Source organism: Dermacentor andersoni, chromosome 1 (assembly GCF_023375885.2).
Source record: "Dermacentor andersoni chromosome 1, qqDerAnde1_hic_scaffold, whole genome shotgun sequence".
Classification (NCBI taxonomy): Eukaryota; Metazoa; Arthropoda; class Arachnida; order Ixodida; family Ixodidae; genus Dermacentor; species Dermacentor andersoni.
This window is the reverse complement of record NC_092814.1, coordinates 229,341,424-229,629,781: the sequence shown is the minus strand read 5'-3', so window position 1 is coordinate 229,629,781 and position 288,358 is coordinate 229,341,424. Positions and strand designations below refer to the sequence as shown.

Genomic DNA, 288,358 nt, shown 5'->3' with positions numbered 1-288,358 from the left:
CCGAGCGGCTGCCAGGTCGGGCTCGCAGTCCAAATGACCGTCGCGATGGCTCTGAGTAGAGCCTAATTGCTGTCGCCATAAAACTGGCTCGAAATAGCGCGGCCCGCCGAGTGTGTCTCGCTCGCTCTTGGGCGAACGCGCACAAGGCGTCGCTTTGAGGAGCGGCCGTGAGGGACGGCTGTCAGGCGGACGGCGTGCGTCTGCCACTCGCCGCCTTCCTTGGCACCGCTGCACCAAGGCGCCTCGCTTGTGAGCGCCATGTGACTCATCAACGTGGCCGCTAAATTAAGAGCGATGTGCCCTGGCTTCTCCTGCCGTCCCTGTCATCGGAAAGCAGATCGCTCCTTCGTTTCGTCACCCCCATGGGGCAACAGCGAAATCTGTATACACGTGGTGTTCGAGAAAGCCGCCGCGAGGCGGTGTCACGGCGCCCTTGCTCCATTTGTTGACTTTCGGAGCGGCAGGCGGCCGTCACACCGCTCTTCGGCTCGTGGTACTACAGCCGGCTCAGTCGTTCGGCATAAGCTTCCTCCGTAACAACGCAGAGGCGGCGATGCCTTCGCGTGTGTGGGGATATTTTTATCAAACTTTTCAATTTTATGTTAAAGGCAGCCATGCAGCACGATGATAAGAACTGGGGTCTTTACTTAGCAAGGTCTCGTAACTTAGTGGTGCCTCCGGATTCCTATACAGCAGTATCAGCTTTACAGAACACACCGCAGTGCCGCGCTGTATATCAAGATTTCGGCACAAGGGTAGCGGGCCCAACATCCCACTCTGCTACACTTGTTCACAAGATCTGCGCGTGGATGTTCTCTTTTTCCATGGAAGCGTGGGATACTTTGTTGGCTGCGTGCCAGCGCTCGTCGACGCCAGGACATTATACGCTGAAGTATTTCCGCGCTTGGCGGCACTATTTCTAGGCGTGAGAGGAGCACATATTGCTCTTCACGTCATTTCTCACGCCTTTGGAGCTGGCGGAATTGGCGGCCACAAGTTCGACGCGATAAGGATAGGACTAGTATAGCTCACTGCCATATAAGTCTGAGGATGGACCAACTTTCTCTCATCCCATATTGTAGTGCAGAAGTTAGGCTAACCTCCCTGCCTTTCCTTCTCCACTCTTTCCTTCCTTCCTTCCTTCCTTCCTTCCTTCCTTAGGGGTAGTAGATTGAGTCCTATAAATGTATAGGGTTTTCTATTTGAAATGGAATTTCCCTTATGACTTCCCTCTCTCTATTTGAAGTTCTCTCACTGCGGTCTTTATATGAGTCATAGTTATTGCCCATACAGGCATGCATGTTGATGGCATCTGCGTACCGAAATCAGGGGTATACAGCGAGCAGGTGAAAGTTAAGCTTTCAGCCGTAAAACAATCCGTATGTATAGAAAAGCGGCAAATCTTTCATTTTTCAATCCTTAATTTGTGTTATTTTCCCCATTGTTTCTTGCGTAACCTTCTACTTGTGCATCGTCATCGAAAGTGCGTAGTCTTCCTTGCACAGTGGGTGTTATCACGCAATTTCAGTTATTTTTATGCGGTTTAAAATGCTTGCGTGTAGTATCCATTCTATGTCAAGTGTATTAAGTAATCACTACGTTATTTATTTAAATTTACGAGTTTTAAATCTGTGGCTTGCTGGTGCGTGCGGCGCGAAGAAAATGAAGTCTCGTCAGGCGGCATCAAGTCGCCATGCGCTTTATTTCTGTACTGTGCATGAATTGCGTCTGTCTTAGACTGTACCATTCAGAACTACCTGTCACAATTAGCGCATTAGATTACATTGTATTAATGTAGATCACGTTTCTATTGTCTTTGTGTTTACTCAATGTCAATATATATATATATATATATATATATATATATATATAGAGAGAGAGAGAGAGAGAGAGAGAGAGACCACTGCATTTCAGCGGTTTTGGCATGACAACTGGTCGGAACCGCTGAAATTAAATAGTAGTTCTGTTTACCTTGTAGCGTAGCCTCAAGTTTTTAAAGTTTGAAAGGTAGCCTGCAGAACTTCTCCCTACTGTACCAACAGTACTGCTCTGTAGCACTGTACGGGGGCCCGGAGGCCGAAATGAAAAAAGAAAACGTGAAAGAGCCAAATCTTTAATACACTCCAGCCAAGCCAACCTCCAGTGACAGAACATGATAGCAGGCGCTGTATAGTATGCCCGACTCAGCGATTAAATTGTCGCGGCATGTTTCTGTTGCTGCCGGCTCAAGATTGTTGTATAGGAAGGGTGTAAAAATAGGAAGAGGTAGCGAGCGAGAATTACCCCCGTCTCAGTCCACGGCTTACGGTAAGGCCAGCTGGGACGGCCATCTCGTACTTACTAACACGCAGACGTAATCGATCGGCCGGAAGAGAGACGTAATAACGACAGCGCTGGACACGAACTCACTCTCGTGGTCGGGGCGTGTATACGCTGCCCCGAAGGACGATTTTGGGCGAAGCAAAGAAGGGGGATCCGAGGAGGCATATACAAAATGCTCAGCAGAAATTCCGGGGGAGAAAAATTCTCTTCGGAATAATAAAGGCTCGCTGCCCCTGCGAGCAAAAAGAGAGGTGATGGGGAAGGCAGCGCTTTGCCTGAGGGCAGTCCAAAATTCCTGAGCAAATGCATTAAAACGTCGTTAGCGATGCCCATTACCCGCAGCCATTTGGGCCAGCCCTTGCTGGCGGGTCCCGGCGGGTGCATCCGCGTGTAGCCGCGGAACGCAATATAGCGGGAACGCCTCCGTACAAGCGCTGACTCTTCACGGGGCTGCTGGCGCCGCGACCAACGGCCACTCCAAGGCGGCATGCGCAAAGGCGCAGCAGCACTCAACGACGTCTTGATGCACTCGCCTGTACAATGTGGCGGTGCGCGGAGAGTGCCAACGGCAGTGAAGAAGACTTGGTCTGTAAGGCCAGTTGGGTAATTTGTTTCGTGTATAGCCCTGCTACTGCGTACATGCATCGTGCAGTCGATGATGCATATTTCCTCTATAAGATGCCGGCCATTTGCATCTAGGAAAGAGTCGAGTTGTGTCCGTGAGGTGGTATACAGCAAAGACTGGCAAGCCATCTCGTTGTATCCGACGATCACTGCTCAATGTTTTGCGACTGAGCCTGTGCGATATACCTTGCAGACCCGTCCCGTGCAGTTATAACTTTGGTCACAGCTATATCTATCATTTGGATAGTGCAAACAATTCAACTACAAAGCACCTTTAAAAATTACTTGAAAAGCAGCATATGCTGCATCCAGCCAGCTTCTAGATCAGTTTTTCTTTCAACTGTGGTCCCACGACGTCATTAAAGGTGCAACTAGCATAATATGCTTGACAACTAGCACAAGTTTTCACGAACGCAGGAAGCGCAGCTCTGGATAGCCGCCCACTTGCAACTCTATCCTTCGATTTCCCTTGATACCTCGACTGCTGCTTTTGAAGCGTTGCGTTGTGCTGGTGTACCGCCCCTTCTTTATGAGTTTTTCGCCACCGGGAGATCTGCATTTAATGTTTCACTTTTCTAGCCTATATCGTAGCAGCCTTACACAAATTTTGTGCTCGGCGTCTTATACCTGACTCGTTCATGTTATCTGTAATATCGTACACTGTAAACGGAAATAACTCCCAGGTGGGAGCATAATGCTTGTCCTCTAGCGACTCCCCGGTTGGGAGTTTATTATACTCCGTATGATCGGAGTAGAAGTTTTACTCCGCGCGAGCGGAATTCTTACGTGGAACCATGGGAGTTTTTTTTTATTTTTTATTTTTTTACTTTGCACTGAACGGAGTTTTTTCGCGGTGCAACGGGAGTATATAAAAAGAAGTATCGCGTTAGTTTGCGTGAAGGTGGTTATATGCAAAGGCTACTGTGAAATTTGGAGATATACACAGAAGACCGCGTCAAATTCAACGAAACATGTCAATGAAAGCCCATAAATCATGACATACATAAAGATTTCAGAAGAGCCCAATGCAGGACTTTGAAAGACATCAAACGTACACGCGACACACAAGAAGCAACATTGCCCGTATATATAGAGCCACGATACGGCGTACTTCGAAACTGCCTAGCGAGCAGCTATGGCTTTTCAAAATCATCAACTCACGTGCTTGCTCATACCAGATCTGCCTCTCTGAAACTAACAGAATACCTTAATCAACACAAAACTGTTAATTCATAATAGTGAGAAATAACGTCAATGTCATAATTTTTCACAATTAGCATGCCATTTCTGTGAGTGCTGAAGTGACTTCGCACATGCCGGCGTTTGCGGCCAAAAAGTAGTGCACAAGTTAGAGTAAGCAAGAAAAATGTAAATGCGTCTACTTCACGGCAAAATTAACTTTGTGCGAAATAGTGGCAGCGTAGCGAGAATTTATTACGCGTGGGCGTGACCCGCAACAGCCGACGTAACACTGAAAAGTGCATAGTCATACATTTTTTTAGACCGCAATACTTGCTCAGCGCCCAAGCAACGTCTCTCAGTTGTGCAAAGGAGCTTCATCGCTCATCTGTCGAACGAACCCTCATACTCTAAGCCTGCAGGTATGCTCATAATCAGTGTCTGGGATAGAGCATAATGTTAATGCAATATCGGAAGCAACGACGTGATCAAAACAGAAGTGCGCGATAACAATTCGATTCACATCGCTCAGTAAGAAGCTTTATTTACACCACGCATACTTATGTCCCACCGTTTTTCTTGGGAAGGAATATCCGTGCACAGATACATAAAAACAGTTGTTTGCACTCCAGTCTTTCTCACTGATAACGCAGCACCGCAACGAACTTGGAATATGCCATTCATGTACGGCTCGCACGGACGCCGTCGCTCCAACAGTGGCCGCTGTTGCCATTGCTAGGCGGTTCATTCAACCATTACACCGGACCTCACAAGGACATAAAAGTCGCATTTGATGCGCTGAAGAACACAAGCCACGGTCACGCAGCACGAAAACACAGTCAGTCACAGGTCTTGCATTCATCGCTGTCAGCAAAGTGATTACAGCCAACGTACTTGAAGCGGAGATACAGTGAGCTTCAGGCACGCCTATAACACTTTCTGGAAGGAAATACGGGAAACAAATTGGCGAAAAGCGTTCACGGAACTCCACTTCCCAGATTTAAACAAACCGTCAGCCATGAGCACTGCCGACTCCGCCGAACGCGTCCAGTCGCTGGCGCGGCGCACAGCCTCATGGGAAGCGCCACGCGACCAACATGTTTCGGCGGGGGGAGTTTTTTAAAGCTCCCTGTGCGGTGTTTTTACAAGAGAACAAGACTTTGAGGCTGAGTAAAATCGCGTCATGTCGCCTTAATGTTCCCACAGCTAGCCAACAGAGTGAAACGAGGGAATTCCGCTGTATTGCTCCCATACATCGGAGTATATATTCAAGGATGGGGAGATTTTAGGGTACATCACCTGTTAAAAACTACCAGGTGGGTTTATTTTCGTTTACAGTGTATATATACGATCAGAGGAAGCCCGCAATAAAATGATATTCCTTCAAAACGTCGCCCTAGAAAAGAAATGATTGGGCCACTATAACGTAAAACTATTGCAATCTGTTTTTATCCCAATCTCCTGGCGTCAAATTTACGTAATCGCCGACGCAAGTATCGGACGGTGACTCGCAGCGTTGTTTGAACGCTCAATTAAACGTTTTCCACATTTATAGGAGGTCGCTTCTGCTTGCTTTCAAAGCGAATAGCATTGCCTACCTTGTGTTGGAATCGCACCGCTGGCACGAGTTGTTGGGGTCTCGGTGCTGACGCCCGTTATCGCCAATGGGTCGCAAGCCCCAAGGGTAGCGTTGGCCTGGCGGCCTGGGGCACTGGAAGCATCCGAAGGTCCCGGCAAAGCATGAGAAGACTGGTAACAGAACAACTTGTTTATTCTAACATAGCAAAAGAGCGGCCGGTCAGGTCGACCGAAGTGGAGAGACGGGAGAGCACGTAACTCAGCAGTACAAATCGGAGCCTCTCTCTTGGCGTCCGGGGGCAGCTGCTCTTATACCCTCGGCGTCGCGGTCCAAAAGGGAAGGTCACGGGAAGAAGGTCACGGGATGAAGGTCACGGGACGGCGGAGCATGAGCCCACGACGGCGCGCACGGTCGAGCCGAGAGACCTGCTGAACCGAGTGCAGTGACGCATCGCCAACCCGCCCACACGACGGCGCGAACGGTTGAGCCGAGAGACCTCCAGGCTCCTCATTCGGGGAACTCCGCTCCCCGGCTGCCGCGCTTTGACAAGCGAGGGCACACACACACACACGCACACACGAAGACACGTGGCACTGAAACACGCCTGGACACGCTTGGCGGGGAGGCGTTGCGGCGGCTTCGAACGGGCCAAAATGTCCGCCGCTTTGAACGAAGCCCCGGCGTCCGTTGCATCCGCGCCGGCATTACCGCGCGTTGTAGGCGAAACGTAACACTTGACAGGTTTTTCTTGTCTAATTGGCTGACAAGAGGAAAGGAGCACGCAGAAGTGGAGAGTGTTTCGGTAGCGCCGAGCTAGCGCACTGAAAGTAGATAACCAGATGAACAGATTGGTGCCTGCGTTTGCAATTGGTCCGCTTGTCCATGCCTACAGCTAGTGGTCGCTGGTTGAAAATGGCGGCGAAGTGCAACGCAAGGTTAAAAAGGCCGTTAAAACGGACCCGCAGCGAACAAGAGTTGGCAGAGTGATGTCGTATACGTGCCGAAAGGCCTCGACAACGTTGTATTGCCAGGTAAAAAAAAAGGAATAGAATATATAACACGCAAATAAATAAGTTCTCCCCGGCAGCTCTAGTAGCTCGTGCCAGAGCGATCGGTGGGTATAGCCACCTTCTAGTCCTTTGGGAACCAGGTAGTTTCCTTCTATACCGAAATAAAATTCCGTTTGGTACGGCACATTAATGCTTCTTTAATGCGTACACGTCACTTTGATGTCGTGAGTTTTCGCGGTTTTGTAATGTCGCGTGATAGAAAGTCCGCGTAGCCCGAAAAATTTTGACCAATCGTGGGGCGGGCTGACTGCAGGAATTGAATAAAAACAGTTTGCAATAGCTTTGCGGTATACATATATATATATATATATATATATATATATATATATATATATATATATATATATACGGCAGCGTAAACAACATGCACTTTTCAACCAGACGCCTGTCTTCCTACAGCACCTCTCTGCGTCTGTCGTTGTCAAGCTAAACAAGAGAGCGTGTTTGACTACCTTAATTATGCAAATAGAACTCACCACAAACAATGCCATATATGTGGTAAGTGCTAAGCGGCTGGAACATGGGTCTGTTTTGCCAAACACTTTTCGGAACTCTAAGCATCCAACCTGCAATACCTTTGACGAGCCACAAGACTCCACACCAAGCCTGCGTGATCCATGAACTTACTCGCGAGGAAGCGACGCTGCTGTACCGCATCAAAACCGACTCCGCGTACACCCTGACTTGGTTATTTAAGACTGGACGACGTGCTTTCCCGCCCTGCGTCTTCTGTGGTGATATCGGCGACATTGAACATTTCATTTGGCTATGACCCCGTTCTACCCAGAAAGAAAAGCGATGCAAAAGAATGGTCTTGCGCATGGACCTTTGAAGACGTCGTTTTGCCCGGAGGGCCCATGGCAATCAGGACGACTGCTGATTGCCTTCCTGCGAGACGCGGTGCTCAACCACACCTGGTGATACGCCCACGATCTCAACTCCTATAGGAGGCTCCAGCAGGACAACTGCCGGCTATGTATGCCAAGCTAAACCCGCCTGCTGCAATACCACCGCCACCGCCACTTGGACGCGTTTGTTTCGCCATCTTTGTTGGTGATTGATGCGCTTAAAACGCCAATTTCGTAGACACCGAGCGGCGTGAACCCGAGTTTCGTTATTACGAGTCGTTTAGAAATGTGGAAAAAATGAGGAAAGTGGGCAAAGCTCTGTCTGACTTTATTCACTGAAGCACACTCAGACGAGAGAGAGAGTCGCTTGGTCACATGGCTCATGACAGCTTCAAACCGCATTTCTAGTGAACCTCATCAAGGGAAGCACGACTTGATAAGCAAATAAAACAAAACAGGTGCCGCTTTCTTCCAAGTTGTTGTTTGTAGTTCAAGATGAGCGATATAAGCGAGAGAGAGAGAGAGAGAAGGGAAGAAGGAAAGACAGGGAGGTTAACCAGACTGAGTCCAGTTTGCTACCCTACACGTGGGGAGGGGAATGGGAGTGAGAGAGAGAGAGAGAAACTAAGGTGTAGGATGTCTATAGTCGGGCACTCAAGTCTGTTGCCTTCAGGTAGTGAAAAAGCGCTCGAACTGCTTTCTGGGCTAATGAACTGTGAGGCCAGGCTCCCAAGATCTTCGCTTGTGTAAATGGACTGTCATCCAGTCTATTGAAGGCACACTGGAGAGTCTGACGTTGATTATCGAAGCGAGAACAGTGGCACACAAGGTGACTGATGGTCTCTTCACACTTGCACTTAGCGCGCATTGGTGAATCCGCCATTCCAATACGATAGCTGTAGGAGTTAGTGAATGCTACTCCTACCCACAGCCGACACAGCAGTGTTGCGTCACGTCGTGGAAGGTTCGCTGGTAATTTAAGTTTCAGTGATGGTTCGAGGCTGTATAAACGACACTAAGAGTTCTGTGGGGTATGCCAGTAACTTAACGTGATGGTACGAGCGAGGTTGCGAAGCTCTCTTACAGCGTCGACTCTCGATAAAGGTATCAGGAATGTCGGTGAACCAGCCTGGGCACGTCGGGCAGCGTCATCGGCGAGATGATTACCAACAACGCCATGGCAGTCGTTGCGGAATGGTAGCTACTAGATGTTGCGCAAACAAGACAGACTTTTCGACGAGGAAACAAAAGTGGCATTCGTTAATACAATGCACTTTTCAACCAGAGGCCTGTCTTCCTACAGCACCTCTTTGCGTCTGTCGTTGTCAAGCTAAACAAGAGAGCGTGTTTGACTATCTTAATTATGCAAATAGAACTCAGCATACTCGATACTCACCATACCATGCTCACCATACTCACCATACTCACCATAGTCGCCATACCTAGAGTCACTGGAAAAAATTTCAGAGTACCGCATTCGTTTTCCCCGCGCCGCCGGCGCGTTCATTGGCCCAACCGTGCCACGTGACCTCTGGGGCGCCTTACACCTTCCAAGCGCCGGGCGGGCCGGCTGAGTTAGAGCGCAGGCAGCGCAGGTTCCCTACGTTTTTTTGTGTTCCGATTGTCGCGCTCGCATTTGGTTGCAAGGAAATCGTGCCTGGCTGCTGCGCCTTCGGATGCAGCAACCGAACTGAGTCTGGAAAGACTTTTTTTTCTAGATTCCGGCCGGGAAAAATGACCGAGAGCGTCGTTCTGCGTGGTGACACAGAACCGGCCGGGAGAATGTCAAGCCTACAACAAACACCCGCGTGTGCGAGGTATAAGTATACCTTGCTTGTGCTTTTCGGCACTGTTTTAGAAGATACTTAAGCGAAGTTCACGCGGTGTTAGTGATGCTACGAAAATAGGAGTTCATTGTAGGGATCGTTCGCGTATTGCACGCTTGACGCGTGTACACGTGTACGCGTTTGTTGCTCAACACACGCGGTTATTCCGTGCTCGTGGCACGCGAAGGCACACTTGTCGCGCGAGAATTCCACGTCCTCACGTGCACCAGGTACTCGCATGATTTCTCCGCGCGCTCTCGCCTCGAGTCACTCGACCCATATCGCACTTGTTTTTCGCAGATCGTGACGATCGCAGTCAATAAAAACCTGGTCAATACGAGGCCCATGATACTTCCTTTTTTCCACTTATCCTTTGCTCATTTATACATACGCATTTCGAGCTTGAGACCAATGGCCAGGTGGTATTCACAACACATGCTTCAAATTTTGAGCTTGTAAGCCGAGCACATGCAATAACTCAAGTTAGCATACATATTATGTTTTATGTTGAAATGCTACGGTACATGCCCAAATACTGTTGTGCTTGATGCATAACAAGAAATACAAAACAACAGAACACCCAGTAGCTTTAGTTTCACTCTGTCACTATGCATGTTACATAAACCGCTCTGAAAGCACAAGAATTTTATACATCGCCTATGTAATTTAGAAAAAAAAAGTGCTGCGTCACCAGCCGGCGTTCCTGCTTTTTTTTTTACACAGGCAGCATATCTTGGCAGTCTAAGAAAACAGTCATAAATAAGTTAAGAGTAGCCGCTCATGGACGCACTAGACAGCCGCGTTCATAAATTGCAATGTAGCAAACTCTCGCGCATTATCAGTGTACAGAAGTACATATACGTTGCTGTAATAACGCAAATGGCTCATATTGGCCTTCCACAAGATTTAGTGTGCAAAATGGTAATCGAAGTTGGTTTTTACGCCTGCTGCGCACAGATCGTCTTATGATAACGGCCAAACACCGGTGCGCACACGGCAGTCGCAGTGTGTCGTGCGTATACGGCGGACGAAGTCGCCGGGCAGAGTCGAGAACGCGCGGTATCCGATTACAAACTAAATAAATGTATCCGATTTAGCTTGTGAAATTATACAATGAACGTACGTGCCGATGCCACTGTCAGGTGTTAGTTTCGTCCTGCTTGGAAACATTCAATGGAAGCCGACGGCGGTCCACGATGTTCATGCCCAAAATCACAAGCTTGCCTCATTCCGGCTCGAAGTGACGAAATGTTTCCTACGTAGCTCGCTCCTCGGAAGGGAAAAAAAACGCGTGCATAAGCTCCCGATAGCAGCGCTAAGCTGCTGCCCACAATCATAGCACAGTTCCAGCAGTAAACACGATCGGAGTGCAAAACAACCGCCGGCTGCATTACTTCGCACAAAATAACGTTTACTTTTCGTTCTTAGCAACCATTATCTCCGAGCACAAAGTATTTGTACTTCATTAAACACTCAACCCGATGTGTCACTGAATATCAAGCTCTTCCAACACGGCGGCCTCCACGCGACGCAGTCGGCTTGGAAGGTATATGGCGGTGGCCGCTCAGTGTTGCCAGTCAAATCCCGACCTTTGCGGTACTCTGAAATTTTTTCCAGTGACTCTAGCCATACCGACTCTCGATAAAGGTATAAGGAGTGTCGGTGAACCAGCCTGGGCACGTCGGGAAGCGTCATCGGCGAGGTGATTACCAACGACGCCATGATGTCCCGGCAGCCACTGAAATATGATATCATGTCCTCGTTCAGAAGCGCAATGGCAAGTTTCGTTGATTTGTGACACCAGCTGTTCATAATTGTCACGTCGTAAACTTCGCAAGCTCTGGAGGGCTGCTTTCGAATCACAAAATATTGCCCATTTTCGGGCGGTTCTTTTTCAATGTATTCGACAGCAGCGCGAAGAGCGGCCAGTTCGGTACCTGTAGATGTTGTTACGTGTGAAGACTTAAACTTGATGACGACCGATTGAGATGGCAGAAAAACGGCGCCAGGAGAATTTTCCGAGACGGAACCATCCGTGTAAACATGGATTCGGTTAGCGTATGAACGATGCAAAAGTTCCAATGTGATCTGCTTGAGAGCCGCGGTGGTCAGGCTAGCTTTCTTCACTATTCCTGGAACAGCACGATACGCAGGAGGCTTTTTCAAGCACCACGTAGGGGATGGCGTTCTTGTTGCGGGTGAGTGCCTCAAAGACAAAAAGTGCCGGTTAGCCGCAATTGATCTGGAGAACGCTGCCTTGGGTCTTTTCTCAGGCAAGCGAGCGAGATGGTGGTCAGGCACTCTGGATATATGGCGAACATGCGCCCGGAGTGCGTCGATAGCTATATAGGTCAATATTGGGTGGTCTCCCGCGCTGGCAATTGTTGCCACAGTTGAAGCATTTCGAGGTAGCCCCAGACATGTTCGAAGGGCTTGGCCTTGAATGCTTTGTAGGACATGGATATTAGTTTTGTTAGCATTGGACAGCACTGGTGTGCTATAGCGCAAGTATCCTAGAAAGAGCGTCCTGTATAGTTGAAGCATAGATGCCACGGATGTGCCCCACGTTTTACCGGCAAGAAACCGTAGTTTATGGGAGATAGAAGTAAGCCTCCTCTTCAAGTATGAGGTGTGGGGGCTCCATGAAAGGTCTCTGTCGATAATAACGCCTAAGAATCGGTGAGTTTTTGCGTAGGAAATTGGTTCGTGGTGAATAGAAATAGGGTACCAGGTCATGGGCTTGTGGGTAACAGCGACTAAGGCGCACTTCTCGGTTGAAATGCTGAAGCCTTGAGCACGCAGGTACGATGATGTTAGGGTCACTGCTTTTTGGAGCCGTGCACGCGCCTGGAGACGTGTAACTGCCGAGGCCCATATGCATATGTCGTCAGCATATATGGAAAGGTTAACTGTATGTGGTAGAACGTCGGCAAGTCCAAGGATTGCAAGGTTGAACAAAGTGGGGCTAAGAACCCCACCCTGAGGGACACCACGGCAAGTGTAATGGTCAGCGGTTCGGCCATCTCCACTGTGCACAAAGAAGGATCTTTTGAATAGATACCTCCGAGTCCACCGAAACATGCGTCCATCAATTCCATTATTTTCCAGGGCATCAAGGATGGCTTCATGCGTTACATTGCGGTTGCACTATTCCTCACATCGAGGAATAGTGCAACCGATATACGCTTGTGGTGTTTTTCTTGTTGTACAGACGTGACAAGGTCGATGACGTTGTCAATGGAGAAATGGCCTCTTCTAAACCCAGCCATGGCCTCTGGGTATACGTTGTGGCGCTCAAGATACCACTCTAGGCGGGTGAGAATCATTCTTTCCATGACCTTCCCAACACAGCTGGACAGCGCAATGGGTCGGTAGGACGCTAGGTCAAGTGGCGACTTTCCAGGCTTCAGGAGTGGTATCAAGCGGCTGAACTTCCACCGCTCAGGAACGACGCCATCATTCCATGACTGGTTGTAACATTCCAGAAGTCTGCTTCGGCCATCTTCACCTAGGTGGCAGAAAGCAGCGTAGGTAATGCCGTCTGGTCCTGGCGACGATGAGCGCCTGCATGTGGCCAGAGCAGCGTCCAATTCCTCAAGTGAGAAGGACACATTCAATCCTGGGAAGCGTGTCGCAGGAACCTCACCCAGAATTTCGCTATTGATGGTGACCACACTGCCCGCAATCTTCACACAGAAATCTTCGGCTATATCGACCTGCGAGCGGCCTTGATGGAGGGCTAGGGCTGAGAATGGGTGTCGTTGCTGTGGAGACGAGCCAAGGCCGCGCACCATCCTCCATATGATAGACAGTGGCTTGCGGGGGTCAAGTGATTCGCAGAACGTCTTCCACCGTTGTTCCTCCAGCCTGTCCATACAACGTTGGATTTTCTTCTGTATACGTCGAGCGACTCTAAAGTCATGAATTGACTTGGTGCGCCTGTATCCCCTCTCGGCCCTTCTGCGAATCACTCGAAGTCGCTTAAGTTCCATGCCGAAATCCGTACGTTTTTTAGCGGATGTAAATGTGTACTTAGACGATTCCAGTACACTTGTAATAAGGTTCTCAATGGTGCCAGTAAATCCTTCTTTGTATGCCTCTTCCACCTTTGTCTTTTATGTTCACCACCTTATATATACTTGTCGGGAAATAGAAAAGGAGAAGCTTCCAAATCCAGTGATTCTTAAGTAGGTGGGAATATGGTCACTGCCATGAGTCTCGATGTCAGAGAACCATCGAACATTTTGACCAAGTTGCCGTGACACCAAAGTCAAATCTAAGCAACTGCTATAGTTCGAACCACGCAAGTACGTCGGACTGCCATGGTTCATAATGCCGAGTTCATGGTCGGAAGCAAATTCCACAAGTTTTCCGCCCCTGGAATCAATTCTGTAGCTTCCCCAAGCCATTTATGAGCATTAAAATCTCCCGTGATAATCCAGGGTCCAGAAGTCGCCGTCAGGATGTCTCGCAGTCGGTCGCAGTCGAACCGACTATATGGGGAGATGTAGGCGCTGATAAGGGTGAAGGCCACTTTATTCTTTGTAGTGCGGAGACACACGCATTGGTTTCCATCATGAGGCTGCACCGAGCGGTGAATGTAAGTTAGTTCTGTACGGATGTAAACAATTACTTTGCTGGATTGCCCGCACGTTGATGCCATAAAGGCTTCGTATCCAGAGAGTCTTAGCGCTTTTGACACGTTCGGTTCACATATTACCACTACAGGAAATCGGTTCGTAAAAACGTATCGGCGGAAACATGAAATCCGTGATTTAAGTCCTCTGGCATTCCACTGGAAAATCGTCGCGCTACGCACTTCACGGAGTGAAGGCAGTGGAAGAGCCATTGTGCTTACACAAGATTTGCAAGCACTGGGCTCAGTGCATCCAACACTTGCTCTGCGCTTCGAGCTGTTGGCGTATTCGAGTTGCCCACAAGCGTGCGAATCACATTTATCAAAGACTTGAGCATTGTTACAATTCGGCGGTCATGCTCTGTCAGCTCATCTGGGTGAGGGGTGGAGCATTATGGTGCCTCTCCTTATTGGGGTTTTTCCACAGGGCTTATCCTTGGCAGTGGTGGCCATTCTTCATCCACGGCATTCTTTTCAGCTGCTCCGTTATCTATATGCGGTTTGGACACATTCTGCACTGGGGTTGGAGCAGATTCAACAGCAAGAGGCTTTGCGCCACGCGTATTCTTTGTGCGGAGAGCAGAATTCCTTGATGAGCATCTGCGACGAGAACGACGTCGCCTGATGTCAGCAGCTGCTTCACGATGAGTCGACTGGTCCCTCACCATTTTCTTCAAGATGGAGAGTTCTCGCTTAACTCTAGGACATTCCTTTGATGAGGCATCGTGGGGCCCTTGACAGTTCGGACAGTTATAAGTTTTTGCCTGGCAGTTGCCTGCAGAGTGTTGTGCTGCACAGCGGGAACATATAGCAGACTTTTCACAGACGGCGCTCACGTGACCGAATTTCTGGCAGTTCCTGCACTGAAGCGGCTTGGGAACAAAGGGCCGGAGAGCATGTCAGAAATGACCTACCTTCACATGCGATGGAAGGCAGTCACCTTTGAAGACAATTTTCACGCATCTGGAATTTCCGAGACGGGCCACCTGCAGTATGTGGGTCCCATGATTGGAAGGCTTTATCAAAAGTGGTAAATCCTCGCCTGAGATGGCTGCATCAATGTCATATATGACGCCTGTAGTAGCCTCTTTTCTTATCGGGATGATACTACGGACGTTCATGCCGCCGAGGACAGTGACAGGTCTCAGAGAATCGAACGCCGACGCTTGGGCGGCGTCTACCGCGACAACATTCTTCCGAGGGTTGACTCGGGCGCACTCAATGCCATTTGGCAATAGTCTCTCGAGTTCAACCGATGCAACTTGCCTGTTGAGGAACCTCACGTTGTCGGATGGTAGCACAGGTAAGAAAAGGATGGTGTACTGCGGCGAACTCTGCGGAGTCCTCATAGTAGACGTGTCCACAGAGGCCCTAAGCGTCCGCCGCTTTGCTTTCTGACTCGGGACAGTCATGTAGTCGTCGTCGGAGCTGTCGTCGCTCTCGGTCGAGTCTCTCAGGGTAGCCTCGCTGTCGCTTGAGAGGCTGTTCCGCTTCCTTGAGGCTGCCGACGCGGGCGCCGCTACATCAGGTGGGAGTGCGGGTGGCTCCACTTCCATTCCCGTCGAGCAGGGAACAGTGTTTCCCGGAAGAAAGCGAGAATTACCAGAAAATACTGGTGACGGAGAACAAACACTTAGCAATAGGATCACTTCGTCGTCTTCTCATGAGCGATATGAAATGTTGGCTCATGAGCTGTTGTGGAAAAAGCGCGTCAGTGTAGTCGAAATTGAATGACTACGTTTTTCTCTCTCTAAATGGAGGTGACAATACCAAGAATGATAGACGACTGCCAGCTCAGTAAGGGCCCCAGATGCTATCACGGTTTCGCGTGCAGATCTCAGCACACACTTTTCTGGAGCGCGGAAATGGTGCGCTGTAGAGTGCGTCTGCGCCATCTACCAGAAAACCCTGGGCGAGACAGTCTGCTTCCGAGCGAGACCTGTCGCAATGGCTGGCAACGGCTCGTCGTTCTGTCCTTTGTACAGCGATTACGGCCGCTGCAATGAAGGAAAGGCCACAAGGGAAGGAGGAATTTTTTCATTTGACGCCTTGGCGACTGTTCAGGATCGCCTTGTGTATATAGGGCGCAGCCATTGGAAAAACGGAACTACGAAACTATGGACGACAGTTGCAAAGCGAGAAAAACAATCAGCAGCGGCCAGTGCTCAGTCAGGGCTGTTTCAAAGCTCTTTTGGCTTCGGTAGATGCTGCAACATCATCTCTGAGTAAGCTGTTCTCGCGTTCTACGTCTGGCAACAAATTTCTGTGACACTGCAGGGAAAGCTATAAAGGGGGAGCGGTCTGCACATGCACTATATTGCCAGCCTGAGTTAGATCAATGCCATCATCTGTTTCGTCTTCTACGCCTACCGCGCAACCACGGCGAAAAAATTGAACTTTTCGCAATTTAGGAGCGTTTAAATGGTTTTGCCTCTTTCCGACTGCAGCAAGCAAAATAAAGTACTTAGTGGTGATCAGCTACATAGTGGTGATAAGCAAGTTTTAACTTTCTGCTGGTCTGGCTGCTCTGAGACGAAAAAACAACTTGCATGTTTGAACGTTCCGCTAGTCACGACGCGTTCTCTAAAGGGCCCCTCACCAGGCGCGGCCATTTTTAGCTGACAAGCGCCGGGCATACAATATGCGCTAACGATCGTGTCTGCTAAGTATTACATCGCTACGCGCCGCGGGAAGAGCTGAAATTTCAAACCGAACGCCATTTGCCCTTCTCCTCACGTTGCGCTCCAAGCCGGAGGGATGACATATACGTGCTAGTGCGCTTTACATGTGTCTTTGCTGTGACGTCGCTCTTAGTGATTCGTGACTTCGAGAATTATTCAACGCAACATCTGTTATTTGTGTAATCTGTTGCATCGATAGACGAATTAAGGTTTAGCGAAATAATAAATTACACAAACCGAATGTCTGCGCGTATTTGCTTTTACTTGGCACCGCAGCAAAAGAAATGTACTTCGGTTTCGTCTGCTTCTTCCCACGTCATGCAGTCGCGCGCGCTGACACCGAAACTATGCCATTTTCTCCCGTGTTCCAGCGCGCGATCATGCTCTGTGATCCGCTTGTGTCTGCCTCAGTGTTCGTGTAGCACTGACTTATACCGCTAGTCAGGCGTTCTCGTGCACAGCGCGCACAATCGTGCACAGCTCGCGCGCGACACCGTACGCGGAAGTGTGTCAAGCAGCAAAAAAGCGAGAGAGAAAAAAAAAAATGAAGGCGGGGCCCGTGACTTGTGCATCACGCGATCCTCGAGGTCCGGTATGGGAGAACGCAGGGAAGGAATTTCGCTTCCGGAGGCTAGAAAGTGGAGAGAGTGTCTTTCTTTGCAGTGGCGCTCGCCTCCTGAAATCATGGGTTCGCGGCACTGAACTATTCCTATGTTGCTTATTAATGAACCAATTTGAAAAATTCATGCGGCTGAACGCTCCTTAGAAGGCACGTAGTAGCTTCCAGCGTATTTACTATGGGGCCTGGTGAGGGGTCCTTTAAATGGCGCCGCGCCTCGATAGGCTTATATACGGACGGTCGAAACCACGGTACAGTCATAAATAAAGAGACTTAGAATCGCAAGAACTTTGCCAATCGTGTTTTTTTTTATTGAAGTGAATGTTTGGAGAGGTTGGCGCCTTTATGTGGTGGCACCGGCTACTCCTTGTCACTTGGCAGACGAAAGAAATTTGCGCAAAAAGGGAGAATAGCGACACTAAATATAACACTCAGTAGAACACCGGATCAATAATCGTGGTAATAGTTGAGAAAGCGAAATCTTCTTGCAGTATTCATTTGTGCTTTGTGTAATCCACACCTGACTAACGACATCGAGTTCATGGTGCGGCGAGAGGAATGGGCGCCGCCACGTTCCCTATATGTTGGCTTTGGTTCCGCACGATGTTTCTTTGTAAATTTATGTTTGGGCACGACAAAATTGCAACTGCCAGTGGATACATATTTCGAAAACTTCTTATATAGACAAGGAATAACAGGAAGTTGTTCATTCAGTATCTTAGAAATGACGATCAGTTTGAGATTGTTTCGAGTAAGTCTGTATATATGCACGAGTACTATATACTGGCTCCGCAGCTTTGGCTGCAGTGTCACAGAAAGTCTCGCCAGAGCAGTGAGTTAGGCGCTGCGCGTGCTGTTCTTACTGCATAGTCTTAAAGATCAACTTGTGTGCCAATATCAACTCAGCGACAATGCCTAGCAGTGCGCGGCCACTCGCCGTGCACTGCTAGACTGTTCAGAACGCGGTGAGAGCAAGAATATTCAAGAATCGTGCATGAGCTTCGCTCTAGTCATCTACAAACGCTGAGCAGTGAGGCATATGTTGTAGTGGCTAATAATAAAATAAGAAGTTGCATAAGTGCAAGTCGAGCGCATCAGATGGCTGGTCCGCTATATCATTATCATTGCATAGGAGGTCTCGGTAGAGTCGGCGTTGCATCTTTGTATAATCAGAGACCACTCCCTCAATTTTTCTTGGTCGCAAGAAAAGCGTCGTCGAACAGCGACTGCTGCGCGAGTGCAAACGTTGCGCTGACGTATTGCTTAGCATGCCTACGCATGTATGCTTGCTTGACATTTAGTTAAGTATAGTTACAATTTATGTGCGAATGAATATGTGTTATAGCATATCGCCTCAACTTTGGTTCTTTTCATATATTGATTCATTTTTACGCATACGGATTTATAAATACATCAACAGCACGTTTATCTGTTTCATTTGTATCCGTCAAGCGCCCTGAAAAGAAAAAAAAAAAAACAGAAGGAGAATTGGTTTTCTTTCAGAAGGTATACGGGGTTGTTTTTTTTTTTTTTTTATAAAGTCCAATATTTTTTAAAATTGCCTGTAGCAGATATCACAATTCTAATCCTGCATTGAAATGTAGAGAGAGAGAGAGAGAGAGAGGCCGGGTAAAAGAGATGAGAAAGGCAGGGAGGTTAACTGGAGGATAGATATCCAATTTGCTACCCTGCACTGGGGATGGGGTAAGGAGACAGAAAGATCTTTAAAAAATGCACACACATGAAAAGAGTGGGAGAGGGGAAAATTTAGAAACGCGCACAGATAAAGGAATCCAGCAGTGTCACAGTCGTTCAAGCAAGTCGCTTGACCGGACAAACCTCAGTAGCGCCTTCACCGCCTTCTGGTGTGAAGATCGCATCAGCCGGCATTGCAAGACTGTCTGCTCAGAAAACGGCCGGCCATCGAGGCGTGCCAACGCCGTCACGAGCGACTGTCTCTGGGAACTGTAGCGATGACAATAACAGAGGATGTGTTCGATTGTTTCCTCGCTGTCGCAGCTATTACAGGTAGCACTGTCAGTCATTCAGACGCAGCAAGCAAATGCATTCGTGAAAGACACCCCTAGCGATAGTCGGCAGAGAACAGTTGTCTCGATTCAGGATAGTCCAGATGGAATGCGTGGTGCACAATCGAGAGTGCCTGTGCACTCTCGATTGTGCGGATGTTACTTCTGCAGGTATTGCTCAGTACAGGTAAGCTGTACCGCAGATATCCGAGAAACAGCGTTCTGTAGAGTTGTAACATCGCGTGTACTGACGTACCCCACGTTTTCCCTCCAAGAAACTTGAAAAGGTGTGAAATGGTCGTTAGGCGTTTCTTCCGGTAGGCCACATGGGGACTCCAGCTAAGGTCTCCATCAATGATCATCCCTAAGAATTTGTGCGTTCTGGCGTAACATAGATTTTTCCCATTATTAAATATGGCGTAGGACGTCAGTGACTTCCATGTAAACGCGACCAGCGCACATTTCTCAGTTGAAATCTGGAGGCCTTGTTCGCCAAGATACGCTGATGTTGAAGTCGCGGCTTTTTGAAGCCTCGCGCGCACCTGAGGACGTGTTACACCTGACGTCCACAGTCATCGGCGTACATTGATATATGGACAACACTTCGTATGCGTTCCACGAGACCAACAAGGACAAGACTGAATAGTGTGGGGCTCAAGACGCCACCTTGGGGAACACCATGGCGTGTGTAGTGATGAGAGGTCGGACCGCCATCAGTCTGCACATAAAAACACCTCATGTGTAAGTAGTTGCGGGTCCACCGGTAAACTCACCCACCAAGACCATCAAGTATAGCACCATGAGCAAAATTGTATAAGTTCCTTTTGCGTCCAGAAACATGGCAACGAATAACCGTTTACATCTCTTTTGGTGTTGGACGTAAGTGACTAGATCGATGACATTATCAATGGAGCCGCGGAGGCGCAGAAAACCAGCCATAGCATTTGTATAAATTTTGTAGCGTTCCTGGTACCACCCCTATCTGGCAAGGATCATGCGTTCTATCACTTTCCCTACGCAACTAGCCAGCGCAATGGGCCGATATGACGTGAGCTCTAGTGGTGACTTGCTGCGTTTAAGGAGTGGTACCAAACGGCTTGTTTTCCATTCCTTACTTTTTTTTTTTAATAATGACGCTTTACGTGCCAAAACCACTTTCTGATTATGAGGCACGCCGTAGTGGAGGACTCCGAAAATTTCGACCACCTGGGGTTCTTTAATGTGCACCTAAATCTAAGTACCACGGGTGTTTTCGAATTTCGCCCCCATCGAAATGCGGCCGCCGTGGCCGGGATTCGATCCCGCGACCTCGTGCTCAGCAGCCCAACACCTTAGCCACTGAGCAACCACGGCGGGTGTTTTCCATTCTTGAGAAACGTTTACATCCCGCCCGGATTCATTGAATATATCCAGCAACGCATTTCGTGCTCACTCATCCAGATGGCACAAGATGCGGAAGATCGTTACAGCTCAGGCCATACCGTGACGTCATCGCACGGTACTGATGTCGACATTAAGAAGATGGTCTCCTCTGACCTTACACCTGCTCAAGCTGAAGCGCTTTGCCGCGTTCCTGAAGGCTATTGCGACATTTTTGACTTTGACAACAGACCCTTAGGTCAAACGTCCGTCGTGACCCATCGCATAAATACTGGCGATGCGAACCCTATTCACCGACGTCCATACCGTGTTTCTGTGTCAGAACGAGCTGTTATCCAACAGGAAGTCACAAAGATGCTTGCAAAGGACCTTATCGAGCCTTCCTGTAGTCCCTGGGCATCTCCCGTCGTACTTGTCAAAAAGAAGGATGGAACGTGGCGCTTTTGTGTAGATTATCGCCACCAGGAACAAAATCACAAAAAAGGACGTGTACCCTTTGCCACGTATTAATGACGCTCTCGACTGCCTGTACGGTGCCACCTATTTTTCTTCTATCAACTTACGGTCCGGCTACTGGCAGATATCCGTCGATGACATGGACCGAGAGAAGACTGCATTTGTTACCCCTGACGGCCTTTATCAGTTCAAGGTGATGCCTTTCGGTCTCTGTAACGCACCCGCCACCTTCGAACGAATGATGGACTCTTTGCTTCAGGGGTTCAAGTGGTCCACCTGTTTGTGCTATCTGGACGACGTTATAGTTTATTCGCCCACATTCGACACGGATCTAGACCGTCTTTCAGCGATTCTTGACGTGTTCCGCCGAGCCGGCCTCCAGTTGAACTCGTCAAAATGTCATTTCGCTCGCCGCCAAATCGCCGTCCTTGGACACCTCGTAGACGCCAGAGGCGTGCGACCCGATCCGGACAAAATTCGCGCCGTTACGAATTTTCCTGTTCCGAAGTCTACCAAGGCCGTTCGTAGTTTCGTAGGGCTGTGCTCTTATTTCCGACGCTTTGTGAAGGATTTTGCGACCATCGCACGTCCCCTTACCGACCTCTTGAAGAAAGACGCCCCTTTTCCTTGGGGTCCTGACCATGCCTCATCTTTCTCGCAGCTGACTACTCTCCTTACCACGCCTCCAATTTTGGCCCACTTTGACCCGTCTGCCTCAACGGAAATTCGAACTGATGCCAGTGGTCACGGCATAGGAGCAGTGTTAGCACAGCGCCAGCGTGGACATGATCGCGTTATAGTCTACGCCAGCCGACTTCTATCACCCGCCGAGCGCAATTATTCAGTCACAGAACGCGAGTGCCTCGCTCTTGTGTGGGCTGTTGCGAAATTTCGTCCATACTTGTACGGACGCCCCTTATGTGTCATGACTGATCACTACGCTCTCTGCTGGCTATCCTCGCTCAAGGACCCCACGGGACGACTCGCTCGCTGGGCGTTACGCCTGTAAGAATATACCTTCTCCGTGGTATATAAGACGGGACGCTTGCACCAGGATGCCGATTGTTTGTCCCGCTACCCCGTCGACAAACCGGCTGATGCGGACGCCATCGCTTGCGTTTTCTCTGTGTCCCAGTTGCTTCAATTCGGCAACGAGCAACGGCGCGATCCTTCATTACGCGCCCTCATCGACCGTCTGGAGTCAACTCCTGGCGACGCCTCTCTCCGGATGTTTCTCCTTAAGGAGGGGACATTATACCGCCGTAATCTCGATCCACACGGCCTTGACCTTCTGCTCGTCATTCCATCGCACCTGCGTTCGACTGTCCTCCAGCAACTTCACGATGCTCCCTTAGCTGGACACTTGGGCGTCTCACGCACATACGACCGTGTACGCCGTCGATTCTTTTGGCCGGATCTCACCCGCTCCGTGCGGCGCTACGTTGCCGCTTGTGAGCCCTGTCAGCGCCGGAAGAAGCCCTCCCCACCTCCAGCTGGATATCTCCAGCCGATCGACATCCCACCGGAACCCTTTTTCCGTGTTGGTCTAGACCTGCTTGGACCGTTTCCTCTCTCGGGCTCCGGAAATAAATGGGTCGCCGTCGCTACCGATTATGCTACGGGCTACGCAATCTCCAGAGCTCTCCCGACAAGTTGCGCTACTGACGTTGCTGACTTTCTGCTCTATGACATCATTTTAGTGCACGGTGCTCCGCGCCAATTACTCACTGACCGTGGCCGCAGCTTTCTGTCGGCAGTCGTCGAGGACATACTTCGCTCCTGCTCGACAAAGCACAAGTTTAGCACGTCCTACCACCCCCAGACCAACGGCCTCACGGAGCGCCTCAATCGAACCATCACCGACATGCTTTCCAAGTACGTTGCGACCGACCACCACGACTGGGATCTTCACTTACCATATGTGACGTTCGCATATAATTCATCGCGTCACGACACCGCCGGTTATTCACCGTTCTATCTCCTATATGGCCGAGAACCCGTGTTGCCCTTGGACACATTGCTGCCCTCGGCCACACGTTCCGCCACTGAATACGCCCGCGACGCGATCGCACACGCCGACCACGCGCGCCAGCTCGCCCGCAACCATCTCGAGGCCTCACAGCAGCATCAGAGATGCCTCTATGATTGCCACCATCGTGACCCGCACTTTTCTCCGGGTTCTCTGGTGCTTCTCTGGTCACCCGTTCGCCGTGTGGGCCTTTCCGAAAAGCTGCTGTCGCGCTACACAGGCCCTTACCGTGTGGTACGCCAAGTGACCGATGTCACGTATGAAATCATCCCCGCCGATCTCTCAGCGTCATCATCAGCTGCAAGTGACATCGTTCACGTGGCGAGACTAAAACGCTACCACACACCTTTCACCGCGGATGTGTAGATTAAGCACCGGGACGGTGCTTCTACAGCCGGGGGTGATGCTACGGAACAGCCGCCACAGTGTGGCTGCACTGAGGAGGACGAAGACGACGTGTGTGCCGGTTTGATATAGCGTCGCCATTTTGGTCTCCGTGAGCTTACCTGTAAATAAATTGTAAATAGTATTCGGCTTCAGCTTCACGTAACAATATGCCATCTGGACCAGGCGACGACGTCCGTTTACACAATGCAAGAGCCGTATCTAGCTCCTCGGTGGTGAAAGTCAGGTCCATACATGAATCCGGTGAATTCGGCATGATGCTATCCGTACCAAGGGAGCCTGTGTATATTGATTGACCTGCAATTTCCCTACAGAAACCTTCCGCTACCTCGATGTCCTCTCGGCATTGGAAAAGCGCCAGGGCTTTGAATCGCACGCGTCGTTCAGGAAGTACACGTAGGCCTCACACGGTTCTCCATAAATGAGAGAGACGTTTTGGGGGGCCTAGGGATTCACAAAATTTTGCCCACTGTTGACACTCCAGTTTGTCCATTCGGCGATGGATCTTCTTTTACGTGCGTGTGGCTATTCTTAGATCATGGATGGACTTTGTGCGTCGATATCTACGCTCCGCGCGCATTGAAATGTAGGGTTAGAATTGCGTTGGTGCAATGAAATGCATTGGTCCTCCATTTACTTTTGTGCTTCAATGCATAAAACAGCGTTTTCTAAAAAGAAGTAACTGGAACGCCAGTTCATTTCGTCGGACAATTTGAAAATTAATATCTCGAAACTGGTGCAGTCCAGATAATTCGTTCCAAGTGGATACGCCTTGCGATCTCACCGGCAATAATTGGTAGATTTAAATATGTGCCTTAATGTAAATAATTTAAAAGTTAATCAGCGTAATTATGTTAATTATTCAATAAAAAAATTTTATTTCTCGTAGAAGTAATGGCCACCTCGTCGAGTAATTTAGATCAAGGGTTAGAAATATGCTATCTGCCAGAGGCAATATTTAAAAAATGTTCACGCTTCTAAAAAAAAAAAAACAACCGGTATAGTGTCTTCAATGTAACAAAGATTGAAGGCAGCAAAACATGCTAGTAAAGCAGTGTAGATGGAACGTGACTGGGTGGTTAGCTCTTCATTGCGACACATGGTGCAATACCAAAGGCTTGCCCTAAAAGTGCTTGCTTTGTCAATGCAAGCTTATAGCCATGTCGCCTACAATCTCTCTCAAGAGTTATGATAAGCGCGCTGAGCTACGTAGTTGTAGATATCCAGTGAGAAAAACAGCAAGACTCACTGCTACGAAGCACCGCCCCAGTCTTCAGAACTCTTCTTACCGCTGTTAGTAAACCACGCTGGAACGCATACGCAGCGCCTCGTAGCGGCAGTCGGCAGTAGGGGTAGTGTCGGAGCGTGGGAAGGTCCACCATCTCTTAAACCTTCGTCTTCCACAATGCAATCCGACTTGGTCAACCAGAAAGCTCCGCATCCTTTGCGCAAATGTTTCGCGCTGAATCTTTCGACAAATGCATGCGGCTTTACGCACACATGCGAAGCCGGCTTCATCATAGATTGGCATCATCCGTGTTCAACCGAAACCGGCTGCTGGAACGCATAATGCGAATACCGACGAACAAAAGCACAACTAAGCTTCGAGACCGCATCCAGGGTCACTCGAGCGAAAGCTCTCTCTGCGAGTGCGGCACCGCCGTAAAAAAGCATCGATAGAGTGCCGCAAAGGCGAGCGAAGTAGGAGTGCGCGCATCGCTTCTTTTTTGGCAGGGTTCGGGCGCCGGGGCGTTTAGCCAAGTGTAAACCTAATCGCGTGTACCGTTTAGAGACGTCTGAGCACCTCTATATTGTGCGCCGTATCGTAGGCGACACGAAAATTACAAGGCCCGGGTCAGCAGCTCCTTGTATGTCGCCCCCCCGCAAACAAGTCGCGCCTCAACGGTGACTGGAGGAACCGGCGGGCGGAACCTCCGGCGGCTATATAGCGCACAACAAGGGTGCCTCGCGGGCCGAGCCACAGGGGTGGACCAGAAAGGATTCTGGCCCGACAGTGTTCTCGGAGGCGTCGGTGCGGAGCCGACAAAGGCGTCGCGGGGCGACGATTTTGCCCCGCGACAATGCGGCGGGCTCTCGGCGCATGCAGGCACCACCCTCGTGAGCCGCTGCTGAGCTGGCCGATGGAAAAGGTGTCGGAAGCCGCTGCGCCGATTGGAACGCTTGAGGGCCACTGCTTGTAATCCTTCCGCCGATGCATAAAGGTTACACGGGATATGAGGGTGGAGGGGGGGTGAGCAGCCCTACGAACCCGCCCGAGGGTTGCCGCGACCTTTCTCTTCGTCGAGGCAGGATAATCCGCAGCGCTGCGGCGCCTCTGGAGAATCGGTCTCGCTTCCAAAATAGAGTACGAGCCTCGGCATGCCGCACCTCCTCCGTAAGGATGGCCGCGCCACAAAGGCACGCATTCACCGCCGCGGCACCTCTTTGTGGGCGCTCTGGGCGCGGTGAGAGTGGAAAGAAATAAGGAGACCGGTTGAAGCCGGGGGCGAGAGACCTCTCTAGGTCATAAGAAAAGAGCATCGCGAGAAAATATCTTTTAGCTCACCCTTTTCAAATCATGCGGTCTGCACTAGAAAGGTCGCACGAAATTATTGGTGTACGCGATCCCTGAAAGAAAATGTCCATAGTTGCTCTAATCATGAAGGTGTGCAATGATAAAGGAAGTGATGGCAAGTTATTTCCTTCAAAGTACCGCTGCAGTCATTTTACAAGTCGTTCGCTGGTTGTTCTTTCGAGTTTAAGCTCTCAGAGTGACGTTGGTCTGATTTTTATACTAACTGTCAGCCAATGGCAAACTGCGCTTACGAACGAAAATCTTCGTGAATTAGGCCCCAGATTACTCTGAGAGGCGTAAGAACAAGTTACCATGTCACAGCTTTTTTCGCTCTAGAGGTGCACCACAACTAAACGCATTGGGCAGTGTTTGGAGCAACCTAGATATGAACGTTTATTCAGCGGCTATTTGACTTATGTTGCGGCTTAGGGTGGCGTTAGGGCAAGGAATCCACCAAGCCCATCGAGGAATACGTCCGGTAGTAGGCATCAAGGAAAAACGATTCATTGGCTGAGATACACATGCCCACTCCATGCAGGAGGAAGTTAAACGTCCCAGTTCACATCGGGACCCTCGGCTCCACTTCACGAAAAGTCTCCGCTTTTAATACCGTCGCCTTCGCTAGGCAAATCGGCTAGGGAATCTGAAGACTGTCTAGCAGCAAATCACAATCGTCGAATCCATTGCAATACCACGTCCATGCTATCGCAACGCTCCGCAGTAACCCCGCCTCCGAAGTGCGATGGTATGGAATATGTGGCAAGATAGCAACCTGCGAACCCAAGGTCGCCGTCGTTCTTCGGTAGCATTTGATGTTGGCCCTCTCATCATTAGTTCAGGCCGTCAGGTAGTGGTGTGGCCTTTTGTGGACCCGTAAACAATCGGTGTCCACGTTGCGTTGACCTCTGGATAGGTGCTGATGGATGGGTGGGGGTTTGCCTCGTTGTAAACATCTAATTAACTGCGAATTCCAGGTTGTCGTGGTTCTTCAGTAGCATTTGATGTTGTTGGCCCTTTTCATATGTTCAGGCCGTGAGGTAGTGGTGTGGCCTTTTGTGGACCCGTCAACAATCGGTGTCCACGCTGCGTTGACCTCTGGATAGGTGCTGATGGATGGGTGGGGGTTTGCCTCGTGGTAAACATCTAATTAACTGCGAATCCCTGGTTGTCGTCGTTCTTCAGTAGCATTTGATGTTGGCCCTTTTCATGCTATGTTCACGCCGTCGGGTAGTGGTGTGACTTTTTGTGGACCCGTCAACAGTCGGTGTGCACGCAACGTTGACGTCTGTATAGGCGCTCATGAATGTGTGGGGGTTTGCTTCGTGGCAAACGTCTAACTGACGCCTTTGTGGTGTTGAGACGTAACACTTACCCTTTCAGTAGGGGACCTAGCAGATAACCAAACAATATACCGAAATGCTACATAGACGCAAGGTTTATCTTCGCGCAGCAAGTGAAGGTGGAGCTTGCGTATTGCTCATAATGCTCTTCGTAGCACTTCATTCAGTCTGTCACACAGACTCAACGTTGGCCCTTATGTCGCAGTGCACGGGCAGCTAAATATTGAAGCACAGTGTTTGGATGCAGACTGCGTGCCACTGAGCGTTTATGTTTCGAGGAATGTTTTCTCCATGGCGACTTTGTGGAGAAAACTGCTGCCCGAGAGCTGTTGAAGAGCACCTATCGACCTCCTTGGTGGTCTGGAACGTAGACGAAAGCCGCACGAAGTGTAGCGAGCTCCTCGGCAGTAGTAGACGACCGATTACCGAGCTTGGACGAAACTGTTAAGATGGTACCCAGACACCTATCGAAGAGGAATCAGATGTTACAGGAGCCATCGGTATAAATGTGGCCATGACCTTCATAACATACTGAGAGGTGCTCACGCCAAAGTTCTGCGAATTTTCCTGTTTCCTCAGGCCTCTGTGATATAGAAAGCACCTCGAGAAATAAAAAAAAAAATTCTAAGACTAAATTTTAGCAGATGTTGGCTGCAGGTGGACGTCTTCATTCGCTTAGCCGGACGCCTCTGTGCCGGTAACCACGGATAGCGAAGAGACATGACTGCAGTTTTTCCTCGGGTCGTAGCAAAGATCCCATACATTGTGAGGAGGGCACCGAAGAGACAGCCTCGTGTCACGATCTTCGTGAAAGACAGTGATCGAGGGCACAATGTCAGCTAGACACGCGAGGCGTGGGGCGTCCGTCTCTGCGCCGTTCCGTTTACCCGCGAGTGAACGCACACCGCTCGGCGACAGAAGAAGAGACGTACTCACGCAGCCACTAAACCGAAGCAAAACACGCATGCATGGCTCCCTGGAGCTTTACAAACGGTGGCTATGCAGTATGCATGTTTTCTTTCTTTATGCATTTCTTTTGGTTTCCTCAGAGTCCTGTTTCTCGACACGTTATTTATTTATTTAATTTTTTTTTGTGCTTCGCCCTTGTTCTCAAAGTTGGCATGGTTTTCGTTTTTCTGTCCAATGTTTCTTTTTCCTGCGTTTCGGCGCGTTTTTTTTTTTTGTGCATGCGTGTGCGTGTGCGTGTGTTTCTCGCAGGAATGGAGTGGTGGCATGAGGCCTGTTTGCCAGCGTGGTCTATTAGGCGAAGCCACTCGCTCCCAAAGAGCCACAGGGCGCGTGGAAACGCCGCGCACTCAGACATGCAGCCGCGCGCATGTGTGGACGCGCCGTCGGAAACCCATGTACAAAGTGCTCGTTGCTGCGTGTTCAAAGTCTATTTAGGGATCACGAAAAGCACGCTAAGAGGCAAGGGTGCACGCCTCGCTCGCCGCCGAATGGTATTATGGGCGGAAGGGAAGAAAGCAGAGGGACAAGGTAAAAAAGGGAAAAAAGAAAGAAAGAGCTTTGCAGGGGGGCATGCGTAAGATGTAGCGTGTAAATTTAGAAGGCCGCGCAAAAACTGCGACCTGGCACGCACGGCAATGAAGACGATGCTGGCCGGTAAACCTATCACAGGAAACGCGGCACGGGGATGGCATGAGAGAAAAGTATTTGACGGAAAATGACATCCGCTCGTCCGATTGAGAAACAAAGTATAGTGGCCCGTGCAATGCTCGCTTCCGCGATAACATAGCACTCACGTGTAGGCACGCATACTGTCATCCATTTCTTTTTTTTTCTTTAAAGCTGCCCTTTTTAGCCATAACTTTTCTTCCATTTTGTTTTTGTTAGTCGGAACAGATTTTCTTAAATGTGGCATGGAGCGCACAGTGTAATTTGACCAATTCAGGAGGATTACCTGAATACTTCCGCGACAAGTCTAAATATCCAGGCAGCTAGTTCAACTGATTCACTAATTATTCTTATTTTTAATTTAAGGGCGCATGATGCAATTGAGGAACTGAAGCGGAACAGTAGTGAAGTCATGTCTGCCTAGCACTGGAATCTTATGACTGGTACCTGTTTCGAATTATGCGTCCGTAAAATGTTGTTACAAAATGCATCAGCTTTCAACCTGGGATTCCTAAATGCCTTCTCGCAGTTATAGACACTCTTGACTGGGATCCACATTAAAAAGGGATCATATTTGATCTTTATAAAGCCACTGCAGCCACTTTTCACTCGCGCTGTAGTTTATTTGGTGTGCATGCTCCTGTTTTGTTTTTCCTCGTAGGTCTCTTTCTTTAAACTTTGAATGCATTTTGCAGTAGATTATCAGCCGCAGGGAACTTTATTTGCACCAGGTGCTTCATTCCAGTCTTTATTCAAGTTGGCTATTCCGCTTAACGCGGGATAGCGCCTGTGCCGCAGATTCGATTCCCGGCAGGCGGGCGCATTCCACTGAGGGCGGAATGCAAAAACGCCCATGCATACCGTGGAGTGGGTGCACCTTAAAGATCCCCTGGTGGTCAAAATTAATCCGGAGTCCCCCACTACGGTGTGCCTCATAATCATATCCTGGTTCTAGCACGTAAAAGCCCAGAATTTAACAGCGCCTGCGTTCAAATATATCTCGCGAAATATTTTCCTTCTCTGTCATCTCATAGCATGCCGGCTCGCATTCTCCAGAAGTTGCAGCAATGCGCAGCGGGTGAAAACTCAGCCGACGCCTCAAAGCACACGTCGTTATATCAAGATATGGTTTCGCAACCGTCCACAAGGTGCATTCAGACTGTGCCTGCGGAACAGGACTACTGTGCGCCCTCTTTGAAAGAACTGGCTTTGACTTGCCACCGGACGAGCGGTCCCTATATTCTAACGTCCAGCCGTCGTATACGCACGCACATACACCAATGCCGTCAACGGCTACCGCTCAACAGCGTTGCAATAATAACCGCCGGCACCAGGCTGGAAGGCATGACCGGACGGCCACTGCTGCAGTCTGCGAGCAGCCTTGGGTGAAAATAACGCCAGAGCAGCCGGCGATTGGCGTTTTGTTCCGTCACCACTGCTCCACGAGATCACTTGATCGCTCGAGCGGCACCAGCGCAAGTGCAGAATGGAACTTTCAAGTTGCGTTACAAGTAGCAGGGGCTGTCCGATGGGTCCCTCTCGCAGGCTACGGCGTGATACAAGATTACCCCACAGCTCCCCCTTTCGCCCTCCTTGACGCACCGCAAAACGTCATACGTGCGCTGTTCTCGAGTGGGAGAATCGCTGAGAGCGCGTTCTTTCGCACAGGGTAGAGCGAGGCAACGCACAAAGGCACGCACTGAAGCGGATCGCGCGCTGACATCGGCTCTCAGGGAATCGAAGTCGAAGGCAGCGAATGATTTTCTTTCGTTCCGCGGCCCTTGTGAGCGGGGACAGAAGGCCGGACGGGCGTCTTTGATGCAGCTATGAGGCGCGACAGCATGCAGGCCATAGCGTGCGTGCCGGTGGCACGCAAACCCGCTCTGTGTACTGCGTATATACCCGCGCGGCTGTTTTGAATGCACTACGCGCCCTCCCTCCAAGGTGCCGTGCACAGTCTGACGTGAGAAAGTCTCCCGTCGTTAATACACACACTGCCGTGTAATGCCTATTATAGAAACATTGTTGCTGCTCGCTCGCGGCAGCCGCCATTCTTTGTTTTTGGTTTTCGCTACCTATAAGTTGATAGTAACAATATGTATAAAACATGCTAGAGTGAGTGCGTCCTCTCTCTTTGTGAGTACGTATACTGTAAGTATGAAATGCACAAGCTTTGCACATCTGTCAGTGGTGAAAGCAGGAAGGAAGCACGCGCTCAAGGCGAGGAGGCCCAATAGTTAAACAAGGATATGTGGTTACCAGTGGTGACCGAAGAGTCATCACAGTCGTTACCCCCGCCCTCTCGCGTACGCTGTGGGCGGCTGTGCAAGAGTGGACACCGTCGCCGGAATCAGCACCGCCTCCCCGGGCGGAAGACGTATGACGACGTGTTCTCGAAAAACAGGGCTCTCCATCGCTCACTCTTTTCTTGGCTCGTAATTAGGAGCACGCGCAGGCCACTCTTCGCGCCAAGAGCCCCGCTTGGCAGCGACAGGAGTGCTCGCCCTCGTGGGCTGCTCTCCGCGGTGGTCGCCAGCGCAGCTGCCGGCGAGCGAGGAACGGAGCATACTGCGTCCGATTCTCTCTAGTTCCGTGCAGCGCAATATAGGCGCTGCGGCCTCCTTCGCTTCGGTCTAGGACGTCTGGTCAATGGCACGTGGTGTCCGAACACCGAGTTATCATGCTCGGTTTTTCACCGAGCCGACTGTATGGGCTCTGCTCTCAATTTCATCGCATCGATGGCGCTCAGAGTGTTTCCGATGTCCTTCGGTGCGGTCTGAAACGTATGGTCAATCGCACACGGTGTCCGAACACCTAGTTATCGCATCTGGTCCTTCCCAGAGCCGTCTACGCTGGTTATGCTTCGAATTTCGTCACGCCGATTAAACTCCGATTGTTAACCGCGGCACAAGTACACTAGTATTTGCTTTTTTTTTACGAGATCTGCAATTAGTGCCCGCTACTAATCGAAAAACTATTTGAGCCCGCTTTTTACATTCCATACCAAGCTGGTTGAATTGCTGGCTTGTCATACAAACTTACATCATGACTCCATTTCGGCCCGCATGAGTATCAACTAGAACCAGCTTTCTGGCTGCGTACTTGCCATTCCAGATGCTTCAAACTTGATGACACGCATTTGTTAAGCTACCTGTTAAGCTTATGTGGTATTTATTTCCATTTTCTTCTTTATGAGACAACCGCTCATTTCTGTAATGCATAGGTGTCTTGAAGGGGCCAAATGCAAGCAAGCAAGCAAGCAAGCAAGCAAGCAAGCAAGTAAATAAGTAAGTACGTAAGTAACTACGTAAGTAAGTAGAGTAATTATGCAAGTCAATAAGTGAGTAATGAAGCGAGTAAGTAAGTAAAATAAATAAATAAATAAATAAATAAATAAATAAATAAATAAATAAATAAATACAATTCTTTGGCTGATTCGTCTTCCCCGTTTGACGGCAACACAGAGAGTGAAACGCGAGAAAGTGTACAATATTACTTTTCTAGAATAAACTAAGTTCGGTTCACGTTTGTAGCTCAGACACTATTTCTTCTATTTAACATCCTGCAGTAGCGTAACCTTCAGTGACCGGCCCTACAGTGTGTGACCTGTACTGTATGTTCTACTTTAGTCTTTTAGATTTGTCCTGTTGCTCTTTCTTTACTCTCTCCTCACCTCTTTCCTATCTTTCATCTCTGTGTTTTTGTCACCTCTTTTCTGAAGAGTAGGCAGGCGTTGTGCCCCTTCCGATGGCAGTTGCCAGCCTTCTGTCAAATGTATATATGTTTTCAAAACAAACAATAATAATAATAGACACCGCACTGTCAAAGCGAAAAGCGTTGAAAGCAACGCAAACACCAACGAACGTAGATAAATATCACGCTAGACCACCAGACTATGCTGACCCCACGCTCACATAAGACGTAAAAGCGTCACTTTCTATATATATGCTACACTCCAGCCCGAGTTCCGCAGTGACAGGGGGCTAGGGTTAATCTGCGCAACTACGCCGTGGCTTGTGCGGGGTCGTTTCAGGATGGCTAAGGACAGGCTACCCGGCTCGCACACTGCCCAGCGATGCACGGAACCGGGCCTTACGCATGCGCGGCACCTAGCGCGGAGTGCGGGATAGCGGGGGCCCCGGACCCCCCGCGGGGCTGGCGGCGGACAACGGCTCGGCTCCTCACCTCGCAGTGGAGCCGGCGCGGCTCGCACCCGAAAATTATCTGCCGCGCACCCAGGCCTGCTGGGTGGTCCTCGCGCGAGGGCCTGATTTTACGGCACCTGTCTTAATGGTGTCATTAAGCGCGGATAATAAATGCGACTAGAAAAGATAAGAAGAAATCGAAGGCGCTGCGCCGAGTGCTCCATTTGCGTTTGCCGACGCGTAATTTACGAGGCGCCCTGGGTGCTTTTCATGGGCGCTGCGGAGCTGTAGCGCTCGACCCCCCTCATCTAACCGCTCTCCGCTGGCCCTCGCTCAATTCTAGGCTACCTGCAAACTTCACCCGTCGTCGCCTCCCGCAGTTGCGAAGCGTTGCTGGCTCCGCCGCGCACTCGGTCTCCTCCTTTTTCCAGCGGCGAGCAAACAAGATGGGCCGGCACTGCGCAACCCTCCCCGGTCGTTTTCAGCGGGTCACTTTTATGTCGGCACGTCCGTCAGCAGCGGACGCCAGCGGAGGGCGGCGATGTTCCTCGGGTCTGCAGCCGGCCTGGAAGCACTTTGCACCGCGGACAACATCCGTGCCGAGGATGGGCCCTTGGGCAAGGACGGCTGCCGGCCGTAGACAACCTGGTGCTGCTGCGGCTCTATAGATGGAGCGATGAACGGCTTTCGTGTCGTCGTCTCCGCTCCTCTATTTCTTCCTCCTCTTCTGCCAGCCTGTTTTGTGCTCATGGTATACCAAAAAGGAAAAGATTGAAAGAACAACGGCGCAAGAAAAGGGCAGGCACATTCTTGACAAGGGTGGAAAATATTTTGCTGCCATAGCGGTGGCTCCACGGTAAGAATGCAGAAGCAAAGCAGTATCAGTCAGACTGTCTTCACAGAGGACTGACGCCACGATTTCAGAACCGTGATAGAGACCTATGCATCATATTGAATACTCCTGCGTTCCCAAAAGCTATTGTCTTTTCTTTCCCTATTCCTGTCTCGCACAAACTGTCGGCTTGAGCCTGTGCTGACGTCACTTTTTTCCATCACCGTTGGTCGGCGCCTGCTCTCAAGCGCTGAAGCATGAGAACGGGCACCGAATAATCGTGATATTTAGCGTACTACCAGTGAAGGCCCAGTCGGCTATTCGGAGGGCTCGTAAGGAGGTATTGAAAAACACTCGCGTACTTAGATTCAGATGCACTTTGCAGGATCACAGCTGGTCAACATTAATCGGGAGCCCTCCACCATGGCGTCCATCGTGAACCACTGTGCTGTTGTTTCGGGACGTTAAACCCAACAACATATAATGTACTAGTAAAACGCCGTGAAATTCGCTCCCCACCGCAGGAACAGCGTGTGCAAGTGTGCGTTCACGATTTTAGAACTTCGAAATATAGACATCTTCCTCTCATTACGACGCAAACACCATAAATCACAGTAATACGAGTAGTAAATGTGGTACCGACTGGAGGCCAGTAGTGGTACTTTCACGCACACTGTGACACGGCGAGAAAAAGGGGAGAGTAAGTGCCGTTCAGGACTGTCTCGCATTGCTGCTGACACGAAAGGACTAAAAATAGGCGGTGCTCCGCCGCCAGAGCGTATTTTGACAAGGTCCCGTTTGGCAGGCGATGACCGATGACCCCGGCACAGCGCCTCCGTTGGGTCGTCAGAGCGACGTCGAAGAAGCCGACGTTTCGGTACGTCGCTCCTGACAGCCGCAGCTGCACGCACGACATGCCTGTCCGAGCCTTGCGCGGTGCGCGCCCTGAGTGTGCATCTCATGCCCGCCCTGGCAGCTAGGCTACCGCGTTAGTCCGCTCTACAGTTAGCATTCCGCACAGGACGCGTATCACCCAGTCCAGCCACATAGGCAGTGTTGATGTGTCATGAGGCTCGGAGGGGGGAGTGTTGCAAAAGCAAATTACTTCCCACAGACTGTCGAACGCAGCCGAGAGAAACTCGACTGAGCAGCGATGAGATGGAACCAAGGGATTTCCGTGAAGTGACCATTGCCCACCTGCGGACTTGCAGTTCCAATGGATGAAACGAAAACTAGTTGTCCACCCAAAACTACCTCAAAGCTAGAAAAAAAGGAAACCCCTTTGAAAGAGCTTCACAGTTCAACGAAAATTAAGGAACCGCCATTGATAAATGATGTTCGAGGTCTCGTCCACAGAAAGTGGACGAAAATAAGAGTGGCATTTTTTGTTGGTCGTTGAACGTCAACAGAGACGACCTTTCGCACAATTCGCACAAATGTTGTTCCCTGCCATATTTCCACGTTTTACGTACAAGAGGCCACGCATCACTTGTCGCACGGCGTGCCTTTGCGAAAGTTAACTGGTTTTCCCCACATTATGTACATTGCACCATGAACACTGCGCGTATACATTTTTCGAGGGCGAGACATTTCACTGCAAAAAACTGGAAGGAATAACTTGCTTGAAATATCATCGGAGTCTCGCCCTTCACGGAGGATGTAATAGCTATGTGCCCAGACACAACTTAAAAGTGCCATTTCACATGTGACCGCCTTCCAATGATATTATTGTTATTATTATTATTATTATTATTATTTGAAAACATAGATACACTTGACAGGAAAGGGAAAGCGAGGAGCACGCGGGATGAGATAAAACAAAAACACATTTATGACGCATGCTAAGAACCACATCATCATGATCATTATCATCATCATCATCATCGTCGTCGTCGTCGTCGTCGTCGTCGTCGTCGTTATTATCATCATCATCATCAGCCTGGCTACGCCCGGCCCAGGGCAAAGGCCTTTCCCATACTTCTCCAACTACCCCGGTCATGTGCTAATTGTGGCCGCGTTGTCCCTGCAAACTTCTTAATCTCTTCCGCCCACCTAACTTTCTGCCGCCCCCTGCTACGCTTCCCTTCCCTTGGAATCCAGTCCGTAACCCTTAATGACCATCGGTTATCTTCACTCCTCATTACATGTCCTGACCATGCCCATTTCTTTTTCTTGATTTCAACTAAGATGTAATTTACCCGCGTTTGTTCCCTCACCCAATCTGCTCTTTTCTTATCCCTTAACGTTACACCTATCATTCTTCTTTCCATAGCTCGTTGCGTCGTCCTCAATTTCAGCAGAACCCTTTTCGTAAGCCTCCAGGTTTCTGCCCCGTACGTGAGTACTGGTAAGACACAGCTGTTATAAACTTTTCTCTTGAGGGATAATGGCAACCTGCTGTTCATGATCTGAGAATGCCTGGCAAACGCACCCCAGCCCATTCTTATTCTTCTGATTATTTCCGTCCCATGATCCGGATCCGCCGTCACTACCTGCCCCAAGTAGATGTATTCCCTTACCACTTCCAGTGCCTCGCTAGCTATTGTAAATTGCTGTTCTCTTCCGAGACTGTTAAACATTACTTTAGTTTTCTGCACATTAATTTTTAGACCCACTCTTCTGCTTTGCCTCTCCAGGTCAGTGAGCATGCATTGCAATTGGTCCCCTGAGTTACTAAGCAAGGCAATATCATCAGCGAATCGCAAGTTACAGAGGTATTCTCCATTAACTTTTATCCCCAATTCTTCCCAATCCAGGTCTCTGAATACCTCCTATAAACACGCTGTGAATAGAATGGGAGAGATCGTATCTCCCTGCCTGACGCCTTTCTTTATTGGGATTTTGTTGCTTTCTTTATGGAGGACTACGGTGGCTGTGGAGCCGCTATAGATATATTTCAGTATTTTTACATACGGCTCGTCTACACCCTGATTCCGTAATGCCTCCATGACTGCTGATGTTTCGACACAATCAAATGCTTTCTCGTAATGAATGAAAGCTATATATAAAGGTTGGTTATATTCCGCACATTTCTCTTTCACCTGATTGATAGTGTGAATATGATCTATTGTTGAGTAGCCTTTACGGAATCCTGCCTGGTCCTTTGTTTGACAGTAGTCTAAGGTGTTCCTGATTATATTTGCGATTACCTTAGTAAATAGTTTGTAGGCAACTGACAGTAAGCTGATCGGTCTATAATGTTTCAAGTCTTTGGAGTCCCCTTTCTTATGGATTGAGATTATGTTAGCGTTCTTCCAAGATTCCGGTACACTCGAGGTCATGAGGCATTGCGTATACAGGGTGGCCAGTTTCTCTAGAACAATCTGTCCACCATCCTTCAGCAAATCTGCTGTTACCTGATCCTGCCCAGCTGCCTTCCCCCTTTGCATAGCTCCCAAGGCTTTCTTTACTTCTTCCTGCGTTACCTGGGGGATTTAGAATTCCTCTAGACTATTCTCTCTTCCATTATCGTCGTGGGTGCCACTGGTACTGTATAAGTCTCTATAGAACTCCTCAGCCACTTGAACTATCTTATCGATATTAGTAATGTTATTGCCGGCTTTGTCTCTTAACGCATACATCTGATTCTTGCCAATTCCTAGTTTCTTGACTGCTTTTAGGCTTCCACCGTTCCTGAGAGCACGTTCAATTCTATCCATATTATATTTCCTTGTGTCAGCTGTCTTATGCTTGTTGGTTAACTTCGAAAGTTCTGCCAGTTCTATTCTAGCTGTAGGGTTAGAGGCTTTCATACCTTGGCGTTTCTTGATCAGATCTTTCGTCTCCTGCGATAGCTTACTGGTATCCTGTCTAACGGAGTTACCACCGACTTCTATTGAACACCCTTAACGATGCTCACAAGATTGTCGTTCATTGCTTCAACATTAAGCTCCTCTTCCTGAGTTATAGCCGAATACCTGTTCTGTAGCTTGATCTGGAATTCCTCTATTTCCCCTCTTACCGCTAACTCATTGATCGGCTTCTTATGTACCAGTTTCTTCCGTTCCCTCCTCAGGTCTAGGCTAATTCGATTTCTTACCATCCTATGGTCACTGCAGCGCACCTTGCTGAGCACGTCCACATCTTCTATGATGTCAGGGTTAGCGCAGAGTATGAAGTCTATTTCATTTCTAGTCTCGCCGTTCGGGCTCCTCCACGTCCACTTTCGGCTATCCCGCTTGCGGAAGAAGGTATTCATTATCCGCATATTATTCTGTTCCGCAAACTCTACTAATAACTCTCCCCTGCTATTCTTAGTGCCTTGTCTATTCCCCCACTGCCTTGTCTCCAGCCTGCTTCTTGCCTACCTTGGCATTGAAGTCGCCCATCAGTACAGTGTATTTTGTTTTCACTCTACCCATCGCCGATTCCACGTCTTCATAGAAGCTTTCGACATAGAAGCCCTCCTTTCTCTCCTTACACAGCTAAATTAAATCATGCTGTCAAAACGATACGTCACTTCGCGGCATATAACGTGTCATGATCAACTTTAGACCTTCCGAGTTAGTTATCATTGCTGCTACCGTGCCTGTGGACAAAAGTATATTAGCGAGAATATTCCTGCTGCTTAAAAGCATTAGTAATACTAACGCTGGCGCAGAAAGGTAAAATAACCAAATACGCTCAAGCGTACATAAATAAAATTTACTAAAGCGCCTGCCTAAACCAAAGTAAACTCCGTGATATGAAACGCCCACATGATTTTAAAATATATAAAAAGAAAGCAATGGCCTACTCACCAAGAAAAAAGTCATTCCGAGGGAAGTATATCGAACAAGGCAGCACAGTGTCATTCGTCTTTGCCAAATGCCCAACTTTCTTTTACATGTCGCTCCTCGAGGCGCGTCATCTGCTTCTGTCAGCTGCTGTCTGTCCACGGTGATAACACGCATAATGGTACACAGCAAAAGTCTTTCGACATCCAGTGTCTTTTTTTTTTTTTTGTCGGACTTGTGCGCCGCGGCATCACTACTGTTTGAGAACTACGGGGCATTCAGGGCATGAGCTGATAGTCCTTCTTTCGCGCCAAGCTTGAAGCTGTATCGGCTGGTTCTCCGCGTGACCGCTAGTTGGCGAACGATTATTTGGAGTCGCGAATGGCACATAGCGCCGCTATTGCTGTTGCTTTTGGCAAACTGGATAACTAGCCTACACAAAAAGTCGTAGTACTCTAAAACTCGAAGGCTGTAATTCAGTAACTATCTCGTGGCGTGTCTCCAAACAAGTTCTGACATCAGTCACTGACTTCAGTTAAAGAAATCGCTGAAAAGGGATCAAAATAACGTTTCAGTGCATACCTTCGCATATTTGTGTCAATGGCAACGAAAAAACGGATATCCTCGCTAATGAAGCAAGTTCAAGGCAGCCAACAGTTGAGAGCTCCAGTTCATCACCCATTTCCTAAAGAGACAATTCGTTGTCACTTTCGTTGGCTTTATAGACCAGCGCATCAGCCCTGTGTTGTAAAGAGACTTAACCGCATGGAAGCCACCCCCCTATATACAGAGTAAGAATAGAATCGGCCTACACTCCTGCATGGTTGTTCAAAGTCAGCGGTGCTGCTTCTCCATCTTGCACGGAGATGTAATGATGTGGGCGACATAAAACATTTTATGTGGTCTTGCGAACACTTCTGTCCTGAAAGGAGGACACTTCTGGACAGCATGGGATGAAGAGTATTTTTTCGCGAACCTGCCAAACAGTTAGTCTTACCGGAACAACTGCGGATAGGGCGCAAGGAAATGTCGCACATTCTCCTGGCATTTCGACGTGGTACAAAACTGATTGACACATGGTGAGATATTTGACGCGTAAAGAGACGCTCAGAGGGAGAGAGGTAGAAAGCAAAGAGAAGAATGGCAGGGAGGTCAACCAGATGAGCGTCGGGTTTGCTGCCCTATACTGGGGGAAGGGAAAGGGTAATAGAAAGAGGAAAGCTGGAGAGAGTGAACACTGTGTGTGCGGGCAGCAAAGCGCCTTGAATTCAGTCAAGTCCAATGAAGTGCCGCGCCGATACATTGGGCTGCCGTTATTCTGCTGTCTCAAGCTAATCTTGGTGCTTCCCCATAACTGGTGATGCGGGTTAAAATCACCAGGGAAGACCAAGGGACTATGGTTAGAAGTACGTTGTGGTACGGGGCAGTATATCGTCGAAGTAAACCGCGGCCTTTTTTACTTCAGTGCGAATAGAATGCTGCGAGTGAGCCATGATACTTTCTCAAGACTTCCAAGCACTGAATTGAAAGCATCCAGCACTTGCACTGCACTTTGCGCTGACGGAGTATGCAGGTTATTCAAGAGCATTCGAAAGGTATTCATCAGAGACCGGAGCATCATAACCACTTGCCGGTCTTCGGGCAATTTGTCAGGAAACCGCGCTGCGCACTCTCCAGCGTTGCGCTTGTCACTTGACTTGTCTTCGGCTGTGGCATCGGCTGTGGCTTTAGTAGTGTGGTCCAAGCTGTACTGCCCTCCGCCGTGATCTCGTTGTCAGATTTTGCTTGGATTCCGCTAGGCCTATAGGGTAGAGGAGGAAGTATTGTCGGATGTGGTGTACTCTTCACAGAAGTATCGGCGTTCCTTGAAGTCCGCGGCGTCGGGAGCGTCGCTTTCTAATGGCCGCACCAGCTTCCCGAGGAGACCAACAGTATCTCGCCATCGGCTTCAAGACCACCCTTTCCTTCTTCATTTTTGGGCAGTCCTTTGAGGTAGCATCATGGGACCCGATGCAACTGGAGCACTTGAGAACCGTGGCTCACAGCAGCCTGCAGCATGGGGCTCCGCGCAGCGCGAGCCAACTCTCGCGTGCTCGCACACAATGCGCACGTGTTCCAGCCTCACACAATAGTGGCATTGGAGTGGCCTTGGTATAAATGGTCGCACAGGGTGCCTAAAGTGGCCCGCCTTGACTTGCGAAAGGAGAGTATCACCCTTGAAAATTATGTTCACACAGCGGGACATCCCGACGCGAGGCAAATGGGTTATGGCGACGCCATCAACGGCTGGCTTCACTAGAATCGGCAAGTCAGCGCTTCAGATGGAGACGTCCATGTCGTAAATGACACCAGCAGTGCAACCACTGTCCAAAGGGATATACGAGCGCACCTTCATGCCTCGAAGTTCCGTAAGTTTACTTAAAGTACACAGCGCAGTCTCATGTGCGGCGTCAATAGCCAACACAGTTTTTACAGCGAAGCTGTGTACCTCTACCGTCCAAGGAAATTTTCGTGCCGTAAGCAAAAAACTCCCCATACGTGGGCCGATCCCGGACACAGTCAAATGCCGGGCCAAACCGCGGCGGAGCTGAAGCAGGCGTTAAGCACTCCCCATACGTGGGCCGATCCCGAAGAGAGTGCAATGTCGGGCCGACCCGCGGCGGAGGTGAAGCAGGCGTTAACCATTCCCCATACGTGAGCCGATCCTGAAGATAGTGCAATGCCAGGCCGAGCCACGGCGGATCTGAATCCGGCGTTAAGCACTCCCCATACGTGGGCCGATCCCGAAAATCGTGCAATGTCGGGCCGACCCGCGGCGGAGGTGAAGCAGGCGTTAAGCATTCCCCATACGTGGCCCGATCCTGAAGATAGTGCAATGCCGGGCCGAGCCGCGGCGGATCTGAATCCGGCGTTAAGCACTCCCCATACGTGGGCCGATCCCAAAAATCGTGCAATGCCGGGCTGACCCGCGGCGGAGCTCAAGCAGGCGTTAAGCACTCCCCATACGTGGGCCGATCCTGAAGATAGTGCAATGCCGGGCCGAGCCGCGGCGGATCTGAATCCGGCGTTAAGCTCTCCCCTTACGTGGACCGATCCTGAAAATCGTGCAATGCCGGGCCGACCCGCTGAGGAGGTGAAGCCGGCGTTAAGCTCTCCCCTTACGTGGGCCGATCCTAAAGATAGTGCAATGCCGGACCGACCCGCGGCGGAGCTGAAGCAGGCGTTAATTGCCCTCCCCATACGTGAGCCGATCCCGAAAATCGTGCAATGTTGGGCCGACCCGCGGCGGACGTGAAGCAGGCGTTAAGCATTCCCCATACGTGGGCCGAAACTGAAGATAGTGCAATGCCGGGCCGACCCTTGGCAAAGGTGAAGCTGGCGTTAAGCACTCCCCATATGTGCGCCGATCCCGAAAATCGTGCAATGCCGGACCGACCCGCTGCGGAGGTGAAGCAGGCGTTAAGCCCTCCCCATACGTGTTCCGATCCCGAAGATAGTGCAATGCCGGGCCGACCCACGGCCGAGGTGAAGCAGGCGTTAAGCACTCCCCATATGTGCGCCGATCCCGAAAATCGTGCAATGCCGGACCGTCCCGCTGCGGAGGTGAAGCAGGCGTTAAGCACTCCTCATACGTGGGCGGATCCCGAAAATCGTGCAATGATGGGCCTACCCACGGCGGAGCTGAAGCAGGCGTTAAGCACTTCCCATTCGTGGGCCGATCCCGAAGAAAGTGCAATGCCGGACCGACCCGCTGTGGAGGTGCAGTTCGCCATTATGGCCCCACATACACAGCTTCGCTGGTCATGCTTCTTCACAGAGTGGAAGGGCACTGATATTTTTTTTCGTTAGTTGACTAACGTCTAAGACTTGCTTTGTGCCTATCGCTTCAAATTGCACTGAGACAGATTGTTGAGTCGCCTGAGGTTGTCGGTAGCGAGTTCTGGTACAAATAGTATTGTACTGACTGCGGTATTCCGAGTTGGCCCTACCGTTGGTGTGCTTGAAAACATGAACGCCCTGGTGGTGTGTCTTCATTTCGCCCTGCGGCTTCGTACAAGCTTGAAGGCGTCATTGGAAAAGTCCTTACTTCTGAACGAGTAGACACTGGTGTCGTCGCTGTGGGTGTCGCTCTGGAGGGCGTTCCGCTTCCTAGACGTAGCCACCAGTGAAGTTGCCATCCCTGGCAGAGGCACAAGGACGTCAACTTGCATCCGTGCCGCGAGCCACGGCGGCTCTTCAAATATGTACGCAGAAATCAGGAGAAAACAGCTGAGCTAGAGAAATAGCGTCCTGGTTCACACACACTTCATCGCGAGCCAGGCTGAGCAATTTCCACATGTCGGCCAGGCTAGCCCCGCTTGTAGTAGCATTATCACCACCACCACTCAGGATAATTCAGGCACTTTATGGGTAGCCAAACGTACAGTTAGTCTGGTTAGCCTCTCTGTCTTTCACTTCTTTTCTCTCCCTCGGTCTTGAGGTATCTATCTATCTATCTATCTATCTATCTATCTATCTATCTATCTATCTATCTATCTATCTATCTATCTATCTATCTATCTATCTATCTATCTATCTATCTATCTATCTATCTATCTATCTATCTATCTGCTGCTGTACACGCCTCATACATGACAAATTTCGGCGGTGGCAATAGGTCTGTCGCTATATATTGCTTCAGTGCTTATGACATAACGTCGTCAGTCATGCTGAGATGGTTTCTGCTGGGATTTTTTCTAGTTCCGAGGGGCGAAGCCTTTTTTTATTATTTATTCTATTTTACATTCTGTTTTAATTAGTGCAGCCTGCGTCTGTTTTTTTCTGTTCCCGCGAGTCTGTTCCGTTCTTACTGGCGCACTGTGCCCTTTGTCGTTGCTTTATATTAGCCTTTATGGCCTGTCGTCTTTGTGTCTTCTTTTTAAATAATTAAACATGAAAGAAAGAGATGTAGTCACCCTATAATGGTGACGGTTACTCTTTTTCCCATAGTAGTAAGAATAACAATAAACAAAGAAGAAACGAAGTGATAGGGTAAAAGGTCTACTGCATACAATCTTATACACACACGAACAGATAGAATTAAAAGGCGAGGAGAAGTTGCACCACACTGTGTCCCTACATACAGGGTGTTTCACTTAACTTGAGCGAAACTAAAAATATAGAAATGCGACGTAGCTGGACCCAACCAGTGTAATGTTATTTACCATCGCTTGGAGATCGCGCGAAGCTGAAATGACAGGCGAAGATTCCATGTTGTTAAGTACAACGCGAATGGCATTAATGAGAAACCACAAAATGTCGATGACCTGGAGATCATCAGCCAACGTCGCTTCAACAGTTGCTGAAGCGGTAGAGGTCGGTGCAGCGCGTTGTGCCTTCGGTAGCTCAGGCCATTCTTCCGGACGGGCGAATCTTTCCGCATTGTTTCTTTTCCTAGTACCCGTCTTGTTAGTGCTATGCGTTGATGTGGCAACCCTTCTGATGGGAAATGGCATGTCACTATCTGCAGCTGCGGTTTTTCATGAACGTTTTCGATGTCGATGCCGACGTCGCCGAAGAGCGGCATGCCTCTCGATTCCTTGGATTGTCCCGCACAATTCGTTTGAGAATCGTTAATTCCTTCCGCACCCGCGGGCAATCTTTTGATGAGACCTTGTGAGCACCACTGCAGTTAGGGCACTATGGAACATATGTGCGGCAGGCGTCTTATGAATGGGACGCGGAGCACCGCGGGCACAAGACATTGTTCACACAGACGCCCTTCATGTGGCCAATCTTGCAACACTTAAAGCACTGGAGCGGCTTCGGCACGTATAGCCGTACTGCATGGCGGACATGTCCTACTTTTACGTGGGAGGAAGGTTGTCACTTTCAAACAAAAGCTTCACACAACGCACGCTTCCCAGTCTGGAAATCTTTGTAATGAACATGCTTTCCCTCGTTGGTTTTATTAGTATTGGTAAGTCATCATTCGGGATGGCGACGTCGACGCCATAAATGATGCCCACCGTACTATCGCCACCTGTAGAGATCATTCATCGCACCTTTACATTGTCGATCTCAGTTATATTACGTAGGCCTTGTAGGGCGCTTCGGTGTAACACGTGATCGGTGTAACGTTACACCGATGAAGCTGCTCCATCTACTCATGAAGACGACGTGCAGGAACCAATCCCGCTGTCAAGAACAGATGCAAGAGCGAAACTTTGAGTGCTTGCAAATGATGCTGCATAATCTTTGTGGAACGCACCCAGTTTCCAGCACACACGTCTGCACCGACTGGACCCCTGTCTTCGACTTCGTCCTCCACCTGGACTCTCCCGGCCCGAAACAGCGGTACTTACCGACTGTGGCTTGGCGTCGCTTTTGCAAAATCATTTGCTTTCCACATAAAAAGGGAAGATAGGGCTGCGTGTGATCACTGCGGCAGCGAAGAAACTACTGAACACGGTCTTTGCCTTTGTCCCCGATACAGTGCACACAGGCAGTCACTCGCGACCGCGCTGGCCCGTCTTGACGACTGGGCGCTTTCGGAGCTGACAGTCCTGGAACGCTGGTATGTATATAGCCTTCACACCACAAGTCGGTCAAGGCACTCTTGAAATTTTTGTGTTCGAGTGGCCTGTTAGAGAAACTATAGTTCTCACGGACGTTCCCAACCTCCTGACTCTATTTTTTTTCGTGTCTTTCCTTTCTCTCTCCGCCTATTCCTTCCGTCTTTCATTTCCCCTTACCCTTCTCCCAGTGCAGGGTAGTAAACCGGAATCTCTTCCGGTTAACCTCCCTGCCTTTCCGACCCCGTTTATATATATATATGTATATATATATTCAGATTCCGGGCACACAAAGAACATGAGACCGCATGTTATTCATTCCTACTTAAACTCACTGAAGCCTACAGGATCTCCGATTCACAGGGTCTCACTCTGACTCGCGTTCACTTTTCCTCACCTCGAATCACTCAGACACACGCCATGCCAACGCGGACTCACGTCGACTTACTCAGAATAAAACTTCCAGAGACTCACATCGACTCAGACTCACACCCCGTAGTCTACACTCCAACTCAGACTCGTGGTTGACTCTGAGCTTAATGCACTGGCCAAATGAGTGAGTTGGCTGGCCTGTTGAAGTTAATACAATTTCGAACATGTCTGCACAATCTCACGAGTTTCATCGCACGTGGTAACTGCGTTCTCTGCCAACAGACACGGTTTCAGGAGCCATTATCAGCAAATGCGGCAGTAACAGAAAGATTGCACGTTTTCGTCATGCTCTAGCTGAGGTGAGCGCGTCAAGGTGATGGTTATGCGCGCGCCCTTGCGGTAGCCTCTTGTGGCGCCGCCGTGAGCCTCGTCACGACAGCGTCTCGTTGGGTGGCACGCACACGATTCGCGCGTCTCCCAGCGCCGCACGTCGTCGCTGAAGCGGCACCGAAACGTCGCCTAGACGTGCGGTGCTCGATACAAGCACGTGGGAAGACACGTTTTTCCTCCTGCCGCTTCGCACCTCTTCGCTCGTCGTTGCGTGTTCTTGTAACACGCACGCCGTCGTGGCGGCACTCGACGGGCATGCGCACCTGGCCCTTTGCTAAATTTGCCTGCCGGTGCGACTTTTGGCAGCGATCGGCGTGAGCGTTAACGAGGCTTAGAAGCGTGTGTGTGTGTGTGTGCGTGCGTGCGTGCGTGCGTGCGTGCGTGCGTGCGTGCGCGCGCGCGTGTGTGCGTGTGTGTGTGTGTGTGTGTGTGTGTGTGTGTGTGTGTGTGTGTGTGTGTGTGTGTGTGTGTGTGTGTGTGTGTGTGTGTGTGTGTGTGTGTGTGTGTGTGTAATCGAAGGAGTGGATCCTTAGAAGCTGCTCTCGAAGACAGTGTAGTCCATATGCATTCTACATGGCGAAGCCGGGACTAGTCTTTCCTGCAGTGTACGAACGCTTAGAGAAGCTTGACCACATTAAACAAAAGAAGCCCCTGTTGAGAGCAGCACCAAGTGCAAGGTAGCTGAGACGCCTGAGACGTCAGCCTGCGAATCGCACGCGAATCTTTCCCGCCCATGAGAGAGCCGGGCTGGAGCCAGAAGTGTGTGTGTATATATATATATATATATATACATATATATATAACAAAACTCCACCTCATTTCCTGGTAAGTCGTCGAATGCACGTCCGGGAATACAGCAGAGGTTTGCTTTTCCTGACACAAATAAATTAACATAGGCATTTGTGTATCACTGGGTTGCGAAGTTTTACACGGCTGTGACATAGCCGAACATTGCAGACCCACTAGTTAGTTCTATGGAATGGTGGCGTGACCGGTGGTGATCGTAGTGGTGGTGGTGGTGGTGGTGGTGGTGGTGATGATGATGATGATGATGATGATGATGATGATGACGACGCTGACGACGCCGACGACGACGATGCTGATGATGCTGATGATGATGATTACGATTTATTGGCATCCCCTTTGGTTCACGATGGCACATGCGACTCCCGGTGGCTGCTCCTAGCTTCGACGTCGATTGGAAAACGCCGTTTTCCATTCATGCCCACAGGACATTGTCGAGGCGCAAGTCAGCATAATGTTCGCGAGCCAAAAACAACGGCTGGAGTACAAGATCGCCAAGCCACCACCATCGCCCGCGATTCGCGAAAGGGCACGCCTGCCTGTTCGAGTGCGGCCGTAAATGCATGATGATGGCAGTCTTGGCCAACCAATATCGAAGCCAGCAGCTACCCCCATGCAAGAACGACTGAAAGTGGAGCAAGTTGGTAGAGATTCGAGGCACGGGAAGGGCACGCGTACAAAAACGAACACTAGTACAACAAGAAGGGGAACATAAATGAGGAATTTGTGTTGTCCTATCCATTCTGGCTACTTGTGTCCTTGTTGGCACACCTGTCTTTCCGTATGATGTACCACTATTCGAGGCTCATATGGGCGCAACCTTGACAACTCCTCACAAGTGTGATTGGGCCTTTACAGTAGCATGTGCGAGCTACGCATGTATACGCTCCTCAAACACGCATAGCTATACCTTTTTCGTGCTGTTGTGTGCGTGTACCGTAAAGAAATTCAGTCTATAATCCACAATACTGCTTTGCGAGCGAAGAGAACGCCAAGGAAAAGAAGGAGCCCATGCAACAGCAGCAAACAGATATATTCTAGAGTCCGCAGAATTCTTGGCGGTGCGCATATGGCCGCAATTAGCGCACAAAGAACGCCGGGGCTCAAGCCTTGAAAGCACGGCGTTCGTTTCCGTTAACAAGCGTGGTGCCTGTGGAAGCCCTCTTCCTTCATAACCTCCCCCCCCCCCCACCCTTCTTCTCTCATCTAGTTTTCACTGTTCTTGGTCCTGTATAGAGCGCGTATATAAAAAAGAAAACTGTCGCGTTTCCCTTTGTATATTTCTTAGTAGTTTTTTCCCTTGCAATTTTGTTTCCAGTGCTCAATTACATCCTCGCACATGGCCGTATCGCTCTTTACGTGGAGCGCTTCATTCAGAGGGCGCGCCGCTTCCGTCCTCCGCTTCCTCACTCATTTCCTGCGCCGGTCCCCTCACATCGCCGCCGAATGCCTCCCAGGACGAGAAAGATGCATTCGTAATACCGAGTTCCGCAGTCCCTCAGCTCCGCTGGCTCGCGCGGCGTTCTCTTTGAAGTCGACGGCGTGCGCCCCAGCGCGCGTTTTTTGACGTTGCGGTTCCGCGGCATGTTCCTTCCCGTGAGTAGCGCTGAGGTGCTTGCTCGTGATTCTATTTCGTTCGTCCTTTTCCTTGTTCCTTTTTTTTCTTTACCCCTTTAAAGGAATGTGCCATTCGATGCACGTTCCCCTCCTTTCCAGCGTCAGCATCTGTCTTTATTTTTTTTTTCTTCTCCTGAAGCCCATCATCACTGGAGCATTGCGTGATGCCATCTGACGAGAGTTGCAAAGCGCCACTCTCTCATTCATTTATTTTTTTCCTTCTCTCTCAACGTTGGGCTCTCTTTCAGGTGGCATCATCGTGAGTCATGTTCATTCACTTTCAGTCTCGACCGGCGGCCCCTCTACGAGCCAGGAGCCAGGGTCTTTTCCTTCGTCTCATTTACGACTGCGACCAGATAAGAAAATACGTAAAAAAATACTTTATAGAAACCGGGGGCAAGCCCTTTGCCGAGCAGACGACAGACATCTATCGTCACTCAGTCTTGCCGGTCTTTCTTTGCGCGTGCGCGAGATGATATGATGAAGGCGGTGAGGCATGGATGCTGGCGCTTGCTCACATGCATGGCGGCATTCGCATCTGGCGTCAAGCGAGAGCGGTCGGTATGCGCCGAGCCGCCCCCGGGCCTGCGCACATACGACAGCGAGTCGTGGTACGTTGACGCTTCGTGCGAGCGGGAACGCGTAGCCGAATGACTGCCGTGTTCGCGTACAACGGAAGGGGTGAACGTCCTTCAGCATCTAAAATAGCCCTCACACACTCGTGTGCGCACCGACGCGAATGAACACGAGAAACACTCTTAGGCGCCCAAGCACGCACGCGCAAGCACGCAAGTCCAGCCACACAAGCGTATTTTTGACTTGCTGCATGTCTATGATTAAGAACGCTCACTAGCATGACTAAACGCTTGGCTATTTGGTATGACAAGGCGCTAATCCCCCTGCTGTATTTCAAGTGTCATCATCATCATTATCAGCCTGGTTGCTCTTCAAATATGTACACAGAAATCAGGAGAAAACAGCTGAGCTAGAGAAATAGCGTCCTGGCTCGCAGACACTTCGTCGCGAGCCAGGCTGAGCAATTTCCACACGTCGGTCAGGCTAGCCCCGCTTGTAGTAACATTATCACCACCACCACTTAGGATAATTCAGGCACTTTATGGGTAGCCAACCGTACAGTTAGTCTGGTTAGCCTCTCTGTCTTTCACTTCTTTTCTCTCCCTCGGTCTTGAGGTATCTATCTATCTATCTATCTATCTATCTATCTATCTATCTATCTATCTATCTATCTATCTATCTATCTATCTATCTATCTATCTATCTATCTATCTATCTATCTATCTTACGCTGACCAGTGGTCCAAATTGCCTACCAGCTTTTGTTACTAGCAATGTGCTCGTCGTGGTCATGATCCTGTCGTGGTCGTTCCACCGTCGTCATTCCAGATGCGTGATCTTCCTCTCGTCATGCCGTTGTCGTGACGTCTTCTACGCCGTCCCAGTGGGCCAAGTTGTCTAATAGTGCTCCATTAAGTATGGGCTCGGGGTGGTGATGCCGTCGGGGCCGTTGCATGGTCGTCATTCCAGCTTCGTCATGCCAACGTCGCCACCCCATTGAAGTACACGCTTCGTGATACACTGTTGTCATGCGCTCGTCGTCATACCATGGTCCTGATGCCGTGGTCGTCGTTCCATCGTGGTAATTCTAACTTCGTCATCCAACTCTCACTATACCATCGTCGTTATGCCATCGTCATCATACCGCCTTCGTCGTTCCATCGACGTCAATCTTTCTTCGTCGTTATATCGCACTTATGCTGTTGTCATTCAATCCTGATTATGCTGCCATGGTTATGTCATCGTCGTCCTTTCGTCGTCGTCAGACAGTCGCAATCATACATCCGTTGTTGTGCTGTCGACATCATGCCGTCGTTGTCGTTGCATGGTCATAATTCCAGCCTCGTCATCCGACTCTCGTCATGCCGTCGTCGTCACGCCATCGTTGTACTACAGGGTTCGTGATACAGCCATCCTGACGCCATTCCCTTCCCACACTCGTCGTCCTCGCATTGTTCTCGTACCATTGTCATGAAATCGGCGTCATTGCGCCGCCACCATAGAGTCGTCGTCATGCGTTCTTTGTGTTAACACCATCGTGATGCCGTCATGGACATCCAATCGTCGTGATTTTAACTTCAACATCCGATTCTCGGCATATAGTCGTCGTCACGCTATTTTTGTCACACAGTCATTGTCATACCATAGTCATGTTGTCGTCCCACTGTCGTTTCACCATCGTCATCCCTTCAGTATCCTCGTTACGTTGTCGTCATTCCGTCATCGTCATATCACCGCCTTCTTCCTATCTATGTCATCCTTTCGTCATTCTATCGTAATTACGCTGTCGTCATTCAATCATGGTTATTTCACTGTTGACATGCCATCGTCATGATTGCGCCGTCGGACAGTCGAGATCTTGCATCCATTGTCATACCGTCGTCGCCATGCCATCGTCGTAATTCCAGGTTCGTTATCTGGTTGTCCTCATACCGTCCTCATCACACCATCATCTTCATACATTCGTCGTCATCCAATTGTCCTCATGTCGGCGTCGTCACGTTGTTCTCGTTATACCATCGTCATCCTTAAAGAATGGTCATCTCATTGTCGTCATGCCGTTTTCGTCATACCGCCTTTCTCATTCCATCAAAGTCATTCTTTATTCGTCATTCCATAGTCGCCATCGTCATACAGTCATCGGCATGCCACAACGCTCAAGGCGACCTTGGCAAGCGAGTGCCATAGCAACATGGGCGGACACCGTATTTTGTCGCATTTAGCCAAAGCAACGGAAGTCCCAGAACCAGAACTGCTGATATTACAGCAAAGCAATTTACCTCTAGCCCCTGTTTACCTCGTGGCTTCATAAATACGGTTTGTCGCGACATTGCTCGATTGCTAATCGCATTGCCATCGACAGCCATCGTCAGATGATTACTGCGGTAATTTTTTCTCTAAGCGGTCAAAGTACGCACCTGCAACAACGATCATTACAGGGCTTAGTGCAGCGGCGTTTAGGGTTTGAAAACGAAGAATAAAAAAAAACGCTAATTTTGATTCCCAACAGAATCGATAATACACAGGTTTCTACTTCTGTTTCTTTCATTTGTTTTCTGTTTCGCGGTGCAAGTGCGATCACCTCTGAGGAAAAGAAGAGTTTCAGCACCGTAAGCAACTGTGAATACTGAACTCTAACGTGATTTTTTCTTCCTTTGGCAAATATGTGAAGCAACGCTGCAAGAATCCCGCAGTCATATTGTTGTCACTGCAACAAATAAATTCCTCAGATTATACATTCTTTTCAGTCTATACGTTCAGCCTAGCCTGAACAACGGGGGGCGTTGCGCGCACGGATACTAATAAATAACGCCATGCATGCTTGCTGGTTCAAAGCTGTTGAAAAGAAAAAGAAAGCTATCTGAGCATTAGTATATAGCGGTACTTGAATTTCTTTTTTTTTATTCGCACTCAGTCACGACTGTGATGCGAAACAGTGAGCAAGACTAACAGTAACATTTGTATCGGTATCAATAGGCGCATGTTCAATTATGTCCCACTTAAAGTGTTGTTCTGCAGTAAGCTGTTGGCGGCTTTCCAGGAAAGAAACATAAAGCGGTAGCTATAGTGTCCGAGGCACGACGGTATTAACTCCGTCTTGCGAAAGAGCCTGCCGGAGAGCAGTTGTACTTGGAGAACACTCCTACCGACTTGCCGGTCCACGCACTTGTGATAGTGTTAAAATTTTAAGGCAACAGTGGTGCTTGTGACAGTCATAATGTGGTTTATTCATGAAGAAAATTCGGCGAACTGTAACATTCTTGCAGTCAAGGTTGGCGTGATCGCTTGTAACACTTCCTCACGATTAATGTATAATTGCGCTTCTTATGTAATTGGGAAGCGTACTTTAGCTTAGTTAACTCGTCACTACCCAGAAATGCTTTCAGCTACACATTTAGGTACGCTAGCTCACTTTCATGACCACTACATGCCGTAATTGCGTATGTCTTGCGACAAACAGCGTAGATGGTTTAGGGGAAAGTAAAAAGAACCGAGGATTGTTTTCACCGATCTGTATAAGGGCACATACATGCTTCGACAGCGCACACTGCAGCTAAATTATCTGGGAAGGATATCAATCAATCACTTTTTACAGTGAAGCTGTTTATGCGGACCCTATGCCATCGCTCTCGGAGTTCACTAAAACTATCGTCATCAGCAATGGATCGAGCGTCGTCTACTTCCAGAGCTGGTTCGTTGCGCGCTCGTGCCACTGCTACCGCGTTCGTTGTCGCTGTCTTCTTCCTCAGCTGGCTCCGTTGCCGCTCGTCACTCCAGCGTAGAATTTCGCTTCTGTCGTCGTAATGGAGAGGCCGCGTTGACGGGGGCTTGAGTCATTGCTTAAAGGGGCGTGAGCCATTCATTGTCTTACGTAATGAACATATTTAATTCTGAAGCAATTTAATTTTGAAGAATCGCAAGCGGCAATGCCGGGCGGACGCTGCTAACCACGCCACCGAACAAACTCGAGGCATCGAACGTAAGCGACATCGGCGGACTGCGGGGATACCGTCAATGGCGTCGTTCTCTCCGTCGCAGCCGAGCGTGTCTGTAACCTCATTAAGAAATACAAAGACGTCAATCGTCAAAACGATTGACGTCTGATTGATTGGCTGGGATATAACTTGCACACGCAAAATAAATAAGCGCGGCAAAATAAAGACACAAACCTCACGCGCAAAAACAAAACAAAGCAAAAAAAGAAAGACTGGGAGAACGGCAGAAAAAAAAAAAAACACTTCTAAAAGCATGCTCACCACGCAAAGCACGCAAAAGGGAAAATGAGGGGAATAGAATGGTGAAACACAAGATTTACAACACAGAATACTTGCGAAGTTTGACTTGCATGGTGTAACACTCGGTGCAACTAACACAGCTTCGCTATTCGACCATCTTCACGGACTGGAAGGGGTGGTGACTTTTTTTTCCGTTCTGAGGAAAAAGTGGAGTCAGGACAAAAATCAGCAGACTTCGACGATTCCACTGACGCTGTGCTTATTTAATGCGACATCAGCAGGACCTTACAGTGGAGGCTTTTCTCAAGAATTATTTTTAGACGTACGCGATGTCCGTCTTCATCCGCTACAGTGTATTACCTGTTGTATCCTCTGAAATACATGCGCATAACCTACCACTTACAGAGAGTGTAGGGCCCAAGACATTGCACAAAGTACCAAGTGTGAATGTCATGTGATAACACAGCAGTTAGCGTCAGAGGTTAGCTCTGAAGTGCACATTGCCGGAGGGGACACAAGTTAGAATGGCAGGGAAGGGCCGGGATAATGAAACCATTCTATTCCAATATCATTTCTTGTCGCGCTTCGTGAGAAGTCATACCAACGCTCCGCCCGCTATCAACGCGATCAGCCGTCCGTGGACGGTGCACGAACAGAGTGATATAGAACCGAGCAGTACGAATCGCTACATTATGCGGGCCAAGGTTTGGTTTTCATCGCACAAGCGCTAATTTTACTATCCTCCTCGCGATTTGTCAACGTTCTCAACCAACAACTAAGTTGCAGAAGCAAATGAAACTGTTTAATATCATACTCCCTTCTGTTAACTGGTATGTGTGCTTTAGAGAGACGTACATGGTGTTTCACGTAACTTGAGCCAAACTTTAAGAAGATGCAAATGCCATGTAGCAGGACCGAACCAAGGTAATGTCGTTTGCGTCGCTTGGAGATACTCAGATTATTTTTCTCATTCCGCCTAATTAAATAATTAGACTTCGTTAATTAATCACCTTCTCAATTATTACTATTAGATGAAACGTGCGAAGGAGAAATTTGTAGAGCAACATGAAAAACTCCCGATACAGCTTTCTGTTGCTCAATACGTCCAACATAAATGTGGTTTTCAGAGCGTGAATGAAGACCGAAAATGCACGCAATATTGCTGCGCGACTGGCCGCTCGAGGCACTTTCCCCATTCACTCCAAGCGTCGTTGAAACAATTGGGAACACGAAAGCCAAACCATGTTTCAGCTATCCCACTTAACAATGATGAAAGATTCTGAGCCCGTGTGCGCAAAAAAATTTTTACACTATAATTGTCCGTAAAAACAAATGTCAGTCAATTGTGATGCTGGCCATATTATTAACGAAGGCCGGCAGGCCAACGACAAAAAGCACTTACTAACGAAATGATTTGTCTTTCGGCCCCTGAACTTTTTGTTATCGCTATCTCATTAATTACTTTTTGGCTGGTGTACGTATACTTACAGGCTCTGATACACGGCGCCATTGAGGCACCATCGAAGTTGTCCAGTAATAAGGGGATCACCCCCTCGAAAACATGCCTTCGTCTTATAATGCTCATGAGGTACGTCGGTTGTTGTTCAGTTTGGTCCTGTTCCATTTAAAATATCTACGCCATGATCGATGTAAAATGCGGCCCTGATACTGTCTTTCTTAACCTTGTATTGGAACATCCGTGCGTCGGTTCAGTGAATTTAATAACGAGCGTCTGTATATCTTTGGCCTTAAGGTGACTGTCAAACGTACTTGCCTTGCCGGCAAAACAGTTCGGTGGCTCGGCCAATATTCTCTCTCACACATACACACATGCGCACACAAACACAGACACATGCGTACGCAAGCACGTCAGAAAACATGTTGCGCGATTAATTACATGGACCTAGAAGGCGAGTACGGCCTGCTATATCTGAGAGAGGGAGGAGAACTTATTTACAAAAAGAGGGAGAGGTTGGCCTGAACTATAGCTTGCTCTGGCCTGCTACTCTACATTGGAGAAGGGACATGGGGAAGAAAGGGAGTGACAAGGGATGATGATCAAAAGAAGAAAGTGCGTGTACACTAGTCCACTTCGTTGCAGTATCTCTAAAGCCGTTTGTCAAGGCCAGAGGCTTGTAGAAAGGCTAGAGCTGCCCTTATAATCAAGGCTGCGCTGTGGCCTTGGCGTAATCCACCCACATCTGAATAGTATATGGTAAAAGAGGTGCGGACTAATTTCTCCTCTAAACAAATTCGGCTGAACCCATCTCACCCTGGTTGTCAGCGGAAATGCGTTGAGCATAGAATCAACATAGCAGCACAGCTAATTGCCACCGCCGAAACGAGTTATGCACGACGCGTGTACTGCAGTGGGATGCCTCTTTCGCGGTTCTCTAAGAAAACTCGGCGCCATCTAGCGCTGCCGCTGCGAAGCCTGCGCATGGCCGGCGAAATGCACGGCGCACCGGTTCTTGCGAGCGCTGCAAAACGTGTCATGCGGCAACCGGGCTCCTCTCTAGCGCTTCTGTCTGAACATACCGCCGAGAAATCCACGCTTGGCCCCGAGACGAGAATCATGGCGCGCCGCTGCCTGCGAACGTAGGGAATTGTTTCCCTCGCTTATCGCACACTCAGTGTCCCATACTCAGTGACCTAAGTTGGCGAGATGTTCATTGAAGAAGGGCACATACCCAGTGCATTCATGGCGCAGCTCGCTAAAGCGTTGGCGCTAAAGGCGTCCATGGAAAAGCGGCACATATCCAGTGCCCTTGTGGCGAAGCCTGCTAAATCCTTGGGTTGCTGTCCTTGAGGAACCCTTGTGGCGTGGGCGCGCTTCCGCTCAACATCGGAGGAACGTAAGGGATCTTTTTCGTCATTATAGAGCGGCACATTCCTAATAACACATACCTATTGTTACCCAAGTTGGCATCGATGACGTTCACCGAGTAGCACATTCCGCGTGCTCAAAGTTGGCGTCAAAGAGTTTCTTAGAAAAGCGGCACCTGCCCAGTCCCGCACCTACGGTGGCCCATGCTGGCGTAGAAGAGCTTCGTTGAATAGCGGCGCATATGTACAGATTGTCACATGTTCAGTGAACTAAGTTGTTCCAATGGTTGGTTTCTATCGCTGTAAAAAATGTTTACAAACTTAAGATTGTTTTCTTGTCGCACTGGTAACACCCTTACCTTTAGGGCCTTACAAAAATTTATAGAGGACGACAACGAAGCTCTAACTAGACATGCGATGACAAAAGACGTAGTTGAAAACTATGTAACCATTGTGACCGCCTTTGGTGCCCAGAAATATCCGGTAGGAGAGTTTCATATCTCTCCTTGTAAAATTTTCTTGTCGGATATTTCTGTGTGCCCAAGACTGTCAGAATTATTACATAGTTTTCAACTACGTCTTTTGTGATCGCACGTCTAGCTAGAGGTCCGTTGTCGGCCTCTATAAATTTTTGTAATGTCCTAACGGTAAGAGTGTTACCAGTGCGACAACACCCTTGATAGTGTAAAGATTTTTACAGTGTAACCCTGTTCCCTCAGCATAGCAGCCAGATGCGCTACCCCTTCGATCATGGACTACCCAGGGACACAGGTAGGCGGGAAAATGGATAGATAGATAGATAGATAGATAGATAGATAGATAGATAGATAGATAGATAGATAGATAGATAGATAGATAGATAGATAGATAGATAGATAGATAGATAGATAGATAGATAGATAGATAGATAGCACCCAGAAAGTGCGTGGAGTACACTAAGAACGCTATCGCATTAATACTGCGAGCAAGTAACTTACATGTATGATAGCAGACAGGGGCACCCTCACCAGGGCGTCCTCATCCTCATCTGCCCTCACACTCACGTGGGAAGGTGAGTGTGAAGATCGACTTCCGAAAGTTGGTGAGGGTGAGGGGGAGGTAGACCGGAAGTTGAGAGATGAGGGAGAGGGAGGGTGACGGTGACGATGTGAGGCTAAATGAAGAAGACTCGATTCGTATTGCCGAAGTGCAGAAAAGTCGCATAGATCGCATGCGTGATGGGTTCGAGGTCTGAAGCTTTGAAGCACACTCAGATATAGTCAGAATGCTCAGATGTATGCCGAAGCCCGCTTGTAACTGACCTCAGTCAGAAATGACTATCGTTGTTCGCTGTAGCTGAACTTAGGAACTCTGAGCTGTAGCAGGAACGTAAGTGGAAACATCTACGGCGGCTTTTTTGCATCACTCCGACGTTTCTTGTTTCTTCCACAGATTATCACAGTTCAACGTACTCCCGAAAGTTCAACGCACTATCCGAAATTAACATTCTGGAAGTGACCTCTTCTTATTCTGATTAGAGAAGTACAATAACTTGAGGTGTGAGGCTTTTCAGGAATTAATAGTGTTAGTCGACCTTGCGAAGGCAATACCAAACAGAAGAAAAACATGACGCTGATATAGCTAAAGCTTGACTACAGTACAACCCAAATTTATTTATTGTATGCATCGGCTGGCGCATGACAACGGCGGTCAAGGGGCTTTACAATAAACGAATAATTTAAATGTTTTAGCTTAACCTCTGTAACGTCGCGCTGTTGCGCTGATTCTCTCGAATAAGCTTAACATGTAGCTGATTAGTATCTAATCACAAATTCCAACAAGCTGTCTGTTTTAATATTCCGGTAACTAGGATGACATTGGGCTTAAAAAAAACGTCTCAAGCAATTAATTAGGACACTGTCAGCAACTCAGCATGGAATACATTCACACTTCATCTAGTTAAACATCCTTACACATTATAAAATATAATGTTAAGCTGCATGCCATTAACAAATATACTTATTGCTGGACCAGTATTCACTTCGGCTTTTTCATGCATGCTGATGATAATGTTTCCGTTCCCAAAATGGCCCCAGGGATACGAGGCGCCAGGATGTGAGTTGCTGAGCCACCACGGCTGGCATGCACACAGGAACAATTCAGCTTTGCTAACATGTCGGCATCTTCAGCGGCATTTTGTATTCCTACAAATTTAACATTACCGTCCGACTACTTGTCGTCACAAAAACAAGAACAAAACCTCCTTCCATTATGTGCTACAGCGACTTTATTGTTTTTATTTTTTGCTTTTTCCGTCGTTTTTCGGCATTTTGCACGGTGACGGTGCAGTGCTACATGCTTGGTTGTAGCATGTTATCTCCATCATACCACTGATCATCTCAGTACGATATCCGCATTGGTGTAGTACACGATGTTTATTCTCCAGTGCACCTGGCGATGAAACGTGACTGTCCGTGTCACAACGACTTTGTGAATTACACATGCATGCAGCTAAGTATTAAAGCAAGGCAGCTCACCCACGACTGCGGAAATATCGGGCTGTGCCTTGCTTCATTGTTTGACTCCCAAGTTTAAAACTGCCATTTCTGCTAGTAACAACAATATATATATATATATATATATATATATATATATATATATATATATATATATATATATATATATATATATATATATATATATATATATATATATATGTGTGTGTATATATAAGGCAAACGGCAGGCAGGCACATGCGGTGGTCGCTTTGCGAGCATGGCGATCGGCTTAATCTTTAGGCTTAGTCAATGTCTCTATAAGCAAAGCAATGTGGCACGCTTGAACAATTGTAATGACACGGCACTTGATCACATATGTAAATTAAGCTGATTAATTAATGGTTTACTTGAAATTGTAGCAAACTGAAAGTAAGAGATAGATGGTAGATTTTCAAGGTGTGGGCGCAGGAGTTCGGGTAAATTTTTTGTGGTGAGATAGGGCGGGTAACTTTCTTATAGATGAGAGCAGGCAAATTTTTCAACGTGATTGTGAGGGAGGAAGACCATGATGAGTGCCTTTGCCCACCTGTAGTGATGAGCAGTCCAAAGCTTAAAAACAAGGGGGAGGGTGACGTGTAACGTTTTTAGTGTAGTAATCTCAGTTTGTTCAGTTAATTTTCGTAACGCTTAGTTTTTGGAATCGCGAGTTTGTAGAAGCTTCGAGGGATCAAACAAACGCGTTCAATAGTAATAATCCTTTGCAATTTTCAGTACAAGGAGCTTTAGTACAGAGGCTGAAAAGAGTGCTTGATTTCCCGGAATTATGTCCATATGCCATGACACATGAAAACAAGATGTTGTGCTCTTCTAAGAGATTATATAGATTGTCATTGGTGCAACCGTGAAGACGGACTCGTACCTCAGCACTGTTATCCAACAGCGGTGCCCATAGTTGTTTAAGTTGTAATCAGCACTGTATGATAAATTTGGCAGAAGCGTATATATATATATATATATATATATATATATATATATATATATATATATATTTAACACATTGCATCCATATGTAGCAGTGCGTTGTTCTTTTTTGTTATCGTTTTGCATGCACTCGCACAATTCTCAGGAGAACAGTACTGTAAAAAAGCAGGCAGCAATATATGCGCGCAAATGGTGTCATTGGACGACGTTCACTACACGAAACTGTCCACATGTGCAGCGGGTACAATGTTCGTGAGCATTTAGTGCGAGAAGCGTCAAAGGCTTTCGATTTGTCGTCGTGGCTGAGTCGACGCGGCGACGCACGGTTTGATGTTACTACCAAATGGATTATGCGTGTCGCCTAGCTTATAGTGAAACGCCAATGTCTCATGCATGACATTCTGCGCCCCTCGCTACGACTCTTCTGACGTTTGCAAGACAGATGGAATGTGATCTGTCTTCGTTTCGTGGACACCTTTGGAGCACATTTCGCAAGTGAATGATGAGAAGGAGACGATAGCTCATGTGTAATGGAAACATTGACGCCTCACATTTGCGCAGTAACGGCCACGGATGCGGTGACGTATGTCTTTCGCTGAATTTACTTTTCGAAGGTCACAAGACCGAGCTTTGTCGCTCCAGAGAAGCGCTTATTACGCGCCCGTAATTCTTAGAAATATGTGAAGATTAAGCACATGCTACGTCAAGTAAAAGGAAAAAGAAGGACATGGATGACAATGCAAATGTGAGAACACTTGCCGAATGCCACTGCGCAATTCAAGTGCCTCTTCTGACAGATGGCGCCACCGCACGCGTCTTCGTGAGTTCGCAGTGATATTCAGCTCTTGTGCGAATTGTATCCCACGGAAATGTCAACTTGGTTTGGTAGCTTCTATGAATGTTCTCTATTGAATCGAAGCGTTGTTTGCTCACGCTTCAGGGTTTGGCATGGCTGCTGTCTGCTGCATATTGTCGGCTCATAGGTATGAATAAGCGCATTGTATTCAGCGTATTCGTGGATTTACTTGATTTTCTTTGATTTAGCCATTCGCTATGTGCCACTGAGTGTGTTCCCATTCTTGACCAATCCTCTAGAAGTGACATGTGTCACTATATGGCAGAAGAGGTATATAATAATCAAATGTACAGATATATCTGTGCATACACGCGTCGTCGCCATTTTTCCCTCTGCAATCATCGCCTTCGTCCTCGTGACATCGCTGCGTAGACGTCTCACACGGGGCACCCACGTTTTTTTGATGTTTGCATTTCGGCATAGCTCGTGAGCAATGCAGTACATAAACGTAAAGCGTTCATGGGATCAACGTTATAACTTTGCGGTGGATAAACACAAAAATTCATGAGATTACGGGTTGCAGATGATGAAAATGAACCCAGTTGTACGCGTCAGCATTAGTTATATATACCATTTGAATACTCGCTTGCCTAAAACCTTGTTTTACAAAGACTCCAGCATTCGCGTTGTATCTGCACATATTTTTCTTCACTGGAAATTAAATATTGCTCGGCTTGGCGTAGCATTCCTAATTCACTCCCCCGCTCCGTGCTGATATCTGGTTTGTCGTCAGCGGTTTGCTTTCCTACCTTCCTCGCTCCTTGGTGCAGCTTGTAAAACTGTGAAAGTCTTGGCGGACCGACGCGCACGCTATCAACTCGGACGCAAAGAGGAGCTTCACGCGCAAAAGGGAGCACGGGCGGGAGGGGAAGGCGCCAGTGGCCTTCAGGCGAGACAGCTCGCCGCGCGGATTAACCCGGAGGGGATCCCTGCGCGCGGCCAAGTTTTATAGACGCAATGCGTCTTAATTGGACGTGTTTACGACACCGCGGTCGCTTCACTTTGAGGCGCGAGCAGCGGGGCTGCGTTGCAAGCGGCCCTATAAAAAATGGGGCCGACATGCGACGCGGCGCCGCAACGAACGAAAAACCGCGCGCGTGCGCGCCTCTGCGGAAGACTGTGCGCGCGGCCGTAATGAAGCACTGCCGTAAATTTCGGAGCCGTGCGCGCAGTTGTAAAGGCTAATCTGCACTTCCATCGATAAGAGGGAACATTGTGGGCAGTAAAACGCGACTCGTTCTTTTCATTCGTTTAATTTTTCTTTTTTTTCCAGCACACACCCTGCGCGCTTTCAGACCACGGCCTCTCGCCTATATGGCGGCTTCGCCTTCCTCTTTTATTTTTATACCGCACAGATGATGCCGCCTAGCGTCGGCGCATGGGACAGTTTGCAAATTGCTCCTCCACCGTAAGTGTACGTACATACGTGTCCCTCGTATCGTGGCTGTATACGGCGACGGCGGTGGCCACCTACTATACCATTCCCGCTCTTTGCTTGGCGAATGGTGAAACCGTGGGGAGAGAGTTCCACGGTTATCTCTGCATCTCGATGTTGTTATACTGTACGTCCTCCCGACATTCACGCGAAGCCCGAGGGTCTTCTCGGGCACATGTGTACCTGCTGTCGTAATATCTAGGGGCGTTTATCTCTCGACGCCGCTCGCAATCTCGATTTTACGAAAGCCTCAACAAGTTCGGAGCCCTTTGCAAAACGTTGTCAGCTTTATCTCACGTGGTGTACGACATATGCGAGCTTCTTCTGCTTATTGTTATTTCACTCTGTGCTATGGAGCTAGGTAGGATAAAGCCAACGGGCGAAGTTGTTGCGATAGTGTATCCTCCGCTCAGCTAATTTCATGCATTTTGGCACTTGCTGCATTAGGCCACCGTCACAGGAGTGACAAATAAAAAGAACGATGAAGGAAAGTATACCAAATATGAGAATATACTTATATGTGTGGTGTAGTCTGGCTTATATGTGTGTTTGTAGTCTGGAAAGTTATTCAGCGCAAACAGAAACAATGCTCTGCAAGGACGTACAGTGTCGATCGTCAACCATAGTGCGCACCACATATCCCCACTGCGCTCTAGATGCGCCCATTATGTCCGACTTTGTAATATTCTATTCCTAAAGCTATTTCCGTATTGTATTGAAGCTATTTGTGCAGCTTTAATTGCATTTCTGATCTAACAAAGCATTGTGTTTAACCTCGTAAACACAGCAATACGCCTGCGTTCAAGTAAGGCAACTGTGATCCCGACGCGAAAGTCATATTACCTCACAATTTTATTTGTGCCTGTGGTTGCAAGCGGCAATCTAAACCCAAACAACCGCCAAGCCACATCTGTATCGCTCGAGGCACTTATTCCGGGTCAGATCAAAGATGTAAGGATCAACGCCCGTAAGAACATCCTCGCTATATATGTCACAAACCGCAGCGCGCTAGACATACTGAGCAACGTTAAGGTGCTGGATATCATCAACGTACGCTGCTATAAACAAGACGATCATGACTCTACGGCCGGCGTTGTGTATGACGTAGATAGTTCCATAAGCGATGCTGACCTGCATATACTCATTAAGCCGACGACAGAGGGAATTGCCATATTTCAAGCCCGTCGCCTGGGAAACTCGCAATGTGTCAAGTTAACTTTCAAAGGAGACAGCCTACCGTCACACTTCAAGGTTGGTCACTTCCGGCACATTGTACGGCCTTTTGTGCCAAAGCCGCTTCAGTGCAGGAAGTGTCAAAGGATAGGGCACGTTAGTGCGGTTTGCACAAATGCTGCCGTGTGCTCACGGTGCTCTGGGTCGCACAGCTCCGACGCCTGTCGTGCAGAAAACCAAAAGTGCACCAATTGTCAGGGCTCTCACGATGCAACTTCGAAGAATCGCCCAAATGTGAAAAATGAGGCAAAAGTCTTGAGGAAAATGGTCAGGGATGGTTCCTCGCAGGGAGGCTGCCGCTAAGGTGCGACGTCGACGTTCACGTCGCCGGAGATCTAGGAAACCCACTGCTATTGCTAAGGATGCACCGCGTCTACTGACAGTCCACAAACTTCCGCATACAACTAGCAATAGCAGCAATGAGGTTCCTCAGCAGAAAGTCTCCAATATCATGCACCAGCGAAGCGACAAGATATAGCACGCTCGCCGAATCATGCTTCACTTTCTGGCAGCAACCAAGACGACAACAAACAAGTTGTCACCATGATAAGGGCCCTTATGAACACGCTACGAGTACTACTGACCGCCATACACACTCCGGCAGCTCGAGGCGCACTTCAAATACTGAATGCCCTGAATCCGATACTGTCCGGTCTTGAGAAGCACCATGGCTGCTGCTCTACATTCGTTCCTTAAAGAAGTCAAGGAAGCGTCTATCTTCCAATGGAATGTCAGAGGCATTAAATCGCGCATTTCGGCCTTTCGTCCGTTTGTGTTTAAGAACAAATTTCCAATAATCGTCATTTGTGAACCAAACGTTGAGAGCGCCATCCGCCTATCAGGATATGAAGATTTCATGTCTGCCACCTGTAGCGACTGCAGCATAGTCATCGTTTATATCAGATGCGATTTCACATATGTCTTACACCCAGTGGCACCTGATGACGACAATCAGCACGTATGTTCGACTATAGAGTGCAAGAACGTCGCACTCACGCTCGTAGGTGCCTACATTTCACCTTCGAGTCGATTTGACAACGCAAGACTAGGTGTAATTTTAAGAGCGACACCTGGAGCATGAGTTATTACCGGCGACTTCAATGCTCATCATCCGCTATGGGGAAGCTTAAAGATGGACTGTCGAGGAAGACGTGTACTATCCTTCGCGTCGGACCATGAACTCTGCTGCCTAAATGATGGCAGTCCCACTTTTCTGCAGGGATTGACATACAGCAGCTGCCAGGACTTAACTTTTGTTTCAAGATGCCTCAGTGCCAATGTGAAATGGTTCACGGACAACGAAACGCATGGTAGTGACCACGTTCCAACATATGTTAAAATCGACGGCATACGCAAGTCACACTCTACTACAGTTCTTCATCACATCGAGTGGCCTAAATACACGTTGCTCGTGGAGAAGAATTGCCAAGAGATCGAGGACTGTTTGCCTGGTGACATCGAGAACTCATTAACGCCGCTGCTCAAGAAGCCACAAGATCTTTTAGGCCTATTCCTAAATTTTCTGAATTCGAAGCAGAATTGGAGCGGCTTCGAGCAATCCGCCGTCGCGCGGAACGAAGGTACAGGCGCACCAAGTCCATCTACGACCTAAGGGAGGCGAGACGCATACAGAAGAGGATCAAGCGTCGGATCAACTCCCTGCAGTATCTAAGATGAAAAACCTTCTGTGATTCCCTTGATCCGCATAAACCCCTGTCACATATATGGAGAACAGTGCGTGGTCTTCGAACATCACCGCAACAACGCCACCCCTTCAAATGCCTGGCTCTCTACCAAGGTCGCAGAGAGATCGACGTAGCGCAGGACTTCTGTTTCAAGGTTGCTGGTCTACCGCCATCGTTCGCTACACGTGATCCCCGTGATGTTCCAATCTCGCGGGATTCTCGTATGGACAATCTGTTTTCCATCGAGGAGTTGCAGGCGGCGTTGGCAGCGTGCAGACGTTCGTCATCGCCTGGGCCTGACGGGTTGACATACGCAGCTCGTGGAAACCTCGGTCAGACAGCCCGGCATGCACTTCTAGACGTGCAGAATAATTCATGGCGTGAAGGAGAAGTTCCTGCAGCATTGAAGTCCAGCCGCCTTGAACCTCTGCTCAATCCAGGTAAATCACCCCTAGACGTGGTGTCTTATCGTCCCATTGCTCTGGCCAGTTGTCTAGGAAAGGTGATGGAGAGGATGGTGCTGACGCGTCTAGAGTGGTATCTAGAACACTACAAGTTATACGCTGACGCTACGGCAGGCTTTCGACGCGGACGCTCTTCTATAGACAACGTCATAGATCTTGTCTCGTCTGTTCAGCACGAAAAAAGCCTCAGGAGAGTGCCAGCGGCGATGTTCCTGGATGTTAAAAGCGCTTATGACAAAGCAACCCATCAAGCCATCCTGGACGCCTTGGGCGATGTCGGCCTAGGCGGCCTTGTTTTTCGGTGGATATCCAGCTTCTTGAAGGACAAGTCATTCTTTGTGCAAACAGAGGATGATGCGTCATCACAACGCAACACCTACCGTGTCGTACCACAAGGCGGAGTCTTGAGCCCCACTCTGTTTAACCTGGTGCTCATCGACCTGGCTCATACCCTTCCGCAAACCGTCCATGTGTCGATCTATGCAAACGATATATGCATTTGGTCATCAGGAGCGACGCGTCCCCAGGTGCGCGCCAGACTTCAAAAAGCGGCCACACTAACATCAGGTTATCTTCGAGCGCGAGGTCTGGAGCTGTCCTACGAGAAGTGCTATATAGTCGCTTTCACGTGTAAAGCAATGGAACCGTACGTTATCAGAATTAATGGACAGCCAATTGCCTACGAGAAGACCCACCGCTTTCTAGGAGTGATAATAGATCGAGACCTTTCCTGGAGTCCTCATATCTCTTATCTGAAAAGGAAATTAGTCATGATAACCCACGTGCTCAGATTTCTTGCGGGAAAGTCATGGGGTGCGTCTGTGAGTGCGATGCTCCAACTCTATAACGCACTGTTCTTCGGTCTCCTGCGCTATAGCTTAACTGTACTGGGTGGGACCGGTAAGACCAACCTCCGTGCCCTCCAGTCTGTACAAGCTCAAGCTCTGCGAATTTGCCTTGGTCTTCCCAGATGTATATCCACGGCAGCAACAATAGCCATCGCGCATGACCACCCCATCAATACGTATCTTCAAGTCGACACATTAAGGATGCATATCAGGCACTTCGCCCGACTTCCATCGCATCATCTCGCCTCCCTTCCTGCCGCTCGACCTCGTTCAGCGTTTAGCAAGATTATTGCCGCCAACCATGGAACTTCACCGTCAAACTTCACGCCTGCAGCACGAACATCTCAACCGCTGTGGTGCCTCCATCCACTCCAGGCTCTTCTTGTTATTCCCGGTATCAAAAAGAAAACGGAGATGTCAACTTTCGCCCTCAAACAAACCGTGCTTTCAGTGCTACATGACAAGCACAGAGGACGCATCCACGTTTACACGGACGGTTATGTCTCCTCTAAATGTTCAGCTGGAGCAGTGGGGATTCCCGCAGAGTGTGTCACCCTCAAGTTCAAGACATCTCACATTACATCATCGACGGCTGCAGAACTCGCAGCTATCCGTGCTGCTCTGGAGTTTATTGTTCACAAATCATCACATTCATGGTCCATCTTATGTGACTCAAAGCAGCTCTCCAGTGTCTGATGTCCCCTTTCAACCATGGACCAAATGTGCACCTAGTCGCAGACATCCGACTACTCCACCATCACGCAATCAACAAGGGACACAACATCATCTACCAGTGGATACCGGGTCACTGCGGAATTTCAGGAAATGACAGTGCTGATGACGCTGCCCGGTCGGCCCATGATGGTGCCCAGATTATACCCATACCGCTGTCAAGAACAGATGCAGCCACAAGTCTTCGCTCTCTCGCCCGCGAGCTTACGCAGAATCTGTGAAACATTAGTGAATTCACGAACGCACATCTCCACAGATTGTATCCACGTCTGCAACTCCGCCTACCACCAGGGTTGCCACGAGCGGAAGCAACACTTCTGTGCCGCCTGTGGCTCGGCGTGGCATTCACGAACTCCTATTCATTCCGCATTGGAATGGCCGACAGCCCTACTTGTGACACCTGCGGCTGCGAGGAGACGATTGAGCACCTCCTTTGTGACTGTCCCCGTTACAAAGTGCCAAGAAAAGTGCTCATGACCGCGCTCGAAAAACTGGACAATCGCTCCTTTACAGAGGAAAAAGCTCTAGACACTGGTCCACACGGGCTTCGGCACTCAAGGCCTTAAGGGCTTTGCTGGAGTTTTTAAGGACATGCGAATTGTGCGACCGCCTTTGAATGTTGTAGCGCGTAGTTTCGCGTTAATGTGTGAATTTTCTGGTTTCAATTTTTTTCCTCTCCTTCTTCATTCTCCTTTTATTCCCTTTACCCCTTTCCCCAGCAAAGGGTAGCCAGCCGGTACTTACACTGGCTAACCTCCCTGTCTTTCCTCCCATTTGTCTCCTCCTCCTCTCCTTCGTTCTTATGTCTGTCCTGCCCCAGCCCAAACGCATATCAAACTTTACGAATGTGACTTTCTATAGCGATAGAGCAGACCAAACCGCTCGCAGAAACTATGCGCATATGTAGCTGTACTATAGAAAATATCGATGGAGGGGTTATGTTGTCACATCGACGTGCTTTACGAGTCAACTGAAATAGCATGGCTTAGATAATTCTTTGCTTACTGTCATTTCGGTCAATATAATTACCTTCGCTAATCTCTCCAGATGCACATGTGTGTACCATTGAAGACAAACATGGGAAACCATTTGGCATAATACCCGGCCCACTGCTAACGCGACGTTGTGCTTCGCATTTACTGCAGAAAGAAACAGATAATCGATTAGATGAGTGTACGAAACAAAGCTTGGACGTAAAACACCGTCTTTAAAGACGTTGTTTTTCGCCTAGACTTTGTAAATATATATGTACAACTTAGCACGCATGCCGTTGTATTGAACGCACACTTAATGGATAAAGCATTTGTGTGCTTTGGTATGGCCTGACACAAGGTCTTCGCGTCTTTAGTTGGAGTCAGTTCTATAAAACCCGCGTCGTTCGTCCACATTCGAGTTCCACATACCTGCATTTTTTTCTGAGATCAAAAAAGAGAACGTATGTTAAGAGTCGTCGTGCCTCACCGGCGACAGTTAGAAACGACCTTATATTATGCCTCCCTATCCCCCTCTTCAAAGCATCAAAGCGAGGCCTATAAGGGCCGCGTGCGCTTCAACATTTGGTCTCCAAGTCACAGCGCACGACGTACACGCCATTTCCCTTTTTCAAAAGGTGGGGTAGGACGAACACTCGGGGGCTTCGCCGGCAACGCTGCGCGCATTCAAGCCGACGTGCATTATACACGGCGGAAGCAGTGGCGGCAGCAGCCTGTATATAAGCCTCGCTCGGGGCACAGTGATGGTCGAGCAGTTACAGTTGCCCCCCGCCCACCGCCTCTCCCTGCGCCTCCCAGTCGTTGCCGTGTCCTCGGCAAAACTAGGGCGGACGCGAGCGCGCGGAAGCGAACGTGACAAATGAACCCTGTGGTTTCGGGGTCCAGTTCACGAGCTGTCCTCGGGCTCATGAATCACCGAGCATCTTTCATCGTCCGCGAAGGGCGCTGCCCTCCCATGGTCACTCCTTGATCGCCGGGTTCTGGGAGAGCAGCGAGTCGAGCCGGGAGCCCTGCTCTACTGGCTTTCATTTCTATCATTCGCACCGCTAAGGGGGTGCCTCGGCATCGTACAGCCTAAACTCTATTGCGGCCAGCTGGGGCTCATTAATGGTTCGATTAAAGTACGAGTTTGTACGTACAGACCTGTATACGAAACTGACGGCAATCTCCCCCTAATTAATAAAAGGAGGCTTCGTAATGTTCCGAAATAATCGTGTCCGTACAGCGCCCCCTGACTTGTCATATTCTGTGTAGCTAAGCGGGCGCTTTCTTCTTCCTTTTTATTTTACAGCGATACTTGTTAACCGTACGTCATCCATTTTCGAGGTATTCTGCTGCAGGTATCAGCATGTTTCCTTAGCAGAAGTGGTTACCATTAAAGGAAACCGTATTTGTCCCAACGCGGGACCCGATTCTTGTTTACGACGTGTCAGCCGTAGTTCCGTCGTCTATACGAGCCTTAATCGTTGCTGTCGTCATCCTCGTTCCCTTGTTGACAGCTCAGCTATCCTTGTTTTGGGCACATGGCCGCGTGGCGTGGCAATCATCCATCTCTGTGTGCGTGCGCGTCAATTTAAATTTTGCCTTTTTTCCTGCCTTTATATCCCCGCCCCCCCTTATCTATATCTACCAGCGCAAAGTAGCCGTTAGGGCGCAACATGTTTAGCCTATCTCTCTTTGCGTCTTCTCTATTCCTATGTCTTACAATTTACAGAGAATTTCATCTTGCTTTCAGCTCAGCTGTAATGTGTTTCACAAGCTATTTGATGCTGTCATCGTTCGACGAGCTCATCACGATAGTGAATTATATAATCGCTAAATGTTCCCTTACGTAGACAGGAAATAAATTCACCGCCAAGTTGCAATATTCGGTTATCTTAAGCCGCACGTTATTCAATATGTTTGTGGCATACAAGCGCTTGTGAGAGATGATCTGGCTCTTGATGTCACCAGGCCTACTGTGGGACGAATATTTGTCCCGGGAGGGTATAGCAGGAACAGTCCCGCAATGTTCAGGACTGTTGACAAACCTATTCCTGGCCCACGGTGAAAATTCCTCGGCAGCCTGTGAGAATGAAATCACTACCATATACAATACTTTAATAATTCGAGCACTGCAGCAACATATCACCTCCCAGACGGCTTGATACGCAATCGTAGAACAAGCATATAAGGCTTCCCAGACTGTAGACGGTAGAGTACTGGTTAACCTGCGAGTAAGAGAGAGATGGAAACAGAAGAAAGTCAGTGAGGCTATTCTGAAATAAGTCCGGTTTGCTGCCCTACACGGGCGAAAGGGATAGATAGGAAGGGAGACATATGGGAGTGCAGTATAGCGCTCTAGTTGGTCTTTAGCGCATACGGCCGTTGTAACCACAGTCCTAATATCATTCGTTGTTACAATGGCCGGCTATCTGTCTGTCTGCGTGGTACAGAGCACTTGCGCCTCCGTACTATAGCGCGGGCAGATGCGCACAAGATGTGCAAATTGTCTCAAGGCGGCCGCACGTGTCACATGTATGCCTGTGAGCCCACCCAATAGGAAACGAATATGACTTTATAAGCACGACACCAAGCCGCAGATGGTACAAAAGAGTTTCTTGGCATCTTATTAGTCCAGGCGGAATACAAGTTTTCAAGTCAGGAGCCAGTGAAAATAGGCGCCTGATCATGAAACTCGTTGAGTTCCACGTATCATGGAAGCAAAGTAAAACATCTTCGCCTGGTCTTGAGAGTGTAATCGAAAAAGATCGGCTATGTCGCGCGCACAAAAATTTTGCAGCAGTAAAGTGGCACCTGAAGAATGAATTTAGGTGCTGCTCGAAGAGCAGGAAACTCCACTGCCATAGAACTTGTCAGAAAGGATGTAATTACACTGATTTCAGCATATCTTGATGGCATTACAACTGTTCATTTCGAACTTATATGATTATAAATAACTGTCAGTATATGCATACAGACGGGTGTTGTACACCTTGTAGAGAAACTGTTGTGTTTGCTCGTTTCAACGAAGCTAGCGGCACTCCAACTTTGTTCTGATGCTAAAAGTAGCGAAGTATACAAGGACAATGGTGGCGTTCAAGAAAGTGTAAAACGTCATGACAAGCAGGCATCGGGCTGTGCGATGATGTTGGCGTATGTTGTACACGGCCTTATTCTAGGCAGAAACACTGAAGGGTTCGACGATCTCCGAGTAAGCTGTGTAATATGGGTTCTAAGAACATGCAGTGAAATGTACGTCGGGATCTCGAGATCACGAGCGGCGGTTGCGGTAGCCGCTGTTGGCGATTGCATCAAGAATCAAAGGCAAATCTGGAGTGCACTTGAGCTCAGACACTGTGAAGTTTACGAAAGTTGGTCGCACAAGTGTTTCCCTGCACATGTGTACTATGTCTGAGGAAGCCCAGAAAGAGTGCGCGGTGCAGTTGCATCATCGATTTCACTGATGAGTCCCAGGACTACCAGCCGATAAATGCGAGGTAAACAATCGATTGGCGTCAGCCTTTTCAAAGCGAAGCTTTCTTTGGCTATACCTTACCGCGTGACAAGTCCTATACCGTGTGTGACCTGTACTGTGTGCATTCTGCTTTATTCTTTGAGATTTGTCATCTTACTCTTTCTTTCATCTTTCCGATCCCCTTCTTCCTATCTTCCATTGCTATCTTTCTGTCTCTTCCTTTGTGAAGAATAGACAGTCGTTGTGCCCCGCCCAGAAGTAGTGTCCAGCCTGCTCCTCGCTTTCCCTTTCCTGTTAAGTGTATATGTTTTGCAAACAAATAATAATAATAATAATAATAATAATACTGCGTTTGGCATGGCAGCCGCTGACTGCCGTCTTCTGCTTGTTCGGTTGGTGTCTCCGCGTATATATATATATATATATATATATATATATATATATATATATATATATATATATATATATACACGTGGTTATATGTGCCCAGAATACAAGTATCAGCAAACAGGTTTATGCAAAGTCTGCGTGCTGACCGACAACATAGATACAGTAAGCACACCACCATCCTTATTAATCAAAGAATAAATTCCTATACATAAAATCTGGACATATGATGTAGCCTTATCGGTAATTGGGCATCTCTAACGCACGCCGATATCTTAATAAAAGAGTGCAATTATATTCAATAAATTTTTAACTTATTCGATTTTCTTTCGTTTAGCCATTCGGCATGTGCCAATGTGTGTCCATACTTGGCCAATCATTCAGACTGGGTATGTGCCACTGTGACACAAGACGTAGAGAGTCCTTAAATAGATATGAGTCGTACTTCTCTGCGAATACACCTGTTATCGCCATTATTCTCTCGACAAGCATTATACATCGTCTTCGTCCTGGTGGCATCGAGGCGTATAGGTGCCTCACGTTGTGAATGCGCCTGATTTCCTGTTTGCATTTCAGCATAGCTTGTCAGCGTTGTAGTACAACATAAAACTAGCATGAGATTAAAATTTTGACCTCAATGGCGGATAAACAAAAACATTCCATGTGATTACACGTTGCATAGGATGAAAGTAATCAAAACTTCCCGCATCGCTGTTCGTTTTAGAGCATTACCCCCCTCACGATAGATTATATATATATATATATATATATATATATATATATATATATATATATATATATATATATATATATATATATATATATATATGCATCGCTTTCCCACCCCGGAAAGCGATGCATTCTTTTGTTTGGGAACGTTTGAACGTTCATTCGTAGGGCCTACGATGCCATCAATGTGCTCGTGAACATTCGGTCACTGAAGCTGCATCCCTTGTCTGCGTATACACCTTTGTCACGGTCTTTTGTAGTCTTACTCGAGTATGAAGGCGTATTACAAGATCGGCCCATAAATATGCAGAAATTCAACTCATCCCATTATCACCAATGTACACGAAACGCATATTGAGATTACTAAGGAAGGACTTGTGTATGTCAACCTGGTTTACTGAAAATACTAACGAATCAATTCTTTATGAAGTGGACCCTCAACTCATATACCAGCTGCATGTAGAACTTTCGAAAAGTATCGAGACTATAATTCACCGACTGCGCATTTGGACAGCATACACCAGACATTTACTACATCCCATAAAACGGGCTTCTTCTCCGGATTGCTCCGGTGGCCAGGACGATGAGGATGTTCGCCATCTACACCTCGAATGCCCCATATACGCGATGCAAAGACGGCAGATAGAACAAGAGTTACAATCCATTGATCCTCACCGACCTTTCGCACTCGCAAAATTACTCGGTCTGTGGCCATCGAAAATAGCACAGCAAAAAGCAATGAACGCACTTGAACATTTTTACGAAGAGACAGGCATCCTTAACAAATACTAGATATCGCACTGAATAGTTACACGATGTCACTATAACTTGCTTCTATTATTTGTAATTATTAGCGCTTGTACATTACCTGTGATACTTTTTTATATGCTGTGCGTGCATTGTTTTCACTCTGAGTAATTCCTCATCTGTTTATATGCTCATCGCAGTCTACATCACGGCCGCCTGTGTGAGTTTGTGACTTTGTTTAAAAACTTATTGTGGTGCAACTTGCATTATCCTTTTATATTGATATGTTCATGGATGTATAGGACTGTGTGCTGTGAATTTCAGACCCTGTGACGTGGTTTTTCTTCATTTTCTTGCATATATTTTTTATAATGTTGCTTCCGCGATGCGAAAAGGAGTAGCCGTCACCATTATAAGGTGACTACGTCTTTTTCTTTTATTTTATTTTCATTTCAATAAAAAGAAGGCGTATTACACATGAAGACCATACGTATACGAATGTCGTCGGCATCTATTGATAGCTGTAACTTTAGGAATCAGCAACTCTGAAAGACGAATGGCGCAAGACTGAAAAGTGTAGGGCTGTGCACCTCACCTTGCAGAACACAATGCGAAGTGTTTCAGAAGACGTTGGTCCCCTCTTCAGTCACGACAAAGAAAGATATTTCACACAAATAGTTGCGTATCCAACGGCAAAGGGGAGCGCCAATTCCTATATACCCTCCAAGGTGTCCAATGTGGCCTGATGAGCAACGTTACATTATGCTCCTTTGACGTCTGCGGTCAGTGGTTTAAAGCCTTTTTGTGTTGTGTCGGGGTCACAAGATCAATCACACTGCCCAATGATGGTAGACCATGTTAACAGCCAGCCATTGTTTCTGGATAGACGTTGTATCTTTCGAGATACCATTCAAGGTACGTCATGACCATCTTTTCCATCACCTTCCCAACACAACTGCCCAGTGTGGCTGGACGATACGATGTTGGGTCCAATGGAGACTTGCCAGACTTCAGAAGTGGGACAAGGCGGCTTGACTTCCATTCTTGAGGGACTAAACCTTCTTGTCATGTTTTGTTGTAAATATATAGAAAAAAACTATGCGGAATACATGACTCCAACATGTCCTGGAGATGACGAACGCTGGTAAGCAGTGAGCGAAACCTCCAACTCTGCCATAGACAAGAAAGGATCAATTTGCACATCTCGTGAGCGAAGTGGAGAGATGGTGCAGGATGCTGGGCCTACTAACCCTTGCGTCAAAATCTTCAGCTAAGTCAGTCTCACTACGTCTTTGATGAAGAGCAAAAGACATCCAAAAGGTTGCGCTGCTTGCTGAGGAGGTGTCCGAAGACCTCGTACTGTCCTAAAGACTTCTGAAATACGCTCACGAGGATACCCCGATTAGAATTAGAATGATTTACCGCAACGAGCCTGGAGTGTGTCAATAAATCACTGAATCATCTTTTGGGTGCGCCTGGCCGCTATAATATCAAGGATCGATTCAGTAAGCCTGTATGTGCGTTATGCCCTCCGGCGGATAGCTCGACGCCGTTGTGATTTCGCGTCGAACTCCGCATATTTAGACAAGGACTGAAATATGCCGAAGGCATCTTGCATAGTTTTGCTATCTAACTTTCTAAGATGGAAGTATGTTGTTTTGATGTGCTTCTTCAACAAGTATTTTTAATGTTGACCAAGCAATTCGGCGAGGAGCGTTACGAGAACTGCACTTTGCAAGACCTTTCATATTCAGATAGGTGGGAATGAGGTCGCTGCCAATTAGACATCAGGAAACAAATATTAAGTCTAAACAGCTACTATGCGCCAATTCTTGCAGAAATGTCGCACTGTCGGACTGCCGTTTAGAGAACAATATTTCTGGTCAGAGGCAAAGGTAACCAGGGGTCTTTCCATGGAGCATACTTTCATGCTCCTACAAATTGAATGCTGTTCGTTTAGGTCCGCCATGGTCATCCAAGGGCCAGGGGTTGCAGAAAAGATATATTTCAGTTTCTTTGAGTGAAAATTTCTGAATAGTGATAGGTAAACACAGACGAAGGGGAATCGTCATGCATTTTTCTCCGAGCAGGTCAACGGTAACTGCAACCCGAGGCACCCACCGACAGCATACGTAATATTAGCAGGCATGCCACATCTATGCACCTCGAGCCCCTTGCCCAAGATCGTGATTACGAATGGCAGAAGGAAAATACTGGCTAATTAGACGATTGACGTCAACAAAAGAATTTCACTTGACGGTCGCATTAAAATCAAGGGCTGCGAGCCAGTTTGCTTACGCATGAAGCAAGGAAAACACATATTCATTGAAAGGAAATAATGTCATATCCCTCCAGGCATGAGCTTCCAAGGGACTTGTCATTATAAACAGCAAACCATGTCCCATCAGGGTAAATTGAAACGGCTGTTTAAGACCGGAATAGTGACAATTTAAGCGCTCCAAAATCCCAAAAAGTAAAACAAACAAAAGATCGATTCCTAGCAGTGAACTCGAATAAAATGTCAAGGCCGGCGCCACCCTCCGTCAAAAGCTATACCTACAGTGGCCGCGAGTGCAGTGGCAGAAGCAGCAGCAGCTTGGTGGCGACAAGTACGGCACGCTCGTTCGACACGGCAAGATCGCGGAGGGCCGAGCACGGGAAAGGGCCCGACACCACGTCGACGAAACAATGGACGAGAGATTAACGACCCAGGCGGCGTCGGTTGCCCGAGGCGTGCGTGGCGGCTGTGCCGTCCTGGGAGCCCGAACCACCGGCACGGGCCGTGGCCCTTCTGGGGAAGTGCAGGGGGCGCTTCGCTGAGGCCGCACATCGGCGGCGGCGGCTGGACTCGAGGGAGACGACGAAAGAGGAACGGTTTATGAGGAAGTGAGTTATGAGCAGACAAGATTAATCGCGCGCGTTGTCTGCGCGAGCCGCCCGCGCGCGCGGCGGCCGAGGGAAGAGCAAATGACCCCGATCGGCTGCGGCTCGTTGGGGACCATTTCCTGGCGCCATTAATCTCGCGTGGCTGCGGCGCGGCCTGGCACTGGCCCTCGCGCCGCTGACGAATTCGAGCGCGGCCGGCCCGGATTAATCTTTCTTACAGCGGCGGTGCACGCTAGAGCGCGGGAAAGCGCTCGCCCTCCTCTTCGTGGTGCGTGTCGGCGGCGCGTCACGCGAGAGACGATTCAAGGACGTGCTCGCCGCCGCCTGTCCCTCCTTCGATGGACGACCGCTCTTCGCGGAAACTGCTGGCTCCCGCTGCCAACAAGAGAACCGCCTAGGGCGGGAGATATCGCCGCCAATCCGCGTCTCCTAAAGCGGGATTAAAGCTGCCCGCTCGCGTTATATGGGTCGCAACCTAAACAACGCCTCCGGGTTAGTTTCAGCCTGCTGCCTACAGTTCGTGTAATGTTTCATATGGTCGCTGGTCCTCCCAACAGTAGTCGCACCGATGAAGCTGGAGTGAGCCAAAGTTCCTGTCAATTACCTTTATGGCATTTAGCAAAAATCAACGCCTTTTTGTCTTACTAACTGGAAGCGGCCTATAGATATGTCTTTTTAGTAACATATACCATATCTATATGAAATCGCATGTACACACACACGCGCGCGCGCGAACAATGTGCAAACAGTAGTCTTACTTGACGCACTCTTTTTTTTTTATTCCTCGTGCATCATGCGCCAACATGTGACCACCGTGACCAAATCAAAGCAAAGAGCTGCCCGGCCATTGCCTCGAGCCATGCGGAGTGCGCGTCTCTCGTAGGGATACGTTCTTCTATCCTTGATCCTATCGCATACCATTAGAACCATCGATTTGAAGAATTAGGATAAAAAAGAAAAAAGCATGGCTAATACTGGGCTCTAATCTAAATCCATGTCACTGCGCTGGCCGTATCATTAGCACGTGCCGGGCACATACACTAGCGCTCTTTATTTCCTTTTCTACAAGTGAGTCGAATGAGGTCGATCCGTAACACCTAATTCACGTTTAGCTCGCGCACTGACAGCTACGCAGTGCTCCCCGCATGCACTCTAATATACTGGGACACGCTGATACGGGATTCCTTGTGCGCGCGTGGCCACGCGCGCATGAGCGCCTGCGCCGATTTCGCTGTAAAGAGGGGTGCGCGGAAGACCATGCCTCCTTCGCAGCGCAGCGGCATCTGAAATTCGGTCAGGATTTATCGGCCATTCATGCAGCGCGACCTCTCGGCGAGCAGTCGGCTACAATTCACTGCAAGCCGGGCAGTGCACGCGACGGGACTGCTGTAATAGATTATTCTAATCTGTAATTTATGTCGGCCGTCGCGCGATGGAGCCATCCTCATTGTTGGGCGGTTAGTTAATCTCCTCTGCGCGCGCCCTACCGCGAGACACAATGGGTCGATTGTGCACGCGCGCCCGGCTTCGGCGCTGTTTTTGCCTTTCTTCGAGCCGCATGACGGCGTGAGGATATAAATTGCCGGTTCGCATTGGCGAGTATCTTCTGCTTAACCCGTGTAATACATGGGAGCAAATACGTGCGCGCACCGTGAGCGCTTTTGCGGAAGTGGCCGGGAAGGGGTAGAAAGGACTGCTGTGAGGCGCTTCGCGGTAGAAGTGAAAGCGAATCACTGCCACCGCCACGCATTCCAGTGGCGATCGCCTGACAGTTTTATAATTAGCGTTTTGATGAGGCCCAGAACAACCGGGCTTTGGGCGCCTTGTATGGACCAGCGCAATCGTGGCTTCGAATCTTCCTTGCTGTGTGTAATGACTTGTGAGCCAGCCATTAATTATCTCCTTTCGCATCTCAGTAATTAGAGACGCCGTGCTGGTATGAGTGATTCATGCCGGCAGCTCACGCTGGGAAGGACGTCTTTGTTTCTCCGCGATGGGGTTCTGCAACGGGGACTAAAACAAAGAAAGGTGATACTTTATTCGACGCTTCTACAGAGCAGTCGCGCGAGCGGGAAGCAAACATCGGGGGAACAATGAAGCCATTTGTCCGACGAACCGAGATCATATATATTCTAGAGAAGCGCGATCTTGTCTCAAGTGTTCCCTCTGTTTGTGTTGGAGGGCGCTCTATCCGTTATGCGAGGCGCTTGAGACGCCAGATGCGCATAGAATTTTATGCTTTGGCTCTTAATGAGGGCATAGGTGTGCCGTCCATTACGTTTAAGTGATCGTGCGACACTGCGCTAGTATCCTTTATTTAGACCAGCTCTGCGGAAGTCGAAGAATTAAGAGCACCATGACGCAGAACGGAGCTTTATAGGGAAGGCGCAAGGAGGCCGGCTACACTCTAAGAAAAAAAGGACTAAAGGGGTAGGGAGGTTTGCCACAACCATTAGTCCTTTTGGGGACGAACTGACATGGGATGAACTGTTACTCCCCATGCGCTTACTCCTTCGGGGACTAACAGTTGCCCCTGCCCGATGGTCCTCAAGGGAGTAACGGTAATTCGTTCCGATGCTCCGCAAAGGTGGAATTAATTAAATTAGGCATTTATGCCCTAATGAAAAAAAATTAAATGAGCTGAAAAAAAACGTGCCCGACAGCACGATTCGAACTAACGTCCTCTCGCGCACAAGTCAGGTACTCTAACCACTTCACCACACCGCTTAGTTGACAAGACGGGATATTTAGACATACTTAAGCATGGGAACACAAGTGCGGCAATATAAAAGTGACTCCGTATTTTGTGCAAGCTATGCAGTGAGAGTCTAACGTTGAGTGTACTTGCAACCGTAAGCGACTGCGAAAAGAAATCAGCCCGATTATTCTTAGAGTGATTTAAACTGAGGCGCTACGCCATGTATACGTGTAGCGAATTCAAACGGGGCACCGAAGACGACAGAGAAGGGCGATTTCTCTGTCGCTTAGCGTGTGCCGTTTGAGCTATATACACATCGCTTCAGTTCGCAACCTCCTTGGAACGGAAGGAACTTAGGTACTATTGACCAAGAAAATCTAGCCGTCCATCAATGACTTGCGCGTTTAATGTGTATCGCTCACTTATGGGGTGCGCACGAAGGGCATGCCTCTTCACATTCCAGTTTTAAGTTTCACGTAATTTTCCCACGGAGAGGCAAGGTGCTGCTTTGCATGTAGTTCAATAGACAATGCACGAACTTCGAACCATTCACGATTTATAGACAATACCGTTTTCGCCGCATCGCTCCATGACACGGACGAAAACAGCGAAGTGCCTGGAGAGTAACTGTTGCCGATCGTCCTCCCATTGCTCTCTTTCCGAGCAGGGACTAAACACTTACTCTCCGAAATTTGCTCACGGCACGCACATTCATGCAGTTAGTCCTTTGAGGGACGAAAGCACCCTTTTTAGGACTAACGGCGCAGTTACTCCCGTTTTCCCCGGGAGTTTTCTTAAAGTGTATATATGCCCACAAGCAAGCAGACTGCATAGACATGGCGCATATAGTAAACAACGATAGTAAGGTTGGAATGGCAAACGTGTAAAGGTGGAAAATAGCGCCGATTATACGCAGCTTATCCTAAAGCATACACTTTGGCGGCGGAAACCAAGAAAGCCCGCACGCTCACCTATACATGGTTGCAGGGCGCGCATCCAGGATACCATGTTATACTAGAGAATAGAAGCAGGAACATAATTTTTTTTTCCTCACCACCAACGGAAACGGCTAATGTGGCGATGGTACATCTTTTCGAACTGCCGAGAGGAAGGGCGAGAAATATTAGACGCATGACTGCGTGGTGACGGGGTCTCCAATCTATTTCCCGGGTTACTGCAATTGGCGCCATTGCGCCAATTTTGCGCCACAACTTGCTGCGCTAACGTTGTGCTACACAACATTAAAGCTTTGTAAAACCTGTTTCCTTAGTCAAGTTGCCAACAGAAATATAATAACCTGTCACTCTAGTTAGCTTCCCTATATTTGCCAACGACAGAGCACAGTTCCGAGATCGCAGAAATTTGCACACCTGCTACGAACTGCGTCGCATTCATGATTTACATTGAACAGAGTGCACCATGCCCTTGGAGACATGAATTGTTCTAACCATAAAACAACTAGCCCGCAGAGACTAGCTTGTATATTTTGGTTACAATAATTGTTTCTTTCCTTGACACTCAGTAGAGTATATTCACATTCCGAAAGGTACTGTCTATGGTTTCGTAGTTAGGAAAAATCACTAAATTGACCGATGTTCCTGAGAAAGTACAGTTAGTCGCGCCAATGCTATTATTAATGAAACCTGCATGTCTCCATTGAAAGCTGTGCAGTAGGTGTGAAATAGATAACGACGACGAGATATGATAACTGGCTCAAGCAATGTGTGGCGCATTGATAGACATTTAACTGGGTGACGTGGTGGGGCCTGCGACACGTTGTACGCTGTGCGTTTGTGTTGTTTGTATTTATTTGAACTGTGATTCATCATTGAAGACATTCGGAGTACATGCATGTCAGACGTATATAGCCACGCAAATTTCGGCACTATCTTCTCATGATTTTTACAGCGAAGCTGTATATCGCTATGGTTTTGTGCATTTTTGTCCTCCGTGAACAAAAACTATCATCATTAATTGCTCACACCCCGTAAGCATTCATGCTCCCGTAAGCAAGCAAAAATGCAATGACTCATAGCCCCGTAAGGCAGAGGCTACAAGACCTCAGCAAATGGAAGGGAACAGTGCTTAAATTCTTTCTAATCACGCATACAACATACGGAACAGCATGTCGAAAACTGTCATCGTCAATGGCTCATGCCCCCGTGAGCAACGGCTCATACCCCCTTAAGCAAGCAAAAAAATTCAATGATTCATAGTCCCGCAAGGTTCATGGCTACTCACTTTGCGTGAATTAGCTGCGATGACACTACCCCTGTTGTCGTTGTCGGTGATTTCAATCTGGATGTCGATGATGATGACGCCTTATTCAATGGCACAATCCCACTGTTGGGGATATGCCACGAACCGGATGGTAAAATGACTTAGAAAATAATGATGTGTCGGGACCGAAAAGGGAGTGATTTACGCGTTTCGTGTTGCAGACATATCGCTTGCGATGCTACACCGATCCGGCCCAACCGACCACCCAGCGGCGTACGTGCATCGATTTGACATTATCAAAGAATGTGATTGCAGTTGCGAGTGAAATAATGATTGCCGGTCAAGACAATATATGGGTGTGCGTACCTTTCGGCACCATGACCACCCATCAAGACAATAAATGAGTTCGTACCTTTGCTCAAAATTTTGTGTCACCTCCGTGTCATGTTCGCTGGTCAACCACCTTCATATAGTGGAATGGTTCATGGTTTTCTTTCTGTGTCTTCATGGCAAAGTAAAAAATACTAGTGCTGTGTTACAGGGAGAATGTTAAGGGATAAATCAGAATATACTTCAGATATGTCCCGTAATATTTTGCAGATGCTGTGCGTACATTACAGTAATGAGCATAAAGCGGAGTAATGTGCTCGTGGTCTAATGTTGCCTTTCTTTTTCTCACATTGCTTAGCGTCGTTATTTTAATATACTGGGCTAGAACTTGTTTCACGAAGTACGTGGATGTACCTACTTTCTAATTTATCTTTTACTGTGTTTTTCTTTCTTTTTTTTTGGTGGCGGTTACCTTGCAGCGTATTATTCATTGTGCACGTTTTCAAGCTTGCCGTTAATCTTATTTCTTTGAGGCCTATCGTAGAGGCGGTGCTGTCGGCGCTGTCGGCGCTGAATGATAGTAAAGGGCAGAGAGATAGAAGTGGTTCTTGTGGGAAAGGAGGAAAGGCTGGCACTATCTTCTGCAACCCAAGCGGGAGCACGGCTCAGCGCCAGCAGGGTGGGGGAGATGGGATTAAACGAAAGAGAGGGTAGGAGGGAGAAAGGTAGAGGGTCGTCCCAGCAGCATCAGAGCAGCCCGGCCGGGAGGGCCCAGTGGGTTTGACAGGAGGAGTAGGCTGGAGTAGACTGGAGGTGGCCCAGTAGAAGTGAAATAGTGGCGGATCAGGAAGCCCGAGGGGGTGGGATGGCCGTTAGGCCATCCGTCTTTGTAGAAATTAGCGAATCTAGAGAGAGAGAGAGAGAGGAAGTGAAGGGAGGAAAGCCAGAGAGGTTAACTAGACTTTGTGCAGTTTGCCACCCTATACGTGGCGAGTGGGACGAAGGAGTGAAAGAAAGAGAGAGAGGGATAACATATGAGTCTAGCTCCTTTAAGCAGCAATGTACCGTGTATTTACAGTCGGGCACTCAAGCCTGTCGCCTTTATGGACTGCACAAGAGCACGGTGGCTTTCTGGGTCAATAAGCTGTGAGGCCAGGCGTCCGAGACCTTTGTTTAGGTAAGAGGCCGATCATCCTGTATACTCAAAGCACACTCTAGTCTGGCGTTGTTTGACGAAGTTTGAACACTGGCACAGGAGACGATTGATGGTATCTTCACATGTGCACTTAGCGTACATGAGTGAGTCAGCCATTCCGATGCGATAGCTGTATGAGTTAGGGAAGGCTACTTCGACCCATAGCCGAAACAGCAATGTTGCTTCACGTCATAAAAGATTTGTTGGGAACTGCAGTTGTATGTTGAAGGATCCAGGCTTTATTTATTTATTTATTTATTTATTTATTTATTTATTTATTATACATTTGAGGCCCGAAGGCACTACAGAAAGCAGTGATTTTAAAGCAAAAAAATGTGCATATATTTTCAGACAATTATATAAAAGAAAATCAGGGGACACTTAAGCACATCTTATGAGTTGTGAATGCGAAAGCATTAATGTCGAATTGAACGCCGCTTGAATGATCTTTCGAGGTATGAACGCCTAGCGGGTATAGAGAGCGTAGACACGCTTGGCGAACGCCTACTAAATAGCACAAGGCCGGTGCGCTTCGATCAGGAACGTCATGCTACCTTGCCCGACTGCCATAGAACCTAATGCGCACGCTCCCGAGTAAGCTGCGGTGACTTTGACGTCACCGCTTTCGTCCCGCCAGCCGGCCTTGGGAATTAAAATTTCGTTCCAAGTTTCACGATGTCACAAAGGAGTGTACACAGGCCTGCTACATAGGAGGCGCAGGTTTAGCCTAGTGGGTAAGGCACTCGACTTCTGAGCGTGGGTTAGTAGGTTCGAAACTCACTGCCACTAGCCTTTTGATTTCGAATACATTGTTTTTTTATACATTAATTTATTTATAGCGCTCACGGAGGCGAACTGAGAACGCAGGCGCGAGCTTGCGTGGCCAAGGAACGCACGGATAACGAAGGCCTCCGAGAGCGAGGGGGACATGGCCTTCTCGTCGATTCCCTCTCCCCTCGTGCAACAACTGGCGCGCCAGCGCTGCAGCACGTGTCCCTTTCGACATGCTCTGCTCCGTCGAGGCGCGCACGTGACGTCGCCGCCAATGGGAATTTAGGTGCCGTTTCGCTGCTTTCGCGTCAAAAAAAAATGTTAAGCGATAGCGTGGTAGATCGCTGTTTTGAATGGAGATGTGTCTGTGAAGTGAACGATGGCAGCAGCAAGGTGGTGGAAACAACTTAAGCACGCACGCTTGCCTTCACATATATCGACAGAGCCCGCACCCAGGGTACCGTGTTACACCGGAGAGTGTAAGCAGGTCATAAGTGACGATTCTGCGGAGTATTCCAATGACTCAACGTAATGCTAATTTAAATTCTAGCTAGTGTAAGGGACGAATAACGCGCACGAACAAAAGTACCCAGACGGGATCCCAAGGCTTCGACACAAGCTGCTGATTTAAACTGCAGCATCGACAGGAACATCAAACGTTATGAATGTCAGCACACATAGTTGTATAAACTGTGGCACTACACAGCGAAGCCTGAAAGCCTGATGCTGTTTAATCGCATACCGGCAAATTCATACGTAGTTCTTGGGTAGTTGTTGTTAACTGTCGCTGGTATATAATTAAAGAAGGATTTGTGACTCTAATTTATTCAATATCGCTTTCTTTTTCCACAGATGTTGATTTCCACTGCACGGCATCTTTTGAAAGTTGCACATGCCAACTCTGGCCTGCACGCCGATGTCAAACATTGATCTATGCTTTTGAGAGGTTGCCTCACTCAACAGTTCTTCTATTTCTCCTCCCGTAAGGTGTCACAGAACCACACGCATAAAAAATTCCGGCAGAAACTGTCTCAGGATGAATGTTGAGGCCGACACGATTAGCGTTGAAGCAATGTAGCGACACACCGCATTGCCACCGCCAAAAACATTTCATCTATGGCGCGTGTACTGCAGCTGAGTTCCTCTCTCGCACTTCCCCCTAGAAACACTGCTCCATATAACGCCGCCTTGAAGTCCGCGCGTGTCTTAGTATGTTCCGACAAGATTGAATATATACGAGACGGGTTTGATTCCGCCCAGCACTGCATCAATTTTTTAAGTATTTTCAAGTCTTGTCATTGAACAAGCGGGACATACTCAGTGGCATATACCCAGCAGTCAAAGTTAGTTTAACAGAGGTTCATTGAAGAGCGGCACTTACCCAGAGGCTCATACCCAGTGACCTGAGTTGGTGTGATAGAGATTAGATAGAGACAAACATACATACCGCAAACTGGTGAAGTTCCCAAAAAATGCTAATCGCATTGAAAGACGACCAGAAAGAAGAGGATGTGTGCGCCCGTGTATGTTGTTCGCTCTTGCCCGACAGCGCTTAAAGATAGGGTGCAATTCTAACTACCACCACTTTCTTTGTTTTGGCCTGCTTACGGCATGGTAATTCACTTGCTCGAATCAGCATTGACTCTCTGGCGTGATCCGTGTACCTTGTAAGTCGTAGCAAATTAGATAAATAATGTTGCGTCTGGACAATCACGTGTTCTTTCTTGTTTTATTAGTTCCGCCTCTCGCTAACAGCAGAGGCAGGGAAAAGTCTGCCACATCAGTGGAAATTCTGTAATATTTTGGCTCCCGTCGATTGAAAATCACATAAAAGGACAAAATTCCCTTTAATATGGGAATAAATAACTGAATAGGAAGTAGTTTGTTGCTAAAATGTTCGATTATCTTGATTAACATCACTTAACATCACTGCACAGCGTATATTCGAGCAGGGTTTCTTAACAAGATGTGTCCAACATGTCTCGCATTCTCAGGCTTACTCATATTTACTTTTTTTCTTTTGGTGGGCTACTGTGGTAGACTTTATTTTCAGTCGTATCGTATTCTGTGCCTAACATATCCCTTTCCGTACTTGTAGCCCACTCCTACAGGAGTCTGACAATGCTACCAACAAACAAATGTAAATTAACAAGTACATTTGAGACCCCTACTCACACAAACCACACGTTACTTTCCAAGGCACAAGTAAGCTCTGCTGCAAACTCGTTCAGGGGCGGCGTGCCAGCTTCTGGCGCGCCGCGCATACCTCGTATAGGATTGTGCCAGTCGCGACGCAGGAGACAAATAAACTCGTTCGTCACCATACATCAATCTGCTTTCAACCAATATACTCTAGCATGTACCATTCACAAGCCTAATCGCCCTTGAACTAGTGTCACGAATAATAAATATGATGTACGAAATAGCCCATTTGCTTACCGTTGAGCACGTATTGGGAGCCCCCCGCGTGGAGTACTTCTCTATAACGGCGTTAAAGAAGCATCGACTCCAAAGCTCATTCTGGTCGCGTGTACCATTCTTTCATGAACGATAAGCGTCTTGTCAGACATATATTTGAAAGAAAAGAGGGGGAAACTGCGCTCACTTAAATCCATGCGAAAAAAGTCATTGCTGCGTAAATGTCATCGAAAGAGCTACGAACCTGTCCTTGGCTTTTCCTACTAGCAGAAACATGAGATGGACGGTGTCACGAACAAACTGGGTAAATTTGTCATTTTGTTGCTCACTGGGAGTCGTGCGTGCGCCCTAATTCGAGAACGAGCGGTCTCTTCTTCCCTTAGGAGTCATGTTACAAAACGTTTTACCTTCAAAACACGTTCATTCTGATATCTCGCTTGTCTGAAGACACTGATTCAGAGATAGTAAGCGTAACCAATCGCAAGACAAGTGGTTGATGCGTAAATGTCTCTTTGAGCAGATAGAGCCAACCGATTTTGTTGTATTCTCAGGAGCCTTGATCCTTCTTTCGGTTCGTACAGGACTGCGACAAAAAGTTATTGGGGCATTAATGCGCAGTTTACTTTTGTCTTTTGCGTTCTTAGAGCAGTGATATTAATAAAACTGGCAGGCTGAGACGTGCCCGAGTCATTTTGGGCATTCGTCTGTTTCAACGTGTACAACGAAACTCCGGGTTCGAGGGCCTTATCAAAAAGGCCTATGGCACTGCCCAGGGGGTTATATTTCATCAACGTCACTTGCCGTCAGTTGTTTCTTACTGAACATGGCTTTTACTTTTCTACACGCCACCACTCTCTCACCTCATGTCACAATCCCAAAACTCATTCAACTCACATTAAATGCTACTCTGCAAAATTATTGTCCTTAAAGCAGACTATACTCATTGTATTCTTACAGTGCTGTATAGCCGCGATCAGTGTCCTAGTGGTTTTTATAGTGGAGAAAGTTATTTGTTTATGATTCATTTTGATCCAGTCGTTGTCTACAGTCCGAAACCTAAATGAACATTTACGTACTGCCCTGCATCAAGCTACTGTTTGTACATACTTTTACGCTTTATGCATCACTTGGTAAACTTCATTCAGTGACCATGGAAGCCGTTGGTTTTTCACAGACTTGTAGGTTTTCTTTACAGCACATATATCCTAAAATTTCTTCGAGTTCGGAAAAACGTTTTTGAACGCTTGCCGGGAAGTTTTTTGCTGCTTATTGTTTTCTCTTTCTCTATTTTCCTGTTGGTAGTGCTTTCCCTTCAGAACAGCGTATGTTTACTTCTTCCCACCCTGCACTTTTTCCCATTCTTAAAAGATGAGCCCCACCGTGATTCCAAAGCTGTTTTGGGTGACCGATCGGTTTTTAAATCGCACTCGTTATTTTTCGCCATACAACGTGCCAGACACTGTACACATACGCTATACAGAACTGTCAAGCGGAAGGCGGTGGTAGGGGCAACCGGTAGTTGCGAAATTTTCAGAAGCTTCGATTTTTTTTTCTCCCGCTGCTCCATGCCGCCTCCATAAACCTGCATTTCAGAGTGTGTTCTGTGCAGCACCGATGAATCCATAAGCTGGAAGAGGTGCTCTCGCTAACAAGCGACATTTGGTATGGTTTTACAACACAAACAACCTGATTACTCAGCTCATGCGATAAGGTTTTGGTACACTTTACGCAACGGGTTTGCGTACCAGTACTAATAGTGTGCATTTTATATATCAGAGAAACGACGATCTACGTGGCACAGGCCAGTGCAGTTCGGTTTCTCAAGAAGGTGATCTCAATATAGAACACTGCTTGCAGTCATTCGGTTGCCGCTGCTCCTTGAAGAAACATCTTACTGCAGTTTTAGGACGTGGCGCACTCACCCTAAATGACGGGGAAGTACTCTGACGCCATGCTATCTACTGATGCGCCATCACGAACCGCTTATATCAGCGAAGACGTCACATGCAGCATCTCGCAAGGGCCACGGCCTGCCCGGATGGGCTTGCGTTCACGCCACCACGTGATCGGCCATGGCTGTGGCATGCTATGTTGCACGGAACTGCGCGTACTGAGCGCAAGCCGCGGCTCCGCGTCGAAGCTCCGTAATAGTGACGGATGGAGAGTAAGTGCTGCGGGAAAGCCATTCTTTGGACATCGCTCCCTTGCGCGCGCAGATCGCGTGCGTGCGGCTCTCTCCATCTTCCGGAGGCGTCCGACGGGCCTGGCAGAGGCACCTGACGGTGAGAATTGTCCTCTGGCCTCCTCGTTTTAGTACGCGTGGGCTCCTGTACTGCCCTTATTTTCCAGCCGTCAGAAGCGACGAAACAAACAGACAAGTACAAAGGCCAGCATTTAACTGAAGTATTGCTCTCGGTAAAGTACACCAAGTACGCAGCAAAGTACCGGGCGTGACGAAGGTTAAATGTATCCTGCTAAAGAGTGATGCGCCACTCGCTGTCAAAGTAGCATATTAGCTGGCAATATGGAGTGTTACCTTCCGTCTCCGATTGTTGCTTGTACCAGTGTTTGTTGCATACGTACAATGAGAGATCACAAGACTACCACGGCGCTTGCGACCGAAATGTGGATGCAGAGGGCCGTGGGCCCAGCCAAGAGCCAAGGGTTCTTTGTTGTTGTTGTTTGCTGTCTAAAAAATGTTAATGTAGTCAAGTGCAAAAAAAAAAAAAAAAACACGAAACAGCATCGCACATATTACTATGGTTCTGATATTAGACTGCGCCTCACGGTGTGCTTTCTTGAAATGGCGTCAGATATCCATTGTGCGTCAAGCAAAGCGGCTCGGCTGTACTCCGACTCACAGTGTCCTTTCTTCGAAGGCGCCGTCAGGCTTCATGGTACAACAAAATATGAGTTTAGCCGCACTCCCCCTTGTGATGCCCTGTATCGAAATGGTTCCAGATGACCACCCCAAAACAATTAGGACGCCTGCCACACCCCGAATCACCGGGAACAGCTTCTTCCAATGGCACATTCCTGCGGACACACAATAGCCCTCGCCACAGAGTGCAGATCGTGGTTTTGACACGTAAAGCCCCAAATCTTTTTTTAATTGCAACTCTTCCTTCGAGGACCCGCAGCGTGCTCGTAACTGGTTGGCTGGATTTGTGAAACACGCAGCAACGCCAAGCCGGTGGCCGCATCTAAAGAAAAAAAAAAATCAAGTTAACCGTCGTCCGTAGATATCACAGGAAGCTCCCGACATGCCTCAAAACCAAATGTGCCGGTTAGGTCGTCATTCCGTTGCGGTGTTGGGACTTGGAACGTTTGGTATAGAAATCTTTTGTCATTGGAACGGTTCTCATTCTCGCGCTGTTTGCCTCGCATGCCCCGGTGCCACCACCCTCCTCCACCACTCCCTGCCTATCGCTATGTAAGCGGTCCCTTCTGTGTGCATCTTTGTGCCCCCCCCCCATCGTGCGCGCACCCCTCCCGCGCGGCTGCACAGGCGGGGTTCGGGAGCTGCGCAGCGGTTCGCTCACACCACTTCGGACAGAGTGAATATTTCACGAGCCTCTTGAAAAATGCGCCCACCCTTTCCGGGGAGCGATATTTCACCGAAAAAACGGGCAGCCGAAGAGGTTCACGCCCGCACCGAGCAAAGTGGCTCGCCACGCGCGCTGGTCGTGATGTATGGCTCCGCGCCAAAGGGGTGCGCGTCGCCGGAAGAGGCCGACAACATCGCTTCCCCGGACGCGTAGGCAACAGCAGCAGCAGCCACGCCGGCGGTCGACACATCGTCGTCGCTTGCCCCAGGGAGGCACCGCAGCCTGCGAGTGCCTGTCGGCGCGTGGTGGGTCGGCGTCGTGCAATATGCATGATGGCTGCTGATAGGCCGACGCTGGAATGCACGCTGCGGCTGTGAGTGATGGCGACGCTTTGGCGGGCGTCGCTTGACGCCTCTGGCGCACTTTGAGAGCGCTGAACCACCGATGTATTTATTCCCTGTACCTAGCTGCCTTCTTGACTGCAGCCGGCGTTGCGGAGGAGATATACGCGCTGAAAGAACCACCACCTCAGTCTTTGAGGGGAAAAAAGGGGAATCGTGCTTTGGAGCGGCCAGAAAGGAAGATGGATGTCGCTGCCACGCTGATCGCGCGCCTCTAAAGTAGTTAGCAGTAACTACATCTGTCTGCTCTTACGAAAACGTATTAGTTATCGTCGCTTATTTCACATGTCCCAAGGCAATGCGTACAGTAATGTTATGCTAAAGATATATCCTGATGCTCATGCAGATTTTCAACCGGTAGGCAGGTGTTGCTAATGCTACAATCCGTTGCATTATTGCTCCTAAAAGGTCGACAATATATCATATTGAGTGGGCCACATGGCAGGTTAGCATTGAACGGCGATGAGAAAAAGAAGCTAAGCTCCCAGGTACCGGCAACACGACCAATTGGGAAGAAAGAAGCGGAGCTTGCTATACGCTTGTCGGGCGCGACAGGGGCTCAAACGTAGCTGTGCGAGCACCCATCCATACCGTCTACTACGGAGCCTCAGGTCGAGCCACGGCTGCCAGCTCGAGATACAAAGACCTGTTTTACGCTCCGTGGAGCCCCGCGCTGTGCTCAGTGCGTTAGCAAGTGCGCCGAAAGAGAAATGCTTGTGCTTTCAGCGGTGAATGGCGCAAACAAAGTTTGAGCACTTTCCACGTTCTGCCGCAGTCTCTAATTTCATATTGTATGAATTCGAGAACGCTAATTACGCCAGACGCAAACGTTGCTTTCAGTTTAGTTAATCCCTGCATGAATGTGCTGCAAATACTGCTTCCTTGCTGCCGTACGTTTCTCAGCGACGTTTGAGGGTATGTGACGTTCCGGTCTAGTTCTCCCGTGGCCTTGGAAGTCTTGCGCTCGTTGTACATTTGTGTGCCGCTAATGCACGGGGGCTCTGTTCGGCTCCCTTCGGAGCCCTCCCCTTGTGCGGTGGGCGCATGAGCAAGAAGCGCAAACCTCTGGCCAATGGTGTTCAAGACAGGCTGCATGCCATAGCCAAGCGTTCGCCATTCCCCGCTTCTAGCCGCCAAGGGGAAGATGAGGACACTACTGTCAACTAATCATTCAAGGCGACATTCAAAACCAACATCATCTCTCCGAGGTGTCTGAATTTCAGTCGTAACTCAGCAATACACGCTTGAAAATTAAGTTCCAATATCAAATGAAGTTTGGATTTCATCTTCCCTGCTCGTCATTGACTTTCTGCCACCAAATAAATAAAAATAGTGCTTTAAAAATACATTGTAACTGCTGGATACATTGCGTCGGCGTTCAATGTTAATTTCATATAATGTAACTCTTCATATAGGAAATGAAATTGTCACTAACCATGAGGTAAGAGAGAGAGAAATATGGAGAGAATAGCGAAGGGGAAAATCAAAGGCAAGGCAGTTGGCCAGGACAACGCCAGGTTGACTGTGCCGGGAAAGGGAAGGAAAAAAAGTGAACAAATGGTTGATGGTAATAAATATTTTATTGAAATTGTTAAAGGATGGTAGGTTCCTAAGTTCCTCCGTCCAGGTTCTCACTAGAGACGTTTTTCAGAGCACCGATTAATTCTACGGGGAACAAAGCTACATGAACTCAAGACATAAAGCACAAAGGCACGACGAATACATGACAGTTAATGAACGTAGGGTTGATTGGTGCACCTCGATGTTCACAAATATACCATAGGCTGTCCCTTCGGCTGATTAGTTTCAAAGGGCACGGCAGCACTCTTGTGACTTTCTCCATGAGACTCAGACGAGAGCATGTCGCTCATTGAATTCCCACGTTTTCTACAAAAAAGAAAATGAGTTTTCAGGAAGAACACATGAGGCTAAACAGCCAAGGAGGGAGAGCATCAGAAGAGTGGAAAGATAGTGAGGTTAACCAGACGCACGTCCTGTTTGCTACCCTGCACTGGAGGACGGGGATGTAGGTTTGAAAAAAGAAAGAGCGCCTATTGCTGAGCACAATTGAAAGCGTGCACCACACCTATCGTTACCTTCTGCACACGCGGAGCGCACTGCCAGGGTCCAAAAATCTTCGTTTCTAAATATGATCTTCCGTTCAGCTCGTTTAATGCTATCCAGAAAAATTCAAGCTCGACGTCGTACCGGGGACAAATGCACAAAAGGCGTTGAATAGTTTCTTTGTTCCCCTAAGAGTCACATATACATGTGTCGCACCCATTGCATTGCAGAATGAGTAAGTTTTTGTAAATGCTAACCCCAGCCAGCGGCGGCACTACAATATTACATAAGAGCGGGAAAACTTTGCTGGCACTTGTAGCTTTAGGGATCGATCAACTGCTTGTAGATGACCGTTTGTGAGGTTAGTATAAGACGAATATGCGTGTGTCATGGCTCTAGCCACAAAATAAGGTTTCCTTGTAGCGTTGGTTGTGAATAAGGGGTTCGGAGCGATACCGGCTCCTTCATGGGCGTACCGGGCAGCCTGGTCGGCGAGGTACTCGCAATGCAGGTGTGTCCAGGCCATCATGGAAATATGATTTCATGCCCTTTATTGAGAGCTTGATGGTGGTCCTCTGTCATCTTATATATCAACTACTCGTAAGTACTGTGATATGAGGCAAATTGCAAGATCGGAAGCTCTGCCTTATAGCCACACAATATGAACCATTTGCGAGTTTTCTCTTGCAGGAAGTGTCTTACAGCAGCATGCAGGGCAGCAAGCACTGTGACAGTTGTCTCTACCATCGGGACAGTTCGAACTTGATCCTATTGTAGTTAGCGACCGACCCATCAGTATATATGAGGATTAGGTCCTCAACATTTCTCGTTAAATAATATAGCGTCATCTGCTTCAATGCTATTCTTAGATGGTTGGTCTTCTTTGTTGCCTCCGGAATATTTAGGCTTACGTTGGGCTGTTGGAAAGACCACAAGAGAAATGAAGGTCTTGCTGGTGTGTATGCTGATAGAAGACAACCGGTTGCGATCACTTCCGAAAATGTAGCTCTATGTCTTTGTTAAGGCAAGAGGGCCAAGTCGTGATAGAGAGCGCAGCAAGATGATGAATGTCTGCCCTGAGACAATCCAGGACGACCTATGTGATGATCTCTGGTAAACACGATTGTTGTAAATGTTGAAGCATATCGAGGAAGTACTAAGCACGTGGACAATGACTGGCCCTGTAAGCTCTCCAAGGAGCAAACGATTTACACGTATTGGGCAGCACTTGAAGGCTAAACTTAAAGACCCCTGAAATAGACATCTGTATAACCGAAGCATGGAACGTACTCACGTCCTCCTTGTTCTCCTACACATTAATCAGAGTTCATGGGCAATTGACGACAGTTCTTTCTTCAACCAAGCGCAATGGGGACTCCACGAAAGGTTTTCGTCGATTATTGCACACAAGAATCGATGAGACTTTTCGTAACTCATCATGTGTCCGGTAATGGAGGATGGATATGGCGTCATGGCAATAGCGTGTGAACTCAATCAACGAGCACTTTTCAGTGGATACAGTCAAGCCTTGTTTCCGAAGGTAGGCTTATGTCAGGGTTGCTGCCCTCGGCTCTCGCCCACGCATCTGAAGGTGAATGACAGCAGTAGTCCAAAAACAAATGACATCTGCATATGTCGAAAGGCAAACCGTATTTGATAACATTATAAAATATAAAAACGCCAAATAAACGCACACATACAAGCGAAGAGAACGGGACAGGGCGCATTGGATAACGTATTTGATAACACTTCATCTTGACCAGGGAGAGTCACATTGAACAATGTGCGTATTTATACTAATCCCTGAGGCACACCGCAGTGCGTGTAATGTTGAGCTGTAGGACCATCTTCTGCTTGTACAAAAGTCGATCGGCGGATTATATAGTCGCATAGCCAACTAACCGTGCGGCCGCCAATTCCGATAGCTTGTAGATAGTTGAATATGGCGTCGTGCACAATGTTGTCAACGATGCCCTTCGTCTTTTTGCGTTGTTACCCTATAGAGTATGTACCCACTAGTGAGCCCAAGCCGCCACGGGGTTGTCATATGAGTTTTTCACGTCGGGAAAGCACGCATTTGAAATGCTCTTGTGGCTTTCCTCTTGTTTAACAAACGTTGTGAGATCAACGACATTGTTAATTGAGGAATGACCCTGACGAAAGCCTACCATGGAGGAGGGTTAGACAATGTAACGCTCGAGACACTATTCCAGACGTGCAAGGCCAGTTCTTTTGTGCACTTTTCTGATGCAGCTTGCAGGAGTAATAGGGCGATATGCCATCAAGTGTAACGGAGAATTTACTGGTTTTAGCAGAGGTACCAGTTGATTGGACTTCCATTGCCGGGGAATAGTACATGCACGCCATGAGTTTTCAAAACTATTCAATGGTGCACTTCTTGCCTCCTCTCTAAGATGTGAAAGGACAGCATAGATGGTGCTGTCAGAGACTGGAGAGGATGAACGTTGTGAGGTAGCGATGCAGGGCAGCTTCGAGTTCTTCCATGGTAACGGCGCGTACATTTCTCATACCGCAGTCTCAGGGACGACACTTACATTGCTCCAAGTAGTGGCAGGCTTGCAAGCAATCCGCGCATACAAATCCTTCACCACATCAATCTTATCCCTCCATGATGGAGGGATAAAGCTGCAAAAGGGTGTTGTTGTTGTGGGAATGAACGTAGACCACGAGCGAAGAACATCAGGAATGTGAGAGTGGCTTACGAGGATCCAGTGAGTCACAGGACTTACATCGTTCATCCTCCAGTTTGTCACTGCGACGCTACACTAACCTCATCAGAGTAACTAAATGCTAGAAGCCTAGGCAGTACTGGATTTCAGAAACGCCAACCCGCAAAGCAAGGTTCAGCCTGAAATCAAAATTGTATTAAGGTAATGTATGATTATATATGAAGTCAAACAATGACGGTGCCCTCTGACTTGTTATGACACAACTCTTTGAGGCTTTCAGGCTACCCGCCTCCGATGATGGGCGGCATAGATTATTAATCCACAAAGCATATGCTTTCGAATGAGCACGATGATACGGTTTTATATAATGTACGGACCTATGCGCAGTCTGCTCCGTTTCGAAGTAAGCCGGCGTGCTAGCCCAAGCTTTGTAAATATTCTTTTTGTACAGTAAATCACCCTGCAATGTGCGCCTTGAGGTAAGCGCAAACTAGTTTTCTGGGCTAGCATACTGTACCGGTCGAGTGAAATTAGATTACATTACCAATTACTTTATTCGCAACCAAATGATTTCGAGGTATCTTACGTTAAACGTAATGACACGGCACTGCAACTACTTTCAAATTACATTTGGCTTTGGAGTAGCTCATTATTATTTCATAAATGCAGGTTTCTCGTGACGCCTGTTTCGATGCCGCAAAGTCAACATCGGCCTAGGGCTATCTCCACCACTTTAGTAGCAAACACTGTTTGAAGATTGGAAGATTTGTCGCTCTTGTCGCACAGATGAGGCAGGGCCTCGAAAAACCACATTTGAATCCTTCATTTCCCTACTATACGTCATGTGTTGGCTTTCCTCGTGTACCTCATTCAACGGCACTCGAGAAGAACGCAAGGCTCTCTCTGCTGTTCACCGCTACAACTGGCAGACAGCTGCGATTGTTCTTTTGCTCACGCATTTGGCCTTACAACAGAAACTGAATCCGCACCTGCAAGATAGTCACATTGCAAATACCGGGCATTGACCGCACAACAGCGATTATAAGTGCTTTAATAGAGTGGCTCATGGGTCGAAAATTTGACCGTCCGCGTTATGGCCCTAAAATGCAAGCGCATGCTTCAGTATTTTTTTTATCAATAATAAAAAAAGAGCTCCATTATCTGTGTCCGCGTTGAACGGGCACACTTCTAAAAATTCAGTGTGGTCACAAAAGCGTGTGCATGTGGTTTTCCCGGTTTTGTTCTTTGCCGAGCAATGTACACGCGTCCTATATGACATTTTTAACAGTATAAGTACGCCTTCGAGAGCTGGAAATAAATCTGTCAGTGAAAGATATAGCGCTGTGTGTTTCTCTAATTTGCCTTTCCGTGTCCCTCTCATTCTACCTGCGCTACTAGAAAGTAGAAGGCACCATATACTGTATACAAGCCCTTGTAGCTACCCTCGTCACTGAAAGCGTTAAAATAAAAAAAAAACATCATTCAATGAACCTGCGTATGAGCCGTAATGGTCTTCATAAACTTGGTCACAACCGTTGTAACGTGCCAGTAACCACGCAGAACCAGTGACGATGTCTACGCGACCGAAAAAGATAACAAGAGAAAAACAAGTAAAAAGAAAACAAGTAATAGGAAGTAAGAACGCATTCGAATGCGAATGTCAAATAACTTAATTAGCGTCGCGTGAGCGCGCGGGCGTTCGCCTTCATCCTCTGTCTCGTATGCTAAAGTGGCTGTCAACTTTTTCTCTATCCCCCCTTCTCTCCCTCGTACTTTTTTGCAGCCCAGAGCTTCAGTGCCCTTTTTATGATGCTGTCATCTCGCCTGCGCCGATTTCTATCGTGTTTTATTTCTTTCATTCTTCTTTTTTGGTGGCTTTCTTTTTCTATGAAAGTTAGCAACATTTTCCGTAGAAGTAAGTATGCTACAAATCTTCTTTAAAGAACCTTGCCACTTGATGCCTCTAGCGGTAATTTCATTTGACGAAACGGAACATTCTGCTCCTTGAGCCTAGTAGCTGGATCGGCTGCAAGATTTGTACTGACAAGTTGACGCTCCTTGTCAATAGGACAAGCTGTGGACGCTTGAAATCTGTCTTCAATGTCATGGCTCAAGGAAACAATGTTTAGCTAAGTTTCTCTTCGGGTTACACGCGAGGGCTTTTAGCGAGTCTGTCTCATCATCCGTCTTAAACCGTCACTTCGCTTCTTGATGACATCGGATAACTAAGCGACACATTCCAGACTTGTCGCGCGTTTCGACATGTCTAAGCACATCGTTTTTATTTCTCTTGTCTCTGTCCTCCGTCTACCATCACTCAATGCCTTTAGCCCCTTACACCGATAAAGGGTGCACCAACCGGTCATTGCGTTGGCCAACCTCCCTGTCTTTCTCTCTCCCTTTTCTCTCCTGTCCTAAGCGAATAAAAATAATAGGAATTAGTCCAGTGACTACGCCGAATTTTTCCCATTCGATTTGCTATAGGTATGTCCACTCTCGTTGCTCGGCATCCGTATATACTGTCTTTGTTTGTTATCTTTGGCACTGGTCAGCAAAAATGAAATTAAATTCTGGGGTTTTATGTGGCAAAACCACGATTTAATTATGAGTCACCACGGCGTGTGCTGGTCAGCAACCAAGGGCGGGACAATGGAACTAGATTCATGTTCTTTCAATTCCCATGCTTCGTCAGCATTCCAAGCGGCTCTTCGCCTACGTTGTCACCAGGGGTGGCTGGTCGTGAGCAGTGGATGATCAGAAATGAACTTAATCGACCAAGAAGAATTGTATTATACCCGCCCTTCATTGTTACAGGCGCTTTCTGCAGGAATATTGGATGCTGAGCCTTCTGATTCAATTTAGGCTTCTGAAAGTAGCCAGCCTAGACAACCTATCACAATGACCGATCATGAATGGCAATTTATGTAACGAATTTATGTAACGTGATTCACAATCACAACGGTTTTATTCGCACTGACCCTGCTTCCTAGAGTTAGAGTGCTGCTGCTGCTGCTGCTGCTGTTGTTGTTGTTGTTGTCGTCGTCGTCGTCGTCGTCGTCGTTGTTGTTGTTGTTGTTGTTGTTGTTGTTGTTGTTGTAGGCGCGCGTGCATGCGCGTGTGTTTTTCCGTGTGCGCACGAGCAGGATGACACATGTGCTCACACATATGTTTGACGTCTGATAAACTGAACGGAACGGACTCAAGTGAACGGACACAACAATCGTATTATAGCACGTCAAAGTGCTAGCAAGCACATTGTTTTTTGTTTCCGCAGTTGTTATTTTCGTTCAGCTTCGTATACCACGTAGTGCCAAGCACCTCTATAGGTTATCACGGCGATAAATTTCACGTCACATACTTTTCTCTCTTTTAGACCTGGCCCTCTGACAAGGAATTGATGGAACACCACGGACGCAAGTGAAATTCACTCGCGAAGAGTATGATATTTAAACCAGCATTATATAGTAAAAGAGGACGCCTAAATACGTACGTTTACGTAGAGGTTATTCTGACAGCTTTTTAGTGCGTATTTTAATATATTACAGTATCATTTAATGATTATAGACTTCATTATTATAGAGCGAGAGCCTGAAATGAATTTTTAAGAATTAGGCTTCAGTGCTCTTCTGTGCGGATGGCTGCGTGAACTACGATTCTGAACGGCAAGCCCGAACGAAAGGTCAAAACACGGAAAGTATCAAGCAAGATCCTCCCCCCTGCTGAGCAACTGATTTAGCTGGACTACCTCCGAGCGTGTCACTCGAGTCTATTCGTTGGAAGCCAACCTATAAGCGTTGATTTACCGACCATGCTAAAAGGACCTTAAATACTCGAAAACAGAGAAAAGGACACGCGATGGGAGCAGACGTCAGATTATTTCTGTCACCTGCCAACACTAATTCTGCGTGGTCTGGGCAGTACGCCAACTCCCTGCTACGCATTCAGTTTTGGCGACTATCGAAAATCACCACCGAATCCTGTTCATTACGACAACAATGCCATAAAAATGCTATCTACACTGACTATTATACGCAAAAACTACAATTATTAGGACACCAAATAATCGTAGGCTAGTTTCTGACTGGGTATTCCCCAGAAATACCCCAACAAATAATCTCAATACAAGCAGCCTACACAGAGCTGTGCACATGATGCTGCCCGACCTGTTACAAAGTACTGAAAAATTTATCTGATGCTTTCCCCCAGGTACCGTTTTTTATTCCTGATGATGCCAGGAAACCGAGCCTGATGCCACGAACGTTCAGAAATCTAATCGGGAGAGCGCACAATGTTCCCGCGCACCTTGTGTGATATACCGTAGCGCCGAGGAGCTTCTTGTATAATGCAGGAGAATCCAACGCAAAGGCACAAGTGCGCGATTGGGCACATGCTTTTAAGTTCATGAACTTGATTTGCGCCACCTGTCCAAGCTTTCACGGCTGCGCTATAAGAAGATACAGCCCCATCAGCATACCTCCTGTTTGAAACTGCACCAAATATATATATTAAACTCATATAAATATTCGTGACATCATTTTATTATTCGACTGTTCAGATTGGTAACCTCTATATATGCAGTATGTTGCGCAGTTGTTTGCGTAATAAACGAAGCTACGGTGGTAATTAACTTTTCAATAACTGATGTTAAGCGGCTAAAGCAAATGAACAGTTTGGTGCCAGTCTTCGAGATTATTTAGATGTGCGAAGTACTTTTTATTAAACATGCTTCTGTAATAGCCACGTGAACAAATATTTTGCAAATAAATTCTTTGAAAGCATAAGTGATGCAGAAAAAGAACGTCTGTAAGGGCGTTCTAATGATATGGCCCCGTGAGTATGTTCCTTGCAGCCAGCCCACTTTCGATTTTTATTCATGTCGTTGCTTCGAAGGCAATCAGCTTGAAGCTTTAATGTCAATATAGCAGCGAACGTGTGCTGTCGAAAGCTTGCTTGGCCGCAGAAGGGATGCACGACGCAAGGACAGTGCATATTTAGCATGTCATTGCCCTCAAGACATTAGAGAGTTTTAGTTTAGGGGACGCAAGCGGCTTGCGTACGCAAGAACTAGGGGCGACGGTACTACGCATGCGCAGACTGTCCTGCGCATGCGCAGTGCAGTGGCCCCTAGTTCTTGCGTACGCAAGCCGCTTGCGTCCCCTAATCTAAAGCTCTCTATTGTGCTGCCGCCGAGGCAAGAAAGATAACTAAGGCGAACCGCTAAGCAGCTTCTCGCGGGGCCGGGGCAATGGTGATGGTGCCATCAAGACTAAATTGAAGGCACCAATGTTGACGTCACAGGCGCGTTTACAACGGAGCTGTATACTTCTGTCCCACACTGCATTTGTCGAATCCGTGGGCAAAAATTTATATTCTCGGAATAAGAGACAGAAAGCTGCAAGAAAAGCTAGTCTCTGAAAATGCTTCATTTGCAAAGACTGTAGAAATGTGCCGCTCGCGAGAACATGGCAAGGAACAGAGCGAAAAAATAGAGGCACGCCCCAAAAGCCATTACGCTGCTGAGATGAACGCACTATCTGAGGCAAAAGGTCGGCGTTGCACAAAGTGCGCAAAGGTTCATCAGACTGGCCATGTCTGCCCCGCAAAATGTTGCACATGCAGAAAATGCGGCGGAATGAATCACTTCGCCATATCCTGCAAGAAGATGCCCAAAATATTTCACCCGAAAGAGAAACAGTTAGCATCTATTAAAATACAAGACGGCGAAACGCTAGGCGATTTCTGGTTCGAAACAGTATCGCATGCCCGTGGGAAAGACTATCGCTGGACGGCTACCATTCAGATAGAAGGAAAACCAGTTTTTTGCAAGCTGGACACAGGCGCAACCTGCTCAATTATCGCGCGCAGCCAGTTGCAGAAAATAACCAACAAGCAGCCACACGACTGTAACGTAATTTTAACCACGTTCTTTGGCTTCCAGAAGAAAGCAACGAAACAGGTCCGTATCGAAGTTCCAACGAGAGGAAGCTAGATTCAGACATACTTATTTGTTGTAGAAGACGAAGTTGCCGGGACCTTGAGTGGCGCAGTTGCTGAAAAGAGTCTTACTCCAAAGAGTCTCTTCTGTCCAGCAACTAGAGCTTTACGATGCTGCAAAGCCTTACGAAGACGTGTTCGAGGGCCTAGGTCAATTGGGGGGTACGGTTTACCACCTGAAGCTAAAGCCTGGTTCCCAGGGAGCGGTGAAACCAGCGCGGCGGATTCCAATAGCATTGCAAAGCAAGGTGAAAGCAGAGCTGGACCGCATGGAGGCATCGGGAGTGATCGCGCAAGTGACAGAGCCGACGGAGTGTGCCAGCAACATGGTCATCGTCACTAAAGGAGAGAAGGTACGAATTTGCCTAGACCTTTCTTAGCTCAACAAGGCACTGCGTCGCGAGCACTATCCAATGCCAACATTGGAAGACATAGCACCTTCGATCAGTGGCGCGCAGTGCTCTACAACTTTGGACGCAGCCTCCGGTTTCTGGCAAATAAAGCTAGATGAAGAAAGCTCCAAAATCTGCACAATCAGCACTCCCTGTGGCCGTTACAGGTTTTTACGCATGTCGTTTGGAATCTCGTCCCCACCGGAAATACTTCAGCGTGCCATGCACCGGGTACTAGAAGGCCTCAAAGGCGCAGTGGTTGTCATGAACGATATTCTAGTGTGGGGCAGAACGAAAAGCGAGCATGACATCAACCTTGTAAATGTCCTGCGACGATGCCAAGAGTGCAACCTGCAATTGAACAGAAAGAAATGCCGTTTTTTACAGGAATCTGTCCGGTACCTAAGACACGTTCTGACACGTCACGGGCTGAGTTTGGATCCACAGCGGCTAGAAGACATCTTGCAAGTCCAGACGCCAAGCAACCAGGAGGAGCTGCAGACGTTCCTGGGCATGGTAAATTTTGTCTCTCGCTTTATTCCGAATATGTCAAACCTAATAGCAACACTTCGAGAACTACTAAAGAAGGATGTCGCGTGGGTTTGGGAAGACCGCCAAGAAGCAAGCTTCAAGGCTCTACAGGAAGCGCTTGCCACAGCTTCTGTATTAAGCTACTACCAGAAGGGCAAACCGATCAGGCTATCGGTAGACGCCAGGCAGAACGGAATTGGCGCAGTAATTATACAGGATGGGCATCCACTAGCGTACTCTTCACGTTCGCTGACAGAAACGCAGCAAAGGTATGCCCAGATTGAAAAAGAGATGCTGGCAATCGTTCACGGCTGTGAAAGATTTCGTGACTATCTTTTCGGACAGCGTGAAGTTGTAGTCGAATCGGATCATAAGGCACTAGAAATATTTAAGAAGCCGTTATGCCAATGCCCTCTACGACTTCAGCGCATGCGCCTCAGCTTACAAAGGTACCCGATAGTCGTCAAATACACACCTGGAAAGCAGCTGTTTGTCGCTGACGCTTTATCGCGATTCCCGAGCGAAGCGCTGCTGAAAGAACAGTGCCTGCATTACTATGTGAATACCGTTGCTTGTCTTCAGGTTTCAGACAGTCGGCTGAACCAAGTTCTCCAAGAGACCGACGAGGACCCAGTGATGGTGCAACTTCGACAGTATGCTAGCACGCTGTGGCCTGACAGCAAAGCTGATATCAGTGGCGAACTACGTTGCTACTGGAGCTTCCGTGACGAGCTACATACGCAAGACGGTCTCGTGTTCCGGAGCAACCGCCTCATCATTCCTGTCAAGATGCGCATAGAAGTACTCGCCTGCCTTCATGCCGCGCGTGGAGGAGCAGACAAGATGAAGGCACGTGCCCCCACTGTGCTCTTTTGGCCTTCTATAAACAGTGATACAGAAGAAGTTGCCTGACGCTGCGAGACCTGCCAGAAACACAAGCCACGAAATCGACGCTTGCCAATGGTGAATCATTAAATTCCAAGACTACCTTGGGAAGTTGTAGGAGCCGACATTTGCTATCACAAAGGCATACAGTACTTTGTGGTTGTTGACTTTTATTCTTTCTTTTTCGAACTAAGGCCCGTGCAGACAACAGCCGACAAGGTGATTGCTGCTTGCGCCGACATATATGCCACACATGGCTTCCCGCAGCGAATATGCAAAGACAATGGGCCGCCATTCTGCAGCCAGAACTTCCGTGAATTTGTCAATATGATTGGCTTGCACCACATCCGTTTCAGTCCTTATTACCCCCGATCAAACGGAATGGCTGAACGTGCTGTTCAAGAAGCCAAAAAACTACTGGAGAGGTATCGGTACGGTACAGTGGATTTTTGTGCTGTATTGCTTGAGTGGAGAAATATGCCTCGCGATCCCTTCTTGGGGTCTCCGATGGAGAGACTTATGGGCCGACAGGCGAGGACGCTGCTACCAGTCACATAAAGCCACCTGCGACCGCAAACCATACCCCCTCAAGACGTGCAACGGCGACTCCACGACATCAGGAGTAAACAACGTTTCTTCTAAAACCGAGGCACAAGGCCATTCCGGAAGATGAGCCAAGAGTGTGCTTATACACTCATGAAGGGTCCGCAATCAGGCTAGTTGAAAAAATCAAGGTTCTTGGGTATCACATAGACGGAAACAATACTAACTATAGAACAATACAACATATCTCGATTAAAACAGATGAAGTCATTAGGTTACTAAGGAGCATTACCAATAGACACAGAAGCTTAGGAAGAAGACAGCGCTTTGAGGCTAATACACACCTTTGCTCTCTGTCACTTCACTTATGTGGCTGGATTATTCAAATGGAAGCAGGCAGAACTTAACAAACTTCATGTGATGCTCAGGAAGCTCGTTAAAGTAGCCCTAGGGATACCCAGTAAAGCTGCAACCGACAAACTCGTGAAACTAGGGGTGCACAACACAATGGAAGAAATCGCGGAGGCCCAACAGCTAGCACAACACGAAAGATTGACAAAGTCACGAGCTGGCAGGAACATATTACCGGCAATAGGTGCAGAACTGAATACATCAGGGAGCCCAATAGAGGCTGCAGTAGAATTAAGGACTGAAGTTAGGAACAAGATAGAACCAACCCTCTCCCCAGAAACATGCATCCAGAATATAATGTCGAAAGGAGAAAGGCAAGAGCTAAAGCACTCTTGCAGGAAATAGAGCAGCAGAACCAAGTGGCAGCTATAGTTATTGCTGCCTGGGTGAAAGGTAATGATGCATATACGGTCATTGTATCAAATTATCAAGGGAAGGTGCAAGACGCTCTCAGTATTTTTACCAAGGACCCCATGGTGGTGGAACAAGCGGCAATTGCTCTAGCCATCAGGAGTAATAAGTGGGCCTGCATTTACAGTGATTAGAAATCCGCTGTAAAGTGTTTTGATAAAGGCTACGTAGCTGGAGTTGCAGCTAAACTTTTTGAAAACATTGGGATTACGAGAACTGAAATCCGATGGTTTCCTGCGCATATGGGGAAAGTGGACGAGAGTCGGGTAAACCTCTATGAGGTTGTTCATGACTTGGCACGAGGACTTGCTAACCGTGACAGTCCCAACCGAGCCGTTCACCATCAAGCCACGGAATCTAGAGGTCATTTAATAACATGCAATGACGTTACCAAACATTACTATTTAGGACGCAGACAATTCCCATTGCCACATTCAAAACTGAACAGGGCTCAGACAGTCTCACTGCGCTTATTGCAAACGGGTACATATCCCACACCGTACACCATTAATAAAACATATCCAGAGAGGGAGATTAAGATGGACTGCAACGATTGTAATGGCATCATTGGAATCAGACATATGCTGCCGGGGTGTCCCGCGACTCTCCCCAACCTCGTTGAAGAATGGACACAGTGGGAGAAAAGGATTCAAAGCCCATTGTTTCAGGACCAACTAAGGGCAGTCCAGAGGGCCCATGATCTCGCTGAAAGGCTTGGCCTGACAGTGCCAACGTGGGAGCGGCCCGCCTTGACTTAAGAAGTCGAGCCTCCGGACCTCATCACAATAAATGTTTTCACGCACACATACAAGGCCTCTACCAGAGCTTCCTGGTGGCTGTACAGCGGACACTTTCTAATAGTAATGAGGTCGACTTTTAAGCAATGAAACTGGCATGCAAATATTTGAGCACTATCCATTCGGCGGCCGTTTGAGAGTGATACTTCCAGTCTGTGAGATGGATCGCTAAGGACCGCGAATGGCGTCACTTAAATTCTGGCAGAGGAATTCATTTATAACAGAAGCGGCGTTGGCACAGCTCCATCCTGTGCATGAAAAGCTACAAAGGACGTTAAGCTATTTCTACTTGTTTTGACACAACAAATGGACTTGCGCCAGTTGCTTCCCAAGAATTAGCAATAATTTCCAAGGATCAGCCCTGCTCAATCTGAGCATTTATCCCTAGATAAGTATAGGAATATCAGGCACTGTTTAAGCATGAAGAGATGATTTGCGAATCTACGGGTGCCCCATGCGACATTTTCGCGCATTTTTACCACGACAGGTATATAATATGTTTTCATATTATATGTAGCTTTTGACAGCGTAATTTGCGTCCTCTTCTTGAACATTACTTTCATATTAGGTCACGAATACTGTAACAGATACGCTGGCGTGCCCAAAAGTGATTAGATTTTTTTGTGTTTAATGAAGCGGAAAGAGAGTTAATACCGACTAGTGTCACTATAGGCGCGCGTTCTATGCTATCGTCTCCATCACTAGGACAAACAGGGTCCTTGTGTGAAGTTTCGTGTGCTCACTGCATAGTCTTGTCTTTAGCCTCTATCGCATCAGCACCACGGCCGACAAGCTTGACAACCGGCCCCTTACTAAAAACAGAATTCTCGCATCCTGGTATCGAACGACGTCAGCCCGAATAGCTGTAATTAGCGTTACTGATTTTTTAAAGTATGGGACTGATTGAAAATGTATGTATATATATATATATAGTCGCTGTCAGATGGATTCACTGAGTCCATGCGGACAGACTTTCTCCATATTTTCTTTTTTTTTTCTCTCCTCATATTTTCTGTCGTTACACCATCCCCCAGTGCAGAGTAGCCACCCGGACAGTTTATCTGGATAACCTCTCAGCTCTTCACCTCTTGTTTCCTCTCTCTGTCGCTATCTGCATCGATCTTGCTATTACCGACGTCAAATAACGTGTGTCCATCATGTTATGTTACATCTTTGGGCAATTTTTTTCTATATAAGCTTCGTAATTTTTAATTTACACTGCGAAATCAGAGTCAGCATTTTTACGCTGAAGTACACGAGCGGTTGCGTGATTCAGCTCGAGGAAAACAGCCCGTTCTGCAGAGCTCAGGTGTGGCGTGTGCACCACGACAATGCTCCCGCTCACACAGCACTGCGCGTGCAGCTCTTGCTGACAAAAATTGGATAACCTCACTCTCCCCATACTACCCGTATATATCATGCCCCTAGCGATCTAAGAAGCCGAGACAACGCCTTAAAGGAAAGGAAGAGGGAGGAAGAGGGAGAAAACAACAGCGACGAAAAGCAGGGATGTTAATTAGATGCACGCCCGGTTTTCTTTCATGCACTGAGGCAGATAGGATACAGGGATGAAAAGAAGGAGCACAGTTTCGCGCACACTTGAAGATGCGCACCGAGTCTAGAAACGGTAAACCAGACCTGTCAACTTGACCAATAACCTTCATTTCCGAAAATGCGCTAGAGTTCAACCGGTGCAGTGCAGTCCGGAGAGGCTCACACTCGACGTCGTACCGAGTACAAAGACACAAAATCTGTTCAATAGTTGCTTTTGTTCTACGAGAGTCGCACATGGGTGCATGTCCCATTTCGATGCAGAACGAGTAGACCTTTGTAAGTGCCACCCAGAGCCAGAGGCGGCAGTACATTGTCGCCACAGAATGGAAAACCTTTGATGCCACTAGTAGCTTTAGGATTGAATCAAGGGCCCTATAACGTAAAACTATTCCAATATGTTTCTATTCCAATTTCCTGACGTCAAATTTGCGTAACCACCGACGCAAGCACCGGGCGGTCACCCACAGGGTTGTCTGAACAGACCAATCAAACCCTCTCCTCGTTCATAGGAGGTCACTTTTGTTTGCTTGAAAAACGAATAACATTGCCTACACTGAGCGGCTTGTCGTATCTAATTGGCTGACAAGAGGCGAAGAGAACGCTCAAGTGGAGAGGGATTCGATGGGGCTGAGCCACTGCACTGAAAGTCGATAACTGATGAAGAGGGTGGTGCCGGCGGCTACGATTGGTCGGCTTTCCCTTACTTAGCTTGCGGTGGCTGGTCAAAAATCGCGGCGGCATGCAACGGAAGCTCAAGAATGACGCTAAAACGGACCCTCAGCAAATAAGAGTTGGCAGAATGAGGGGGTAAACGTGCCGAAAATGCTCGAAAACGTTACACGGCCACGCAAGAAGTTTTATTATACGCAAATACACCCATGCTCTCCGGCAGGTGCGAGTAGCCAGCGTCTGAGCGATCGGCGGCAGCCGTCTTCTATTCCTTTCGGAACGGGGCAGCCTGCGGCTATTCCGAAGAAAATTCAGTTTTGTTCGGCATATTAATACATCTTTATCGCATACACGTCACTTTGACGCGGTGAGTTCTTGCGGTTTTGTGACGTCGTGTGACAGGCAGGTGAAGTGGGTGCAGCCCGAAAACTTTTTACCAATAGCTGAGGGCTAATGGCGAAAAGGGGTCGAATAAGAAATAACTGTTTTTCTTTCTTCTGTCAAATCATGCATAATCAGTGTGTACACATCATATCAGATGGGGAGGTATCGCGGTTTTCGTGATGTCGCGTGACAGACAGGTGAAGTGGGGGTGGTCGAAAAAAGTTTTTGACCAATCGTGGAGGGCTGATAGCAGAATTGGAATAGAAAAGTTTGGAATAGTTTTACGTTATAGCGCCCCAAGTGTATGAAGATGACACTTCGGGAGGTTGGGAGAAGACCGATATTTGTATGGCAAAGCTTCAGCCAGGAAATGAAGTTGTCTTGCAGCGTCGGGTCGGGACAAGGGGATCGGAATTGGTTGGACTCCTACATCGGTAGACTGGGCGGCTTCGTCGGCGACGTCATTACTAGCAATGCCGGTATGTCCAGGCAACCACTAAAACATAATTTCATGCGCTTTATCGATGGCTTGATGGTGGGATCCTCTCTTGTCTTATATACCAGATGCTCATGAGTCCGGTGATATAGGGCAAAACTCAGACTCTGAAGTGCTGCTTTAGAGCTAAAAGAAAGCTCTTTAATGATGTAGACGGGGCAAGAAAAGTTGCTGAACAGTTTTGAACACTTATACAAAGCGATGGCACAAGTCCCTTGCCTTTCAGGGAGAGTTCTATAAGGTCGTTTAGAGTTTGGGACGTTCAACAAAATATGTGATTTATAAAAAAAAAAATTCGTACTTTTGGGTCTCCCTTCGTACAAGTTACGGCAAGCTGTATTGAGCTTAAGAGTTCTAGACCTCTGAAATAGTAGCTATATTTTGTTTGGTGGTCATGTATCTGCACACACTCTTATTTCGTCCTGATGTTGAAGTATACAGACAATACAAAAATACAAGCAGCTCTTTTGACACAGTGACGTGTACTTGCCTTACATGAGACAGTACAGACGGAGCTGACGAAACAAGTATTTACTTTGCATATTCAAATACGTCAGTATAGAAGTTTTGCCAACCAACAGCCTGATGAAAACAAATACCAGCACAGGCGGAAACATTGTTGACTGCCTGTTATGCAATACACTACCTATAGCGAACGAATCGGTATATATTTTGCAGCACAGCGGTCGCATTTTGATTGCGTGGAAAATGAAATATGCTTCAGCGCACTGTATACATAGATTCCCGCCGTCCTGGCGTAGTGGCTCCGGCGTTGCGCAGCTAACCGCCAGGGCGCGGATTCAAATGCCGGCCGCGGCGGTCGCATTTCGATGGAGGCCAAATGCAAAAACGATCGTGTGCACTGTGCATTGGGTGCGCGCTGAAGAACCGCAGGTAGTCAAAATTAATGCTAAGTGCCCCACTACGGCACGTCTCATAATCATATCAGAATTTTGGCACGTAAAATACCTGCATTCATTTTTTTTCCGCACAGATATGCGTGCGCGGGCTTCCCACGAAAACATGCTCAAGTTGTACGTGTTGTGCATGTTTAGGCCGGTTCACTTTCGGGGACGCAGAACTGTTGCTTGCGACGGCGGTGCCAGAAGCTCTTGGCGTCTGACAACTAAAGAAAGCAACGGCCGACGAGTCTGCCGTGTAGCGACAATACAAATCTCTCAAGTCGATACAGTTTGAGAATGTCGAAAATCATCGACCCGATAGCTGTTGGAAAGTCTCCGTGTGACGCGGGTATGAGAGTTATTTTTAATGCTCAAAAGCTGACAAAAATACTTGGAAAACAGCCACATGTAGAGCTACACTTATAGGTAAGGCGTAATACTTCAGTTACTTGAATAAAAATATTTTGGCTGCATTCTAAAACTACCTATCTATTTCGAGAAAATATACTCCCTTCCGTGCCCCCCCCCCCCTCTTTTTTACCTGAATAGAGGTAATAAGTTTAACCCAATAAATAACCAGCTGAACGTTTAACCCGGTGCCGCTAACAGCACCACTGAATTTGTGTACCAGCGCACACATAGCTTGCAAATAACTTTAAAGGTTCCTAACGTGAAAACGAAAGTTACAGACGTAGAATTTGCGTGTGTTGCAGGAACTGCTCAGATCAAGGCAACAGTTGGCATTGCACTTCTATAACTCCTAGCGACGCTGGCGGCGCTACAGCGTGTCATTCAAACGACTAGCAAAATGAACATGTTATGTTTAAGTGCCAAAACAGTGGTGCGCTTTGACGGCAGCACTAGATTCATTGGCGTATATACACGATGACAAGCCACAGCTCGCATATGCGATACGCGGAGTACCAACGCGCATGCCGCTCCGCGCGGTGTCCTCTATTTGCCCTCGCCACTGTCGCCAATGCGCGCGGCATGACAGGTACGTGCGGCGGAGGCTGTTTCAAACATTGGTTACAAAAGAAGCAAGTTACGTGCGACACGCCAAGGATGAGACGCTGAGTCGCCGGTGTCATTCGTCGGCTTCGCAGAAGCACCATGGATGCATGCCAATAAGAGCAGCTCTCGACACCCGCAAAACTTAACCGTCCAGTTTCAGGCTTGTGCCTGGAAAGCCTGCTGTTTGCGCAGCAGAGGGCCGCTCAACCTACAAGGCAGCGCCGTGGTGCCGAGCATCGAAACCATCATTCGCCGAAGAGAGAGAGAGCAAATAATAAAGGAAAGGTAGGGAGGTTAACCAGGACTGAGCCCGGTTGGCTACCCTACACTGGGGAAAGGTAAAAGGGGACGGAAAGATTAAAAGAAGAGAAATTCTACTGGCGATATCGGTCGGTCACTCAGTCTGGATCACAGACGCTGACTCAATCCAGTAGCTTTCAAATATCGCAGCAGCGCTTTTGTGGCCTTTTGTAGCAAGTGGATGCAGCACACTATAACAATGCATCTCTTCTGCTATAATGTCTAGAATACTGCTAGATTGAGAAGATGGTCTTGCGCGTCTGGTGGGACAACGCGCGCCGCCATATTTCCTCCCCGTGTCGCGATGACCGCCGCCAGAGACGGAGATCGGCGCCCACAACCGATTCGTTTTTCCCCGTCTACTCGAGCTGCCGAGCAGCATTGCGCTGAAGTACATACACTGTGGGCCGAAGTGTCCAACCCCCGTCCCCTGCCTCCCGCTTCGACAGTGCTTACACGTATGCGAAAAAGGTCCGCCGGGCACTCCAGGCTTTCATCTTTCTTTTTCCTCTCCCTTTCCCTCTACTCTCCACGCCTGCCTAAGCTCGTCTTTTCCTATTATTTTCGCTCGCGAGCCGGATTACTTCGGTCATCCTTCAGGATTGAACTGACGCATACACGCACGCAGCGGCCCCGCCGCATCGAGCCGCACGCCGCCTGGGCTGACGCAAGTCGCAGACTGTTTGGCAGTCGGCAAGCGCACTCGTTCAAAAAACTCCGTCCTTGTTTTTCCCCTTGTTGCCGCTCGCTGAACGACGTGGGTGAGAAAACGCACGCCAGGAAAAAAATTGTCTCCGATCTGTATCTCCTAATGGAGCAGGTAAGACAAATTGCCCTGTCGTTTAGATTATATATATATATATAGTCGGACCTGGCTGTCTCAATCATTCTCGGCCATTTTTTTTTCATTACTTTTCCTAGCGCATTTCATTTTCCTCTTGTGTAGGCAATTACTTCTTTAAGTGCCTACATTCTTTGTTGCCCCCCGTTCAAGTCCCATGGTGAAAACTTGAGGCACTTTATTAGGTGTCAACACATTGTTAATTACGTCAACGGGTAATTGCGATACGCAACACAGCACGAGAGAAGGCGAACAGCAAAATGTTCAACGCAAGCCGGATTCGTTCTCGCCAATGCACACGTGGTGGTTTTCTGCTCCGCTGGGACTTGGTAATAAGCATGCTACTGAAACGTTTGTCGCTGTCCCATGTCTGCTGATCGCTCCACACAGAATAATGCGTTCTTTGTTGCGCACCATGAGCCCGAATTCACAAAGGTTTTTGTTCGCACGCACGTGTTATGATCGGCCGGAGGCCTTTCCTAATAATATGCTCGCTGTCGCTATTGAAACGTTTTCGTTCTTATGAACTGCACTAGCGTAAGACCTTCTTGTGAATACGGGCACAGGTGGCCCACAGGTTGAAACCTGAAGGTGCATATTGCAGTTTCATTCTAGCTACAGTCCTTATTGCCAAATATCTATCATAATGGCGTACACCAAAATTGTTCTATTTTTGCTCTCCACTGTTGCTGTGGGCTAGAAGGCAATCCTGGTTTTTTTACTTCTTTCTTCATACACTCCTCTTCCTTTTCTTGCATTTCAGTGCTTTTTTTTCCACAACTACACTCTCGCGATGCCATTCAGCTCCTGTAAGTGCGAGTAATGCAGAACACGTGCTCAGGCGTACCCGCTTTAGCGTCAAGAGTCCAATGAAAAGGATTGAAAGCAGAGAAAAAAAAAAACACGAGCATTACGAAAGAGTGTTTACACTCTTTCGTAAGCCTTCCGCTTTCTGTTAGCCTTTTGGTTTCCGTGCGCCTTGGTGTTATGCCAAAGTTTCATTTCCGGGTAGTAAATCTCCCTCGGTCGGCCCCACACTTGCGTCAGTAGCTCCTGCGGCTGGTGCAGTGAACGCTCGTCGAAATCACTGTCATTGATGACACAACGTCTGGTCATGCCGTGCTACCCCGTTTACTAGTCACATCAGACACCGCTAAAAAGTGCCGTGCCCTAAAAAGTTATTGTATCACTGGATTATCCGGATATCATGCGCGCCCTTTTCTCTCCTTGCTCTTCTTTACTGTATTTCGCGTCTGCTGTGCGTGCGTGCGTGCGTGCGTGTGTGTGTGTGTGTGTGTGTGTGTGTGTGTGTGTGTGTGTGTGTGTGTGTGTGTGTGTGTGTGTGTGTGTGTGTGTGTGTGTGTGTGTGTGTGTGTGTGCGTGCGTGTGTGTGTGTGCGTGCGTGCGTGCGTGCGTGCGTGCGTGCGTGCGTGTGTGTGTGTGTGTGTGTGTGTGTGTGTGTGTGTGTGTGTGTGTGTGTGTGTGTGTGTGTGTGTGTGTGTGTGTGCGTGCGTGCGTGCGTGCGTGCGTGCGTGCGTGCGTGCGTGCGTGCGTGCGTATAGAATGAGTAAAAAACCATTGCCTGTTGTTTAAGTGCCACATTCCGAAGCCCTTTGTACGTGTTTTCTTTTAGTTGTAAAAGACCCTGTTGGTTTATAACGCCCAATTTACACATAAGTAAACGGGCCGACGCCACACAACGAAGATCGCTGGTTGCAAAACTTGCAAGCCAAATGACAAACGGACAAGAGAAGAGAAAGACATCATTTGTACAGCACGAACTTCAGCGTCGATTTGAGCAACCCAACGCTGATCGGAGGCAGCAGTCAGTGCGGGCATGTTTTGATCTGGGCGCCCACTGGCGTAGTACGTGCCCGGTGCAGCGCGTGGGGTGGCACCAGCAGTGGTAATATGGAACAAGTCGCGCGACAAAGTTGTCGCCCGTCTTCAATGTATGGCGCGGCACAAGCTGAGGAATCGGTATGGCGTCGTCCGGGCCAACAGCACGGTAACGACCGCCTCTGGCTTTGCAGCGCAGCACTGACCCGCGGAAACTAAAGCTGGCCAGCTTTGTTATGATGCAGAGATGGTGTACGCAGCGAATACAGTTATACGCTGAAGAATCCGGTTTTTGGAACTTCACGTCGCGATACTGAGCACGTTGTTGAAAATAGCCCCTTCGCTATTGTGCGGAGAGTTACAAAGTTTTAGTGCGTTTCATTGATTTCTCCATTTGTTACTTTCAATTTTCCTCTTGCCCGTCTGCAGTCAGTATAAGAACGAAGTATCAGTTTAATAACAGGACCTACATGGGAAAGAAGTATAGCCATTTGTGAAAGACAAAAATTGTCATCCACGGGAGAGTAGCACAAAGGAAACCAGGACGAATTTTTCCTCAATTGCGAAGCTGTCTTTCTAAGAAACCTGTATGGGTTTGCTTTGTAGGGGGTGTTACACTAAGCTGGATGACAATTTTCCTCTTTCGTGAAACTCATCCACCTTCCCGATTTTCCAGAACTAATTCGCCTATAGCCTTATATTTCCAGATGTTAAACTTATTTTGCACTTGTTACCGTCATATACTATAAGTACAATATGAGCGTGAAGAGCAAATGTCAGATGGCTCCATTCGATCCAACGGTGACAGCTAACGATAGTGACACTCAATAAATCTGGAATGGAATGTGACGAAGATATACTTCGGCATGCATTTTAGCGGAACAGAATGGCGGAACGAAGCGACAGCCACGTCTTCTTGGAACGTGACTTGAGGTACTAGCTGCGATTCTCAAATGCTTATAAAATGTCAAACAGGAACGAGAAGTTTGATGACGCACGTCGTCTACGCACTTACACCGAGGCAACGGTCACACAGTGCATGTGTCAGGTGACCTGCTCATTATCGCAGATCTATTGCACCAGTCGCTGTATCCGAGATCATGCGGCGCTGGGATAATTGCGGCCCCCCCGCTGCGGCTGCCTCATAATCAGATCTGGTTTTGGCACGTAAAGCCCCAGAATTTAATTTTTCAAAAGATGGAAAACAAGAACAAGAAGTGAAAAGCACGACAATGTAATAAAATAAAGAAGAACAAGAAATGAACAGCACGACGATGTATTAAGGGTAGCCCACTTGATAAGATGCGCACAGCCAGGTGGAATACATCTCAACAAAATGATAGCGCTCATATGGGTGGAATGCTGTCAAGGTGGTTGAACTTGTAGAAAGGCGTCCCATGTACAGGAATTACGAATAGCCTTAGAGTAGGGAATAGGCAAATTCGTGCAGGGCCGAAACACTGCAGCAGCGAACAAGGGTACAAACCAACGGCAAAGAGTGAGCGGGACAATAGCGGAGCATCCTATATTCCGGCAACGAGTGCTCCGAACTGTGCGGAAGACCGCACTTCTGCTCTGCGCAATCCGCGAAGCCTAGCGTCCCCGCAACTCGGGCGTCGTTGCCGCGGCCTGCCACGGTGGCAGCTTTCGATGCCGGAGTCACAGCCCGACTCCCTCGGCCCCGCTCCGCAACAGATCTCCGGGCTACATGAGCCAGCGGCACATGATGGATAGGCCGCAATAGGGCACGCGGCCTGCCGCCCATAGCTGCGTTGCGTTCCCCGGGCTCCTTTGAGCGCAGCGGCGTCGCAGAACAGACGCAACCAGCTGAACCCGCAAAGCGCGCCTTCCCCTCGCCTCGGCTCCGAGCCGCGCGCGTTCGATGCGCACCCGCTACTACGGGTTCCTTGACGGCTGCTACTAGTGCAGCCGCCGTTTTTCATCTTGTCGCTCATGATGCGGAAACTTATTTTGGTCAAAGGAAATAAAGAACGAAAGCCAGCTTTAGAGAGAAGTGTAAGGAGAAATAGAAGGTCACGCGCAACAAGGTTGCCGTGATTAAGCACCTTTAGATGCCAGCGGTTGGGAACTGTGTTCTAGTTCCCTTTACCTGCTTCTGCGCATGGATGTCTACCTACCAAGCGCACTTACACAAAAATAGCTGAGCGTGTCTAAAAAAATCAGTTGTGGCAGGCGGCTGTCTCGAACTTATGTTCCTTCCCAGAAAGAAACACTGAAATCATTGATATCGATTAGGAAAGGCCTTCCATCTTCTCTAATGGTTCTGCTGAAGGGTTAAGAGTTGGACATTTGAGCCCTCGCTATTCAATAGTTCTCGTTATGCTGTTAGTGGCAGGCAAAGTAGGCCAAGAGCCATTTTCACGAGAGTACACGTGTTGCAACACGTCAGGAAGCCAATGCAGAAAATTCTCTCAATTGGACTGAGGTTGCATCAATGAGTAAGAGCTCGCAAATACCTATATATGCCGTATACTTTTCCAGTAATATCAGCGTCAACAAGTAAGTGTATACCGCTAACCGCGTCACATATGCTGCATACGTATGATGGAAAACACGTACACATGGTATCATAAACATGGGCTGTCTTTAACACATTTTAACACTAATGCGCGTGCCTCCTAATAAACTCCACCTAAATCGAGCATGATCAAATCATCACAGGCAGTCCCTCATTATAATGCTTGCTTGTTTCAATCGCGGGTTGCTGCAGGTGCCCACTCGCATGGCTATTTGCAGCTATTTCGTTTACGCGGTCGTGTTTGAGCTAGATAGAAGCCCACCTGGCTTCCATAACTGTCAGAGACACATTGGAAGTCACTCCAACTCCGTTTGCCGGTAGCCCTGGACGACATTCGATGTTGAACCTTTCGTACCCGCTGCTCCCACAGTGTGCTGTTCAACTCACTTTACGCTCCAGGTGATTTCCTAAGCTTCAGTGTATAAATATACACTAGGCGCGCGCAGGCACACACGCTGACTGACTGGCATTGCCAGCAAACACACGGCGCCCGAGTTCCCGACGCGTGTCCGACTCGTAGCGGCAGTCCTTCTCGAGCATCGCACAATAGGGCTCCCTGTCCACTCGGTCCCGTCAGTGCGGTCGTTCAGCCGGAAAATCCGGGGCCGGGCCGATCCCGACCCAGCGCACCCAGTAGGATTCTGATGAAGAGAAAAGCGAGGAGGCGTCGGACGGCTGCGCGCTGTCCCTCTGCTAAGAGCATCTTATTGCTCGGACCAGAGTTCACACCCAGCACACGTCTGCAGCAGCAACCAATAACCTCGGGTCAGCCTCCGGATCGGTGAACGCCTGTAAATATTGGCACTGCTCGCTCCGGCCCGCTTCGTTCCTATAGGGTGCGCGAGCTCTGGCCAATCCGGCTGCGCCTTGTCCATGGCGGCGTCCTAGTAGCAAACAACAGGCGTTTCTCTCTTTATCTCTCTCCTTTCGGACACCTTTGTTTCTTTTCTACCGGTAATCCTCTCGAAGCTGCGACAACCTTGCAATCTAAACGCCCTTTGCGTGCCGCCCCACTCTCATCGTGGTGTGAAGAGCAAAAAATCCTGGCGAAGCGCAGTGTGAGTCTGCAACGGCGGCGCGTAGGGCACCGGTTGACCCAAGACTGTATATGACATACAACAATGTCAGTTACCGAGGGTTGATCGCCACTGCGTCCCTTCGGCCATGACCAATAGCCACGAAGGGTATTGAGCGCCATCAGCGACCGTAGAGCGTACCCGATCTTTAAGATATGTCAGAGATATATTGAATGCCCTTGTTTGAGAAAACACCAGCCCTGTTAAGCTGCCCGGAGTCGATGCCGACGCATATGGTGGTAATTTGTTTATTCCTTAAAAAAAAAATCGACGCTTGGGAAACATTGTTCCAATATAGACACTCACCGGTACTATCACTCGAAGCATAAAAAATTCCTTTGTGTGTATCTTCTGCATGCGCTTGAATTTCTTGAAATGTGCGTTTTAAAGTGTATTCTTCTTTCTTTACTTGTGCGTGTTTATACGCCTTTCAATATGTAACAGTCCTTTCCTCGAGTAGTTTATTAGAAGGTGTATTAGAATCATACAAAGAGAAAACATGTTTCAGCGTTGCGGATGTCTGAACTGGCCCGTAGAAGTGAGTCCAGCGAGGCGGCACCTTCACTGTCTTGTGCCCTGGTGACTTGGTTATGAGGCTGCCCCTAAGTCTTTGTCTCCTGCAGCATGTTAGAGGACAGTGTCATCATGTAGGCACCACTCTGTGCGTTCCTTAAGGAGTACTGAGACGAAAATATTGTGTCCCGGGTTCTTTTTTTTTTCTTTTCTACTCTCTCTCTCTCTCTTGATGGTGCTGGCTTTTAAAACTACATTATAAAAGCTTCTATTGATCAAAAGTGCCGCAAATAATTAATTACAGTGCTGTTTATACGACCCGTTCAAAATGCTTGTCAAGCGCAGCGCGGTTCGGGAGGGGAGGGGGAGGGGAAAGGAGGGAAAGGAGGGATGCCACCAAAAGTGGAGATAACAGTCACGTGTTATCACGAACAATAAGAGCTTGCCAGTTAAGCCCGGTGTGGTGGTGAAAGCTTTACAATCATCTTGTCGATGAAAGCTGCCAAATTAGCCCTTCCATGCAGTTGTGAGCATCTATTGAAAACGCAGGACAACACGCTAATCCATTATCATTTCTATAGTGCTGAATGAACTTCGTATTTCAGTGATGTTGGTTACCACGAGACCACCACAAACAGGTTTTGGTGACGTGATGAGTCTCTTGCTTTCACGTCCCATTCCGCGCTGCTCTTGGGACGCGTTTTGTACTGCTAATATTAAAAAGTAACCCACCTAATTCGTTGTAGAGCTATCCGGGAATTGAGGCTCCATAGTGTAAATACTTGGTCGATGGCTATCAAACAAAGCAATAAAAATGAGACAAACTTTCTTGTCAGTACTCCTTAAGACGCGTTTACATGAATAAAACAGTCGCGTTTCGCACCATCATTGTAGCGAATCACAATCATGTAAACGGTGACGAGGCGCTAAAAGGACCCATAGCCTTAATGCACTAGCCAAGGTAGCTTGAGTGGGTGAAGCCGACTCTGGTGAATTAATGTAAACGGCTAGCGCGTAGCACCATGCAAGGAGCAAAGAAACGAAATCACTACGTGTGGTGTTCGCGCTCTTCCATTCACAGGTGAGGCACGCTCGCTAAAGAACAGGCACGAGCTCTTTACGGACATGTTCAAACGAAGTTTCATATGCCACATGTAAGCGTTGGCGCATGGCATTATGATGATACACTACGAAACGCGATGCACTAGCGTTGCATTCATTTAAACGCGTATTGAGATTGTAAACATTATGTTCTTTGCTTGTACCGGCACCATTCCATCCATTTCACCTCACACTCATGATTATTATCAACATTTATTTAAGTTCTTTAGCCCATCTGTTCCCGTGAATTGCGGATAAATCACTTATTTTCAATAATGTGGTCATTGTTTTACGCAGAAGTCTAATTCATATGCTTCTCTCGGCCTTTCCTTTCTCTCCGCAAGTTGTTACAGCAAGCCGTGCTAGAGTTTTCACCGCCGTCGCCTTGCGCATGCTCACTCTAATAACAGCTTGCGGAACACTTGGAACATCCAGCTTTGCATATAACCCTTCCATATATAGCGAAGCGGGGAGCCCGAAAGCAAATGTGTATTCATGACGCGTACACCGCACACGCTGTAGTTGAACATGTGAGCGCTAGGGATTTAACAATAATAATAAAAAGGAGGGGAGTGGGGAGGAAGAGCTCTGCGAAGGAAGCGGCGGCCGGTGCCGATACCACGGCAGCTGGTGTATACTATACAACTTGCGGCTCGTCCGAACAGGATACATTATTAACGCAGAGGCACTTCCCGTTTCAAAGGGCGCCCCTTTCTGACCATTGCGAAGTCCGGAAGGGTGAGCGAAACGCTAAGAACAATCCTGGTATGATTGATCGCCACGAACTCGCGCAAGCCTCATCGATAACCAGGCCACGAAAAGCGCTGAGGGCAAGAGAGAACGGCGCACCCAAAGCGAAGAACAAGGAACAAAACAAAAAAAGCACAAGCCGTAAAAGAGGGAGACGGGCGAAAAGAAACGAGGTGCGCGTTTCACGGCGGTTTGTCTTCGCCGAGGTTTGTAATTTAAACGCGCCGTGACAGCTCGCATGGACGGTCGACCGTACAGGCGAGCACGAACTGAGTGGTAACATTTTCATTCCGCCTGTTCTTCTCGCCTTCGTTCTTTCCTCTGGCCCCTTCCTTCCTTACTTCTTTTTTTTCTTTCGAGAGCCTCAGTTTTCATCTTTCAATTTATCTCCCACCGATTCTTCTTGATACTTTTCGCTTACCTCGAGTCTTTCAAAGCGTACGCTGGAGGTGGTCTATACGTAAGAAGACGCCAGCGGGCCACACAAGGGCCCCGAACGCTTCTGCGGATGTGTGGAGAACGTGTGTGGGAGCAGGTGGGCCCGTTGTATGAAGAGGCTAAGACAGCGATATTTTACAGCTTCGCTTCGGACTAGACAGACGTCGTGACGAGGATGACTTAGTAGACTGCGAATCACAGATATCAGGCGCGGTAACTACACTCGAACACCGCATTTCAGGCCGTTGCGCTGTGGAGTCAGAAGACAGAGACCTCACTCGAGGAGCTGTCCACTCTGAGCGCACATTAAGGATGGGTCACTTCCGTCAGCCATGACAGTCAGGACTGGACATTCTTGGTAGGTGGCCTTATTCATTTTCTCTGCCTTCACGTAAGTGGGTGTATAAGAACGTGTTGGGCATATTGTATGCACTATCAAGGAATAACTTCGTAAATCTTCTCAACAAAAGTTTGTGGGGTGCTTTTGCTGCTTGTTTCTCCCTACCTGCCAATTTGTTCTTGGATAGGAGGTATGTTACGCAGATAGCAAGTAACCTGCCTGACGCCACCGGTTTAGCGGAGAAAAAATTCTCTTGACAGTAATATAATTATACGTAAGTACTGAACTCGCAGAGGCGTGGAATTTAGGCTCTGACGCGACCAAGAAAGGTCCTCATACCTTTTCAAAACGAGGGTTCTACTCAGGTGTTACATAAAAAGTCCTCGCAAAGTACGCATGAGAACAAAGACAGGTTATAGGGATATCAAAACTGTAAGCTGTCGAAAAAGAACCAAGAAAAATGAGTGCCCACGCTCCATTTAGAATCGAACCGATGCAAGTAGTGTGCAATATATGTGGCACACTCCGAAATGTAGTACGTATTCGTTTATTCCTATAAGTAGGTTGTAGTAGATGAGTTCACATGCGAAACGCGCTGCGCAACATGTGCTCCACATACACACATGCGAACTATGCTGCGCTCCTGCCGTGCATGTTTGGCCTTACGCCAGTTGTTTCCCAGGAAAACATCGCGAGCAGACATTCCAAAGAAGCGCTTGTTATACGCAGGCGTTGAACGGTGATTATTAGCGCTCACTGAACGCATAGCTAAACCACGCGTTCCTCTAATTCTTCCAGTCAATGCTGAGAACACGCGTGCGCTTTCGCGCCGCAAGTTTATTGCGTGGCTTCTATACAATACCCGGCCTCAGCGAATGGATTCAAACGCTTGCATACTCATACATGTGCGTACCACAACGGAGTTTTTTCGATAGGTCAACTCGGAAGAGCCACCGATGAACAGAAAGAGGGCGTTCGCGATGTTTGCAGTACCGCATTAATCGCACGCGGTCCTTTTCAAAGTGCTCGAGAAGGGCGTCGGGAATGAATAATCGAAGGGAGCCGCATTGAAAGAGCGCATAGGCTGCGTGCACGAAGGGATCCTGGGCGAGGCCTCCGCTGTACATTACACCGCGTGCGGCGAATACCCCCTCATTCGATGTTGTCCACATATCTGCGGCGGCGGCACCCACGGCTGCGTGGTGAGGAGCGAAGAAATGCTATCCCCTCGCGCGCTGTAAATCTTCTCTGGGTCCGGATCAGCGGGGACGATCGGCCATTTTCCTCTTTATGGCGCAGTCATTAACCACCGCCGTTGGGTGCGCTGCGTCCCGAAGCCTTGGAGCCCGCCAGCGTGTGAAGGTTAATTGGATTAATAAATTTCCACTGAAAACGGCCGGCCGGCCCAATCGCCGCGCGCCGCCCCATCGTGAGCGCTGCTCTCTCAGCGTGCTCCAGCATCGATGCCCCCGATGGCTGCCTTCGCGCCGCACGGACGGACATGAGCGCGTGCACGCGAGAAAAAAGTGTAAACTTAGCAGCGCGCCCAGAAAGCGCCGCGGAGGCGCAGGCAGCACGTAACGGCGGCATCAGTCAGCAGCGGAAACGCGCCGGCTATGTCAGTGTGCGTGCGGCCCCCTCTTCACGGTGGGCGCTTCGCGAGGACGGCGCCTATACACGGGGTCTCTATACTCCGGTGGATTGCGATCGCTGCATCAGCGGACACCTTTGGATTTATGGGAGATCTTTTCGCGGCGGTTGTAATGAATCGCGGACGCCTGTTGCCCCGGCGTTTATGGGCGCCGTGAACGGAATTTGTAGGCTTCGCGAGCGCACGGGCGGCAACAGGTCAGACTTGCTCCCCTCCTCCACTCGGCTCCCTCCCCCTTTCTCTCTCCATCGTGCACTTTTTCCGTGCGATCCCCCTCTTCCACTCCTCACGAAGGAGCCCTGCGCGGCGGCGGAGTGGCACACCTCGCGTTCGCACGCGCAGCGCAAGCGGCGGCGAAGTGCACTCAGAGTTCGCCATCGGAGGTCACAGGTGGAAATGTCGAAGATGCCTCACCAAGCAGTGTATGTCTTTCGAAGGCGTTCGTGGCCTCTAGAAGGAAGGCCCGAGATTGTGGCTGTTCCAAGCGGGCCCCACTCTCAGGATCCGCGAATTCGGTAAGGCTGCAGATACAAGAAAAGAATGAAAATAATAATTACTTCCACAGACACCATGATACTTCGTAGAAATCGACCAACACACCAGGAGCCACGCATTGTCGAACAGTCATAAAAGAAAGAAATGCTAGCTCTCCCGTAATCGAAAGTAGGTGTAAGCATGAAATGGCTACCGTCAAAGCAGATTGGTTGGGTTGGGTTGGGTTTCTTCCTCGTTTTCTTTTTTCTATTTCCTTTATTTTTCTTTCTTCAATTTTTTTATCATTCTTTATTCATAAAAGTTCGTTCGTTCGTTCGTTCGTTCGTTGCTAATACAGTCTTAAGAACTTCGTCTCTATTAACTGCTGAGTGCATTTCGTAGGAGGTACTTTGGGGGATTTTCATGACGCATATTTACGCGACTTCTCAAAATGTTACTAGTGTTGGCTGAGCCTGCCTAGCCCGCAATTATCCACAAAGCAATAAATATTATGAGAGCTTCTATAACCGCCATAACACGTAGTAAACATAACAATACATCGGGTCAATATAACTGTACTGTACGTATATATACACATGCAAACCTTACTGAACGTGCTGTGGACATTTTTCGACTCATTCTTTTTTTTTTTCGCACATACAGTGTAGGTGTTCAGAAACAAAGGGCATATCCTGTTTTCACCACTCTATTGCGTCTAATTTGCTCTGGTAACTAAATATGCAACTCAAGGATATGTGGAACTTTTCAAAACTTTCTTCGATGCAAGCTGCCGGCAGCTGAAATCAATTCCTTACATCGCTCCCTTATATGGCTATCGAATAGATCGTGTCCTTCAACATGTCTCATATTCTTTGGCAAATGTTTGCGCAAACTTTGTATCCATCATGCAACTGTAAAACCTAACATTTACATATTTAACCGGGGGCCGTATACTTCAACTATTCTTCTCACTTTATATTATTTCAGCCTTCCGTCAGCGTTTTGCACGAAACCTGTTCCCCCTACAGTCGCCAGGATGGCCCATTCGGCGGGCTTGATGACAAACATTGAATATAGAATCGTGTAGAAAGAATACATACAAAATATGGCCCTTAGTTTCTTTCTTCTATTCCTGTCGGGGTCTTTGCCGCGGCTACATGCCCAATGTGATCAAGCGACGCAATTAAGCATCACGCTGTCGACTAACCCCGACCTTAGGAACATAATCTCGGCTACACTCTAAATCCTTGAAGCCTCGTCTTAAGTGGCTTAAGCGACGCGGACCACTATAGGAGGACAAGTGCTCAAAGCATTTCTCACTCTTCAACGTGCCTGTAAACTAAGCAAAACAAAACGTTAGACGAAGCAAATAGTTACTTGGTAAAGTTCATTTGAAAGTGCTAAGTATAGATTCGATGAAGTAGCCCAAGGCATTTCAGCGTGATCTAAATTTCCTACTGACAAAAGATAACCGCACTGCACTACAGAGTGGTATCATTATTCAATTGAATTCATTTTATTTCCCTGCAAGAATGGTTTCTAGTTAGATTCAGAAGCTAAAAGCCTTTGTGACCAACTTAACTGGGCTGAGCAAGTAGTATTTGAGCCCGCCTACATTCTCGCGCAAGCACACGAACTAACATCATAATAATAATAAAGGAGAAAAATAAAAGAAAGCCCCATCCCGGATTTAAGATATACTAGCATGTATTTATGACTGCGGTTAATTGTAACCGCATAGTGGAGGCATTCTAAACCATAGTTAGGTTTGCCTGTCATTCCAAAGGAGGTACGTTTGACGAACCCACCGCGGTGACTCTGCTGCTGAATACTAGGTCGTGGGTTCATTTCCCTGCCGCGGCGGCCGCATGCGTTGCGATGGGAGCGGAATGCGAAAATGCTCGTCTACGACACTTTGGGCGCAAGCTAAAGAACCATGGGTGGTCAAACCTACAGCTCTACAGGTTACCCAATGAACAGGCTTAGCTTTCTTACCACGCTGTCGTGGAACGCAAAACCCCGAACAGGACACAGGCAGGAGCACCTGCTATAGGACACCGCCCTAGTGCAGCAGCATTTTCTGGCAATCGGCAAGCCACGTGGCGCAGCCGATGCCAGACACCTCTGCTCCGTACGCAGCCGCGCAGAATAACACCGCGCGAGCCGCGGCCGTCTCTGCGCTCATGGTCTTGGGGCTTTCCGGCTCTCCGTTCTGCACACACACGTGAGCGCGATAATTAATGCCCTGGGCTGTTTTTCTCCTCAGCGAGGGGACAACAAAGATATAACAAAATCATTTAAGCTACGCGCGCGGTTTCCTATCCTGCCGTCGTGTGCAATAGTTAGAGGGCGTGCTCCGAGCGTGTGTGCGCCTCCGTGTCTGTTCATATACTCGGGGCGCGGAGGGGTTGGATTGGTTTCAACTTTGGCCACGCACGGGAACAGATAAGGGAGTGTCAGGGGAGTAATTTATACTGACATGTCATGAATTCATGTTGGCAGCCTTATCGCTGAGCTGGCTACGCTGCCCAGGTTCTCATAACGGCAGTTTCTCTCTGCTTGCCCCTGTACAACCCTCCCTTCGACTTCGAATTTCGCAGCTAGTCGACTATAGTATGTAGTGCCGCCTTTCCAGCGAAAAGAAAGAAATATGCGAAGCGTCGTTGAATGTGTCAAGAACCTCTGCAGCCGATGACGTGAAGTGAGACTCTAATTATCAGCTCCGGCTTATTGACTTGCAATTACGTTGGCTTGTGAGAGGTGGAGGCGGGATGGGGGGAGGGGGGGGGAGGGAGGAAGACGGAGTGATGTCTCGTGCTTTTGAAATCCTTTGCAGTGGTTTCACCTCTAAACCTGTTTGCCGATACTATGATCGCTTCATAAAATGAACACGCCACTCAGGTGAAATCTGGACAGGCTTCTTGGCGGCGGCCAGTTGACGTTACCATATATTGGCGATGCTTATTTTATTACAATGATAAAAATAAATTTTCGCATAACGATCATGCCATTAGTCTGATGGAAGTTTACACGCACTCAGACGTTCAGAGTTTTCATCAGACAATAGAAGCAAATCCTTATGTTCCAGAAGCCCTTGAGCTCCTACGACAAAAGGGTATAGATTTACGCCATATCGTTTCTGCCAGACCAATTATGTTACCATGCATTTTCATTGTCCTTCTCTAGCACCGATATTTAACGGCTGTAACGCAATCGCGACACGACATTTATGAAGTAGGTAGTTCCTCTACTTCAAAGTGTTTAACAAGGCGAATGGAGGCAATTTGGCTAACTCTTAAAAATGTATTTCATATTAACGATTGCTGAAATGAAGAAAGAAATTATATATCGTTCTAAACATCGAGCAACACGCAATAAATTACACCAGAACTCCTAAGCAAAGCGAGCTTCGTCAGGGTGAGTTAGGACTTCCTGGCAAATGGAGCAGGTTTAGAACGAGCCGGACCTTTCACGTAGCATTAGCATACTTACGGCAATAATTTATTCTAATAGGGCCTCATCGGTTCCTTAAACGACGCCAATTCCGAGATTTATTGAGTGCAGCCTCGGCACTCACCTTGTTGCTCTCAGCGTGGCACATTATCGAGGCTGACTACGGTGCAGTGCTTAACTGCGACATCGTCTTTTCCATAAAAGAAAACCAATTACTGGTTTCGCTGGTTACGTGTTCTGCTTTTGCAGTTAGAATTACAAGTATGTGTCATCTTTCTTCCCTGTAACTTTCACCGACTTGTTCGAATGGTATACGTGGCTATACAGGATGCTTCAACGAAGACGCAGTATGCAATCGGACTCCATTGTTCTTTGTTTCTATGTTGTTGTTGCTTTGAGGGCTTTGTCTTGATTTGCTTTGTATTGTTTTGGGTAACATGTTGCTCGCAGCAGTCGAAGTCAATACTTTCGACCAAAATGGCGGATGAGCTCAGTTATAAATATACCTTACCAGCTTTTTGGAATCATTTATTCAATGCACGGTGCTGTAATTCTCAAAATGAAGTCATCAGGTGCCGAAATCGAGTTTGTTTATACGAGCAATCTTGAGTTTACAGCAAACTTCGACAACGACTTCGCTCAAATGAGCGGCAAAATACGTCGGCGGTGTTTCACGTGGTGCACACTTCGCAAAGTGGGATTTGCAGGGATATCGCAAGCGGTACCAGTATCAGAATTAACAATAACCCGCCACGGTGGCTTAGCTGCTATGGTGTTGAGCTATTAAGCACGAGGTGGCGGCATCAAATCCCGACCGCGGCGGCCGCACTTCGATGGACCCAAATACAAGAACGTCCAGGTCCCGTGCGTTGGGGGCACGTTAAAGATACCCTGATGATCAAAATTAATCCAGAGTCCCCACTACGGCGTGCCTTATAATCAAATCGTGGTTTCTGTAGCTCGTAAAATCCCAGAATTCAATTCAGGATTAACATAAACGGACGTGCCTACTATCCATTGACTGGCTCAGCTAGTTTCTTTTTTTTTCGCTTCTTTTTTTTCTGCACGCGAGGAACTCGGGCGCGTATCTATCTGCCGGAGGCATATAACGAACTAACGTGAAAGCCAAACCCATCTAAAAACAATAGACACTGCTACTGAAGGCCTACACATGTGGCATAAAAGTTAAACAACACCTTGTCCCATTATTTTCTAACTGATGATCATCTGCATTTACAGCTACTATCTCAACCGTCAAGGATGATCCCACGTCTCTGAAAGTCCTCGGTGCGAAAGTAATATTTGTCTGCTCCGGCAGTGTAATATCACGATGAATCTGCACGACATGGTTTTCCACCAGGACAACGGGGGTCGTCACGGCTTATAAGAAACGCTCGTTCCGCACTTGGTACATTCTCTTTAACTGAATTAATAACAGGGTAACCGCTCTTCAAATAATCGTAGTATGGGCTATATATCATCATGCAATTGCAGACCTCCTCTGCCTTGAATAATGAAATTACTGCTTGGAATAAGGTAGAAAAACGCCACGCTGCTTTTGGAAATTGCTTTGTCCTTGACAGAACTGTCGGTGTGCTATGAAAGCGTTTCTTCTCCTCATAACAGCTGTTGTGCCATCTTCTTTCCATGCGGTGATTCTCTTTGGGTTAGTTCCTCTCCCACGTTTTCCTATCGGTTATGTATACGCATGCCAAAGCTTCTTGGCTGTGAGATCATCTGCAACGTTGTCGCATTTGTGAAAATTTTCGCTGAAGCATACGCAAATGCTTTTCATTATGAGTCTATTCACATGTACTATATAATTGTGAAGCTTTTTAATGTATATAAAGAAAAAGATTTTTCTAGGGAAGCTTTGATAGACTGAAGTGACAGAAGCCGTGTCGGCTGCTACGAAAGCTTAGCGAAAGGAGCTCGGACAAACCCGGCTGGAGCTTCGACTGTAGCGTCATGCAGGGGCCCCGCTGCCGCCTGTGCGTTATTTATTTACTTATTTATTTATTTATTTATTTATTTATTTATTTATTTATTTCCGATACTGCCAGTCTCAGCGAGACCAAAGCAAGTGGGCATTGTATTAGACAGTTTTACAAAAAGAAACGAACAGGTCATGCTACATGGTACAGTAAAAGAGAAAGAAAAGAGAACAAGCTTCTTTAACTACTGCAGAAATCACCAGTGACGATGTCAAATACAATACTTTTGGTTGGTATAACAATATCGCTCAGTAACAAATATAGCATTACTAGAATTTGTATAAAAAATAGCGAATGAAAGACCCATGTAAGATTAGAGAAGGTATACAGCTAACAGATAACCTCGCGGAAGTGGCCAGAGTGGGGCTTGAAATGGAGAAATTGCACGCGCAGAAATAAGTGTTACAGTTAAGATATGTGGGTGTGTTAAGTGGCGTATCCTGTATTTGATGCCTCTATTAGGTTGATGAAAGATGAAGGTGACGGAGAGGAAACTAGGTTTGAGTGGAGGAGATTCCATTCTTGGATCGCACGTGGGAAAAGTCAAAACTTTAACGTGTCATTGCGAACACTGTACCTGTTTAGTGTAAATGGGTGCTTTTTTTTTTCGCGGTAGACGTGATGTAGACAAAGTAACGTACTTAGCTCGGTCTGTCTTATAACTGCCGTGCATTAGTTGGTAGATGAATTTTAAGCGGGTTTGTCTGGCCCTAACAGATATTGTTTTAAGACCTGCATAAGCTAAGAGGTTTCTGGGGAGTCATAGGGCCTGTATTTGTTAAGAATGAACCTCACAGCTTTTCTTTGCATCTTTTCTAGTTTTGATATGTTAGTTGATGTGTGCGGAAAGCAGATGATGTTAGCGTATTCTAAGACGGGGCGAACAAATGTTGTGTAGGCTAGTACTCTGGCGTGCTTCGGTGCAAGGCATAAACGTCGCAAATGTGATCTTTCGCTTGCCGCGCTAGACAACGTCGGTGGCCGTCGTCACAGCTTCCCTACAACGGGCCTTTGTAAACTGTAACGCAAATGGGGTCTCGCAACCAGAAAGAAAAGTATAGCATAGATGGACTGTATCAACGCCTTTACGAGAGGTGTTATAAAAAAAAAAAAAGAAAAAAGCTGGCTGAGTGCTTGTGGGGAGTCCAGCTGTCTCATAATAAAGACCGTTCGTTTTAACTAACTCACTCGTAGATTTTATAGGCGTGACCACTGTCTCAAAAGAGCATATGAAGAGATCCGGGAATATTAGTAGAATAGCACTATTCGATTATATCATAGCCATAAACGCACGATATAGCGGTATCGCGAGATTGATCGCTAGTCGTCTTTTTGATCCAAGAGTTAGGTGTATAAAAACAAGGAAAGCGCTACGTTTGCGCCTGTTATACCAACTCGACACAGTATAGTCATACGCCAAATTTTACCTAGCTTTGACAAAGCTCAGAAGCTCAATACATGTTGCATTTTATTCTTGACCAGGCTCATTGCTATTAAGCGTTTGGCTCTCATGTGATGCATACAAGAGAGCACTGCCGATCGACTATTCCTGACCGTGCACCAATAGTAAAGTTATCCGTCGTACCGAGGCATCGTGTGCGATCTTCCCTTTCATTCAACGAGTCTTAAACAGAGCTGTCTGGTCTTTCGCGGGTTTCAACCCTCCGTAATCTTATGTGATCCACTGTCAGTGTCGCTTCTGCAGTGTGACCGAAGATTGAACCCACATTGGTCACATTCTTTAGCATACGAAGATGGAAAGTGTTCACAAGCGTATGGACTAAGGAAAAAGATTAAAGAAAGAAAACACAATGCCGTAAGAAAACCTGAGCATAACGGACATCGCACATGCTGCACTTGATCCGTTTCTGTGCCACGAATTATTATTATATTAATCACGTAAACATGTATAAACACCACAAAGAGAGAACAAGAAGTGGAAGGAGAGAGAGAGACAACTTTATTGGTCAGGCGGCTAGTAATTGCCTCCTAAAGGAGATACCACGCCCACCCGCTTGAATAGGAGAAAGAACAGGGAGAAAGATAGGAGCAAGGAGATAAAGAAAGGCAAAAAGCAGAGGAAACCACATCACAACACATAACATCACATGCAGAGCACGATTATCACAGATGAGAGTCTAGTTCCGAGGATGAGAAACATTTTAATGGTTTGTGAGCCTCATGTCGAGCTAAAGCACGATCTTTCGGAAACAAGAGAGAGAGAGAGAGAGAGAGAGATACAAATGAGAGAAAGGCAGGGAAGTTAACCAGAGTTAAGGCCTCTGGTTTGCTACCCTGCACTAGGGGGAAGGGAAAGGTGAAGTAAAGACGGAAAGAAAAGCGGAAAGAAAGGCGTGAAAAAAAAGGACCGGATCATTATAGTCCTTCTAATAGGCCACTGCCACGTAAAAGGGTCAACAAAGCCTTGACCGACTTTCACTGTGACGACACATTCGGAAACAAGAAATCCTTAAGCACCATTCGAGCAAGATTAAGTAGCTGGAACTTGCTCAGGAGCACACAGTGACAGCTGTGGCAAGTCGGGCATTGGATAGCCAAGTGCTCAAGCGTTCCGCTGTATACCGTCCACACACCGGGCACGAAGTGCTCGGCGCCCGCCCTTGTGAGTGAAAACGCTGTGCTGTATTAATGCAGCCGATACGCAACTTGAGCGATGTAGACGTCACTGTAACGAAGGTACCACTGGCAAACTGCAGCGCATATCACGGTGCTGCCCAGAATATAAATTTTTTTGAGGTCCACACTGCTACCTACTCTTATAGCCACTTGGAACTGTAGTTCGCACGAACGCGCAAGCACAACTTGCCACCCAGGTCTGGAGCCCCAGGTGTCTGCCAAGGGTGCGTACAGTGCAGCGCGGAGGGGGTCGCTGTCGCAATCCGCCAGCATGCAGTGTTTGCGGCTGAAGTCAACCTCGGACGGCTGAATACGCCGAAGGCCATTTGTCATTCCTCAGCATCTGCGCGGCGTCAGCGGCGGCGCCGCAAAATCGGCTATCGCGCCGTGTACACACGTCCGGCCTCCACATGCGCAGTCGGCGCGGCGTACCCTCTGTCGCCTCTCAAGTCCGCTCCGTTTCCTTTATGGGCCGGAGGCGTGTTCGATTACCCGCCGCGCGGGACCTTTCATTATGGCCGGCGTCACCCAGGGGCCAAATTGCAGTTCCCGCGCTGTGGTTCTCGAAAGCAGCGACCGATGGCGGCGGTGTAGCCTCAATGGCGACAGACGAACCCTCCCCGTGTTCTAAGCACATAGTCGCCCGAGTATACTACCGTGCACCAGCACATCCGCTAGACGCACTCATTCGGACGTTAGAGGAGTTAATCTTCAAGCTACAGATTCAAGGAACTACATAACGCCGGCCTCGAAAACAGTTCCTATGTGTGTGTCATACTCTTAAATGAATTCTAAAGGGCCGAGGCCGCATTTTGAACCGCTTTGGTGCAAAGAAAGCGCCAGCGCTTTCAACCAGGAATCGCAAGCATGGCTTCACGTCTTCGTTCGTACAGACGTGGTCTTCTTACATGTTGCGTCGCCGTTTCCCATTTGTTCGCTCTATGCTGCACGGAACTAATGATGCTAGCTGCATGAAGAAGAGTCGTTACCGCAATCACTCTCTTTCTCTCTCTCTCTATGCGCGGTAAGATGTTCGTTTCGTTATGTTTCCGCCTGCTGTCATTGTTATCATTATGCAGTCCCTTTTACGTACTGCTTGGAGAAGGCTGCTGCTAGCCTCACCTGCGTGAATGGTCCTCTGCTGCCCCTGCCGCCACTTTCCCCGTTGTAATGGAAGAAGGGCCGACAGCCGTGTGGTTTCGGGACACTCTCCGCCGGGCTCGTCGTGCCGGCTCGCTCGCAGCTACTTACTGCGCGCGTATGCTGCGGCGGCGCCCGCCGCCGCCGGAATGGCCGTGCATGCGCTCCGCTTCGAATCATTCGGAATCATTAGGGCCGAAAGCCACTATCGCTAGCGCAGATCAAGGAGTCATTTGGCTCGTAATCACGATAATAATGGCGCCTTGGACGCGCGTTTTCTTTGAGGACTTCTACACTCGCCGAAAACAAAAATCAAGCCATTATCCATGCTTATCGTTGCAAGCAAGAAATCGTGTTGTCGGCCGCTCCACGCTCCGCAGCCTCGTGCTACCCGCGTATCAAAAAGCGTGGTCGTAAAGGTGTGATGACGCGAGGAAGATTGGTTGGCGGCCGGGGAACTTGAGGACAGGAGCGCATCGACTAAGTACGAATGATCTTGCCGACAGCGCTGCCGACGATGGAAAACGGCGCCTTTACCGCCGCGGCCCACTGTATGGCTGAGTGACGTTTCCCTCGTAAAAAAACTGTAAAAAAAATGGAGGTGGAGACATTCAGCCACCTTGCGTGCTGCAGTCTGAATACATTTCCTTCTTTGATTCTCAGCGTCTCAACCAATATACTATATAATAAAGTAAAACGCTTTCAGGCATGTTGAATGGTATGAACGATTACAACGAATAGTTAGCATGACGCTAAATGGGTCGCGTGGATGACCTACTGAGATATGAACCTAATGGTGTTCTGCATTTCTCTGATAACCTTGCAGTGCAGTTTTCACTCGGCGCAGTTAAAAAGAAACTTCAGCTCCAATGTGATTTCTTGTATTCGCGGTCGGATGTTCGGCGTGCAATGCTGTCTCATTATATTTCGTTCCCTTGTTATGCAAGAGAACTACAGCGCATACATTTGTACTGGCGTGCATGTCTAACCAATCATTCGTCTGTTCTTTTCTGCTACTTACTTACGGTATGTACTCCTGAACCACCGCTATGACTATTTACATTGATTAGGAGGATATAGACCAAGGTAGCTGTCGCATTTAGTAACGCACATCCACCCCGATGGCTTAGCGGCTATGGTGTTGCGCTGCTAAGCACGAAGTCGCAGGATCAAATCCCGGCCGCGGTGGCCGCATTTCAACGTGGGCGAAATGCAAAAAGTCCCGTGTCCCTTGCATTAGGGGCACGCGAAAGATCCCCCGGTGGTGAAAATTATTCCGGAGTCACCCACTACGGCGTGCCTCATAATCAAATCGTGGTTTTGGCATGTAATACCCCACAATTCAACTTAGTAACACACGTGCCGTCTCTCCATGAACACTCTTACCTCTGCGCTCAACGGTAGTTGAACAAGGAATATCGCTCCAGCGACATTCCTTGTTCTACTATAGGACATTTTTTGTTTGACCACTGTTGATCATGTCAAGCCTTCACCTTCCTGTGAGCTTCTCTCTTGGTTGGACTCGTATCTTTCTATCATTTAGTATGTATACACGTCTCAACAAGCAATGACTTAATTTCCAAGTCATGAAACTATAGTCGAGTACAACTTTAGAAAAAAGCGACATTTGCTCCTCTAAGGCGGATGCGCGCGAGCCTCCACTAATGGGCGCGTACTCTATATTGACGTCACGGGCCGGAGGACCGGTGACTCCGCCGACGGAGACGATGGCCTTCCGCGCTTCGAATGGGGCCGAGTCCCGTCAGCTGTGTGCGCCTGTCCCTCGTCAGAGTGAATTATCCGACTGTTTGTGGTAGTCTATCATGCCGGAAATATTATCGCGAGCTTACGATGACCATTTGTGCCACGTGCGTTTGTTCTGAGCCGCGATGTGGCAAAGAAAGATTGCAGCGAGCATCGGTGACATTGCGCTACGCTTCGTCTGAAAACAGGATGCCGCGGCGACACACCACTACAATCAAACATCCTGCATGTTCGTTCCGTGGTGTTTTGTTTTGCTCCAAAGTGAAGTTACGACGAGGAAAGCTTGCCGAAATCTGCTACACTGTGAGCGGCGGGTGTGTTTTTCGTCGGACGGAGTGAAGTAATGGGCCAATACCATTCTCTGTAGTAATGAGAAAAGCGTACACGGATAAAACAATCCTACGAGTGTCTCAACAGAAAAGATTTGCGAAAGCAACCTCTAACACAAAGATTTGTTGCTGCCTGTTCAGCGCGAACAATCGTTGTCAGCAGTGTAAGATATCCAAGCGTCTAGCAGCGTCGTTCGAGCGTTGTCTACCACCGTCTATTGATTGCTGTCCACCAGTGCTAACAACCAGTGACTAACACGCGCTGCTTGAGCGAATGCCATTGAATTAGTAACGGCCAGGTGTTTGGTCACAGTGTTTGTTTCCTTAATGTCAGCCACAGTGCCAAGTCGTATAAAATTATGACCGTTAAACTGGTGCCTTTACACAGTAACTTGGCATAAATTCGCGTCGCTGTGTGGCTTAGTACTATTTGCTATCGGCACACACCAGCTGTAGAATGCCTGCTGTGTCACAATCACGTCTAGGGTGTGCTGCCAGCGCTTGATATGCGTTCCCACAACACACCTATACGCTGCTTTTCGATTCTCGTGATATGGTGCTACGAAAAATTCCTGTGACAGTGTTAAAGCAACGATGCAAAAAAAGAACAAAAAAAGCATACGACAAGGTAGGCACAGCAGCTTCTGAACCGACTCCTAATACCTCTACCTCTGTCTGTGTGTAAATGTGCGCGCGTTTTCTTGCGTTTGTGTATATTCTTTATTTCTCCCATTTCTTTATATCTGAGATTTTCTTAGTTCTCGCGCTCGCGTTTGTGTTAATGTGTGTGAAGATGTGCCTGCATATGTGCGTGTTTGTGTTTATTCTGATTTCTGCCCTTTTATTTTATAGTAGCATTTGTTTTTGTAAGTTTTCTTTCAGCAACGTCTCTTTTTCACAATTTCATTAACTCGTCTCATTCAAAGCACCAAGTACTGTGAACCGCAGCACTGGCCTCTTCGATCTCACTAAAGCCTTTCTCTCTGGTCTACCTGGGGCGGCTTGCACAATCATTTAATAACGAAAATAATAACGAATTTAAGAGCGCGTTCTTAAATGTTCCATAGACAACGCCTAGTCCGCACGAGAACGCGTTCTTAAATTCGGTATTACTTTCGTTATTAAATGTTCGTGCAAGCCGCCTCTGGTCTTCTCAATCTGCCTTCTCGCTGTGTTTTCGGTCCTTGCTTCTTGTGTTGTTGCCACAATGTGATTAACCAACTTGCACAAAAGAAAGTTCAATCAGCTATGACAACGGAAAAGTTGACAGATACATTTTCTTAAGAGCATCACGTGGGTTGCGCAGTAACTTCGCCTCTTACACCTGTTCATATGTTTATGCATCAATGCATGCGGCAGCTCGCGAGAAGTCCACATGAAAGGGTGCCATATTTGTGAAGCAGCACCTTGCTGTGTCATTGCATTTTTCATGCTTCCAGTTTTAGTAAACAGACACTTTCGCTGCCCATCACATATGGTGGCACAAATTTTCAGCACGAATAACATTATGCAACACGAATAACATTGTGCAGGGGGGTGTCATTTTCTGTCTGACGCTTTCATCGTTACGCAGGCATTTTTCAGTGAATAGAGCCCAGCAAAGCGATGCACTGACAGCTTTTGCAACTTCCACCATTTATTACTGCTCCAATTTCATTGTCTTATTCTGGTCGGCGCTTTGCCTACGGCTTGTGCAATGAACAAATTGCCACAATAAAACGCATTCAACTTTACTCAGCACTTTTCGGTACAAAAAATGCTAGCAGAGTTATTAAGGGTTAGTAACAGTGCTCGCATTGGTGTTGCTTGCCCAATCAGGTAAACAAATTGAACAATGGCTACGACAGAACTGCGCTTTGAAGTGCAGACTGCTAAAGGTGCCTTTCAAGCGTGCCCCGACTACAGTTATTTCGCTACAGTGCCCGTCAAGCTCACTGGTGGCTGCCCGATAGAGTATTTTGGGCCTTCCACATTGGCATTATTCCGCTCAACAGGATGCAGAGAACAATAGGGACAGCACAACTACCTGGAAACAGGCCGCCTAACAGGGGCATGTCAATACGTTTGCATGAAAGTGATACAATACGTTTGCTTAATGAAAGTGACATTGACTGTTGTGGGGTCTTCAGGTCTCGCAGGAGTACCGGTCGACCACCGCGGGTTCGAGTTTAGTGAGGCACAGGGCCGCGTCAGCCGTCAGCCTTTAGCGCTGCTGCGCGCGAGCTCAGGCCGCAAGGGCTACCAAGCGACGCACACAAGAACACAGTATTGCCCTGAGTTAACGGAAACTGTTTATTGTATCCAGCGGCACCTGACACTGCCCAAACACCCGGTCCCAGGGTAGTGGGGAACCAAAGGGGGTCCCGCACCAAGGGCGAAAAATACAGTCAAGGGTGCCTATAGCACGTCGCTGCGAGAGCACAGGCTCAAGCTGGGACACGCAGCCAGGAAAAGTCCCGGCGGCTATGCGACTTGCTCTCGCGATAACCAATGGGCCAACTCGCAAGAGCTCGGGCAATCTCCTTCGGCTTGGGCCTCCGATAAGTGCGGCTTGGTGTGGTACGACCTCGCGCGAGCGCTCGGCATCCGTTCTTCAGCTTAGCGTCCGGAAAGGATCAACACGAGGTACGCGCTCCCCGCACGGGCAAGGGCACCACGCATGAACTCAGTCCTTGAGAAGCGACACCCTACCGCCACGAGAGTAGCCGCCAGGGGCCCCTCGTGACGTCTTAGCCCCGCCCTCACCGCGAACCATCACGAGTGGAGCGCAACCGCTGACAACTGGTTCGGAGTGAGGAGGGTGTGAGGCGTAGGGATAGCAGAATAGGTGAATGCGCCCGTGCAATGGCGCGTCGAATTCCCAAAATCCCCACACTGTGCAGTGGAGTAAACCGAGCCGACGATGTATTTTGTTATCGCTTGACTGCATTTATTGTCCTTTAGGGGCATGTAAAGCTTAACGATGGCTCCAACATGACTGTTTCGGCAGACCTTAAGCTTATTATTGCTTCTCCCAGTGCTTGCACTAGCATTAGTCGTCTCAACAGGCTGTAAAGAACAATACGGGCGGCACAACTACCTGGAAGCGGGCAACGGGGGCATGTCACTGTGCTTGCACTGCTATTATCAGTTCAAGGGGCCTAATGAAACTAAATATGACTGTGCTGTGGAGTAACGGAGCCGACGGAGTGTTTATGTTATTTCTTGGTTCCATTTATTGGCCTTTAGGGGCATGTAAAGCTTGACGGTGGCTCCAACATGGCTGATTTTGTTTTCAGTTCGACTTGGTGTTTTCGTTTCGACATGCAGGCTGCCGACACTGGTGGTTCATCTGGCCTCGGCTGCTGCTGCTTCACCATAGGGCCCGTCAACTCGACAGTGGCTTCCCGAATGAGCATTTTTGGGCCTCAATAAGCTAATGATGTTTTATAATTGCTCACTTGTTCGCATTACTTGCGTGAGCCAGATAACCAAAATAAACAAAGCAGCCACATGAATGTGCTTTGTCGTGCAGGCTGCTAACAGTGGCTGTCAATTTCCCGTTGACTACTGCTTTTTCACAATAGGGCTTGCAAGCTGGACAGTGGCTGCCTGAATGAGAATTTTGGGCCCCACATATTCATTCAGAGTTAATAATTCTGTTTGCATTCAGATTTGCCAGCATTTAAGCATGTTTTCATGCTATTACTTAAATTGAGCACGATCTGTGCAGGACGTTGCTTTTTCTGAATTGAGCTTCCATTAAAAGGAATATTCCATCAAATAAACTGCTTATTTATTTGAGAGTACACGGGAGGATGGTTGGCTGCTGCGAACCCACCGGTAAAATTTTGGTAGCCTTTCTCATCTCTTTTATCTCTCTCTCTCTCTCTTTCTCTTAATAGCCCTAATAAGGGTTGTTCCTTCGTTAATAACACATTGTTATGTTTCGTCAAGTGTTTACGCCTGTGCCTATATATACAGGGACCATTGTCAGTCCCAAAGCATAAAGTATCAGTGTTTCCGGATCCTCTTGAATTCACAGTCAACATCCGCTGCTTTCACTCGTCTTCTCGTGAGAATGCGTTTTCAGTTGAACGGCATGCGGTAGCTACATATTATTATTCTGCACCTGTTCTTTTTTTTGTGTGTGTGAATAAGCCCCCTTGGTGGTTTAGTGGCTATGGCATGGCACTCCTGAACACGAGGTCGCGGGATCAAATCCCGGGAGCGAAAGGCAAAGACGCTCGTGTACCGTGCATTGGGTGCACATTAAGGAAACTCAAGTGGTGAAAATTATTCCCAAGTCCCCCATTACGGCGTGCCATCGTGGTTTTGGCTCGTAAATCATGAGAATTTAATTAACTTAATTGTCTTGTACATTCTTGCCATGAGTAGTCTGACCACCGGAGTGCCAACGCTGTTCCATATAGTAGATTAATTCCAAACCGAATAGAAAGAAAAGAAAAGAAATAAAGAGAAAGGAAATACGCATTGAGGCATCTGCCGTGTTGCAAACCTGAAGGAACGCTATAGGCAGCGGTTCGTTGTGAACGCCGCGCAGCAGCATTGAGTGAATTCCAAGAGTATCGCACAGCTTTTTGCCATAGGCATACATTCCATATTTACCCCGAAAGAAAACTACATGTGACTCGCACAATGAATCTCCTATTATACATCGCCCATTGCAAAGAAACTCTGTTATTTGATTCTCAACAGATCGCGGCTATGTCGATCCCTTTAGAGCTGAGGGAGGCAGTTTTCACGGTGCCCTCGGTTTGGGAGCGCTGGAGAAGAAACAGCACTGACGAAAAATTGCGAAAAAATAAACAGTGGACGATTAAAAAGCACGATGCGAGCGCATACTATTCTGTAGTTTATTGTCAGAAACACAAGTATATACCATGGCACAACCACGTGTAAACGCTTGAAGATTAGCGGCTAAATAATCAATTTCTACTTTATGCAGCATCACAGACGGCCTCGCAACGCGCATGTCACCGGACTTCTGAATAAAGGATGTTCAGCAATCTCCAGCAAACCCTAACTTTCTGCCTTGACAAAACCTTAGTTTTATTCAGCAACGATTTGCACTTGGATTCTTTGCAATGTAGGCACAAATTAGACGAGTGCTCCCCTTTCAACGAAACTCTGTGGTCCATTAAACGTTTATTCGAACACCGTCCGGTTTAACCGATGTACCACTTCCCGCAGGACAAGGGAACGTGATACACTATACCATTTCCAGACTCAACCTGTCACGGTGCTTAACATCACGCTCACTTAATTTTTGCGCATTGCCTTCAACCTTTCTTTCTACGCTGCACAGATGCGGCGCCAGCCTATTTCTTGCCGAAAAGACAACATTTACACCAAATCGGCTTCCCACCTTCTTCGTGCGGTGAGACAAGGCGTGCAAAGGCGGAATACCAGCGAGTCGCGCTTCTTTAGCGTTAGCCCCTCTTCAGCCCGCGCTCGTATCGCGTTTTTTTCTTATCCCTTGTTTTTTCACGCCATTGTGCGCAAGTATGGAATACCAACTCGCCCAGCATTCAGTACTTCTAACAATCAACAGGAAAAAGCGCGGAATCAGTTTTAGTGACAATCCAAGTGGGCCTTTCAAGAAGTTCGTGTGCATTTGAATGAGCGCGAAAAAAAAGCTCAAGCGATGTATCCACAGGCCAAGCTATTTGCAAAGGCGGCGCGATACGGACCGAATCGTATGGCCCATTTCCAAAGGCCTCTCATATCTCGCACTTGTCTCCTCCACGGTTAATGCCGCGCGAAGGCGGGGGCCTCGCGCGTCTGTGCTGACGACTCCGGGACTGACTTCCGCGGCGTTTGGACGTGCGCAGTCGTCGCGCGCACGCAAGTCAGATCCAAGCAGCCCCCCCACGCGGGGAACACACGGGAGAAAGAGCGGAAGCTCGAAGTGACCATTTTGTGGCCACACAGCGCGGCCGCCTTCAAGTGCAGCGCGCATATCGGTCACTGCTCGCGCGCGCCCCGGCGCGTTCGCGACGACCGCCAGAAGCAGCTGCGGTGGTGCTTCGAACTACTTGTTACGCAGGGAGGGCGCCAGGGGAACGCGCGGGCCCGCCAGAACTCTGCGGCGCGCATGCCGCGCACGCCACGCGAGGTTTAAATTTAGCGCCGCCGACGTCGTCCTACTCACTCTTTGGGAGACTCGTCGCCCTGCCAGGGACCATTGCTGGCAGATTTGTCGGCTGTCTTCATATACCATGGCCGGGCTTCCCAGACACGCGCTGGCGTCGCCGGCACTGCGGATCATTTTTAGCGCGCGCTGTAGCGTCCGTTCAACGAGCTCGTTATGGATTCTTCTTCTTTCGTCTTTATTTCTGCGCCTCTTTTTCGTGCTCTCGCTTTCTACCCCCACCCCCCGGGGAGGAGTGAAGGGATCGAACGACGTCACTTGTTGGACGGGTATTTTTAGTTTCTCTTCAGCTTTCGTGCAGGATGAAATGTGAACCCTTTTTCCGGCTTCCTTGGCAGCGCCGCTCTCTGGAAGCAGAGCTGTCCCTCAAGCACTGACACGCGCCTCGGTTTCTACCGTCCTCCTTTCTTCGCACCTTTCGCGAAGGCAATTTGTCCCCGACGTCTTGCTCCGACGTTTCTCGGGTCCCACATTTCTCCGCCGGAAGGGCGAGCCGTGTCGCGCAGTTCCAAAGATTAAACGCTGCAAGCTCAACCGACAACCGTGAATTATGGGTGCTTTGTTTTGCGTACGCCGCTGGTTCTTCTGAACTGTGCCGGACCAAGGTCACGGTGGGTGTATTCCTAGCCTGCCGGCAAACATTCGGGATGTGTCACTTTACCCCGACTGGACGCTACCAGAAATATCGACCGGCGCAAGTCTTCTACAGATATCTTCCAGAGCCTGGAAAGCTCAAAACGTCAAACCAGAAAGTGATGAAATCTTGTCGGTGATTACTGTGGGCGTACAGGTGCCTATTAAAGAACACATAGCCGACCCTATGCACAGAGTGTGTCCTTTCTTTCTCCTAGCAGAGTTCGCGGCGGCCACGGCGGCCGCATTTCGGTGGGGGCGAAATGCGGAAACACCCGTGTACTTAGATTTAGGTGCACGTTAAAGAACCCCAGGTGGTCGAAATTTCCAGAGTCCTCCATTATGGCATACCTCATAATCAGAAGGTGGTTTTGGCAGGTAAAACCCCAAAATTTATTTTTTTTATTTTAGAGTTCGCGGTTCAATCTCGTAGCTTGTGAAAATGGTATAAATGCCGCGTGGGTCGACTTCCGTGTATGCAGTAAATCGTGCACCCAAGTTATATAAGTAATTTCTGTGTTTTTAGGAAATTGGTGGAATATTTATTGTAGCTCACACAAATATATAAGCTCCCAATCAATCAATCAATCAATCAATCAATCAATCAATCAATCAATCAATCAATCAATCAATCAATCAATCAATCAATCATTTATTTACCGTGCCCAGGAACAACCATGAAGTCTAAGTGCTGGCGCACGCATATATTAGAAAAGAAAAATCGGCGTGGGAATATAAGTAAAAAAAACATCAATAAACAAAAAGTTCAATCTGAAAAAGAAGAGTATACATATAAGGCGCAAGGTGAATACAGAAGAAAAAAGGAGGAGAAGGGCAGTTGAACAATATGTGAAACTATGGTATAACAACGCAGAGCTAGGAAAAGAACAATGACAATGACAACGAGTTATGAAAAATATCGAGATCATGAAATTAGGCGTTAAAAAGACTATACTCTGTGGACGGTTGAGTGTTGGTGATGACCGGCAGGGACATGGAACGGTCTATGTACTCTGGTGATATTGAGCGGGTTACGAAACGTGATACAACTGAGGAGTTCGGGGCAGGTGAGGATAGCGTGAAGCAGTTTGAAAAGAAACAGCAGGTAAGCGTGATTACGTCGGCAGCGAAGTAAGGGCAACCAAAATAATCCAACAGTGTTCGAACAAGGTACAGTGTCTGTCTTAGCAAAGCGGTGATGATATACGCTCAGAAACTTTTTCTGGACCCGATCTATAATGTCACTGTTGGATCTGGAAATCCCTTTCTGAACGACCGACGCGTATTCGAGTTGAGGAAGACAGATTGTTTTGTACAATTTGCGGAACGGTGCAGAACGGAATTCCAACAATAGTCTAATAATAATAATAATAATAATAATAATAATAATAATAATAATAATAATAATAATAATAATAATAATAATTTTCATTGCACAAAGGAATACAGAGTACAAGAAACGGGCCTGTGAAAGCCACCAGTGGCTTGAGAAACTTGGCCCAGCAAAATCAGCAGACGAGCGTGCAATATTTACTTTACCATAGACATATCACAATATAATGCAGGAGGATTAACAGTTAGGATGTATATGTTTTAGAAATGATGACCAGCATATTTTACACACGTTGAAGCTACCATGTTAGAGTGAACAAATCATGTTTTTCAATGGCTTTTTTGATGTAATGTAAAATGCCTCATTTGGCAAATCGTTCAGAATTTTCGGCACATAAACACAACTTCCCCATATCTTGTTGAGGATCGTGGAACTACAAAGCGAACAGTACTACGAAGGCTTCGGGGGAGGGAGCTGTGTAACATACTTTAAAAGCACTGAACCAAAAATGCCTTAGCACCACAGATTGCGTAAACAGAGTCCAGAAGCATGGAAGGCCAAGCGCTGAGAAGATGTTACCATTTGTGATTGAATGAGTGTTGTAGGCTATGTGTTTTAGTATGTTTCTTAACGAAAAATCAACACGGTTTTGCCATCGGGTGGGGCAGAAAGCAATAACGGTAATCGCATATCGAAGAGTGCTGTAGAGCAAGGCATGCGCAATAGTTCTTTTTACTTGAAGCGGAACGATAAATTTCATTTGAAAGAATAACCACGCAGTGCTCCTAAGCTTATCACAAATGTGTGATAGTTTACTATGCCACGACAAATCTCTGTCGAAGATTACTCCCAGGTATTTTACCGAGTTCACGTAGTTAACTGGCACGCATCGACAGGAATGACTGTTCCGACTGTGCAGGAACATCGGTGCATCTATTACGGTTAGTTTTAAAGAAGATCTTGTGGGGGTCTTAGGGTCTCACAGGAGTACCGACCACCGCGGGTTCGAGCTTAGCGAGCCACAGGGCCGCGTCAGCCGTCAGCCTCTAGCGCCGCTGCGCGCGAGCTCAGGCCACGAGGGGCTACCGAGCGACGCACGCAAGAACACAGTATTGCCCTAAATTGACGGAAACCGTTTATTGTCTCCAACGGCACCCAACACTGCACGAACGCCCAGTCCCGGGACGGCGGGGAACCAAAGGGGTCCCGCACCAAGGGCGAAAATACAGTTAGGGGCGCCTGTAGCACGTCGCTGCGAGAGCACAGGCTCAAGCTGGGACGCGCCGCTAGGAAAAGTCCCGGCGGCTATGCTACTTGCTCTCGCGATAACCGATGGGCCAACTCGGGAGAGCTCGGGCAATCTCCTTCGGCTTGGGCCTCCGATGAGTGCGGCTCGGCGTGGTACGACCTCGCGCGAGCACTAGGCACCCGTTCTTCGGCTTAGCGTCGGGATAGGAACAACACGAGGTACGCGCTCCCCGCACGGGCAAAGGCACCGTGCGTGAGCTCAGTCCTAGTCACAAAGGTGTCGGCGGACGAGAGGAAGCATGTACGTACCGGGCGCTGTCCCAAGGAGCAAGAGAGTCGCTACCGTCACGGCAGTAGCCACCAGGGACCGCTCCGTGACGTCACTAGCTCCGCCCTCACCGCGAACCAGCGCAAGTGGAGCGCCACCGCCAAAACTGGTTCGGAGCAAGGACGACGTGGCAAAAAGGATTGCAGACATGGGTGAAATGCGCCCGCGCAATGGCGCGTCGAATTCCCCAAATCCCCACATCCTCCTCTCCTTAATTGCCCCCCTACCAGTCTGGCGAAGAAGCTGGTAGGGGCTAATGCACCAAAGACAACTGAGCCTTTCATGCACTAGCTAATTGCTACCTCAGCCCAGCAAGCACTATGCGTACAAAAAAAACATACATACAATGATAATGGAAAAATAATAAATAAAAGATCATACACTCTAAAATACAAGAAAATGACGCCGCGAAGGGGGAAGAAATATTAACAAAAGAGTCTGCTGCTAGCGCGGGGCAATGTCCAGGGGTGCGAAGAGAACGCGGCGCGTATAGTTCTGTGGCTAGGGCGGTGGCCGAAGTCGCGGGAGCTGCGAGCGTAGGCCTGATTGCAGGCCACGTTAACCCAGGAACGGGCTCACCGTTGTTCCGTCGAAGTTGCCGGCGAGCCCGATGAGTGCGGCTTTCGTGGTGGTGGTGGTCCCGAACTCCAGGTGGACGGGGCAGGACACTGCCAGGTCAGCTGGCCACGCCGCCGTATGCAAGATGGATGAGCAGCCACAGCGGCGGTTGCAGGGCGTTCGCACGGCGTCGGCGACTGCAGAGAGCCGAGCTCCTGGCGTGATGTCATAGGGTCCCGTCCACCATCGGTATCCGCGGCCATACGATGGAGTTGGTGCGGCAACGAGCAACGGCCTCCACGCACGCACGCACGCACACACACACACACCCGCACGCGCACACTCTCCTCGTGGTACCGCGCATCACTCCTCAACGTCCGCCATGCCGCCCGTTGTTCACAACACGCCGCGCCGATCCAGGGTCGAAGCTTCCCTCTCCCCCGCACCAACGAGGCAACGTGACCATTGTCACCCCCGCGCTGCACGACACGCCAATTACACACGACATGACATGACATGACCCCCTTCTTGGCAAAAGGAAAAGGTAAAAAAAACGAAAACGAGAAGAGAAAGAAAAACACAGAAGAAAACAAGAATGGTCAAAGTCTATGCACAAGTTACAAAACAAAAAAAAAAATGAACTATACAACTGTACACTTAAAACATTAACACAATAATTACACTCAGCATGCGTACCCAAAAATAAAAATAAAAATGCACACTGCTACAACACACTGCTAACAACATTAGCAGAAAGCTGGGCTGGGGCCAGCTTCTTTTCGTGCACTGGCCGCAAAGAAGCTAACCCACTGAGGCTAAGCAATATTACTGAGGGCCTTGGGTGGCGGAAAGAGTCCGCCGTCAGGCGCGATATCACACAGGTGACCGTTCCCTCAGGTTGTACCGGTGCGTGGTCCGAATGCGGTCCTTCGCGCCGGGTGTGCCCTGTTGCTTGCGCGTGGTGCCACTGGGCACCGGCGCGAGCTCGTCGGACCGCGACGCAAAGGCTTTCAGGTCGGCGATATGGGCACGGCTGAGTTTTCCCGAAGGGGAATCCTTCAGCAAGTACGCGAGCGGAGACCAAACTTTCTCTACTCGGTACGGACCAAGCCACTTAGGCGCGAGCGAGGCTGAGAACCCCTTGCTCGCGTCGCTAAGAGCGTGGTTGCGCTTCAGGACTAAATCACCTACCTTAAATGAAAGATGGCGATGCTTCCGGTCGTACTGAGCCTTCTGCTGGGCCCTGGCCGAAGTCAAACTCTGCCTTGCTCTACAGAGAGCCCGACAAAGCCTGTCCCGAAGTGCTGAAGCGTACGCAGAACAGTCTGCCGGCGCCTCCTCATCCCCGAGCTGACATTGAATGACACTGGTCACCGGATTTGCCAGCTCCCTTCCAAAATTGAGGAAAGCGGGAGAGAAACCAGTCGAGCGATTCTCGGCGGTTCGGATTGCGAACGCGAGCTCACTCAAGTGGTCTGCCCAATCCTTTTGACTCACGGCAAAGGCCGCCAACATTGGTTTGAGGGTTCTATTGGCCCTCTCCGTCAAATTGGACTGGGGATGGTAGGGCGACGTGGTGCAGTGATTAATTCCCAGGGAACGGCACGTAGCACCAAACACCCGAGCAGTGAAATAGGACGCGTTGTCCGTAATTAGTCTTTTCGGAAAGCCGAACCGACAAAAAACTTCCTGTAGCCTCTCCAGCACCGCTCGCGCGGTCACTTTTCGAAGCGGAAACAACTCCACCCACTTCGAAAAATGATCGACGACTACCATCAGGTGTGTGAACCCCTGCTTACTCCTGGGGAAAGGCCCCATAAGATCGCAGGTGGCCACTTGCCACGGACGCTCACTGTCAATTGGTTTCATCAACCCGGGCGGCTTGCCACCCCTTGATTTCACCGTTTGACAGACATGGCAGGAACGGCAATAGCGAAAAATGTCACGCTTTATGCCAGGCCAGGTCACAGTTTGGCTTAGTTTCGCAAAAACTTTGGAGCCACTCAAATGACCGGCCAAGGGTTCGTCATGAGATGATCGCAACAGTGCGCTTCTCAGACTCTTGGGGATAACCACCTTAAACGGGTCCACAGCCTCGTCATCGGTGGCTATGTATTTCAGCAGGAGCCCATCGTGATCCAGCAAATATGAATCCGCGGGGGACCCAGCGACACACGCTGGTTCCGGTCCCCCTGCGCCCGCCGCACTACCAGCAGCGTCTCGGCGCTCCGTCTCCCTGAGACCGTCGCTCACTCCGCGACAAAACGGATCAATTTGCTGGGCCTTCAGTAGCTCTTGCCTGCTGAATGCGATTCCAATTCTCCCAAAGGGGAGTCCGGTCTCGCCCCCACTCAGGACCGCAGCCAACGGCGTCGTGGGTTCGCTTTCGAGAAGCTCCCCCGCTCGCTCGTTTTGCGGCGCGCTGCTTGCCTGGAGAGCGGAATGACAGGTTTGCCCGCTTGCGGACTCGCCTCTCTCTGCGCTCGTTTCGCCCCCGACGCTTGCTGGCGCAAAGGCACCGGCAGTGGCTGTAACACCTGGAGGAATGCTCTTGGTGGACAATGGGGCACGGGATAGCGCGTCAGCTACCACGTTGGTGCAACCGGGCGAGTGCACAGCTCGAGGGCCTGCCCCCGAGTTCTGCGCGCGACGCGGTTCGTGCCGTGCCTCTCGTTCCCAAAGGGGAGTCTTAGCAGGCGAGCGCACAGCTCGAGGGCTTGCCCCCGAACTCGGCGCGCGGCACGTTTCCGACGCCCCATCTGCACAGGCAAGATCGGACGCCGGCGGGGGCGGGCTGATGAACGGCTTTAGCAACGTAAACGGTCCGTCGCGATAGCCGCCATTCGCAATGTCCACAACGATTCCGGTTTTAAGGAGAAAGTCCCTTCCGAGAATCACCGGAACACTGAGCCCGGGGAGATGAACGAAACGCGTGCGTCTCATTCGCTCTCCCCACCTGACAGTCAGCCTTGCGGCGCCCGCCGAATGGGCCACGCCTTTCGCAAGATTGAATGTCGTTCGGCAATCCCGCAAGCGCACTGAGTGCTTCTGCAAGTGGGATAACACCTTTTCGCCGAACAACGAAGCGCTTGCGCCCGTGTCCAGCAGCGCAGGAAATTCGCGGCCGACAATGGTCACCGGAATAAAGGGCGCGTGCGCACCAGCAACACAACCTGCTCGGTACGCCGAGGGGACAAGCAAGGTTTCGGTCACTCGTGCCTTCACGAGCGACCCACGCTCCCGTTTCCCGACCTCGCAGGAGGCCTGGGCGCGGTGCAGTCCCTTGCTATATGCCCTCGTTGTTGGCAGCGAAAACAGCGCACTCCGCCGCGGTACCTTTCCCGAGGCGGAGCGGCCTCAGCTCCCTGCCGGGGTCGACTCGCTGCATGACCAAAGGGCCTGTTGTCACGAGCGTCCGCATCTGCGATGCGTTGGGTCGAAGTGCGTCCCTGCGCATGCATTTCGGGCGGTGGTGCAGCACAGGCTGCCCGCCTCCCGTACGTGTAGGGATCTAGAGCGCGCGCGCTCAGCTCCCATGCACACCCGCTCGTAGCCGCAAAGGCAGCTTGGCCGGGTTGTTGCCGTTGGGGGAGGGGCACAGGCCCTCCCCACGCGCAGCGTGGCTCAAGGGCCTCGCTGGCGGGCGGCGGTGGGCGATAGGCTCGCGCGGCGAGAATGTCGCCTTGAATGCGCTTTGCCTCGGCGGCCAATTCTTCTAAATCTCGGAAGCGGCCGCCGCGCAGGTACGCCGAAAAGGTCGGATGTGCCTGCCTGATCACCCGTTCGACGCGTTCCTCGTTCGAAGCTTTGGGCTCGGCGACAAAGAAAAGGTCTTGCATCGCGCGTACGTACTCCTGAAGCGACTCGTCAGGAGCTTGTGTACGTAGCTCAAGCTCTCGCCGCATCCTACTCTGGTAGTCAGCGGGTAGGAATTCGCGCAGGAATGCCACGCGGAACTCCTCGAGGGTTGTTGCACGGTATCCGGAAAGCCGGTACCATCTAGCCGCCGTGTCAGTAAGTGCTACGGGAACGACGCGTTCCAGCACCTCCTGATCCTCCAAACGATTTGCCATCTGGTAGCGTACCAGGGAGTCACAATAATCCCTGGCACTGAGCAGGTCACCGTATCCGCTGTAAGTCGGGACTGCCAACCGTACAGCGGGGTGCGCGCATTTCGGTACAGCCGAAAGCGCCTTAACTGCCCCCGAGAGTGACTGAATCATTTCGGCGGCGTTTTGCAACAGCGTCTGTGCGCCTGCTCCAAAGGGAACCGTTGGCGCGTTAGCGGCGTGGCCGAGCAAGGGTGAACAGTCGTCCAGCTCGATTAGCGGCGCGGTTTCCACAGGGATACCGGCCGCGGCGCCGCCAGCCCCAGAGCAAAACGGGCTCCTAGCGGGGTGCGCCTGCTGTCGTTCACAGCCGCCACTTGAGGCAGCTATACGTGAATTGCTTAAGCCGCTTGCAGCCAGCGTCGACAAAACAGGTGCGCGCTCGAAGGTTGCGCCACTGGGCACAACCGAAAGCACTCCAAAGGGAGGCGAGTGAGCGAAATTCGTGGCTGCAGTATTGTAATCCCCACAGGGGGCCGTGGCAGACCACTGGTTTTGGCTGCTCATTTGAGGAGCAGCCAGCGGGCAAACGTCGGAGAGGGCTAAGGCCCCGTTTCCGTGCTGCGCTCCGTAAACTCCACAGGGAGCCGATCGAGAGCGCTGCGACATCGCAGTGCCTTGCATTCCGAAGGGAATCCTGGCAGACGAATGTGCTGGTGTGCACTGTTCGGGGAGGGCTCTGGCCCCGTTCCCAAACAACGCTACTGCTCCAATGGGAGCTGGTACGTAGCGCCTCGTGTTGTCGTCCCCACAGGGGGCTGCGACAGGTGAGGGTGCATAAGTTCGCTGCTCAAGGGGAGCACTGGCCCCGTTATCGAGCAACGCGGCGTCTGCTCGCGGTAACAAAGGGCAAAAGTCACCTAACAAATGACAAAGGTCACTAGATCTAGCAGACATAACGCGGCGAGTATAATATGCAAAGGCGTACTAACTCGGCTAAGCACAGACAAAGGCTTAATGAGCCTTTGAATCCGCGTTGGGCGCCAGTGTGGGGGTCTTAGGGTCTCACAGGAGTACCGACCACCGCGGGTTCGAGCTTAGCGAGCCACAGGGCCGCGTCAGCCGTCAGCCTCTAGCGCCGCTGCGCGCGAGCTCAGGCCACGAGGGGCTACCGAGCGACGCACGCAAGAACACAGTATTGCCCTAAATTGACGGAAACCGTTTATTGTCTCCAACGGCACCCAACACTGCACGAACGCCCAGTCCCGGGACGGCGGGGAACCAAAGGGGTCCCGCACCAAGGGCGAAAATACAGTTAGGGGCGCCTGTAGCACGTCGCTGCGAGAGCACAGGCTCAAGCTGGGACGCGCCGCTAGGAAAAGTCCCGGCGGCTATGCTACTTGCTCTCGCGATAACCGATGGGCCAACTCGGGAGAGCTCGGGCAATCTCCTTCGGCTTGGGCCTCCGATGAGTGCGGCTCGGCGTGGTACGACCTCGCGCGAGCACTAGGCACCCGTTCTTCGGCTTAGCGTCGGGATAGGAACAACACGAGGTACGCGCTCCCCGCACGGGCAAAGGCACCGTGCGTGAGCTCAGTCCTAGTCACAAAGGTGTCGGCGGACGAGAGGAAGCATGTACGTACCGGGCGCTGTCCCAAGGAGCAAGAGAGTCGCTACCGTCACGGCAGTAGCCACCAGGGACCGCTCCGTGACGTCACTAGCTCCGCCCTCACCGCGAACCAGCGCAAGTGGAGCGCCACCGCCAAAACTGGTTCGGAGCAAGGACGACGTGGCAAAAAGGATTGCAGACATGGGTGAAATGCGCCCGCGCAATGGCGCGTCGAATTCCCCAAATCCCCACAATCTGAAGCAAACGAATTGGGTTTTTAAGGGGTTAACCTTTAGACAGTTATCAGCGAACCAAGTCGTTGTCTTGTCTACATTGTTCTGAAGATTCGAGATAGCCATGTTTTAGGAAAAATGTTTTGAGAGCAATAGTGTCGTCAGCGTATTGAAATCAAACGTTTTGAAACAACAACAATAATAATAATAATAATAATAATAATAATAATAATAATAATAATAATAATAATAACAACAATAATAATTACAACTAAGACTACAACGTCCCATTTAAGCCGCACTTGCTTTTGTAGGGTCGTTGTAGTTCATGGCTCCGGATTAATAAAGTTTGACCCCCAGAGCTCATTCAACGTGCATATTAACGTATGCCCTTCTTCCACAAGCATTTTATATTATGCGCCAGTGCAAACATACAGCATCCGCAGCAATGAGTCAAACTCACTACTTCCTCACGCTCAGCAGCCAGAATACCATCATAGTATGGATGGTCGATTATTAATTCTTTTATTCGATTAACGATTAAGCATTCATCATTTTAGTCCTTAATCAATTAATCGCTTTCGATGCACGGTTTTTCATCGATTAGTTGATTAAGTGAAATGTCTGCCGGGCACATTTAAAAAGGTTGAAACACAGGCATCGACTTTTGTAGGGCCCTATTTTAATGTTTGAGAGGTGGAACAAAGTTTTAAACAGAAGTGTATAAATGTTTGATAAAGTAAATCTTTAACTTGTTAAACACTAAATATAGTTCGCAATAGTGACTTTTTAAGAGACAAACAATATATGTTATAAAATGGGACTTAGTGCACAATTAAATAAGATACATGGCACTAGTGAATCTCTGCACAGTACAGTTAAAAAAGAAATAAGAAGAATGGCAAAAGTGAAAGGTGAAGTCAAACTGAAGTTTGCGAGAAATTGCAATATACACGATGGAAAAGAAAATTACTGGTTTGGCATTTTATACCACGTGCTCTTTTCTACAGAGCGATGGAATGCCAATTGGCTGGGAGGTTTGGGTGAAACCGACACTTTCTTTGAATGGCCCCACAAATGGCATGCGAGAACAGATGGCCGGACGCTGTAGATTTGCTGGAATTGAACTCCATCGCTGTGTCATATACATGCTCCAAACCGGCGCGCACGCTGTGCCACGTTTATAGTGGACTGGGAGTGGCACGACGATCAACGACTGGGTTGCTATGGCATGGCTTGAACTGCGAGGCCATTTCAAGCCTCCGTGCGCGCCGTGGCGGCGTGTGCGGTGTGGTGGAAGGGACGCGCTCCGTTCGGCATCTCTCGGGAAAAACCCTCGACAGTCGCTCTTCCAGAGCCGCACAGTCACTGCTTAAGCCCGAGGGCGCGGGGTCGAATCCTGGCCACGGTGGCAGCACTTCGATGAGGGCGAAACGCGAAAACACCCGTGCCCCATGCATTGGGGGCGCATTAAAGATCTCCTGGTGGTCCAAATTGATCGGGAGGCCCTCATTACGGCGGGCCTCATAATCAAGTCGTGGTTTTGGAACGTAAAACCCCAGAATTCGTTCACTCATTCACAGTGACCGGTTTTTACAATTATTAAAAACTAAAATATATGCGAAAATTTCTCGCTTTGAACCCGTGCATAAATTTAAGAACACCATAACAAGTAATAGGGGAGTTAATCTAATGTAATAGCGTCTGCAAACAGAGCGAATCAGGCTGCTTTCCATAACTGAAGAAAAATAGTTTTCGTGACTGTGTGATTTTTATTATAGTAGTAAAGAAAGAAACTATGATCTCAGCGTTTCATTCTCTCCCTAGATTTACACGCATGAACTTATGGCCATGAAAGTGTACGCTTCAACAAATAAAACCTTTGAAAAATACAGAAGAACAAGAAGAAAAAAAGAAAGAAAGAAAGAAAGAAAGAAAGAAAGAAAGAAAGAAAGAAAGAAAGCAAATCAAAGGATGCCATCACGGCAACGAGTGGATCAGCATTCTCCAGCGTTACGTTTCTCTCAGTAAATGTTGGGCCGACTTCCTGACACAGTTTCTTGGCGTCGTACTCTATTCAGTGGACTAGGGTCAACGGACACGCGAAATCAAACTGCTCCTCTCGTGTTTCCGAATGAGAAATCCCAAGGGCGACATAGGCTGCCTAAGGTCAAACAGCTGTCCAACGCGTAATGTTGGCCGAACGAATCCCGGCCACCGCAACTTTTCGGGTTCACGCGCTCGCTCGGCGATGTTCTCGCTGTAGCGGCGGCGCCGTGGCGCTGTCCCGGTTCGACGCGCCGCCGCGTCGATCCGTCAACGTCCGCGGCGCGTCTTGCACCAGCGAACCCGTTGGCTGCGGATCCAAGGCCCCCGGGATGGTGGTGCGGGAGCTACCGCCGCACAGCGGAGCAGCGTGAGCGCCCCGGGGGCCAAAATAGCTTCCTGCTGGGGTTCGACCTCCTGCGCTGGCCTGCTTCTGTCGCGCAACAGATCGTCAGTCACGCCGCGTTTATCTCGGCAACATCGTTTGTCACCAGTCCGTTTACAAACTTCCTCCGTGCGCCGGGCACCGAGGCGGTCGTCCGCTCGCGGTTCGTTAAAGCGTCGTGCATGCGCGTGCGCTCCGGTTTGTCGCCGGAGAGCCGAAGAACGACGAAGACAGAAGCGAAGCAAAATGCGCGACAAAAAGAAAGAGGACATGGGTGGGCAAGCTTAGAAGAATTGTCAACAACTGCGTCATCCAGCTGTTGCGAGCTGTAGGCAGCCTGCCGAGCCTGACGCAGGAAAGAGGTGTTTGAACTGCTGCTGCTTCGGCCTCGTCGTGTCGGGCAAAAGGTAGTCGACGAGGGGAAACAACACGAGGGCGCGGTGTCTCCATCGCACCTTTTCGACATTGTTTACGAGTAGCGCGCGCGGTCAGCGGGTGACAGGGCTTCCGAGCGCGACACGTCAGCTCAGCACGACCTTCTGCGAGCGTATACAGAAGCGACGATGTCTTTTTTTCGCTCGCGTTCCCATGCGCCGTATTTTGAAGCGTGCTCTCCATGTTGCAGGCACGCTGCGTCTATGCTTCAGGCAGCGTTGAGTGACCTAAAGAAAGAGCACGCGCGTGAGCCCAGCGGCCAAAGTTAACTTTGGCTTAACTTAAGTTAACTTAAGTGTTTAGGTAAAAACTACGTCCGGAAGGCGTATCTACGAATGTGCCATTTCCATCCAGAGTAAGCAATAATTCAGTCAAAACCACGAAAGTGCGATGGAATTGCCACTATATCGGTGCAAGTGTATGACTGGAGCAGCGCGACGAGGGCAAAACAGATGAAAGGAAGCGACAAACACGCGGCATTGCCTGCTTTTCCTTTGCCCTGGTTCCGTCGCGCTGCTTCATGAACGCACACCAACCAACCAAGTTCATGGTTCTGAACGTCTTATGAATTGCCCGCCACATGGAAGGCGATCAAGATAAACGAGGAGAAATACCCGCCGCGGAGTGGTAGGTGCCACGGCATTGTGCTGCTGAGCAGGAGGCAGTGGGTTCGACTTCCGGCCGCAATGACAGCATTTCGATGGGGCTGCAACGCAATGTTCTCGTCTTGTCTATTTTTACCTCGGTATATGTCAATTTGCTCTTTTCTTTTATTAGCCAACGTTCGTGTACTTAGACTTAAGAGAAAGGTAAAGTAGCCTATAGGCTGTGAAAATTAGTCCGCGCCGCTTGTTCCTGTCACCGCCGCAAGTGAAAATAAGCTCTCCTACCAACATTTCACCGGACAGATGGCCTAATCGCGATGGGGCATCAGATGCTGCTCAATTCTACTTCTTCGTAAAGTGTACTTTTACGGTACGCTGTGATATAATATCTGCCGATGCTATAGCGAGTAACCATTCCTTAGATTTTCCTAGGTCAGCACCGTTGGGCTCAACCAATTGTCCGACCGGCCTCTTTCAGAAGAGAGACTAAGCACAATATTGACGACACTCAGTGCTACAGCAGTATTGGCAAGTATTACTGGGATAGCTTATTGTGATCCGCCGGCTTCTGTAATGCGAAAGCCCTCATTAATGTTTATTTCCTTTCCTCGGCGCTCTGTGTAGAATAGCAAACCGGAAACTCTCATCTGGTTTACCTCGCTGCCTTTATTAAGGCAAAATACTTAGAGGGCTCATGGGTCGAAAAATCTGTTGTCCGGCGTTATGGCACCAAAATTCAAGCGAACCAACTTAGAGACATGGGCGAACCGACCATATCTCCAAGTTGGATTTCAATTGACATCGTGAAGGTGTTAATTAAGACGAAGTTAAGTAATATAATTAGGATATAATTAATTAAGGTACCCGAACCCAGGACGTTTGGTGGGAGTCGAACTCTCGACCTCTGGTGTGAGTCAAACCCATGACATTTGGTGTTAATTAGGGCGAAGGTAATTAAGACACAGTTAATTAAGCTATAGTTAATTAAGGCACGCAAACCTACTACCTTTGGTGGGGAAAGACAAGTCATAGGAAGTAACAATGAACTCGAATGAAAATGTCAGAGTAATTTAATGAATTTCTCGTGAGCGCTCAGGCTTTCGGCCTTCCTCCTCTTTAACATATAGTAAAGTGACTGTCAATTTCTTTCTCTCTCTCCTAGATAAGCAACGATGTGTATCCAGCAGGCAATAACTTGTGTAGCCTCACTTTGTTTTCATCCCATTCGGCTGTTGGTTTTCAGCAGTATTTTGACATCCCGCATCGTGTCACTAGAATTGATTCGTTGTACTCTACATCCGACACAGTTGCAAACGCAAGTCCCTGGCGATTTCGCTCGCTCTTCTCAGCCAAGTGGCATCACATCTATTTAAAGAGAGCAGAACTGCACAGTCGTATAGCGATTTCACCCTCATCAGTGCACCCTCTTTCATCTCCTTGATCTTCCGCTGCCTCTCTCATAATTTGCTTCCCACAAAAGTATGATCTTTTCATCTTTCCTACATTAACGTTCCTCTGTCTCCCATGTGGTTCAACATGGATGCACACGCGTCTGATGAACATTACAAGTGTTCCCAGTCATGTATACAGTAGCTTATCCAGGACAAATCCCTGGCGTGAAATTCTTCCCGCTCGTTCCCACTGAACATCGATGCCACCGAACTGATGGAGTTTCCGTAACATACTTTTAATTAAAGCGATACCTTTCTTTAGCTATTTTGAACAATTTGGATGGTTGGAAGATATCGCGCAATAAACAGTGGCACACACCCAGCGAGCCAAATTTTCTACTTGCTTGGGCCTCTGGGTATGTGCTGGGTAATGTCATGTCAAGTAGTCAACGTGGGACTCTGGACATGTGCCCGAATAGGCAGCTTGTGGCTGGTTGCAGTCTGGCCTATAAGAGACAACTTGGCTCACTGGGTGCGTGATATTAATTAGTATGTGCCCATTCTTGGTCAATCCCCAAGAGTGGGTGTGCCCCAAGGTGACACGAGGGGTATGTGGCCTAAAATACATATTAAAGCGATAGCGCCCCATCCACAACAGACACCTCCGCGTCGAGTACGGCCGCTTCGTGGACAGCTATTAGAATGAAGTTTCCGCCAGGATAATATAGACATAGTTGGGCTTGCTACAGAGTTTCAACAGGGGTACAGTGATAACAACAAGGTATACTGCGTCATGGCATCATTCAGCTTTGTGGTTCGCAGCGAGATTGCCACTTCGTGTGCTTACTGACGTGCCCATTACGTTTTGTGATTAACGGATGACATGGTTACCAGATGGTTAATGCAGATGGTTACCAAAAAAAGCTATCGCTAACTTTGCCGATCATCTTCGATTGCTTCTGCCACATTTTGTTTTATGAATCCTTCACAGTGAGAGAATCAGCTGGCCCTAGGATGCAAACGATAGCTGAATGAACTTTGTCCGCAAGCTATGCGCTTGCATGTGACCTTATAAGAGACATACTATATTGGTGCAATTCACAAGGAGCCGCCGCTGTGCACGCGCGTACCGTGGCACCTTTCGCACTCGGGCCCCAGCCAAGCCAGGTGTGTCCACAGGCGACCAGCATTCCTGCAAGTTTTGAAGAAGTTTAGTCAACGTTTTGTATCTTGGACTCTGCAAGCGTTTCTTGACAGTGATATAGTCACGATTCATTTCGGCTTGTTCTTACGGGATTATTATTATTATTATTATTATTATTATTATTATTATTATTATTATTATTATTATTATTATTATTATTATTCAATATGCTCCTGTTGTCAGTATGGGGCACGTTCGGCAGGCTCTGCAAATGTCTCCTTAATCTGAACATAAGATATAATAGATGACGTCGTATTTGTCACAGGTAATGTCAATTTCCAGCTCCCTAAAACATGGATAGAGAGCATTTCACCACTTGTTTTCCGTGCCTCAGCATTCTCCAGGTAGTGACATTGTGGGACTTTTTTTCACCGACATTTGGCGAATCAACAAAACAGCCGCTACATTAAATGTTTCATCAGGATCAAAAAAAAAAAAGAAATCTACATGAAAGCAGCTTCCTTTTACAGCTTCATTTTGCACTTGACACGAGCCATTCATAAGACGTTCTTTGTATAGGGAATGTTTTTTTTTTTTTTTTTCAGAAACACTATAAGAGCTGGAAAATCAGAATATCTGTTGAAGTTTCAACGAATGTTGAAGGCACTTGTCAGATCCTTCCATGTGGCTTTGCCCAGTAGTGCCAACATTCGCAAATCTACTTACAAATAAATCTATCTCTCCTTCTTTTGCGTGAATATGACAACTGAGAGGGATTCCAGCTGCATTTACGGTTGCATTGAAAAAGTGTAGTCCCGTAAATTCCCGCGGGTGCAAGTGAATCCAAGAAGCGCAATTAAATATTTTCGTATGCAAGTCTTTCTTTCTTTCTTTCTTTCTTTCTTTCTTTTCTTTCTTTCTTTCTTTCTTATTCTTTTCGTCTCTCTGTTGATCTCCAATGTAAGCTAATTCTGGACTGTTTATCTATCTTTGTTATTGTTGTCGTTTAAGGCAAGGTCTAAAACGGAACGCTTGACAAGGGCTTATGCAGCAATTGGGGGCATGACTCCTATTAAATATACACAATATGCATGCAGAGTATATACATGAGGCGGGCAAGTAAGCATAACCAAAGGAAGTATGTATATAACATCCAAGCAGTACAAAGCATGATAATTACAAGAAAAGATTTTGGTGTACGACATGCGCATCGTGCACTAAATGTAGGCATGTAGCGCATGTGACAGGTGGAAAGAAGGAACCACTGATTTCCCCACATCTCATCTATGCGCTCTCTTTCACTATTTCTAATAGCACTTCTGACGGGAATGTTTTTCCAAGCCTTCATCGATCAAAAAAGTGGCGTGACATTTATGTCCAAGTATTTTACATTCCTTCAAAATTTAAACTTTGCCACAAGGATTGGTTATTTCTACGTAGTATAATTTTCGCTCAGGGCAACGAGAAATGTAACTCCCTTACTATAACATCGTGTAGAGCAGAGTTCGTTCAAGCTCACAAATTGCGTATGTTTGTAGTAATATATTTCATCTCCTTTGTGCATATCGAAAGAGAAGACATCTTGAGACAAGATGTGTGCACAAATTTCTTATATCTCATTTATAACACGTTTTACGTTGCTTTATAAGGCCGGGCATTCTCTTTTACGGAATGACTGGTTTGAAGTGATTAGATGTTGTTTCCCAAAGCAAAATGCAATGATTTTATTACAATAAAACCAAACTTGTGCACAACATCACTTTCTTCTATGTGGGTAGTAGCTTGTGCACCTTGCATATGACTCAAGTTTGTAAGGATCGATCTGCTTTCATTCGAGTTCGCAATGGCTCCTCAAATTTCTATAGCAGTCCATGAAATATTTAGTTCATTCAATGTACTTGCTACAACCACAGTACGCTCAGAACATTCTGTCCGTAGATTCTTAATACACTTGCAAGAAAAATAAAGAGAGTCAGGCTAGTGGTAGAGATGCTGCTTGCAGTAGGAATCCCCGTATAACTATTTTTCATCTCGTTCCTTTGAACATTCTTAACATTCAATCATTTCACTTTTATTTTTGTTTTCATTTTCATTTGACTGTTGCCGACACACTACAAGTAGGGGGAAGGTACGACTAAAGGCAGAAAAGACTGCCTGACAATAGCCCTACCACCCATGAACTTTTGAACAGTAGCGTGAACATCCCAGAAGAAAATAAACAGTAGATAGCAGATGCATTGTACGCAAAAAAAAAATCAAGCTGCAACAAAAATAATGGCAATTAATAACAAAAAAAAAATTTGTTTTTCAAATTTCGTAAACCACATGGTGCTTGAGGCCATAGTACTCTATGCACGTGTACATGACAACAAATAAGATTTAACAATATTTTTGAAACGAGACATTAACATACATTCTTTCAAATTAATTAGAATTTGCGAGTGTTGATTTAAAATAAGTAGGTATTAGGTACTTAAGTTGTTTATTTCCATATCTGGTTCTACAGAGTGGCACTTGAAAGTGGCTGTATTTTAGTTTGTATAGCATGCTATTGGATAAGTGCGCGTCTACAAATGCAGAATCATTTTTCTGTATTTTACCGTGTATGCATGTAGCCAGCTTGAAATTATGGCTGATGAACATGTAATTTTCAGTTTTTTAGAAGAACTGTGCTGCGTGATGGAACCATTCGAGGTTTTTTATGTGGCGGACAGCTTGTTTTTGAAGAACTGTTAGCCTACCCAAGTTTCCTTTGCTTGTGATGCCCCTGATCAATAAGCAGTAATATAGACGAGAATGGATGAATGATTAATGCAATTGACGTTTTAACCTAGTCGGAACCAGGTGCTGCATTTTAGAAAACATGGGGTTAGACCTAGAAATGCTAGAATGTACTTTATTTATGTGAGAAGTCCAATTAAAATTTTCTTCCAAAATTCCTCTAGAAATTTAAATACCGATACCCTTTCAATCGCACAGGTATCAAAAGAAACAAAAATATCAGTGATATCAGGTTTGTCCCTGGGCTTAGGAAGAATAAACTTAGTTGTAGAAACATTCCATTCAAGTTGATTGAGAGACAACCAAATTAGCAACTCATGTAACCAATCATTTGCCACTGTTTCTAATTCAGCTAAATTACGGCAAAAAAAAAATATACCGGTATCATCGGCGTAGAGGACCATTTTCGGTGTAAGTGGTATATTTACAACATCATTCAAATAACTGATAAAAAATAGTGGACCCAAAATGAACATCTGGGGTACACCGCACTTCATTTCCTTCAACTCTGAACGAACACTGTTATGATTTACAAAATGAAATCTACATGAAAATAATTATTAATGGGATTTAATGTAACACCTCTAATTCCAGTAGAGGAAGCTTTTGAAACAGAATGTGATTCTTAATAGAAGCGAAACATTTTCTGAAATCAAGAAAAACTCCCGCAGTGTATAACTTATTTTTAAAATTAAGTATTACGTCTTTAAAGTTCAGTAGTGCCCCTTCTGCTGACTTAATCTTGCGACAACTATACCGATGTTCGACAAGCGCCTGCTTTTGATCCAGAAATTTGGTTAACCTGATATTTATAATTAGTTCTAATACTTTTGAGAAAATGGGTGGCACGGATATTGGCCTGTAACTATCTAGGTCGTTTGAAGATCCACCTTTATACAAAACAACTACTCTGGCTATTTTAACACTACCATGAAAAAATTCCGGTAACCAGCGCGTCGTTACATATATAACATAGCGGGGCACACAAAATATCAGCACTGCGAATGATTAGTTTCGCGTTGATGCCATCATATCCGGCTGCACTATCTCTTTTCAGAGACCTAATTATATTAAAGATTTTAACTTCCCTGCATGGGGAAAAACAGAGTTGGTACAGTCAAATCATACGTAACCATATAGGTCTTTCGTGGAATCATACGTGCAAATGTTATTTGTAAGCCCAGCTGGCAAAAAAATGATAATTAAGCCTGTTTACTAGCGAAGTGTCAGTATATTCTACATTGTCGAAAATAAGTGTGCTAGGGATCAAACTGTCTGGGCTGCCTTTGAGTCTCCGAATGGCTATACATATTTTTAGGGCCATTTGATATAGACACAAACATATATTTGTTGTATTCAGCGCGAGCTTACAGAAGATCCGAGTTAAGCTTATTCGAGGCCTACTACATCTCCAGGCTTGGAGTGGCGCCTGACACCGGCATGAAATGCCGAGAGCCAGCGGAGCTATACTAGTCCAGGTGCAACCAAATTAGGGAGGCCCACTAAGCTTCAGCAAAAGACATTCACTCACCAGAACAGGAATTGGCATCTTTGGTGCAGCATTCGACCATCACTTCCCTCATGATTCTTGCAAATTAACGCGTAGCCCTAAGTCCCCAGCAGCTGCGGAGCACTTGAGCAAGGCGGCGGTCGAACCTGCAACGAAGCAGAGGGCGCTAAGAATCTCCGGACCCGGACATACCGCCACTAGAAACTGAACCTGGGAACGTTCAACACGCGAACCATCTCGTGTGAAGCTAACTTAGTAGGACTCTTTCAGGCACTATCAGCCATTACATGGGATAATATTGGCTTTAGTGAGGTTAAAGAACTGGTGAGGCTTATACAATGCTGAATAACGGCTGTCAGATATGGGACCTTTTCCTGAGCCTACTTCGAGTTCACCAGACCACATCGAATCGCGTCACAGCTAATTAAGGAGCACAGAAGCACATCTACCCCGTTCCCGAGGCGCGGCACGTGCAAACGAGTTGGCGTCCCCCACCTCGTGCGCCGCAGGTGGAGCTATTCACTGCTTCACTGCTTGACTCATCCCGAAAGTGTAGCGGGAGCCTGGCACGGTTCCAGGTAACGCAGGGCCCGAGCAAAGCTGTTTTGCAGCACTGAAACGTCGCCCCCTTCCGCCTATTGTGACGGCGCTTGCAAGTCAGGATGGCAATACCGCAGAGAGAAGTAAGCCCTCGGAGAATTGGGGCCCAAGGAGCGACCCTGTGCGCCGGGTGTGACACAATCGCACGGGCGCCTACCATTGGCCGAAAATGACGACACCTGAGCGGGCTCGCCGATTGCCCGAAAATGGCGTCACCTGAGCGGGCTCGCCGATTGGCCGAACGTGACGTGACTTCGAGACACCGAAGGGCTTAAAAGCCAGAGACCGGGAGCAGCAAGAGAGCATTCCTTCATTCATCTCTTTCGAGCTTCTTGCCACGGGCCGCAGCGTCCGAGTTTCTGCCGGCCCGTAATGACTTTATGACTGTTAATTTCTTTGTACTCTCACTGTAAATAATGTAAATAAACCTCCAGTTTTTCATCCCGACGTCCTCCTCAACCTCGGCCAACTCCCGCACCCAACGGCAAGGTCCAAAAATCTGGGGGACAGCAATTGGGATCGTCTCCAGATCCAACAACCGGTGGCAGCGCTAGGGATGAACCTTCGTCCAAGGAAGATCCAACAACTGGTGGCAGCGCTACGGATGAACCTTCGTCCAAAGAGATCCAACAACTTGTGGCAGCGCTACGGATGAACCTTCGTCGAAAGAAAACCTGAGGAACCCGGAACAGCGAAAAGGTGTCTTCGTCCAAAGGAGTCCCGAGGAACTGGGAACAGCGAAGAAGAGCGAGCCTTCGACCCAGAGAGTCCTGAGGAACCGGGAACAGCGGACCAATGAACCAGATGGCAGGGTGCTGCAACCGTAAGTGAGCGTGTGGTTTTTTTTCCTTTTGATTCGCCAGACTTCAAATGTTGTGTTTATTTTGATAGTTCTAGGAATCGGGAATTTGTTGCATATTGTGTGTTTGCACGAATTAATTAAGGAAAACAGTTCTAACCACCAGTCGGGGCAGCTGCCTTGGATCTTAGAAGGTTGACGAGGTTAGACTTGTTGTTGGTGTGCGACGATTTGGGAGTTGAGGCGGACGAACAGATGAGAAAGCCAGCTATCATAAAGGCGATTCAAGATAGTGGCAATGACGATAAAAGCATTGAGATTGCTTGGGAGCTGATACAAGAACCGCGGGAGCGTGAGCGTCGTGAACGTGAGCGTGAGCGTCGTGAACGTAAGAGTGAGCGTAAGCGTCAAGAACGCGAGAATGAACGGAAGCGTGAGCTTCAAGAACTTACTCTTAGGTGTGAGCGTCAAGAACGTCAGCGTGAGCGTCAAGAACGTGAGAATGAACGTGAGCGTGAGTATCAAGAACATAAGCGTGAGCGTGAGCAAAAGTACGAGAGAGAGAAGGCAGCATTGATAAAACAGACACAATATTGTGAGTAGTCAAAGGCACAGAGATAACGGCTGTCTGAAAATTCTGTAGGTAGTACAGAGCAAAAGAATGAGGAAGTATCTGGCGGATTTTCACCAAAAGCCGACGAGAAAAGTAGTGCCTGTGAGATTAGCGGCCCATTCATAGGCGAACGGAAAGGGCTAGCCGCTAACGATGCCTTAGTAGCAACAGAGGCCGTTAAAGGCCGTAGTGAAAGCGACGAGGTGCTGTGCCAACAGAGCACTGTAGAGACAGCTAGGCCAGCTGCGAATGAATTGGCACAGTCACCAAGCATGTGCGTCGCATGTAACGTTAACTAGGTAGTTAACGAAATACAGAATACTGCTGACCCGACGGACACGAGCACCCATGTCAGGTCAGATCTGCGTGCCGAAGCGCAGTGCCAGCTGGACGATGCAGTTGAGGGCAGCTCTCAGGATTGCGAGCTGCATAGCTCAAGAGAAGACAACTGCATTGTTCAGGGATCGGTGCAGCTCTCCGCCAGGCTAGATAGCCAAGAGAGAGTAGATTTAAATGAAAATCACTCAGACTGTACGGGTAAGAGACCGATCCGGGCCGACGAGATGTGTACCGGCCAGCACAAGGCGCCAGAGGACGGCATGAAAGTGAGTGCGAGGAAAACGCGCCGTAAAAAGAAGCGCCGTAAAGATCAGAATGCGGTGAGTAATGTAACGCCGCCAAAGACGGCGACAAACACAAAAAGGCCGAGCTCGAAGAAAAGAAGGGTGCGGTCGTCGTTGACGACGTGTGCGCATCAAGCACGTTTTAGCCACCGGTCCAAAGGAGGCCGTGAAGCATGTTCTGCACGGACGCGGACAAAGGGCACGGGGCAGTTATGTTCCTCGTCGTTCCGTGGTTCTTTTCAGAGTGCAGCATGTAGTGCGAACGAGCGCAAGGGCCAAGACGAGACGAGATGGTAAGGAGACGCGACGCGGTCAGTGGAGTTAGTAATGAAAGCGTGGCGCCAGGACGCAAATTGGCCAGAAACTGTAACGTGTTGGAGGAGCTGATAGTGAGTCAGCCCTTTTGTTGTTCCTCGGTAGCCAGAGTAGCTTTTGAACCGCGACCACCTCGGGTACGGCTCAAAGTATGAGTCAGATGTAAACGTTTGGAACGGGAGGCCAAGAGAGCTTCCGTAGAAGTGAAACGTGTTGTGTTTTTCGCGAATTGAGACTAATTTCTTTCAATATGTAAGGTATGAGCTTTGTTTGTGTTTTGTTCGAGAGGCTCCGAGATGTGAAAGATGCGTTTTCTGTAAAACTTTAGTTTCGCGAGGTGTTAATTAATGAGTAGATAGGCTTTTTTTTTGTGTGTGTGTGTGAGTAACCTGAATGTCAAGGTTATCGGTGAGAGGCCTATGGTAACGCGCGTGTGTATTAGTTAACCTTCTTTTTTATGTGTTTTTTTATTTTCTAAGGTTAAGCGCGTAGGTTTGCAGTAAGTGCGTGATTTGCAATAAGAGTTCGTAGTTCCATTAGCGCGTGTCCTGTGCGGACGGAAGGAAGCAGGTTTATGACTGGGTTGCTCGTGTGTGTTGAGGGCAGCCGTATTCTGACTTCTCTCATAAGCGTGCGTGGAACGAGTTATTAGAAGACGCATTATTTTTAAGGGTTCTGCGAAGTGCGTAAGTCCCGCAAGTTTAATTGCTCGTGTAAGTTACGTGCCCTGTAAGGACTAAAGGAAGAAACATGAGTAAGCATAATGAAACGTTTGCCTAGGACGCAAGTACGCGTTCTGAATAGTGACCACAAAGCTAGAGCGTTTGTGATTACGTACCTGTGGAGTTGGCCAGACGATTCAGTGGCAACCGTACATGAGATAAGTACGCCACTGCGATTGGTTAGAAACATGCTGTTCGTGAAGTTAGGCCGCTTAAGTTATGTTCGGCTGTTGTCCTTTGTTGTTTGCAACGACAACGGCCCTTTGTTTTGCAACAACAATGTCACTCTGGCCTTGTCGGCATTCGGGGAGAAATGGATAGCGGTTTGGAAAGGTGGTTGGAACTGCTTTGTCAAAATTGGGGAAATAAAAGATCAGGGTTCATTTTGACTCAGTAATAGACTGGCGAGTCAGGGGTGAAGAGCCTGCGCTTACATGTGGTGCAGCGCTGTGTTGTTTTGTTTGTTTGACGTACGTTCTCCAGGGCAAAGGATCCAGAAGTTCGTCAAACGAGGCTCGACACCAGTACCCTACAGGTTCTTTAGCGTTCCTCATGGCCAGCGAATTGATTTCACCGGCCATTCCGAACTTCCGGGGCGAGGAGGAGCTGTCAGATGCGGGACCTTTTCCTGAGCCTACTTCGAGTTCACCAGACCACATCGAGTCGCGTCACAGCTAATTAAGGAGCGCAGAAGCACATCTACCCCGTTCCCGAGGCGCGGCACGTGCAAACGAGTTGGCGTCCCCCACCTCGTGCGCCGCAGGTGGAGCTATTCACTGCTTGACTCTTCCCGAAAGTGTAGCGGGAGCCTGGCACGGTTCCAGGTAACGCAGGGCCCGAGCAAAGCTGCTTTGCAGCACTGAAACGTCGCCCCCTTCCGCCTATTGTGACGACGCCTGCAAGTCAAGATGGCAATACCGCAGAGAGAAGTAAGCCCTCGGACAATTGGGGCCCAAGGAGCGACCCTGTGCGCCGGGTGTGACACAATCGCACGGGCACCTTCCATTGGCCGAAGATGACGACACCTCAGCGGGCTCGCCTATTGGCCGAAAATGGCGTCACCTGAGCGGGCTCGCCGACTGGCCGAACGTGACGTGACTTCGAGACACCGAAGAACTTAAAAGCCAGAGACCGGGAGCAGCAAGAGAGCATTCCTTCATTCATCTCTTTCGAGCTTCTTGCCACGGGCCGCAGCGTCCGAGTTGCTGCCGGCCCGTAATGACTTTATGACTGTTAATTTCTTTGTACTCTCACTGTAAATAATGTAAATAAACCTCCAGTTTTCATCTCGAAGTCCTCCTCAACCTCGGCCAACTCCCACACCCAACGGCAAGGTCCAAAAATCTGGGGGACAGCAATTTGGAGTCGTCTTCAAATCCAACACGGCCAAGTCCTCTGCTATAGAGGACATCCAGATAAGAAGCAATAAAGAGTAGGATTCCTAATCCATAATGACATAGCGGGCAACATCGACGAATTCTAGAGTATTAATGAGATGGTAGCAGTAGCCGTAATAAACCCACATAGGAGGTGTAGAATCAATGTATAGTGCAAGCCTACGCCCCAACTTCCACTCACGATGAAGAAGAAACAGAACAGTTTAATGAAGATGTCGAATTAGAGATGAGAAAAGTGCAAACTCAGAATACTCCAGTCATGGGCGACTTCAATGCAAAAGTGGGCGAAAAGTAGGTTGGTGAACAAGCAGTCGGCAATTACGGCATCAAATATAGGAACACTAGAGGATAGATTCTGGTAGAATACGCGGAAACGAATAAGCTCCGAATGATGAATACCTTCTTTGGGAAGCGTAGCAACAGAAAGTGGACCTGGAAAAGCAATAATAAAGGAACAAGAAATGAAATATAATTCGTCCTTTCTGGAAATCCCACCATAGTGCAGGATGTAGAAGTGTTAGCTAGGGTAGAGTGCAATGATCATAGCTTAATGAGGGCTAGGATTCACTTCAATTAGAAGAGAAAAAGTAAAATTGGTCAAGAAGAAGCAGACCAACTTAGACGCAGTAAGGGTAAAAACAGACCAATTCAGGTTGGCACTTGCAAACAAATATGCAGCCTTAGAACAGAGAGATGAAGATGACATAGGGGCAATGAATGAAACCGTGACTAGGCTGGCTTCAGAAGCTGCAATTGAAGTGGCAGGTAAGGCTAGAGCTCCTATTCATTCCGCGTTGGAATGGCTGACAGCCCTAGTTGCGACACCTGCGGCTGCGAGGAGACGATTGAGCACCTCCTTTGTGACTGTCCCAGTTACAAAGTGCCAAGAAAAGTGCTCGTGACCGCGCTTGAAAAACTGGACAATCGCCCCTTTACAGAGGAAAAAGCTCTAGGACACTGGTGCAGACGGGCTTCGACACTCAAGGCCTTAAGGGCTTTGCTCAAGTTTTTAAGGACATGCGAATTGTGCGACCGTCTTTGAGTGTTGTAGCGCGTAGTATCGCGTTACTGTGTCCATTTTCTGGTTTCTTTTATTTTTTTTTCCTCTTCTTCTTTCTGCTTTTATTCCCTTTACCCCTTTCCCCCGCACAGGGTAGCTAGCCGGTTCTTACACTGGCTACCCTCCCTGTCTTTTCTCCCCTTTGTCTCCCCCCCTCCCCCCCCTGTTAAGGGTGTAAATGTTTTTACAGTGTATTGTTTGCCGGGATCTCGATGCAAAAGAATAAAAAAGACACTACTTTCGAAGAAACGGCGTAATATATTGAGGTATGGAAGCCAGTATCGGCAGCCAAGGTATCATGCTTTTAAAACTCGGCTTTCAGATTCGGATGACAGTACGCCTTGAAACGCGATAGCAGTCGGAATAAATTTGCAGTTTTCAGGAGAAGAATATATTCTAGCGCAAAATTTCAGATATATAAAGCCATTCATTTGGGGCCACGATTGCCCCTACTCATCACTTTATTGTTAGTAGTAGTATTATTGTTTTTGTTGTTGTCGTCGTCGTCGTCGTCGTCGTCGTCGTCGTCGTCGTTGTTGTTGTTGTTGTTGTTGTTGTTGTTGTTGTTAAAGCGAAGAACAATGGGCAAGCAGGCCATTTTAGGTTACGCTATCCCAAAGATGTTTCCAAGAACTGGATAATCCTTCGTCAACCACAAGAATAAAAACAATAAGAAGACAAAAAATATGCGGATTGAAACGCACACGTTGGAATCAATGTCAAGCAAAGCTCTAAAAAACTTTTAATTAAACGCTTTACAACTAACGGCGATGCGTACAGTTTCGTTTACTTTCATCCGATGGAGCGTGTAATGTCCCGCAATGCTTATGTTTATCCACCACAAAAGTCACAACTTTATCGACAGGCGTCCGTGCATAGTGAACAGAGTGTTAGGACTGTGGTCATGCCCTGATAAGCAGAGGCATGCCGTGAGTACCCGGGGCGATTTTCTTGTGGAAGATAATCTTATAGACTACCTATAGGCAGACATAACTGTTTTGTTTTCTTTGCATTGTGCTTGCTTTTCAACGAGCTGATAACACGGTCGTGCTGTCCTTACATGTGCACGAGGAAACTTGTATCGACTCTCTCGCTTCCTGTGCAATGGGTGGCCGTCCTATAGTTAGTGGAGGGTGCTTTTGGTGCTGGTTCCCGTAAAGATATTCTTTGTGCGCTGCTGTTCGTGCGTATCGTGCTTTCTGGTATTTCCTTCTATCTTTTCCTTTTCTATTGCTGTTTGGGCAAGGAAATTGAAATAACCGACTGTGGACGTAGCCTACCTTCTCATGCTTCTCTATTTTATGTTTATGCGCTACATCACTCACAAGCTATGCCGAAATGCAAAGTCCAAATCAGGCGAATGCACACTAACCTACGCAGCCGTGTCATGACGACGAAGGCGATGATGCGTGTCGAGGAAGGAATAGTAATGACAGGCGCACGCACAGAAAAGTACAACGCGTATCAAGCAACATTTACTTGTGCCGCGGTGACACATACGCATTCTGGAAGATTGGCCAACAATGGGCACACATCCAGTGCCACATACCGAATGGCCAAATCATAGAAAATAAGGTCAATCAAGTAATCCGTTAAATATTGCCACGTCTGCTCTATGAGGGCGATCAACGACAAGGATGGATGTTTTCGCGGACTCCGTCTCATAGTGAGCCCGTGTGGTACCTGAGTAAATAAATAAATAAATAAATAAATAAATAAATAAATAAATAAATAAATGGTGTCGAAGATCCGAAGACAAAGATGGCTGCTCTACGCTTGATCGCTTAAACCGGCTGTTTTAGTAATGCGTGTCCTCGTCTCCGGTTTTCCGTGCCACCGTGACAATATGGTTCACCATTCCATTGACAGGTCGGCGTGTTTTAGAAATACCTGTGAGCCGTCATTTTATGCTCATGTTATATCCAGGATTCTTTTTTTTTTTTTGCGCAAAACAAATGTGTGCATACTTGTAATTTATATATCAGCCTGTTCCCTGGTACTTTCATTCGGCGAACATATATATCCACAAGTATACCCGCCGAGATGCTGAATGACCTAACGATGCAGCCACGCCAAACCAGGAGGGTGGGCAAAGAGTTCGAACAATTGGTTTTACCTCCAATACGCGGAGAGAAAGAGCGTGTGTGTGTGTGTGTGTGTGTGTGTGTGTGTGTGTGTGTGTGTGTGTGTGTGTGTGTGTGTGTGTGTGTGTGTGTGTGTGTTGAAAGCGCAGTGTCACATCAAAGTTTTGTGACCTGTGACCTCTCGTGTGGATGACTTTTTACACGCAAAAATGTGCTTGCCAGCGAACAAACAATTAAATATATGTATATATATAACTTAATGTATGTCATGATCAAGACAGTGAGAGTGATGCACAGAAACCACGCAGGGGGAAGGAAATGTACTAGGCTTTATTATAGTCGACAGCAAGCGATTCTTTATTTTTTTTTTTTTTCACAGCAACACTATGTGCTCCTGCTACTATGTGCTCCTTAGCAAATAGATCTGACTGCATCTTAGCACATCAGTTAGCTTCGATATCTGCCTAAGGGAACTGGCATGAGCCCCCCCCCCCCCCCCTCCTCAATTTGGGGGCCAAAATGATGGTCTCATATGCTGGGCATGGGGCGATCGGTCTTCTTTGCAGCGCGCGCCCATGCGATGAAAGGAACGAGAGCAACTCGAGCTAAAGACAGAACGAAAGGGCGATTTTTGCTTTTGCGTCTTGCCCCCGATCCTTTGCGGAACGCCATACTTCATTTCTTGCCTGCCTACTTCGCTCATCTTTCATCTTCCAGTTTTCCAGTCTTCCACACGTCACTCAGTGATGCGCGCCCTTGATGGCTCCAAGCTCGCACGGTCCCTTCAGTCATCCATCGTTGATCACGCGAAAGACTGGAAATTGACAGGGGGGGCTTCTCCGTCCGCGGCGAGCTCGCTTTTCGTCGCTATCCTCGCTAGCTTTCCCGAAAATCCTTGCTGGTGTTTTTGCTTTCCTGTCTTCGCTGCGACAGTTTCTCGCACGTCGTTATATACACAGCTATGGCCACGGCGGCGTGGCTGCGGGAGCCGCGTCGGCGAGCCGCGACCAGAGCGACGCAGCGTCGGCCGAGTGGGCGCTGCTCGCGGGCTGGGGAGAGAGCGCCGACGTGAGAGGGGCAGCGGCGACACATTCGATGATATATCGCTATCGTCTGAATCTGCCGCTGACAGAGACGGATGGTCAGTTTAATGAGCTCCGGGAGATGCTGTCACGAAATCATTCTTCTAGATTAGTCCCCTTCCCTTTTATTTGCTTCTTCGCGGACTTCTCGCATTTCACTCGCTCTCGCCCTCTTCTCCCGCCATTTCCCTTTCATTCGCTCTCGTCCCCGCGCTCAGCTTAGAAGTCGTCTCCGCCGCCCTCTCTCCTTTCTCTGTCCGTGCCGTGACGACGGCGCGACGGCTTTCGCCCACTCGGGTGCGCCGAGTGAAGGGGGGCTTTCTTGCACACGGGACCATAGCTGCCGCCATAACTGCGGGAGTTCCCTCAGCGGCCTACTACGTACTACTACAGCTCCCGCCGCTTCTGCTGGATGTGGTGACTGAACTGAGTCATTTTCGCCCTCTCGGAGCGAAAGCTCGACTCGCGGGATGATCGATTGTATAATGCCCGGCTTCCCGCCGATTTCCAAACGGCGGCCAGCGCGCTCTCAGCTCCAAAATCTTCGACGGTTCGGTTGCCTGAGGCCAGCCGCGTGGATATCTGGTAGCTTTGATGGTGCCTATATCCTTCCTCATTCGCGATGAGAGGTTATCCGTTTCGACGTATCATTGTGTCGATCTCGGCTTCTCTGGCCAACGCTGGCGAGGCAACGAAAAGTTGCGATCTCGCCTCCAGCCGTCGCGACGCCCACTGTAGAGCACGCTGCGCCGGTGCTTCGCCGCTCGCGATCACCGGCTGCGTGGTGGCTGTGCCCCACTTGTCTCCCGACGTGATTGCCGCGTCCGGCAAGGACTGCTATCTTAATCTCCTCAACACTCTGTCGTCTTGGTCGAACCCTGTATTCACATCGATGCTCGATTATAAGCCGTGAAAGCTTTCGATAATTTTTTTTTTTTACCGGGGCGCGTTACTACTGCTCAAATTGCTAGCAGTTTTTATCCCCTTCTTAAAGAGCGACCACCCGTTGCAAATCTCAAGTATAACCGCGTGTTTTACACCCTGTCTTCCTTTGACGGAGCGACGAGCCTGGCGCCCACTCCAAAGGCGCTATCCTGCGGCGAGTAATGTCTTTCCGTTTGGTATCATCACCAACCTAGGTGTTGAGCGGAGCAACAGGGAGCACTTCCCAAGGTGTTCACGCTAATATATATATATATATATATATATATGTGTGTGTGTGTGTGTGTGTGTGTGTGTGTGTGTGTGTGTGTGTGTGTGTGTGTGAACGAGAAAAAAGGAAACCGAGGGGCCCGATTGTCATAAGTCACATTAGTCACATATCATAAGAAGCCAACAAATAATGACTCCAAGGACAGCATCAGGGACATTACTTTTAGTTGTGAATTGAATTAAAGCAAGTGATAAATAGATCGAAATGAAAGTGGATCAAAAAATATCTGCGCCAGTTGTTTATTCATCCACTTTCATTGCAATGTATTTGTCATTTTCTTTAATTCAGTTCAGAACTACAAGTAGCGTTCCCTTTAGGCTGCTGAGCACGAGGTCGCGGGATCGAATCCCGGCCACGGCGGCCGCATTTCGATGGGGGCGAAATGCGAAAACACCCGTGTAATTAGATTTAGGTGCACGTTAAAGAACCCCAGGTAGTCGAAATTTCCGGAGTCCGCCACTACGGCGTGCCTCATAATCAGAAAGTGGTTTTGGCACGTAAAACCCCATAATTTAAGTAGCGTTCCCTATATGCTGCCCTTGTTTGTCGGCTGCTTATTGTATATATATATATATATATATATATATATATATATATATATATATATATATATATATATATATATATATATATATACACGCTACTTGCAATTCCAGTAAACTTTGGCGTGACCTGCAGTGACCGGCTCTAGTGTGTGTGGCCTGTATCATGTGTGTTCTGCTTAATTCCTTGAGATTTGTCAGCTTGCTTTTTCTTTCCTTTTCCCTCCTTTACTTCTATCTTCCATTTCTGTTTCATCCTCCTCCTTTCTGAAGAGTAGGTAGGCGTTGTGCCCTTTCCGGTGGCAGTTGCCAGCCTACTCCTCGCTTTCACTTTCCTGTCTAGGGTATATATGTTTTCAAATCAAGTAATAATAATAATTTCAGGAAATCTCGCAGGAGTTGCTCCACCATGCCATCTCGCGCTTTATAGAATTTCAAAGCATGGCCTCCCCAGTCATGCGCACGCCGTCCCTAGTCAGAGCTGTCACTCAGTGACGTGCGCGAACATACTGTTACATATAGAGGGACAAACGAGAGACCACATACAAGTGCGTATCCAGGCGCCTACTTAGGACTGTCACAGAGCGAACTTGTTGTCACCTTTAACTTATGGCACGTACCCAAGAGGAGGGAGGGGATTGGTCATGGTTCGCAATGGAAACGTACTATAATGTCCTTGCTTCCTGGTAGCTTGTTGGTGAGTACTACCTATATTTAAATAATAGTTATTATAAGTTATTTTCTCTTTTTTTTTCTTGGAAAGCATAGCGAACATCCGCTCAAGGTTATGTCGTCGTCGTCGTCGTCATCGTATTCTGAAACATGGTAGGCCTCCTCTTCGTCAATAGCAGTAATAGTTCAATAGCATTATCAAAGTGGCTCTCAAGTAAAGGATGTAACAGACCGCAGGCGCATGTGGCACGACGAGGGTATGGTAATGAACTGGTCCGTCTTGGTATCTTACTCGTATAGACTCCACCATCCCACCTTTTAAACAGATTGTTTCCGTGCGATGAAGAAGTTCCAGGTAAGGAGGTTTGCTGAATAGGGAGGTTGATTCCTGCTGGAGCACTTTTTCTGTCTCTCTTTCTGTTTGTCGCGCAGAGGGAACTCGCTGAACACGCATCCGTACCATACCTTACCGACATGCGGCACATAAGGGCGTCTGCAACTTCGAGGCGCCCCCCGTGGTGCTCGACGTCTTTTCTCAGAGTATTCTCAGGCTTGAAGCCCTATTCGCTTCCGCATTTCCGAAACTGTGGACAGGGCCCACTGTCTGGCGAAAGCACCGTTCCCAGTCCACGGTGTGTAGCGGAGCGAAGGAGCTCAGTGTGTCCTTGCTTAGTCCAGGATTCGGGCGTGCAGTCGCCCGGAGACTTTGAAAGCGAGCCGGCTTGTCCGGCGGGGAAAGAGAAGGCGCCAGCGTTGTCTCCTCGTCAGGGCGGCGGGGGTCTCGGAGGAGGCGCCTTCCAAAATAACCCTTGCTCCCGGAGGAAGGAGGGCCGCGCTTCCGGCCCCAGCGCGGGGGCCCCTGATGAGCGCCGTAATGACGCCCGCGGCCAAGACGGATGACGGAGCCGAAGGCCGCGCTGGTTGTCGGCCCGACGGCGGCAGCCGACGCCCCGGGGCTGCAGCCGAGCGCGGATGATGAATGGCGCTGGCGCCAACGCGCCGGCCCTAATTGCCCGGGACCTGAGCGATGAAATTTAAATGATCGCCGTCTCCCTCCTTTCTTCGCCAGTGTCCGAGCGCCGGGTTCTCCCCCGCGTAAGTGGCGGGGTGTCGCATTTGTCAACCGTGCCCCGTGGACAACCGGCCGCCTGACCAGTGCGCACATCGCACGCTGCCGCTGGTGGCATCGCTGGTCCCGCTTGCTGCGCGCCTCGCTCGTTACGGCTACACACGCGCGAATGTCAGCATTTGCGTGAGGTCACCAGGCGGGCGCGACGCTGCGTCGTCAGAACACATGTGGGCTGCCACGCCGCGTCAGAGATGTCCGCAGCACTCTCCGAGATGAGAGCGGCCCAAGTCTCGCGATTTCTCACATCTCCTAGCGTTACTTGGAAAGCACTAAACGCTTGCGTAACTCCTCTCCACGTGCACCTACGCTTGCTTTCTACGTCCCCATTGTAACTATACTGACGTATGTATGACGTTTCTTTCGGTCTGTTTTTATTCAATGAAGTAAGAGAAAAGGCACAAAGGACAACTCTTTCCTTTTAAAGCCTCCGTTACCGATTTCTGAGCGTGAGCTTTCGTTTGAATAGTGATCTGCGAAAATTTGTCGTGCTGCACTGAGAGGGCTGCAAATGCTTGCGAAGCGTGTCTTCGCTTTCTGACAAAATTAAGCTGTTTCTTTTTATTTATCTACAGTTCGGTCGTGCAAAGGAGGCACAACTTCTCGGCTACTTCCTAGACGTGTAGCAGTGGCAGAATACGGTTATAAGAATGGTGCATGTTTCCAACAGAAGCTGCGCAGTCGCCAACAGAAACGCCTTTGCTCATAGCAAGGCTATGCGAGTCCTTACACTATTAAAGCTACTGTACTCTGTTTCATAAAAAAATTCTGTAAATGAAAATTAGTTGATGCAAGAAACGTTCTTTTTTCCTCGAAGCGGCAGCGTTCTCCTTGGAAAATTGCGTCGAAACAGCTCTGCATCGATGTTCGCTATCACAAAAGTTACTCGAAAACCATCGATAAGCACTAACCTCTGCTTTGAACAAAGAGCTATTTTATACGTCAGTATAATGTTTTGCTGCAAATTACAGCGTTGTCTGGTGCGTGCTGCAGTGACCGAGCATCCAGCACATGGTATGTAAGGCCGCATATTCCCCACGAGCATCGCCTTTCACTCTTCGTTCACTCTTTTAATTGCCGAGAACTTATTACGTCATGTGCTATTGCTAAGGTACCTGTCAATGCACTGTCAAGCAATGTACAACCAGCGCTACTCTACGCTTGCTCTGTCCAAACCGAACTTAGTGGACACTTTGCCCAGCATCAAATACAACGTGCGCGTGGTTACGGTCTGTTTTAAGGGAAATGTGATTTGCAGTGGCCTGGTCGCAAGTACCTACGCAGACTGCACGTATGTCCCAAAGATAAACTGTTTATTGTGTCCGGTGTGTTCACATGACTATCAATTTCTAAACATTTCTGGTTATGAGTCCAACCACATTTAAATAGAATTTTGTTGTCAATGCCTAGTTGCCAAATGCATAACTCATCCTAGTGTTCGTGTGTCACGAAGAAACAAAAGAGCCATCACGCCGTCGGTTCTGAAATCAGTATCCGCGAAGTCATCGCGTCTCGTATTCGTATGCGGCTCATATGTGCGAACATATATAGTGAAGCTGTAGTATATGCTGCACCCTCACGTTCAGAGCGGTTCAAATGTTTCCTGCGATACAGAACGAAGAGGCAGCAACGTTTTGTTGCCTACTTGGCACCGATGTCCCACTGCAGTGTGCACACGCATGGCTCTACAACCCGGGCTCTGACTCACCTTTAATTGATCCGCGCAGTTCAATGAGGTCAGAGTGTGCGTTAGGGCGCTGCTGGCCCTGCCTACAGGCAGCAACGCGAATTTGAAAGTGTAGAGCAACGACTTCACCACAAAGTTTGGTGCATCATTGTAGCCCTACGTGTGTCTTATCCTGTCTTTCGAGCTTGTCTCCTAGGCGCACTTACACACCTACAATTCTGAACCAACTCGCCCAACTAGCTGTGTTGTCCTAGGGTATCATGTGCCTGCGTTTTGTAATTAAGCAGGACGGACCCATGCTTTACGCAGGATGCTAAAGGTAGGACTGACACGGCAGAGCCTAACTGCGCCACGCAGCGTGTGTTTGGGAAAGGGTGCTGCACGGGACTGACGAGACGGCGTACGCGTAGCAAGGCACTTCTTCCCGGCGGCTTCTATCTCGCGCCAACAGCCAGCTAGCTGCAACGCGTCGGCACGCACGGTGTCGCCCAGGCGTTTAAGTTCGTGTCACTCGTGTATTCCCAAACCGCCGACGACAGCGCCTGTGTTGCCACCTTGTGACCAACCGGGTAGTCCTCCTCTATTATTATTTCTTTCTTCCTGTTTTACGAGTCATCCCCACAGGACTCATTCATACGAGTGTTCGAAAGCACGCAGAGCGCTTATTATAAACGTCCACAACCCCTTCGAGACAAGGTGTCATCTGGATGCGCGTGCTGCGCTGTACATACATGCACCCTTCGACCGCACGCATTAACGGCTGCAGAAGTTCGTGCCATTTCCCTGGGGTTCTTGAGCGTGCCTTTGGCCCATTGCGTGCCGTCGCTTTCGCATTAAATAACGCGACGTCTATGTATCAACGAGACCAGCCGTGGGGATTTTATGTATGTATGTATGTATGTATGTATGTATGTATGTATGTATGTATGTATGTATGTATGTATGTATGTATGTATGTATGTATGTATGTATGTATGTATGTATGTATGTATGTATGGCGCAGAAAAGGAGTGGGCTGTTCCATTTGATGTTTCCCTTTACAAACCTTGGCAGAAATAATACTGGGCGTAATTATGCTAATTGCATTCTAGTGAGAACATCTAACATGGTTGTGACAGGCAAAGAGCATACATACAATATGAACAGGTCTAAAACGCAGTCTGCTTACCGTTAGAGGTATCAGTCTGATGACTTGCAGCCAAATAAACCAGGGGAGTCTGCACAGTGTCAGAAGGCCTGAACTTCAGCAAATGCACAGTCAGAGATCGGAAGCAGCATACATATAGGTACATACACTCAGTGTCTGACTCTAGCGTACTCCGAGTAACAGAATGGTAAAACTTTGCGTAAAAACTGGCCTGTATTGCCAGTTTATATATTATGTCCGGTTCTCAAGCCCCCTTGTTCTCTGATAACATCGTTCCACACTCGTTTATTGCATCGAAGTGCATCGCAAACCGCTGGTACAGATTATGTTTCATTTTGATCGTGCATTCGTTGAATTCTATATTGTCACACGAGTTCATCTATAGCGTCCGGGAGAGCTGGCATATAGACGGTACCTCGACATGTGAATATTGATGTGGCTTTCTTAATTGTTTAGTGAATTCAACGAGACATTAAAGATAGGTTCTAGTGGGACTGTTAAATGTTCAGATAACATTTACAACGTACTTATCAACATTGAAACGCATTTGACAAAAGTTTTTCTGGGGAGCATGAATATCATATAGGAGTCGGACAATTCAAGACAGCCGGAAGGTGCATGATGCCGCGCGTTAAACTGAACTCTGTGTTCCACTGGTTCATTAGGCGCTGTAGGTCTCATTAGTTCCGCCGACATAGGTGCTGCGATAGCAATTATGCGAACGCTCGCGGCGCATTCACTCAGTCGGCGCCGTCGCCATTGTCGTGCAGTCCCAACGCTGACGGCGCATGCGCGGCTCGCGCGCAATGGTTTAAAGGGCCCCCATAGACGCGAAGTGCGCTTGGTTGCAAAAACGACGAAGCGAAGTGAACGCACCGTTAACTGTACGCTTAATCGCGTTGGTGGCGTAGCAATGGCAGCGCTATGCATTCCGCTGCTAGCATTAGCGTTGTGTACCTGTATACGCACACTGTAAATACACTAGCGTTCCTGCTGAGCTGCTGTGCGTATGCCTTGGTCAGAGCAGTAAATGTCAAGCTAACGTTATCTAACAGTTCACCGGAAGCTAATTAACGCCGATGTTTTTCCGTCGGTCCCATCTCATACACCATCGAGGTGTGACGCCTGAACGACTAACAGCGCTCATCACGCTAGCGTGGTGAGACGCCCGGTGTAGCTGCCAGGGCGTTGTTCCCTCTGCCCAGCAGCGGTTGCCTTGCGTGCGGAGTAGCACCAACATGTCGCACCCGCGTATAGCTTGAACACAGTCCGAGGAGTTCAAGCGCAACGCTAAGCCTTGCTATGGCTATCAATAGTGCCAGATTTTGTCATTCTAATCAAATACTGTGAACAACATATTTCTAACTACATATATCGCACAAAGGTGTCCTATTGATTTTATTCGGGGGAGACTCAATCCCGAGAGCCCTTTTCCCAACTGCACACGGGCTTTTGACACATTCAACATTAACAAATTTTTCATATCCTTTCAGGGACTGGGCTAAGCTGAACGTTTTTACTTTCGGTAGAGACTCTGTTTCAAAAGACTCTATTTGTGCAGTGCGACAAAGCATATTCGATAGAGGAACAGCGCGAAAAGACCAAGGACAAGAAGGGGAATACACACCGGCGCTGTCTGACGACTGAATTCTTTATTAAGAAAAGAACATACATATATACCTAAAGAAAACAAAGGTACGTACGAGTTCATCACTGCGCATGACCAAACAAGAATAAGACACCGATCAGATTTCCCCAGTATTATTTCAGTTGTTAAGATGTGTTAGTTCTGCCTCAGGTCCAAAGACGGAGTGCTAACGCTAGACGCACCATTCGCTTCGATAGCAGCAGTCTCAAAGATTTCGTGTGCACAAGAGTCGTTGTAGCTTTTGCGGATCGCGCACCGTGAAAAATTAGGCTCCTTAGTACGGCACACATCACATTCACTGTAGTGCAAGGCCAAGTTGCTGCCCGTACCGGAGCGAAAGCTACAGGCGTGGGCTCTTAAACGATCGTTTAAACAACGACCAGGAGTGTCCACAGGGAAGAGGCACTTCGTACACCACTCCAGCTTCACGCTTGACGAATGATGTCGCATGCTTCTTGCGACAACTGAATTCTTAATAAAGAATTGAGTTGTCAGTCAGCGCTGGTGTTCATACCACTCTTGTCCTCTGTCTTTTCGCGCTGTTCGCCTGACGAGTATGTACCGACTAGCCCAAGCAGCCACAGTGTGACAAAGCATATCCTTCGGTGTAAAGTCCGGAGTTTCTGAGGGCGGTGTATTTCTATCTCGTGATTTATTTAACGCGGTCCTGGCGAAGTTACTAATTAGAGAGAGAGAGAGAGACGAAGAGGGAAAGGTAAGGAGAGTGGGAATCGTTCTATCAAGCGCATGAAAGAAACGCTTGCAAGTCTGTACCGCAGAAACAACAGAATAAAGTGAAGCTGATGTGGCTGAAGTCACGATTGTGATCATGGCGTACACCGCACAAGAAGCGGTGTACCATTAGAAGCAAGTACAAGAAGCCATTAGCAGGAAGATTTTACAGCAGTATAGAAGACGTAATAAGAGAGCAAGATGTTAACTGCAGAGTTGTCATCCCAGGGGACATGAACAGCCTCTCAGAGCCAACAACGAAGGCATAAGCACTAAAATTATGAAGACGGGTGCGAGATATAGATTTCTGAGTAATGATTCACTTGAGGTTGGTTAACTCATTTTCAAATAAAACAACAGAGAACCTCGTCAGTTACAAGAGATGTCTATAACGTCGATAGTTTTATATACCATTGAGGAGGTACGTTAAGATGGTCAAAAGCTTCATGAGCCATCACACCTCAACTCGGCGCAATCCAACAGTCAATAATCATCATGGATTCCGAACCAAGAGCGTACTGGCTACCATGAAGTAGAAAAGGGGCAATGTGGAGTAATGTGATCATGGTGGTATTGGGTTTGGAGGTCGTTCCCACCGCTGTCAACCAGATGTAAGATTTGGCGGACGATCCCACCGCTGCCACCAGATATTGGATTTCGAGGTAGATCCCACCACTGCCACCAGTTATTAGATTTGTCAGTCGTAGTCGTAGGGATGAACTTAATTCTTCGTCGGGACTTAGGCGAGCAGGATTTATTTACATTATTTACACTTGAACATGGGATACATTTACACTCTAGCGTGACTCCCAAATGGGACCCGCAAGACAAAGCATACAGCAAACGAGCACACAGCTCACGAGTACATTTCGAGCATGACAACGAGCACACACTAGCCGCCGACAACAGCTCGTTTTATCCACTTCCTGTTCCCTAGATGCCTAGGTGAGGCAACACGTTCGACGTCACCGTAAACAGGCCGCCTCTCTGCGGGACGTTTTACAAACACACACACGCACACACAGGTTTCAGTGCCCCCTCCGCGGGCAGACGACCTTTGCAGCGCAGTCGTCGTGGTGGCCATTGTCCTGCGTCTAAATTCCAGAGCTGCCTTTCTCCTGTTCTCCGAACGAGGCGCTTGGTGGATGAACGCCGCTGTAGACAAGTTCTTCAAAGGAAGTTCACGGTTGGTTAGCGCTGTCCACGCTGTTTCTCTGAAGGGCGCCACCACCCCGGATCGGTCGACGCACCTGCAGCGGACGCACCTGCAGCAGTACCCCTGCAGGCCGATCCTAACAGCAATGTGGAGTAATGTGATCATGGTGGTTCGTAATTCAAGACATCTGATCAGTAACAAATCCAAGAAAGTCATCTTACGTATAAGACGACTACTTCATGCTTCATGCTCCTATTTCATGCTAAGTTTCTTGCCTAATTTACTGGTGGGATTTTAAGTACCGAGAGATCGACAGAGAGGAAAATGCAGAGTTATCCAGGGTTGAACTCGGTACTACTATAGCTACATTGAAGCTATCACGCTATGACGAACGCCGTAGTAGGAGGAACCCGCTGATTTGAACCACCAGGTTTTTCTTAATCCGTCCGTAAACCTGATAACAAGAACATTTTCGCATTCTGCCTCCGCCATAAAGCGGCCGCCGAGGGCCGGAAATCCCAACCACGTAGAAGGAAGGAGATAAGAAAAAACACCGTGGGGCACATGTACAAATGCGCTGCACAGCCGTTTCTATACTAAACAGCAGCGTAGTATTCGAACCGTGAAATAGGTAATTTAAAGCATTCGGTGTGAATGTCGGTTATGTCGGTCAGGACCAAGAGCCAAGAACTGTACGTTCCTGCAGCCTATGTACAAAAGAAACGCGCGGAGCAACATTTCATGCACACATAACTCAACGTAATCAGCTAGTACCTGCATTCACAAACCTACTTTTACGCATAAGTGCCTTCCGCGATTGTAAATCACAGAAGGGATCGTGTTGTTATCGCGCCGATCGCTATCGTGAGTAGTGGGTGCCCCAACTCCAACCAACGAGGGAACGCTCTCACGTAGTGAAGGTTGTGTGAACAGGGGCCCATATGCTCCATCATCTCGTCGAAGCCTCATAGACACACTTCACAAACCGGGTCCACAGCCATACCAATGCCAAAATTATGAGTATTTTTGTCACAAACGATGCACAAGTGCCACGGTAAGGATGATCGGGCCGACAAGGAACCAGTACACCGGCTCCACATCCGCCATGTAAGCGGTAGAAAACGTCCCGTACAATAGTTGCCATGACTTACACCTCATATGTGCTGTAATTGGCTTCGGCCGCCCGATCTCTCCTAGCTCTCTGTCTTAGCCTTAAAAGTTGCGTATTCGTCAAATCACTTTTGCTCAGTTTCCAAGTGCGAAGAGAAAAAATCGCCAGAATAAAGTAGACTAAAAGGTATTCGCTACAACCATTCCTTCTTAGACAACGCGCAACATTGCAAATATAGGAAGAAGGGGGGCGGGTGGATATTTCGCCTATGTAACGCAAGGAGGCGAAGGCTGCTTCGCCATGAAGGTAACGGCGATTGGCTCTGGTTAAGAGGTAAACGAAACGAGGCCAGCCTCAGCAGAGGTGGCGATAAGACAACAGATATTTCCTCCAGTTACTGTAATTCTCAGAGAGAATTCGATTGTACTCCAGATGTTTGCGTCTTCCCTCTGTCGTCATTGTCACTTCTTTCTTTTCTTCTTTTCTTTTCCCCAGTGCAAAGTTGGTAGCTAGAGGAATGCACTTCAGGGGCCGACCTGTCTGCCATTTCCTAACAAATTTACGCTCCTCGCGCCCGCCTCCCCCCCCCCCCCCCCCCCCCCCCCACCCGCTAACACGAGGACGCTGAGCAAAGGCTCAGCAGCTGATGGGACGAAGTGGAAAAAGCTCATCAAGAAAGAGGCACGGTCTTTAGAAATAGAACGTAGACATCGTCAGTACATTACAGCCGTAATTTCTTCTTAGTTATTGCACCCAGCAAAGTAAATGCTCAGGTACAGCGCCGCAGACCGGCCGAAAGTACGCTGACGTTATCGCCGATTCTAATTATCACTAACCTAACTTAAGTTTTAGAGAAAGAGAGAAAAAATGCCCGGGATAACTTCAATGTAAAACACCTACTGAAACGCTGTGTTACTGATAATTTTTGCGGCAGCCCTTTTTTTTTTTTTGCGGCATCATGAAAAGTTAACATGTCCAAAAAAGAAAGCATGAGTCATGCTGCCAGGACATCCGAGGGTAATATTCCGGTATTCCCGACAAAGAAATTTTATTCCCTAATAAATTTAAGTGACGGTTCAGTATGCTACTTAGCCCCACCGTCAGTTCTACATTGCAAAGGCAAGCATAGAAGACACTGTTCGGAAGGTTCGCAAGCATAGGACATTATCAGTGCTTTGATGGAGCTTATAGGTTCAATGAGTAGCCAACCAAGACACTTAATCTGGTTAGCCTCTCTGCCTTTCACCTCTTGTTTGCCCTCCCTCCTCCTGCCCTTTTTCTTGCTTTCAAGCACCATTCAAATTTCATATTTCCACTGAAATCGAGAAGCTTGGCCGTTTCTGTGCATCACTTTTAAGCCGCTCCAGCTCACCAAGCTCTAAGAAGATATGTATTGCTGGATGAGTGTGCTGATTTTACGAAGCCGCCTTCACTGATCTTCGTCACTACTCAGGGCAGCACGTACAATGCTAAATTCATCAATGGGGTAATGCAGCATATATAAGTTGTCAGTGCCGGCCCCACGTACATTAATTTCATTTCTAGCTTCTTGTTTTGTTCTTACAGAGGGAGCGACGTTAAGATTTAACCCTATATGGGGCGGCGCTACCGTTTGGCAACAGACCGTTTTCAGCTTCCGAAACCCACAGGCTGGTACCCTTGTACTAACACGCCGAGTGGTGGTTTGGTAACGTACTTATTTTTCAATGCTGCTATTCAGGATCTCTCCTCCAGGTATCAGTGCCTGCGGATTTTTCATCAAGGCGGTAGCACGCGCGCTCGTCGTATTCTTTTCAGGTTATCTTCTGGTAACTATTTTTACGCCCCTCCTAGTTATATGAGCACTAAAATTACGTACTAAAGAAGCAATAAAGAAAGTCACAGTTTCGCTTGCAAGGTGAAGCATCGATTGCGATAGCAAATTAGTAGACAGCTATACGAAGTAAGGATAGCAGTTTTATCGGCCGTGTAAACTTCTAAATATTCGCTTACTAGATAAACTTGGACACATCTCATTCGATGAACGCAGAAACTCAATGTCAAAACGCTGGAGTGACGAAGTGCGGCGGCAGCAGCGAGCCAAATGACCTTCGTGCTACCTCTCGCTTCAACGCTAACTAAGCGGCGAAAACACAGCCCACACGAAGCTATCAACACTGGGCGCTCTGTCCACATCGCACATCGCTTTCAAGATAGGGCCCGCGCGGCAGCGCCATACGCAGCAGCCGCCGCAGTAGAGCACCCCCCCTCTTCACTGCCCTCCCCCCCCCCCCCGGCGATTGAGCCGCCATCGTCGGCTCATTCTCGCACGATTTCACTCGCACATACAGCATACGGCGCGCGGCGACGATATTATCGCCCTTGGACTTTATACGGCACATCACGGCGACAACCACGACAGAAATGCGCCTGAAATGTCCATATAACTTTTATCGTAATAAAACGGACGCATGATTATCATTTGAATGCGTTGGCATTCATTCTGCACGTGAATAATTCGAATTCGATCGCGTCCGTAACCATATGGTAACATGGCATGACAGTGCGTAACATACACCTTTCTTTTGACAGAGGTCATAACGTTCCTATCTTTTGCATTTCTTCAGCTACAGGCATTCTGTAATGTTGTGCGAGATGGCAGCAATCAGAAAAACAGGGCGAACTTTTTATTGCGGTGGCAATTATATGGACATTCCAGGCGCATTTCTGCCGTCGGAGTCACCGTGAGGTTCCGTATAAATGCAATGGCGATTAAATCGTCGCCGCACGCCGTATGCTGTATGTGCTAGTGAAAGTGATTTAGCCGGCGATCACAGCTAAATCTCACACATGCAACGGCGGAAAGCGGGGAGGAAGCGCGCCGTCTTCCGTTGAGTTCAAGTCTTCGGGGGGAGGGGAGGGAAGGGCGGGGCGCATTCTACTCCGGAAAGCCTGAGGCCTCTGTGTCTTAAAAGCCATCTGCGACGGGTACAGAGTCCGCGTTGCGCTGTTTTCGCAGCGTAGATCGCGTTCATGCGAACGGCCGCACGAAGGTCACTTCGCTCGCTGCTGCTACCGCGTTTCCTCACTTCAGCATTTTGACAGCGAGTTTTCGCGGTCATCGAGTGAGATGTGTTTGATGTTGGCTTGTGCGTGTGTGACACTAGGCTTGTTAATTTAGTTAGTATGCCTATGTTTACAAGTTTGTACGGCCGATAAAACTACTATCATTACTTCACATAGCTAGCTGTCCTCTAATTTGCTAGCACAATCGATGCTTGGCCTTTCGGGTGAAACTGCAACATTTTAAAAGCATAGCTTCTTACACGAAAATTAGGCACTCACATTTGTGTTTGTGACCACTCGATCGCGTTGCACGTTGATGGTTCTAACGTTCGGACTTTTTTCAAAACTTCCAAATTGACTCACTCTTCTTTGAATCAATTGATTGTGTTCACTTTTTGCCCGGGCCTACCCACATCGTTGATTTTTTGGCGATGTAAATAAACTTCAAATTCAACTTCAACTTCAATGCAGTCCAGCTTTCTTTTATGCGCCTAGCATTCTCTGCTATAGCTTACCCTGATTTCGCGTGACTTTCAAACCGTTTTCGTCAGCCGACCCCAAAGAAAGCGTGGTATAACATATGTTGAATTCCAATTGTAGATCCAGATGAAGTTTTTCTGCTCTGTATGGAGCAATCCTATTCCAATGGCAGAATGGGAGCGCGAGTTGTGTGTTCCAGTGGTAGATTGGGACCTGCCGTCGATCTCGGATCACTCCGTGGAGCGAAAATATTTGCTCCGCCGAAATCGGCAGATTTGACTGGATGTCCGCGTGACGTATTTCCTTCACCCACCTCTGCTTCCTGTCACGGTCGCTTTTTTCTGGTCGCGGGCAGCTATAGACAACATGGAAAACATTGACGCTGCGTCGCGCCGTGCGCTTTTGTTCGTGCACCTAGATAGTGACCGCTCCGACGATACTCGGACGACGAGGCACCGTACAGCTCAAGGTGGTACTAGTGTGAAGAAAAAAAGCCTTTTTGTGCAATGTTATCTTTTTCCCTAGATCCGCAGGCACTTCCGTCTGTCGCGACCTGTAGCGGAGCAACTGATTGCGAGATTTGATGCTTCGCCGGCGTGCCCGTCATGTAGCCACGGCGGAGTGCCCACAAAATCTGCGGAAACTCACGTGCTGACTTTCATATGGTGAGTTTACGTATGTTTGCGTACTTTACCTGTGCCCATTTCTCGCGATGTTTACTGATTAAAAAAAAAAGTTTATTGCCTGATCGCAGAGGTTGCCACCCAGCGCACCTGCGAGGCGAGGCATAAACGCGCTGCTTCTCGTCGAGAATGTGCTTACTAACGTTGCGAGGCGGCCGGGGTGCCGTGGTCTACGGTCAAAGAGTCTGTCGCCATGATGGAACGTAGATTAGGCTGCAGCCCACTCGCGTTGTAGGCGCGAAACAATGGACCCGCTGTAACGAAGCGTCCCGGCCGCTTGCGCTACAGACGAATGCCACTTGGCGTTTCTTTCGCAGTTACTTTTTCTTCGTGTATTTTTCAGAGTTATTGCGTAATCGCTTGTGCATTAAAGCAGTGTGGAAATATTTTTGTATACCATCCCTGTACTGTCTCCGCTACAGGCTTCTTTAGTGTTACTTACCGAGACCTGGCTTAACAACACCATACACGATAACAGCATCTTTACGAGTGAATCCACTTTCAAGTTTTTTCGATGCGATAGGCAACAGCGTAGAGGGGGCGGTGTGCTCATCGCGATAAAGGAAGAATTCATTGCCGCACCCATCATTATTGATTCTTTTCTTGAATGTATTTGGATTTTCTTAAAGGGTGCTGCATTTGGTGTGATCATTGGCGTTTTTTACCGTCCACCCGACATGTCTGGCGCGTTTTCCGATCAGTATCATCGAGTGCTGAGCGAGGTGTGCGCGCTTTTTCCGAGGTCGGCAATTATCATATTTGGCGATTTCAACTTTCCAAATATCGATTGGTCGACGATCTCCGTATCGGCCAAGGATGCGGCCACACATACCTTTCTCAGCACTTGTCTTGACTTTTCATTAACCCAACTTATTAGTCAATCAACACGATCCACTGAAACTTCTGCCAATATACTAGACTTAGTTTTAACTAACAATCCTGATCTATTTTCCGACATACCTCATGAAGCAGGCATCGCTGACCATGATGTTATAAGTGGATGCATTAACTTTTGCGTGAGCAAAAGAATAATTACCAAAAAATAAAATAAGGTGTTGCGGTAAAGCCAATTTCGACGCAATTAACAATGAATTAACAACATTTTCAGATCAATTTCTGCATGATTTTCATTCACGTCCCATTGAACAGAACTGGGTCCTCTTTAAAGCCATCCTCAGTCCACTCATTGACACCTACATTCCTATGTTATCCATTTCCTGCAAAAGCAGTTCTCCTTGGTTTACCAACAAGCTTCGGCGGCTTAATAACAAAAAGAAGAGACTGTACAGGCAGGCAAGGCTGACTGGTCTAGCGAGTGCCCATGATAAACACAAAGCGTGTGAAAAGGCTTATAAGGCATTGCTAAAATCTACTCGCCATAATTTTTTTTCTCATGATTTACCAACCATGCTAAAAAATAATACTCGTCGCTTTTGGCGTGTGGTGAACCCTGCAATTCGCCCTGACATCATTCTTACTGATTCTTATGGTGTTCTTATCCCCGATTCAGATTGCGCTCAACTTCTTAATGATACGTTTGTAACAATTTTCACTCATGAAAACGTTAACTCATTGCCAACTTTAAAGACATTAGTGGGAATCACAATGCATGAAGTAGTCATCAGTGAGGCTGGTGTTTTATCTCTACTAACCAATTTTAAAACGTCATCTAGTGCCGGCCATCTAGGTTTCAATAATAAAATTTTAAAAAATACATCGCATAGTATTTGTTCTATGTTAACCGCTCTATTTTCCCAGTCACTATCAGCTGGCGGTATTCCTAATGACTGGCGCATTGCTAAAATAATACCCATTTTAAAATCAGGTGATCGTGCTTCTCCCCTTAATTATCGTCCCATCTCCTTAATCAGCACTATTTGTAAATTACTCGAACATATCATACACAGTCAAGTGATCAACTTCCTTGAAGACCATAACATTATTTTTAAGCATCAGCACGGTTTTCGCAAGGGCTACTCCTGCGACACCCAACTTGCCGTATTTATTAACGACATACACGCACTAATAGACGCCGGGTTCCAAGCTGACGCAATATTTTTAGATTTTTCTAAGGCATTTGACCGTGTTCCACACCATAGGTTGTTACTTAAACTTTCACAGCTTAACATTCACCCTACTATAATTGCATGGATCACCGATTTTCTCTCATCTAGAATTCAGTTTACATCAGTTAACAATTCCAACTCATGTTATGCTGATGTTACATGTGGAGTTCCACAAGGCAGCGTACTTGGACCTTTACTCTTTCTAATTTATATTAATGATTTACCCATCGTGTCATCCAAAATCAGACTATTTGCAGACGATGTGTAACAAGTAACACTGATAGCCACTTGCTACAAACTGACCTGGACGCAATAAGTGCACGGGGTTCTAATTGGTTAATGCCATTAAATATTTCCAAAACTAAACTCATGTCCTCACCAATAGGCCACGAATTCCAACCACCTACTCCCTTGATAACAACGCTGTGGAACTCGCAACCACTTACAAGTACCTTGGCATCAATCTTCAGTCAAACTTATCATGGAATAATCATATCAATCTTACCCTTGCCTCTTCAAACCGTACTCTCGAAGCCCCAATGCATGTTAAAAAACTAGCATACACAACATTAATCCGTCCTAAACTAGAATACGCGTCTGCGATCTGGGATCCCGAACAGACTTATATCATCAGTAACATCGAAGCCTTGCAGAACCTTGCTGCGCGATTTATATTTTCAGATTATTCACGTTACACCAGCGTCACCTCGTTAAAGAATAAAGCCGAGTTGGACAACTTAGCACTTCACCGTAAAATTTCTCGCCTAGCACTTTTCCATAAGCTTTATAACCATCCATCACTTCATGATGATTTCTTTGAGTCACCACCAGTTATTTTTCCACGCCGTGACCATCCATACAAAGTCAAACGCATTTACTGCCAGTCATCCCATTATGCATATTCGTTCTTACCACGCACAATAACTGAATGGAACGCCTTACCATCAGTCATTGCCACGGAACCAGACTTGACTAAGTTTAAACATTTAATTCGCTAACGACTTGTCGACTAATCTTATTATTATTATTATTTGGAACTTTTACAGTGTTTTTTATGTTTGCTGGTGTTTTTCATTGCAGTTGCCTTATGGTCTCCTAATATGTACTAATGTTTTCTCTGTAATAATTGGGACTTAATAATCTTCTGTATTTCCCATGTTTCACGGTGTTATTACTTTTGTTACATTCTCTTGTTTTTAGTATGTACAAACTATGACCAGTGCCTGTGATCGCCCACCCCCCCTTATGTAATACCCTCGTAATGAGGGCCTTTGGGGGTATTTTTGTATAAATGAATAAAATGCATCACTGGAATATCAAACGTTTAAGTGTTTAGCCTCGCAAAGAAGAGTGAAAAGAGCGAAAATTCATTCTGCTTTAATAAATTGCATAGCAAAAGCATCGTAACTCAAGCCGGTGTTCTATTATTCCATGCAAATTTATTTATTTTGCTAAATATTTGCAGGTATGCAGCCAATAAAACAAGCATGAGGGAGGTGGCAAGCCGCTTTGATCTATCAGATAAAAGCGGCTCTGTTCACAGAATCCTTCTAAGGGTGGCTGACTTTCTCTTCACCACGGGTCCATCTGTTGTGACGTTTCCTTCCAACATGGAAAGACTGTCGAGTGAATTCCAGAAGGTTGGCATTCACCTATTTTTTTAAAAATACTTGTGCTACAGATTGTTTGTAGTAGAGTGCATCTCTGCATGTATTAGTCACTGCAGCATTGTTTCTCTTTCCACCAGGTGTCTGGAATCCCTGGTGTTCTTGGCTGCTTATACGGCTCCTATATCAAGATACAATGCCCAGACAACAAGTTCTCTTCCACCTACTGTAACCGGCACCATTACCTTTCCTTAACCCTTCAAGCGGTCTGTGACCTCAAAAGACGACACCTGAATTGGAAGCTCCAGCAAGATTCGCGATTCTCGAATCTTCAAGCTATCATCACTTTCAGAGAAACTTCCCAAACTATGCGAGGACATTGCGTACCACCTGCTTGGAGATGCAGCCTATTCCCTCAGGCCGTACCTTCTTACTCCTTCCAGAGAGTGTGGAGCGTTGTCAAAGGCGCACATAGATTTCAACAAAACGTTTTCAGCAACGAGGGTGCTAGAAGAAAACAGTTTTAGCAACCTAAAGAAAAGGTTCTGTCAACTAATCTACCTTGAGCTCCGCGCTGTAGAGTGGCTGAACAAATTTATTATTGCCTGTTGCATACTGCATAACTTATGCATTGAGTGCGGAGACTTGGAGCCAGACGAACCGGATGATGATGTATAGCCTCAAGATGTTCAGTGGTATCCACAATCATGCAACGATGACCTGGATGAGACTGCCGAAGAAACTTTGCTGCGCAGACTGGGTGAAATAAAAACGAGCAAAGTGCTGGAACCAGTGCTGAATAAGCAGTAGTGGTGTGCATCAACTGATACCACGGCGAGCTGCGCCGGACCTGTCTCTAGGAACATCGAAGTGCCCATCACAGATTGCGCCACTTCTGTCGCTGCGGAGTCATCGGCTGACCCCCTGGCTTCCCCTGACGCTATCTTCGACTGACAGCGCCATCTTCGCTCGGATTGCCGATATAAAGCCTAGACAAACCATCGCCACGCTTAGTGGGCTTGGCGGCATGTCAGTGATGGGCCATCCTTCACTTCTTCGCTACGCAGGTTACAAATTGCTGTTGCCTTTTCGCTAAACGCACTGGTTACCGAACATTACTCGTGCTGCCGAGACCACGGCGCTCTCTTTGTATAGTATTTGACTGTGCTCGCATGCTGTTCAAATTACTTTTGTTGGCAGAAGATATTGAGGCTAATCCTGGACCTAGAAATGATTTAACTGCACTTCCTGGTGATATGCTTGATGTTCTGAAGGCGTTCCAAATCGGGCAGTCGGCCATGCTTGAGCAACTAAATTCAATTAGGTCAACCCTTGCTGATCATGAAAAAACGTTCAGCAAACTCGGCACACGGTTGACCAAGATTGAATCCGACCTACTGTCACTTTCGAATATAAAGTCACAAATAGATAACATAGAAAGTGTCGCTATTAGCAGCGCTGCTCAGGTAACTGTGTTGAATGACCGCATTAATAAGATGGAAAACCGATCCCGAAGATGTAGAACGACAGAAAGCTGAGCTAGTTGGTAAGGATTCATTATGCAAAAAAGAGGTGAGGCGTGCAGACAGGACCCAAGAGTTGATACTCAGTTGACTCAGTTGATTCAGTTGATAGTCGGCGTTCCTGTTGTACACTTCTCTACTCTTGTGTCCGGTCTGCACGCCTCACCTCTTTTTTGCCGAAGATGTAACCTGGTTTTTTTACGGGCTCAGCGATACGCGAAATGAGTCATGGCGTGTTTCTGAGGAATTGATAATTGAGCACTACCGCAAAAACCTGGGCGTAACTATTCAATGTGGTGACGTAGAACGTGCCCACAGACTTGGAACTTTTCAGGAGGAGAAACGGAGGCCAATAATAGTAAAATTCACCCGCTTTAAAGATAAAGAAGGCATCCTTTCCTCAAGCGGTAAGCTGAAGGGCACCGAATACGGCATTAGTGAAGATTTCTCCCCGGAAATTCGCCTGGCCCGAAGATGTCTAAACGAATTTGGAAAAGCACAACAATCTTCGTTCAAGCTCCGTTACGACAAACTCATCTCTGGCTGAAAAACCTACGTTTACGATCACGCTAAACAGTTGCTTGTCGAACGCCAATCCTAGCAGCCAGCGCAAAAGCCACTGAGGCCGACTTAGCGTATTAAGCACAATCTATCATTGCTCTGCACTAACATCCGCAGCCTGATACCTAAACGGGATTTGTTATGCAGCCTCATTTCCTCGTCGTCCAGTAACATTGTAGTACTAACGGAAACATGGTTAAATTCCACAATACTTGATTGCGAAATCCTTTCTGATCTACCAGAGTTTGACATTTTTCGCAAAGACAGGTGCGATGGAACGCGTGGCGGCGGTGTGGCTATTGCTACTCATCGCCAACTTAAGTGCTCTTTTGTAAATGTAAGAACGCCTCTAGAAATGATTTGGGCGTGCTACCACGCCACTTCACCGCGCACGCTCATCGGCTATTGCTATCGTCCACCCAGCACTGATAGCTCCTTTCTTTCGTTTTTTCACGATGCATTGTTTGAACTAACAACGGCTTATCCTAACACCGGCTTATCCTAACATCCCCATCTTGTTACTCGGGGACTTTAACTTCCCAATTATAGATTGGAGTAACGTTGTATCATGTCTAACACAAACAAACATGGCTAGCGAATTTATAAATATTTGCTTGCTATTCGGTTTATCGCAGCTGGTTACTAAACCTACGCGAATAACTCAACACTCATCAAATATCCTAGACCTCGTCTTAACGTCACACCCTGATGAGATGCCTCCTCTTACGTACGTCAGTGGTCTTAGCGATCACACCGTCATCCATGTCACATTTCCTTGCAATATATTCAAAAGTAAAATATCAAAGAAACTACTAACCCTAGATGATAAAGCTGATTATTCAAGTATTAATCGTGAACTTTCTGTCTTTCATGGGGAACTTGCCCTTACGTATCAGCAGCGGTTGACCGAGAGTAACTGGACACTTTCCAAAACAGAAATGCTGCGTTTAATAAGTCTTTACATTCCGACTATCACGACAACTGAAAGAGTGAGTTCCCCTTGGTACAACACTACTTTAAAGCGCTTAAACAATAAGAAAATACGATTATTTCGTGTAGCCAAATATTCAGGTTCTCCTTCTGCCTGGGAAAAATATAACGAAGCCACTAAAGAATATAACTCATTAAAATCACACACAAAACGTAATTTCTTTTCTACTACCGTCCCAAACATGTTGCACTCTAACCCGCGGCGATTTTGGAAAACAATAAAACTTGTAAATTATAGCCCTATTTCTCTATGTGATAAGTCTGGCTCACCTATTTCTGACTCAAATGTTCCAGATGCCTTGAACCATGCATTTTGTTCAATGTTTACAAAAGAACCTGCCGATGAACTTCAAGATGTACTCTTTTTTGATTTTCCAGCAATGGAAGGTATTAAGTTTAGGCCAGAAGGCATCGTTAAGGTTATAGATGGCTTGAAGTGCTCATCATCCTGTGGGATCGACGGTATTAATGCCAAAGTGTTAAAATATACGAAGTATGTCTGTAGTAGGTCTGTATCATTTTTCAGCAATCACTTGACGCAGGCACCCTTCCAAGAGACTGGAAAATAGGGAAGGTCATCCCAGTCTTCATGAAAGGGGAGCGGTCTTCCCCAGGTAACTAACGTCCCACTTCACTCACCAGCGTATGCTTCAAAATCATGGAACGTGTCATCTACTCTTATGTTGCTAACTTCCTAACTTTAGTGAAGTTCTTTCACCGTAATCAACATGGCTTCAGTAAGGTCACTCATGCGAAACGCAGTTAGCTTTATTTATTCGTGATATTCATTTAAACCTCGACTGTAACATTCCAACTGACGCACTGTTTTTAGATTTCGAAAAGGCTTTCGATAAGGTTCCACATTCTCGTCTTCCGCTAAAATATCACGCCTAAACATCCACTCACTTGTTCTTAACTGGATCCAGTATTTTTGAACTAACCGAAAACAGTTTGTATATGCTAACAACCTTACATCTTCCGTTTCCTCCGTTCTATCTGGTGTACGTCAGGGCACTGTTCTTGGGCCACTCCTATTTTTAATCTACATTAATGACTTGCTATTTATTGTAACCTCTGTAGTGCGTCTTTTCGCTGTTGGTTGTGTCCTATACCGCCCTATCAATACCGTCGCTGACGTTTCTTCTCTTCAGGAGGACCTATTTCATATTCAAGACTGGTGTGCTACATGGCTCATGTCCCTGAACATTAGTAAGACTGTACACATTTCATTCCATCGTCGACCTAACTGCATCCCCCCTGCCTACAAGATTAACAACTGTACTGTATCTACTACCGAATCCTTAAAGTACTTAAGAATTCACCTCTCCAAAGGTTTGTCTTGGACAAATCATGTAAGCCACATAATTAGTTCAGCTAACAAAATTCCTTGTTATTTTCGCCGTAATCTCTTCCTGGCACAACCACCTGTGAAATCAGTGGCGTATAAAACGCTTGTGGGACCGAAACTTGAATATGCAGGTGCTATCTTTGACTCTTACCAAACTAATCTCACTAACGCCCTTGAATCTGTTCAGAACCGTGCTGCTAGATTTATTATTTCAGATTACTCGTATCACACTAGCGTTTCATCACTAAAATCTAAACTAGACCTATCGCATTTTGGCTCTCGTCGTCCCATCTCTCGCCTATGCCTCTATCACAGGTTTTTTTTTTACTCCATACCTCGCGACGGCCAGCTGGTCCAGCTGGCTTATCGCGTTCGTCGGATAGGCCATCCGAACTCGGTAATCCCGCCACAAGCCCGCACCACTACGTTCCTGCAGTCATTCTTCGTCCGAACTGCCCGAGAGTGGAATGGCCTTCCCAGTCAAACTGAACTCATCCGCGATACAGCGCGCTTTAGATCTGCCATCGAGTGTTCCGACTCATATTTCTAATTTAATCATCATCATGTCCGCCTTTTACGTGCCCACCCCTCATGTAATGTCCTATTTGGACCCTTGAGGTATCAATAAAAAAAATGAACGCATTAAAATGGCAGGTGTGTAAGGAGTGTAATAAATTGCTACATTTGTTGTAATGGCTCTTTGTTATGTATAGTAGAGCACTGCATGGGCCAGTTTCCCGAGCCCGGCCAAGTTCTGTTCTATCCATTAGCCCTTGAGCCTACACGAAACGTGGTTGAGTTCTCAATTATTGTGAAGATACTGTCATGTCATTAACAACCGTTAATGACATGACAGTATCTTCACAATAATCGAGAACTCGAGTGCCTGGCGGTCTTCAAGCTGCATCAAAGCTTTTTGCCTTGCATCCTGTCTTCTTTCATCCAAATGACTTTATTCAGTGCCCAGCGATTTTGTATGGTGGGCCTGGACCCCGCCTAGGTTTCGGCCAAGGGTTGTTGGTCCTTGGCGGCTTCCTCGGCTCGCTGGACGGCCCAGAGTTGGTGCTGCAGGTCCGAGCTGAGTAACGCAGACTCCCAGTGCGCGCGGAGGCTGTCGCTGTTTGAGGCTGCATTACCGTTATCCTGTATTACAGCCATACATTCCCATAGGATATGCTCCAGGGTGGCTCAAGACTCGCAATGTCTGCACTTGTCCGTCGTGTATAAATCTGGGTGTATTAGGTGCATAATAGCTGGACTCGGTGAGGATCTGGTGTGTAACTGCCGCCATTCGACAGAGTGATTTTTGCTTAATTTTAGGTGTGGCGACGCGAATGTACGCCTCTGCAATCTATGGTGTTGGGTAATTTCGTGAAATCTGGTCATTCGATCTTCCCACTCCCACTCATGGGTAATCGGTGAGGCGGGGCTAACCGGGGCTTCCTGGCTACTTTTATCAGCAAGGCTAATGCTCATGTGCAATCCTATTTTCACACGGAAAATGCCATTTTAATTGCTTTATTTGGCTTCATTATAATGGTGTCAGTTCTTAATTTGACAATTTAAGAATCCTTGTTCTGCAAAATATGCAAATTTGAACTCTGTCTACTTTTGTTTCAGTACTGTACATCTACACCGTACGCAACGCAGGTAATTTTCCCGTCATATTGGAATATGATCTGTTTGTTAGTTCATGTAAATTTGCAGGGAACCCACCTATAGTGATAGAAAAACATATACAAGGCTACGAATACCAGGGTTGAGCCACTTAAGGTGTGAAAATATTCAAAAGAAAAATTCAATGTACTATACTAAGTACAAATGAATGATCAGCACAGTGTGCTACGTAACTGAGCTTTGTTAGCAGAAAAAAAATGAATTTATTATCACATTGCACATACGTCCCAACTACTCCGACGCATGAGTGCTAATTAGCCTCGGGTAATCCTAAGACACGTTTTAGCAGTTCCATTTTTTGATCGTGTCGCTCAGCTTTTTTTTTTTTTTGTCATTTCTTCTCTGTACTGTTTCTTTTCTTCATGTCGCAACCTTATCGCTTCTTCACGAACAGCTTTTTGGTCTTCTTCTAACTTTTAAAGGCGTTCCATTTGTTCAAAAAACTGTTTTATTTCTTCTGCTCTTGCAGTTGATACTCGTGCACTTTTCGCATTCGACAATTTCCTGACAGAATTTGCAAACCGTTGTGAGGTACTTGGCTGCGAGTCCTCCAAAACACTGGCAGATTCATCAGTGGTGTTGTCGGAACTGCCTGTGATGGGAGTGATGCGAGTGATGAGAGTGACAGTGATGAGGAAGGGGGGCTGGGTCTCGCCTTTTGTGAAATGATCCCATGGCTGTCCCGTAGCTCTGCTGGTTCCAGGCTGTCATCAAGCCAGCGAATTTTTTCAACCTCATCCTCAAAAGGCACTTGTGTTGGGGAGTTTCCAGACTTGCTGTTGTGTGCCACTGGTGTATTCTACCGCTTCATTACGGTCTTATAACGTGTGCAGCATTGGTCTGCATTCCTCAGCACTCCAAGAGTTTCCTTCAGTTTGACGGCTATCTGTGACCACATTTCCTTTTTGTTTCGAAATTTTTTCATGAGTCCCACTCGTCCAAAGTACTGTTCGTAATAATCTAAAAGTAGTTTGGTTTCACCTCCGGTCCACTCACAACCACGCCCTGCAAACATGAAAAACACAAATCAGTATAACGACATTTCCTAGCATAGTATAGATCCTAGTTTCGTAGTATATTAGAGTTTCCAGTGCACAGCAGTTCCAAGACAGCAACACAAAATTCATCAAAGCACAAACTTACCGCTGTTACAACTTTTTGCACCTTGAGATTATCCTGAAAAATATAATAGGTATGAAGCATGATTCCAAATGAAATTGCTTGCTTAGCAGCCTAACACCATAGCCACTAAGCAACCACAGCAGGTCGATATAAGCATGCTGAGAAATGTAAGCTACATGCTTTAATGCCGCTTGCGGTCTTCAGAAATATACTGCACTCCACTTCGTTCGCTGACGTATTGGGCATATATTTGTTTGCTTGTCGTTATTATGCCTATTGCTACAAGAGCATATTCTTACCTTGACTGGGTGTTTGTGCCACCTGAGAGGCTTAATTCGTCGAGCAAGCACCAGAGGGGTCTGAAATGCATAATTTTAGAAATGAATCTGTGAGGTCCAATTATCATTTCTATTTCGCAACAGCATTGTCACGAGTCAGTGAAACACTTCCTACACACGGCTCATAACTGCGTCAAAGCTGACAGCTTGCGGTACACACTGTGATACAGCTCTAGGCAGTAACTGTAGTTTCTACTTAATAAATGCAGCCTCCATTCTCCCTACCTTGTTAGATAAAGTATGCTCTGTCCCGCAAAATAGAGGCAGTACAGTGGAAGATGCCAGTGCTGAGCGACAGCATCCAACTATTTCCTCAACGCGTGACGGCATACGGATTAAAACAGTCGCCTTGATGTCATGCTTCCCACACTTATTCGAACTCTCGTGAATGACGAATGAAAAAAAAAAAACTGCCTTGTAGTCAATACACGTGGCGTCTATACAACTAAAGACCCTTTGCTCATAAACAATTGCAGCGGCAATGCCGCGTTCGCAATCGCTTTGTGTTCACATCTGTTCAGTGCAAAGAGACCGTAACATGAACAGGAACCTTGCGTTTCCGGCACTCCCGAAATAATCCAATTTACCAAAACACTCACTGCTGGGCTGGCATTCACAGACGCAAAGCGACCTGCGCGATCCATTATTTCCATGCGTCCAAGCGCGCTAACACGTGCGATGCTCGTGCGAAATACCGGGAAAAATAATGCACGCGTGGAATGCTGGGATCGCACGCTGGGATCCCGCGGGATCGCCTCCTGGGATCGCGCGGGAGCGCACGCATTCCATTCGCAGATTTGATGCGAGCAGATGAAAGTGATCTCAGCCGGAGCGACACGCTCCGTTCGTGATCCGGCCGAGCGCTCGCGATCTGCCATTGGAATTCAACAATAGAGCCTACCCCGACCCGCACTCGGGAGACAGCCGGTACTACTTCGAGCACCACTTCCTCAAGGACTAATTCGGAACACCACGCAGCGTCTGTACGGTAAATGAATAAATAATCCACCACAACACATAGTGCAACATAGTGGCACAAATAAACACCTTTCAAAGCATGCTAAACGCATTCTTGGATAGCAACCTGAATTGGTTCTTCATTTATTTTTATAATTGAATGACGGAGCTAGCTACAAACGGCCATCGGTGCGCGTGCAGCGCATACCTAATGACAGTGACGAGCATAGATATCCCCTATAGATATCATGCTACAATGTTACCAAATGGTAACACATCAATTTCTCGTTTATTTCACAAATTCATACTTGTGGTATGGTTGACAACTGGTTTAGTAAGCGCAGTGAGCCAGAAATAAATGTCTGCAATCATTTTCTCAATATATGGCAGCATAGAGGGTTAAACTCGCAGCCTCCCAGCCCGCCGGCAAGAAATCGCAGTAATAGATCCACGCAATGTTCTTTTCCTCTCCCTCTCTTCCTTTTCGGATCCTCATAATCGCTTCTGCAAGGCCAAGTCATCGTCAGATTTTTCGCGCGGCACTTGGCGAGGCGACACGGATCCGATGGCGGGTGTAAAGTGTAACCAAATATTGCCACACGATGAAAAAGGGACCGCTATCGCCGAGACGCGCTCCCTATATGCGAACGCGCTCGCGTACGTAGCCGCAAGCGGTCGCGCCTCTTCGCCAACCAAGCGGCGGCGCCCACAGAGACGAAGGCCTTATTTCGCGCGGGGCCCTGGCGTCACTCGCTGAGAGATGGCCGGCTGTGACAAGCCGCCGAAAGGACTGCTGCTCGCCAGTCGACCCCGTTCGGGCGCAGCTCTGGACACTGTTCGCTGCTGTCACGCTGCTGCAGGCTGCGGTCCGCCGCGGCGATAGCTGTCCCCCCTCTTCGTCCCTCCGAGCGGCCCGAAACATAAGCCAGCCTGGGGCGATTCTCACTTGCGTTGCGCGGCGCTTGATACTTTTTTATCGCGCCGACGACCGTCGAAAGGCGACTCCCCCCGGCCGCGCGGCGATGTCGACTGGCGACCACGCTTTATCGCCGCCAGGCCTCGGGGCGCTCCCTCTGGCACAGACCTTCCTCCGCTGTCGACTAGAGGGGGGGGACCATCCATTCGCGCGCGCCACGTCCGAAGCGCGACAGGCAGCGCGATACAACGCGATACCGAGCGTCGCAGCTCGGCGAACGATATCAACGCCTGTAGCTGTCGCTCTTGTCAGTGCTAACCGAGGTCCCCAAGGAGAGAAAATCACGCGCCGCCGTCACTTAGCGGTCCACAACATGCGCGCGGCCTCGCGAGCATGTGATACGCCGACGGTGAAGGCGGAGGAGGGAAGGGCTCCATTATCCGTGAGAAGGGATCCTTGAGTCAGGAAAGCGCTGTCGAGCATAAGGAGCGGTATGTTCGAATACTCATGTCGGATACGCTTGTCTCTCGTTTTCCGCGTCGTGAAAACGCATGGCACAATTTATGCGAACGGACCGGTGCCTTGGAAAAAGAGGAGGTACAGCGCTCTTAGGTTGTCCACTTAGCAGTGTTATCGGAGTATTGAATCTTCGCGCTGTTCTTATGGCGGCGGCAAAGATTTATGGGGACGGCATCTACGAAGGTGCGAAAGTTACTGAACGTACACTTCCTTTTACGGGGCATAGACGGCAGTCCTAAAGAGTCTATTCTACCGAGACCGTAGCCGCCAGCAAGACTTGACAGGATAAACAAACGGAAAAATAATCCGGTTTTAAGCAGGTTCACTAAAAAGCTGGTACTAAATACGCTATATGGTAAGAAAAATCTCAGTGCCCTTTCACTCTGTGAAGAAAGATGACCAGTGAAGCTGTGTAATGTGGGCCCCTTAATGGCGAACTGCACCTCCACCGCGGGTCGGCCCGGCATCGCACTATCTTCGGGACCGGTCCCCGTATGGGGAGTGCTTAACGCCTGCTTCACCTCCGCAGTGGGTGGGCCCGGCATTGAATTATCTTGGAGATCGGCCCACGTATAGGGAGTGCTTAACGCCTGCTTCATCTCCGCCGCGGGTGGGCCCGGCATTGCACTATCTTCGGGATCGGCCCACTTATGGGGAGTGCTTAACGCCTGCTTCACCTCCGCAGTGGGTGGGCCCGGCATTGAATTATCTTGAAGAACGGCCCATGTATAGGGAGTGCTTAACGCCTGCTTCACCTCCGCCGCGGGTGGGCCCGGCATTGCACTATCTTCGGGGTCGGTCCACTTATGGGGAGTGCTTAACGCCTGCTTCACCTCCGCAGTGGGTGGGCCCGGCATTGCACTATCTTCGGGATCGGCCCACTTATGGGGAGTGCTTAACGCCTGCTTCACCTCCGCAGTGGGTGGGCCCGGCATTGAATTATCTTGGAGATCGGCCCACGTATATAGGGAGTGCTTAACGCCTGCTTTACCTCCGCCGCGAGTGGGCCCGGCATTGCACTATCTTCGGGATCGGTCCACTTATGGGGAGTGCTTAACGCCTGCTTCACCTCCGCCGCGGGTGGGCCCGTCATTGCACTATCTTCGGGATCGGCCCACTTATGGGGAGTGCTTAACGCCTGCTTCACCTCCGCAGTGGGTGGGCCCGGCATTGAATTATCTTGGAGATCGGCCCACGTATATAGGGAGTGCTTAACGCCTGCTTTACCTCCGCCGCGGGTGGGCCCGGCATTGCACTATCTTCGGGATCGGTCCACTTATGGGGAGTGCTTAACGCCTGCTTCACCTCCGCCGCGGGTGGGCCCGGCATTGCACTATCTTCGGAATCGGCCCACTTATGGGGAGTGTTTAACGCCTGCTTCACCTCCGCAGTGGGTGGGCCCGGCATTGAATTATCTTGGAGATCGACCCACGTATAGGGAGTGCTTAACGCCTGCTTCACCTCCGTCGCGGGTGGGCCCTGCATTGCACTATCTTCGGGGTCGGTCCACTTATGGGGAGTGCTTAACGCCTGCTTCACCTCCGCAGTGGGTGGGCCCGGCATTGCACTATCTTCGGGATCGGCCCACTTATGGGGAGTGCTTAACGCCTGCTTCACCTCCGCAGTGGGTGGGCCCGGCATTGAATTATCTTGGAGATCGGCCCACGTATATAGGGAGTGCTTAAAGGGAAGCTGAAACGGTTTTCAATTTCTATGAATTGCTGGGATTGGGAAGAACAGACCTAATAATTTACGGTACTGAATTTTTTTTTTTTTCGTTTTGTTAATATAACGGGCGGAAATCGCTTTCTAAATCACCCGCGCGGACACGCCCCCATTGCTTCCCGGAGCGCCGGGTGAGGACGTTGGCAGAGGAGAGAACCGGCGAGAGTGACGTCATGGGCGGAGACCGAGCCAACCGAGCTGCGGACCGGCGTGCTGACATGTGCTGGCATGCGTCTTTCCGTCCTGCGCTTTACTGAACGGCGCTACGAGAGATCTGCCGCCGCCGCCGCCGCTCACGTTTGTTTTGCGATTTTCGTAAACTGTTCTTTCCTTTTGTGCTGCGTGAGTGCCTACAGCCAAGGGCGCCCAACATGCCCTCGTTCTGTGCAGCATTCGGCTGCGCGAACACAGGCGGGCGAGACGATGTGGTGTTTCACAAATTCCCGAAGGAAAAGAAGCTTGCAGCGCAGTGGGTACGTGCGGTGAGGAGAGATAAGTTCGTGCCGACGAAATCAACTGTGCTGTGCTCGGACCATTTCCGCGACAGTGACTATCATCGGAGCTTGACAACGATGCGGGCAATCGGTATTCCAATTAAATCGGCGCGACTGAAGCCCGAACAACTTCAAGTACACAGCTTGGCAGAATTCTACGGTTCTTCTTTCCCAACTTTTTCCATACTAGCCAGACAAACTGGCGGTATGCTGCATACCTCGACTGCCTGTAAAAAAAAATTGCTTTTGCATCACTCTTTTTCCATTGGCCATATCATTTTCACACCTGTGTGTAAACTTCTTGCCTTGTCCAGCCGGTTCGACTCCTTTCTGGGCAAGTGCCACTTCCAGTACTGCCCTGCTGAGGCACACAGTCCTGAATTGTCTTGAACTTGTTACGCACTGCGTGCGCTTCTGTTTTTTTCTAATCTCTTGCACCTCCTGGCAGCGCAAGCAGTTCTCTTCATCTTCCATCAATACGCACATACGCACATGCAGGTGCACCTAGTTTAATGAAAGCGTGATTAGGCCCACATTGATGCACTGGAGAAATACGAACATTTGCAGCCATTAACGTCTGGTAACACAGTTTTAGCGTAGCCGGATAGCCTTACGACAAATGCGAAAACGCGTTGTTGCTAGCGTTGCTATACTCCGTTTCATAGGTGCAACGCTGTGGAGGCTTGAGATACTTCTTGCAGTGGCTGCGTTCGCACTTAGAAAAAGTTCGGTGTTTCTTGACCCGATTTTTCAGAAAGCTTTCCATATATAAGCTCAGTTCGGAATGAAAAAAAAGAAGAATTTACCCATAGAAACCATCCGTGTACTTATACGGCTGCTAACACGTTCTTTTAAAAAACATTTCTTTTCGGTATTTTTTAATTGCAGCCCGTCGCGGCAGCTTCACGTGCATGCTCGCGCGAGCAAACGCCGCTGGCACGCTGCGAAGCATAGACGGAAACGCGCGCAGTAATAAATTTTGGTGACAGGACTTCGAGCGTAGCTTCCACAGCGATGCACCTGAGGTATCAAATGGAGTGTAGGCTTGCCTAGTGACATTCGACGTACGGTTCAGTTATCGTCTTTACCACACGGCGATGCTAAAACTGCCTAATATCTTTATGTCAACACTAGCATGGAGCACGCATACCGATTCTTGATCGAGCCACACTCGCAAAGTCGTCGAACCATAGTATGAATATTGCACATATAATACCTCTGGTCATCTCTGGATGTGTATGATAAGCAACTTCCATGACTGTACCTCACAGCACTGCATGTGCGCGCTTCGAAACGCGGCACTTATGTTCGCGATCGTGTATCAACGCTGAAAAAACCACGGGACTTTATAGACAAGCAGCGGCAAGGTGCTTGACATCGCGGAATTGCACCCGTGTAAATCTAATGAGAAGTTAGTGCTTCGGCATTCTTCCAGCAGCATGTTCCCAGTGACACTTTAGCGCATTTTTTCTCCCGTCATTGCAACGTGCAGCTACATGAAAAAAAAAACATGCGTACCAGCTAAGATTTCCAGCGCGCGAGAAGGTGCACACATCGCTCTCGCTGTTGGCACACTCAATATCGTCGTTGACTCTGTTGCCGCCATCGTCTTCCGTATCGGCTGTGGGTTCAAACATGTACGGGGACAATACAAGCTGTCGGAGACAGCGAGAACGTTCCATCTTGTAACTCCGCTATGAAGCCAGAACAGCAGAACCGCGTGCTACCAGAGAGAAAGGAATGGTGCTACGCTCTGGAACGGAGACATGCGGCGGCGCCGACCGGCGACTACCGCCAACGACGTCACAGCGGCCCCGACCAATCACGGGCAACAGCGGCGTTCGCGCGATGCCCTGAGGCGCTGGTGCGCGTTTTCTTGGAAAAACAGCCGCTTGCGTTTGTTTCCGCCCTTTTTGAACCAGATATTCGTGTTCAGGGGACTCAAAACTGTAGAATGCCGCAAAGAACTCATTTTTTTCGAAAAGTGTTTCAGCTTCCCTTTAACGCCTGCTTTACCTCCGCCGCGGGTGGGCCCGGCATTGCACTATCTTCGGGATCGGTCCACTTATGGGGAGTGCTTAACGCCTGCTTCACCTCCGACGCGGGTGGGCCCGTCATTGCACTATCTTCGGGATCGGCCCACATATGGGGAGTGCTTAACGCCTGCTTCACCTCCGCAGTGGGTGGGCCCGGCATTGAATTATCTTGGAGATCGGCCCACGTACATAGGGAGTGCTTAACGCCTTCTTTACCTTTGCCGCGGGTGGGCCCGGCATTGCACTATCTTCGGGATCGGTCCACTTATGGGGAGTGCTTAACGCCTGCTTCACCTCCGCCGCGGGTGGGCCCGGCATTGCACTATCTTCGGAATCGGCCCACTTATGGGGAGTGTTTAACGCCTGCATCACCTCCGCAGTGGGTGGGCCCGGCATTGAATTATCTTGGAGATCGACCCACGTATAGGGAGTGCTTAACGCCTGCTTCACCTCCGTCGCGGGTGGGCCCTGCATTGCACTATCTTCGGGGTCGGTCCACTTATGGGGAGTGCTTAACGCCTGCTTCACCTCCGCAGTGGGTGGGCCCGGCATTGCACTATCTTCGGGATCGGCCCACTTATGGGGAGTGCTTAACGCCTGCTTCACCTCCGCAGTGGGTGGGCCCGGCATTGAATTATCTTGGAGATCGGCCCACGTATATAGGGAGTGCTTAACGCCTGCTTTACCTCCGCCGCGGGTGGGCCCGGCATTGCACTATCTTCGGGATCGGTCCACTTATGGGGAGTGCTTAACGCCTGCTTCACCTCCGCCGCGGGTGGGCCCGTCATTGCACTATCTTCGGGATCGGCTCACTTATGGGGAGTGCTTAACGCCTGCTTCACCTCCGCAGTGGGTGGGCCCGGCATTGAATTATCTTGGAGATCGGCCCACGTATATAGGGAGTGCTTAACGCCTGCTTTACCTCCGCCGCGGGTGGGCCCGGCATTGCACTATCTTCGGGATCGGTCCACTTATGGGGAGTGCTTAACGCCTGCTTCACCTCCGCCGCGGGTGGGCCCGGCATTGCACTATCTTCGGAATCGGCCCACTTATGGGGAGTGTTTAACGCCTGCTTCACCTCCGCAGTGGGTGGGCCCGGCATTGAATTATCTTGGAGATCGACCCACGTATAGGGAGTGCTTAACGCCTGCTTCACCTCCGTCGCGGGTGGGCCCTGCATTGCACTATGTGCGGGATCGGCAGCCCACGTATGAGGAGTGTTGAACGCTTCCTTCACCTCCGCCGCTGGTCGGCCCGGCATTGCACTATCTCCGGGATCAGCCCATGTATCGCAAGTTTTTGCTTACCTCAACGATACGAAAATTTCCTTGGATGGTGGAGGTATGCAGCTTCGCTGTAAAACGGAAATAGGTTTTTTGGAGCCTAGGTCGCATCAGGGCTAGAAGTGGCTGGCAGCATCATCGCAAAAATTGGGTGAGAACGAAATGCAGGACCTGGTGCACATCTGGTTTGCTACCCTACACATGTGAAGCAGTATAAACGGATAAAAGCAATAAATGGAGTCAGGCAGTAGGGAGAGAGGGATGGGACACAAGCTATGCGCACAAGCGTCTACGATTGCATTACGCTTCTACAAAGCCACTGCAGGCTGTCGATTTCAGAAATCGCAGCAATGCCGGTGTTGCGCTCTGAGCCTGCAACAAGCATCGAAAAAAGAGCAATAGTAGAAATGCTAGAATGTCATAGAAGGTATAGTTGGCCACGTTTGCAAGGGGCAAGGGTGGTTGCATCAGTGTTGGTAACTTTCTTTGGACGAAGTCGCCCTACCGCGATCCAAAACAATCCACTTTTAGCGAATAGTCAGTAACTGGCGATGATCATCAACAGCACGATGACGACAGCAAAAGCTTACTCGGAATTATGTATTGGCTAATCGTGGTGTAACCACGGGCCATTAGCTATAAATGCGGAGAAATTCTCTAGAAGGAGCCAAATGCTTAGAAGGCGGTGCTGGTAACTTTTCTTTTACAAAGTCGCCGAGTCGTGGGCCAAAACGCTCTACGTTTAGCAAAAAGTTGCTAACTGTTGTTGATCGTGATGACAATGACTTGGTCGGAGTGTTTTCATTTCTTCTTTTTTATGTCCTGATTGTTCTTAGACATCTTCCTGTTATAAGTAAAGCTTTAAATAACCTCTTTCGATGGCGAGTTACGGTCAAATTGCGATACGTATATAAGAAAAAACAACCACCAATTTTTTAGGACGATATAAGATCTCAAGATTATGCATTGCCTAGAAAAACAGCTTTGATGCACCAAGATGGCTCTTTAGAAGTAGCGAAATAGGGTGGCGTATATATCTCCCTTTAGGATAAAATGAGGGCGAGGTATTTTTTTAAGGTGGCTAAATAATCGCTAAATTTATTAACTTTCTTACTGAGTTACTTCTTACTGAGCTTTTGGTATGAAATGGTCTGGCCGTTAATGACAGGCCGTGGCTTCATGGGTTTGTGCGTAAATGCAATTAGTGCGCATTTTTCGGGGGAGACAAGTAGGCCTTGGGTGGGAAGATGGGAAGGGTGTCTGCCCTTGGGAGCCTCGAACGTACTTCAAGGCAGGTCACCACAGACGTTCAAGAGCAAGAACATGGTTAAAGTGCATTGCGGAAACAATTATGTTAGCGAATTTTTAAAAATATTTTCGCATTGATCTATTTTGATGTCTCAACAAGGAATAAATTGCAAAAACTTAATAAAGCTAGAACAAACTGGCCACTTGAAGACGCTAATCAAGATCATTCTCCCGAGTTATTTTACTAGGAGTATCGTAGTACTTGCCTTGCAAAGACAGCTGTGAAGCTTACACGGCGCCTTAACAAAGTGACATTATCACACGCGTGTGTGCAACACTCACCGGCAGCCTTTGGTTCTGCTTCCTTCTTGCACATGTCGGACAATAAAACAGGGTGACCATATCACGGAGGCAACTTACGATGTTGTAGGTGACGTCCACATGTCAGTTCAAGTTCCTCATCTGAAGTAGCAAGCCTTGAAATAGCATGACTGCCGTCTTCAGTTTTCAATGAACTCACACACACACACGCGCACACACACGCGCGCACACACGCGCACACGCGCACACGCGCACACACGCGCACACGCACACACACACACACAAACACACACACACACACACGCACAAACACACACACACACGCACGCACGCACGCACACACACACACACACACGCACGCACGCACGCACGCACGCACACACACACACACACACGCACACACACACACTCTCTCTCTCTCCGTACCCCACTGAGAAGACTGATAGAGAGAAGAATTGTTTTTCGCAGCAAACATGCGCTCTTTTCGGTGATGAACTTCCTGTATTATAACAGTACAAAGTACACATGGACGTCTGAAACGGGGTGTTTAGAAGGAAAAAGAAAAACACCACATTTTTATAGTAGATCCATATGACCAAGCGATTTTAGAACGAACTGGCGTTGAAAGCGTCATATAGAAGGATTCATTTAACGCAAACTAACCATGAGCTACAAAAGCTATAACAAAAGAATATGAGGACTATGCTGCAAATGAGGTAAGTACGTAACAGTGCGAAGAAAACGAATCGCGCTCGTGCAGCGGAAGAACATTCCTCGATCCCGACAAAGCTGACTTGTCGGTCACTTGGCGGCACTTGGCAGCAGAGACTGCGTTTCGTCATCCGATCGCTGGTCTCGTAGCTGGCACTACATATACGTATGTTTGTTCATCGGCTAAGTGAGCACTTTATTAAGAGTTCATCGACTTCTAACCCCTTATACGCTTTGGAACTATTTTACAGCGATAGCTTTTAAAGGCACTTCCTCCTGCTTTCGCGCCGCCCTGTTGTAGGTATAAGTAATATTCATGACATTTATTATCGCCGTAATGTTTCCACTGCAAAATAAGTTGCCAGAAAAGAAAGCTCTGTTTCAATAGTCACCACCCAGGAATCGAACGGGTCCACGATATGCAAGCCGGGGTGCCGAAAATATGCCGTAGTCGTGCTATCATAGTTGTTATGTGTAGTTAGCCGCTGTTTTACTTGGCACTCACACTCTATCTCACAAGTCTTTTGCAGCATTGTGGAAGCGACAGGACTCCTTAGCCAATAATATGTAGCGATCATCCGTCACTTCGTTGTCCCCGTCGTAGGGGTCATTGCCCCCTGCTCGAACTGAAGCAGCTGTCCGACAGGGACACCACCGTTGCCACTCGGCAAACCTGCTTTTATTCTTGAATAAAGCCAGTCGACTCTCCGTTCTCAACCTGTCAAATGATATATTCCTTGCCTCCGTCAAACCGAGCTCCCAACAAGTGGTGACCAAGGACATTTACGCTCTTTTCTTTTTTTGGAACACTGGCCACGGACGACGCTGCTCCTACTCCTGCTGACAGAGACGACGTCACGATTGCGCCTCCCGTCATCGTCGCAGAGCTTCAGCTTCGCAGCTTTTGGCCCAAGAATCCTCGAGTTTGGTTTATGCAAGCAGAGGCCCGTTTTCAACTCCGGCGCACCAATTCGCAAACAGCAAGGTACCTGCACGTCATCGCCGCGCTACCCTCTGACATTGCCGATGCCATGGATGACTTGCTAGCGAGTACGCATTCGGTCACAGCATACGACGACCTGAAACGCGCGGATCGGCGCTGTGCCTGCAGGCCCTGTGGATTTCCACGCTCTAGCCTCCGCCCATCAAAACGACCCCTAGCTGCGCCAATTGCGGAACAAAGGCTCGTTGCTCGAGCTTGCGGAGGTGCCGCTTCCCTACACAACAACACTGGTCACGTGCGACACATCGCAGACAGCTCTCCGCCCGTTCGTGCCCCATCAGTTTCGGTGGCCAATATTCGATTCACTGCGCCGGCTAAGTCATCCCGGCATCAGAGCGACACAGAAGCTTATCACAGACCGCTTCGTCTGGCCCAGTGATCAACAAAGATGTTCGAAGCTGGGCAAGAAGCTGCCAAGCCTGTCAAGCCGTGAAAGTGACCCGGCACACGTGTTCAGCGGTGCAGACATTTCGACCACAAGAGAGCCATTTCGATCACGCGCATTTAGGCTTGGTGGGGCCTGTGCCGCCCTGCCAAAGTTTCACGTACGTCCTCACGTGTGTCGACCGGTACTCAAGTGGCCTGAGGCGACGCCTCTACGAGACATCACGGCCGAAACAGTGGCCGAAGCATTTGCTGCTACGTCGGTGTCGTGGTACGGTTGTCTTTTGAGCATAACTACTGACCGAGGCCGGCAATTCCAAAGCTGGCTTTCTTTTTCTGCCCTTGAAAGACCACTCGGCACGCGCCTTCATAACATCACAGCTTAGCACCCACGGAGCAACGGCATGGTCGAGTGTCACCACCGACAACTGAAGGCGTCCTTGACCGCCGCGTCGACAGACAGCACTGGATGGAAAGGTTACCCAAGTACTACTGGGGCTGCTAACAACAATCAAGGATAACTTCGGAGTCAGCGCAGCCGAGATGCTCTGTGGGTCAGCAATCCGCGTTCCAGGCCAATTTTTCGGCATCCAGCAAGGTACTCTGCCAGCGGCCGCGCAGCACTTAGAGAGGCTACATATCTGGCTCGACCAGCTTCGACCTACACCCCCACGTATCACCCGCGGGCAGCCTGTGTTTAGTTTCCCGACAATGGACGCAACCACGCACCTCTTTCTGCGACGCGACTCTATCAAGTCACCATTGACTCCTCCCTATGAATGCCCCTTTCGTGTGGTTTCATGTTCAGAGAAAACTTTGAAGATTGACGTTCCTGGCAAAGAGACAGTGTCATTCGACCGCGTGAAACCAGCCTATCTTGAACATTCACTTGGTCATGAACATTTGAACATTAACTTGTTAATCTTCATAGTTTCGGTAACTATGAACATTAAATAGTGGAGAATTCGTTTCAGATGCCTCGGACGCATTGATTCATGCACTAGTCAAACATTGCCGTATATTAAGCTCACACATGATGTTGCTACAACTGGCAGTGCATCTAAGAAGCTGTGCACTGCGTGTCTCATAGTCCATGTGCAGCTTCTGGAGGTTAAACAATACATACCATACCATACATAACAGTGTGCGCAGACGTTCATAGAAGCAGCAAATGTCAAAGGCGTAGCATCCTTGATTAGCAAATGCCATGAACAAAGTACTGCAAACATAATTGTACTTGAGTACGAGTAATCTGGCCTTTCAAGGATTTTTACATGTGAAAAGGACCTGCATGGATCAAGAAGTTCATTTACATGCAGCAGCGAAAAAAAGCCCGTAGATAATACGCCTCGTATGGCACTTCACATTTATTTGGAATGCTTTCTGACAGAATACAGTACTTAACAGTAGTCTTCAATTACATTAAACATGGAAGAAAGCACTCCACATTTGACAAACACTCATGTCCAGACTTTCCTACTGACTGGCTCACAACAGATACTACTGAGCACTTTGTAGCCTTTCGAGCGAGAACATGTTTTGGACATTTCAGTGACAAGTAACCTGAGTACGAGCAATGTACCCTTTGGCATACCTCTACAGTATTGTTACGTTTCGCCTACAACGCGCGGTAATGCCGGCGCGGATGCAACGGACGCCGGGGCTTCGTTCAAAGCGGCGGACATTTTGGGCCGTTCGACGCCGCCGCAACGCCTCCCCGCCAAGCGTGTCCAGGCGTGTTTCAGTGCCACGTGTCTTCGTATGTGCGTGTGTGTGTGTGTGCCCACGCTTGTCAAAGCGCGGCAGCCGGGGAGCGGAGCTCCCCAAGTGAGGAGCCAGCAGGTCTGTCCGTCGGCGGGTTGGCGATGCGTCACTACACTCGGTTCACCATGTCTCTCGGCTCGACCGTGCGCGCCGTCGTGGGCTCATGCTCCGCCGTCGCGTGGGCTCATCGCGTGACCTTCCTTCTGGCCCGCGACGCCGAGAGTATAAGAGCAGCTGCCCCCGGACGCCAGGAGAGAGGCTCCGATTTGTACTGTTGAGTTACGTGCTCTCCCGTCTCTCCACTTCGGTCGACCTGACCGGCCGCTCTTTTGCTATGTTAGAATAAACAAGTTGTTCTGTTACCAGTCTTCTCATGCTTTGCCGGGACCTTCGGATGCTTCCAGTGCCCCAGGCCGCCAGGCCAACGCTACCCTTGGGGCTTACGACCCATTCGCAATAACGGGCGTCAGCACCGAGTCCCCAACAACTGGTTGCCAGCGGTGAGATCGCGACAACGGAGGCCAGCAGCGAAGAGATGCGGTTGAATGTATGCTGAGCAGCACAACGACCATCCGGGAGCAGTGCAACGAGCCCTGTGTGATGACTGGTTGCCTGCAGCGGAACGACTGCGCTGAATTCTTGGCTGCGAGGTTTGGTGAGTGCGGGACTTTCTTCTTCTGAGTTTTGCCAGGCTTTTGTTAGTGTTAGAAACAGAGCTGGTAATTGTGGTTGTCGTTGCTGCCGGGTTAGTTTGCGGCAAGACAATAGTAGACAGTAGAGAAAGCAGCATTCAGAGCAGCCATGGATTTGAAGTCGTTGCGCAAACCGATATTGCTGGAGCTTGCAAGAGAGTTGGGTCTGGATGTCTCAGACAAACTCAGAAAACCAGAACTGCTAAGGGCTATTCTTGAGTTAGAAGCTGAGGATGACGAGCTGTCGGATTGCCTTGAGACCATTGAGGAGCGGGCAAAAAGACATGAGCGCGAACTTATAGAACAGAAAGAAAAAGAAGAGCGTGAACACGCTTTGGAAATGAAGCGTCTCGAGTTAGAGATGGAACGCGCTCGTAATGGAAGTCAGGCACACGGTGCAGGAGAACGAGTATTGTTCAAAATGACTGACCTGATGCGGCCGTTTAAGCTTGGAGAGGACATTGGTTTGTTCCTGGTTAACTTTGAGCGAACGTGCGAGAAGCAGGGGTTCTCTCGGGAAACGTGGCCACAGCGCTTGCTCACTTTGTTACCCGGCGAGGCGGCCGACGTAGTCGCTCGCTTGGAGAGAGAGGAGGCAGAGGATTTCGACAAAGTGAAATCGAGTCTGCTAAAAAAGTACCGGCTGTCAGCGGAGGCGTTCCGTCGGAAGTTTCGGGAAAATGAGAAAGGCAAAAGTGAGTCATATACAGAGTTTGCGTACAGGCTTATGTCAAACATGCAGGAGTGGCTCAAAGAAGAGAAAGCGTTTGGTGACCACGAGAAAGTTCTGCAGTGTTTCGGGCTAGAACAGTTTTATAGTCGGTTACCTGAGAACGTGCGGTACTGGGTCTTGGATAGGCCAGACGTTAGTACGGTGGCTAGAGCCGCTGAGTTAGCCGAGGAGTTTGTGACGCGTCGGGCTCGCGGAGCTAAGGACGGTCAAAAGGGTGAATTTGGCTCCAAGTTTGAGAGGCCGAAGTTCACACCCATGAGAGCAAAGGGGGATACACGTAGTGCGGATGCGAGTGAAAGCAGTCCGACCGAACGTAAGGAGACGGCGGCAACCGAAGCCGAACGCAGAAAGCGGTTCGAGACGAGGCAAGCGCGCGTTTGTTATACGTGCCAGAAGCCGGGTCACTTTTCGGCGCAGTGTCCAGAAACAAAAACAAAAGTCGTGTTTTTGTCTTTATGCAGCACTGACGAGAACATGAAGCTTCTCGAGCCTTACATGCGAGACCTCCTCGTGAACGGGAAAGAGTGCCGAGTGCTTCGCGATTCCGCAGCTACAATGGATGTAGTTCACCCCTCTTACGTAGAACCCGATATGTTCACGGGCGAGTGCGCATGGATCAAGCAAGCAGTGGAAGCTCATAGCGTGTGTCTGCCGGTAGCAAAAGTGCTTATTGAAGGACCTTTCGGAGCACTTGAGACGGAGGCCGCAGTGTCATCTATGCTGCCCCCCCAGTACCCGTACTTATTTTCGAACAGGTCCGATCACCTCCTGCGCGAGAAGGGGCTTTTGTTTGGTGAGGCTAGCGTTCAGGCCTTAACCAGATCGAAGGTTCGGGAGCTCGCTGCAAAGGCGGTAGTTGCGGGGCCGACGTTGTTGAACGATGAAAAAGGGTCAGAGGCGCAGCAAGCTGGTATTCAGAGCACGCCCGAACTGAATAAAATTGAGCCTGTAGCGTTAAAGGCACCAGATACTGGAGAGGAAAATCCCGACACGGGAAAGTTAGAAGAGCTGTCTCCAGATTTGCTCATCGCGCCTACGTCAGACGGACTTAACAGGTTGCTAAAAGTCAGCCGGTCGGCTTTGATAGCCGAGCAAAAGAAGGATGGCAGCCTAGAAAACATACGCTGCATTGTCAAGGAAGGTATCGCCAAGAAAAATGCTCGCTTTGTGGAAAGAGGTGGGGTCCTGTACCGGAAGTATCTAGACCGCAGGGGAGTGGAGTTCGATCAGCTGATCGTGCCTCAATGCTATCGTCAGGATCTGTTGCGCTTGTCGCATGGGGGTTCGTGGTCCGGACACCTAGGAGTTAAGAAAACTAAGGACCGTCTCTTGCAAGAGTACTATTGGCCAGGGTGTTTTCGGGACGCAGACCACTTTGTGAAGACATGCGACACCTGTCAGCGGGTGGGCAAGCCAGTGGACAAATCGAGGGCGCCGTTGAAGTTGGTACCTATCATTACGGAGCCTTTTAGACGGCTCGTTATTGATACAGTGGGACCTCTGCCGGTAACAGCCACGGGGTACCGACACATTTTGACTGTGATCTGCCCAGAGACAAAGTTCCCTGAAGCAGTGCCGCTTAAAGAACTCAGCTCAGTTGAGATAGTCAATGCACTACTGTCCATATTTGCGCGAGTTGGTTTTCCTGCAGAAATCCAGTCAGATCAGGGTACAGTGTTTACTAGCGCTTTGACGACAGCCTTTCTCGAAAGGTGCGGGGTAAAGCTGTTACACAGCTCAGTGCACCACCCCCAGTCGAATTCCGTTGAGAAGCTCCACTCCGTCATGAAGCGCGTGTTGAGAGCATTGTGTTTTGAACATCAAACTGACTGGGAGCTGTGTCTGCCTGGAGTGATGTTTGCATTAAGGACCGCGCCGCATGCGGCTACGGGGTTTTCGCCAGCTGAGCTGGTGTACGGTCGCTCGCTGCGATCTCCGCTTCGCATGCTTCGAGAATCATGGGAAGGCAGGGGCGACGACCCAGTCGTGGTAGAGTACGTGCTTAAGCTCCTCGAACGCTTAAGAAGGGCACAGGAGTTGTCAGGTGAAGCAATGGCAGAGGCCCAGCAGAGGGCCAAGGTTTATTATGATCGGACAGCCAGGGCCCGTCGTTTTGAGGTGGGCGATGAGGTCATGATATTGCGCACATCGCTAAAGAACAAACTCGACGTGCAGTGGGAGGGCCCAGCACGGATTGTTCAAAAACTGTCGGACGTTAACTACGTGGTGAGTCTGCCAGGAAAGCGGAAAGCACAGCAAGTTTACCACTGTAATCTGCTGAAACCCTATAAGCAACGGGAAGCAGTGGTGTGCATGATGGTAAACGTTCCCGAAGAGCTTCCGGTCGAGCTTCCGGGACTAGGCTCAGTGACGAACAGGAAAGACACCGATCAAGTCATTAGTGACTTAATAAGTAAAGCATCGCTGTCGCCTGAGCAGAAAACCGAACTACACCAGCTCTTACAAGAGTTTCAAGGTCTGTTCTCTGAGAGGCCTGGTAGGACTTCTGTCCTTACTCATGACATAGAACTTACCTCCCCAGAGCCAGTACGATCCAAGGCGTACCGGGTGTCACCCCGCCAGAGCGATATTATGGAGGCTGAGGTAAAGAAAATGCTACAGCTCGGTGTTATTGAAGCGGGTGAGAGTGATTATACCTCCCCTTTGATTTTAGTTGAGGTACCGGGCAAGGAACCTCGTCCTTGCGTCGACTACCGCAGGCTTAATTCCATCACTAAGGATCAAATTTATCCGATCCCTAACATCGAGGAGCGCCTTGAGAGAGTGGGTAGCGCTCAGTTTATTTCCACCCTAGATCTTGTCAGGGGTTATTGGCAGGTTCCACTTACAGAAGAGGCTAGTAGGTATGCGGCATTCATTTCACCAATGGGGACATTCCGTCCTAAAGTTTTGAGTTTTGGTTTGAAGAACGCGCCATACTGCTTTTCAAGCCTCATGGATAAAGTGTTGCGGGGACAGCAAGAATTCGCTTTACCGTATCTAGACGACGTAGCGATATTCTCCGCATCCTGGCCTGAGCATATGGCGCACTTGCGGGCAGTGCTAACCCGCCTGCGCAATGCGGGCTTGACAGTCAAGGCTCCCAAGTGCCAGTTAGCACAGGCCGAGGTTGTCTACCTCGGACACGTGATTGGTCGGGGTCGTCGCCGCCCCTCTGAAATAAAGGTGGCCGCTGTGCGAGACTTCCCGCAACCGCGCACGAAGACCGATATTCGGTCGTTCTTAGGTGTCGCCGGCTACTATCAGAGGTACATCCCCAGGTACTCTGATATCGCGGCTCCCCTAACGGATGCTCTAAGAAAGACAGAGCCGCAAACAGTCGTCTGGGACGAGGCAAAGGAAAGAGCTTTTAGCGCCCTAAAGAGCGCCCTAACAAGCCAGCCTGTGCTACGATCGCCCGACTACACAAAAGGGTTCGTTGTTCAGTGTGATGCTAGTGAGCGAGGCATGGGCGTTGTACTGTGCCAACGGGAAAATGGAGAAGTAGAACACCCCGTCCTGTATGCTAGTCGTAAGCTGACGAGTCGTGAGCAGGCGTATAGCGCCACCGAGAAAGAGTGTGCGTGTATCGTGTGGGCCGTTCAGAAATTGTCATGTTACCTAGCCGGCTCGAGGTTTATCATTGAAACGGATCACTGCCCTCTCCAATGGCTGCAGACCATCTCTCCCAAAAATGGCCGCCTCCTGCGCTGGAGCCTCGCTTTGCAACAATATTCCTTTGAGGTGCGTTACAAAAAGGGGAGTCTCAACGGTAACGCCGATGGCTTAAGTCGAAGCCCCTAACGTGGGAATCAGCCTCAAAATTGCTTGTTACGGATGTTTTTCTTCCTGAGGCAGGATTTTTAACCTATTGCTTTTGTGCAGTGTTTCAAAGTGATGATGTGCTTTCTAGTGCAATTTTCCGATTTGTGGACGCGTTCTGAGTGCTGCTAAACTACTGTAAGGAACTAGGCAGCAGTATAAAAGGGGAAAGAGCCTGGCAGGGCTTAGTGAGGGTTGTGCCGTGCTTGCTGACTGAGCGGTTGACTTTCGGCGTAGTTCTAACGCTTGCCGGAAACGAGAACAAAAATGTCAACTCTCCCGAAGTCACTTTGCAGTGTCCTGTGTGCACCTGAACGTGAGAACGAGGCCTTCTCTGTGCGCTGCGCTCAAGAAACGCCAAAGGATGCCCGACTTCGGTTATGAGCATCATCGAGCGACATCCCTCCGGACAGCGGATGCAGTCCCCTGACCATCGGGATCTCCTTCCCCCGGCGGGGCGGTCTGTTACGTTTCGCCTACAACGCGCGGTAATGCCGGCGCGGATGCAACGGACGCCGGGGCTTCGTTCAAAGCGGCGGACATTTTGGGCCGTTCGACGCCGCCGCAACGCCTCCCCGCCAAGCGTGTCCAGGCGTGTTTCAGTGCCACGTGTCTTCGTATGTGCGTGTGTGTGTGTGTGCCCACGCTTGTCAAAGCGCGGCAGCCGGGGAGCGGAGCTCCCCAAGTGAGGAGCCAGCAGGTCTGTCCGTCGGCGGGTTGGCGATGCGTCACTACACTCGGTTCACCATGTCTCTCGGCTCGACCGTGCGCGCCGTCGTGGGCTCATGCTCCGCCGTCGCGTGGGCTCATCCCGTGACCTTCCTTCTGGCCCGCGACGCCGAGAGTATAAGAGCAGCTGCCCCCGGACGCCAGGAGAGAGGCTCCGATTTCTTCTGTTGAGTTACGTGCTCTCCCGTCTCTCCACTTCGGTCGACCTGACCGGCCGCTCTTTTGCTATGTTAGAATAAACAAGTTGTTCTGTTACCAGTCTTCTCATGCTTTGCCGGGACCTTCGGATGCTTCCAGTGCCCCAGGCCGCCAGGCCAACGCTACCCTTGGGGCTTACGACCCATTCGCAATAACGGGCGTCAGCACCGAGTCCCCAACAGTATACACTACAATTTCCGGAAAAGGCATTTTCGCCCATATTTATCATACACTTTATAAAAAAAAACTATAATTCCTTACAATTACATTCTATAGCACTTTTTTAGTTCAAGGCATGGACATTCATAAAACATTTTTGAAAAACAGGGAAAAACTCTTTTTGACGTAATCTTTCAACCAGTTTTGGGGGCAATGGTGCCATCTGGCTCTGCCTTCTCGATGCTACTGACGTTGAGTTGACGTCTTGAGCGAGAACACTGTGAGTGCCTTGGTAAGGAGCTCTCTGGTTCCAGAGATGATCGCACTAGCCTAGTCGCACTAAGTAATACAGAACATTCCACATCACTGAATATAGGCGCACTATGCTCTCGAACAGGCGCATCACTCACAGCACTGAAGAGTGGCCACTGATGGCGCAGTGTGCATCTACAGAGACGAATGTGGGCAACACTTTCTGGACAACGTCGTGAAGGCAGTTTATGCCTTCAGGAGTCTCCAACATGGCTCGTGATTCACAAGTAGACTAAGGAGGTGGCATCAGTGGAGCCGTCATGGCCGTGTCATATAGATTTGCAGATCGAGGAGGAGAGGAAGTAGGACCTTGTGAATGCGAAGATGCTTGTTAAGCTTGCCAGCATGTTGACACTAGCAGGTGCAGGGTCTCAACTAGGTCAAGCTAAAGGAGGTGTGAGGTTCGATCCCCAATACTGACGGGCAACCACCATTGGTACAATGTGTGCAAGATATCCCCTGGCCGGGTGCTTGGTCTCCCTGGAGTGAGATGCTCGGAAATGATTTCTTGAACCCCCCTCCCAGTGTAAAGAAAAAGGGCCACAATACATTTTACCACACAAGGCGCATTTCAGTCACTTGAGGATTGATGACCCATTGAGGCATCGAGGGGGTGCCACATACGAGAGTTGTAGGCAGCAAAAACTGTCAGCCATAAATCGACGCACTACTTGACTGCAGTGGGATGTACCATGGTCTACGTTGATGCAATGCGAGCTATAAGTATGTCTGTGCAGCACTGCATAAATTCACTAAAAATATGTAATCAACAACTTCTAGTTGACCTCTTGTGGCCTGACAACTACTCTTGCGAGATGGTTGATGTACTACTGTGCTCAGAGACCCTCAGTTGTGCAACATCTCACATTAACATGATCAACAGCTCTACCGACAGGGTTAAATCCATTGTTCAAAGGTGCAGCCTGATGCAAAAGGGCTATAAAACGCTGCATTCAAGAGGCACAGGAGAGCATGTGGGAGGAGTCACAGCATTCTGGAAGGCATGAATCAGCCACAGTGTAAACGGGGTGAAGTGTGGCAGAGGGCATAAAGAACAGTAGGGAGGACACCTTTGCAGTATGTGTCAGCCATCGTGTAGTCGATGTGAGACGTGGCCGCGGGTACAGTCAAGCAGCAGCAGTGAAGGCATCTGGAGTGCCTGCGTGCGTCAGCCATCGTGTAGTCAAGGTGAGACGTGACAGCGGGAACAGTCAAGCAGTAGAAGAGAGGATACCTGGGGAGTGTGCTTCAGCCATCGTGTACTCGAGGTGTGACTTGGCAGCGGGCACAGTCAAGCAGCAGCAGTGAAGGCATCTGGAGTGCGTGCATGCGTCAGCCATCGTGTACTTGAGGTGAGACGTGGCAGCAGGCACAGTCAAGCAGCAGCAGTAAGGGCATCTGGGGAGCGTGCGCGCGTCAGCAATCGTGTAGTCGAGGTGAGACGTGGCAGCGGGCACAGTCAAGCAGCAGCAGAGAGGATACCTGGGCAGCGTGCATCAGCCATCGTGTAGTCTAGGTGAGACGTGGCAGTGGACACAGTCAAGAAGCAGCAGTGATGACACCTGGGGAGCGTGCATCAGCCACCGTGTAGTATTCCAGCTCCCTGAAATGGCTTAATGCCAGGGAGCTCCAATTCAGACATGCTGTTATCGATTCGCAGGTTGTTGATGCTCGGCTCCATCTTGTCACTAAACGCACGCATCTACCAGAAGTGTGTTAGGATGCCCTTCACATGTTGCACAGCCTTGGCCCAGTTCTCTGCTGTTACTTTCTCCACTTCAGCAAGACGGTTGTGCACATCCTTGATCTTCAATGCGGTGTTCATCGCTGTCACTCCATTCTTAATCTGTGCCCAGATGAGTTCTATGTTTTTAAACTCACAGTGATATGGAGGGAGCCTGAGGACAATAAAGCCAGCACTTTCAGGAGTCGCATCCAGCCAGTACTTGATAAATTTAGTCTTGATGGTGGCCACAGTGTCAAGCAGCTGCTTCTTGGTCATGGCGACATGGCACGGGATCGCCTTCGAGGACACTTAGTCTCTGCCTTCCGCCATGACAGCGACGGTATTTCCTCCGCGCGCCTGGAGTAGTAGGACGCATTGTCTATGACAATGACACTTCGCGGTGGCAGCCTAACGACGACCAAGCTGAATCATGTTTTGAAACGGTTGCCGTCGATATTTTCGTGGTAGTCACCCGTTTCCTTTCCCAGGAACAAATCCAGGCAACCATAAACAAATCCGTCCTCACTGCCAACATGAGTTACGCTCAGCCGCTGTCCTTTTCCGGGCGGCTGCTTGAATTCAGTTATTAAGCCGCGCAAGTACGCGTCGCGTGACTACTTGTCTTATCAGCCCGGACCATACTCCCTATGTGGCCAGCAGTGACGTACGTTTTATCAAGATAGATTATTTTGTACCGAGCAATCTTGTAAAGATACTTGTGCACCCACCGCAGCAAGTCTTCGCGCTCGATGAGCAAGGAGTTCCTCCTGCCTTTCTCGTTCTTGAAGCCGATGTTTAAGGGGAGGAGGCGGATTGTCCACAGGTGAAGGGTCGGCAGATCATCTGGATTCGCGAATTCTAATTCCGCAGCGATCTTCTGCATGGTTGGAATCTCGTTGTGGCGAAAAAAAGCCGTGAACGCAGTTTCTTAATGCGGTCAGTGTGAAGCTCTCGTAAGTATGTGGGCACCTCTTACAACCTTCACCTCTAGGCCACTTCCAATAGCGTAGCTAAGGACACCTCCCCCGATCTTACGCTTACACACAGAATCCAACACGTCACATGGCACAACTCACAAGTTAACCTCGGCAGCGACCATTACATCATTACCATCACACTACAATTCAAACACAAACCCTTTGCACCCAAACGCCTCAGCCTTACCAATTGGGTCAATTTTCGAGAGGCCCGCCAGATATCAGCTCCCACAAACATTCAAGACATTTCAGAATGGGTTCAGCAACTACACGCAGACGCCCAGACGCACACTACCACTCTGCCCCCCGAAACCGCTCTCACTACGGTTGATTCCAAGCTTCTACACATGTGGGAAGCCAAACAGTCTCTTTTCAAACGGTGGAAGAGGCAACGGTTCAACCGAAAACTAAGACTCAGAATTGCCAAATTAGACCTCCAGATCCAGGAGTACGCCACACAACTGGCCTGCCAGCAGTGGGGCCAGGTATGTGAAAGCATGCATGACAACCTCGATAACAAGCGCACATGGCAACTCTTGCGACACTTATTAGATCCTATCACATCGCGCACACACCACAACCATAGCATAAAGAAACTGCTACATGCACACAAAAACAATCTCAACGGATTCTTCGACGACCTCCGCCGTAAACATCTGCCTCCCGCTCAGAAGTATGACATGCCAAAATATACTGACGAACCCAACGACCTACTTAGCGCCGCTATCACGGAAGCAGAGGTTCGCCATGCCCTCGCCACCCTGCGCACAATGTCAGCACCAGGCCCCGACCTTATTAACAACAAAATACTCCGAAATCTAGACGACAACTCTGTCACAGCCATCACGGCGTACTTCAATCACTGCTTTGACACTGGCACCCTCCCTAGTTCGTGGAAAGATGCCAGGGTAATTTTTATGCCTAAGCCAAACAAACCCCTCAACACTTCTAATCTCAGGCCTATATCACTAACCTCTTGTCTAGGTAAAACATTCGAACACGTCATCCTCAACCGACTCAGTAAATACATGGAGGACAACGATCTTTATCCATCTGAAATGGTAGGTTTTCGAAAATCTCTTTCATGCCAAGATATCATGCTTCGAATGAAGCATGACATCATTACACCCATAGCAGTCTAGATACGCAAGCAATTCTCAGTCTGGACCTCCACGGAGCCTTCAATAACGTTTCACATTCCGCCATCCTCCGAGAGCTTAATCTCATTGGGGTTGGCGGAAAGACATATGACTACATATGTACCTTCTCATCCAACCGTACCGCAACGATACACATAGGCACAGAGCAATCCCTTTCATACGCTTTAGGTAGCTACGGCACGCCCCAAGGCTCAGTGCTGTCCCCTTTTCTTTTTAATCTTTCTATGATGCCGATGGCGCAAGCATTGCGGTCTATTCCCGATCTCAAGTTTTCACTCTACGCCGATGACATCACTCTTTGGACGACTGGCGGCTCCGACGGAGAGATTCAAGACACTCTACAGGCCGCAGCAGACGCCGTCGTGGCTCATGCCGGGGCTATGAATCTCACATGCTCCCCTCAAAAATCCGAGCTGCTACTTCTGCCATCCCACCGGGGGGCCGGAAAACACATGTCTAGCATAGAGGTAATCCTAAACAACATCCCCGTTACTAGAGTGGACAGGCTCCGGGTGCTCGGTTTACACATTCAAAGCAACCGGCTCAACACATATACACTACATACACTCCAGACCACAGTCGATCACACCCTGCGTCTTCTAGGGCGAGTCTCCAATAAACATGGCGGACTAAAGGAGGCCGAACTTCTCCGCTTGATTCAGGCCTTCGTTATCAGTAAAATTACATTCGCAACACCATATCTACATTTCCTTAAATCAGAATCAGATAAGATCGACACTCTTTTACGCAAAATATATAAATTCGCTCTCGGGGTCCCCATACGTACCTCCACTGAAAGGCTAATGCTTACTGGAACTTTCAACACACTTTCTGAACTCACAGAAGCCCACCTCACATCCCAATATAGCAGACTGTCTAACACCGCAACAGGTCGACACATTCTACAAACTCTTTCTATCACTCCGGCACCCATCATCAAGACTAAATACACCATTCCACATCACATACACGAGAACCTCTGCATCCCCCCACTTCCTAAAAACATGCACCCTGTGCATCACAAACAGCGCAGGAGGCAGCGAGCAAAGGCTCTCCAAAAACAATTCTCCACCTCTAAAGACGTGCTCTATGTTGATGCCGCCGAATATGCGAACAGAAATCATTACGCAATATCAGTCATTAACTCTCATGGGAAGGTCGCTGCGGCCGCCTCCATTCCTGGCTCTTCCTCGGAGGAGGCGGAGGAAGCGGCCATAGCCCTGGCCCTCACAATTCCAAATTCATCAGTTATCGTTAGTGACTCCAAAGCAGCCATACATAACTTCGGAGCGGGTAGGGTCTCTAAGCCAGCTTTTTCTCTCCTCTTGGCTCATCCTTTCAATCAAACTGTGGCATTAATCTGGACTCCCGCGCATGCGGGCCTTGCCGGAAACGAGGCGGCTCATGCCAGTGCCCGAGGATTTACAGTCCGGGCTCAGGCATCAGATGCGTCGGACCTCGCCACGGAGGAGGCGCCGTTTACAGCTCGGGATCGACTTATTACTTACCACGAAATCTGCACACACTACCGATTAGACCGCTTAACCTTTCCGCCACTCATGGGCAAATCCCCGCGTAGGTGTGAAGTTATGTGGCGACAGCTGCAGACTCGCACCTTTCCGTCCCCTTACCTCCTCCACCGCATTCATCCCGCCATTTACCTTTCTCCCTCTTGTAAATTCTGTGTCTCTCCCAGAGCAGACTTAAACCACATCATGTGGGGGTGCCCTAAGCACCCCCTTCCCCCTTTCCTCAAGCAACTAATATCTAGTGAGGAGCAGTGGGAGGCTGCCTTGCGCAGCTCCAGGCCCGGACTTCAGGAGGCCATCCTGGAGTGGGCTGAGAGGATAAAGGAGGCCTACTTCAAGTAGTTCCTCCCCCCACCCTCTATTCCATTGCCCCCTTCCCTTTAAAGAGGGATAAATAAAGTTTTTCATCATCATCCATGTTTTTGGCAGTGTGCCTAACATCAAAAACTTTGCACCATCTGCGTGATTGCAGCATTTGGTTGTTCTTTTCATATAGCTACACATTCAGCAAAATTTGCTGTGCGCCACTGCAGAGGGCATTCCCACTGCTGTTTCTTTTGAACAACTGGCTCGGCGTCGTCGGAGTAGCCTGGCATGCCTGAGGCGTACTGATAACGGTGCAGTGGATGAAGGCGAGCTCGATGAAACAGGAACTGCAGATATATAATCGTGCTCAGCTAGAAACGCTTCCGCAGCACAGACGTCCATGTTGGAAACTGGAGTAGGTCTAAGCCCCGATCCGTTTTGTGCAGACAATTATTTATAACAGGCAGTAAACACAGTAAACACAGTAAACACAGTAAACCATAATAATAATTATTGGATATAAACGTTTATTCTAAAACGTAACAGTATTTGCGATCTTGTACAAAACTGTGGCAAAGTGTGGCTTTTGCTTCTTGGGAAGACATGTGGCGCACGCCGGGTTTTTGGGTTGCAATTGTTTTATTGCAGTTAAATAAAGAATTAAACTTTCACCGTTCCATTATAATAGACGGATGAAAACGTATAAAATTACGTGATTATAACTTTATTTTTGTAGTTGCCACTTGATTGAGGTAACAGGGAAAGCTTGAAGTACGATGTATTTGCAGCCTCGCGGAGGAACACTGGCTGGCGGTTATGAGGGCGTGGGCGGAGCTTCAGTGCAGACTTAAGTTGTATGCGACTACAGTATAGACCGTTGCCCACAGATCTCAATTCAAGTTCACAAAGCGTCCACTATACCTAGCAAAGCGCAATGCTGCCTTTCAACAGGCCTGATTTACTTTACATCTAGCGGAAAACCCGCTAAACTGCCCATAAACAAGAACGACGAGGATGACATCATCATCATTAAATACTACAACAGTAATAATAATAATAATAACAACAACAATAAAATACATTTATTTATTTATTTATTTATTTATTTATTTATTCATTCATTTAACGTGCCCAGGAACAACCACTAGGTCTAAGTGCTGGCGCACGCATAATTAAAGAAACACGGCAAGAGAATATAAATAAAAAAAAGCAAAAGATAGAACAATCTTGACAAGAAGACTGTAAGTGCAACGTACGTACAAGGCGCACGGTGAATATAAAAGAAAAAGGAGGAGAAGGGATGTTGAACAATATGTTAAAGATGTTGAATAATGTTCAATATTAATAATAATAATAATAATAATAATAACCCGAAAGCGCTTCAATCTGGTATTTAAACAATCCAACATCTGTGTACATGGTATCGTTAATGAACGGCGCTTTTGATCAACACGTGACCATACAAGCCGGCGATGTCTCGCATTTCGCTGTCCTGCCATCAACATATCGCCTGACGATGGCCTCCGCCTTCCGCTACGGTCGTAAACGTCTTTCTAGTGCCGCTATGATTTCTTTGTTTTCGGGGCACTCCGATGCCTTCGAAGTAATCTTTGTTGTGCAATGCCCTCGGACGCATCTATCAAGTGTTAGCAGAGCTAACCACACGTCATATGTGTGGAACAATTGGTATCTCGCTAGCAAGGTCGTCGAATTGCATTTAAAGGGTCCCTCACTAGGCCTGACCGTTTTGATCTGACCAGCGCAGTGCATACAATGTGCGCTCACGATCATGTCTGCTAAGAATTACATCGCTACGCGCCGCGGATAAAGCTGAAATTTCAAACTGAACGCCGTTTGCCCTTCTCCTCTAGGGCACCGCGCTGCAAGATGGGTTATGATGTACATCAGCAAGTGCGCCTACGTACATATATATGCTGTGACGTCACTCACAGTGACCCGTAACAATTTGAAAATTATTCAAGGCAACATCTGTCATTAGTGTAATCTGTTGCTTCAATAGACGAAATAAAGTTTAAAGAAATAATAAAACACACAAACCGGGTGTCCAGGTGATTTAGAGCTGTACTTCCGTTTCATCTGCTTGTTCCCAGGTCGTGCAGACGCGCGCGCTGAGAGCAAAACTATGCCATTTTATACCGTGTTCCAGCGCGCGATCATACTCTGTGATCCGCTTGCGTCTGCCTCAGTGTCAGTGTTGCACTGACTTATACCACTAGTCAGGTGTTCATGTGCACAGCGTGTAAAATCGTGCTCTGCGCGAAACAAGACAAACTCAAAAGCTTGGGCGTGCGACCGTCAGCGGAAGTGCGCGAGAAAAAACGAAGGCGGGGCCCGTTACGCATGCTTCGCGCGATCATCCAACTCCGGTATGGGAGTATGCAGGGAAGGAATTCCGCTTGGGGGAGGCTTGACCGGGCAAGTGGAGAGAGTGTCCTTGTTGGCGGTGACGCTCGCCTCCTGAAATCATGGTTTCGCGGCAGTGAAATATTTCTATCTCGGCTATTAAGGAACCAATTTGAAATTTTTTTTCTCGCGTTAGAACGCCCCAAAGACGGCACGTAACAACTTCCAATGTATAACCAAAATTTTCTGTGTGGCCTGGTGAGGGACGCCCTTTAGTGCCCCGTTTGGCTTCTTGAGAAGACGTCATTCTTGAAATGTGCGCCGTTACATTTTTTATATGCCTGTGCCAACGCAGCGTTCTTGATACAGCATATCATTGTCGTCATGGCGGCTTTTGTTTTCTTTCTTTTTCTTCAGGCATGCGCTTCGTTAAAATGTGAACACAAAGTTATCGCACTGCTTCAATCACCTGTCAATGCAAAGCGCTAATGTGACTGGGTCTAGACCTCCGGCAGACCGAGTATAGCTACAATCGCTGGCGAAAAAAAAGAAAGAAAGGATTGGTGCAGTAACCACGGAATATTATTGTCAAAGTAAGCGAATAGCGTCTGTGTGCCGGTGAAATCAAACGCACACAATGACAGTACTTCCGAAGTATGCCACTGACCTCGATGAGGAAGCCTACTAATCGCGGGCGAAATAATCGATATGTTTTAGAGCGCAGCTCTTTGGCACCCGTTTCAGCATCGAGCGTCGGCGTAACCGAGCGGACTAGCACAGTAACCAAGGATGCAAGAGCAATGCGGAACGCAGCGGGCGTTGAAAGGCAGCGACGGCGAAGAGAGCGCGAGGAGGAAAGCGTGAGAAGAAAAGCGTACTGCCGCGCAAGGCGTGTTCTGCGACAATCGCTACGATATGGCGCCAGAGTATCCCTCGATGCACGACGCGCCTGCATGTATCAGAAGTATCGGATGTTATCGATAGTTCTATCTATTCGCTGTTGTCACCAAAGCTTTTTTGTAATCTGATTGTATGCGCGAAGCGAATTGTGTAGTACTTTCTGGAAGCCATGCGGGCACCAGCGGTTACACTGGAACCTTCGACGAGTCATGTATAAAAGTTGACGCGCTTGACCTGCTTGCCCCGCAGATCAGATTTTCGACGATCGTCAACCCTGCTCGCCGCTGTCGTTGTGCTTGGGCATTACTTGTTTTGCTGGGCACAAGTTCGCCCGATAAAGAGCTAAACTGTACCGCACAGTTTCGACACTGTGTCGTTATTTAGTGTCACTGCCACGTGACAACATAAATCCTCATACAAAGCCAGTTCTTTCTGAACAATGAGCGACGCAACCGGTGGAAGTACTTCGTCTGCCGCAGAGGCTCAGCGTCGCCGCCGAGAGGACCCTGTCGTTCAGAATCGAATTTTTTTGCCACAGTATATCGCGAATTCAAAATGCCTAAGCAGCTGCACTCAAAATTCGCATTAGGGAGTATCGTAATCATCGGTGATCTTTTTTTTCTTTTTTGTAGCTGGCATGACAGCGTGAGGCTGACGGCAGCATGACCAAGGCGACATGATGACAATGGATTCAGGGTAGCGTGGTGACGATGGCATGACAACGGCTGCGAACCTGCAAAGCTTCCATCTCCGCTCGTTTGCTCCACGGAGGCCAGATACTTCTTTGAGCATTCAATTTAAAACCCTGCAGGGCGAAACGGTGCTTCTCGTCAGGACGTTTGCGACGGTTTACGGCGACAAAGTCGTCCCTCAACCGTCAGCCCAAGCGACGGAGAAAAGCGAGACCACAGCTGTCCAAGCCTTCGGACGCCACAAAGGCAACGAAGGTTCGCGCAAGGGCACGTGCGCCTCTACTTGGCATTCGGCGATGAACACGCCTTCTTAACCCTCGTCCCCTGCCATTCTGCCCTCTCCCGTTTCCGACGCTGACTCCAGCCAACAGTTCTCTAGAGTGTGTTGGTCCATCACATGTTTTATCGAGTGACGTCAGTCACTCAGTCAGTCACACGCCAACGCAGGCCAATGGGCGAGCGCCCTCTCCTCCTCCGACCTCCGCCGCCCACGCGCTGCCCTTTCCCCATGGCAGGACATCCGGTTGCTGGCGCCCAACCATGTTTAAAACGGTGGCCAAAAAGAGTTCGTCACTTTAAAAATGGGTGTCCGATAGCAGATATTGAACCTAGATCCCCACAGCAGCGCGATGCTCTACCCATTATAGGCTACATTGACGCATGCATAACTAGAAGGAATGACAACCTAGTGATTTGACCCGCTTGAAGCGTGCGTCGCGTAGAAAGAAATATAAAAGTGGGAGCGCACCAGTTTCTTCAATCCTTGCCTTGTGGCTGCTGGCGCTTTGGGGCGCTATGTTACCTAGCACCGCCTTCGGGATCCGATCAGTTCGGCTCACACTCTACTACGGTGATGAGTTCTGCATGCTCGTACTTACGGTGGCTATTGAATTATTGATCAGAAACAAAAATCGCACTTTAACCAACCAGTGTGAATTAAACGTGCCGTGCATATGGGAACAAGAACATGCACTGAAATGTTACATTAGTGTTAAAGCAATACCAACGCACGACCGAAGAGGAATGGAGCTCCATGCTCCGGAGCTCAGACCTACATAAACTCCCGGCCGTTCATAGGACCCGCGACGCAGCGGTGAGGCTCGGTCTACCCGTACCGACGTGGGAGCGGCCCGCTACTCTACCGCCTTGAGCGGTAGCGTACCTCAGGACCTGAACAAATGTCTGTCTGTCCGTCCGTCCGTCCGTCCGTCCGTCCGTCCGTCCGTCCGTCCGTCCGTCCGTCCGTCTGTCTGTCTGTCTGTCTGTCTGTCTGTCTGTCTGTCTGTCTGTCTGTCTGTCTGTCTGTCTGTCTGGCTGTCTGTCAAAGCAATGCAAACCGTCGTATTGACAACTACAGATGACGTTTGCACAGCTGTACATAAGCTTAAGTTCTTACAAGCACATATAACGAAGCTTTGAGCACATTTTACGCCTCTTTCTGCTTCTCTCTCTCTCTCCTTCTCTCTCACCAAACTTGGAACCACCTCTGTTTAAGTTCTCCACATTGTCTTATCATCTCTCTCTCTCTCTCTCTGTCATGAGCAGACATGCATCTCTTCACGCAGATACCTTTGCAATTAACGAATGTGTCACTTTCACGCACTTTACCTAGCAGCTTATAATTAACGAACGGCATCACGAGAATGTAATTCTGTGTTGACAGCCGTCCCGCATTCAATAGTTACCAATAAGTTTTCGTTGCATATAATGACCTCAGTCACTCAAAAACGATCTCAGGAATAAGTTAAGAACCGAAGTATCCGTAATGAAGTTGCAGGACACGTTAGGAAACGGCTGATACAACGCCTTCTCACAAGCTAACATGGTTGCCTTCATCTTTCTTTATTTTTAAGAAATTCGGCCGATGGACGCCGTAGATGAAGTGTTAGGTGAAATTTTTTTTGTAGATTGATTTATGATATTTATAATTTACCCAAAACACACGATTGGTACTTGTAAGCAAGAGAGAGTGAGAAAGGTAAAAGGAAGGCAGGGATGTTACCCAGTCAAGAGTCCGGTTGGCTACCCTACGCTGGGGTAGGGAGAAGGGGAATAGAAAGAAGAGGGATAGAGAGACGTGCACAGAGAGCACTACGGAGTCAAAGGGCTCACACGAGCCAGATGTTCTCGGAAAGCACAAAAGTACATTCACTGCCTGCTGCACCGATGATCCGTGGAGACGGTGTTCTAGTATTCTTTGTTCACTCAGAAGACGATCATCTAGTTTCCTGAATGCGCGACATATAAATTCTCTTTGTGCTTCAAACAGGAATGGCCGACGGTCCTGCATGTGATGCCTGCCGGCTGCGAGGAGGACACTGACCACCTATTGTGCCACTGTCCATCTAAGCAAAATTGCTAAAAATTATTCGCTGAAGATTGATGTTCAAAGTAGAGAATACCAAAGAAGAATCGCGCCGTCAGTGGCATTCGTCTCATTTTCTTTTTCTGTTTTACCGACATAATGCATGGCCACACCGCCTGTAATTACATGTTGGCAGCTTTTCTATAACTATTGTTACTTCTTTACGCTCTGCGTGAAACTAAGAGAATTTTGTGATAGAAATATGTAGCGCAACGAACCGAAGGCAACACAATGGAAGCAAAACGCACAGGATACGCGTTCCTTTCCTGTTCCTTCTGATGTTGGGTTTACCTTGCATGGGTTCCATATAAATTTTTCATGTGGGAGTAATTACACTTTACAAAAGCGGTTCACTACTAGTGACTCGAACAGACAAAGTGACTAATTTGCTTGTTTCCTTTGCGTTATTTATTAATCCAGATAGCCCTTAGCCGTGAAACGAATTTCAATTATGTCAGAATTGGGCATCACTTGCTAAAACCGCGTGTAACGAACACATGTAATACTATCGCTCATATCATTACAACCGCACTATCCATGCGCCTCACTTTGACACCGTTGTGCAGAGGAAAGAAGCCGTTAGTCGGTCATACATCTATCGCGTGCACATATAGCGCTGTTGAATGGGGCAAATGGGGCGATAGTAAGAGGCGATTGGAAGTTTCGTGGCAGAAAAGTAGGGAGAACACAAACAACGGAGGCGTACAAAAACAAATTCCCATCTTGATCCAGATAGTTTGATGCTGAGAATTATTTGTTTTTCTTTTTGAGCTAGGTAGGACATTAGGCAAAATAATAATGAGAGCTTGGTGGCACAACCCACCGCACCGTTTGAAACGGAACGCTCATAGCATCCATCCATCCAGCCATCCATCCATCCAAATGACGCAGTCGGAATTTTCGCTTCTCTGTCGGCGTTAAGACAGGCATTGGCGAGCGGGAATGGTCGCGTTAGAGAGAGCTCACTTTGCCATAGTATAGGTATAATTCATAAAACTGTGTTTGTCAGGAGTTTTAAGGCTTACAAGTGTGCAGTTCGTTGCAAGAATTTGACGGTTGCTCGATTATGGCACCCCCGCGTTCGACACGTAGGGTCCAGAAATGGCGTGAAGAGACTCGGGCAACAAGACTCGGGGGATGCCAGTTCGCGCCCACCATTTTTGACCACGGCGGGCCCACCACGAATAGGGAGCGAGCACGACTGCAAGATTAGACCGTAAGAGCCCCACCAGCTCTATCACAATTTAAGCATGTAAGATTTCTAATGCGTGAATAAATGTCGCATGTCTATTTGGTTACTTCATGTATGTGCCCTAGTGCCCATAGACCCTCAGCAGACAAACAAGACATCTGAGGCGCCTCACTGCGGCTGTGTTCCCGATACAGCCTACCCGAATTTTCTGTCTTTTTTTTTTTTTTGTCGATTTCCGTGTGTTCGGGGAAGCCTTACTTAGTGGGGTGCGTATATGTTAAACCTTAAAAAGAAGCGCTTTGATATAGACGGTCGCTTTTGGTGTGAATACACAGACAAAACCAACAGGCCGGGCATTAATATATTATGCGATTCACCATATCCTTAAGCATCTTTCGCGTTCTTGAAATTCCAACGAAAGGTGTGCCACGTGATATTATGTTTCCTTCAATTCCTCAACCTTTTGCACGTCGCGTCACGTTCTTTTCTTTTTACCATACGTTAACTAGACCAGGGAACTATATTTTTATTTTTAGTCTTTTTTTAAGCCGAGCCATGTGCTGTTAACAGTTATGTTTCGTAGTAGTATAAGCATATGACAAAGATATACTTTGTGTGAATGCTTCAGTTGTTCGCCGATGCCTGAAGACCAGGTTTCCTTTATTTCTTCTTTTAAACTTCAAGAAGATCAAATCACTTTAAAATGTATGTGTGTTTACTGCACCGCCGTTTGTTTTCTTTAACAACTGGCAGTACGGATGCGTGGCTTTCGAAAGCAACGTGCCTGCCGAAAAATCCTCTCGAGTTCTGTGCCGTCCACGAACTGAGCTACAGTGCTTTCAAACTCGGCGTTCAACTGCCTGCCTCTCGCCATTCAGCTAATGAGTCAGATCGGCTCCTGTGGGAAGCCTACGTGTGGTCTGCTTCACCCTGTTCCCGTGCAGCGCCGGTGCAGGACGCCGCACTTGAGCGCTACCCGTCCCGCCGTCGCCGCCATCGGCGGCCTGTCGGCGCGGGCCCCCGGAACAAAGCGATTCGCCGCGCATGTCGCCGCCGGTGTCCGGCGGGAGCCCGCACGTGAAGCGGAACATGGCCAGCCCCTGTCGTTCCCTTGTCAGCCGCCTGTCGACGGCTCAAGCCCGATGAGAGCGTGCGGGGGGCGCGTCGTTTCGCAAGGTGGCACGGGACCCCCCCCTGCTCGCGCACTCACCCACACAGAGCCGGCGAGTGTCCGACCGGAGCGGAAGCCACCCTCTGCGGTGCATACGCGTCACGCATCGGGCACTCGGCGTGCAAAGCCGCAGTCGGGTCCGTTGTTCTCCCGTGTATGCTCGAGCACGTGCGCGCTCTTATAGTCTGTGTGCTCCTCTTATTTAACTTCGACACAGTCTTCGCGGGCTATTTAAATTAGTGGAAAAGTAGTAGCAAGTATGGCGCCACATATTTCCTCTTTCCTGCAGCCATTTGCGACTTACTTATCGTCTTTAATGGCAGCTACAAGTTCCCCACGGTGAAGCTGGCACGTGTTCACTGAAGAGCAAGTCCTAAAATAAGGTTCTCTTGTAAATATTGTTGTTACGCAGCGAAGTCCAGTAAATACAGTCTGTCTTATAGTAGAGCGTCTTATTCAGCTGATTGATGCGCGTTGTGATTCCATTAACAGAAACACGAATTCATTTCTGTGCCGTGCGACTAGCCGGTCGAGGCCATTGCGTGAAAAACACTTTTATGGAGCGCGTATTAAGCAATAGAAAGCTATATCGCGAGTTTTTCATGTTGCTCTACAATTTTCACATTGACACTTTCTATCTAATTTTAATATTTGAGAAGTTGGCTAATTAAGACTAATTACGTAATTAGACGAAATCCAAAAAGTAATCCAAGTATCCTCAAGCGACGGCAAACAACATTACCTTGGTTCTGTCCAGCTATGTGGCATTTGCATATTTTAAAACCTTGGTGCATGATAGTTGCATGGGACACCCTGTATATGTACAAATCACCCTCCTTATACCACGTATATTCATTGCTAAATTACAATTCATGCGGTTTATTCCTTGCATATTCTTTTCTTGTTTCTTAAAATAAAATTTGGCAATTTCTGCTAACTACTTTAGTTCAATTCTCGTTCGTATTCATCATCATCATCATCAGCCTAGTTACGCCCACTGCAGGGCAAAGGCCTCTCCCATACTTCTCCAACTACCCCGGTCATGTACTAATTGTGGCCATGTTGTCCCTGCAAACGTCTTAATGTCATCCGCCCACCTAACTTTCTGCCGCCCCCTACTACGCTTCCCTTCCCTTGGAATCCAGTCCGTAACCCTTAATGACCATCGGTTATCTTCCCTCCTCATTACATGTCCGGCCCATGCCCATTTCTTTTTCTTGATTTCAACTAAGATGTCATTTACCCGCGTTTGTTCCCTCACCCAATCTGCTCTTTTCTTATCCCTTAACGTTACACCTATCATTCTTCTTTCCATAGCTCGTTGCGTCGTCCTCAATTTCAGCAGAACCCTTTTCGTAAAAAAGAAGAGGGTTGGGGGGATACACATGAAGCAGTACATCTGCATGCTGGGTTACTAAGCGTGTTCTTTCTGATCGAGATCCACCTCGTTTCTTGGGTGACTAGATAGTAGAGAAAGGACATGCTCCTAAATGGAAGCGGCGCCTGTTTTCGACTTGTGGTCGCTAGAAGCACTCGTTCTTTATTCCCAAATTCTGACATATGCACCCATCACTCTCTCTTGGCGTTTTTAGCGCACGTGATTTTCAAGCGTGCTAGCCATACTGCAAAACCAGTTATTCCGAAAGGGGTTTAACACAAAATTTGTCCACTATCTCTAGAGTAATACACACAAGAGCTAGAAAAATTGTAATAACGAATACGCTCGAGCTAGCGATTAACAATGAGCATTGTTAACAAAAAGCCGAAGGCATTTGCATTTTTGCTGCGTGCTTGTTGAAAGGCCGAGTTCCACGAAGCCACCGGCGTGGTTCAAATCATAATGATTCATAGCTGCACATGCTATCGCGAGAAATGACTGCTTTCGAACGTCCGCAAACAAACGGAGTGGTATGGCGGGCAGAATAAATTGTCTCTTGCGCTAGTTCATTTGACCTTTGCTGATGACATATATACTGTAAAATCTCCCTGGAACAAATGTGAGGGGACCTCAGAAATGTGTTTGCTGTAGTGAAAGTTCACCCAAGTGAAATATGTATAGAGGAGTCCACTGTGATCAATAAAAGTAAGGGAACAATAACTATAGCATGTAAATACATTTATATAATGCATGCTTTGTGCGTTCTGGACTGCTCTGGAGTGTTAAAAAAAAGTAGGGGGAAGAAAGAAAGATTTGGCTAATTCATTCTAGCCGGCGAAATGCCCGCGGGTGTGCAATGTATTAAACATGGCAGCGTTCAATTGCGACTGCAATTGTAAGGAGAACTTGCACGGTTCCGCCGTCTTGTCTATAGCTACAATATAGATAGCTGCTTGTTTTCCGAAAAGAGAAAGAAAGGTACCGCAGACACACCAGCCCTCTGCAACCACCACATTTATTCCCGTCCTTTTTTGATATCCCGTGAATATGCACACTTTGCCCCTGTGGGACTCGAACGCTTTCACCATGTGTTGTTTGCGTTTGTTGTCTCCGGATATACGTACGTATGCATCTACCACCTGGATTAGCACGACGTAAACAGACCATTCTGTACCTTCTGTGGCTAGGCGCTGCATTTACGAATTCATATGCCTTCCTTATTGGAATGGCCGACAGCCCCAAGTGCGACATACACATGCAGCAGCGATGAGACGCTCGCTCACATTATCTGTGTCTGCCCGCAATATAGTGCCCAGAGGCAAGTGATGTGCTTTGCGCTGGACCAGTTGGACAATCGTCCACTATGAGAACTAAACGCTTTATTTAGGTCAGTTCTCCCAAAGAACATCCGCGCTGAAGGCCTTACTCGCGTTACCAAGGTTCCTGCATGCGGTCTACGGGCCTTCACGATAGACTTTAAGAACGCCGCCCTCTACCGCTCTATAGTGCGCCGGGTTTGTTTGTGCTCGTCTCTCTTTCTCTCTATCTCCCCTTTCTACCCTTTTTATCCCCCTACTCCTTCCCCCCGTGCAGGGTAGCCAACTGGAGCTACCTCTGGTTCACCTCCCTGCCTTTCTATGCATCCTTTTCTCTCTCTCTTTCTCTCTCTCTCTTCACGCATTCTCGAGCTTCAAACTCACAGCAAATGTCCCAACTCGGCATGTATGATTTAACAGCGTTGCTCCCCCGGTCATTGCACGCGCGATGACTTGACGTGACACACATCTTCCGACGCACGGAGACGCGCGTGGATGTTTGAGCCTGTCCTGTTTAGTATGTGTCGTTGAATTTCTTCCCATATCACCATTCAGTAGTTCCCCGTCGACAGCCTCCCGGTGAAAATGGCTGAGTTCACTTGTTAGTGGTGCATGCAGCTCGAATTACAGGAGGACGACATGTGTTTGTTAAAGCGACTTCACTCTTACGCGACTCCGATCCGCGCAAGAACAGGTCATTACATCTGGATATATGGTTGAAATAACGGACCGAGAACTGTTGTATTCATGGGGCTTTTCCAGGAAGTAGAATCCGCAAAGCGCGCGATTTAATATGGATACATTTTGTTGACGCGGTAAAAAATTGCGACAACGTCTTTGCGCAAACAAATGCCATTTGTGCCGATACTTAGAGGCGTATGAATGAACAAACGCTGCATCGCTCCTCACTGTAGCACCGTGACGCATGACCACGTCGTAAAGACCTAAAATAAATCGAAGCATGTTTCCATTATCTACCTTCACCAAGACAAACTACAGTGTTGGATACAACGACATGGAATCTCAGTGGATTGTTCTGCATTGCAGCAGCCTACCAGTGCAGCGGTTCACTCTGCACCAAAAGAAAAGAACGGCCGCAATTTCGCCCGAAAGGCGAAGCATCGATTGCGATAGCAAATTCATAGACCGCTATACGAAGTAAGGATAGTAGTTTTATCGGCCGTATAAACTTGGAAACATTCTCTAACTAAATTTACAAGCATGGTGTAAGCGAGCACAGGCAAATGTGAACAGATAACACTCGATGACCGCGGACACTAGCTGTCAAAACGCTGGCCTGAGGAAGCACGGCAGCAGCAGCGAACGAAGTGACCTTCGTGCTGTCTATCGCAACAACGCAAACCACGGTGCTCCACTGTGACGCAGATTGAGCGGCGAGACCAAAGCATGCAAAAAGGTGTGATCCGTCTGCAGATCGCTTTCAAGATAGGGCGCGCGCGACCTCGCAAAGCACGCAGTTGCTGTCAGAGTTACTATATATATTTATATATAGTTATATAGAGAGCGCTGTTGTCTCGTTCGCACAGCGCACGATTTCGCGCACCAAGGAAACATGACCAGCGGTATAATTCAGTGCTATACACGAATACTGAGGCAGAACAAGCGGATCGCAGAGCATTATCCCGGCGCCAGAACATGGTAGAAAATGGCATAGTTTCGGTACCTGTGCACGTGACCGCACGACCGTAGGGAAAACCAGACGAAGCGCAAGTCCATCTCTCTTGCTTCGGTGCGAAGTAAAAGAAAAAAACACGCAGACATTCCGTTTGTGTGTTTTATTATTTGTCTAAACTTCAATTCGTCAATTCAAACAACAGATCGCAAAGATAACAGATATTACCTTGAATAATTCTCGAAGTCACGTGTCGCCGCGAGTGACGTCACACTGCGGACGCGATACGTAGGCGCAGGGCACGACTACGCCACCATCCGGTTTGGAGCGCGGCGGCCGCAAGAAGGAAAAACGGCGTTCAGTTTGAAATTTCAGATTTTCTCGCGGCGTGTATAGTGATGTATTATACTTTGCGGACACGATCGGCATCGCGCAATGTATGCTCTGTGCTTGTCAGCTCAATATGACCACACCTGATGAGGGGCCCGTTAACAATGTGCAAAAGGGCTTCCTGTGGCTTTACCGTGAAACGGCGACAAATCGGTAGTGTTAGACGCTGGCAGAAGAACCCGACAACGATCCTCAGGCGCATTTTACAGAATAACGTCGCCGCCACCCTAGCAACGGACGAGACGTTCATTTGAGGGATCGCCAGCCGTTTGTGCATGCGCAGGCGCGAGTAAGAGCGGACGTGAGATAGAAAATATGGGGGCTTTTGCTCCTTGAATATTGGGGGCGAGGAGTTACGGAGTCGCCATCTGTCGGAAACGCCTTCCTTGCGTAGTACGAGGGATCACGCGGCGCGCTCCTCATAGGTTTCGCTTACGGCGCTCAATAAAAACACCACGCGGCAGCCCTCCTGGACATTTATGTAGGTATACACCCTCAAAACGAGGGAAGTTTTTGACTGTCGGCATAATAATGTTGGGCAAACTTAAAGCACAACATCGTTTACAGACGCTATCTCTTTACCGAATACGTACAGCGAACGTCACTATACGCACGGGCGCCGCGATGGAGTCTCCAGAACCTGCTTCTTGCGTGAAAAGTATACACACTAAGAAAAAAAGGACTAAAAGGGGTAGGGAGGTTAGTCCTTTTGGGGACTAACTGATTTGCCACAACCATTAGTCCTTTTGGGGACGAACTGACATGGGATGAACTGTTACTCCCCATGCGCTTACTCCTTCGGGGACTAACAGTTGCCCTGGCCCGATGCTCCTCAAGGGAGTAACGGTAATTCGTTCCGATGTTCCGCAAAGGTGGAATTAATGAAATTAGGCATTTATACCCTAATAAAAAGAATGAATGAGCTGAAAAAAAAAAAAAGAGTGTGCCCGAAAGCAGGATTCGAACTCACGTCTTCTCGCTCACGAGTTAGGTACTCTATCCACTTCACCACGCCGCTTCTTTGTCTTTCTTTATTCACAAAATGACATACATACATAAAAACACGTTGGCCTACTTGGACCAACGTGACAAGCTAAAATTTCTTGAAATTCACTAATTCATCAAGAATACCCAACCAGTCAGGCGGATCTGCCGCTCGGTTGGGAAGATGGGATATTTAGACAAGGTTAAGTATGGGAACACAAGTGCGACAATATAAAAGCGACTCCGTATTTTGTGCAATTAAGCTATGCAATGAGAGTCTAACGTTGAGTGTACTTGCAACCATAAGCGACTGCGAAAATAAATCAGCCCGAGTATTTTTAGGGTGATTTAAACTGACCGCACTACGCCATGTATACGTGTAGCGAGCTCAAACGGGGCACCGAAGACGACAGAGAAGGCCAATTTCTCTGTTGCTTAGCGTGTGCCGTTTGAGCTACACATCGCTTCAGTTCGCAACCTCCTTGGAACGGAAGGAACTTAGGTACTATTCACCAAGAAAATCTAGCTGTCTATCAATGACTTGCGCGTTTAATGTGTATCGCTCACTTATGGGGTGCGCACGAACGGCATGGCTCTTCACATTGCAGTTTTAAGTTTCACGCAATTTTCTCACGAAGCGGCAAGGTGCTGCTTTGCATGTAGTTCAATAGACAATGCACGAACTTCGAACCATTCAAGATTTATAGACAATACCGTTTTCGCCGCATCCCTCCATGACACGGACGAAAACAGCGAAGTGCCTGGGGAGTAACTGTTGCCGTTCGTCCTCCCATTGCTCTCTTTGCGACCAGGGACTAAACACTTACTCTCCGAAATTTGCACACGGCACCCACATTCATGCAGTTAGTCCTTTGAGGGACGAAAGCGCCCTTTTTAGGACTAACGGCGCAGTTACTCCCGTTTTCCCCGGGATTTTTCTTAGAGTTGTAGGCAAACGCCGAAAGTAAACTATGTGAAATATGTTCTTATAATAGGCTGTCTGTATAACCAAATGGGGCATAACAGAATGAAGCCTCAATGCAACGATCGCACGGGTTCGCAGCGACCGACTGCGCGTCTGCATGCATGTGCGCGCACAATGTTTCGCTTTCGCTGTGAGCGCGTTTTCGCACCGTGCCGTGAGCTTTAGTCAGCAGCATATGAGCATTTGACAGTACACTAGCAACCATTGTTGCGTGGACGCTATCAGAACTGTTCAAAAATAATTTTGTTATAGAGACTTCGACGCCTACGGCGACTGTGGTGTGCCGTCGCGACGATTCAATCTTTTTTTGTCTTCTAAATTCTTGGACATTTCAATATTATTTCTGAAGTTGCGTCGCACTGTAGGTTTATCGGTCTTCTCAGCGTGCGATTTCCCTCTGTTTCTTTTTTGTAAACCAGTGCAATAATTCTTAACACAAATATGACCATATGCCATGCCTTTCTTTAAAGGGGTTGGGACACCAAATTTTGAGGCTATAAAAAGCATGTTGTAGGCTGCTTCCGTATGCAAGGACACCCAGAACGAGGTATTGGACGCTGCAAACATTTCAAAATAATTTTAATTCAGCTCCAAAAAGTCATTAAAAACTCCTTCTCGTGGTCGAGACCCATCGCTAGCGCGGCAATTATGACGTCACAGAGGAGGAACGAAAATATTGACGTCATAGCACGCCAGCACAAATACGTGACGTATGATGAGTAGCGATGAAATGCCGATTACGGAGCCTGCTGAGCCGAGCGACCGAGCATAGCCTCCACTATGACCGAGCTACAGGCATATAGAAATCCTTTCTTAATGCAAAAAAGGGGTAAGGCGTGCAGACACGGACACAAGAGGAGAGAAGTGGACAACACGGACGCCGCACGGCGGCCCGCGAACGGCAAACTGTGTGTAACACTAGCCGGCCGACTCCGAAAGGGACCAGGATATGCGGCGTTCGTCTTGTCCGCTTCTCTCCTCGCATAGTTCGGCAGCTCGGAGCGGTCTCCCGTTCGCTTGGCCTTTCTCAATGTGAGGGCCCGTCCACGTTACCGGCACGGAGTCTCGCCGCACGCCGTTTGCCGTTCGCGGGCCCCCGTGCGACGGCGGTTTTGCTCGCGAACGGCGAGATTTCCTTGCCGTAGAGAGGACGGGCCCGGGACCCACTTGTGCGGCAGCCGTACGGCGAAGCGGCCAATCAGCGAACGAGGAGTGGTCACTCTGGCACCGACGGCAGCCTCATCGCCTTTGATCGTTCGGCGCCGCCGATATCGTCGCTAGGCCTTTTCCGGTTCACTTCACTTACGGCGCTTCGGAATGAATCACCGACTCTCACAAGCCGCAATATTTTCTTGCCGTTGTTGTCGCTCTTCGCAATAATTATAATAATCGCGACATGCACTTCGAATCGCCAGTTGTTTACCTCTGCTGGGAGAGCACGCGTACGCGCGAGCAGACGACGCAGCATTGTTTTACGTCACTATCTTTTGTGACCCACGTGACCAAGCCATGTTGCGTTTCCTCCTCTGTGACGTCATAGCATCCCCCGGCGTCCAGAAACCGAAACCGAAATCACTCGGTATAATAATGCTATTATTATATTATTAATCGGATATACATGAATCCCGCTGTGTGTATCGTGCTCCCTGAAGCATGACGCAACGTTTGAATCAACAAACGCATAAACGAAAATTTTGATGTCTCCACCCCTTTAATGTGCGTCTTACCGCTCCCTCTCCGTTCCAGTGAACTTGCCAGTTTCTAGTATCAACAAGTTCATGGACCAAACCGTCCTGGCATTAGCTGGACAGCGGGCGGGGGCGAGCGTCTTAGTGCGCGTTTTCTGCTACTCACCGAACATCGCGCAGTCCCGGCGCCATAGCAGAAATCTTCCTCGCGTGTGTGCTTGCTGCATACCCGCAGCTCCTTGCCCTGCGGCTACGTGTGAATAAGGCTGACACCGGGCTCCGTTGCGTACGTCCGGCACTGCGGCACCGAGCAGTAGACTACCATGCTGCACGCCTCCAAAGGCAGCCACTATATACCTATTATAGTAGTTTCAGATGTTGTCAATTTGACACCCAAGGCCGTAAAGCCTCACCACTTAATGAGAACCGCGATACAGGTGGGACTTTAAACTTTCGTTTTCAGCTCGCTTCGGCGCTTCCGAAGCAGCCGACGCGGCCGCTGTGTCCACGTGATTCCTCATGCCACGTCACGCCGACGGTGGCGCCAGCTTTTCCAGTGGTGGAGTTAGCCGCCAATATGACTCTGCCTGGGCACTATGGAGGAGATTTCTTAGCGCGTGTTTTATGCGTTTGTCCCCTAGACATGCTGGCATTGCGGAGTGCGGTCGAGTTTGTTTACGCACCGCCGCTGGCTGCCCGCGCGGTGAGGCAGTGGGCACGGAGGCCCCGTTTGGTGATAGCTGTGTTTGAAGGGGCAATGTTCTGACTGGTGTTGTACAAGTCGCGGGTCGCTTTTTTTCGTCGCGACGATAGATTGGATTTTTCACAAGCACCGCTCCAAGAGGGCTCATGTAAACGGTAAACGGAGGCCTCAGGAGAGCACCTGAGGTTATAATAAAGCAGGCGGTGCGGGATCTCCAGGGCACCCAAGGGGTAGCGGGGTGAGCGAAGCTGGAAGCAGGGCGGCCCGTCGGTTGGGGCCGCGGAAGCCGAAGGGGTGTATAAGATCGGCTAAGAACTATAAGCGGAGGGATGAATAAGATCGGGGCAATTTTTTATGCGAACACCTCCTGGCACGCGCAGGCCTCCGCGAGCCCCAACCAACGCATGAGTCCAGGTTCTAGCTTTGGTGTCCCCGTTGCCGCTTTGGTGTCCTGTAGGCGCCGCCAACAATGTGAAATAATGACACGTTGTTATAATTAGTAAAAAAAAACAACTGAATAAATATAATTACGTCCAGCTGCCAACTTGTGACGCTAAGTCCAGCACTACCGTGCCCCGCGACTTCTGCAACACCAATCAGACCTTTGCCTCTGAAGGTACGTCGGACAGACTTTCTCGCGCCTGTGGTGCTGGTGCTGAGTCAGTCATCGTCACTGGCGGCCTTTCAGCCACTTGCGTTCAACCACGGTTGCTAAGGCAGAGCTCTGCCTTCTATATTTTCAATATATGTGGCCCGGGCTCTATTACGGTCGCTACTGCTCCCACAGAAACATATATGATGTTATTTACAAGGTTTACATCGGCGTAAGCCGCGAGAAAGGTATGATCCGCCACGACTTACTTAGCACGAGCGCCGCAGGTGCGAGACAGTCTGTCAGACACAGCGGTCGCTAAATCGGGGGTCAGTGCCCGCTGTTTCACATATTTTACCGCACCGGCAGCCAGCGTCCGAGCACGCCTATAGGGACAAACGCCTATACAACACGCGCTCAGAAACCTCCTCCGTATAGTGCCTAGGCAGAGTCACGTATTCAAGGAGCAAGAGCCCCAAGATTTTCGCTCTCGCACCCGCTCTTACTCGCGCCTGCGCACAAACGGCTGGCGATCCCTCAGATTAGAGCGTACTCAAATGAACGTCTCGTCGGCAACGGGGCCTGTCTGGGCTTCGCATGTGCTGGGTCGAGCCGCCTGTCAGGATGCTAGCCACGGCCGCAGCCACATTTTTCTTGATGTGCTCTGCCACCTAGCGGAATCGGCGAATCTCCGTAGCAGGAATGCCAGATTGGACTATTAATAGCCAAATTGGGCTACTTCTTAGTCGGGTTGGTGTCGAAAATTCCGAGTTGGCTATATGGCAATATTTTGGTTATTTTTGTCTTAAGCACCTCCGAGTCCCGAGGACACGTGAACGCTCACAAAATTCTCGAAGGCCGCTGTATAACCCAAAGCTCATTGCTGCTACAAAGATATGTAGGCAATCTCGAAGGCTGTGTTTTTATCACTGCCGACGCTGGGAGGATGGCGTTGTCATGGGTGCCATATTTTTACGTCATTTCAGCGCTAAGCTATCTTCTTTTTGTTTTGGTTTCAGCGCCATCTGCTGCCGGTTCACGTGTGGTTCAATAAAAAAAAAAACGCTGGGGCTGACAGCTGTAGAGTACATGTTCCGTACCAGCTGCTATAGAGCAAACTATTATGTGGACTTAACAGCTCAAGCATACGCACGCAGGTCGTAGCGAGTCATTTTCGGCCGCGGTCCTTCAATGTTTATCAAGGGTTCCTCGAAGCTTATTGCTTGGTTTTCCCGCAAGTCACCGCGTTATTTATTTACCCAGTAAACTTACGAAAAATCCCCAAGTCGCTTTAAACGAGAAACGCAACGGTTCGAGTCTTTATGTACATGCTCAGCGAAGCGCAGTAGTCTCGACTGTCATTCAAAATGAAATATTCTGGTCTAGTATCACCAAGCATCAACAAGAATCAGGAAGGCAAAAAACATTGCCGAAAATCCCTTGTTTCCCCTGCTGTTTGAGCTCGCTTGATGCCTACTCTCGCAGCCTATTTCGCAGCCGTAGGACGCACCAGTCCAACGCGTGTTCAGCCAGGGGCGCGATCGGAGACCTTTGTTCGATACGCGTTCTGTTCGGTTGCTGCAACGTCACAAAGTGGCAGTATGCAAAATTTGTGAGAACGGGGCGGAGAGAGCAGCCAATCGGCAAGCGGTGAACTCCCCGGAAGTTTACTTCACTCATTTGTCGTCTGCTTGCAGACAGTACACTACAAAACGAAATGTTTCTCGTCTTCCAATGAATGAAACCTTTATCTAAAAAAATTATTTTTGTTCTTCTCAAGCTTAAACACGTTTTCAAATAGTAGTACGTGTGACTACTACCATTTATAACTATTTGTTTCTCTGCGTCGTGTCCCTAGGTGGTGTCACGCGCAGCGAGAAGAAAAAAAAAAGAAGAAAAAGGAAACGACGGGAACAGTGGCGCACTTTTCAAGAGGCAGCAACAACATTTCAGTGGCTCGCTGGCACCCGATGATGGGGTCGATTTCGCTGTACAACCAAGGGCCAGTTCTGGCCAAAGAGCGCTACAGAGCTTCTCGAGAAGTCGAGGTTAAATTGTGTTTGTGGACTGCAAAACACGCATGAAAAAAAGATGAAGCGATATATACACGCCATGGTTTTAAGAACAACGAAATCAACCCGTCCACTAGAGATTTTGACAAAGGCGAAAATTTGGAACAATTTAATCCCATCATCCCTGTACAAGCGTGGAATACGTACGCACTCCAGGCGTAAGGCACAATTTTCTTTGCAGGGTGAAGTCCACGTACTCCAATATTACTGAGTGCTGAAAAAAAACAACAAGTTTATCCACCTTTGAACGGACAGACAACTGAGCAACCTTTGATGAGATTGTCTTGTAAATACAAATATCGTGAGTAAGTGACATCGATACAATCGAACGCGATATTATCAACACTTAACTGGCGAATATAGCCCCCCCCCCCCCCCGCCCCCGCCCCCCGCATACTCCTTTCCCTGCACTACACGATCACAAATTATTGTTGTCTCGCCGTCAACCAGATATTACGAACCTTTCGCGGTGTAGTCCGTATCGGCGGCGATTATTCTTGCGTTACCACTCTTTTCCTATCCCTCTGAGTAATCCAACAATGCCTAAAGCGCAAAATGAGATTTCTTCAGGATTGATAGTTGCTCTTGGCGGATAACATTTTAGTACATCCCTTATGCTCATGCATACATGTCTTTGTGAGGACAGCTTTCCCAGCGCTTACCTAAAAAAAGAAACAATTCAAATATTAGGGAAACCCAAGCAAACTTAGGTAACAGATGCTATAATCAGCTGATTTACCACAAGTTTGTGTTTACGCTTCAGTATTGCTGTGAGTGACCCATCATGTACGCGGAAAACTGCAGTCACGAACTGAATAACAATAATGCAAACAAAAAACAAAAGCACTCCTAATATAACGTGGGGAGCTATAGTGATCGAAGAAAAAGAAAATTGAGAAGAAAAAATATAATAACGGTCGACGTTCCTAAACGAATGCGAAGGGAAAAACCTTATATGGTGAACGCACTGCCATGTTCCTCGGTGACCCGTACCAATGTCTTCCTTTGTACATAGCTCTTCCAGACCGTTTGGGGAAGCTGCAACAATAGCCGTGATAAACTCCGCTTGCTCTCAGCTATAGACCGTTTCATCGGGCGAGGAGGATAGGGCGCGAGGAGGGCCTTTCCTCCTCTTTGGCTTGGGCGATCCGGCGCGGCGCTGCTTGAAAGTATTGCTGTCGCGTGCTGCGGAACGATTTCGAGATGTTTTAGATCTTACTTTGTGAAATTTACGCAATGTCCGTTCATATAAGGTCGTCAGGGAAGCCTTTCAGTGCATCGGTAACTACTGTAGGCATAAATATGTCTTGAGGGCGCAAAAATGTGACGCGCATAATCAGCCGCGGTGTACGCGTATTATCAGTCGCGGTGCGTGCATGTGTTGCTTACTTTTTGCTTATATCGATTTTAATTCAACAATCGAAACCGGCGTCTCTGTATTACCAGCATTAAACGGTAAATCAGCTCACTGTCTGATCGATTGGCGTAGGGAGTAAAACACAAAACACAAGAGCGCATGCTCGTGCACGGCCAACTTAAGGCAACCACGAAACATCTAAGCGGAAGGTTCTATCAAATATTTGTGATACACCGGCATAATTATCACGCTTTTCAAGTCTAGTATGCTTGAAATTACCATATGTCTACGCTAGCCTTGTTGCATGGGGCCCATGGCGCTGCTCAACACAGCGATCACTGCGGTTGGTGAGCCAGCACGATACATATATAAGCTGTCTGCTTCGGCATTGCCTTTTTGGCCTGTATACAGCCATATATGAGAGGGTTCGCATAAAAAGAATGCGATGGCTATTTTTGAGTGCAAAATTTTCGTAATACGTGTGAGTGCGTCGTAGCGAACTGAACGAACACAACCAAAAAAAAAAAAATAATTCGGTTATCATCCTCTTTCTCTAAATAAGCAAGAGAAAACGGGCTAACGCCGCACAACGTTTATAAATATATAACCGTTGATGCCGTATGCTTGGACCATGCGCTATATAGAACAAAGATATCTGTAATCCAGCACCTACTACTGCTTAGGACGCTCGCGCAGTTCGTAAACGGTCGCTTTGCTGGACAAGCTTAATTCAGACTGTAAGGTATGCTGCTATTACTACCCAAAACTATTTTATTCATGGGTGTAAACCTCATCCATCCAACCAAGTAGTCACGCAATGTAACCTGCAGCGAACAGTTTGAAGGCTTGTCAAACAGCACAGCTCCTATCGTAGCAGAACAGTACCCACGCTGTTACGATCGTCCCGTATGTTTCATGGCTCCTAAACCGCAGCTTAGAAATAGAGGATAATACTGCAGTAAGGTCACATTAGTGATTAGAACATTAAGAAATACACAATTGATCTCCGAGGCTGATTGTATATAGGCTCAAATATGCGCTCACACATCACGCTGCGTCCGTCCACCTCAACGCCAGCAGAAATTCCGGCCATGACGCCTTAAACCACTCCAGCACGTCTCACACAACCGTTTACCACGTAGAAGACGCACGTCATACTAAACAGACCGCACGACCGCGAAACCAAACGCCAGAACCTACCGCCGAGCATATACCTGCCATGCAAAAGACCGCTTTCACCCAAGCCAGTATGGCGCTGCTCATAGGCGGCGCCACTGCGTTTACAATATGGCGGCGCCTACGAAAAAACGGTCTATATATACCACAGCCGAGTTCTCGAGCATGGTTTTTGTGACAGACCTTACTACTTTTCCTCTGCTCTCGAAAGAGCGAGTGACTCGGGAACTTTGATAACGTGACGGACAGGAAATTCACGCCAGACAGGCGGCTGTCACTTGGCTGCAGTTGGCGGCACTCGTTTTGGAAACACGTCAAAGTCGCACCGCTGTCGTCGCCTCCTGGTTCCGGATAGAGAAGAAAGGGGGTGGCACGCAGAGGGGAAACAGGGGTTGGATCTGCGCCGATCGTTTGCCGAGTGCGCTCTGCACGCATATACCGCCTCGCAGGCGAGCCGAGCGGCTCGTTCATCTGACAATCAAGGCCGGTTGGCAGAACGAAAAACGCCCGCGCGCCACCGAAAATGACGCTACAAAGCGGCGAGAGGGAAAAAAGAGAACCAGTGGGCGCCGCTTGTCAATCTCTCTCGCGACGCCCTCTCCTTGGGTCGAACAACGGAGTTATTCCCGCGACAGCAGTGCACGCACGCTTGCGAAGGAGGGAGGGCCAAGGAGTTGCTCCCACGTCAGCCTCGTTAAGTCCACATTGCGTGACCGTATCGTGCGCGCTCGTCGCCCTGTTCCCGGGAGTGGATGGCGGTGAGCCACAGAGAAGCCGCTCTCTTTGCTGCCACGGTTGGCAAAGAGGAGAAAGGAATAAAAGAGCAAGACAAAGTGGAATTGGAAAGTGGAGGCCGTTCTCACAAAAGAGAAAAACGGAAGACTGCGACGACGCGACGGAAGCGCTCTCAATGTGGCGGCGGCCATTCAGGGCGGAATTACTTTCCGCTTGTTGTCATTCGCAAACACGGCTTTCGCGCGGCGGCGTATACAAGAGCGGCGGCGGGTAGGCGATGGGAAGACAGGCAACAAGAGGAGGAAGGACGCCCAGCGAATGTAACAACGAGACGCACGCGCGCTCACGCAGAGCCAACCATGCGACGGGGGTCGCCGTGCGCGCATTGCTCCTGTGTTCGACGGCAAACTGTCCGTGTCGTGTATTTCATTCTTTTTTTTCTTCTTTGGCTTCTCCTTCTGTGGCGCCCGTCGCTGTCTGTCGGGCACCCAAATTTTTTTTTTATTTCTTTCGTTCTCGTCTCCGGGTCAAACAAAAGGCACCTGGAAGCGCTGCATCGGCCAGCAGACCCGGGCCTGTCAGTCACGCGGCGCAAAAGGCCCATTGTCTGGTCGCGGCGAGCCCTGTCGTTACGGCGACGACCGAGAGATGCTCGCGGGAGTCCTGGCCCCGGCTGTCAGGTCTCCTCTGGCGACCGTGTGTCCCCTGCCTGAGCGCGCGCGCGTCCGCTGATCGCTTCCCGGTGTCATTTTTCTCCCGCTCGAGCCCGTCCACGCTTTGACAGGCGTGTCTCTCCACCTATGTTCTGCTCCTCTTCTCTTGTCCCGTGACGAACGCGTCTCTAGGCGCCGCCAGTGGTTGTACCGCTGTTTTCCCGCTCATCTTGCAGGGACTCAGAACGCGGTGCCGCTGTGCTCACCGTTGCTGCCGGTTCGATGTCCCAGACCGCGGTCACATTTCACCACCTGCGATGGATAGACCCCCGTGTGCTGACACTTGGGTAGCCAGTAAGTCCATGACGAGCGTAGACTGATTAGCAGGCAGTAAGTTCGGAATGAATAGAGTTTGTGTCCACGTATCGAGAAGAGACGAGAGCTAAGAGGGAAGTTGCCGATTTGATCCATCGGCAAAATTAAACCAAATGAGGTTGGAACGAAGGAGTGTAAGTGAAATGAAGACAGATGACAACATTTTTGGCCTGCTGTAGAGGCAAAGGTTACCAATAAGAGCGAGAGAACGAAAGAAGCGGCAAGTTAAACGTAAGAAAGTTAGCCAGAAAGAGTTCGGTCGGGTGCCTTACGCTGAGGAGGCCAGAAAGGGTACAAAAGAAAGATAAGCTTATAGGGACAAGGGTGCGAAACTCACCAATGACACTGACGCCATGTAGACATGGCACAGTGCTGACATAAATAGCCACTCACATCATTACCAGTAGCTTCTCCGAAGTGCAAAACATCGCGGTCAACCCCCCTCCCCCCCCCCCTTTATCTATAGCTTTAAAAGCATATGCTTCCGAAGTTGCATTTCTGTTACTTTGTTTTAAAGTTGAACCTTATTTTCTCTCCCCCTTTCTGTACACTGAAGGTCACAACTGTACAATCGACAATGCTAAAAAAGGTTAATACGAGAAAGTTACGGTGCATCTCCACGGCGTATTCACAGGCCATCTCCGCCAACCCAAGTATTGTGACGGCAAACGGAATGTGCACGCGTAGGATAAGCTGCTCTCAAATGCGATAATGAAACACCCTAAGACCAGCTGCCGACCTGCGCAAAATGGGTCCTGTCGGAAGCCGCTAAATTTCTAAAAGCTACATGCTCGTATGCAGTATGGATTTGAACATGGTAACGCAGGACTTAATTATGCAGTTGCTGCAGAGCCACTTAGTCGGCATGCCCTCAAGAAGTGCAACAACGAGTTCAGCGCCTTCTGTGCCGAGGACGGTCTACCAGGCAGCGAGGACCTTTTTCCCGGCAAGGGGCGATTGTGCAGGCTATACGTACGGTGGAGAGTTCTCTTCTAGGTGCTTGAGAATTCTGCGCTACATAACGCTTGTGTGCAGCATTTTTTTTTTCTCTTATATATATCCATTTTTGCTCGTCTCTTCTTCTACCACTTTCAGTCCACTAACAATATCCCGGTACAGTGTAGCCAGCTGGTCTATACACTGGCTAACCTCCCTGTCTATTATCCTCTCCTCTCTGCAGAGTCACTGCAGCATCGTTAATAATCACTTAGCCGATGACGCTGCCCGATCTTCTCACGTCGGAATGCCAACATTGCGCACTCGGCAATCGAGGTGCCAGCATGCGCGTTTTATCCCGTTGGCTCACTGGAATGCACCACGGGTCTCTTACGGTCACTTACACAACCTCGATCTATCATTACGACTGCAGACACCGTCAAATCTCTCACAACATGACACAACACTGTTGTCTCTTTTGTGGATCAGAGTACCCTTCGCGGATTCATACTGCTATCGCTCCGGAATGGCCGACTCCTATACGTGCGCTCAATGCATATGCGAGGACACTACCGAGCGCCTCCTCTGCCACTGTGCCAGCTCCAAATAATGACGCCAGGCTCTCCGCTGTGCCTTGAGCAGGCTGGACGATCGGCTCTTTACCGAAGTTGGGGCCTTGAGAACCTGGCTTCAACCCCCATCAGCCCACAAAGCCACTCGAGCGAACCTGCAGTGCCGTACAACAGCGGATTTGCCGAACACCCGAAGTGCCTTACCGGATCGTCAGCCATGCAAAAATTTCCACCTTTTAATTAAAGTCTGCATCTCTCTCTCGGGTATGCTCTATACAAACGATGCACGTTGTTTAGCGCGCGTGATCAATCCGAACTCTTGTTTCTTCTTTCTTTCACTCACCCAATTTCCTCCATACGTAAGGTAGATGGTCAAATTCAAATAGTCTACTTTGCCTCCTCGCTTTTCCTTCATTCCATCTCCCTCTGGGGAGAACAGTAAGCAAATATGTGCTTTTATTTATTAAAAACTTTAAATATTCGTAGACGAGCCACAAGAAAGTACTTATTGTTGCTTTAGGTTGCCCAGCTGGTGCAATTCAATTTCTACAAATAATGGCCACTTACCTTTTGGGGCATTTCGAATGTGTCTCAGTGAGTGGTACTTGATACACACCATTGACACTTCCGGATTATGTCGTGCAATCATCCTGACAGGATTTGCTGACGATATGCCGTACCGAGTTTTGGGGTGCATGAGAAAGCTGTACTGCATGGATGAACATTGCAGCTTGCAGTTCAGCATGCTACAAGGTTGCACGTAGAACAAGTCGCTGGGTTTCAAAGACGAACAGTGCCACTGTAAGGACAAATGTAATGTACCTCACATGGCACGAGTTGAAAGTGTGCACAGACATCACCTCCGTCCCGATCTCGCCAGCCCTAACACTCGCCCTAGCTAATGCCTTCGAGCAACGCTGAGCGTCATTACTAGATCAGAGTAAGGATGCCCAGCGTCATTGCTCTGAGCGAGTGAGCTAGCTTGCTAAGAAATTCCCTCTCGAAAGGCCAGTACGCTTGCGGGAGCAACTGCGTCATATAATGGGTAACGTGTTGTCGGGTTACAGCTTGCAGTTCAGTGATCCGTAAGTCAAGCTTTAAGTTAGGTAACATATATAACACATGGCTTCACGCCGAGTACGCTTCGACCTTTCGATGTGGAGGTAGCGTTATCGTTACGGCAATTTTGGGACATGGGAGCAGGGTGTGAAAACTAAAACAAGGGCCTCATCAGTCGCCTGTTTAGAGATCCTCGTTTTAGACTGCCATGGAAAGCCTTGAGCTTTGCAAACTATTGGTCATTCTAGAGATGGACATAGCTCCATCCACGTTGCCTTGTAGGCACGTGCGGAGGCTGTACCGCACTTTCTCGCGTACAGCCAAGAAGAGAGGACACGATAAGAGAGAGACGACAATAATCCAGGTTTCATCAGTGTCATGTATTTGCAGGATCATCGGCATCAAGGAGTATGTACAACAATAAACAAAATAATACAAACAAAGACTATCGCGTGCGCATTCCGTACGCGCCGACTTCAAATATATTAATGTACACGACTCGATCATCTCACACAAGCGAAAACAATGAAAAGTAGCCACGAACTTTCCAAGAAATGGCGCAACACACAAGACGAAAACGCGAACGGACATATTTCTGTACAGTATGTATGTTACAATCCTCCCACAAGAATAAGGACGAGACGACGCAATTGAAACACGTGACGTCTCAAAATAAAAATAAAATAAAGACTGAGTGTTATTTTGGCAACACGCTTTGGACACCCTTGACTTAGCATTTGACGTCAGGAGAGATCACACCGCGTTTAGGCATGCTATAGTGCAAATCGAGCATGCATTCTCCTTTGGGAAGCGCTTCCCCGTTTAACTCCCAGAGAAGATAAAACATTACACTCCAATTCCAACATTCTCAAGCAACAAGAACTAACCGTTGTATCCCTGTGTGCGTGGTGTGCGGCACCGAACACGAACCGGCCGCACGTGTCTATAGTTTTCATAGTTTTCCTGTCGAGAGGCGCACCTGTATTGCGGCAGGGGTTTGCGCGCTCTTTTTCAGCTAGGCGCCGCCAAAACAGCAGCAAGCCGGGGAAATGAAACCACTCAGGCAAATGCTTAGTTACAAAAAACGCGACGCTGGGGTTTGGTCTTGGAGGTTTCATGGTGATCTACTCGTTCCTCTTTTAAGTCAACGGCTTCTCTCTTTTTCTTTAATAAATGTCTTTCCTCCTCTTCCTCAGTGGCACACAGCGGGATTCGATTTTCCAGTGAATATGTAGCTTTACCTTTAGAGACGCTAAGCTGTAAGTTGCCCACGCCCGACAATGACACATTGCAAAACTAGTGGAATGACGCGGGACCCTTCGCGAGTAACGATGTTTAACAAACCTAACTGTTCAGTGTCCACCTACCCTCTTCCAACCCTTTCCCATTTTTTCCTTCTTTCCTTGCATATCCTAAGCGCTGCAGTGCGGCGTCTTCCTTAGTACACGCCGATCAGAGAGGCCGCACGTACCACTGGAAATATTTTTTATTATCTGAGGAAACGACACCGGATCGAGGAGCGGTGAACCAATGAACGACCCTTGCCGTTTTGTCGTAACGGTGTGCGCCACGCGGTGCAACCACTACGTAGGGGGCGCGCACTCACAGCCGCGGGCTCATCGCTCAAGATAAGCATCGAGAGCGGCTACACGGAAAAAAGAGGCCCAACTCCCAGCGAGTCGTAAAACGCAGCGGCGCGACGAATATTTATAAATCGCGCGCCTGCAGCGCTCTGCTAGCACAGAATCTGCCATTCGGATCACGCGATTCCCCTCGCGTATGCTAATTCCCTCTCCCCTTTTCAAAGAAACGCTTCATTTAGATTAGCAAGGCCATCGCGTCGCGCCGAGCTAGGCACCATTCGTCAACCTGATCGATGGGGCAATCACGAAGATGCCCCTCGTAGCTTCTTTCTTTTTTTATGCATTGAAACATCTACCAAACTGAAAGCATTGCTCTTTTTTTTTTCCTTCTTCCTTTCCTTTTGTTTTTTAATTTTTTACCACACATTTTCCCCCCTAACGTTTGCACTCTCCAGTCCTGCATGTACGCCGTTCGGAGCGTGCACGAAATCACCGCCACGCTGGGATGAGCCGGTGACCGGAGAATAACATTAGCGGTGGTATAACAAGACAAAATGTGACACATTTAGAAGTGACGCCAGCGATGGCAGTGAACAAGTATATGAATTGAGCGCCTGAAGGCTTTTACGTAGCGTCGATATAAATTCGTGCAAATTTGGTGCAGCCTGTGAAGAGTGAGCATGCCTGCGGCGACAGTGCCAGCAAACGTACATCACAAATGGTTTTCTTTTCTACTTGAGTGGAAACGAACAGAACACCAGCTAAAATAGATGCAGCCTCGATAGGCCGCGCGGCCCGCTGTGGCGACATAACGAGACCCACATCGTGAAAGTTAATACGCTGAAAAAAAAAATAATAAAGAAAAAAAAAAGCAAGCAGGAAGCGGCGCACAACTGTCGTTAAGGTAGAGCCGACGTGAGAAAATTGGCGCCTGACTCGCAGGCATAGGCCGTCGATGACGAACAAGTGAGTAGTTTGCGCTTTTTGTGAGAAGGACAACGTTCCTCGTCCTCGTCGTTCATTTTGTGACGTGGCTTTCAACGAGCAAGTGGCGTAGCTTGCCAGTACGAATGCCGATTGCATCCGCGCGGTTAATCGAAATAGGGCGAAAGCAATATGAGCCTGCATTCATATCGACTTAATATCTTCCATCTTTCGAAGATGTCACGGCGTGAATAACAATCGGTGCGCCACCTGTACTAGCATGCCCCCGACAGAAAAAGGTTGACAAGGGAGACAAAGGTCGCCGGATACAGCGGATGTTGACAACAGCCAATAAAACGGATGTCCACTGACGTATTGACAGGCGCGTGACCAAAGACAAGAAGTGTTTCACAGCTGTTAATTCTTTAGTTGAGCCATTCCGGTGAAGCCCAGCCCCACAAGTGACGAGTGTGGAATCGTAAAAGTGCGCAAAGTACAGTCGCGAAAGTTAAAAAAAAAAAAACTGTGACAACGTGCAGGTGACGTGGAGTACATTTCCAAAATCACACGACGCTTTTGAGTGCATAAATCCTACAGGCGTGACATTATTGCGAACAATCGTGCTTAAATAGAGCCAGAACAGCCCGTCGGATGCCTGCCCGTGCATTTCCGGTTCACTCTTAGCAGCAAATTCACCAAAGGGGAAGAACTGCATATTGCTTGCATATGTTACCGGCACAACGAGGCCTATCGGTAAGTATTTCCGTAGCGATGTCTTTCAGACAAACTTCTATTGGGGCCTAAACAACACGTTAAAAAAATGAAGAGGGAGACCAACGAAAGACAAGCACTGCCGAGCAACGCGGGGCACAAAGCCATGAAAGGCTCGACAGAGATCGTTACAAACTACGCTCGGGATGAGAAGAAAGCCGCTCAGAGTCCAAGTGAGCTTCAACGCATGCGCGCACACAAGAGTCCACGTGAAGAACTTTCTTACAAGTGAGCAGCCGTATAGAGAGAGGGTAGGTGGGAGAGGGGTAATGGCACTGCACTGGCGAGTGTCCACAGGCCACGAAAGAGTAAGAGAGCGTGTTCAGGGGTGCACAGGAGGTCCTAGCCTCTGTCCGTAGAGTCCGTAGGGAGAGTAGTACATGCCGAGCGAAGGGTGAGGTAGCGGCGCGAATGGCGTGCCGGGGAAGGTCGGCATTGGCGGCTTGTACGGGTGGTAGCGCGCCGAGAGGGAGCCGACGGGGCTCAGGCTGGTCGGGTAGGTCCTGCGAAGTCCAGCCGGCGTGGTCAGCGATGGTGCCGTGCTGTAATGCAGGTGGCAGGCGGCGGCGGCTGCACTCAGGCTGACCGACGGCACCGACAGGCTTGGCGACAGCAGCGGCAGCGCGCTAGAGTCCGTCACCGACAGGTTGGTGTGGGTGCGCAGATGCTGTAGCAGCTCCTCAGAGGTGGAGAACCGCTTGCCGCAGTACGTGTCGCCCACCATCCAGCTACACACGTTGGGCCGCGTCAGCATTGAGTGCGCGGCGGCCGCGCCTGGGTAGAGGGGCGAGCCGAGGCCGCTGGAGCCCATCCCAGGAGGTACCAGCGCCGGGTTCAGGCCCAGACTCTGACCCAGGCGGTCGTGCGAGCACTGGGTGCAGCCGCTGGGACAGACACCCAGCTGGGCGCTCTGCATGCTCATCTGGCAGTTCGTGCAGAACGGGTCGCGGCAAACGGGCACCAGCGAGGTGCCGCCGCCGGCTGTCTTCACCCGTGCGTAGCCCACGTACGGCGACAGGGGCGAGCCGACGGGGTAGCTGCCCAATTTGAGTGCTTGGCTCGCCAGCGCCGCGCCCGGGAACGAGCCGTCCATGCCTCCTGGCAGATGGCCCGCCAGCAGCGGCGAGCAGCAGTTAGCCAGCGGATTGAGCCCCTTGTAGGCCGCGCTCAGAGAGGTCAACTGCGACAGCGCGTCCTTGTCGCGCGCCAGGTCCAAGCCAAGGGCCGCGGCACCGCCGTAGCCAAGGCCGCTCAGCGTGTTCTGCGACGAAGGCGTCGACGATGACGAGGAGGTAGTCGTCGTGATGGCCGTCGCTGAACCTGAAGAAGCATCGGACTTGGAGTGACCGCCTTCGGAAGCAGTAGGCGAGGCCTTGCCGCTGGAGGCAATGGACGCAGCGGGCGACGAGCTGGCGACCCGCGGCGGGGATTTGGACGATGAGGAAGGGGACTTCTTGCCGCCGCCGACGTCACCATTGGAGGCGGAGTCCTCCTTCTTCGCCGACTCGTAGGGCTTGAAGGACGGCTTGTCGTCCAGCTGGCTCGATGAGGACGTCGAAGAAGAAGAGAGCGACGATGACTTGCCCTTGCTCTTGTCTTGGTCCTTGGGCTTCTCCAGCGGCGGAATTATGGGCTTGATGTTGGGGTTGTCGGCGCCAATGTTGCTGCATGTCTGCGCCAGCAGTGCCAGAGGGCTCTTCTTGGCGTCGAGCTGCGAAAAAGCGAAAAGAAAACATAAATCATGGCGCCAATGGCTTGCCGGTGGCTAGCAGTAGCAATATAATAAAACTGCCGAACATAGCCGAGTGGAGCACGAACAAGGATACAGGATAAAGCGCTAGACACCTGTTCGCCACTTTTGCCAAGAATGTATGCAGTATGTCTAAAGACGCAGGACAAAGCATGAGGTCTTGAGCTTTAGCTTGCGTCCTCGTTTAAAATCAGCCCAGTCTCTCGCTTTGACGCTTCGCCACGAAAGAAAATTCACGAAGGAGAAAGAGTCAAAGGACCTAGCGATTGTGGAGGTAGAATGAAAACGAGCGATTCCACAGCTGCGGCTATACGAGCAGGTTGCCACGCACGTGACTTCGTAGTTCGCACGTAGCACTCGATGTGATTAATACAGATTGTCCGTCAAAATGAATAAGAGAAGACACACGAAGTGCGCACACAATGAAGTACGATACCTGAATACTAGCCATCCTTCTAGATGTCGGGTGGAACAGTTTCTCCTGTCCCTTAGTGCTTATCAACTTCACTCATTCTTGCCGTCAACATAACACGACAGCAGCGGAGGGCGAAGGAAGAAGTTCCGATCGGATGAGTGGAAGCAGTGTGACGGCAAAGACTATAAGCAGCGTGCGTGAACCGAAAGAGCTCGGTCTATCGCACATGACCTGAGCGCTATGAGTAAATGTCGCGGCGTCGATCGCCTCTACTTCGCTTGGTCTTTCGAAGGTACGAATAATAAGAGCGCAAAACAGCCGGACGCCCCAATCCATCATCGGTTTCTCGGAAGCGGGCAATATTTGCGCGCGCTTTGTAACACATGTGCGCCGCCTCGGCGCGAAACCTTTGTCTCGGCCGCAGAAATGTCCCGCTCCTGTCACTCGCAGCGTCGAGAGTGCTAGTGCGCATCCCGCGAGACAATGAAGTGCACGCACTCGACAACGCACCCGTCTGGAGCCTTCGTTTCTTTCAGCGCCAGGCCTGATATGTCGCTACCTTCGATAGCCGCGAAAAAATAGCGCTTGAGACAGTGGCCGGCTGTACGTTATGAGTACCCCAAGAACTATTGTTCGATTTATCGTCATCAGATTTTCTCGTTTCATTGGTGTATTATATATCATTTGCATTTAAATCCGAGTTCTCTGACGCGGTGCGAACGAGAAACAGTGACCGTTTCAAGGGGGCGCTGTGGGAACGCCATGGCCACTTGCCCACCACTGAATAAGTTGACAAGGCCAATCACCCCGCAGACTATGGGAATCATCGAACTAGACATTTCCCGATACTCCTCCGCAGATGCGCTCCGCTCTATCCAAATAATCTCAATAATTTAGTAAGGAAATCAATTCAGGCCAACTGCTTCTTCCAAGTGAGCGACATGGCAAAGCTAAATCCCCTCGATCACTCACTTGTTCGTAAGGATCTCAAATTATTTAGAAGGAAGACAATAGGCCTTCAGTCACAGGATGATGCATACGGCTAAAACTTGACAGACTCGCAGCGCAGCCGTGTCGAAAGAGAAATAGCAAAACCTTAGCAGCACGTAGATGCGAGGACATGTTACCGTGTTTCGTAGGAGCCATAGCTGTATGTGATTAGATCGTGACTCGAAAACGGATATACTGCTGATATAATGTAACCGTTCGGTTCCTATTCTTTTCTTTTTCGCGTTTCGTCAGGCCAGAGCGGCGCTCCGCCTACCTCACCGGGATCGGCTGGCAATGGGTGGTGCACGGTAAGAAAGCAAGAAAATCGAGTGATAGGAATCCTTACGTTCTATCGGCCATTGTTTAGCTTTGGGGGGAGAGGAGGGGAGGCAGTCTCCAGCCTGTTCTTTCTCTTCTTGCTACGTATCTTTGTGCGTTTCAATAATAATAATAATAATAATAATAATAATAATAATAATAATAATAATAATAATAATGATGATGTAGGACCTGAAGCTCATGAAAAGTAAAGCAGAACACCTTATGCGGTTAGAGATACGCCGGCGACTGTCAATTCGTCTTTAAACGAAGTCTGAAAGGGGAGACATAAAGAGGAGCACACATCGCAATGCATATTTATTGTGGATCGCTCTGCATGACACGAATCGGCAAAAAGTCGCAGAGAACGAGCTAGGACACCTCGAATGAAGGAAGACCGGGCAGAGGACAACTTCAATGAAAACCAACACACAACAAGCACCCGTTGTGTGCCACGTCTTGTCACCGAGCGTCGTAGTCTACGAGACATGAGGCGAAGACAAAGCTGGATGTGCACTGCGAAACGCGACCGCTGCTGTTGCGCTCACGCAAGACAGGAATCGGGCGAGGTGCACATCTACGGCTCCGAACGGAAAACAGTTCAGTTTTATTGCCTTAAAGGCTCCTTTCTGGGGGGCATTACATAAGGGGTGGGTTCTTTATTTATATAACGAACAAGCAAGGAAGCTTAATTACCATTTAAGATGATCACTAACACAATCTTGAAAAGTAGAATACGCTCCATCACACGAAGCGTAAAGGCTGCGTTCGATTCTCGGAAGCCCTCCATCACATCGCGCCGCTTTGTCCCTTAAACCTTGCACACGACAACGGACAAATCGTTAAACTGTTAACGGCGCCACTTCTTTTTCTTCACTTTCTCGCTGCTTCTTCGCCAGCGGTTTTCTTGCTGCAAGAGGCCTCTCATTGTGCTCCTCGCAGTTCTGAATTACCGCGCGCATTGCGACAGGAACGACGCGGTTCGTGCCAACAAAGCTGCGCGCCTCTCTTGAGAGGAGTGGCGCGCAGATTTCATTCTTGGAATTTTGGATCGCAAAATAGACCTGAATAGACAGCGCCTGCGATTCATGACGCATGGTCGTGATATATGGGGAACAATATAAGACCGTGCGCGCCTCTGCCGCACAATCAGCGCACTGTTTCGCCGCACAATGCGCCATGCAACAGCGCGTTTGCACACACACACACAGGCGCGCGTAACGGGCGCAAGAGGCCGCGCCGCCCCCAAGAAAAGTGGTCCTCCTACAAATTATTTTAGGCGATATTTTTGTCTCTGCCGGAGACATCGCAAAATCCAACCGTCCCGTCTTTAGGAAAGTAACACCTGGTCGGTGGTGAGAAACGCTTATAAGGAGCATTACCAGCCAGCAAGCGCAAATGCGCGCTATAAACGTCATAACTGCGTGAATGCCGTTCATGATATCTAGCGCCCAACCCTCACCCATCCACCGTGCATATATAGGTCTCGGCGTATAGACATACGTCCAACATAGCGCTTACTATTTCCGTGAAAGCGGAGCGATTGTCACTATGCAAAGAAAACTGCCGCTTAAACAGTTGCGGAAAAGGGATATAAAGATATAAAGGGACAAGGCAGACACGAAGACTACAGAGCACATAGACAAAAGTCGAAGCCAAGCATAGCGCTACCTGTTATTTTTGTTCGTTTGCCCTTAAGCAGTTTGAGTTCGCAGCCTTCCTTTACAGTGTTCTGTTCTGACCACCGCCCTAAAACACAATATACTTTATTAAGACTTCGAGCAGGTTAATCACCCGGAACCATCACTAGTTGAGCTCCAGTTGCCTGTTTTAACTTGCTCATGAATCTACAATATGGCGCGATGATAAGGCGCGGCCGTAGAAGGACCGCAGTTACGCGTGCCAAAGTGGCCATGTCAAACACTTGGTCGACACCAGTCCAGACCCATCGGGGGAGAAGAGCAGCGTGTTCGAGACAGCAATAGGAAAACAGAACTATAAGAAGTGTATACTGATGATGGCGCTGATCCTCATTTGACGTTCGCGGGATCAGGAAATATAAAGCAGCTTCCCATATGCGATGGCGTTAAGGGATTGCAAAAACCGTTATTGTAAGCGGCTTATCCCTGAATACCTTGGCAAGTCGTACCTAAGCAAAAGTCTACTTGACTGCGAGCTCCTTCTTGTACACTAGCCAAGTGCAAAAATGTGCAGACCCTGTGGAGTGCAGCGCTGCTACCCATCCCGGTTACAAATGACAAAGAAGAAGAAAAAAAGAAAGAAACTTACTCGCGCACAGTTGCTCAAGAGCCCATCGCACACGGCTAAATACGGTGGTCTGTAACATTTTAAGTACTATACACGTGAAGCACCCGTCTCGCATAGCTCAACACCTGCTGTTTCTCCGGATGACGAAAGCTGAGGCTCCAAAACGCGGCCACTGTTAAAAAGACATCGCTAGCAATCGAACATCCATTACCATTACGTCAAGGTGCCGAATCGTAGGAAGACAGTTTGCCTTCTTACGTTCAGATAACTGACATGCCATCGCAATGCTCAGACATGGTGTATTCGATTCGCTTGCATAACGCTGTCTACACATACAACTAATAAATGCGACACGATGCGCACGTCCTCGCGAAAGGGTAGCGGTCACCGCACCAATCGCTACGCACATTGGGGTGTTTTAGTTGAGCGTCCTTACGGTCCCCGAGTTGCCCCGCTAACCACAGCGGAGCGGCGGGTGAGTTTCACGTTTTAGTTATGCGTTTAGCGTAGCAGAACGGACGGATGGATGCTATGAGCGTCCCCCTTGGAATGGGGTGGTGGGTTGCGCCACTAAGCTCTTGCTATTATATTGCCCAATTTCCACCTATGTTAAAGAAGAAAAAAAAAGAAGAAAAAGAAAGAAAAAGACCCACGATAATTCCCGCGGCCAAACTTTCTGAACCCCTATTGTGAACTTTGTTTTTGTACGCCTCCGCTGTTCGTCATTTTCCTACTTTTCTTCCACCAATCTTCCAGTCGCTTCTTACTAGTCTCCTATTGCGGACATGTTTACTTTCCCCCTGCTCTCGCTGAACCCAAGGGCTTCAAGGAGGCCAGAGGTGCCTAAATCGACCGCTGGGCAGATATCTTCACGTTCTAATAAAACATTCTCCATCGTTTCCCTAGCTTTGCCGCAGCAAGAACATGCTTCTTCTTCCTTGTTGTATCTCGCTTTACAAGTGCGTGTTCTTATGGTACGTTCACACTGAGGAATCCGGCGTCTACAGCGAATGGAATTCTCCTGCCGCCGAAAATCGCGTAGTTCACACTGCTTGCGGACCGCGCCGCCGGAAAGACATACAGCGCCATCTGCCCCATAAAGTGCTAACCTCCAATCAAGCTCCGGATATCCCGGATGTTCGCGCGGCTCGAAATTGCGCAGTTCTCACCGCTCGCGTCGAGTTCGTGTGTTTACGTTGCGCCAAGACAATGACGAACCCCGAGCAAGAAGAGGCAGTACTGCTCGGCCTGTTGGCAAGCACCTTTCTGGCGATGCATGACGCGCAGAAGCATTCGCCGAAGAGACGGCGGCAGCGGCGTTGGTGGGTTCGCCCAGCTCTGCAAGAGCGCGACTCGGCCGCCATCTTTGGAAGTTCTGTTTCGCGCTCCCCGATTGGTCAGCGCCGCGCGGCGGCGAGGCAATCCGGCGGCAGCTGCCGCAAAAATCGGTACGGGAGCGATCGGCGCGGAAGGGGCTATTCCGGCGGATCTCGCCGCCGCCGAACTGGGTTCCGCCGAACTGGGCGCCGCTCCAGACGCCGAATGTCTCAGTGTGAACGGGGCATTAGGCATCCTGATCTCGCTTCGAAAAGAGCTTCCCTTTGAGTTATTGTAAATTGCTTCTTTCCTGATTTAGTTTTTTCCTCTTAAGTAGTTACTAATAGCAGTCTTCTTTTCCTTTGCCGCCACCCATGAGATTATGTCAGCATCTCTGATTTTCCACTTGACGTTCTTTGTTGCCATGTTACTTACTATAGCGATCGCGTACTTGCTGGTAAGCTTTTTAGTTCTTTTCGTCCACTGTGAATCAATGTTTTTCCAGTACAAATACCTGAACACTCTCCCAGCCCATTTACTTTCTTCCATATTCCTCAGTCGCTCTTCACAATCAATTTTACTGTGAGCTTCCCTCACTTCAAAACTTGTCCAGCCCATATCACCCTGCACAACTTCATTTGTAGTCCTCCCGTGAGCACCCAATGCGAGGCATCCCACTGACCTTTGGTTCCCATCGAGTCCTGAATTCACCCCTGATTTCAAGCAGACCTTTCGTAGTTTCACCGCCGTCTGCCCAAATTCAGAGTAATGGAACAAATAAAATCACTCATTGATGGTTTTTATAAAGTAAAACGAATATATATAACTTATTTGTCCATGAAGTATATAGACGTGCGCTTGTAATGCGCTACCGGTCCATTTTATCCAGTGGAAAATAAAGCGTCGTCTTGGGGAACGCCACGTGATAGCCAGCGAGCTCGCATTCCGCATCCAATCCTTTAAGACACCAATGCGCTGCACAGCGCGCACCACATCCTCCCACGCTGCGGGGTATTCAAATGGGTCAGCACTTGCAACTTCGTTTAGCAAACATAAACCTCCGTTTGTGCGCAATCGCTTTTGTGGCTTGGGCTGCGCAGGTGAACATAAAGGCGTGGTTGAAGTGCACGGCATGGTCGCGAACATGTCACTGGAGGCAGCCATCTTGGAAAGAGCGAGGCACGCAAGGTGCCTCGATGTCAGAGAGGGCGCGCGCATCGACCACCCTCGCTATCGAAAGACGGCAGCGACGCTCCGCTCACGCAGCTTGTAAGCGGACCGTGCTTCTCGCTCCGCTAGCCCGCTTGTGGCTAAGTGGAGGGCGCATGCGCATTCGCCCTTCCGCTCCGCTGCTTAGCGGAGCGCAAAAACGCCGAACTAAAGCTCTATTATGATTGCCTGGCGATAGGGAGGGAGCCAAGACCTCACAGGCACGCTTTCGTATCTGCGTCTCGCAATGTTAACAAATAATGACTTATGACGTAGCGCTTATTCCCTCTGTTATCCTTCATTCTCGTCTGTGATTAGTGCATTGCTTGCATGCGATGTTCTAAATGGCTAGATGTGACATTTAACATATTGCAGAAGGTTCAAAACTAGCGCGCATGCGCCAATAATCCGGTTGGAGTTTTGCCGGACGGCGTAGTCGTAGCCAACGGTGTTTTAGAGTGTAGCACGGCAGTTGCGTAAAAAGGCACACGGCGGTGTGCTATTTTGTATCAGAAGCTCTGGAAGCGGGCGGTGCCTCGACCAATGAGGTAGGCGAACACATCGAAATCTTTTCGTCTGCGTTTTGCCGCCTGCTACAGACGCTGTAGCATCCGAAGCGTCCGTATTTACGCAACACTACGCAAATGTGGCATATCTAGCAGACATGCGAATTATATTCACCTTGCGCAACTCCCCTCATGCACCTGAGTTCCCATACCTCGAAGCCTTGGCTCCGCTGAACGTTGCTTATGAGACATCATAGTTGACTCAAGGCAACATTTTTTTATAGCTATACGCAGCCCGTGGGAGCCCCGAAACGGCTGTATGGCCAGGCCGTCGATGCGAATACGCAGCCGGCGTCGGCGATACGCCACAGCAACAAATGTTTCGGCGCTGCAACTATAGGCCGTACTTACTTGAATGCTGGGGCTTCTTTTGATTTGCAGTATACTTTGCAGTGCATTTGGGTTTGTCTAGCCGAAAACAGTTTGCCCGCTTAATATGCGCACCTACGGCGTCGTCTAGTTGGCGTTTGCTCGTTACCATCATCGCGTACTGTACAAAAGCGGTGAAGTAAAATATCGATGCAGTGCGCAAGCAGGCTTTCAAAGCGTACTGCATCGTTAACGCATCACCAGCGCTAAGCTGCGGCGCCATCTGCTAAGATAAAAGAAATTTTACCCCTCGGCATCGTCTGTGCAGGAAACAGCGTCAAAACAAATAGCTGATATCAATAACGACAAAACATACCTAATATCCTGCTCTCAGTGTAAGATCAGACTAAGCGATGGCTGCTTTCACCATTTATTTCTGCCGTCGGGTGGAGATCAAGTAACAAGCGTGAATATGGATCGAAGCAGGCGCATGCGAGGGATTATGTGAGACGCCATGGCGATTGGTGTAAAGTTCAACATGCACAGTGTTGAAGGTTAGACTGCACATATTATGCTGTTTATATAATATACCTCGTACTAGAAACTAAACGAATACTTACCCTTTGTGCGAAATAATGGATCTATGAAAGTAATTATAATGCATATGAAAGTAATCAACCAATATTCCTATTTGTCTGCATGCCCTGATTAGGTTCGAGCTTTCTTGGGGGTGCTTCCATATAGTGACGCGGAGGAAGAAGCAAGCAGAAAAGGAGGAGTGGCGCTACCTTGAAAACTTATAGTAAGTCAGATGGCAGCGCCGACGGCGGAAATGACGGTCGAAGCAAGTGGCAAGCATTTATAGTGAAATTTGTAGACCCCACAATAGACAAGGACGCAGAGAAGGTGGACAGACGAGCGCTTTCCTTCTCTGTGTCCCTGTCTATTGTGCGCGCTACAAATTTCACCATGAATACTTACCAACTCGCCTAACTATCAGTTCTGCTGCAAGAGGCAAATTATGGCCTCCGAGACGGCGTGACGCGCCATGTGAGCGAGCTCGGAGGCCAGTCACAGACCAAGCTTCCCGCGTTGCCATTAGTGAGTGCCTTGTCCACGTGGTTACCGGAACAGCTGATTGCTTTCACGTGCTCCGGTCAGGGCAAATAGTGCAGCCTTGAACGCCAGCATTAAGCAACAGAACCTCTTCTCTGTCCATAGAGAAATATCTGTCGTAACTACAGTGTACGATAATGAAACGTTGTGCACCAATACTCAAAGACAGGGAGTGATGGAATGCACACTAGCGAGCACGGCTGCTGCTGATGATGGTATGTCACTGGTGCTACGTGTTTCAGTACAAACAAGCAAAATACTGTACACATTTGTGCTAAAGCTAAAAACCCTTTTTGTTAAACTACAAGACATTATGGAGTAAAAACAAGTGTTCTGTTAGCGCAACATTTTGCAAAATCGGCTTGCTAATTTCGGGGCCTTTAAGAAGGAAGGATCTGGCCCCGTTGCGCCAAGCTTGAAGTATTTCGAAGACTAAGAGTATCTTGTGGTTGAGAGCCGTCAATGAAACTCGCTGAGCGTCGACGCCGAAAATCCGTCGAAAATTGGTTCCTTGTGGATGGGCCTCAATGCTGTCCAGCGCAGCGTGACGCTCTACTTGCAGGCTTATTACATCACCTCACAGGCACGAAGCAGGCGTCACTCGCTTCGAGCCCATATCATTCAGCTGCCGCTTTTCAAGACATACATTGTGGCGAAACATTCTTGGCGGAGTCCCTGAGAGAACCAGTGGTCGTTGAGATTTTTGGATGGTCCATAAACGTTTTCGAGAAGTAAAATTAAGCTGCGGCAATTCTGGTGACACTGATTTCAACCACAGCGTATAAAAATTTAGTGCAATGACGGGCTATGTGCTACTCACTGTTGCTGAAGCAATGGCGTTGGTAACAACATAACCATAAATAGTGCATTTTTGTTATACCTAGACATAAACGTGGAAAGAAAAAAAAGAACGGTTATCGGGGTTCGTTGCTGCAGAAACCGCCACAAGATGTCGCTACCAGGGCTGCTGCCGGCCGTCCACTCTCCTGTGCTTCTTAAGACTAAAAAAGCTCGCTGGTATTTTAATTTTTGACCAAACGTGGCGCAGCGGAAAATTAGATTACGGATAACAAAATTTGCAGTGAGAAACACAAAACTGCCATATTGTTAAAACGAGGCGTAAAGGTGCCTGCTGGCTTCCACACCTTCAGCTTACGTGTCAGCATTGAGCTGTATGAACGAACATTCTCTCAGCTCTTCCTGTTGCTCCCAGCGCCGAAACAGTCATGACACCAAGACTGATGCGTGCTGCATATCTTATCTTAACAAGCGAACAAATTGGTAACATATCAATCGAGTAAAGATCGCTTCTTTACGCTAAGCACATCTTCTTTACGTCTAATCAAAGAAGGTTCTTGAGTTGCCATTTGCCTGCAACAGTTTTACAATAAACCAATCCGTCACGGACCAAATACGCCTTGATACACGCATGCTGGAGAAACAGCAGCGCAAATCTACACTCTATAAAGGAAATAAAGGAAATGGAGAAATACGGCCATTCGCTTTCTGCTGCCCATGATCTCGCGCGCTGCGACTGTCGTTGTCTCCGCGTTTATCTGCACATTATTGCACAAATGAACCAAATTATGGAAGCGCACAATATAGATTTAGAATAACAAAAGCTTACCGAAACCGCAAGCTATATCCCTCGTTGCGACGCGCAGGCGGGGCAGCTAAGCATCATTTTCATCTTCATAAAATCAACTTGGAAGACGTTAAATCATATAATGAATACAGACGTGCGAGCAAACGAAAAAAAAATAATTGTACAAAGCATTTCATCAGTTAACTGAAACAAACAAACAAATAAAATAACGCCCTCGCTCCTATATCTAGCGTCTAAAGCCCTCAAACTTGGCAACGGAACAACATCTCGAGGTCTGCATCGTATGATGCGATTTTTGTTGACAATCCGCCTTCGCCCTTGCACTGAAAATAATCAGTATGACATTAAACTTCACATCTTTCTGGTGACAGCATCAACACATTATTCAAGCTTTAGTTTTGCTCCCTACGTCTGCCCGAACACAACCTTTCTTTTTCTTTTGTTTTGTGGAGGAATCCAATAACCGTGGCCACGACCGTGATATCGAGCCCGACACACCAGACACTCAAACAGCTATTTCTTCTATCTACAGGCGGCACTCATTCCCTCGACACTTGACACGATTTCAGGTTAATTCACCTGCGATCTTCCTGTCCAGCTCCCGTTTCCGATCGGCAACACCAGCTACAGTACCGGGATAGTCGCAGCGAGACCACGCCAGATCGGGCTATCAGGAATTCAAATATAGTCAAACCAAATTAAAATAACGTGGTAACAGCGGCAATATACCGGCGGCAGCCGATTCTCTAAGCTTTATAAAACGGATGACCTGTTGGTCACTCTTCCCTTGCTTTGCTCCGATCGCGCGCACACACACACGTGTGTGTGTGCTCGCACCGCGAACAAAGCGCCAGGTGCGAGCTACCACCGTATAGTTTCAGCAATCTTTTCGCGAACTATAATACAGTAGAGAGCGATATCATCGCGCGCTGTTTTGCTTCCGTTCGCTAGCCTTGCGTGTCATGACGGGGTGTTGCGAAAGCCTCAGTCGCGTGTAGCGTTAACTCGCGTTCAAAAGCGCGCAATATATTTTCACTGCTGCGGCAAATTGGTACTGTGCCGCGATCATAACTACCGCATTTACACGATTCTAACGCGCACCTCTCACCCCCCCCCCCCCTTTTTTTTTTCTTTGGCTAGAACGTGAGTTCAAATTTGCATGCGCGTTGCAATCGTAACTAAGTCTACTCAACATCAAAAACGAGACCGATTCTTACTTAAAAAAAGAAAAAAAAAAAGCCGAATGCAAGGTAGCTAGCCGCACTGCCATCGAAAGGACTTCGTTTTTTTTTGCCTTAATTTGCGCTCGCCGTTTTCCAGTTTGCTGAACGTGTGGCATTTCTAATGGATTAGATCAAACTGAAGATGACTTTCTGTGGTCGGTAAACCGTGAAAATAAGGTGTCGTCGGACTCCGATAGCGACTAGCCGCTAAGACTCTGCTGTGTGCGAGTCTGTGTGCCTTTGCACGTTCCATAAAATTGTTTGAACACGGTACGCGTCGACTCAGGTTTCGTTACTTGATGTGCGCAGTAGCATCGGCACTGAGTTATTTTTTTATGTTGGTGATAATATAACCGCGCGTTACAAATCGGGCGCGCCGTAGACTCGTGCAAATACGGTACTTAACGAGTGCTCCAGTGGGATATTCGAAAAATAGTGAAAAGAAGCGGTAACAGCGCGTGAGCCTTACGACCAACAGATCAAAGCGGGCATGCAAAGACTAATCTCTACCAACTCGGGTCAGACATCGTGGTGACACACGATAAAACGGCATTAAGGGAGACGCAGCTTCCGTCAATAGTTAAACGGTTAATCAACATGAGAGGCGAATAACCTAAGTACGCGAGCACAAAAAAATTCTGTAAAAACACCTATAGCGCATACACGTAAAATTATTTATATACATATGTAAAAAAAAGCCGTATTCGTGCATTCGAGAATCCACTCACATCTGACGAACCCAGTGAGCAGACGGGGACATGTGTGCGACCAATTATTTGCTTCGTCACAGTGCACAACGCGCGCATTGTGGCCCGCCTGGTCCCACAGCAGCCCACGGCTTCGCCCGCCCGAGGCGCGAGCGCCATCTCTTGCCAGGCGGTGAGATGGCGCGCGCAGCTCGCGGGAGCACAACGGTGACTTGCGAAATTTGCTCGTCAGGAGCGCAGGACGCCGGGCTGGTATTAGTGAATACCTTCGAAGCATCCGCTCTGCAGGCATGGCAAGGGTGAACGGTTCACCCGCGCAGTATGCGCGCTGCCCGTACCGCGCCTCGTCATGCGACCCGCACAGCAATGATACGTTACGGCGAACATGCAACAGGACAAGCGTCGGCAGGACAAGCGTCCTTTGAGGCTGGCCGCTCGCTCAGGCAAGGACCCCACGGAAAGCGGCTAACGGGCAGCCACTTTCGTGAAGATCGTTGCGACGATGGGAAGCCCGTTCTCAGAGTCATAACGGGTTCGCAAGTGATCTTCGCCGAGCGGAAGGAAGGGGGAGGGAAAAGAAAAAAGAGAAGACCCTATTTCGGAAGCGCGCATTTTCATCGTCAAGAGGGGCCCCTGTACGCAGCAGCGGTGCAATCGCACTGCGAGCAAGTCGCGGCGTCTCTTTCTGCGGCCCACGTGGTCCTCGCAGCACAGATGCTACGCGGCTACAAAGAGCACTTTCAGCACTCGTAAGATGCTCTTCCGAGCAAGAGTTATCGACCAGGGATTCCGCGATAATGCCGACTTTCCACTCGGCCTCTGAATGTAACTGGAAATTGCGCACTGCAGTCCAGACTTCGTACTGCGAACTTTCCTGTACATTTGTAAATTTAAGTTTGCGCGTCTTAATTACCACAAAATTCAGACATTTGCTCACACATGCACAGCCTGTAAATTTGCCGCAACTTGCCTGCGAACGAGAGTTGCTCGGCAAACAGACTCAATCCGCATTACTAGATGTCTTTGCAAGCGGTACCGAATGCGCCACTATTGTCCTTGTCGAGCTTCTACACAGTTCTGTACCGCAGAAACGCGAAACAAGTCTTTACAGTGTTCCATCATAAAAAAAAAAAGGGTCGCAGTTTATAACGCACCAAGAAGCGAATAAATTAAGCAAGAAATTGAACAAACGACATAATGAATGAATAAATAAGACACGGCTCGACTCGATACTTTGAATTCTCAGAGATCCGACGCACAGCTACTCCATAAGGAATGAGGTAGTCCCGGAGTATTTGGGCGTCAGAATGTGGAGAGGGGAGTTTCAACGTTCAAGGAATTACCACGGGCGGATGACCCCTTTGGGTGACGTGGCAACACGCGGTATGCCTTCACGCTCTTTTTTTCACCCACAGCCCGGCGGCCTGAGGCGCTCCGAGCGCGGGCTTCCTCGGACCGCGTGTCGACAACGCAAGCGCGCCGACAAGAAAAATAGAGTGGCGCCAAGCAGCGGCAATTTATTCAAAGCGCGGACCCCGGCTGCGGGAAGAACAGGCACAAGAGGACAGCGGGGGCTCCCGATTAATTTGCACGACGCCCTCGAGCGCGCGGCTTAATCGTCCTGGGCTCGACGATGCGTTCGCTTTTTATACTACAGTCGCCTTTCCTTCCTTCCCTTGTCCCCACAACACTTCTCTCTTCCCGTCGGCGACCTCAGCCACGACGTTAAAAGCCTTGGCTATTTGCGTTCGACGCGATGGCTGCCTGGTCAACTTGTCATATGTGCGAAGTTCCTACGGCGGTGCCAAACGGCCGGGGCGTTTCGTGTGATGAACAAACAAAAAGAAAATACGGGTGAAGGCGGCACATAGTGTACGGCGAAAGAAACTGAACAGCGACACGTTTCTTTTCTTGTTCAACATGGGAGTTATTTGTCACACAAGTGGCTATCCGGAACAGAAGATAGGCCTCGTAGAATTCATACCTTCTTAACATATACAGGTAAGAGTCCATTCCGGAAACTACTACTGGGCTACGATAGAAGCTCACAACGGCCCATAATGCCGCAGCCGTGCATGTTGCACCGATCACAGGCAAGGGCTTTCGCCGGTCCGAAATATGGATGCACCGCTTGGCGCTCCTGGATTTCGTCATATACTCGCACAACCAGTGTTCCTGCAAACGGTACATGATGCCTACAAGGGACGCACAGGTGCGCCACTAGCAGCATGCACAGAACACCCGCGTCTTCCGTGCGTGGTGAAATGTGCTCCTCACGGAGACCGGAAAACGGTGGCGCGCGCTACTCACATTTTGTGTCATGCGCTACGGGCATGCGTTAGATATCCTAATAAAACTTCCTGCCCTTCGCTAAAACAGGTCGAATTTCACGCGACAGTTGGCGCAATGGCTTCGTGCCTGGCGGCTTCATAAAGCGCGGAAAGGCTGCGCGACACATAAAGGTAACGAGTGTCCCAATATCTTCCGGTATAAGAGAGATGGTAATTCGCGTAAACGGTTAGTATTCGCGAGCATTGCATTAACTGAACAAGACAAGGAGTGTGGTTGAGACGCCCATAGTTCCGTTGTTCATTCTTTTGAGTATAATGTGATGCGCCGTCTCTCTCGGAAACGGAGAGAAAACGCTACACTTACTTTCTGAACGCGTTATTATTATTATTAACTTTGAATGTCTCATTTGTTTCCGCGCGGTCACAAAGCTACGTGTCATTCTCATGCAACATCTAGGCTTTTAATTTAGACATGGGACAATCCGTTTACGAGGTGACAAACCTCCGCTTTGCGATCGACGAAATTGCGTTCGTAAAAGACAAGCACTTGAGTGCCGCGCGCCCAGGTGCTGACGTATAGGGTGACCGCGTGTGTCTCAATGGCTAAGCTGTTTTGAGTCAGAAGCACATAGGAAAGCACATGCATGCCGCTCTATGAATTGTACAGATACAAAAGCACTGTTTTAGACACGAAATAACAGTTAAATCCAAGTGTGACACGGACGTACAAGGCAGTAGCGACTGCCGCTTTCATGTTATTTGAGAAGTTTTCAAGAATTGACCTGCATGCCCTCACAGATCATTTGTGCTCAAACCTCGAACGCAAACGGTGTGTGTCCCGTACTGTGGTCGTTTCAATATGGCCCTATGAAAGGCATGACTCGCCTCGTCGGTAGAAAAGGAACGATAACCGTCTTTATTTTTCCAACGGCGATAGGCACTAAGAAGCAACTGTAATCGTTACACTGTGAACGTCACGAAGTAAGACAATTTCCTAACCATGGTATATATACCAAAGCGTTATTACAGACGCGATTAAGTTGAGACGTCGTGTAGGAATATGCAAACACCGCGCACAGACGGCCAATAACGAAGGCCGATCGCTGCGGCATCAGTTAACTTGCGGAAAGTGTGCCATTACATGCATTATACAACGCAGACATTATATTTTCGATAACGTCTCAATATTCGTACGCAAAACGAGATAGTCTCTCTAGTCCAGCTTACTGCCCCCCGTTTCCTTCCTCTACAAACAGCGCTCTTCCCTCCCAAAAATACAAAGGAAAGCTAGGGAAATCGAGTAGCAGGCGCTACAGAGCAATGGCGGCGGCACGCATTACTGGCTGTTCTAAAATTCCAAGCGTGCGCCATGATATTCTCAATCATGTACTAACCAGGTATGAGGCAAAGCCGTAAAATGAATGCATGCGCCTGTTCGCCGACATATGCGCTCACCTACGATACTGCGTGCGCTCGGCGAACAGCACGTTTGGCGAGTCAATGCCAAGTGTGGTTGACGGCATTGAGGCATTCAATTTTTTTTCCCCTTCCTTCTCACACCTGTATAAGCGTGTCATTCAGTGGACGAGCACGGGCGCGCGCGATCTTCCATAGAACTTCGCCTATTTGGTCCCACACGCAGAGACGGAGGAGGACATAAATAACAGGCGCCATCAAAAGGCGTCGTTACAGACGGCTCGCGAAAAGGCGCTGCTCACTTTTCGCGCCCGCTGCTTCGCGGGCGGCAGTAATTCACCCGCGACAGGTTCGTGCGCGCCGACTGAGCGCAGCATAATCGGACGTCGACCGGCGAAAAATGCGCAACCTCGTCAACGCGCGTGACGTCAACGGGCTCGAGGTCGTCGTGAACGACAAACTGCCGAGCTTGTTCGAGATGCCATTCGAACGACTCTAGTACTTGCGCACCAGGGGAACAAAGCAACCGCCGGTGTCTCAGTTGTGACACGTAGCGCCGATTGCGAACGCGACAGCTGACTTGTATTTCCTGTGGCTATTACAGATACCCGTACTCGTCGGGCAATGTTCGTTAAACATAACAAACATTCCCTGCTTAACTTGGCAGTCATGACATGGCTTGCGTAACGACAATGACAGGTAGAAAAACCGTAAATGAGGGATCCTCGCAAATAACCAATGAAAGACTCGTCGCGCAGAGCCTCGTGAGTACGTACATAGTCTTGGTTATGACTGTGTACGCAAACATAAGGGAATATATGGGAAGTAATAACTGCGGCAGACACACCACAGGAGTGCAGATTTTTGGGCTAGTTGGTTAGTTGCAATAATTGAGGTCATAGCGCTGGATTCAGACGGACAAGAAAGACGACAGGACGCGGCACGCCTGGGTACGTGGCACGAAAACACACGCAACCGCTTGATTCAAGCGCAGTGGCCAAGGAATTTTGCGCAAGTGCAAACGCTCCCGTATAATGCTCAGTTTCGCGAAGACCGCAGGGAACCGCGATGACCACACGGTTAAAAACAGTGCTAAGCTACGACTGCAACAGGACCACGCACAAACTTTTCGGTGCGTAAAAGTGTAACATTATGACGTCGCCATTAGGAACGGGGTGCAAAATATGATGTCACTAGTGCCAACTTGTTTTGCACAACATTGTTAAATGATAGTTAACAACTCGTCTTAACTGTGATGATCCTATCAGCAGATACAGGGTACTTGCACAGTGCGCGCCTCACAAAAGGGTCACGCGTATTTCGAAGTTGCGGCCGTTAAAGTTTATACCAGTTTGCAGGCATTAAACAAACGAGCATGCCTGATAACAACCGTGCTGCATGTGAAGCCGAGGTAGTAAAAATCTTTTGGTGAAGCCTCACTTCTCTAGGCCGGATTCGGACTTTGACAAGGTGGCAAGCGCACTGCTCACGCGGACGTATTTCGATCATTTATTTATATCTTCCTTCTTCCACTTTTAACCACATAACTGTTGTGTCAACCCTCAGCGATAACCAAAGCACGTCAAATTATCTCCATTCACTTACGACCAGTAAATTACACCAACGCTGCAAGAAGTTCGCATTCTGCACGACCTCAAAACGATCGCGCCAATTCTGGACAGCTGCTATTATTAGTATCATGGCTGTAACCGCGTGCCAGCAAGAGGTAAATGTTATTATTATGCTTGATTATTATCTGTATCATCACTAAACGTGTAAATGTCGTCGGTTTAGCCGGACAGCACCGTTAGCTCTTTGCCAATTGAACATTCTTTTTATTCACTACAAATAGTTCTGAACAAATTAGTATGCAGTTCAGCGAAGGTGGCGATGCCGCCTCTATATAACCTTGGTGAATCATGATATAGCACGACAATAAGCCAAATACGGATGACACGTACACGCAGCGAAAGAACGTCGGATAGTACGATTTGCCACCGCACGACGGCGCCACCGGACGGGCACGGCGCGGTCTTCGCAAACGCCGGCGTGCCGTGGCCTCGTTGGTTCATTTTAGAGACAATGTGTACGCGATGATAGTTAAGTATGTACCTGACACCAGCTCCAGTCACAACAGGAGCACCGCAACCAACATACGCCTTTCACAGAGAGCATCGCGAAGACAGGGCTATCAAAGAATGCAGCTGGGTACGTGTTTCGTACGGTCATAATTCGAGTAATCCTTTGGAAAACTCGAGTTAAGACACATAACAAGCAACGTAATGATACAGCAAAAAAGCGCGACTGTGTTCGTAGTTTTATATTATCTGACTGTCACTGACGATGCAAGCAACACGGATGGTGTCAACGTCATCGGGTCGGCATACCTGATGATGTTGCCACACAGAGAATGGCCCACAAAAGACCGGCTACCAACGAAATACGTTTCATAATTTAGGAATGCCACTCACCGTAGTCGGAAGCGGAGACAGGAACTCTGGCCTCAGGTACTGATTACTTGAGGTCAGCATGGTGATGGGTCATGGAACCCAGACGAAGGCGATGAGCAACTTGGGTCGCACGCGATGACCGGAGCGGTTGCTGACGGCGTTGAGTAATCCGCGGGTCAAATAATCCAGCCTCCGCGGAGGCGAGTGTCCTGGCGAGCGGTGCCTCAGTCAGAAGAGAAGCCCGATACGTTCCGCCTCAGCTGAGCAAAAACCGGCGCGAGCGCTGCGAGATCGCGGAGTCGCGCAGTCGAACAGCGAAGTCGAGTACAGTCCGCACCCCAGCGAGTCGCGGCGAGTTCTGCGCGTGCGACGCGTTCGCCGGATCGCGCCTCTCCGGGCGGGGACGTCACGTGCGCGCGGAGCCCCAACATCCGGCGTGCCGAAGGAGGAGCCAACGCGTGACGTCACGCCCATCAATTTCCGGTTTCTCCTTTCCCCTCGCGGTTCCCCGCGGTCGGCGCGGCCAATGGAAGCCCGGTCGAGCTAATGATCTGGCGTCGGGCCAGCTGTCAACTTTTACAACGCTATCCATCAGCCCGTTGTCAGAGCTGCCAATCAGGCATGATTTATGTCAGCTTTTGTTGTCAGAGCCGGGGCGGTCTTTCTTTGGCGAGTTGCGGCAGAGGAGGGGAGAGCTTTTCTTTCTCCCTCTTCTCAGCGGCGAGGCAGAGAGTGCCCACAGCCGCCGCGGCGGCTCCTCTCTTTCGCGGATGAATGCGTCGAATTGAGAAAGAGAGTTGTCCGCTCTCCGGGTATTCCTCTTCGGTCACGCTAATCTTTCAGAATCCCATCATTCGCGCCGGAGAAGAAAGAACCAGACGCGACTGTCATGGCGACGATCGAGTGGCCGTAGAAAAAGAAGGCGCACCGCTGCTCCGAGGCGAAGGGTGACCCTCGCTGGATGGGCGCGACGCGCCGGACCACCGGAGACGATCCACCCGTCTCCTTTGAGCACGCGGAGCTGTCTCGCGCGCGCCGGCAAGGTGTCCTTTGTGCGCGCGCCTAATGACCGCGCGCGCGCTTTTCTGGCCCCGCCGGACGCGGTGGTTAGTCGCGGATTAGCGGGATAAGCAGATCTTCCTATGTCGGTCCCGTGATCCGGGGGATCACCCGCGGCGCGTGTGATCGTTGTGCTTGTGACAGTGGGCCGGCGGCCGCCCGCTATTCCCCCTTGTCCGTAGACCGCGCCCACCTGTCATGGGAGCCTTTTGTTCCGCAACAAATTAGCCTCGGCTCTAAACTATGATAAGGAAAACAGATTATTCTCCACAATTTGAGAGATACTTTCAGGCCCGAGATCAAGATAAAAGAGCATTTCTATGCGTATTGCAAAGTCTACCTTTACCAATATTATTTAACCTGAGATCGGAAACTTCATTTTATTGCGATAGATGGGACACTTCAAGCGCATTTCTGCCGTCGGTGTCGCCGTGAGGTTGCGTATAAAGTCCAAGAGCGATAAAATCATCGCCGCGCGCCGTATGTGTGAGTGAAAGCGTGCGAGGGTGCCCGGGCGATCGCGGCTCGATCTCGTGCACGAAAGGCAGGAAAACGGGGAGGAAGCGCGCCGTCTTCCATCGCAAAGCCATTTGTGAGGGGGACAAAGTCCGCCGCGCACTGTGTTTTCTTGGCTTAGTTTGCGCTGATGCGAGACGCGGCACGAAGTTCAGTGCGCTCGCTGCTGCTGCCGCGCTTCTTCACTCCAGTGTTTTGACACAGTTTCCGCGGTCATCGAGTGAGATGTGTACATGTGTGGTTGTGCGCGCGTGACACCACGCTTGTTCACTTAGTTAGTATGCCCAAATATATATATATATATATATATATATATATATATATATATATATATATATATATATATATATATATATATATATATATATATATATATATATATATATATATATATATATCCACACACACACACACACATATGTGTGTGTGTGTGTTTACAAGGTTATATGCCGATAAAACTGCTATCCTCTCTTCGTATAGCTGTCCACTAATTTGCTATCGCAATCGATGCTTCGCCTTTCGGGCGAAACTGGGCTCTTTCTTTTAGTTCTCAGATTTCGTTTAGAACTTTTCGTCCTCAACCCTATACAACTATCTGAACCTCAAAAATATGTTGTGGTGCCACTGCGAGATTGAATCTTGTGGAGCTCCGTTGAGTCCAATTGCCGAATAATAATAATAATAATAATAATAATAATAATAATAATAATAATAATAATAATAACAGCGAAATAAATACGCAAGTGCGGTTTTACGTATTTCGTTATTTCGCTATTTAGCGCCTTCCCGAACAGTGGGGCTACATTCTAGTGACAATGGTTGGAACACCAAAGTGTATAACCGTAAGACGTGCGAAGTCCTTCGAAAATCAAGGAAGGAATTTTCGATAACTAGCAAGGCAAATGTTACTGAAATGATATAGTGCTGTGGAGATGGCGTGTGGCCAGTTTTCTCAGATATTGAAGCGCCATTTTGGCTACGGCATTATGAGATGCGTTGACACGTCCTCGTTTGTCAGAAATAACGCGAAAGCCCGTATTGTTTTCTTTCGCAGACTGCTATACTTCCGACCCCGACACGGGAACGCTATGCGAGCTGAGCGCGCACGCGCATACGTCGTCCGACATACGTCAAAGGCTAAAGCGCATAGCTCGCTAAAACCTTCTCTGCTGACTCATTGTTTCTTCAAAAGCTGAAGACCGCGCGCTCCCATTTTCCTGACGCACACGCCAAAAGTGTTTAAGGTTGTTGAACGTGCAGCTATGTCGTATAGGGTAGAACCGACCTTGCCCTGTACGGTTGAAACCAACGGCATTAACAGATCGGCTGCGCTGGCATATGGAAGAGTGTATCAACCGCATTGACAAGCGTGTAGGCTTTGTATGCATGAGAAATACAAGCAAACTGAGATCAGCCCAGTCCTTTCAGCGTGCATTGCTGACGTGCATCTTCTTATCACGCTCGCCATTAATGCAATGCGCATTTATTGGCACGTACAAGCGAGGCGGTGGTATTATAATGAAACGGATTTCGCACACAGTGGTAATAATAATAATAATAATAATTATATTGTTACGACCACTGCGCGTGAAAACCGTTTCGTTATAATAAATGCCACCGCCTCGCTTTATTATTATTCGAACGTAAACTACTAACACCAAGGAACGTAATCAAGACCTAGGGGTTGGTAAATGCATAGATGCCCGAATGCATTAACGCAATTGTTTTCCAACTGTTATGTAAGCGGACTAAGGACTAAGCGCGGTATGCCGAAATATGGCTTTCAGCTATGAGAACCTTTTCGTTCGTTTAATCGTCTTGTACTACGGAGAGCACAGCACCAGTAGGCCTAATTCGTGCATTTACTTTTTTTTTTTTTATGACAATACATGTCTCACTCATTGCACGCTTCAAAAGCGTGTCCCACATTCATCTTTGCAAAGACTGAGTTACTAAGTTCTGTTTTTCGTGCTGCCCACTCTGCTGGACCGCTTGCGCTGGCGTGTAAGTCCTTCTCAATGTACGAGGCACCAATGGCGTAATCACGAGAGGAGGTCTGGCGAAACAAGACACTATTGACATTGCTCCGGGGTAGGATTTGAAGGGCGAGGATAGGGGTACAGCAACGCGACGATAGATTGCAGCAGCAGTGGCGCAGACTTTAACGGCCGCCCAGCACTGACAGGGAGCGCGCCTGTTTTTCTAACCGGAAAGGCGACGCCGTAACATAAACTCGTCCAGTATACCTTGCCGGCCTGCCCGCCGACTGTTATGTAAATGCGTGCTTGCCCGTCGCCGGCGCAGTTTATGCCGGCCGTAAAGGGGAGAGCGCGCGAAAACGGCGTATGTCCGCGGGGACCCAGAGGGCACGTCCACATAACGTCTTGGGCTGCTCGCACCACGGCGTCCGTCGCCCCGAGAGAAGTCCACAAAGGCAGCGATGCTCAAAAACAAGCCAGACACGGCCAGCCCTCCTCCCTTTTATGGAACACATACGGGCGCGCGAGAAAAGGAAACGAGAGTGAAATATAATGGAGACATAAATCTGGCGCTTTATTGCCGCACCGAGGCAGGGATTATTATCAGCGATATATACAACTTAGGGGTTTCGATGTAAGTCATATCTGCAGCCCGGGAATGCCGTAATTTATGGCGCCATGAAGAGCGAGGAGAGGGAGAGGGCGCGCTGCCGCGCGGGCATCAAAGCCGCCGCGATTGGTGAGAACACGGTTATAAATCTCGAATTAAGAGTCCGCACGCCGCCGCTCCGGAGAGTACGTATAGTTGTAGTGTCGCCGTTGCGCCGCCGCGAGCGCCCGTAATGGCGCCGCCGAGTGTCGTTTTGCTCGCGGGCTAGGACGCGTCGCGCCATCTAGGGGCCCCTGCCAGAAACGGTTCCGCGCGCGTTCTTTCTCCTCCTCGATTCCAGGTGCGGCGGCAGCAAAAGCGAGGGCTGCTGCCTACTGGTTCGCCCGAGGTTGTAGCGTGAGTTTTGGCAAACGGCCCTGTTTATAACTTCGAAACATATGCACCGTATGCTGCTGCGGCCGATAGATACCGGAGGATGAAATATATATGTGCGTACGGATATATACGCCGAGGCGGGAGGGACATTTTATAACCCCGGGTCGTAAAAGTGCCGTCGTTATGGCGCTCCACCGGGACGTGTTGTCGTCTGCTCTCGGCCGGCGAGCGAACTGTCTGCTACGCGATTCAGGCCCTTGCGAGCGAGCGCGCGCGTTCGCCGCATATATAGGCTCGTCGTCCCACTCGGCGCGCGTTTTTTTAGCGGGCGCCGAGCCGGCCGCGGCGAACGCCCTGTTTTAAACATTTGTCGGATAAGGAATTATGGCGTCCAAAATAATGGCGCCGTAAAGGTCTTGGTGCTCGAGCGGGGCCCAGGGCCGCGCTCTTTTCCCCTGCTTTATCTCCGTTCTCTTGTTTTTTCGTCTTCTCCGGCTCTCGGATATGAGCAGACTTCGAAATGCGAAAGGAGCTCTCGCAAATCGGATGGGTTTATTTCCCGTGCTTACGCCTTTTTACTTCCCCCATGCTCTCGGATGTTCTCTCGTGCCTTTCCGGTGTACGAACGAGCGCCGACGACGTTCGTTTACGGCGCACCTTTCCACCGTTTACTTTTTTGTATGTGTGTGAGGAAGTGGAGGTGGCAGCGGCTGTAAAATTGCTGCCGCACTCTCTACAACTGTCAACAAACCCTCTAAGGTCCTTGAGCGAGATGGCCAATAAACGTTGAGGTCGAATTTAACAAGCGGAACGCTCGTTAAAGCACTTTCACGATTTTTAAAGAACATTATACCACATCGTAGCAAAGACAGGGAACGGATACCGATGTACAACCTAACTCGTGGAACTTGCTGGCACCTTTGTAAATAGCCGAGCTCCTGAGATGTTGTTTCTCGCAGACCTGATAACGCCAATATATCGCCAATGTTTAGCTGGAATAAGCGAAATTTCTGAAGGAGCCTGGTAAGGAGCCCTTTAAGGCCATTCGAAACCATGACATACCGGCATGCTTGCTTTCCGCCTATATTAAAATGCGCCCACGTTGAGCCTGCAACCTCGGAGAGAACGCCTTATCTACTGAGCCAACGCGGCGAGTTTATACCGCCCACTAGTGACTTATTTCCACTCATATTATTGCGATATCAATTATATGGACACTAAGCGAACTTTTGCCGTCACCGTCGCTGTCCGCGTCACCGTGAGGTTCTGTAGACATTTAAGTATATGTATGCTATACGTCATGCCATGCTATACGACATGCGGTATATGCGGGTTGTAATGCCATATCATTCCATCACGAAAGTTGCTCATACCAGGTCTCAAATTCTTGACAAAATTATTCCTCACAGTTTTGAGGAGGCCAGCCCACAAACAAATCTCATGAAACAAAACACCGACAGCGCATGTCTTTTATCTTAAATGTTCTCAGACGTTAATATTAAAAGTGCGAAACAATAGCGGAGTTAAAACTTGAAAATTATGTAATTTTGTTGGCGTGGCTGTGCCTACCTTTGGGATCGGCCCAGTAAAGAGGTTTGCATGAAACATATCCGATACGGAAAAGTGGTGGTGAAGTCGCCCAGAAAGACGTTAACTTTAATTAATACTTGTAAATGAAATTGTACCTTGGCAGAATTCAAACAGAGGACCCCTAGCGCAACAGCTCGTTTTTACTTAGTGAACTTACGTTTATTTCAATTGATACTGCCACTACAGCTACAAGTCTTACACTTCATGTAATATTCTAACATGTTGCTATGGCAGTCAGTGCCTTGTCCTTATGACAAAACTGTAATATTTTTTGACAACAGTGTTGACCACAACTTCGAGAACGTGTTGATGTATAACACGAAGCCACAAAAACACAGCAAAAAAGCGATAAAAACAACTGACTACAGGTTGCCTTGGTCACGTGATTTTTAGACTGCTGGAACGTGACTGCATGACGCAGCCACCCTGCATTACAATTGCTAGAGACAGCTATGGCCTCCTCGATATGGTTTGTCGGTCGGTTTTCTTGATGACGGCTTCCTTCAATTGCTCTAATTTGCCAAGACTTATCAAAGATGGAACAGGACCTGATAAAATATAACAATGTCCACATCAAGCATCCCAGGGGACCATGAACTTCCATAAAGTGTTCACATAGCACAGATCATGATATGATAGACCTATCCTGACAATTACATTTAGAAATGCCAGGGTACACCTGCAATGCCTAGATAGAAGGAAATATTACGAGGGAAGCACCTAGCAGGAATGGAATTGTCATAATATTGTCACGGTGCATTTGGACAGGACCATGCGCGCAAAATGGAGACGAAGAGGAGGAATTTGATCCTTCGTTTGGGGCGTCACGGTAGCAACAGGACGCTCTCGGTAGCTTCGTTGACCTGGAGTGGTGTTTTGGCTGAGTATGGGGTGGTTTCAGGTGTCTCGCTAACCTTGGGCCCTATAACGTAAAACTATTCCAATATGTTTTTATTCCAATCTCCTGACGTCAAATTTGCGTAACCGCCGACGCAAGCATCGGGCGGTAACCCGCAGGGTTGTCTGAACAGACCAATCAAACGCTCTCCTCGTTCATAGGAGGTCACTTTTGTGTGCTTGAAAAACGAATAACATTGCCTACACTGAGCGGCTTGTCTTATCTAATTGGCTGACAAGAGGCGAGGAGTACGCTCAAGTGGAGAGGGATTCGATGGGACCGAGCCACTGCACTGAAACTCGATAACCGGATGAAGCGGGTGGTGCCGGCGTCTGCAATTTGTCCGCTTTTCCTTACTTAGCTTGCGGCGGCTCGTCGACAATCGCGGCGGCATGCAACGGAAGTTAAAAAATGACGCTCAAACGGATCCTCAGCAAATAAGAGTTGGCAGAACGAGGTCGTAAACGTGCCGAATGTGCTTGAAAACGTTACACGGCTACGCAAAAAGTTTTATTACGCGCAAATAAACCCATGCTCTCCGACAGGTGCGAGTAGTCAGTGCCTGAGCGATCGGTGGCAGCCATCTTTTATTCCATTCGGAATGGGGCAGCCTGCGGCTATTCAGAAGAAAAATCAGTTTTGTTCGGCATATTAATACATCTTTATCGTGTACACGTCACTTTGACACGGTGACTTTTTGCGGTTCTGTGACGTCGCGTGAGAGGCAGGTGATGTGGGCGCAGCCCGAAAACTTTTGACCAATAGCCGAGGGCTAATAGCCAAGAGGCGTCGAATCTGAAATAACTGCTTTGCTTTTGTTCGGTCAAATCATGCATAATCCTTGTGTACACGTTATATCAGATGGGGAGATATAGCGGTTTTTGTGACGTCTCGTGACAGATAGGTGAAATGGGGGTGGTCTAAAAAGTTTTTGACCTATCGCGGAGGGCTGATTGCAGAATTGGAATAGAAAAGTTTGGAATAGTTGTACGTTATAGTGGCCCTTATTTTAGTCCCGGATTTATTGGCATTCCTTGCGTCAGCCATCTTGGCTGATGTCGACCAATTCTCCTGGTCAGGCGCGATCCGCCTAGTCAGCATCCCTGCCACCTAATGAATAATAAAGTCCAACTGAAACCCTGGACAAGCTCTCCGCAGCAGGCGTCATTGCTATTTACCGTTCCGATCGACTGGTAAATAACGAGAGGATTCCGACGGAATCAGTAATTGCAACGTTTGTGGGCACACCATATCCATCAGAAATAAAGATATTGCCTGTTTTGTTCCGTATAGAACCACTCGCGTCAAGTCCAATCCAATGTCAGAATGGTTGGAGATTCGGGCACAGCGCAGGAGGATTTAGTAAGTCCAGTTTGCGTTGCCGCACCTGTGGATATGGTCATCCTTCAAGTGAATGCTCTGCACAATCTCAAAAGTGCTGCCTCTGCGGGGGAACACACCCAGCAGACTATTCGAACTGCTCAGCTCGCGCTCATGAAATACAACTTCTTGAAATAATAGACCGCCGTCGGTGCTCCCGAAGAGATGCAATTGCAGTTATTAAAGACAGGGCCTTCGGATACTCTGGTGTTACAGCGCGCAACAAACACTCCAAGCATGGATCTTAATCTCTCGGAAGCAATTGACTCTGCTATGGAAAAAGCAATGGCTAAAGCTATGGATATATTGATATCGAACCTATCTAATTGTTTAGCGCAAATAATTTCCAGTCATATGATGCAAATAATGCAGACCACTAAGATACCGTTGTATTGCTCAGTATCTAACACCACACCTCGAATGCCTAGCAACGAGGTAGAGACGCCTTCCACATATGTAGGTCAGTCGACAGACTCTACTCCGCTAGTCCAACCAGGCGAGATTCAGACACCGTTAGTGTCACAGATATGGAACTTGACACTCGAGCTCCCAAACACATGGGATCCCCAATTTCCACAATTATGAAGCCAATATCAAAAAGAGCCAACCATCTCCTATAATTAAAGAAAGTATTCTACAGGTGGCAGTTGCCGCTGCTGTGCGATCAACACCAATGGACAGCTGAAAGTACTGCAGTGGAACTTTCCCTCTATATTCTCAGCTTTAACAGATTTATCTTGCCTATCTATTCAACTTATTCCAGATGCCATACTCCTTCAATAAACTTGGCTTTCACTAAAGAAAAATTTCCCTTTAAAAGGTTTTCGGTCTGTGCGATTGGATCGACACTGGCGAGGTGGAGGATTACTGATACTTGTTCCCAGTAAAATTTGTCACAACTCAAAAATTTATTTTCAAATCAAGGATTACGACTGCGAAATTATAGTAATAGACCTATGCCTCCCAGGGCATCATCCATTTTCAATTATAAATGATTATTTCCCCACCGGTGTGCAAAGTATGCGTCAACTTGATAGGGCTATGGCTACTTGTAGAAAAGAAATTTTATTTGCAGTGGATTTTAATTCCGATCACGTGCAGTGGGGACTAAAAACAGATTTGTGTGGTAAACGACTATGGGAGTGGACTATTGATAGTCACCTTTCATGTCAGAACACAGAAAAAGGTAACGTTTGCTAGAGGTCACTTTCGTTCCTGTTAGATTTAACATTTTGCAGCGCTGGCATCAAGGTTTCGTCGTAGGTAGCGGTTGACTCAGCAACCAGCAGTGATCATCTTCCTATGTCATTCGAAATAATTTAAATCATTCGAATCAGTCCAATAGCGTCTTTAGAATACCAGGCATGTACGTTTGTGAACCACAATAAATTTAAGGCTTCCTTGCGTTCAGCCGTTTCGAAACTCGCCAATGCCAATGATAAGGAAATCGCTTCAACCATTTGCTCAATTCCAGAGGGTTCCCGGAAGCAAGCTGAATTTGTCATCCCTTCGGCTAAAGGCACCGCTTCTCGTTGGTGGAATGATGAGTGTACGCGGGACTATGGAAAAAGAAAAGCCGTTTGGAAAATGCTTCTGCATAATAGTGCCCGACAAATTGGAAAAATTATCAGTTTCACGCTGGTGTATTTAAGCGAACTGTTAATCGAGCCAAATATGAATATGATATTAGACATTACGATTACCTATCAAATTAAAAAAATAAGCGTGCTTTATTCGCATTTCTTCGTGCTAGGAAGGTGCTACCAATGCCCTTAGCATTAGACTCGATCGTTTTGACCGCGCAAAAATTGAGCGCCTCCCTAGAAGAAATTGCCAAAGGCTTAGAAAATCGGTTTACGACCCGGCCTTCCGGCTATTCACTCTGCAATGGATCCTTCGGATGGCTTCACTCCAATTTCCCTATCTGAGCTAAATGAGATTGCACTATGCTTGCCGAGTACAGCCCCTCGCCCTGACGGTGTCACAAATGCAATGTTAAAAATGTTTTTACAGGAATCGCCTATATAATGTTCTTTTAGACCTGGTAAATTATTTAAATAAATATGCTTGGATTCCGTTGCAATGGAAGCTTGCCAAAGTAATAATGATGCTTAAGAAACAATGGGAACGTAAAATTATTTGAGAGGCTTTTTCACCTTTGTATCACGAAATTTATTAATGATAATTTCATTCTTAGTCTCGGTCAGATTGGTTTGAAGGCCGGCTGCACCATCTGGCATGCCCACGTCGACTTAGAAAGCCGAATACAACTCGCTCGACGTCATTAGCAATACGCTGCCTTAGTGACTCTCGCTATCGCTAAAGCATACGATACCGTGGAGCACACTGTATTGATAAATCAGTTAACATCCTGTGCTGTTCCAGAGTATATAGTAGCGTGGATTCAGTCATTTTTATAGGCGAAAGAGAATTTTATTGCTACAAAAGCGTCTTTTCTTCTTCTAGGTGCAGAAAAACGAGAGGCGTACCGCAAGGCTCAGTCCTTTCCCCGGTGCTTTTTAATATTCTCATGAGCACACTACCCTGTCATCAAGAAGTAACTACCTATGTTTATGCAGACGATATTGCGTTTTTCGCATCTGCAAACGACATCCACGCAACTATACCAACGACTGCAAACTTACTTTGGTGCTCTGGACAGGTGGTTAGATGTTAATCGCTTTATACTCAACGCCCGCAAACGTGCTATTCTCGTTTTTCCGACACATGACATAGTGCGCATCTCATCGTCTTACCACCTTCAAGACATACCACAGGTTGAGTCTGTTAAATACCTTGGAATGATTTATAACGGCTCTCTCAACTGGTGCCCACACATAGATCATGTGACTGGAAAAGGTACCCATGCAATTGGCATATTGCGTAGGCTGAGCAATCGTCGAATAGGATTGAGAAGAGATACACTCCTAATGATATAGCGTATGTACGTTCGCCCTGTATTAGAATTTGGTTGCTTGCTCTTCTCTGGAGCTCCAGCCTACAATTCCCGTCCTCTAATCCTCTTAGAAAGAGAAGCATTACGTTTGTGTTCAGGTCTTCCTGAATTTGTTGCTAATTCTGTTCTTTATCTAGAATCCCGTGTTCCTCCTCTTTCGTGAAGGTTCCGGCTTTTGACAGTGCAGTGTTACGATTGGGGGCTCAATCCCATCGCTCGTATCCCGTTGTCAAGATTGGAGTCCGGCATGAATTAGAAGGTAGCTGGCCTATGCCGTCGTCCAACTTATCCACGCTGAGGACGTTGATGAAGGGAAGGACTACTTCTCATAGAGAACGAGGAATATGGGTTTATTTACAGTATTTACATGCAGTTTATCAGTCTAGCATGACTGCGAGAGAAAGTACGTCAGTCTAACATGACTGATTGAGAGAGTGTTCTGAGCAGCCGCATAACAGCGGTTTATAAACACTCGGTCCTCCCCCGATACCCAGGTGACGGAAACGGCCGTCCAGGCACCGTAGGCGAGTTGACGAGGCACCGTAGGCGAGTTGACGAGGCACCGTAGGCGAGTTGACGAGGCACCGTAGGCGAGTTGACGAGGCACCGTAGGGGAGACGAGTCACCGTAGGCGAGTTGACGAGACACCGTAGGGGAGACGACCTGGCACCGTAGGTGAGACTACCCGGCACCGTAGGGGAGACGACCAGGCACCGTAGGGGCATTTTATTCCCAGAGCTCACCCCCGCAGCGCGCGCGCCGGCTGCCCATTGTCTTGCATCTTGGTCGACGCGAGGGAAGGGATCTCTGTCGACGTTCCCGCGGGCTCAGTAACAATAGTTGGTCCGCCGAGCCCGTTTAGTTACAATGGCGACGAGGCTAGAGCGTAACGGTGGCGTTCTGAGATAAGGTTGCCGCTGCTGTCGCAAATAGCAGGCAAAACTTGCGCGTCATCGGGCCGTTCTTAACAGCAGACGTTCTTGACAACTTATGAATCACCGCTGCGACATCCCCAAACAATATTTATTTCACAGCCTGCGTTGTTTTCGGTGTCAACTGGCCGCGATTACATACTCCGCAAATTACATTCGTGCAAAATTACTTGATTCTTTGGACGTGCGCATATGCGATGTACTTCCTATTCCCGACAGAGCTGTTATCACAGATAGCCAATTCGATGCCTTTTTTTCCTAATAATGCAAAATTACTTACACATCGTATTCTAGACGGTATATTACAAGATCATCTGAAGAACCTTCAAACAAACATTGTAATCGCGACAGATGCTTCACAAAGTGAAGAAACGTCAGGTGTAGGAATATTTTCTCCAATTCTTGATTGGACAATTTCTCTTCGGCTGCCGAGTTCATACCGAACTTTTTAGCCGAATTCACGTCAGTGGTGCTGGCATTACGCAAACTAGGACCATCAATTCGGTCAGCCGTGATAATCACTGATTCGTTATCATTGTGCTCATCCCTTACTGCTTCTCGTGATGCTCGCGTAATGAACAGGTTTCATTAATTGGTACGGGGGTACTCGAGAAGCGTGCGTTTGATTTGGGTGCCTGGCCATAAGGGGCTAATTTTAAATGAAATTGCTGGTTCTGTAGCCAAGGCATCGGTAAGTGGCCCGATCCTCCCTTATTGCCCTTTGACTGCTCATGTTACTGCTGCTAGATTTCGCAGGAGTGTCATTATGCAGGCAGTACCAGGCTCCGCAATTACCAGGAGGAGGAGGAGGAGGAGGAAAAAACTTTATTCTTGTCCTGTACAAGGTGTTGCCACCCGCCTGGCTAGTCCCATGTTGGTACCGGGAGGTCAAGCCTCCTAGCCCTATCACGGGCGTACTGGACAGCCAGGACTTGAGGGATATGATCTGGAGATCTTATCATTCCTAAAAACCGATTCCGGGAAATGCCAGGGCCGAGCGACCCACACTCCCAGAGCTTATGTTCAAGCGTGCATATCTCCTTTTTGCATGCTTTGCATATAATATTCATGTCTGCAATGTCATACAATTCCTTTATTTGTGCAGGTGAATAATAAGACTCTGTTTGTAATTGCCTAAGTGTAACTGCTTGTGCTCTGTTTAGTCTATAGTGAGGGGGTGGAAACTCCCTCCTTCCCATGTAGTACTGTTTTGTAATTTCATTGTATGTAATGAGGGTATCTCTCTGTAAGTTCTCCAATCCAGCAGAATCAAAACCATATGTAGAAGCGGCCCGGTCTGTAAGGTCGCGGGCGACGCTGTTGGCCGATTCATTTGGATTGACAGGAATACCATCAAGTGAACCAAGGTGCGCCGGGAACCAATAAATGAAACGCGTAACATTTGTTTGCCTTTTGTTAATTATTTTCGCAGCCTGTGGGGCAATTTTTCCCCTATTGAAAGCTCTAATAGCTGTTTTCGAGTCGCTATAAATTTCTGTAAATCTATCGTCTGTTAGTGCCAATGCCATGGCAACTTGTTCAGCGACTTCAGGTTTGCTAGTGTAGACCGTGGCGCAGTTGGTGCAATTGCCCTGATGATCCACTACTGCCGCCGCGAACTTAGTTCGATCGTTGTAAGCAGCCGAATCAACAAAGCAGGCTCCTCTGCCCCCTTTATCCATTTTCTTGATTAACGCCCTGGCTCGCGCAACTCTCCTGTTGATGTTATGTTTTGGGTGCATATTCCTGGGTAGCGGTGCGACAATTATGTTGTCTGCGAATTCTTGATTAACTTTAGTGTACTGTGCTGGATCCCTAATCGGGTTGATCATAACCTTGTCCAGGATTGATCTTCCCGTGCTGGTTGTAGATAGTCTCGCTATTTGTGATGTTTCTTGAGCCTCCGCGATCTCCATGGTCGTGTTGTGTATTCCTAACTTGAGCAATTTTGCAGTGCTGGTTCGAATTGGGAGCCCCAATGCGCTCTTAACAACTTTCTTGATCGCTGAGTCAAGCTTCTTGAGTTGAACCTGCGTCCAGTTGTACATGGCAGCGGCGTATGAAATATGACAGAGCACGAAAGAGTTGATTAACCTGATGAGGTTATCTTCTTTCAGGCCCTTGTGTCTTCCTGCCAGGCGTCTGATCATCCTGCACGCGTTATCCGTTTTAAGGGTGATTTTCTTGACCTCCGTATGGTTTCCACCGTTTGCGTCAATGAAAAAGCCTAGTACGCTGATCACGTTGACTGTGGGTATATTGGCACCATTTTCTGTATGTAGGTGTATATTGCTTTCCGATAGAGGTTTCCAGCCCTTAGGCCTGCCCCCTTTTTCACGTCTATAAAGTAGCAACTCCGATTTATGTGGGGAGCACCTGAGTCCAGTGGGTCTCAGGTATTCTTCCACCGTCTTGATCGCTTCAGTCAGTGCGTCCTGTATCTGCCCTTCACTGCCACCAGCACACCATACAGTGAGATCATCAGCATAAATGGTATTGTCAATGCCCTTAATGTTGCCCAGCTTTCTGGACAGACCAATCATGCACAGGTTGAAAAGGACGGGAGAGATCACCGATCCTTGAGGGGTTCCTCGATCTCCGAGCTGAACCACTTCCGAGTTTGTGTCTCCGACCTTTATCATCGCCGTGCGTGCTTCAAGAAAGGATTTGATGTATTTAAACATCCTCAACCCGAGTCCAATGTCTTCTATTGTTTTGAGGATGTACTCATGCTTGATGCTGTCGAACGCTTTTTCCAAGTCTAATCCCAGTATGGCCTTAGTATTTCTAGAATATCCGTCGAGTATGTGGTGTTTAATTTGCTTCATGGCATCCTGCGGGGAAAGTGCGGACCTAAAACCCAGCATGTTGTGGGTGTATATATTATTATCCTCTAAGTGGTCCTTTAGCCTGTTAAGGATTGCGTGTTCAGCGACCTTCCCCACGCATGATGTAAGTGATATTGGCCTTAAGTTGTCCAAGCTTGGAGGTTTACCCGGTTTCGGTATTAGTATAACTTGTGAAGTTTTCCATTCTTCTGGCACTTCGCCTGAGATCCATGCTTCATTGATGAAGTCTGTCAGCGATTCAATTGACGGCTCATCGAGATTGCTAAGTGATCTGTTTGTTACTCCATCAGGACCGGGGGCTGACTTTCGATTTAGTTCACTTAACACCCTCCGGATTTCGGATGTGCTGAAGGGTTGGTCGAGTTCAGGTTGAGCGGCTCCCCTGTATTCTGATTGAAGTGGCTGGTCCTGCTCATTTCTAACTGGTAGGTATTTGTCAATTAGTTGTTTGGTTACTGTTTCGATGGGCTGATCCTTAAGGGCTATGTGTATAGCTCGGGCAAGGCTGTGTCTCTGGTTGGATTTAGTGCCTTTTTCATCCAGCAGATGCTTGATCAAGTTCCACGCCTTGCCGTTCCTTATTTGCCCATCGATTGACTCACAAAGCTCGTCCCACTGTTGCTGGCAGAGGGTGTTACAGTATTGTTCGATTTGTTTATTAAGTTCTGCTATTCTTTTTCTCAGTCTACGATTTAGTCTTTGGGCCCGCCACCTTCGGGTTATGGCTTCCTTGGCTTCTATTAAGTGGGCAAGTTTCGAGTCCATTGCCTCTACGTTAGTGTCTGTAACAATTCTTTTGGACGCTGTTTTAATGTCCCTTCTGATGCCCTCACACCAGTCTCTGAGATTGAGTTTGGTGGTTTCTTTTCCGCTTTGGGCTCTTAACTTACGAAAAAGGTCCCAATCTACGACCTCGAATTCTCGAGTTCGGCCTTTCTCTACTTCCAGTTTGACTTCTATTACGTAATGATCGCTGCCAAAATTCATGTTTGTGTTAGTCCATGAAACATGCTCTGTGTTCTTAAGGAACGTAAGGTCAGGTGTGGTGTCTCTGCAGGCAGAATTGCCAACCCTTGTAGGATGTGCCTTATCCGTGATTAAGACCAGGTCTAGCTCATCCGCGTGGTTCCACAGATTCCTGCCCTTGGCATTCGTCGTAACGTAGCCCCATAGCTCGTGGGCTGCATTGAAGTCTCCTAATATAATCAGAGGTCTACTTCCAGCTAGATTAGTAGCCTTTTCGAATAATCTCTTGAAGTGTTGTTTCTGGTGTTTCGGATTGCTGTAGATGTTGAGTACGAATAAGCTATTGTTCCTTTGATTTTTGTGTGAAGTTGGTACTACAACCTCAACCATGAGGTACTCTAGGTTTTTGTCTACGATGCCTAATTCATGTGGGATGTGTGTAAGCTGCTTATTTACAAGCACGTACAGGCCCCTACCGAAGGTTTGACACTCTATGGCTCTGTATCCAGTGAGTGTGACATATCCATATCCTGTCTCTTGAAGTGCGATAATATCCGGTTTAGACTGAAGTGACCTAAGGTATTGCTGGATGATGTTACGTTTGTTATTGTACCCCCCGCAATTCCACTGCCATATTCGAAATTCCTTCTTATTATGAGCCATATTGTATATTCATCTCCCTCACCTGGGGAGTTAGTGTAGCTCTGAGGAATGACGACCCGCATTGTTCCCTTACGTCCATTGACATAGTCATCATTTCCAGGGTTTTGATTATTTCGCCAAAAGTTTTCAGTCCCTCCTTAGGGTCATTCAGTGCCGTCTGTATTTGGCCTACATTCATTGTTAACTGTGAGACACTGTCCATAAGCATCTGCAGGTTGTCTTTGAAAGACGCCAGCGCTTGTTTGACTTCCTCCATCTGTGTTTCAGTGTTCTTGAGCTTACTTTCAACAGCCCTACGCTTGGCTGACATGGGTCCCTCACCAGCAGGCGCGGGGACTGGGGCTTCCTTGCGTGTATTAGTGCTATCTTTGTTTTCTGCTTGTTTAGCCTCGCTTAAGAGTTTCCTTATTGCCGTCATCTCTCTAATCATGTTCTGATTCATTTCCTTTAG

At 48.4% G+C, this 288,358-nt stretch overlaps 2 protein-coding genes and 1 long non-coding RNA gene across 8 annotated transcripts; 1 reads left to right on the top strand and 2 right to left on the bottom strand.

Annotated features, from left to right (window-relative positions):
• Window positions 1-89,604: 89,604 nt before the first annotated feature.
• LOC129380986 (uncharacterized) lies at window positions 89,605-136,459 on the top strand. Of its 2 annotated transcripts, XM_055063359.1 has the most exons (3): window positions 100,574-100,887; window positions 101,314-101,442; window positions 136,012-136,459. In XM_055063359.1, the coding sequence occupies exons 1-3, from the start codon at window positions 100,804-100,806 to the stop codon at window positions 136,114-136,116; spliced, it is 318 nt and encodes a 105-aa protein (XP_054919334.1). In that variant the 5' UTR covers window positions 100,574-100,803; the 3' UTR covers window positions 136,117-136,459. The 2 variants fall into 2 exon arrangements, 1 of the variants encoding a protein (XP_054919334.1); XR_008609216.2 differs by lacking the exons at window positions 100,574-100,887; window positions 101,314-101,442 and adding an exon at window positions 89,605-89,758.
• Window positions 116,437-271,490, bottom strand: noc (no ocelli). 5 transcript variants are annotated; one of them, XR_011895901.1, is made up of 6 exons: window positions 271,156-271,490; window positions 174,848-174,896; window positions 159,166-159,290; window positions 154,794-154,901; window positions 121,326-121,432; window positions 116,437-116,735 (listed from the first exon to the last, which is right to left on the bottom strand). XR_011895901.1 is itself a non-coding variant. In XM_050196131.2 (2 exons), exons 1-2 carry the CDS (start codon window positions 271,213-271,215, stop codon window positions 251,506-251,508), a joined length of 1,449 nt encoding a protein of 482 aa, XP_050052088.1. In that variant the 5' UTR covers window positions 271,216-271,490; the 3' UTR covers window positions 248,265-251,505. The 5 variants fall into 5 exon arrangements, 2 of the variants coding, with proteins under 2 accessions (XP_050052088.1, XP_050052089.1); XR_011895900.1 differs by having other exon boundaries at window positions 154,840-154,901; XR_011895902.1 differs by lacking the exon at window positions 154,794-154,901.
• Window positions 193,767-194,666, bottom strand: LOC126548053 (uncharacterized). The gene is made up of 2 exons (XR_007602846.2): window positions 194,597-194,666; window positions 193,767-194,458 (listed from the first exon to the last, which is right to left on the bottom strand). It is a non-coding gene; the product is annotated as an uncharacterized lncRNA (long non-coding RNA).
• Window positions 271,491-288,358: the final 16,868 nt, after the last annotated feature.

What these genes read in the sequence shown, in the direction of transcription:
- LOC129380986 (XM_055063359.1), top strand. Translation starts at nt 100,804, where the DNA reads ATGGAGGCATCGGGAGTGATCGCGCAAGTGACAGAGCCGACGGAGTGT. An exon ending in TCGTCACTAAAGGAGAGAAG is followed by an intron (nt 100,888 to 101,313) that starts GTACGAATTTGC and finishes CGTTTTTTACAG; the next exon opens with GAATCTGTCCGGTACCTAAG. An exon ending in TGCAGACGTTCCTGGGCATG is followed by an intron (nt 101,443 to 136,011) that starts GTAAATTTTGTC and finishes TTCGACATGCAG; the next exon opens with GCTGCCGACACTGGTGGTTC.
- noc (XM_050196131.2), bottom strand. Translation starts at nt 271,215, where the DNA reads ATGCTGACCTCAAGTAATCAGTACCTGAGGCCAGAGTTCCTGTCTCCG. An exon ending in TGTCTCCGCTTCCGACTACG is followed by an intron (nt 252,895 to 271,155) that starts GTGAGTGGCATT and finishes GCTTTTTCGCAG; the next exon opens with CTCGACGCCAAGAAGAGCCC.